The 275021-nt window shown below is 36.2% G+C and overlaps 6 protein-coding genes and 1 long non-coding RNA gene across 13 annotated transcripts in view; 4 read left to right on the forward strand and 3 right to left on the reverse strand.

Annotated features, from left to right (window-relative positions):
- The window catches only part of LOC127862929 (uncharacterized), a 2979-nt gene extending 221 nt beyond the window's left edge, over positions 1-2758 (reverse strand). The window contains exons 1-2 of the long non-coding RNA XR_008040860.1: positions 2463-2758; positions 1-814 (exon numbers count right to left, since the gene is read on the reverse strand). The exon at positions 1-814 is cut by the window's left edge and continues 221 nt beyond it. This is a non-coding gene — a long non-coding RNA (uncharacterized LOC127862929). The remainder of the gene's footprint in view (positions 815-2462) is intronic.
- Positions 1-7833, forward strand: part of LOC127862914 (DNA repair and recombination protein RAD54-like) — a 170427-nt gene extending 162594 nt beyond the window's left edge. The window contains exon 22 of the transcript XR_008040851.1: positions 6655-7833. The gene's annotated coding sequence lies outside the window, so the exon portion shown is untranslated. The remainder of the gene's footprint in view (positions 1-6654) is intronic.
- A 15211-nt stretch (positions 7834-23044) lies between these two features.
- LOC127862918 (ceramide kinase-like) lies at positions 23045-32771 on the forward strand. 2 transcript variants are annotated; one of them, XM_052402193.1, is made up of 9 exons: positions 23045-24271; positions 24955-25134; positions 25742-25870; positions 26093-26156; positions 26328-26548; positions 29467-29613; positions 29764-29973; positions 30194-30378; positions 31576-32771. In XM_052402193.1, exons 2-9 carry the CDS (start codon positions 24963-24965, stop codon positions 31783-31785), a joined length of 1338 nt encoding a protein of 445 aa, XP_052258153.1. In that variant the 5' UTR covers positions 23045-24271; positions 24955-24962; the 3' UTR covers positions 31786-32771. The 2 variants fall into 2 exon arrangements, with proteins under 2 accessions (XP_052258153.1, XP_052258152.1); XM_052402192.1 differs by lacking the exon at positions 23045-24271 and adding an exon at positions 24293-24712.
- Positions 32772-47547: 14776 nt separating this feature from the next.
- Positions 47548-123495, forward strand: LOC127862919 (meiotic recombination protein SPO11-like). 3 transcript variants are annotated; one of them, XM_052402194.1, is made up of 14 exons: positions 47548-47733; positions 53519-53641; positions 82264-82352; positions 84026-84092; positions 84337-84445; positions 114688-114774; positions 115381-115425; positions 117388-117424; positions 117567-117676; positions 117799-117898; positions 118085-118122; positions 118323-118399; positions 118527-118638; positions 122041-123495. In XM_052402194.1, exons 1-14 carry the CDS (start codon positions 47669-47671, stop codon positions 122158-122160), a joined length of 1179 nt encoding a protein of 392 aa, XP_052258154.1. In that variant the 5' UTR covers positions 47548-47668; the 3' UTR covers positions 122161-123495. The 3 variants fall into 3 exon arrangements, 2 of the variants coding, with proteins under 2 accessions (XP_052258154.1, XP_052258155.1); XM_052402195.1 differs by lacking the exon at positions 115381-115425 and having other exon boundaries at positions 47552-47733; XR_008040853.1 differs by lacking the exons at positions 47548-47733; positions 53519-53641; positions 82264-82352; ... (7 more) ...; positions 118527-118638; positions 122041-123495 and adding an exon at positions 109665-111931 and having other exon boundaries at positions 117567-117614.
- Positions 123496-129767: 6272 nt separating this feature from the next.
- LOC127862926 (uncharacterized) lies at positions 129768-160451 on the reverse strand. Of its 4 annotated transcripts, none has more exons than XM_052402204.1 (4): positions 160314-160451; positions 133559-133983; positions 132990-133151; positions 129768-132474 (listed from the first exon to the last, which is right to left on the reverse strand). In XM_052402204.1, exons 2-4 carry the CDS (start codon positions 133587-133589, stop codon positions 132338-132340), a joined length of 330 nt encoding a protein of 109 aa, XP_052258164.1. In that variant the 5' UTR covers positions 133590-133983; positions 160314-160451; the 3' UTR covers positions 129768-132337. The 4 variants fall into 4 exon arrangements, 3 of the variants coding, with proteins under 3 accessions (XP_052258164.1, XP_052258166.1, XP_052258165.1); XM_052402206.1 differs by lacking the exon at positions 160314-160451 and adding an exon at positions 154816-155066; XM_052402205.1 differs by lacking the exon at positions 160314-160451 and adding an exon at positions 135919-136017.
- Positions 155274-155702, reverse strand: LOC127861698 (putative deoxyribonuclease TATDN2). Its single transcript, XM_052400383.1, has one exon. It carries the CDS (start codon positions 155700-155702, stop codon positions 155274-155276), a length of 429 nt encoding a protein of 142 aa, XP_052256343.1.
- Positions 160452-174001: 13550 nt separating the features above from the next.
- Positions 174002-264039, forward strand: LOC127861699 (metalloprotease TIKI1-like). Its single transcript, XM_052400384.1, has 12 exons — positions 174002-174084; positions 182752-182793; positions 183600-183698; positions 186217-186391; positions 187298-187373; positions 190104-190248; positions 203994-204554; positions 208234-208567; positions 229031-229121; positions 246370-246462; positions 255243-255336; positions 260103-264039. Exons 1-12 carry the CDS (start codon positions 174082-174084, stop codon positions 260106-260108), a joined length of 1719 nt encoding a protein of 572 aa, XP_052256344.1. The 5' UTR covers positions 174002-174081; the 3' UTR covers positions 260109-264039.
- Positions 264040-275021: the final 10982 nt, after the last annotated feature.

The following is a 275021-nucleotide window of genomic DNA, read 5'->3' on the forward strand; positions in this document are numbered from 1 at the left end:
TATATGAACTGTACCTTCACTAACATTCAAGAATTTTAATATAAATACATGATGAAAGATGAGCTTTTTCTTGTCTTAAAATAACTTGATACTTTGCAATGACCAAACAATACAACTCAACATACAAATTATCCAACAAAATATATTTTAATGACACAATATTTTTATTCAACAATAGGAATAGCTTAAGGTTGTAACATATTACACTAAAGTCACAGTGTCAATCTAAGCAAAGAGTAGAATCATAAAGAGATGTCCACAACGGATGATGTGCAAGCTGGCTCTGACTCAGATTTCCACATCAGTTGATGTGCAAGCTGGTTATTACAAGGATGTGAACAACCGATGACGTGCAAGCTCTAAGACAGATATCCACAACAGAGATTGTCCTTGCTGGCTCTGACTAATGTCCACAAGTATATAACATGCAAGCTATCTCTGACTGATGTCCTAAACATATGACGTGCAAGCTGGCTCTAACACAGATGTCCACAACAGATTACGTGCAAGCTAGCACTTACACGGATGTCCACAACAGAGGATGTGTAAGCTGGCTCTAACACTGATGTCCAAAAGAGATGACGTGCAAGCTGGCTCTTACACGGATGTTCACAACAGATGACATGAAAGCTAGCACTAACACTGATGTCCACAATAGAGGACGTGCAAGCTGGCTCTAACACGGATGTCCACAACAGATGACATGCAAGCTGGCTCTTACTCGGTTGTCCACAACAGAGGTCAGATGGGCAAGCTGGCTCTGCCTCAGATATGTACACAGAAGATGATGTTCAAGTTGGGAACACTGCTACAGCTATAAAATACAAAAACCATGTTTCATACTATCATATTATTTTACTACATGTATTTCTTCCACAATACAGAACATTATACTCATTATTAGCATTCTGCTATTGCTATCTGAAGGTTTACCAGATGCTATGTGTGAAGATAGTTCATACCAGAAATTAGCCGAAAAACACTTTTTAGACATAATGTGCATTCTGCTTTAAGATATATAGCTCAGAATTCACTGGTTAAATCAAATTTTTTGGACTAAATTGGCGTGGCATGCAGACAAAATGTCGAGTTTTGAAACTGTGTCGTATCTGGTGTGAATCTTGAGTTATTTAATTTGGTCAGTATATCAGATGTGTGCACCTGTTATATGTTAACTGTAAGAGTTTAGAATGTCTTGACAGTCATTGTGTTTGTAATACATTGTGTTATCTTTCAGATTTGTGTGACAGTTAAATATAATAATCAATAATCTTGTTCTGCATGCCGGTCAAATTGTTTCGTGGTAAACACCTACCCATTGTGGTCAACTCGTACCTGTTTTTTAGTCAACTTGTACCTACCCAAACAATTTTTATTTTCCTCTTGATGTTTCAACTTAAATTATCTAAGCATTGCTCACGCAAGTTGTCTGCTGCAGATATGTATAAGCAGCGAAAGTGTTGATGAAAATTGACACTTGTGGTTGATGTCTTTCAAGAATTTTACAATTGTGACAAAATAAGACAAATGAAACAAGTTGAATAGTTTGAATGAAGAACGAGTTGACAACAAGAGCACCGCATAACGGATGCCACGCTCTGCTACAGGTGCTTGTCAGATTTATTTTTTTAGAGGTCACAATGACCTTGACCTAGTGACCCCAAAATGGGTGTGGCGTGTAGAACAAATCAACATGCATCTACATATGAAGTTTCAAAGTTGTAGGTGGAAGCACTTTATTTTAGAGCCAATGTTAAAGTTTTATAGTAGAGGTCACAGTGACCTTGACCTTTGACCTAATGACCCAAAAATGGGTGTGGCGTGTAGAACTCATCAAGGTGCATCTACATATGAAGTTTCAAAGTTGTAGGTGGAAGCACTTTGATTTTAGAGCCTATGTTAAAGTTTTATATTAGAGGTCACAGTGACTTTGACCTAGTGATCCAAAAATGGGTGTGGCGTGTAGAACTCATCAAGGTGCATCTACATATGAAATTTCAAAGTTGTAGGTGGAGCACTTTGATTTTAGAGCCAATGCTAAGGTTTTAGCACGACGCCTACGGCGGACGACGAGCTGGCTATGACAATACCTCGGGTTTTCTCCGAAAACGCCGAGCTAAAAATGGGTACGAGTTGACCAAGGTACGAGTTGCCTTTGGGATGAATTGCCTGTAAAGCCTTGTTCTTTTTCTTTTTAATTGAAGATGTATACGGCGCTGGACTAGAGCATACGACTGCCATAACAATAACTTGGCTCTCTACTAACTGAGCTTAAGGGAAGATGTTTCTTACACACAAACACTAGATATATTTCATTATTTGCCGACATATGATTATGACGTGTTTTTGCGGGTGTTTATGTTTAATCAGAGACGTTTGCATATAGACAAACCGTGAAAACAACACTCGATACTCTTGAGCTGTTTTAATTGCATTAAAATTCATGTATGTTAAATACTAACCTCATTGCTAATGTCATCAAAATTGATCACGCTTTCGCCCTTAAAATTTTTTGTGTTAATGTGAAACAGTCATCATGATGACTGCATGAATGCTGGATAAGACGCGAGTTTTGATAGGTTCTTTCTAGGTGTCGGAACCAATCAAATTTTATCGCGTAACCACATAGCAACCCGAATTTCGTGCAGTAATTCAATGCTATTGAAAATCGCGCGGAGTAATGAATCTTCCGCGCGATTTTTCATTAGCAACCCGCAATTTACATAGCAACCCGAGATTTGTACAGTAATTCAATGCTTAATTTTCGCGGAAGATATTTTTGTTCCGCGCTTTGTGGATAAGGTCCGCGCGATTTTATACACTACTTTTTGTACAGAGTAGATAATATTTAGGTTCCGCGCGATTATTTGAGCCCGCATTCTCTCCAGGGTTGAAAGAGAATTGTTCCGACGGAAAATATATGAAAGTTTCGCGCTTTTTAGATTTCGATTTGTATGTAGTATTTTATGGCTATGCTGGCCTTGGTTTTTCGCGGAAAGTGAAAGTTCCGCGAAAAATGAAAATCCCGATATTTACTATATAAGTATATGTATTTTAGCGGGGGTCCCCTTTGGCTTTCCATAGACAACTAATACAAGTTATACACGATTTTACATAAACATGATTTCAGCATTTTACAACTGATACCTGCGTTCACAAATTTAATCCATTGGGCACATAAAATAGCTTGATTTCGTATTCATCGTCTTCAAAGGTAGACAATGGTTTTTTACTACTAGCTTATACAATTTCAATGATTCTATGAACACTATCCATAAAGTCCAATTAACTACGGTCATTTCTAAAACCAAATTGCAATTCAATAAAAATGGATCTATTTTTGCACACATTATTAAGCCGGTTACTGAGTTTTAAAGAAAATAGTTCAGAACGAATATTCACGAGAGTTATCTCTATAATGTGTCCAACTAAATTGATCCTTTATTCCAAGACCCGTGATCATCAAAATAAAATTATTAAAGATTTAAACCAGGTATGGATAAATACTTTCTTTACTAACTATGGAAAAGTTACCGTCCAAATCAGCGCTTTTTCGTTCGGAACACTTAAGATGTCGTTTTGATACTTTTATTAGTCGTATATGGACTATAGAGATAGTCAATATTTATAGCGTCCGCCGAATCTCAATAATTGCAATTTTTAAAACAATTTTCGTAGGACGTTTCATTCTTTGTTTTAAGTGATTTGCAAAAATACGGGCTGAGGATATTGTTATATTTGCAGACTCAAAACTGGATTGGAAATAGGATTAGATCAGTTTTGTGCTAAATCAAAGTTATGCGTTAAAGTTAAACAAGTAATGCTTTTTAAATTCGGTCAAATTTACATAAATATGAAATGTATCTTTTAATGCAATCTCCTGGAAAATTTACATATATCAATACATTTACATAACTCAGTATTGATTTTACAACCGTTGGTTCCTTTTCAGAAACATATGAAGCACAAGCACTCTCCCGTTAAAAAAGTTTATGCTCAACAACGAACATCAGATAATTGTTTTCAAATTTGGTCTACTGCACTAAATATATAAAACAGGCGTAAGAATTATAGTGTTTATGAATATTTTTGAATTCCTAACCTATTTTATGTGCTATAGGTACTTTCATTAAGCATTGCATTCGAGTATGATTAGTATCGGCTCATAGGTTTGAAGTTGATGCACGCAGATGCATAAGCTTGAAACGACTTTTTAACAACATAATAAAACGCTGACAATGTAGCTTTCTTCAGGACGAATTTGATTTCACACTAGAATGTAATCTTTTTCAAACCCTTTTTAAACAACTATTTCTGGAAACTTCCGTATGATACCATATATTTACCTATAACAAACTGGCAATTTAAACACCATAAAAGTCTTCCCATATATGTTTGATTGAGAGCCGACATATATCATCAATAGATTCTCTCCATGTAAATTATAGCTATTGTACTTGTTAGTTGTAACTCTGATCGGATCGTTTCAGTAACACTGTAACAAAATAAAATCTTCGTGATCCAGATTCAAATTCGGCCCAGATATTGTTAATATGTATAAGATAAATTGTCGAATCGTTATAAAACTTGCTCAGAACAAATGCTCTTATGGTATGTCTGCTAAGGTCTAAAATTGACCCCGTACAATGAAAACATGACGCTCGAAGTCACAGTTTTGGTCAAATCATCATGCATCTTGTTAAGAGAATGCATTTTAATGTTAAATAGCCGTTTTCAAAAACGGGTCTGGTCCTATGAAAAGCATTGCCGCCAGAGGGGAGGGTGGGGGGGGGGGGGCGAGGCAGTTTTCCTTTTATGGATGTTGGGAAACCTTGTGAATACATTGAAACATGTTTTCTTGTGAAGAACAATATTTGTTAAATGTATCTGCCGAGTTCTAAAATGGTTTCGCAAACAACGCATAAGCTGCTCAAAACAGTTCAGTCCCTTTACCAGACGCATCCAAACAGGGACTAAGCTGTCTGATATAAGCCACAGAACAGTGTGCAAAAAACGCATATTGATAAGTCTCGCTAAGGATAGAATGTTCATTATTCGCGTGGCGGGATGATTATGAGGCTTCACAAAGCAGCAAACTGTCCAAAATAATCGCAAACAGTTCCGCCCACAAGCAGTTGAACATGCATCACGTGTAACAGCATCCCTCAACGCGGAAGGTGACACGGCGTTATTCCACTGCTTAGTTGCTGAACATGTGTCGCATAAAAACCAAACCACTGTTGTGTTTTATGTTCAGTGTCAAATTGTTTGAGATTTTTTAAATTGTCTTCATCACAAATCACGGGGGGGGGTGCTTGTTCTGCCGGCGGTTGGTATAATGTGGTTTGAGTTGTAAGGTGGTACTGCAGTTCATAGTCTCATGCAGAAATCTTAGACCTTGTTTTAAGAATATTAAGAGTCATGAGCTTAGATGCATGATGAGGAACCGAAGTTTAGCAGCATTTTTAGACATTTGAGGTTTGAGGCTTATTAAGGCACTCGAGTTGAGAGGCATATTGTGATACTTGAGTTGATGATGCATTCTTTGTGTTTGTACATGCTGTTTTGTGTTGGGTATAGACTTCCGTGATATGTACAGGAAAGGTGATCGTTAGGTGACATGCCCCTGGGTGTTAGATATCTGTTCTCATTATGATTCCGGGATGTTGAAACGGGGGTCACTGACATTTTAGTGAGAGGAATTGAATTTAGTTGTGGTGGTCATTTAGAATAATATATTCTTGGTGACCGGACTAAAGCCGGCCGAAGAGCAGACCTGACATCGGGGAGTCAGGTCAATTTCTCAGTATCCGCTAGATCGAAAAGTCTGTCTGTTATGCACCAATTGAAATTCTTAAGAGAAATTGTTTAATAAAGTTATTTAAAAAAGCATCACTTACCGGTTCCCACAAAGGCATGTGATCCTGTACCCTGTATCCTTTCTGCTTAAATGAAAATGCGATCGTGACAGTAAAATGTGAATCCACGAATACTATGATGTGGTTTGATATACGTGCACTATATGCCAAACATTATATGCGGTTCATGATGCAACTTTAAAGTTAAAAACAGAACACAACACAATTTTTACCTTTGATTTGTATTTAATAACTTAGAAAATTAAGGATACATGCCGAATATTTAAAAAAAATATTCCTGTTTTATTGTCCCCTACCGGTTTCACCCGAAGGGACTTATGGTTTGCGCTCTGTGTGTCCGTCAGTCTGTAAGTCTGTCACACTTTTCTGGATCCTGCGATAACTTAAATTTAATTCTTAATATTTGTTCATGACACTTGAAACATGGATAGATGGCAATAAGGACATTATGCACGTCATTTCATTTTGTTCCTACGTCAAAAATTCTGGTTGCTATGGCAACAAAGCAAACAATATTATTTCTGACAATGGTGGAGCCGGTAGGGGACATATATTGCTGGGCAAAAGTTTTGTTTATTTCATATTACGATTGTTAGTGTGTAAATTCTGACGAACATCTTATCAGTTTGTTAGTTGCCTTATATAACATTTTATCGTGTGTTTCTCGGTGTTTGAAAAGGTCGGTGCTTCACAATTTTGGTAATTTACGTGTACTTAGTTAAAACAAATGTAAACAATCACTCACACTATTACAAATACAAACATTTTATTTCAGGAAAAGCGGGGAAATGACAACCGTGACAACAGGGTCATAAACATATGTCATTGGAGAAACTCGACGGTGATTCAAAAATGAATGGCACCAAACCCAATGGTTTTCGTTACTAAAAAGAGGCATATGAAACGATCGAAAAATAAGGAGTAAATAAACACCTGTCACATTTGTAAACAAACTTGTCCTGTCATTGGCGTTTGATGGCCTTACACCACATAAAGGTAGAACAGATGCTGTTATGGTATAAGTTACTCTTCTCTGATCACACAATTATTTGGCAACTCGGGTATTGGAACGCTGGTCGGCATGTGGAGAGAACTCAGTATTTTTAACACTTTTACCATTGGAGTTGTCTTTGGCCATTTCGCCTGGGCGCTGTTTTAGATGGTCGTTCTTCCAGGAAAAGAAGTCCGGGGACCAGTAACTCCAAAGGAAAACGTACCACTGTACAAAGATAACGGCTTCTTGCATTACTGTGTCTCTGTGGATGGGTTCGCAATCATGTTAAAGTTTAACGGTGGTAAAGTTTAATGGGTTGACCCCCAGTTTCCTGTATGACCGTTTTTGGTGAGCTGTTGGCGTTTATGAACGTGTTTGCGCTTTGCTTCGTCTTCTTCTAACCTGCCCGTCCACATCGGACAGTGGGAAGACAGGAGGTGGATTCGTTTTCGACTACTACTGGAGCACGGAATTGTATCCTCGTATCTGTGGAATAGACGTCCAAGTGTTCACGAATTGTTGCTTTGGCATGACCGTCTGGCCTCTGATGTGCTGTACACTAGTATATGCTTTGCAGAGTTACGAACTTCGCTGTTTTGTAGACAGCATGTTCATTACCACATTACTTCAGCTGACCTATATTACCAAGTTTTTCACCTGGGAAGCAGGATACATGCACACAATTGACATAATCCTGGACAGAGCCGGCTTCTATATATGCTGGGGTTAGGGTAGTCCTTAATTTTCAAAGAATGATTTTTGTATGGGGCACCAGTGAATTTTGTTTATATGCATGCATAAAAAATTCACAAAAAAAACTCAGCTAAATCTGAAAACATTTAGAGGTCCCTACCACCTATATTAGTTAAGTATCATGTGGGGTTCCGTGGCTGCACTTCACTTGTTATTATGCTGGTAAACTCTTTCACTGCACACCATACTGCCAGTGCCTGCATAATTTATCAATATGACGTTACTTATTTACATGTATTGTTAAATTATCCAGAATGCATTTCACCAGCTGTCAGCCATTTGTAATCAGACAGACACTGACAGACAATCACTCAATGTAACAATAATATTTGATGAATCTGAATTAGTGACTACTGACTCTCTCAGGGAAACTTCCGTAACAACTGACCTAGTGGATAATGGATCAAAAGTGAGTGTTTTCTTTGTTTATTTTTGCTTAAATATTAATTTGCCGAATTTTATTGATTTAATAATAAATTATTCTCAAACAGACAGATGACAGAATGACAGATCCGTTGTGCGAAATCCATTTTAAATTGTTAATTAATATCAATTGCCTGAGTGCCATAGTATTGAACTTGACTTTTCATTTATGCACATAATTGTGTATTTTATTTATTGGTTTTAGACCTTGTCAGAGTTTTTATATGTCATTGTTGTTTTTCCATCAAACAAATAATTATTTGACTTGAAAAATTGCCAGTTCAGGACGTTAAATTGACTTCACTGGTATATGCCACAAATAATGTGGTGCATATATTGCATAACTTAAACCTTGTCAGTTAGTTTTCCGAGTTCTATAAGTTTTTGTTAGAAATTACAATTAATTTGAATAATTAAATTGGATGGTAACAAATACAATTTATTAGTTTAAGTGAGATGGCCAATGCTTGCTGTAGGACTTCAAAACCAACTACAAGACGAGAAACTGAGTTGTGGCTGATAGGCCAAATGTCTGAAATTCTCAGTTCTACAAAGTTACCGTCAAAGAAGGAAGTCATGGCACTTTTCTTCTATTACAAAAAGGCCACCAAACAGACCGAGAAGCATCACATTCAACAACTAATGACGTTCTTGAAGTGTGGGCTAAAGCCCGCATCCCCAACGGTTGAAGAAACACGTTGTTGAAAAAGTTGAATGTCTGTTCCATGAATATGACAAACGGAAGAAAAATAAAGAAAATAAAGCAAAGCGCTCTCTGAAAGTCTACTGAAGAAGGAAGAAGAATGGAAGGATGGCTTAAAGAGTCTTTTTGACATTGCTCATGCGGACGCCATGAATATGATTAGCATTCAGGAGGACAGGGAGTTCCTGTTAGCTCAGCGTGAGGCGGGACGACGTGGTAAGATGGGAAGTGTTGACAAAGCCATGGCCAAAAGAGAAAGAGATGTTCACAGCAGAGAAGAAAACTTCAAGAGAAGAAAATAGAGAGAAGAACAGGATAGAGTGGCAAGAGAGGAGAAAGTTATTCTTCAGACATCCGAAAGCGAACAGGAGTCTGGTAATGATAATGAAGCATTTGGTGAGCCATCATCAAACACAACTTCAAAGAGAACTAAACGTAAACGTGGCACACACAAAATACTGAATGACAAGTTAGCAGTATGTCTGGATGTGGCAAAGGTCAGTGATAGAAATGCTGCACTAGTCCTGACTCCAGCACTGCAGCACCTTGGTCATGACCCAGCAGAGTTTAATATCAATCGATCGTCCATTCGAAGAGAAAGGATGAAATGTAGGCAGAGAATTGCAGAGAACTTGAAAACAGAATTCAAGCCAACAGTTCCACTAACCATACACTGGGATGGGAAATTACCGGAAGATATCAGTAGCAAAAAAATTGTGGACCGGCTCCCAATCCTTGTGTCTGGACTAGAAGTTGACCAACTTCTTTGTGTACCGAAGCTGCCATCTGGAACTGGAGAAGCTGCAGCAGCAGCTGTTTATGATGCAACTGTAGCGTGGGGCATAGCTGATAAAGTCAAGTGCGTGTGCTTCGACACTTCTTCCGTCAATAGTGGTCCAAGAAATGGTGCTTGCATCCTACTGGAGCAGAAGCTTGACAAAGATTTGCTCTGGTTTGCTTGCCGTCATCACATTTTATAAATAGTCTTAGAGGCAACGGTTACTCTTTCTCTTGGCTCTTCAAAGGGTCCAGACATCATGATTTTTAAAAGGTTTCAAAGCAGTTGGGTATTCATTGACCGGTCAAACTTTCAGGCATCGAGTTCGAATGACATCGTGCACAGTGCCGTTTCCAGTGTTGCAAATGAAATTATTGCATTTGCTGAAAACCAACTGCAACAGTTTTAGCCTCGTGATGATTATCGCGAACTGCTACAGCTGACAATAATGTTTCTGGGAGGCGTTCCATCTCAAGGATGCTCATTCAAAGCTCCGGCAGGACTGCATTGAGCCAGATGGATGGCCAAGGCTATTTATTCATTGAAAATATGGATGCTGAGAAGCCAGTTCAAGATGACAAAGAAAGAAGAGAAGGGAATAGCAGATGTGTGTCTTTTCACAGTGACTCTGTATGTCAAGGCCTGGTTTAGAGCGCCATCAGCGCCATCTTCGCCTCGTGTTGATCTCGAGCTTATCAAGGAGATCGACAAATACAAGGCACAGAATCAAGCAGTCTCTCAGATCGCAATGAAGAAAATTTTTGGACATGTGTGGTACTTGTCAGAAGAACTGATTGCATTAGCTTTCTTTGACGACGAAGTCTAAGATGAAACAAAGCGTCGGATGGTCAGTGCCCTGCAAGCACCGGGTGCAGAACATCCTTTGAAGAGGATAACTGTTGATCCTACGCTGGTGAGCTCCAAGAACTTGGAAGACTTTGTCACCGAGAGCAGTCGTAGATTCTTCACCATCACTGGTCTACCGTCAACTTTCCTCAACAAAGATGTGAAGCTCTGGTCTGCAGATGCTGACTATCAGTTAGCGAAGAACACTGTCAGTAGTATGAGAGTTGTGAATGACGTAGCAGAACGTGGAGTTGCCTTAATGGACGAATACAACAAGCTGCACACAAACGATGAGGAGCAGAAACAGTTCCTTCTCTTAATTGTAAAGAAGTACCGCCAGCGATTTCCTGATCGAGCGAAGAATACCCTAGCAATGGACTAACTAGACAGTTTTTGTCACTTTGACAGTCTCAACACAGAAGGACAATAATAATTACAATATGTAACAGTTGTTTGAATGTGCTTCAATAAAGCAATGTTGTGCTCTGTGATCATATTTGTCCTAATCATTCATATTTTAGAATACTGAGCATATGAGCCTTCGGCGGGCACTTTTATAGATATAAACTCTGCGGTAGCGACCCCTAAAATGTATTTTTTTTCAAATAAAATTGTCAGTACAATTATTTGTTCATAAAAGTCAACCATTCCAGGGGGTGCCCCGTCAGAAAACTGAAGATTTTTTTCTTGTTATTAATAAGGACCACCCTACTGTCTGTGCTGGCTGCCGTCCCTGTATACAATCGCCGTCACACATCCACTCCTCCTCTGCACTCCACTGGCCACTAGTATATTGGTCGTGGTGTTGTTTTCTGTACTTACCAATTACCTTGCCGATCAGCAACGCAAAGATGTACGCAATGGTAACGGCGATTGCTTAGTCTGGGTCGGAAACTGGACCTCAAACGCGCCAAATACTGACTCGAAGGTGGCGAGGAGACGGAGAGTATCCTGCTGGCCTCCGGTTGGTGGGGACTTTTCCGACACGTCCACTACATACCGGAAAGCCTTCTCTCGTTTGTTTGGACGGCCAAGAATTGAGAATGTTCATTCCTACACAAACGTCAGTGTTCTCATTATTCTGCTCACATACCGCAGTTCCAGGGATGAACAGATGTGTAGCATGAAGTACGGATTTTACTGAAAAGAATATTGCGCCAAAGTTAAGCACATACCGGTATTTATGCCATTTCTGTGTTAACGGCTCCGATATCCTTAATTGATTTCATTTATTTTCTTGTGCATATATGCAATTTAACGTTAACAGCAGTTTAAACAGTAAACGATCTTATGTCGTGTTTTTTATATTAAAAAAACGCTAAATACAATATTAATGTCCACGGTCATTAAAAATTTGGAGTGGGAAAAACGGTAGTAGTAGACAAAGGTAGTAAGATTATTATGAATGATTGAAATTGTACATGAAGTTCATGCAATACGCATGAGCAGTTTTAAATACTCATAGAAGCGCGTGTTTTTTAGGATAAAGTTTAAATAACATTAACTGTGCATCGAACATTATTTTTGTGACTTGGTTGATATGTTTTCTTATTAATAAAACCAATATAGTTGTTTTACGGTACATTTCTGTTTGAGAAAATATTATGAGTTTGTTTTTATTACGTGTCTATATTAATGGTAATGCCGTCGAGATGCCTTGTAAAAAGCTAAGGGATAAATAAATAAAAAATGGCCCATTAGCTTTAAGCGTATGAGTTATAGCGTTTTGCTATAAGGTTAGATTATACTTAATAATATTACAATTTTCAATCGTGTACAATTATATAACGGCTAATGTTCAACGCATGTTCTTGCCTTTCCTATACATTAGATTTTGCAAGCCTGGTATTATTTGAAGATGAATCTGTCATCTTCAATGATTGCGGTCAAAATACATTCCCTCAACTTCTAAGAAAGCAAATCTCCGCTAAATGTGGACGACGTACAAAAGAAGTGTTTCGGAAGCCTTATTTTGACAAAATGGCTGTTATTCAAGAAGAGAAAATGAACTCGTTAGAAATTGATACTACATTCGACCACGGAGGGATACAAATTCCTCACAGCAGTTACTTCCTTTGGGCATGCGCCCGGTCATTAACCGCTGCCACCACAAAAATGATTCGTGTTTGATAATTATATATTTGATGTATGTAGCTATATTGTCTTTTTTTTCATTTTTAACATATTCTTTATTCTCTTCGTGAGATTTTACTCGATGTTTGAAAATATATTTTCTTAGATAAAGCTGTACGATATGTTGTAAACACTTCAGAAAGTATAAATATCATTAATACATTTTCGGAAAAGATCACGGTTAATCGTTTACTGAACTTATTTTGCGATAAATGTATGTATCAATTGATATAATAAGCTGTTAGTTTTGTTAATGCATTTACATGTATTTACAATTTGGTGAAACTAAATATCGAAATCTGTTTGAAAAATAGTCTACTCTCTATCGATTTATTCTGATGACAAATTATGAGGCAAAGAATAGCGAACCTTAGATAGAAGAAGGGCATATTATTTTAGAGTAAGTGTAGTGAGTATACTTGTACCAAATGATGTCCAACGCAAAATAAGTAAGTATATTCAGCACGGTGCTTGGCTGCTGTTGGTGTTTCCGAAAAGAAAACCAGGATTTTCTGTTCATTTTCTCAGATTGATTCTGATATTGTACATAAGAGTGAGAACACATATTTCGTTTTCGACTTATTGATATAAAATGTATGTTCTATCCGCCGTTAGGTATATTGACTTGTATGTTCATATTGAACGTATGTTCTAGTCATTACATGTAGGTACGGGATAACTGAGCACATGGGGCTTTGATGTTCGCTCGTATAACTGAATCCATGTTTAAATGCTGTTTAGCCAACTCATAGTTATGTTGCTTAGTGTTTAAGGACATACATCGCTAACCATGCGCATGTGTTCAACTTTAATTTGACAAGTAAGGGATGATGTAGGATCAAGTCAAGAAACGTATAGAGGGTGCTACTTAAAATTGATGCAGTGTACATTGAATATTTACAAAACGTGTTGTACTACAGAGCTTGGTCAGTGTGAATGTGTTTACCGCCCTCCGCCCCCCCCCCCCCAAAAAAAAAAGAACCCCTCCGAAACCGGATAGGCCTAGATATTAGACCTGTGAATGGTGGACCCATGGTGCACACTCTTCTACCAGCTCCGCGTTTGTCGCCTCGGTGCTGGTTTTGGGAACTTCAATATCAGCTGAAACATCGCCGGACAAAACGCTATTAATATTTATTGACATAACTAATAAACTGAATAACTGTATCTGGTGAGTGAACGTTGAACAGGTTTTTATTGACATTTCGTTAATTTCATTCATACAGTGAGGACTTCATTATTCGCCAGGGATGTTTTGTGAATATACGTATATTGGATATCTGTGTGGGATTGATCTAAGGAGATTTGGTTGTAAATCCAGTAGCGGCAAATTGATTTATCATAGTTTTCTTAGCCTGATTGCCTGTTTAATATTTTAACGTTAGAAATGCTGCTGTATTAAGGGTTATGAGTAGCAACAGTTCATGTTTAGTTTTTAATGTTTTTCGGCGTAGCTGTATAAGCCAGCTTTTCACCATGATGAGTTTTACACTCAATTGTCGTAAGTGTCCAATAAAATTCAAATAAAATTTCCCGCGGCTAGATACGAATGAATACACTTCATTTATTCAATTGGCTGATTTGAACATACCACCAGAACATTGGAAACATGACCGCGTCTTTGTAACATTGTTTTACTGCGTGTTCAGCTTGAAACAATTTTATCTCTAATGAAAAGGCTTGATAGATAGAACAGTTTTACACTCAATTGTCGACATCAATACAGTTTGTGCGTGCACCTTTTATTTTCAGAGGATTGCCAGCGCCAGAGCGTTTGTACTTAAAGGCTATGTTCTCATATTTAGTAATTACTTCCATATTCCTGTCTGTTTACTAGTATATTTAAGTTCATAAAAGTATCGTTTTTCCCTATCCTGATATTCGTTTTGGCCAAACCATTTTACATTGTTTTCAAAATTGAACCTTTAACATGTAAAAGTATAAAGGTTTAAACAAGCTGTCGTTCCAGCAGTGGAAGTGTGGCCTCCCTTTACTGCATTGCATTCCAACCCGCAAGGTATCAGGGTCAGTTCGCGGCCAGTACAACAATCGTTAAATAATATAGACGCTGTCGCGTAATCTATGTGAACTGGAATTTTCTTTATACCAGAAATGTTTTAAATGAAGATATTCAGCGATATAATTATGGTATGTCAATAATAGATTCTTAATGTGTTTTCAACAATACCATGATCAATATTATTTTTGATTAATTTAACAAGAATTATTCCACCATATTGACTAATGTATAAAGCATGAGCGCGATGATTCTCGATACTGTAAATAATCGAATCAAATAGTAATGCCCGACAAACCACTGAAACAGGTTTGTTCGAAGAACGCGCGCATAAATATTTAAAATATGTACGGATACTTTGCGTGTGGCCGGTTGACTCATATGTTTTAATTTCTCTTCCATTCTTCTTTTGGTTTTCTGTTTTGGATCTATAGATTTATGACCAGCAATATGTAATAATGTAAAATAAGCCACGAAAACTCCGCGTAACTACCCGTACTGCGTGTGATGCAGCTAAGAACTGCACAGAAAAAGACATTCGCTATCTTTGATCTCATTCATTGAACTCTTTACCTTTCACCAACTCCTACCTCAATCAACGTCGTATATCTTTTTTAAAGCTATTCCTTGATATCAATAATATGTTTAATAAGACGTAACTTTTTAAATGTATAGTGTCTACAATTGTTAAAGGATTAAAGCGTGAGCACATATGGGTCTTCAAGCTATAAATATCACAATATCAGATCCCAGGAGAGCCGGGCGCTGAGCAGGGGAGAACACTGCAACACTCTCAATGTGTGTCGTCTCAAGACGATCTCCCCGTATATGCTTTTATAAAATGGTATACACTGTACTCGCCCGCATACGTGCAACATTATTAAAGGAGTAGGTAAATACTGTAATGACCCAGTCCGGTAATTATATGCCTTATTGTTTACTGTATATACTTATGTGGAAAGCAGTTTCCAGAGTTATAATACTAATACTTATACTACTTATACTAGTACTAATGATGATGATGATGATGATGATGATGATGATGATGATGATGATAATAATAATTGCACTTTCTCGTTTTTCACGTAAGGTTGGCTATGTCCATTGTTTACATCACTTAAACACTATAAATTAAAAATCCATTTCTTTTCCATTACTTTTCCGTTATAACACGAATTATAAAGTGCACGAATAGAACACCAAGTATGGCATAACTGTTTCCATTCGATCCTGGTGTTTATAGACAGGTCATATGTATAAAATAGTATGTAAATGTTATGCATAAATCTGACCTGTCGTGGACGCTATGATGCCGAATTTGCAAGCATCATGGTGGATTCTGACAGCTCAGGCTGACAGATTCTGATTGGGTGATTTAAGAGCTGTCAGAATCCTATTGGCCGATTGTAATAATGCTGGCAGGCTGTCATGTGGCCATTGGTCATTTAAGGTCACGTGGGCACTTTCGAGAAAGTATATAAAGGCGGTAGAATTAAAAATTGACAGCACAACTTCCATCTCGGTTGCTCGACGTGACAGAGAGAGAAAGTGAGTAAAACCATATTGGGTTAATAGCATTACACAGTAAAATATTGACTCTACGAAAGTGTCCACTAAATCTCTCTTCATTTAAATATGCGTACTGTACTTTCTAATAACATACGGATTTTATCTATTTAACAAATATATCATATGAACTGTCGCACGTGTTGTTCTACATAAATAATAAACGGACGACAATCCCAACACAGTCCGAGTTCCCCCATCCTGACGAACGCCACAATACAGAATACAAAACAGACTGATTATTCGCCATGTATGATTAACCAATCAAATATTCCTGTATTTTACCAAATTAATGGTGACTAGGCAAATCTGAACAAGGAGCAAGTCAGAATAACGGCCATTACTTTAAAACACCAATATATTTCACAATACTTGATGCATATCAAAGGCATCTCTAGTATCGACACATTTACAAAAGTTGTATGGGGGAGTGATGCAGACGTTGGCAACAGAAATTGACATTTCATTCACGTGTTGCCGGGTTCTATCGTGGAAGAAAAACTCGTTTTGGCTTAAATATATATATATTAATGATAAAATATATCATTAATTATCGAAGATGTAAACTCTTTGAAAATAAAGCATCGAAGGACTATAGCAATAATTCGATGCACGAGATCGACATTGAACCTATTAGTGCACGGGAAAAGGGCGGAATGCACTGAGTAGTAGTCAAAGCATAAACGTACAACTGCATGGATTAGATGAACTGATTTTATTAATCCTAGAGAAAAACAACCTTAACGACTAAATTTAATAAACTACTAACTAGAGTTATAACCCCATAGAAAAATCGTGATTTACATTTTAAATTATCTCAATATAACGAGAAAGGTTTAACAATAAAGCAACACAACACCGTATAGTTTAATATTTATTTAATAAACTTCATAAATAACTTAAAATCAAATATAACACACGTAGGGAAAATGTCTGATTTTGTACATTTTAATTCTTAGCTTTATTTATATGATACATGGATGTACACATTACGAAGACATTTAAGATGACTTGAGAACGAATATTCAAAGTACTTTTGCTACTCCCTACCGACTAGACCACAATTACCAACAGCAACACTTCACGTTAGATTGTTTGATTTGTTAAAATGAAATTATTATCTCTTGACATTTTCCTTTAAGATACCCACTGACCGGGATATTGCTCTGATCCATGACTCACCCCTTCATCAACCAGCATGGTGCATCATTAAACCAAACGTTTAACGGATTTTAACCTGTTTATGCTTTATTAGCTGTGCATGACTGACGTTTATTATATCCGCGATTTACATCCGCCTGTGTCGAGATGAGCAAAGGACAGTTGTAGAGCTTTGAGTGATCACGGGCTTAGAATGATAACTGGCGAGGCCGATGCATCATGTGTTTTGATTAGTACGTAGCGAGGTACGAGGCATCATGGATCTTGATTGGTACGTAGGGAGGTACGAGGCATCATGGATCTTGATAAGTACATAGCGAGGTACGAATCATCATGGATCTAGATGCAGAGGCCCGAGACATAATGGAGTAGAGGCCTCATTAAACTGCTACTTAGCGAGGTCATCTGTACTGGTCAGCGATGTTTGGATAGCCCCGCCTGTTGCCTCGTCCAGCGAATAGAAGCAAGCGGTATGCGGTATACGTGTGTCGAAAATCAGTCACTGTTGGTCCTGTAAATGATCCATACGTCAAGAGTCTTAGCAAATAATAATAAAGCGATATAACAACATCATGGATCGATATTTACGCGTATGGAGGTCCGGTCTTGTTTCCTTCGTTCGAGAAACGATCAGTCGTGGACATAAGTTTGGTACACATCCTGATCCTATCTATCATGCACAAACAGATTAAATAACACACTTTTTAACAAACCGAGGTAAAGACATACCGTGCAAAGGTATCCATATATAAACACGATGAAACACATTATTATTAATGACAAGCGCTGTATTAACTTGGTGTAAATGGTTTTGTCGTAATTATTTACATATAAATTCATTGTTAACAAGTCTCGCGCATTCAATAGTATACAATTACGAATCGCGTATTAAAATTACCTCTCTTTGGCATACAATACTTTGTTTAAATAATTTATAACGATAGAATAGAGCGAGGGTGTGCAACTAATGCCAAGCCTGGCTAAAAAGCTCAAGTTACATGTTATAATGTAAATTTGTTTAAAAGGCTTATAAAATTACGTTGATATGTGAAAGTTTCAAAAAGGGTATTCCCCCCAAAAAATAACTTTAAAAAAGTTTGTTTTTATATCAGTTTCTTCATAATGATGTGTATTTCAAAAAGCGTCTTATTTGAGCATACTATATATATAACAACTCGTTGGCCGTTTATTATCGGGGCATAAAGTAAAAGTATCTTTTAGCAGAAACTCCACACTTAAATTTAAACATGATGCAGATGGGGACACTGATGAATTTTCCCATTCAACACGTGACTGAAAGCTGTGAAGGTGTGGATAACAGCAGTGATGTCAAGTAACATCGATTACCCGTGTCCATCAAATTCTTCGTTAGCCACTTCTCATCAAAACCACATATTGAAAGTAATACTTTCACATCCAATTCAAGTCCACCAAACTCACATTGGAATGTTGCATGTTTAGGATTCCGATCAATATCTTTATTGGAATGTGACTCACCGTCAAGTCTACCTGCTTCGTTCCGTTCCACTGTATCACGTGTAACTATTGGTGGATATGAGGCTTTAACCAATGACTTCCCGATTCCTTATTGACCTATTGAGTAATACCTTACAAAAAATAAAGCAAATCTTAAAATTGCTCGCAACAGGATCTTTGTTTGTCACATACGAGATAATTGATTCATTATTATTTTACAGGAATAACATTCCAACTGATTTTTTTTTAATGAAAACAAAGCCTTTTGTAACACCACACATTATTCTTATGTACTGAAACATAGTATAATTTCTTGGGTTTATGTATGTGTGAAGATTTTAAATTCATTATCGATGTGTTTTTGACTCATTAATCTAATGCAAACTTAGGATGCACCGACTGGAAATAACAGGGTCAGTGGCAATATGTGTGTGTTTGTTTATTAAAACCTGCTTGTGGGTGCGTGGTTGCGGGGGGGGGGGGGGGTGGGTGCGTGGTGCGGGGGGGGGGGGGGCGATCGTGTGTGTGTGTGTAGTTGTGTGATATCTTTTATATTTTGTTGATTATACTATTGACATAACTCTGTTGTTTGTTGAATAATTTACAGAAATATGTTGTTGGTTAAACTATTGTCAGATATATAGTGGTAAGCCCGAATATGCTGCCGAAATTTGACAGTTTGTTATAAATAACACAGTTTGATTTAAATGTGCAATTTACAAGAAGCAATTAGATGTGTAAAGACTCGCGTCATGCAAAAATGGGTCTTAAACATATGCGGCCATCGTAGCTATAGAGACGCCTGCACATCTCACATTATGGTCAAGAAATACTTAATGAGACCACGATACTTTGCGTGATTCTATAGCGGACAGCGCAGCTCCTGACCACGTGATTCTATAGCGGACAGCGCAGCTCCTGACCAGGTGATTCTATAGTGGACAGCGCAGCCCCTGAACACGTGATTCTATAGCGGACAGCGCAGCTCCTGACCACGTGATTCTATAGCGGACAGCGCAGCTCCTGACCACGTGATTCTATAGCGGACAGCGCAGCTCCTGACCACGTGATTCTATAGCGGACAGCGCAGCTCCTGACCACGTGATTCTAAAGCGGACAGCGCAGCTCCTGACCACGTGATTCTATAGCGGACAGCGCAGCCACTGACCACGATACCTTGCGTGATTCTATAGCGGACAGCGCAGCTCCTGACCTCGTGATTCTATAGCGGACAGCGCAGCTCATGACCACGTGATTCTATAGCGGACAGCGCAGCTCCTGACCACGTGATTCTATAGCGGACAGCGCAGCTCCTGACCACGTGTTTCTATAGCGGACAGCGCAGCTCCTGACCACGTGATTCTATAGCGGACAGCGCAGCTCCTGACCACATGATTCTATAGCGGACAGTGCAGCTCCTGACCACGTGTTTCTATAGCGGACAGCACAGCTCCTGACCACGATACCTTGCATGAGTCTATAGCGGACAGCGAAGCTCCTGACCAAGTGATTCTATAGCGGACAGCGCAGCTCCTGATCACGATACCTTGCGTGATTCTATAGCGGACAGCAGCTCCTGACCACGATGCCTTGCGTGATTCTATAACGGACAGCGAAGCTCCTGGCCATGATTCTATAGCGGAAATTTTAACATACCATGCATTACGATGGTGAAGAAATAAACTCATAATAAGCCATGTGAGGACTCATATTAAGATGTGATCTATCGTAATATATTTTTTATCTACGAGCACTAGTGTGTGGTTTGAATATACGTGCACTCATTAACACACGTTTCATGCGGTGGATATGCGACTAACCAATGAAGAAAAAAGCAACAACAATTACACCTTTGTTTTTCGTGTAATTATTTAAAAACTTTTTTTTCTAACTTGTTTTTCAGAGTCAGGATATACGCCGAACATCTGAAAAGATATTTCTTGTAACAGATATATGTTGTTGGTTACCGACAGACCACAAACAGATGTGTGATCTTTGTTTACGGAATACTATTATGTCAAGCAGAACATTTGAAATAAAACAGTTTGGATAGATTCTACTTATCGTGTTTTAAAATTCCATAAAATATTAAGCCCACTATACATCAGTCCCTAAACCCAAAATGTGTCACACATCAAATGAAAAATTGCATATAGTTTCCGTATTTGTGTCTATTCAGCATTTGTAACTCATAGTTGCGTTATAATTGACACGAAGTATTACATAATTTATACTTAATTGTGCACTACCAAGTTTTGAACAAAATGTGTTAAGCATAGTTTGAATAGAGAGATTTGGTAACAGAGTTTACTATTAACATTAAAAATATCCAAGATAATTAAAACTACTACATTAATATTTATTAACATTCTTTCTAAATCACATTGGGACCGTATTTTATTGTGTGTGAGGAACACACACATGCAACTGATTTTAACCGCGATCAAGTTGTGACATTAATTTGAATATGCTTGGGCTATATTTGCAGAAATGTAGGCCAGTTCTTTTTATTAGTAGCAAGCGATTAACGCTTTGTTATTATGCATAAGTCTAAGCAGCCTGTAGTTGTTGATCGCAGCTACCTGCGGTCAGGGGTTTTGGATAGCAGGTCGGACAAAGGATAATCGACAGGTTTTATTTAAACTGTGCACAACTGGCTGGTCCAGTTTATATGTGTCAAATCTGAATGTGAACAATCGTTCACAGACATGATCGTACATAATGCAAAATGATGCAACATTGTGTCGGGAGTTCGTAGTATGGCCAGGAGGTTCTTAGTTAAATCCCTATGAGGCGCTTGTTCAAAACAAATCCAAAGTACTATAAATTATGTTTCCCTAACATTGCAGTCAAGTGTTTCTTAACGCTAAAGGCTTTCAACGTGTTTGAGCTTAACATGTATTGGTAATAGCAAACACAAACCCTTCTAAATGAAACATGAAAACTCTGGTTTCAGTAATTTAAAAGAAAACAAAATCATACAGTATGCGTCCAGGACTTAAAGACGCTCTAATACCTTGGTACCAGTGAATATAAACATGATTTTTCCACGTTCATATAAATTTATGGAGCACACTGAAAACGAACAGGGACGTATTCAGTCCTTATACATAGAGCGCAGTGAAAACGACCAAACACGTCACAACTCTTCATAGAGCGCAGTAAATAAGATTAGGGACATTTACAGTCATAATTCATAGAGCGAAGTGAATACAATCAGGAGAGTCTACAATCCTTATACATAAAGCGCAGTTAATACGACCAGGAACGTCGCAACTGTTCATACATAGGACGCAATGAATACGGCCAGGGACGTAACAACTCCTTAAACATAGAGCGCAGTGCATGCGACTAGGTACGTATACAGTCATAATACATAGAGCGAAGTGTTTACGTTCCGGGACGTAAATAGTCCTAATAAATAGAGCGCAGTGAATACGACCAGGGATGTCTAATGTCCTAATACATAGAGCGCAGTGCAAGCGACTAGGTACGTATACGGTCATAATACACAGAGCGCAGTGTACACGTTCAGGGACGTAAATAGTCCTCATAAATAGAGTGCAGTGAATACGACCAGGGATGTCTAAGGTCCTTATACATAGAGCGCAGTGAATATGACCAGGGGCGTCACAAGTCCTCATACAAAGAAAGCAGTGAATGCAACCAGGGACGTCACATCTTCTAATTCAAAGAGCGGAGTGAATATGACCAGGGGCATCACAACTCCTCATACATAGAACGCAGTGAATGCAACCAGGGACGTCACATCTTCTAATTCATAGAGCGGAATGAATATGACCAGGGGCGTTACATCTCCTCAAACATATAACGAAGTGAATACATGTACGATCAGGCAAGTCTACAGTTCTAATACACAGAGCGCAATAAATACGACTTTATCCTGCTTCTGTTGCAAAAATTGACCTAATAAAGCAGGGTCGAATAAACTAGTTGATCTGCGGGAGTACCTAGCTTGACCACGATCCAAACGAAAGCGCGTATTCCTACGCGCCGATTAACATGTTCTTATATTTTACCTTTTACAAAATGTGCTGATGTGCAAAAAGAGCTGATGGAATACGCCGTTTATTGTCCAAATATTTGTAACAGCAGATACAATAACGAATGGTCCACAATTCGTAATACGCAGAACTCAGTGAAAAACATTTTGATATTAGTGATCTACGTAAAATGCGTCGAGCACAGTTAACTATCGACAGTCATTAAATGCTCTATAGAGCACAGATAATACGACCTTTATATTAATGACCCACACCTTTTTAAATAAAGCTCATACAATACTGTCATAATTGACTTTTAATCGTAAAACAAAGGACCATGTATATATGGCCATAAATGAACAACTCTCCTTTTAAATAGAGTACAGTTAGTACTGGCATAAATGACTTAAACATTTTTACATAAAGCGCTCTCAAAATGTCCATAGTGACACACGTTATTTTTACACAGCAGTCAATACCGGCATACAATATCAAAACGCTAAATGCATCCAGTGCAGTCAATATGACATAAGTGGCCTTTAATATTTATACATAGAGCTTTGTCAATATGGCCATAAATGATACAAACACTCTTTAAACACGGAGTGCGGTCGCTGCAGCCATAACTTACACACACTGTATATACATAGAGCGCAATCAAACGACCATACATGACCCACACTATTTCTAAATAGAGCGCAGTAATCACGGTAATAAATAAGATAACTCTTTCCATATAGAGCGCAGTCAAAACGTCCGAAACTGACATACAATCTTTATAGATATATCTTTATCGCAGTTGATAGAGAAATGAATGACCAATACTTTGTATACATATATCGCAGTCAATACGACATTAATGACCAACACTATTTATACAAAGAGCGCAGTAAATACGATCATTAATGACCCTCACTATTTATACATAGAGCGCAGTAAATACGACCATTAATGACCAACACTATTTATACATAGAGCGCAGTAAATACGATCATTAATGACCCTCACTATTAATACATAGAGCGCAGTAAATACGACCATTAATGACAAACACTATTTATACATAGAGCGCAGTTGAAACGACCATAAATGACCAACATGCTTCACACAAAGAGCGCAGTTAATACGACCATAAATGACCAACATTCTTTGTACATAATAAAGCGCAGTAAATACGACCATAAATGACCCACACTATTTATACATAGAGCGCAGTAAATACGACCATTAATGTTCAACACTATACATAGAGCGCAGCGTATACGGCGATTAATGACCCACACTCTTTTTACATAGAGCACAATTTATACAGTCACAAAGGTCCTAAAGCTTTTTGTATACAAAGAGTCACAATAATACCTGTGCAGTGCAGTGGTGTCAGCCAACAACACGTTCAAGGGAGCCAACAACACGTTCAAGGGGGATTTCACATATGGAAACAGAATTTAAACATTGGGACGGTCGAGTGATAAACCTAACGAATCACATTGGTGCGCTTTAAAGAGCAGCTTTTCAAGGATAGGCAGACCTTGGGAGAGGTAAAAGCTTTAAATACATTTTCATTCAATTTAACCTACTTTTAAACTATCCCATTCATGGGAAAGATAATACTCTGAACACAAAACGTAAACTACTATTTAAAGAAACAGTAGGAGGAGTCTGAAGCGATTGGGGCATTTTAATTGGTAGTCGAAACACAGCGTGCGAGCGTAGTGAGGTATTTAAGTTTACAATAGTATGAATGAATTTTGGAGTTCGCTATATAGTAACATGTTTTAGACCAAATTGGATATTGATAATATTTGTATTATTGGACAAATTTTGATTTAAGTTGTAAACCATACATTGGAGAAATAGTCATATTGAAATGTCTGAAGCAAACATAAACAGCAAAAAGTATGTTGTGCGAATGTTGAGTGAAAAAATGGTTTTGGAACCATTTACAAAAATCAACTTCAGCGAACAGAAATTCTATAAAAGTACGCATTTGTATATTGTATTTTGTAACGTGTATTTATCGGTGTTTGAAACTTTTCAAATGTTTATATTATGTTTTAATGATTCAAATCACCCATGTTTCCTTGTTGTAAGTGATGAGGTAATAATTATTAAAGATATTTTAGGAGCAAACTACAACACATGTAACACTAAAACAGATACTTGCTCAATCTGTCTCGCGTTTACAGAAATGAAGTTTTATTCCATTTTCATTTCATTTCAGGGGAAATTATGTATAAGAATGTTGTGTCTGTGAAAATCTCTTGCGAATCTTGCCAGTGTGTGCGCGTGAGTCACGTGGTATCACGCACGAACAAGCGTCTGCGGACGGAGCACTGTGACATCCGGGCCGCGGAGAGCACGTGCAGGGACATTGAAGAACGGATATCCAGCTTCATTGCCAGTGAGTAGCCAGCATACGATACGACCGCAATGCTGCATGAACTGGTGTAGGGGTCACTTAAAATGAGTGCTCTCTTCGAACTACGTATTAGTAAGGTTTTACTATGATCAATATTGTACCAAATGTTTGCGGCATAACTGCATTCATGTTTATTTATGCATAGTAAAAGTTTTATTCATAACCCTCGTTATCAAACATTATTTAGAACATTGCCACAATGAGACAAAAGCGTATTCGCAAATAAGTAATCTTATTTTTTAACATGGTTTAGACTAAAGGATATGTCAAAGTGGCTTTTTTATAAAAGCATAACTTGATCAGTTTAAGTCCAGTTCTTATAATTGTATGACTTGTTTTCAAAATAAATATTTAAATTTGTCGTTTTTAGATAATCTTAAATTCAAATAAAAACCATTTTGACCCGTTTTATACAATGTTGACAATTCTGTGCAGTAAAAAGACAACAGCAATAAGCCGCTATATATTATATATATGTGTATTATATATGTTATAAATGCAATAGTCATTTGTATTAAAGTGTTACTTGTAAGCTCGTCTGGTTCACATACGAGGTCTCAGGTGAGAATGGGAATATGCTTACTTACAGACTTGACTAGACCGAAGCGTTTACTGGTGTTTGTGAATCCTCTGTCAGGGCACAAGAAGAGCGTGAAGATCTACCGGGCTAAGGTGCTTCCGCTCTTCAACCTCGCGGGCATACACACCCAAACAATAGGTATAGACAGTCTCAGTGCTAGATCAATATAGAGATCTTGAAATGTTTTACACACGCCATTTGACACGAATGATTTCTTTTTAAACGGATGTATAATTTAGCAACAATCCATCGTTGTACATACATATATAAGTGCATATAATATGGGTGTTCAAAAAGTCTGGTTGCAGACGCTTAAATACACACGCGACTTTGCTCGCTATTATATGATTTCCCTTTCAGAGACATCTCGATGTGGTGAGCCCATCGACCTCCTCTCCACGTTTGATCTACGATTAATTCACGGGTAAGTAAATCAATCGATGCATAATCTTGTTGTATTTCGTGAGGTTGTATATCAAACATCATTATCCTATATAAGTAAAAAAAGTTAATGATTGAATCAGCGTATGTATTCTTAAGTCTTGAATACATCGCGCTTGACTCAACGATGTTAACGTTTCTTTTTTCCCTCCAGGATCGTCTCTATCGGCGGCGACGGCATGTTCTCTGACTGCGTGAACGGCCTGCTCTCTCGCCTACAGACAGACTCAGGCGTCGACAAGAACGACCCTGACGCCGATATCACGACGTCCAACATCCCTGTCGGCATCATCCCAACCGGCTCTGGCAACTACTTGGTAAACTACATCCACGGAACAAAGGACGTGGAGACGGCTACCTTAAAGATAATTCTCGGTTAGTTGCTTTAGTTTTTGTGTGGAAAACAGTAATGCTGTAATAAGGCCACAGTGGAAAATCATAAATACAGCGTGAACATTAAATCAATGTTCAGTCAGATGCTCTTTTCGCGTATGATGCAATTCTGCTGAAAAGCAAATAATCCCCGACAGGACTTCAGTTATCTCCATATAGACTGGCTATAATTGGACATGACGAATGCGACACGTGGTAGGTAGATAATGTATTTATAACACTGCTCACATAGTGTGTCGTAATGTGCTAGTTGGGCCGATCACAATCTCGAATTTGTGAATATTAAAATAACGCTGCAATCTTGCTTGTCACATATAAAGAGATATTCATAGCTGTCGACGAAACTTTTCAATCTTCTATATTCGTGTTATCTTTTACTGTCAACACGAACAAATATAAGTACCTGTTTTAAGGACATACCACTTTCTGAAACAGTCAGAAGTGGATGGGGTTGTGTAAAAAAGTATTCCTTATATTAACATTCTATATTAGGTTTGGAACAATATGCACAATTAAAATATCATATCCTTCGGTGATACATGAACAAGTTCTAATGAAATCTTTCAAAAAGAGTAAATATTCACTTTTTTCATCTTATAAACCACTTTCTTCTTGGGCGTCCAAAGTCCTTATTTTCTTCATAAATCCACTGATACCAGCTAGAACATACACCACTGTAGAACATAGTGTTAGAGTATTATTAAATATAACACACTAGAAACTCTGAAAAAAGCATCCTTTTTTGTAAGAAAAAAAATGTAAACAACTTGAGTCTAATAGTAGGAAAAAGTATGGTTGACCAGAAAAGACAAAATTAAAATAAATTAGATTGAGACTTTTTTAATGTGTAAAACATCACTTTAACAAACACATTTATGATTTATATATCAGTATGCATATATAATTAATATATGCTATAAAATTAAAGGGATTTTATTAAAATGTTTTCAATATTTCAGTATCTTTCATATTTTTTATTGTAAATTATAATTTTTGGCCCACCATACCTGTTCAAGTGTACTATTTTTTGACACCCGTTGTTTACATTTTTTCTTACAAAAAAGGATGCTTTTTTCAGTGCTTCTAGTGTGTTATATTTAATAATACTCTAACACTATGTTCTACAGTGGTGTATGTTCCAGCTGGTATCAGCGAATTTATGAAGAATATGAGAAAATAAGGACTTTGAACGCTCAAGAAAAAATTGGTTTATAAGGTAAAAAAATGTGATAATTTACTCTTTTTGAAAGTTTTCATAAGAACTGGTTCATGTATCACTGAATTATGTTATTTTAGTTGTGCATATTGTTCCAAACTATATATAGAATGCTTAAATAAGGAATTATTATTTTACATTACCCCACCCACTTCTGACCATTTCAGAAAGTGATATGTCCTTAAAACTCAAAGTAAATTTCGAGCGCATACAATTACTGATCAATTGAAGGGTCTAAGTACTTGCTGGCTCATCGAAAGTAGCACACACTGAAAACCAAGGACTCGTGCAGTTTAACCGAGTTCATGACATCTCAGACTGCAGGCTTAGTCATATTTTATCAGTCAATTAAAAAGGAAGCTTGTGAAATGTTTATGGCCACAATAATGTATTTTCCGCCGTTAATTGCGGCCTGGTACATTCCTCGTGGCTCACGTTTAAATCGTTTTAATTCCTGAGGCTTCACGCATAGCCGGTAGCTCAGTAAACCACCGAGGCAGCGCTGCACTTCCATGGTTAAACATTTAAATTGCATTTCATTTGAATATGACTAATACACGAATCATCAAATATCTTCAGTGAAACTATACTTATGCCAAAATAGTTTTTCGAAAATCTCTGTTGAAATGACTGCAAAACCACCATTGATAGCTAAAGATATAATGAAACGATATAAACTGAGATGAGATGCACATGCTTAAAGCTGATGTATATATCTTTAAGGAATTTGTAAAAAAAATAATTAATACTCTGACGTAATATAGACTTCATTTGTCTGGTTTTTGACACGGTAATGAATTATAAATGTCTTCATAGCGTTATTTTGGGACGCCGTCTAACCACAATGAGGTGATTGGTCACAGGTATGGTTATAGACGAGCCAGTCAAACAAGCTTCTGAGAACTGTTTAAAGGGGCCTTTTCACGATTGGGTAAATTGACAAAATTGAAAAAAGTTGTTTCAGTTTCGCAAATTTTCGTTTTAGTTATGATATTTAAGAGGAAACAGTAATACTGAACATTTACCATGCTCTAAAATAGCCAATATATGCATCTTTTGACGATTTAAACCCCGAAAATTATAAAGCGTTGCAACGCGAAACGAATTGATAATTTGGAGAGTTCTGTTGTTGTCGTTATATTTTGTGAAACTACGAGGATTGTTTAAATGAAGTATAAAATACACTTGGCATTGTATCTGGAAGGATGGCCTAAGTGGTAGACTTTTTACTCCAAGGACTCCAGGGGTCAGTGGATCGAGCCCTGCTGAGGGTTATCTTTTTTTCTTTAAAAAAAATTGTATTCTTGATTTTTTACTGGAACTTTTTATATCCAATGTTAACATTTATCAATATAGAGCATTTAATGACAAACTTCAAAACATGCCAAAATCTGTGAAAATTCCCCTTTAATGGTTCTGCGAACACACGTGCTTTGATACACGTCTGCTTATCCGTATCTCGTGGCATGGTATTCAATATACGTGGATTGTACTTGTACGCGTTTTTCGTAATCGTTTAAACATGTGTGTGTTGTTTATGATACATGCTGTCTATCTTTTCACAGTGAATGTTACGCATCAACCGGACTGAACTTGTTCTTTTTAGATCTTATCAGTTTAAAGATAAAATTAACATTGAAATTAAAATGAGCATTACAATATAGCATTCGATGACTACTTTAAGGTGACCATCATATGTCCAACGTGGTGAGTTTGCATCAAGAGCAGAAGTTGAGCCGGTACGCGAGCCTGCTGATGGGATTCGGTCTGGTGGGCCGCATGATGCACGACTGTGAGAAGTTCCGTTGGCTGGGACCGTCACGATATAATGGTGGGTGACTAACACTTGAACTCTAAGTTGTCCAAACATGCACCGGTATTGTCTTGTACAGTTCTTCTATACAGAGTCAATATTTGACGAACAGTTAACTTTACCCTAACAAAAACTGACTTGTTCAACAATTGTATGTGTACTTAATAGTCGTTCCGGTAGCTACCCTGACGCAACGGAAGTTGGTGGATGTCCATGTAGAATATGTGCCAGCAGAAGAAAAAAAGAGCAACCACTCGTTGATACCTTTGAAGTATTCCCGGCAGGTGTCTCTGCCCGCGAGTCATCCGACCAAAAACAGGAAGTTGCTTCCGAGACTAAATTCAGTGCCCGTAGAACCGCCAGCATTCAACAAAGCAGGTAGGCGTATGCATGTTTTATTTATTCACTTTGAAAACAAAACAACACTGCGACAATAGCTTCATAAATCAAGAATTGTTTAAGCTATATTAATGTAGACACCTTCGGATGCTTTACGGACAATAGTATGCTATGTTTTCTCTTCTTTTTTTTGGGGGGGGGGGGGGGGGAATTATGCAAGACGTGCAAATTATGCATAACCACTTGGTTTGTGTTTCAGATTGGCGAAAACTTGATTGCTCTGTGTACGGTGTGGATACATACGTGGTGACGCAGAGAGAAAAAGGCGGCTCTCTCGTGCCCAGGTTCGCTGACGGTGCGCTGACGCTGTGGTTGACAGAGCGCTGCAGCCTCCCGGAGCACGTGGAGCAGCTCTCCCGCCTCCAACACGCCAAGGCTGGATATGTAAGTACAGGCACACTGTAACCAACTCATGCGCAGCGAACAGTTTTGTGCTACATGTGTATGTGCAATTTCGTTCTGTCAGTACGGTTGCCGTATGTTTACTCGAAACGAGCGAAAATAACCACTGGCAATATAGAATACAATATAATTTCTTTAACTCGAACATTGATAAATTGAAAACCTATGTTTACAGCAACAAATCTAAATTCCCCGTTGAAATGGTTCACTTGAGCCATTGTTTTGGTCCTGAATCCTGCGTAAGATTGCAATATGCCCTTCATTAGTCGAGATTTTAACACATCTAATAGGAAATCATCTTATCCTTAGGTATACACAATTTGTTGTTGTTTGCAGTGGTAGAACACGAATATTCGCATCTTGACAGAAAAGATGTAGGTCAATTTGAATTGAATGACAATACATAAACCAATGATTTGGGTATTTTTTCTCTGTACCTCGTCATTTAGCGGAAAAAAGATACGTTCACTGAGTTCCAAAAAACTTTCAGGGACTGCATCCGCCAGGACAAACCATCGTAGCATATATCGAATAGAATTTTATTAGCGTAAATAGCATATTTATCGTTTCATATTTATATAAATATTTTATCATATCAGTTAAGTCTGCAAATCATAGAATATTGCTGACAAATTAGAAAGTGTATAAAATTTCATGTTAATTTGTTTATATTTAAACTTGGTCCATATAATCAACATTTATATTTTTCAAATTAGTATCAGTTTAATTGTTCAACTTCTAATACATATTGCTCACTTTGATAACTAGAGACAGTCGATAAATGGAGGCTTCATTTTTGCAGCCCTCCAGGCGCGACTTCGAGTTCAATAAGTTTTACTGTAATAGGTGTATTTAATCTCTCAACACTATATTATGAAAATCTTTGTTAAATATACAAATCCTCTTTTTAAAAGTTAATTTTGTTATTTTAGGGATTAGCATTTATTTCAACTTTCAGATTTAATCGAGATGTTTTGATACCGCTTATTAACGAAGATTATCTAGTATAAGGCAAATCCGTACTAGCCTTTGTTTTTTCCTTTAGGTTAATAAAGATACCCTATATACTGAATTCTGTGGGCTAGTTTAAGTGCCTAGTTTTACAGTTTTTAGCACTTTATAATTCAGTCGTAAAGTGCTTGACTGTTGTTTGTAACAAGTAGGTCTTTTCTTCTACAGCTGGACTTTGACTTCATTCGGCAAGTTCGCACGACCAGGTATCGAGTTAAATTGAAAGATGCGTCCTCTAAAAACTCAGAAGGCGGGCGCCACCAAAAAAAGAAATATTACATCAACGTGGATGGCGAGGCAATAGAACTTCTAACGCACGAATTCGAAGTGAAGCTCCATCATTGTGCCATGCCAATATATGGCAAAATAGATAGTTGAATTTCTTGCTATAACGTGTGTCAAAAACATTAATTTTCTTGGGCTAGCTGTTAGATCGGTTAGTCGCACAGAACGTTTTTACGCAACTCGGATAAGCATACGCATCAATTTGCCAACGGCGCCTGCGTACGTGCCAGAAGGAAGCGACCCCAGCCTGTGCATGCTGGCAGATAGGAGGAGGGAAAAGCACACAATCACGTATGATAGCACGTGATAGTGTAGCTCATGGAATTGAGTTCCAGACACATTCACAGAGTACACTTCATACCATATATGTCTAGTGTCAACGGCAATGGGACAATTCCTCGGGCGGTGTTTTGACAGTTACAACCTGCACAACTAATCTTGGTGAACAAGTGGTCGTAGTACCAAGCCAAGAGGTTGTACATAGAACGTGGCAATCTCTGATTTCTGAAAACAAGATAACACATCTGTACAAATTAAGTATACATGTAGGTTAACCTGTAAATGGTTTAAGCTTTGTTATATTTCCGTTATGTTACGATATATATTTCATCGATGTTTACATTGGTGTATATGTTAATTTCAGTTTATACACTAACTGTCAAAATAAAACGCTTTACATATGTATTACTCACATTTATTGACAAGTACACACTTTGTACTGTGTTCAGTTAACTGCGACGAGTCATTAATGTTTAATGATGGAACAATTTTAACTTGCAGTTCGGTTACGAAGACAGATGGTCTCTGTGATATTTATTTACGTTGTTATTTATGCGTTCGTTCATTCATATATACTTAAAAGTTGCTTATGTAGATGGTATTTGCACAATGTGTTCTAAGAACAAAATTTGTTAACAACGTATTGTAAATATACATATATGTGTATAAAAACATGTATGTAAATTGTTTACAACGTTAAGTGAAATCGTTTTCATATAAAAAGTATCATATTGTACACATATTTGTTTACCAATGTTGTTATTTATTTGATTAATTTGAGAAATAAAACATAAGAAATCGATTTGTCATAAACCTTCTAATAAATACAGCAATGTTCTTTCAATATCACATAAATATCTGCCACACTCAAATAAACAGGCAAGCTTTACTCATTGTAACACTAGGACAACGGTCACTGTCAAGCAAGGAAAAATCAGTTACTGTCACACAAAGACGCATCTCTCACCGTCACACTTTTAAGCCTCAATCACCGTCAAACTAGTATGCCTCACTAACTGTCACACAAAGACGCATCACTCACCGTAACACGTGAAAGCCTCAATCACCGTCAAACTAGTATGCCTCACTAACTGTCACACACAGACGCATCACTCACCGTAACACTTGTAAGCCTCAATCACCGTCACACTAGTAAGCCTCGCTCACTAACACACAAAGACGCATCACTCACCGTCACACTTGTGAGGCTAACTCACCGTCACACTAGTAAGCCTCGCTCACTAACACACAAAGACGCATCACTCACCGTCACACTTGTGAGGCTCACTCACCGTCACACTAGTAAGCCCCACTCACTGCCTTACTTGTAAGCCTCACACACCGTCACCCTAGTAAGCCTCACTCACCATCACACGTGTAAGCCTCACTCACCGTCACACTAGTAAGCTTCAATCAATGTCACACTAGTAAGCTTCAATCAATGTCACACAAAGACGCACCACTCACCGTCACAATAGTTAACCTCGCTCAACGTTACACTAGTAAGCCTCACTCACTGTCACAATAGAAATCCTCACGCACCGTCACACTAGTAAGCCTCACTCACCGTCACACTTGTAAGCCTCACTCACCGTCACACTAGTAAGCCCCACTCAATGCCACACTAGTAAGCCTCACTCACCGTCACACTAGTAAGCCTCACTATTTGTCACACAAATACGCCTCACTCACTGTCACACTAGTAAGCCTCGCTCACCGTCACACTGGTAAGCCTCACTCACTGTCACACAAAGACGCATAACTCACCGTCACACTTGTTAGCCTCACTCAACGTCACACTAGTAAGTCCCACTCACTGTCACACTTGTATCCTCACTCATCGTCACACTAGTAAGCCTCACATATTGTCACAATAGTAAGCCTCACTCATCGTCACACAAGTAAGCCTCACTCATCGTCACACTAGTGAGCCTCACACATTGTCACACTTGTAAGCCTCACTCATCGTCACACTAGTAAGCCTAACTTACTGTCACACTAATAAGCCTCACTCATCGTCACACAAGTAAGCCTCACACATTGTCACACTAGTAAGCCTCACTCACTTTCACACAAGTAAGACTCACTCATTGTCACAATATTAAGACACTTCACTGTCACACTAGTAAGCCTCACTCACTTTCACACTAGTAAGCCTCACTCACCGTCACAATAGTAAGCCGCTTTCATTGTCATACTAGTAACCCTTACTTACTGTCACACCATCACATTAGTAAGCCGCACTTACTGTCACACGGGTAAGCCTCGCTCTTTGTCACACTAGTAAGCCTTACCCATTGTCACACTAGTAAACCTCACTCATTGTCACATTAAGGAGCCTCCCTCATTTTCACACAAGTAAGCCTCACTATTTGTCAAACTAGTGAGCCTCACTCACTGTCACACTAGTCAGCCTCACTCACTGTCACACTAGAAAGCCTAACTCACTGTCACACAAGTAAGCCTCACTATTTGTCACACTAGTGAGCCTCACTCACTGTCACACTAGTCAGCCTCACTCACTGTCACACTAGTCAGCCTCACTCACTGTCACACTAGAAAGCCTAACTCACTGTCACACTACTCAGCCTCACTCACTGTCACACTAGTCAGCCTAACTCACTGTCACACTAGAAAGCCTAACTCACCGTCACACTAGTCAGCCTCACTCACTGTCACACTCGTAAGCATCACTCACTGTCACACTAGTAAGCCTCACTCATTTTCATTATATTAAGCCTCACTCACTGTCAGACTAGTTAGTCCCACTCACCGTCAAAATAATAAGCCTCACTCATTGTTACACTAGTGAGCCTCACTCACGGTCACACTAGTAAGCCTCATTCACCATCACACTAGTAAGCCTCACACACTATCACACTAGTATGTCTCACTCACCATCACACTAATAAGCCTTACTCACTGTCACACGAATACGCCCCACTTACTGTTACACTAGCAAGCCTCACTCACTGTCGCACTAGTAAGCCTCACTCACTGTCACACAAGTAAGCCTCACTAATCGTCACACTAGTAATCCTTACTCACCGTACACTAGTAAGCCTCACTCACCGTCACACACGTAAGCCTTACTCACTGTTGCACAGTAAGCCTCACTCACTGTCGCACTAGTAAGCCTTACTCACTGTCGCACTATGAAGCCTAACTCACTGTCACACAAGTCAGCCTCACTCACTGTTGCACTAGTAAGCCTTACTCACTGTCTCTCTAGTAAGCCTCACTCACTGTCGCACTATGAAGCCTAACTCACTGTCACACAAGTCAGCCTCACTCACCTTCACACTAGTAAGGCCCACTCACCGGCACACTAGAAAGCCTCACTCACTGTCACACTAGAAAGCCTCACTCACTGTCACACTAGAAAGCCTCGCTCACTGACCTTTACACAAGGAAGCCTCACTCACAGCAGATAAGGACACCTCTTTCACTGTCTCACTAGCTGTCCTCACTAACTTCATATTATAACACTCTGTTAAATGTCAAACAAGGCCACCTCACTGAGTATCATTCTTTAAGCCTCACTGACTGTAAAACAAGGAAGCCTAGCTCATTTACAAACTCAATTGTCTCACTTTATGAAAAACTGAGTCGTATCATTCACTGTCAAACTAGATCGCATCAATCACTGATATACTAGATCGTCTCACTCACTGTCAAACAAGATAGTCTCACTCACTTTTAAACTAGATGTTCTCACTAACTGTCAAACTAGATCGCCTCAGTCATCGTCAAACTATATCGTCCCACTCATTGTCAAAATAGATTGTCTCACTCATTGTCAAACCAGATCGTCTCACTCACTGTCAAACTGGACTTTCCCACACACTGTCAAACTAGCTCGTCCCACTCACTGTCAAAATAGATTGTCTCACTCATTGTCAAACTAGATCGTCTCACTAACTGTCAAATTAAATCGTCTCACTCACTGTCAAACTAGATCGTGTTACTCACTATCAAACAAGATCGCCTCAATCATTGTATAAATAGATCGTCTCACTTTCTGATAAACTTTATCGTCTCACTAACTGTCAAAGTAGTCATCTCGCTCACACTCAAACTAGATCGTCGCACTTATTGTCAAACTGGATCGTCCCAATCACTGTCAAATTAGATCGATCGCCTCACTCATTGTCAAACTAGATCGTCTTACTCATTGTCATAACTAAATCGTATCACTCACCATCAAACTACATCGACTCAATCGCTGACAATCTAGATCTTCTCACTCACTGTCTAACTAAATCGTCACACTCACTGTCAAAATAGATCGTCTCACTCACTGTCAAACTAGATATTCTCACTCACTGTCTAACTAAATCGGCTCCCTCATTGTCAAACTAGATCGTCCCCGTCATTGTCAAACTAGATCGTCTCTCTCATTGTAAAACAAGATCGTCTCTCTCATTGTCAAACTAGATCGTCTCAATCACTGACAAACTGGGTCGTCTGATTCACTGTCAAAATAGATCGTCTCACTCACTGTCAAACTAAATAGTCTCACTAACTGTCAAAGTAGATCGTCTCGCTCAGTCTCAAACTCGATCGTCTCACTTATTGTCAAACTGGTTCGCCCCAATCACTGTCAAATTAGATCGATCGCCTCACTCATTGTCAAACTAGATCGTCTTACTCATTGTCATAACTAAATCGTATCACTCACCGTCAAACTACATCGACTCAATCGTTGTCAATCTAGATCTTCTCACTCACTGTCTAACTAAATCGTCACACTCACTGTCAAAATAGATCGTCTCACTCACTGTCAAACTAGATATTCTCACTCACTGTCTAACTAAATCGGCTCCCTCATTGTCAAACTAGATCGTCCCCGTCATTGTCAAACTAGATCGCCTCTCTGATTGTAAAACAAGATCGCCTCTCTCATTGTCAAACTAGATCGTCTCAATCACTGACAAACTGGGTCGTCTGATTCACTGTCAAAATAGATGGTCTCTCTCACTGTCAAACTAAATCGTCTCACTAACTGTCAAAGTAGATCATCTCGCTCACTCTCAAACTAGATCGTCTCACTTATTGTCAAACTGGATCGTCCCAATCACTGTCAAATTAGATCAATCGCCTCACTCATTGTCAAACTAGATCGTCTTACTCATAGTCATAACTAGGTCGTCTCACTCACTGTCAAACAACATCGACTCGCTGTCAATCTAGATCTTCTCACTCACTGTCTAACTAAATCGTCACACTCACTGTCAAAATAGATCGTCTCACTCACTGTCAAACTAGATCTTCTCACTCACTGTCTAACTAATCGGCTCCCTCATTGTCAAACTAGATCGTCTTACTCATAGTCATAACTAGGTCGTATCACTCACTGTCAAACTACATTGTACATCGACTCAATCGCTGTCAATCTAGATCTCTCACTCACTGTCTAACTAAATCGTCACACTCACTGTCAAAATAGATCGTCTCACTCACTGTCAAACTAGATCTTCTCACTCACTGTCTAACTAAATCGGCTCCCTCATTGTCAAACTAGATCGTCCCCGTCATTGTCAAACTAGATTGTCTCCCTCATTGTAAAACAAGATCGTCTCTCTCATTGTCAAACTAGATCGCTCAATCACTGAAAAACTGGGTCGTCTGATTCACTGTCAAAATAGATTGTCTCACTCACTGTCAAACTAAATCCTCTCACTCACTTGCAAACTAAATCCTCTCACTCACTGTCAAACTTAATCGTTTCACTCACTGTCAAACTAGATCGTCTCCCTCATTGCCAAACTAGATCGTCTCCCTCATTGTCAAACTAGATCGTCCCAGTCACTGACAAACTGGGGCGTCTCATTCACTGTCAAAATAGATCGTCTCCCTCACTGTCAAACTAGATCGTCTTATTCACTGTCAAACTAAATAGTCGCACTCAATTTCAAAATAGATCGTCTCACTCACTGTCAAACTAGATCGTCTCAATCACTGTCAAACTAAATCGCCACACTGACGTTCAAACTCTCACGCACTGTCAAATTTGATCGTCTCACTCACTGTCAAACTGGATCGTTCCATTCGCTGTCAATTAGATCGTCTCACTCCCTGTCTTACTAGATCGTGACACTCACTGTTAAAACTTGATTGTCTCACTCACTGTCAAACTTGATCGTCTCACTCTTAGTCTAACTAAACCATCTCACTCATTATCAAAATAGATCGTCTCACTCACTTTCAAACTAGATCGTCTAACTCACTTTCAAACTGGATCGTATCATTCACTGTCAAAGTAGATCAATCATTTCAATCAATAGTCTCAATCATTGTCATACAAGATCGTGTCACTCACTGTCCAACTTGATCGTCTCACTCACTGTCTCAGTGGATCGTGTCACTCACTGTCCAACTAGTTCGTCTCACTTAAAGTAAAACTAAGACGTCTCACTCTTTGTCACAATAGGTCTTCGCACACTCAACTTGACTCCTCAACCCCCGTCAGATTAGGACCCCTTACTTACTGTCACTTTGACTCAAATTCTGCAGCACGTCAATTACTATTATACTTTCACACTTAAATGACCCACACTCTGTCACACAAGAATAGCTCACACTATGTAACACAAGAATAGCTCACACGATATTACACAAGAATGGCTACCACTCTTTCACACTAGAAGGTCTCCAACTCTGTCACATTAAATGGCTTACACTTTGAACGCCTCATAATTTGGCAGAGAAGATTTTCTCACACCCTGTCAGAATTAGCTAGTTTTTGAATATGAAATGTTAAAGGACGCCAAATTTTAACTGAATTTTACCAATGGGGCACCTCCGGAAAATGTTAAAAATGAGGAAACAAAATCCCTCATTCTGATGATTTTCCAGGCTACGTTAGTCATTCTAATCAGTATTTTTTCGGCGTAAGCTGCATAAGCCAGCTTTTCACCTTAGCCTGACCTTTGTAAGTGTCCAATAAAATTCCAATAAAATTTCCCGCGGCTAGGTACGAATGAATACACTTCATTTATTCCATTGGCTGATTTGAGTATACCACCAGAACATTGGAAACATATCCGCGTCTTTGTAACACTGTTTTACTGTATGAAACAATTTATCTCGAATGAAAAGGCTTAATAGATAGAACAGTTTTACACTCAATTCTCGACATCAATACAGTTTGTGCGTACACCTTTTATTTTCAGAGTATTACCAGCGCAAGAGCGTTTATACTTAAAAGGCTATGTTCTCATATTTAGTACTTACTTCCTTATTCCTGTCAACATGTAAAAGTATAAAGAGCAATGGAAGCGAGGCCTCACTTTAAAGCATTGCATTTCAACCCGCGAGGTATATCGGGTCAATTCGCGGACATTCAGAGTTTATATTCAGGTCATCACCGGAGTTGGCGGCCAGTAAAATAATTGTTATATAATAAAGACGCTATCCGTGAACTAGGTGACCTGGAATTTTCTTTAGACCAGAAATATGTTAAATGAAGATATTCAGCAATATAATTATGGTATGTAAATAATAGATTCTTAATGTGTTTTCAACAATACAATGATAAATATTATTGTTGATAAATTTAACAATAATTATTCGTCCATATTGCCTAATGTACTAAAGTGATATTATGAGCATGTAACAGTTTATAGGTGTCTATCGCAACCGTTGATTATTTTTGATGTTTCTACTTCATATACACTTATATTAATTAATGCAGCATCATCATACTAAAACAATATACCAGAAAGAGAAAAATAATGCATTTGAATATCAACCGTACTTTCGTTTGACAACTGATCATGCGTTTACGAGTTGAACCTAAATTTAGTTTTAGTGCAGATTTGTTCATACGACACAAAGACACGAAATTGTTTTACGGATCATTTCAGCTTACAGGACTGGGTGGGTCACGTAAGAATATCGAATATAAAATATATTTTTATAAACAACTGGTAGCAAGGTGAGTTGCAGATAATTAATCAGTAACCACATTTTAACTAACTATTTTGACCTGTTAATTCTTTTCAGCTCAATTCAACAGTGCAAAATGCCCATAATATCACTTTAAGCATTAGCACGATGATAATTTATACTGTTAATAATCGAATCAAATAGCAATGCCCGACAAACCACTAAAACAGGTTTGTTCGAAGAACGCGCCTATAAATACGGATACTTCTCGTGTGGCCGGTTGACTCATATGTTTAAATTTCACTTCCATTCTTCTTTTGGTTTTCTGTTTTGTATCTATAGGTTTATGACCAGCAATATGTTATAATGTAAAATAAGCCGCGAAAACTCCCCGTAACATCCCGTACTGCGTGTGATGCAGCTAAGAACTGCACAGAATAAGACATTCGCTATACTTGATCTCATTCATTAAACTATTTACGCCGTATATCTTTTTTAAAGATATTTCTTGTTAAATATAAAATCCAATTGAAAATATTAAAAATACAAATAACAAGATAGTAGTAAACATCATGGTAAATGAAACTAATTTCACATGTGTTGACTAATATTTGACTGTGTACACATTGTTACCTCTTCGTTTCAAGTTGTATACCTTTCCCACACAAGTAGAAGCATATTTCTTTGCAACACGGAAGGTAAAACATATGAAGATTTGGCCATTTAAGCATTACCAATCATATTGTACGGTTAAGAAATTATTTTCATGAAAATGGTACGGTTTGTAATGTGTGTATTTAATAATTTAATTTTCTTTAATTAAGCAAAGCGCTGAAGGCACGGAAGTTGTTCGCCATAGCATAATCTTAGACACAACTCATCTTCCAAAATTAATCGCAAGTTTTAACGAACACAAGCCATTTAAATTTATAAAGAGTGCACTGTTTATTACCCTAGTCGTATTATAGCGATAACTTAGACAAAATAACAACAATATTTCCGCAACAGTTCAAGTCCAGCATCAACAAGGCGAAAATAAGAACGTTTAATGACGTAAACAGTTACCATGATTTAGTTATCAACACCATCAAATTATAGATAAAAACAATCGCATCGCCAAAACCATCGCATTTGATAAGAGAAAGTGAAAAATCCAGAGCAAGAAGATGCATTTCAAGCACGTTTAGGTGGCAAGTTTGCAGCCTTGAACATCCTAGACAATTATATTAACCAACAACATCAATCAAAGTCCTGCTGTCATCTGCCGGAGAATTTTGAGTAAAGAGAAAATTAAGGACGGCCATGGGTCACGACCGAGATGATGGTCCTCTGAGAAAACAGAAGAGAGCTGATGCATGAGTAGTTCAACATCCAGGAGTTTAGGACAGAATTCCAAAAAGCCAACAAGGAGGTGAGGAAGAAGACAAAAAAGGCCAATGAGGAGCAATATATCAAAGTTGACAAAGAGATGATCAAAATAAACAATAAGAGGGCTTCTGGCACTCTCAAGACCCTAACGAAGACCAGTCACAACAAGGCCAGTGTTGTAGCAGTCGCTTAAGGGAACCTCCTGAATGAGAGTACCGCAGTCCTGAACAGATGGACCGAATACTTCATTGACCTTCATAACAATCCCCTTCAACAGACCCCCAGTCTCCTTCAGATCGATATCGATCCAAATGCGAACAACAAAAGCTCGTCCATACTTAAGGCAGAGGTGGAGGAGGCAGTACGCAGTACACAGTTGACAGGCAGGAAAATCTTCAGAAATTGATAACGTCCCTTCCAAGCTGATTTAAAACGGACGAGAGACAATAAAAGCAGCAATGACGGCAATATGTCAAATCTGGGAGCAGAAAAGTGGCCGAAGAAGTGGACCCAGTCTCTGGTCTAACCCCTACCAAAAAGAGCAACTTCTGCTGTGCGAGAATTCCCGAATCATAAGCCTCATCAGCAATCAAAATGTCATGCTAAGCATCATCCTCAACCAACTAAAAAGTAAGGTCTAGTAACTACTGGCGGAAGAGCAGGCTGGATTTAGAACAGGATGTAGTTTTTTTTCGACTGAACAGTAATAATTGGGAAAAAACTGCAACACTATCGGATCTCTTCCACAAATTTATTGCCTTTAAGAAAGAGTTCAAGCGCGTTACATGATGGAATATGACAGGGTCTGAGAGGATTCAACATTTACGAAGGGCGTGTGCAGCTCATCCAAGAACTCTACGGAACCGCCAGCAGCGCAGTACTTTTAACTGGACAGAAATGTGACTTCACCAGGATATCAGTGGGAGTCCGTAAGGAATGTTTGCTTCCACCCGTTCTGTTTAACCTTTTCATTGAGAAGATAATGTTTGAGACCCCACACCTCAATCTCCAACTTGAGATTCGCTGATGACGTTGACCTCATGGGTGGCACCAGTAGTGAATTCCAAGAACTTACCAACGAACTCCTTGACAGAGCCGGAGCATACAGGGTGGGGGTCATGGTGTCGATGATCATGGTGAATAGCAGGAACAACACCAGTACAGTACCATGAACGAAAAGAAGAAGGGAGAAAATGCTTGCTTCAAGTACTTAAAGTATAAATGGAGGAGTAAATGTGAACATGTCTTTCTAGATCGCTTAAAAAATTTGCTTGATAAAAACGGCCAAGCATTAATGAACACCATAGATAAAAACATTAATGTAGCTCTTCATAAAATTACCTCATTCTATGATGAAGCTAGTGAAGTTATGTCACAGTCTCCGAGGATGAGAGACGAGGAACCAAAATGGTGGGACGAACAATGAAACTTTTTTAAAAATACAAAACTATTAGTATTTATGGAAATTTCGGCTTTCCAATTCATCATATGACATTAGGGAATATAAAAATCAAAGAAACACATTTAAAAATTACTGCAATAACAAATAACTGGAATATCAATCAGCAAACAGAATGGAACTTATAAATAATCGCAATTATCAAAATTGTATGATGACAAAAATTAAACAAGCTAAACAAAAAATATGCACTGACAAAAGTATTAGTCCAAATGATTGGCGAGATTATTTCTCTAATTTACTGTATGATAACGCACCACACATTTTATTGGACGATGAAGCTGCAGATCATGCTCCTTATACAATTTCTCATAATACACCAATTGTTTCATCAGAAGTCGAAGGTGCCACATTAGAAAATAAACGAATGGTAAAAATTGCGGTTTAAACGCCATTTCCTCAGAATATTATAAATACACTAGTGACATTTAGCACCAGATCTTGTTAAGATTTTTAACAACATTTTTGAAACCAAAGAATTCCTGAATTTATGCGGGAAAAGTATTTTCTGTCCTATTCATAAATCAGTACCAACATATATTCCAGAAAACTATCGTGGAATATCAGTTCCAAATACAATGTATAAACTTTTCACGGGTGTCATTAAACGATTGTACGAATGAGCAGAAACCAATAATAAAATTGATGAATCACAGTCAGGTTTTTGTACTGGTTAATCAGCAATCGATACTATATTCTGTCTAAAAGCTATATAGTTAAAATATATCTATAAAAAATGAGGTAAATTTTTGTAGTTTATACATTGACTGCCGTAAAGCCTTCGACAAAATCAATCACCATGTACTATTCCGATACCTAGCATATTATGTATATCCGTTGTATCTGCCCTTTTAATGAAAACATACGAATTTTGGACGTAATTTTAATTTTAAACAGTGTTCGACACTAACTAATCTGAGTAAGGAGCCCTTTGGACTCCCTACTTTAAAAATTAAGGAGTCCGAACAGACTTCAGGGAGTCCAACAATCAGATACTTTGTATATACATTATTGTTCGGGTTATCACACATGTTAATCCATGAAATGTTGAATTCTCTTTCATGTTTGGTTTCAGATCGAAGTTCAAAGCAACTGCTGTTCAATAATTGTTATCATATGTAATCTCTCATGGCAACATTATTTAACCCATTCCTATATAATTTAAGTTAATGACTGTAAAGTCTAAACAATATACATTTGTTAATTATGCATTTATTTGACTGTATGCTTGATTGTAAACATTGGGATTCGGGTTAAACATCATAATCGGAGAATTATGTTTTGTTAGTGTCATAGTTAATGATTCACATCTTACGGGTGTAACGGTCCTATATATTTTATTGCTTTATATATATATATTTTGCTCCATAATATTTCTAAGAAATTATTAATTTAAACAATAATGCGATTCAGAACAAAGTATTACCGGTCATTACTGACCACATCAACAAAGAGTTGCATTCCCACATTTTAATCACTTTTGTCAAAACATCAAGGTCTACAGGCAGTCTAAGCGTGTTTTCAAAACGCCTTACACTAATTCCAGTTTTGTCCGGATTGTCTGTTTAATATGTATAAAGTACAATAACTGTTTCAATAACTACTTATCTTAAAGAACGTTATGATAAAGATACAGCGTGTTTGATTTGAAATTAATTTAGATGAAATGTCAATTAAAAAATATTCGCCATATAATTTTATTAAAATTAACTACGAAACTGTCAATCAAAATTGAAAGATCGTAATGTTCTCTGCGCTTCAAGGTGTGTATACAAAAATCAATACACCCTCGCTTTCCATGCGGCTGACGTGACGTTGTACATGCAGCATAATTTTCGCGCGCTTTTTATCGGAACAAAGGATTACATACATGAGCACTGTTGATTTGTTCAAAGATAGTATTTGTTAACGTCGCGTTAACATTAAAATTCGGAAGTGTGTTTCGGAATAAAGTTTGTATTATGCTCATTGAATAATTCAACAAAACATTCATAGTTGTGTAATGATTTCAATGATAATTTGTTAAAACGCTTTATCAAGGTCAACGAACTGCAATAAACCTCTGAAATAATCGATTGATAGCGACACGTGGTTATTCACGCATTTTCTATCTCCAGTCGCTTGGATCCATGGAACGTGCATAATTTCGGGTATCATGATGATTTTTTATAGTGATATAGAGAGACTGTTTGGCGAAAGATAGTTTAATTTAGCAAAATTGGCAGAGGAAAAAACGGCCACGATCGATTAGATTCGGAGTTCTAGAGTTCCCTTTTTACTACACGCAAGGACTGCGACAGGGGAAAAAATTAAATAATTCGGAATGTTTTTTTTTGTCGATGTGTTCAAGCAAAATGATGAGTGACATTTGTTTTCGGATGTGCAAAAGTTCGGACATTCCGATCTTGAGAAACGAAAAAGTAAATCAATGGATATTTTTATAACTGAAAGATGATTTTCAAGAAGTCCGACGGACTGCCTTTACACAAAAACAAGGAGTCCGAGTCTTATTTCCAGGAGTCTCGGACTCCCGGACTCCCGTTAGTGTCGAACACAAACCGGGACACAAACACGTATCATGAACAATCGTTCTCATAATATCTGCCCTTCTGATTGGCTGCTCAGGTTTATTACTTTTCGCATATGCTTATTCTAAAAACAGTATATAAGTGGAAAAACGAAACTCTTGCTGATGTTGTTCCTAAAATATGTTTACATTTTTTTTAAATAAGCGACATATAAAACATTTGATAGAGCTACCATACTTGGAGAATTTTCAAACGCAACACGCACTTGGGGATTTTTCTTACGAAACCCTTTTCAATCTGGAAGATCTCAATTATGAGATAAGTTTCAAATTTAGCATTGTACACGTGGTCATTATTTCGATATGTGCAAGCTCACGACAAAATCATTCATCAATGTGGGGTAGTCCAAATTTTTGACGCTCTTAAATATTAAGCTACTTTTTATATGGGTAATATTTGGAGCGTACAAAGGGTGAAAGACCAATTATGTGGTGGGAATTTTTTGTTCTTTGTCTATATTGTTGCGCAAGGATTTTGTGCGCAACATTCAAGCCCCGATATAAGACACTTAATAACAACGGATTGCAATAATATTTACATACCTGTGTAGATAATTCATTTCTCGATAATGTTCCGTAAAAATTATGTAATGACACTTTGAATTTTGCACGCCTGAGCAATTTAAATCCAACCACTATTCAATTTTTCAATATCTCTCGATTCGCTCGCTGTGTAGATATAAATCGATAACACGACCTCGATGTAAAGCATCTGGTTTAAAGTGGAAGAATAAACAGCGTAAAATACAGTTTGCGTTCGTCTGTTGTGGTGCAGCGCGTTACATAGTAAACCGATGTTATACTTTTCTGGATTAATTTAGCATTGTTTTTTTTTCTAAATTGACAATTAAAAAGTTCTGAAATAAAGTACATCTTTAATTTTTATACTGTACATAAATAATATTGATACAGATCGTACAGTATACCGTCCTTTGTAACGTAGAATGTAAGTACATAAAACAACACAGACAGAGGTGCGAAAAAGACATGCATAAACACTTCCTGAAACTTAGAACAGTGAATAGAAACTGCACCATATCTGTTTTGAACATATGCTTATTAAATCGACAAAGATTAGCATACAAGATCTAGTTAGGTAAAAGTCGGTGTTAAAAGCGCATGGTAAATAAAATTACGCGTACACGTTACACCGTAATGCCTTCTTCTGATTGGTTCATATTTAAATCAGTTTCATGACATGGCTACAGGTCAGTGATTGTTTTGCGATTTAAGCAGAAGTTTAACTGAAGAATTTATGCCTTTCTAACTTCGAATCGACGATATTTGATGTAAAAATGAACTTCTGAATTAAAACTGAATGAGTTGGTAATGTTATTTTGCAATTTTACGCAAATTGATGAAAATTTAAACTTTCTGGTTTCCACCACAAAAAGGTCCTTCAACGGTGAGACGTTCCAAAGAATTTAGCCCATATAAAAAGTATCTCTAAATTCTTTGCGCGTCTTATAAATGAGACTACAATGTGGGGTAGGTAGCTTGCAACATGCCGATTGCGCGTTTGCGCTCCATAATATTCATACGATCCATATTGTTTTTAAATATGTTGTAAATGTTTTCTTGGTTTATGAACCTACATAGAATAATGCAATTTATATAAAATTATAATTGTATCGCGTTTCAACATTTCCACGTGCACAAATATGAAACCATACCTACCCTCCGTGCTAAAGCAGGGTCAAGCATCCGATCATCAAGAATAGATGATTTTATCGTGCTCTTGCACAGCAAGTACTCAAATCATCACATGTACAGTTTTAAATCAAAATCTTTAGTCGTAACAGAGATATTCAAGCTTGAAAAGTGTTGCGTTAGAAAAGTCTCGAAGTGAATTAATTCATAAACAAACTAACATAATTGTGTGTTACGTAATTAAAAAAGCATAGCATCACCCTGGAATAAACATAACCTACTTTCCAATGAACACAGAAAAGTGTGAGAATAATCATCAAATGAAGTCATAGATAACCATCAAATAAATTAAAACTTTCAAAAATTGAATTTTTTTTTTTAACATTCCAGCACTTTTTGAGGTGTTTTCCTTAAAGTCAAAATAAGTACTATGAGGAGGGCCGATATTATGAGAATAATGGATACTGGTTAAAACATCATTAACTCGCAACATAATACAATAACTCGCTGTTTGCAAATCGCATTTTATATATTACTCGCCTTTATCACAGCAGGTCCACTATTTAATTATTTTGTTTCAGATCTATTCAACATCAGGATCTTTACTGTATCATGAATATATTTAACACGTAGCCGGTTGAACATCAACGAACCACTAAAAAGGGAGACAACTAACAAATAGCAGCCGACTTTTTTCTTTACAAAGGTTTGCATGCTTGGAACACAAATTAAATACAGATTTGATGCATAAATGTGATGGAATGCTTATGGAAACGCCCGATGAAAGAAGCAAACCCAAACGAATGAGGTAATTAATAGTTTATAATATTTCCGATTAAAAAACTTTACAAACTTGCTGTTAAAATTCAAAGGGGTATACATATTTCTGATTATTCTTCAGACTGTGTAAAAACCGGATCCACTTATATTTTCACAATAAACGGACCCATTCCCTGAACAAAATGCTAAAAAATCCCATTTAGTCCCTGCACAAAATGCTAAAAAATCCCATTTAGAACCCCCCCCCCCCCCCACACACACACACATATTAAAAAAAATAAATAAAAACAAGCAGAAAGAAGATTCCTATTATTATTATTTATTATCTCAATTTTTAGCTTGGCTGTTTTCAGAGAAAACCCAAGGTATTGAAATAGCAAGCTCGTCGTCCAGCGTCTGCCGTCCGCTATGTCGTGCTAAAACATTAAATTGGCTCTAAAATCAAAGTGCTTCCACCTACAACTTTGAAACTTCATATGTAGATGCACCTTGATGAGTTCTACACGTCACACCCATTTTTGGGTCTCTAGGTCAAGGCCACTGGGACCTCTAATATAAAATTATAACATAGGCTCTACATTAAAGTGCTTCCACCTTCAACTTTGAAACTTCATATGTAGATGCACCTTGATGAGTTCTACACGCCACACCTATTTTTGGGTCACTAGGTCAAAGGTCAAGGTCACTGTGACCTCTAATATAAAACTTAAACATTTTCTTCTAACAAGCTTTAATTTATAAAAAAAGTGCACCCACTGCCAAGCGATGGCAACCCCTATGCGGTTATCTTGTTATTTAATTACATCTTATACAATATAATATGATTGTAGGTGCTACCTCATTTACCGGCAAACGCTTATAAGATGTCTTTTTAGATTACTTTTTGTCTTGAATGTCTGCACATTTAAATGCTTGGCAAACACATTATATAAATTTAATTATTTAAATTAATTATATATATAAATATGTACAGTGAGTGAACAAACCAATACAATGTAAATTGTTTAAAGACAAAATAACCCAAAAGAATTTTAAAGAGTTAGGTTTTAGATCGAGCAATCACTTGTTTAAATGACTGCGTTAACATCATACTAGAATATTTTATTTATCTTTTAACGTTTTGGTTATTTTCTGAGGTGAGATATCAATTCCATGCTTTCATCTAGCCCTGGGAGAATCCACTAACTGATATTTATGCCCCCCTTCGAAGAAGAGGGGGTATATTGCTTTGCTCATGTCGGTCGGTCGGTCTGTCGGTCCGTCCACCAGGTGGTTTCCGGATGATAACTCAAGAACGCTTGGGCCTAGGATCATGAAACTTCATAGGTACATTGATCATGACTCGCAGAGGACCCCTATTGATTTTGAGGTCACTAGGTCCAAGGTCAAGGTCACGTTGACCCGAAAAATTAAAATGGTTTCCGGATGATAACTCGAGAAAGCTTAGGCCTAGGATCATGAAACTTGATAGGTAGACTGATCATGACTCGCAGATGACCCATATTGATTTTCAGGTCACTAGGTCAAAGGTCAAGGTCACAGTGACCCAAAATAGTAAAATGGTTTCCGGATGATAACTCAAGAACGCTTATGCCTAGGATCATGAAACTTCGTAGGTAGATTGATAATGGCTGGCAGATGACCCCTATTGATTTTCAGGTCACTAGGTCAAAGGTCAAGGTCACGGTGACCCGAAATAGTAAAATGGTTTCCGGATGATAACTCAAGAACGCTTAGGCCTAGGATCATGAAACTTCATAGGTACATTGATCATGACTCGCAGATGACCCCTATAGATTTTCAGGTCACAAGGTCAAAGGTCAAGGCCACGGTGACCCAAAATAGTAAAATGGTTTCTGGATGATAACTCAAGAACGCTTATGCCTAACTTCATGAAACTTGATAGGTAGATTGATCATGACTCGCAGTTGACCCCTATTGATTTTCAGGTCACTATATCAAAGGTCAAGGTTACGGTGACCTGAAATAGTAAAATGGTTTCCGGATGATAACTCAAGAACGCTAATGGCTACAATCATAAAACTTCATAGGTACATTGATCATGACTCACAGATGACCCCTATTGATTTTGAGGTCACTAGATCAAAGGTCAAGGTCATGGTGACCCGAAATAGTAAAATGTTTTCCAGATGATAACTCAAGAACGCTTATGCCTAGGATCATGAAACTTCATAGATACATTGAACATGACTCGCAGATGACCCCTATCCATTTTGAGGTCACTAGGTCAAAGGTCAAGTTCACTGTGACCCGAAATAGTAAAATGGTTTCCGGATGATAACTGAAGAACGCTTATTCCTAGGATCATGAAACTTGATAGGTAGATTGATCATGACTCGCAGATGACCCCTATTGATTTTCAGGTCACTAGGTCAAAGGTCAAGGTCACGGTGACCCAAAATAGTAAAATGGTTTCTGGATGATAACTCAAGAACGCTTATGGCTAGGATCATGAAACTTCATAGGTACATTGATAATGACTGGCAGATGACCCCTATAGATTTTCAGGTCACTAGGTCAAAGGTCAAGGTCACAGTGACAAAAACATATTCACACAATGGCTGTCACTACAACGGACAGCCCATATGGGGGGCATGCATGTTTTACAAACAGCCCTTGTTTTGACAAACATGCTCATGCTAATTTGCGGTCCACATAAAAGGAATAATTTCCAAAATAGCCATAATAAAAAAATGTATTTTAATATTACAAATATGTTTTACTCTTTTCAAACATATGCAGGGATGTCAGTAAGTTTATAAGATGAAAGATTGAAAAGAAGGGAGACATACAGGTTTTATTTTTACTTAAAGCAAGTTTATACAATTTCAATGTCAACATTGTATTCATTCATTCTTTACCCAACACATGAATATGACCATGGCCTGTTAAACAAAATTTATTAACAATTTTAATGTGGTACCATAAATTAAATATTGTTTACTTCAGTGAAATTTATAACGAACAGGATAATCCCCTAACGACAACTGAACTAAGTATTGGTTCGCGAATTCAGCAGATAATTTACGTTCTACACATCCCTATATTGCTAATATAGTCGAAGTATCACAATAGAGCATGCCTGTTTTTATGTCATCCTCCATGATGGCGGCAAGCAGAAGAGAAATTACGATAAACGTCAAAATTTTTCCCAATCCAAATGACAAAAGGCAGTAACAAAAAAAAGCAAAAATAATCACTTGCACAGTGTCTAATGGCAATGTGCATTTTCCTTTGAATTAATGTATACATGTGTTATAATTCTATTGCAAATTGGTTTATTGCATAACGGGTTGTAAGAAAAATGTCAAATTGCAATAATATACACAAACCTGTTTTGCAATAAAATGATTGCATTTCTAGGTTTTCTACACTTCAGTATGAACTTGGTTGAAATCACTTTCCTGAGTTTCCAATCACATTTTGTAATGGTTTATTATGTTTTATCATGAAATCGATCACGGTTGATGTTTTTTTTTGTCTACTCTTATATCTTATTTTGAAAAAGAAAAGCCTTTAATATTTCATTTAAAAAAAAATTCACAGTTATCAATCAATGTGATTCAATTATTTCATGTGTGGTTCGTTTATTCAAAGCGGGTTTATTCCATAATGCTTGGTTATAAAAATTACAAATTTCAATAAGACATGCAAACAAGTTTTGTTGTAAAATTATTGACGTTATCTTTTTACATAAGGATATAGTTTATGCCCTGTCATCATCATGTTTTTCATATTTGTTTTTAGTAAACTGGGTACACTTTCCTGTTAATTTGATCCCTCTTATTTTCTCTACATTCTAATTCTTTGGGAAAGTCAAGTCGGAAATTATTACAAATATTTCACCTTTAGGGGCCTTAAGTACTCTCTTTTTATCCCCCGCCACAGGCAGAGGGATATTGTTTTGGCGTTGTCAGTCCTTCCGTCTTTCCGTCTGTCCGTCCGGCACTTTTGTGTCCGGAGCCATATCTTGGAAGTGCTTTCGTGGATTTCATTGAAACTTGGTGTGAGTATATATATGGATAAGAGGATGGTGTATGGCAAGCGGTTCGACGCATTATCCCAAGAAACTAGGTTTCTCATGAGAACCTAGGTTCTCAGAATGAGAACCTAGGTTTTCAAATGAGAACCTAGGTTCTCATGAAAACCTAGGTTTTCAAATGAGAACCTAGGTTCTTGTGAAAACCTAGGATACCAAACGAGAACTTAAGTTCTCTGAATGAGAACCTAAGTTCTATGTGTCTATGAGAACCTAGGTTCTCATGAAAAACCTAGTTTCTCATGAGAACCTAGGTTCTCAAGCGTAAACTAAGGTTTTCAAATGAGAACCTAGGTTCTCATGAGAAACCTGGTTTCTTGGGATTTCATAAACCTAGTTTCTCATGAGAACCTAGGTTCTCATGAAACCTAGGTTCTTGGGATTATGCGTCGAATCGCTTGCCATAATTAACCTCCAGTTGTCTCCCATTGCTTTGTACACGCTGGCAGCATATGTGTAAAATGATAAGAAATAGGCGTGAAACCGTGCATGATACATCCCAAGAACATTTTTTAACAATGTTCAGACAATGCTCAGTAATATTCTACGAATCTTGTAGGAAACTTCTTGAGGAATGAAATAAGAAATCGGTCGACATTGGTCCGAACACGTTAATAAAAAATTAAACTGTTTATAAAATACATCTTTAATTGTAAATATTATTTTGACACTAAAATTTGAAACAAATTAAGATCAATTGTTACATAATACATTGTTACAGCATTAAATGAGTTTCAGATATTCACTTCCCTTGTTCGGGCCTCAAACGACTGTATGGTACAGTTTTCTATTTTAAGTATGTCTGTGATATTGTAAGCAATCATTATGGTATAAATAAAAGTTTTATCTCTATTGATAATGTGTAATAATATATTATTCAATCGTAAGATATCAGCAACACTGCAAGAAAAACTTATGCAATAAAGACTTTGCAAACATATTTCAATAACTTCAGATATCTGCAAAAATAAAGTTCTTAACGGCGTGTTTTCATTCTGTCCAGCCCGTGTGTAATCATATGTGAACCCCATTGATCCTGCGCCCTGAATAATATATGTCCTGTATTCCAAACGAGCAAGTTTACCCGTAATTCTGAACCTAGGTTCTCAGAAGAACCTAGGTTCTCAGAGAACCTAGGTTTTCAGAGAACCTAGGTTCTCATGAGAACCTTGGTTCTCTGAAAACCTAGGTTCTCAGAGAACCTATGGTTCCCAAATGAAAACCACGGATATGGCAAGCAGTTCGACGCATAATCCCAAGAAGCTAGGTTTTTCATGAGAACCTAGGTTCTCATTCTGAGAACCTAGGTTCTCATTCTGAGAACCTAGGTTCTCATTCTGAGAACCTAAGTTTTCAAATGAGATCCTAGGTTCTCATGAAAAACCTAGGTTCTCATTTGAAAACTTGGGTTCTTGATGCCATGTGCAATCTTCAAGCGAGAACCTAGGTTCTCATTCTGAGAACCTAGGTTCTCATTTTGAGAACCTAGGTTCTCATGAGAAACCTAGTTTCTTGGGATTATGCGTCGAACCGCTTGCCATAGATGGTGCATGCCAAATGGCATTGTACACCATCTGTTAATAACAGAGTTATGGCCCTTTGTATCTTAAAAAAAAGATTTTTTAGCTGAGTGTCAAATATAACACTTTTGTGTCCAGAAGCATATTGGTGGGGGATATTAATTCAACGAATTTGCTTGTTATTCATACTTATCCAGTTGGCTACCATTTCCCTATGTTTTATTTGTTGCAAGGTTTGCCAGAGAGGATGTGCTAGTAAAGATAGAGGAAGCAATCAGCAACATAGTTCATCAGCTGTCCAAAGGCATACCCCCCACTCTCACTTACCCAAGCACAACAGCCTGGGGAGATGTGTGGTGAGATTTTCCATCAAGCTTTAAATATATTTTCTCATTTAGTTTGTTTTAAAAAAAAGTTCAATCACAACTCTTCATACGAATGTTACTTACAATATATGTTAATGTCAAACATGAGACCGGGATATACATCCTGGCTCTATAATGAAGTCAATTATCTACAATATTTAATCAAAGCGCTGAAGTTCTGAAGATGTTCGCTATTGCATAATTTAACACGCAATTCATTTTTGAAAATCAATCGCAAGTTTGAAATGAACACACGCCATTCAACTTTATATAGTGTGTGTCATAGCGCACGGGTCGAGTTTTGTGTGCACTTTTTATCATCCTTATTATTTCATAGAAATAACTAAGACAAAATAAAAACAACATGCTTTTTGGAAGTTCTGAAAGCATAGAAAGTATGATGAAAATGGTAATGATAACTTAATATAAAGAAAATTTGCAGTCACCATCATATTAAAGGAATATTTTTTTCTAATATCAAATGACTATCTCACCAAGAATATAAATTCATAATGAAAGTTCCGTGTACAAAACTTTTTATTTTTGACACCATATACAAATTCAAAATATACAATAATCTTCGTATCTTGTATATGGAGGAATAAAAGTATATAAACATTGCTGTTTATGCTTTACTTGTTACCCGAGCAGTTCACACGGTGTCAACAACGCTAACATAAACATAGGTATAGAGCACTAATGCGCTTTTAGGCGTAGCTGTTTCAGTTTTCATCTTAGTGACTTTTACATAACGCCAACAGACACGCATGAAAATTTTCGAATATTTAATAAGCTGATTCGAGATACAACCTCTGAATTTTTGCTACATCACTGCGTATGTGCTCAATTCAAAGGATGTAGCACTGTTCAGTGTAAGGAATTCCGGACTACTCTCTGTAATTCCGGACAACTCTCTGTATGCTCAAACGACACAAATTGTGGCCCTGTTACAATTACGCGTTACAATCCATCTCGCAGAATTTCACTTTCGCCTCCAAGATGAGAAAACAATCATTAGCGAAATAGTATAGTGTCACGATAAGAGAAAATCGTTTAATTATCATACCACAATGTTTGCCGTACTTGGTCAGCACGTCTGGAAATCATTCCTTAATGTGTGGATAGGCTGCCATTATTAACAAGTTTGCTATTTTCAATTCAATTTTGTATCAAAAAGCATTGTTCTTAAATGTGGCATTTTCAATTCGCAATGAGATTTGTTATGACCCTCGTCATGCGAAAATGGGTCTTATTCCATATGCGCCCATCATATAAATAGCCCACTCAGCTATCCCTCCTTCTGGTAAGGAGAAACATAACATATTGAGTGATTTTAAAGCGAACAGCATCGCCTATGGCCTGACTGCGCAAAAGCACATGTTGGGTTTAACAAACGCTTGCCGAAACGCATAAGACCCATTTTCGCATGACGGCGCTATTGACGTGTGATTTAAATGTGTCGAAAGAAAACTGCGTTTAAATCAAATATAAACATACGATATATTTCGATAGTGAAGAAAAAAAACTCATTACAAGGCATATGAGGGCACATATGAAGTGCTCTCCCGTAGTATATTTTTTATTTACTCCCACTAATGTGTGGTTTGACAATGCTAACACACAATTCATGCGGTGAATATGCAGCTCACAAGTGAAAAACACAACACAATAGTTTAACTTTTGTTTAATTGTATTTAATTATTTAGAAAAGTAAATTGCTAACTTTATTTCAAAGTCAGCGTATACGCCGACTAAATTTTTAAAAGACATTTATTGTTATAAATATATTTAATATAATATATTAAGTTGTTTTCGGTTTTAGCGATTAAAAAGCATTTTCGAGGTTGCCTATAGTATGCTTGTAGTAATTGATGAACTCATATCCAACTGGCTATGTATTGAGAACTGTGAATATAAACAAGCTTAACCTTCTACTAACCTTCTACTATTGCATTCGTATTATTATTATTATAAATTGTTTGTTATATTCGGGTTTAGCAATTATGAAACTTTTTTTTGTCTATCGTATCGCTGAAGTTATTGTTGAACTTATGTTCAACGTTTTATAAATTGAGAATATAAATAAGCGTCAACTTTTTCCCGAATCTCTCAATTTACAACCTGTACTACGTCATTGAGTTGTATGCGAGAGCGTAACCTATTGCGTTGTTATAACCCGTAAACTTTCCTTTGTTTATCGACAGGCGCATCTATTAATAGCCTCATATCATGAATGCCAAAACACCCGCGAAAAAGAACCACGTGACCAAATAGGACGCAAAACGCAAATACCATGCGACTACGACTTTTATTATGTAAGAACGCGCCGCAATTCCTTTGAAGCCGGAGCCTAGTGATTGCTATTACGTAAATAATTGACCTCTAACTGAAGTAAGCAAAGGAAACGCAGCACCTAATTGACCCATTCCTTCTATGTGCGAAGGCAGATTGAATTTCACTAATGTATGGTTTGCCTATTATAACACACATTATAATGCGGTAAATATGCGACTAACAAGTAAAAAACACTATAATTAAACTTTTGTTTTGAATTAAGTTATTTAGAAAACAAAATTCCAAACCTTATTTCAAAACAGCAAGACTACATTTTTTAGAGAATATTATTGTTATATTTAAATGTTTTTAACCAGTAGTGCGTTCAGTTACAGCGAACGTTCGCCAATGATGGTTCGTTTGCGATTCGGTCTTATTGAACGATAAGTTCGGCGCGAACGTTTCAAGATGGCGGCTCCCAGAAAATTGATTGCGATGTTGATGGCGGAAATCGCTAATAACACAGAAAGTACTTATCTAACAGATATTTCAAAAATAAAAAACCTATAATAATTTGATTATAATTATAAGTGGTGTGGATGCGATAGTGTTATTTTTCATTAGCGATCGAAATTTAGTGTAAGAGGTGCATTGAATCAGTTATAAAACAAAGCCCTAAAATAGCGCAATACATTACAATCTTCAAATGTAGTTGTAATTTTCTTTTACATTGAATGAATTTTCGTTTCGTTTACATTTAATGAAAATATTAATAAATTTTAGCATTCAAATGGAAAAAAACACCTTCATATTTTGCGAATTGAACTGTCTTTGAATGCACATCTATATTGAAAACTCTTTTGTAGTGATAATGAGGGATACAAATCTGGCATTTTATTATACCTTAATCTATACATTTATTTTACCCAAGTATTTTATATCCGTATTATGATCAAACGCGATTGCTTGTTTTCACGATGATGTTTCGAACACTGCAAAAACGCACGATCTTTACACGTTATTACATCGGAGTTTACATTTGCAGGTACCCGTTAAATACGATAATTGTGTAGCAGTAAATTTCTACAATATTTTAAATGTATTTCATTATAAAACACTTAAGTGTTATGTTTAAACTGGTTAATATACATACTTAATAGTTCCTGTTAATCCATTTCGGACAAATGTACGCCTATTTTTTAAATATGTTCAAATGTTTTATTAAAGCAACTGTTAAGTGTTTGGCTTAATATGCCAAGAGATGACACAGAGGTATCATCAATTGTGTTTAATGACCAGACACATGTGGTTAATGACCCCATACTGAGTCATACAAATATAGGTCCCTGGGTTTATGACACCCTGTTTTCTTAGTAATTGTCTGGACAGTATCCGATCATATCGAGATAATCGGTTTGTGATGAAGGGGCAATTAAACAATGGGTGGTTAAACATGCTGAAATAAGGAGTGTCAAAATTGGTGTGAACAATTAAATAAAAACATTTACATGTATCAAGAGGATTTAGTTAATCTGCAACAAGGTAAGTTTTTACGGACATATAGGTTCAAATAGTTTCTTTATGTTGATTACATAAAATCAATCAATTTGTTGTTTGTTTTCGTCCTTATTTGTGTTCATTCATTGGATTCTATTTAATCTGAAAGAATTTCAATTTCTGAGTGTTTTGTTGTTCTTAAAAAGGGTCGCGAATATGATTGAAATCTTATCACGATGCGGATCATCAAACGCAAACAAAAGCAGAATGGCCGCAGTGTTGACGGCCAAAATTTGAGGATGCGCAAACGTGGCGTCATTATCGGAATCCCCAAAACCTCATATACACTTTGTTTATTGTTCAATTCATTTTTGTACTACAAAAAAAAGGAAACAATATCGAAGTTACACTGAACAAATACAACATATTTATTTGTCCGCCATCTTGGTTTCGCTAGCGAACTATAGCGAACTACCTCCCAAGAGGGTTCGCTTCGGTTCGCGAACGTTCGCGGCGAACCGAGCGTTCAGTAGCGAACGTTCGCGACCGTTCGCGAACTATAGCGAACGTTCGCTGTAACTGAACGCACTACAGGTTTTCCGAAGGATATTGGGTATTGGGTTAATCATACCTAGGCCGTATCGACCTGAATTTCACATTAAGCACTTTAGACGGTCGCTAAAGCGACCATCTAAAAATTGCACATTTATAAAAATGTTTATCAATTAAAAATACAAAAAAAAAGTCTTATCAGTAAATAGACAATCTATAGACAACATTTTATATAAACATTAATAATAAATATTCACAAAATCAAATCAATATACTGACAAATAACCTTAATCCACCCATTTTTTTCCAATCTCTAAAAATAATTGCATCAAACAAAACACAAAATAAAAAATGTTACAAATACAATACTTAAGAAGTTGGGTTTATTTCAAAGTATTTGTAAAAATATTATTGAAAAATGATACCTATCTGAAACTTTTGATGGCCTTTACTGGTAACATGGCTTATTACAAGTTCTGTGTTACAACAATAGCGTACATAAATCCTGATACTTTATATAATATACATTATTACCCCCCCCCCCCCCCGCCCACCGAAACAATTTTATTTATTTTATAATAAATAAATAATACCAATAAACAGTAAATTACACATTGTTTGTAAAGTTATTAATAAAAATAAATACAATACACATAATTATTATTTATGTTTATACTGTATATCAAGGGATTTGCAACCATCCTTAAATAAATTTATTTTGCTGGTATAAAAATTAAAAGAAATAGCTTGTTGACATCAGAATAAGAATGATCAGGTGCAAAGCTGTTAAAAATACATTTGCAGACTAAATGATCGTCATTAAAGTTTGTTGATTGTTCGCTGTTTTGCTGTGAAACATTTAAGCTCACCTGAGTACATAGTGCTGATGGGGATCTATGTGGATACTTTGTTTTCAGTTGACTATCAGTGCATGCATGCGTCCCAATTTTAAAAAAATCTTTTCTCCTGAGCAAGGGTCATCTGCAGTCGCCATTGGCACAGCCCTGGGGTTACTTGTTTTCTTTATATGTATCAAGTAATTTAAAAAAAAACACACTCTGAAACCGTAGGGCCAAGAGCTTAAGGAGTGTCTGGTGTGCAGTGAGTTTCTTCAACTTTTGCACTCTTTAGAGTCCACATGCTTCATCTTATCTTGGTGAGACTTTGACAGAATGATTATCTGGACAGAAGCTGAGCCGAGTTCAAACATGGGTCACATGCGTATGATCAAAGCTTAGAAAAAAGTATTTAACCACTTTTAAGGCCACATTCAATCCCCACTCTTTAATCATGAAACTTGATCAAAATGTAAATTGTGACAATATCTAGGTAAATGTCCAAGCTGGCTTACAAGGGTCCTAAGCTAGGTCACCAAGTCAAATCTTAAAAACAATTTGTTGCCACTGTAGAAGCAACAGTTATGAACCAATCTTAATTAAACTTGGTTAGAGTAATTGTCTTAGGTAAATCTAGGCTGAGATTAAATCTGGGTCACCTGAGTCTGAAAATAAGGTTACCAGATTCAATATAGAAACAATGTTGTTTCCACTCTAGAGGCAACATTTATTACTCAATCCTGATGAAACTAATCGTTTTTCTTGACAATATCTCGTCTCGCTTCCGCATCACATGCGTCTATATATTAGGTAAAATAAAAAATAAAAAATTGTTATCATTCTAGAACCACATTTATTACTCAATCTATACAATAAATTAGCCAAGTTGGAATCTGGGTCAGATGCGTCTGAAAACTAGGTCAAGTCTTTGGCAAAAAACTTGTTACAAGTCTAGAGGCCATATTTATTATGCAATAGTGATGGTTGGAATGTTTATTTTGCCAATGCCTAAGCTGTTATTAAATGTGGGTCACCTGCAATAAAACCTAGCTCACCTAGTCAATAAAACATTACTATCACTTCAGAGGCCACATGTATGACTCAGTCTTTATTAAACTTGGTTAGAATTTTCATCTGGACAATACTTAGACGTTCAATCTGGGCCATTTGCCTCTTCTAACTAGGTCACCAGATAAAAGTATAAAAAAACCTTAACTTTCCAGGGGCAACATCTATGACTCAATCGTGATGAAACTTGATGAGAATGTTTATCTTGTCAATATCAAGAGCAAGTTAGAATCTGGGTGGGATGTGTGTAAACACTTGTCCTCTGCGTAGTTTTTTCAAATCATGTCAAAACTTTTCAAGCTTTGGTGATCAAATTATTTACAAATCACAAATCTTTGAAATTGCACAGGTCAGGAATTGTTTATTTGATATTTACATTTTGATGTTTTTCCTTTTCTTAGTTTATTCAGATCCTGTGCCTTGGGTCAAAAGTAACCATGCCCAGTTTTCAAATAGTTTGTATAGACTTGTATTATAAACAAAGTTTAAAATCTTATTCTTTGAAATAGGTCCAAGTGTTAAATATTTGGTGTGCTTTATCGTATGGTGGACCTGTAATAAGTTTATTTTAAAAGATTGCCCCCTCTTGTGGTTAATATAAGAAAAGTATGTTGGCCATAACTTTCAAACTGTTCCTGCTAACAGTGCCCATGCCTCTAAGGCGTATGTTCCTTTTCTTTGTAGCGCATTAGGGCTGCTGGTCAACTTGCTTGAATACCTCACTGCTGTGGTGTATTCCAAAGTTGGACTAATGTGGGATGTTGTATGTGTATTTATGTATTTCTTTTGACCTTGCAGTCAAGGATAACCCATGAAAGTGCAAGCACTTACAGGTTTTTTGGGGGGGTTGGTGGGGATGGGGCCTTTAGCCCTTACATGGGGGAAATTTCATGCGCGATTTTCCACTTTGGGGAAAAAATTGTGCGTGTTTTTTCCTTAATGGGTAAAATGTTAAGAGTCTTACTTTTACTGTTAAATGGGTTAAAAAAGACTGTTATTTTTTTGATAGATCAATGTTTCTGGTTAATTAACTTTTCATTAGACAATTTTACAGTGGCATTTCCCTGTTTTTCTTCCCCTTAACATTTCCACTAATGCTTCCATGTCCTCTTCTGTCAATAACTTGTCTGGCCCTGACAATTAAACATTAAATAAAGTGAACTTTGAATATTTAAAATGTTTACTTATCAATCACAGGATGTTAACAGCAATTGATGGGATGGGCTAAATAAAAGACCTGACGAGTATATAATATTGCAATCAAGCTGTATCTCAATCAGTGATATTTTTTCATTTTTTACCAATGAGTTTTTAAAGTGCACATGTGCTGAAACAATGATTTTTTTCCAAAAACAATGAGATTTTGGTTTTTAAATTAGTAATAAAAAACTTTGAAACATCAACAAATTTTTAATGATTTATAAACATTTTGAAAGAAACTGTTATAACTAAAAACTAGGATGATGCTACATGTTTATGACTTTCGGCAATTCCAAATGCAGCTTTCAAAGTTAATTAATCTTGACAGGGTTTTATTTTTTTTTGGGGTGACATTTTGACAGTTCAGAAAGCGAAAGCGGATGCGAACGTTTGGATGGTTCTACGTCGTCTTATTCAACCTTATATTCACGCACAAAGCAGAGAACCAGTATGAAACGCAGATACGAATGACGTAGTATGACGTAGTACACATATAGCCGGTGTTACAGTAAAAATTATTTTTTGCGTTCTGATAATGCGGAAAAATTTGGGCCGTGTTAAGAATTGACAAGTATCTTCTTACGGCATGTACGGGATGGAAACCATAATTGGATTGGTACCAAACAGTGTTTTGTACGATTTCGAGCGAATCTGTTGTTAAATTCAATTGTTTGCAACTGTTTTATGGAGGGGAAAAAGCTTCTGCTAGGGGAATTTTTTGGTCCGGAAAGGGAAAAAACACAGCCTAGATTGCTATGGGAAAACGCCGATATTCGGGGTCTGTTATATAAGGTAAAAAAACTGACATTTCTAATGGGGTCCTTTGGTTTAGCTGAAGAGACAGCAAGCAGAAGAGACAGTATTGGGATACAAGGAATCCAGGTGCGATACCCTAACTCTTTGCGAATAGATCCATTGGTTCTTTTACGTGCTCAGTGTATAGCACTGATAGCACTGATACACGCGATAATTACCTGGGTTTCATATCAGTATTTCTCTAGTTGGGTGGGAAACACTTGAAGCATTTCTGAAATTTCCAGTGCCCCGGCCATTGAACCGGGGACCTCTGGAATGGTATACCAGAGTGTTACCACTCGACCACCGCACCACCCTGTGTACTAACAAAAGACTATAACTTTTTACTTTTAGTACTTCCTGTTATGGAATAATACGCATTTCATGACATTAACAAGATAAGTATTGATGCAAAGCATCAAAGGGCTTCGGAAATTTCAGTGTAAAAGGCACTCAATGAAGTTACATGGAACGATTTTTTTCTACTGTAAATATTAATATATTGGCCGATTATTTTAAACAAAATAGAAAAAGATACTGGTATAACCATTATATATGATTTTGTGTTATAACCCCCAAATAACCATTATTTATGATGTTGTGTTATAACCCCCAAATAACCATTATCTATGATTTTGTGTTGTAACACCCAAATATTTCATAGTTCATTTTATTTACATTGGTTTCCTTTTTTACCGGTATCCGTGTGCAGTTTTCATAAATGGAACAGAACTGTGTAGGTTTTTAAAAATCTGCTTCATCTTGTAAGCGTTATTTCATATTTTTCTCAACTTCAAGGGGAGATGATTCTGAACTTATTCTTACGTTGCTCATTTACGATAGGGGTTGAGTACTCATTGATATGAAAACACTGTAAAAGTTTGAAAAAAAATTGAATGAAAACTGTAAATTGTATAAAGAAGCTGCATTTCACAATACTTTGAAATTCAGTAAAAGATCATAATAGATTTATTGCTCCGATATTCATCATTTTCAATAGGGTTCGAATAATACTGATATAAAAACACTGAACAAGTTTGGAAAGATTCAGACGAAAGTTGTGAAATCTTTTAAACAAGTGGAAATTGTTTATTTTGTCAAATTTAATAGAAAAAAATTCTGGACTTATTGTTCCGATGTTTCTCATTTTAAATGAGGTAAAAATGCTCATGATATGAAGACACTGTAAGTTTGGAAAGAATCTGATGAAACATGTTGACATAATCACCTAATCAAGCAGTTTTTCACTTTTATTTTTAAATTCAAAGAGACATAATTCTGGACTTATGGTCCGATATTGCTCATATAGAGTTTGAGTTGGGTCCTCATTGATAAAAAAACCTGTGAAAGTTTGGGAACAATCGGATGAAAATTTTGGACTTCGAACAAGGATTTCAAAATTTCTCAACTTCTAAGGAAGATAACTATGGACGTGATGGTCGGATAATGCTAAAGGGCCCATACCACCTGGATAGGAATAAGTGTCGCGCTTCGCGCTCTATATGTGGTTCTTAAAAAAAACTCCGAGGAATGCTTGACTCTAGGGAAACGGGTTGCTGGGACACAGCTCCTCCTTGATAAGCGGCTGCTTCCTTAATCGCAACTCATTGTTACAATCAATAAAACGTGTTGCGCTTCGCGCTCTATATGTGGTAGGGATAGGCCTATGATAGACAACCATAAAAATACATGGATAATAGATGTGTTGTTTGCATGTATTTGTTAATATAAAAACACGTGTATTTTTTATAAGATATTTAAGTGATGTAAGAAATTGTAGTTAAATGGATTTTAAAATGTCTACATAAAATAAAGCTTTTTTATATTTATTAACCTGACTGAAAAAATTGTCAGCCGCCGAACTGTTCCGTTCGTGCCGGAACCCGGGATTGAACAGGGGGGCCTTTAGATGACTGTTGCGTAAAGAACTTCAGTCTAAAGCTCTCCCAAACTGCTATTTGGTGAAGTTGTGTATAGCGATCGTTATTATATGTCTATTAATAAACGAATACATGGTACGTTTTCGTACCACTACGCCTTCCAATAAACTTGCTTGCGCGATAGGTCGTCAAATATCGTACTACATTGATTCTCCACTAAATAAGAAAATTAGAAAAACCACAAAATAAATATATATTGATTATGTTTTGTTTTTATACAAAACATCATTTGTTTTTATACAAAACCAGAAAGTTTCGCGTATTTGCCCAGTCCCTGTGATCTTTCTCCCGTGATCAGTTGTGGATCAGTTATTAATTAAAACAATTAGCTTTGCATTATTGGCAATAAATGTTGTAATAAATGTAATAGGCACAAATGCAGTACCTATTTACAATAATTTACACAAAAAATCACCACTATGCAAGATATTCTTAAAACAAAAATATATACATTGATCCGTAAAATAACTTCTCCTCCCATAAGCGAAAAAAATGCATTACATACTAGTCGCCGCCTTCCAGGGCGACGCCAATGAATAACTTTATATTTACACTGACACTATAGTGAACGCGTATTGCATTGTAAAAAAACAACTTCACGTCTCTGTGCAAATATACAACATTGGTACTATGCCAACAACAATTTATCACATGCTAAACCTTGTTTTAGATGTAATATAAATGTCACGAATATTTTTATCTATAATGTGTGATATTGCTTTTTGAACTTTTGGCTTCTTTTTGTTTGACTGACCATGAGTGTTTAGTTATTTTGCTGAAATGTTACATTAGTGTTTTTGCAACAAAATACTATAATAAAGGAATATAAATCGATGATTCGTAAATTAAGAATTGAATGATTGTATTTGTTAGTATAAACTGTTAATATATATGTTTGCTTCCAGCAAAGAGAATCTGAAATGTACCTACCTAGCACTTTTTGGGTGCTTCTAACAGGGCCATGTACTACTCGCATTGCATATGGCTGTTTTCTGTTACTGACAAGAAAATCTAGAGGTATACAACTTTGAACCATATTAGCAACGTGACATCATCAGCAGCAGCTTGCGGATTGTCTTAATCTTTTTGATATGAAATGTCTTTGACTTCAGATCTAATTGTTATATGGCAACTCGTATTATGGAGTCATTCTTGACTAACTATACATTGTCGAGGGCAACCTTTTCTTTTGGGTTAATTGCATGCATCTGCAGATCCACTTCCTCTCCATGTGTCAACTCCAATGTGCTTGCTGTTTTCGTGGTAAACTTAACAAGTCATGTTGTGACATGTTAATGAGACAGTCATCACATAGGTACTTGTATGGAGTACATCGCGCAGGTGTTCCAGTTCTCTACAATAACCACCTCCAGAATGATGCCTAGACAGTGCTTAACAAAGTAACTCTTCTTAGCAGAACACATAACTGAAGTATCTATAGGCCTGAGGTCAACCTTATTTGAAATCCTTCTATGCAAGAACATGTGATGTTTGTATTTAGGTACTGTACATGTTTCTTTCTTGCACTCATTATATAGACGTTTGTCTTTCAAGCAACTAAAGCACACCTCATGTAATGCTTTTCTGTGGTTTACAGGAAAAATTGGTTTAAAGTTGTTATTTTACCTTTGTCTATGTATATTTGTTAGAAAACCATGTGCGTATTTGTATGATTCGGGAAGGTCAGTTTCTATGCTTATTTGGACAAACTGTAACTGATGACTATATCCTCATAATGTTTACTAGATGCTCTTTGTACGATTCAGCAATCAAGTGACGTATACAGCAGTGTCTATGAATCTAGCACGCCTAAGCATTCACATGAATATTATAAACGCATTCTTTAACTCATGACTCATTCATGGCTCACCTGCATGTTCATCGACCCCACCACTACAACACAATGCTCAGTCACAAATCAGTCACAAATATTTTTGTTTTCTAATATATTTGAAATGATAGGAATGTCTATGTCGATAAAATATATACTCTATTATCTTTAAATGTTTATTTTATATCCGTCTGAATATCTATATTCCCCCTACACAATGCCCTCAGTGATATGTACACCGTATGCATTTTCAAATGTCAAATTTCACACATTTTGACTGGACCCACTGTCTGCTCACTGTCTCGCTCTGTCAACGTATTTAATATTACTTACAGACACAGGACATGAAGTTCGACTTTTCAATGTAGGTTAATCGAACGGCCACGAAAAATGCAGACACCAAATATATTTATTTTTAAGTGTCTGCAGTGTTGAGATTTTGAAAAAACATCAAGGAGGAAAAATGACATTAATTTACAATCTCTCATAATTTTTATACAGGATTCACACAAACGCAACGTATGATTACTCAGATGAAAAAAGAAATTCAACTTATATCTAAGTTAGCGCTAAGGAAAAGTATGTGAGTCTAACAAAGAATAAACCACAACATAATTTTAATAATAAATGTATTCGTATAAAGGCGAATTGTATAAAATTCTCAATCAAAACAATTTTTTTTTTCAAATATTTTTCGCCTGAAATTAAATGCTTCATTTAATGTATCTCAATTTCTTTTTTGTTCATTTTTATGTGCTGACTCTTCTACTCTCCCACCCGTCACCAATATTTGTATGAACATGCCATCTTCTACAATGTTTAAGTCGTAAATTAACGTATTTTTATGCTCCCCCGTAAAAATATTTGGGGGGAGCATATAGTCGCCGCTTCGTCTGTCCTTGCGTGTGTCCGTCCGTCCGTGCACAATTTTTGTCCGGGCTATTTCTCAGCAATTTATGACCGAAATTCAATGAAACTTTATGGGAAGCTTCACTACCAAGAGGAGATGTGCATATTATCAGCCGGTTCTGGTCGGATGATTTTTCACAGAGTTATGGCCCTTTGAAATTTTCCATTAACTGTACATATAGTGCAATTCTTGTCCGGGCTATTTCTCAGCAACTAATGACCGGAATTCAATGAAACTTTATGGGAAGCTTTACTACCAAAAGGAGATGTGCATATTATCAGCCAGTTCTTGTCGGATGATTTTTCACAGAGTTATGGCCCTTTGAAATTTTCCATTAACTGTACATATAGTGCAATTCTTGTCCGGGCTATTTCTCAGCAACTAATGACTGGAATTCAATGAAACTTTATGGGAAGCTTCACTACCAAGAGGAGATGTGCATATTATGAGCCGGTTCTCGTCGGATGATTTTTCATAGAGTTATGGCCCGTTGAAATTTTCCATTGTACATATAGTGCAATTCTTGTCCGAGCTATTTCTCAGCAACTTATTATGGGAATTCAATGAAACTTTGTTGGTAGTGAAGTTATGGAATTTTCTAAAAACTGTACATGTAGTGCAATTCTTGTCCGGGCTATTTCCCCCCAACTACTGACTGGAATACAATGAAGCTTTATGGGAAGCAGAGCTCCAGATAAGGTTTTGTGAAATTCTTAAATTACTACCAGTTTTTCAAAAAGAATTCTTAACTCTGAAATTTTATTCTTAACGTTACTACTAAGTTTTGGAAAATAATTCTTATTTTTTCTAAATGACCTAAAATAAATAATAATGGTTATTTTCATGCAAAAAAATCAAAATAAACATACTAGCAACTTTACTAATACGAGTTCAACAGTGTCTTTTCAGTATTATACAATTTTATTTTTCAAATACCTTCATATGCCCATACTGTGCTTAGATGGCATGCCTTAGATGAATTTTTACATATTTCACAATTAAAACGGGTCTCCCCTTCAATCTTTTCAACGATTAGCCACGGGACTTGTCCCTTCCACTCGTTCAATGTTTTTTTTTGTGTTTAAGTTTGGACCCGTCGTGTCTCGCTTTTTTGTTTAGCTTTTCCGACTGTGTCAGCAACTGAACATACAACATCGTATAAGATCTTTTCTATAACGTCTTTCTAAACATTTAACTTCGGCTCACTTTGCGTACAATATGTTAAAAGCGTGTTTTTGCACGCTTTGCAGTTTTTTAAGACGCTCTGGGCGCCGCCATTGTTTTTTGACAGATAGTCTGTATACGCCGCTTTTGTTGGAAAATATGCGCTTTGTTAAACAACCCCGATAACCATTCTATATAAGCACCGCAAAGATCTTTAATACACGAAAAGAACTCAATAAAAATTGATACGAACCGATGTAAAAATAATATTCGTAACTTGATTTTGTAATTCTTAATGGTACGACAAGATTTTAAAATAAATGCGTAACGGACTTGAAAATAATTCGTAATTACGAAAATACGACCCTTATCTGGAGCTCTGGCCGGAAGCTTAACTACCTTGAGGAGATGCGCATGTTATTTGTGGTTTCTGGTTAGATGATTTATTCAGAGAGTTATGGCCCTTTGAAATTTTTAAGTTGCTAAACCATTCATCGTATTATTTTATCCAAAGTTATGCCCCTCAAGACGTTTCCTTTTATCTGAATATATAGTGCAATATTGTGACAAAAAACCTTTGGGGAGCATCACCTGTCTCCGACGGTTTCTTGTTTCTATAGTTTCAATGGGTCTTCGTGTGCATTTATTCCAATTTAAATTTTTCATCAAAAATACTGCATAGACTGAATTGCATGTTTATATTTAGTTACAGCACATAAGTCTGTTGCAACAAGCACGCTTTTCATGCGTGGAACTTGAAAGACGACAGCAACAATTTCGCACACTTATAAAACACGTTGGTTTTTAGATGTGCAAGAAGGGACTTTTATCAGCAAATATTAACACATGGCTATACAAAAAAGTGAAATATACATGTGCTGAAATTAAATTGCTACCGCGTAGATTTTTTAAAGGTTGTTGTTTTCACATCTCACTCGCCAGAAGAATTCAATTGCTCACTTTAAACTTTTCATAAGTAACTTGTTTACAGTTAAACGGTGTGAGAATGATGCCTGACATTGTCTGTATTCATTACTGTTTTATTAGCTCACCTGAGCACAACGTGCTCATGGTGAGCTTTTGTGATCGCCTTTTGTCCGTCGTGTGTCGTCCGTCGTGCGTCGTCCGTCGTCAACATTTTGCCTTGTGAACACTCTAGAGGCCACATTTATTGTCTAATCTTCATGAAATTTGGTCAGAAGATTTGTCCCATTGATAACTCGACTGAGTTCGAAATTGGGTCATGCTGGGTCAAAAACTAGGTCACTAGGTCAAAAAAAAGAAAAACCTTGTGAACACTGTAGAAGTCACATTTGATGCCCAATCTTCATGTAAATTTGTCAAAATGTTTGTCTTAATAATATGTTGGTTGAGTTCAAAAATAGTTTCCGTCCGTTGAAAAACATGGCCGCCAGGGGGCGGGGCAGTATTCCTTATATGGCTATAGAGAAACCTTGTGCCTTTTTGCCTAATCATCATATTTTTTTTTTAAACATCGATTTTTTAGATATCTCGGATGAGTTCGAAAATGGTTATGATGGGTGGAAATCCCAATCTTCATGAAATTTGGTCAGAAGATTTGTTACCTGGATACACCAGTTGAGTTTAATAATGGTTTAGATCGGTAAAAAACATGGCCGAGGGGGGGGGGGGGTCTTTTTCCTTATATTTATATAGTAAAAAAGCTTGTGAACACTCTATTTTCCTGATTTTCTGGCAGTTTTGTCTGAGCTTTCCTTTGTGACAAAGTCATCGACACGTCTTATCAATCTGGCTATTTGATATTTTAAGGACTTAACTTTCGCATTCCTGTTGAATGAACAATGTACATAATAGTACTAGTGATGGCTAGGTCGAACTGAAAGTCTAATGTTGATATTGTTTTGATACTGAGTATTGTACATATAATTATCACTAAAATGCAGAGACGGAGATTTCTGTTTAGTAAACATAATACATACTTTACAGCACTTGATGGCTAGGTAGAGCTGAAATTCTTATGTGGTTTTATGTTTGAATACTTTATCCTGCATATTTCTGTTTAAAAAGCAATGTACATAAAACACTTGATGGCATCTTATGCATCAATTACAATGTACTAATTGCTGAACATAGATTTTTTGTGATATTTGAAAATTTGAAATTGAGAATATTTGAAAATTTGAAATTGAGAATAATAACTGTACATGAAAACTCACTAAGATATACTAACTGGACATATACGTCTCTTCATTATTAATTCATAATGGTTTGGATCGGTAAAAAAAATAATGCGGAGAAATACGCTTATTTGTGTATATTACAATATTGTTAAAAGAGCAAATGTACATTTTTCCAATGTACTCCCTTGCAGATTCATTTTTATGTTTAATGTGCATATATTATGTTTAATGTGCATTAATTTAAGCATTTATAGTGTTTTAAGGTACATTCATTTTCATAATATTTGTAACCTTTTGTATGCTTATTTAGATTACAATATTTTGCAAACAATGATTTTTGACTTTCAAAGAAAAACCTCTGTTGTTCAGGTATTAACAGTGCTTTTCTATATAAATTATATTAATGATAACTAATGATTTCCATACGCTTTTTCATCTAAATGAAAGAACATCTTTTTTCATTATAATGTTTTCATCAGCAAGTGTAAATAGGGCATTGAACAAATGAATAAAACCGTTCATATTATGCTGACTTTTAATATTGATATTAAATTGCATTTTTACATGAACACATCTATAAATAGTATGTGTTACATGAAATTTAATGATAACTCAAAACAGTAGTATCATACTCAATAATTTGGATCTGCATATTCTGATTGTTTAATAACAGTTAGTCTGTGTTTAAAATACACTGTGTTATGTGTTTTTTTCTCCACCATATTACCTTCAAGGCATCAGTATGGCCACCTTTTATAATATTGTGTAACAATTTGTATCAGTGTGGCAGAGCTTCTGTAATTAATGGTGCCATTTCATGCTGTGAATCTAGCAGTACTTGGGAGATCAAAGGTGGTCAACAATAATCGGATATCCAGTAAAACTCCTCTGACCGTCTGGTATGTGATAGTTATGTAACTGCCCCAGCTGGTAACTTTACAAAGACCTTTGATGTCTGGAAAGCCTCAGCTGGAAATTACATTAAAGACTTTTGATTTCTGAGTCACTTATGAGGTGTGGTGTTTTAAACAGGATTTGTTGATTTTTTGACTTTATTGATTGATGAACTGTGTATTTCGTGTGTGAATATCATAGATTTGTGTATTGAATAGGATTTTTGTTTATTTTTAGCTCACCTGAGCACAACGTGCTCATGGTGAGCTTTTGTGATCGCCTTTTGTCCGTCGTGCGTTGTCCGTCGTGCGTTGTCCGTTGTGCGACGTCAACATTTGCCTTGTTCACTCTCTAGAGGCCACATTTATTGTCCAATCTTCATGAAATTTGGTTAGAAGATTGGTTTTAATGATATCTTGGATGAGTTCGAAATTGGTTACGTTTGCTTGAAAAACATGGCTGCCAAGGGGCGAGATATTTTTCCTTATATGGCTATATAAGGCTATAGTAAAATCTTGTTAACACTCTAGAGGCCACATTTATTGTCTGATCTTCATGAAACTTGGTCAGAAGATTCATCCCAATAATATCTTGGACGAGTTCGAAAATGATGCCGGTTGGATGAAAAACATGGCCACCAGGGGGCGGGGCATTTTCCTTATATGGCTATAGTAAAACCTTGTTAACACTCTAGAGGCCACATTTATTTTCCGATCTTCATGAAACTTGCTCAGAAGATTTGTCCCACTGATATCTTTGATGATTTCAAAAATGGTAACCTCTGCTTGAAAAACATGGCTCCTATGGCACGTTTGCTAGCGTAGCTTTAGCCCTGTCTGCGCATTTGCGCAGTCTGGTAAGGAGTTGCACTGTCCGCTATAAATCATGCAAGGTTTTGTGGTCTCATTAGATACCTCCTGACCTACTGCGAGATGCGCAGGCTGGACCATAGCTACGCAAGTCGCATATGGCATAAGACCCATTTTTTTGCATGACGCGGGTCTATAACTTCTACAAAAATATCTTTGTTTCTTATAAATAGAACATCTAAGCACAATACCTTTTGTCAAATTTCGATAGCCTATTCAGTCTTTCGAGAAAGATTTCCATACCTATTGAATGAGTACAACAAACATTTGTGGTAAGATAACGATTTCCGTCTTATCATGACACTATTTAATTTCCAAAGTTTTTCTTTCCTCATCTTGACAGCATTACTGTTTTATCAACATTTATCGATAGTCTATTTTGCCTTCCCCGGACGATTTAGTTATCGAATCAAAATGTGACGTATTATTTAAACATATATCACACACATTAATATTGAAAATGATCAAAACAAATAGTTGTGTTGTTTTCTTTTTTAGCGAATATGGATAAATTATTTCCGATTGTCACTAAATTTGCCAATTAACTGCGTTTCACTTATCATTATGAAACAATAATGAAATGGAATCTGTATGCATATTAAATTAAAACATTTTTTTTGCTTTAACTGTGAAATAATGGTTTTATTGATCACTTAGTAAAATAGCATTGGGTTTTTCCGCTTTTCTCCCATTGAACAGATAAAGAATCGGCTGTTATTCAGGTTGGTAACTAATAGTCTCATCTGCGCACATGTATGTGCGTATTTCAGAGTTTATTTAGAAGTCCTGGGCCTGCTGCATCTTAGCTTATGCATCTGTTGGCTGACCTGACCCTGTGACCTTTAAGGAGAGCTGTGTTACGCGATTATAACGTAACACCCAGTGAACTATTTTCATTAGGCAAAAATGATGTATAAGGTATACTCTTCCGTGAAGCGAATAATTTCTCCAAGTGACCAGCATAACGCATTACTTTTAGTTACGTAAAGTATACCTCTGCGCACTATTTCTCGGCGCGTATCGATTTTCAAAACATCGCCATTAACCTAAGTTGTTCTTGCGAACAACTTAAAACCAAGTTCATGAGCAAGATAGAAAATGTTTAATTGCCTGAGCAAGGGTTAAATTAACTTGAACAAACCAATTACCCAGTATACTATTTTTGTTGTTACAAGCCCTGTTTGAGCACACCCAATTTACTGATCCTTTCTACCTCAAACCTTCTAAACTCCTTCAAATAGTTTATAATAGTTGTGCGCAAAGTTCATTAGACCAGAATAGACTATATAATATAGATAACTCAGGTATACTCTTTAAAAAAATCATCTTGATTTACTGGAAGACATCTTTTCAGTTAGTGACACTCTTTTTGTCATGCTTTTTTTCAACCTATTTCCAGGGAAAACATACATTGTCACCAAGAAATTATTATTACATTACATTTCAAGATTGGAGACATCCGTGGTAAATATGCGCCAATAAGAGACTCAAAAGTGATTGCAAGGCGTTAGTACAACGCGGCTTCTGGTAAGCGCAGCGGTTGGTGCACGCGCTTCTCACCTAGGTGACCCGCATTCAATCACTGATTCCGGAAAGATGCGAGTTTGGTTTGTTCTAGCACTCATAAGTGTCAGCCTCTTGTTATATCATGTGTGCAAGGAAAAGTCACCTGCATTGTATGCTCTCGTGCACCCCAAAGTGTAACGTGATTGGTATCTTCCCGTGCTACCCGGGTGTGTCACTGGCCTGTTCTTGAAGGATGTCATCATTTCTCGAGCATGTACATCTACTCTGTCTTGCTTATTGGCTGTGGTTCCAGTCTGATCGTATACAACTTGTTTTCGCGCGTATCCTGGAGGGCTGTTTTCTTAAGCGCACTCTGTTAAAGCGTTTGTTGCGGCCTTGTGCGGAAGATCCATTGCAAGCATATCAGTCATATTCTTGAAGCTGCGTTCGAAAATTAAAGTACATTCCCTTTTCGCAACATTGATGAAGTTGATTCAAACGATGCAGAACTCATTCTGCTTTTTAACAGTATGAAAAGTATTCATCATTATTAATGGGCACTTAAAATGTATTTATAAGATTATTAAGCATTTTGTACAGTGTTTGCACATTATTGTTTGACAATTGTTTTTCAAGTTCTTGATTCAACTTGGTCACAGGGGTGTTGAACTTACTCGTTTAGCATTTCAAAACTCTTAACAAAAAGCACAGTCAAAAACGAGAATAAGGTTTTACGTAAAGAAATATTTGCAAGCGTTATGTCTCGTGAAACAATAATATTCATTAGGCATTATTACAATGGGGCAAGCGTAAACGGGGGCTTATCGGCTTGAAGTGAAGTTAGCTGGAACTTACTTCCAAGATGTCGTCTTTTTTGTGTTTTTTTCGCGAAGGAGTAGCGTATATTTTCACCCGGTAATCAACTTTATTTTTCTGTAAAATGAATACGCCCTTTCGGCTCTACGGTGTTTGTGCTCCCCTCGTTTTTTTTTTGTTTCAATACCGTTGACGTCGGAATAAAAAGTTATTGAAGCAAAACCGTCACCTAATTTGTCGTTTTATTTCTTGACCTTCGATATTTTGGATGTTCGAATATCAGTTTCTCTCAAAATAAACAGTATTTTTGCATGTTTACAGTAAAATATAACATAAATAAAGAGTATGTTACTATCTCGACGCATTTTATGTCTTTTAATTCATTTAATGCCGAATTATAACGGTTTAATCCCCCTTTTTGGAACTGACTTCCTTTTAAGCATATTTTGGGACTTGACTTTCAAATGACAAACAGTTCTTTTCTATGTTAGAAGGTTTTAAACGAAATAACTGTCGTGAATGATTTGGTGCGAATGTTTTGGAGGACATTTTCTCTTCAGAGATAAAGAGTTATCAATATTTTAATATTTGTATTAATTGTTTTATTATTATTTATTATTATTATTTGTTTTCTCACATACTAAACGCTAACATTTGGTGTGCGTAATATAAGGCATTTGACGGTATTGTAATTTTTACCTGTTTATTTAAACACATATGAACATACTGCATGGGTGTTTTTATTTGTTATTTTTTTTATTATTAACTGTTTGTTTAATACAATGATATTTGACGGGTTTTCCAAATGATAACGTTACTGATACATGTATGTGACTTTGATGTGACACATTTTGGACGACCTTCTTTTAAACAAGTTCTGAGTTGGTGAATATATTATAATCGCAAAAAGTGAACTTGTAGTGGATAAAAAGATTTGTGCACATGAACTACACGATATGATTTCAGTAGAAGTGATCAATATATACATGTATATTTTTTCTATTTTATACTTATGTGAATACATATTATTTGAGACTCTTGTATTGAGGAAATAAAGTATTGGTTCACTTAGATACGTTATTTCGTTTGTTCCATTGCCTTAATTCTAATCTTAAGTCCTGTTAATATGTCAAATGCATAACGAATTCATTCCGACCCAAATGTTTTTTTATCAAGTATGTAAGTGCTGAATAAACTTTAAAAGGTATGCAGAGACATCGTGGGAAGAAATGAAGTAACACAGGTAATGGTTTACCATTATTTTAATTAAAAAAAGCTACTTGAGAAGCTAGCATCATTACTTATACGGAACAACGTGTAATTAAGGTAGCGCACCCCTAATGATTTCCCGCGATTTCTTCGAAGGTTGAAGAGCCTAATATTAGGTGCCGTAGCCTAGTGGTTAAGGCGATGGACCAGAAATCTTTTGGGATATTCCCGCGCTGGTTCGAATCCTGCCGACGACGTATACTTTTTTGCGACGCTTTGTATGTCTTTTTTAACGTAAGCTATGTGTATTGTCTCCTACCGGTTTCACCGGAGGGGACTTATGGTTTGCACTCCGTCTGTCTGTCAGTCAGTCTGTCTGTCCGTCACACTTTTCTGGATCCTGCGATAACTTTAAAAGTTCTTAATATTTTTTCATGAAACTTGCAACATGGATGGATGGCAATATGGACATTATGCACGTCATTTCATTTTGTTCCTACGTCAAAAATTGTGGTTGCTATGGCAACCAAAAAAATAATCTGAAAATGGTGGAATTTCTGACAATGGTGGAGCCGGTAGGGGACCATATTGCTTGGCAATAGCCTTGTTGTTAAATATGCTGCAGTTTGTATGTACATTCTTCAATTTTTAAAATTGAAACAACGTTTTGGCTAAATTGGGTGATTTACTGCTGAAAATACGAACCATGCATGCTGCATTTTATTTTTATTTCAAAAAGTAAACGGTAAATCTGTCTATTTCTTGGTATTTTGCTGTATATAGTGTATCTATAAAAACTAAGTTCAAAATATTACTAAAATGATACTATTTTGAATTTTATGACACTTTGTTTTTAACCAACCCAATTTCTACTTGCCTGAAACCGCTTACATTTTGATGGCGCTCCTCCATAGATAACAAGTTATAAAAAATAAATGTCTGTAAAAGAAAACTTTTTTCATCTTGTTTAAACTTTTAACACCTTTACTGCATCTGTACACACCAACATGCCTATATTTGGAAATCTGGATGAATTATGGAACTTTCATATACCCCAGGGGTGCACCTAAACTGGACAGCAGCCGAGTGTGGGGGTGGTTTTGAAAACAATCAGTATATTTTTTTTTAAAGCATGGAAAGACTACCTAAAAATTTGCATGTAGTTCAGTGAAATGATGCTGATTAAGAAAATAATAGATTATATTATTTTTTGATAGGTGCCCATTACGGGTGCGCTACCTTAAGTTGCACTCATAGCAATTACACTTGGGGACTTTTCTAACGCATCACTTTTCAAACTTGAATATCTCAGTTATGAGTGAAGATTTTGTTTTAAAATTTTACATACTCATTTGACTACATTCTATGCAAGCCAACGATGAAATCATTCATTCGTGACGATTAGACGCTGTAGCCCGTGGGGTAGGTGTGGTTCCATATTTGTGCACGTGGAAATGTTGAAACGCGATTTAATTCTAGTTCTATTTAAATTTAATTATTTTAGGTGGGTTCTTACACAAGGGAAACATAAAATCAATTAACAAAACAATATAGCTCGTATGAATATTCATGAGCGCAATCGCGCACTTAGCATTTTACAGGCTACCTTTTCAACTTGCTAAAGCGTCCGATCGTCACGGATGAATGATTTTATCGTTAACTTGCACATATTGTAATGATCACATGAGCAATTTTAAATAAAAAATATTTACTCATTACTGAGATATGTAAGTTTTAAAAGTGTTGCGTTAGAAAAATCAAATCACCAAGTGTAGTAAACGACGATATACATGTTATCCTTATTTAATTTCAATTTCATAATTCTAGGTATGTTTTTACACAAGAAAAACATAACATTAATTAAAGAAAAACAATATGGCTCGAATGAATATTCAGGGACGAAACGGCTCAATCGGCATGTTGCAAGCCGGTGAGTTATTAAGACGTGTAAGTGCATTTTACTTTTCACATTGTTATTATTTAACGTTGTACGAGTTTGCGAATTTGGCTTTTGAAGTGACTTTTTTAATTTGTTAAGTTTTATATTTTGTTGTTTTTCAATTTCAACTAAAATTTCAGGAATTATCAGATATGTGTTGAATTACTATTGGTCCACATTTCAACACAAGCCGTTCAAAAATAAAGGAGCTATATTGATATGATTAAGTGATGCGTTAGAAAAGTCTCCAAGTGTATATGTCAGACGTGTCTATTTAGACTTTATATAAAAAACACTACACAATCAACTGTACATTTTTCGGTTGGTTCGTGTTTTTTATTTGCTGTTTTAGTTCGGCTCTGTTGAAGGATTCTTTCTTGCATATTCTACATTTAAACTCATGTGGTCCATGAATGGACATGGTATCTCAATCCTCCCCTAATGTCAAATTCCTCATTACATATACTGCAACAAAAGATGCACTTATTTTCGCCCTTTAAAGTGGGTATGCACGATTTTTATATGTGTTAAATTCTAATATATTGATAAAAATATGTTACAATAACACAAAATAGGCTAGACAAATTATACATTGAAGACGATTTTCATAAACTGCAGCAAATACAAATTAGCGCGACGAGCCGATTGTGGCGAAGATATTTCGTACATATCATACAACAATAACCGAAGCATTCGTCTTTTTATTAGGTTCGGAGTTAGTGTTCGTGTGTCGTATGAATAGATATCGTTGCAGGAAATTATCAAAGCGCTGAAGGCACTGAAGTTGTTCGCTATTGCATAATCTTAGACGCAACTCAGTTTTCAAAATTATGTTATAGCTTTTTATATCGCAAGTTTGAAATGAACACAACCCATTCAAATGTATAAAGAGTGTGTCTTAAAGGGGCCTTTTTACAGATTTTGGCATGTTTTGAAGTTTGTCATAAAATGCTTTATATTGATAAATGTAAACATTAGATATAAAAAGCTTCATTAAAATTCAAGAATAAAATTTAAAAAGGTAACCCTCAGCACGGCTCGAACCACTGACCCCTGGAGTCCTGGAGTAAAAGTAGCACCCACTCAGACCACTCGGCCATCCTTCCGGATACAATGCCATGTGTATTTTATACTTGAAATAACCAATCCTTGTAGTTTCACAAAATATAGCGACAACAACAGAACTTTCCAAATTATTAATTCGTTTCGCGTTGCAACGCTTTATTATGTTCGGGTTTTTAAATCGTCCCAAGATGCATATAATGGTTATTTTAGAGCATGTTAAATGTTCAGTATTACTGTTTCCACACAAGTATCATAACTAAAACGAAAATTTGCGAATCTAAAGCAACTTTTTTTCAATTTTGTCAATTTACCCAAACGTGAAAAGGCCCCATTAAAGCACAGGGCGAGATGTGTGTGCACTGTTTATCCTCATATTTATGTTATAGAGATAACTTAGACAAATTAACAACAATATGTCTCTTTTTTTCACAATTGCTTGATGCACTGGCAGCCAATTTCGGTTGCCTTGCTAAAGAATAACAAGCCTATAATCAAGTTGTGTTAAGTGTATCTAATACTTTATCTATTTTCTTCAAAGTATTGAGCAGCAATTTTGCCTACATGACACACTTTAAATGCAGCATTAAGCCCCGTTTTCCATGAAAGCAGCCAATGTATACAGATTTCAATGATAAACTGGCCAATGTCGTCGAACAAGCTGTTAAAAACACTAGACTGGCCAATATCGTTAAACACGCTCTTAAACACTATTGATTACATACAGGCTGTCTGCAGTGTACCAGTGGTGAAGTATAAATAGGCAGTGGTTATCGTTCCCAGCGAAGCTCACAGCAGACTGACTTGCAGTTATCGTTCCTAGCGTAGCTAACAGCAGACTGACTTGCAAAACTACCTCTACTTAAGTTGCTCGCTAGCGCTCACAACTAAAAATGATCCGTAAAACTAAATTTAGATTCACATCGTACATGCATGATATACATGCTGGCGAATTCGACTGTACAGCTATTTTCGATTTCAGAATAAAATATCTGGCTTATTTCGCATTTTCCGACAACTGTTCTTAACTTTTATTGTTATTTATGTTGAAATATATGTATAATAAGTGTTTTTTTTACACATTTTACTGTATAAATTCATAAATATTTGACAAAATCGTGCATACACACAATTTAACCTGCATTATCTGAAAAGACAGTAAAACAATGGTGAAACAAAAGTTCATATCAGAATAAGGTCGACACGTCATAAAATACATTAAATTAATTATAATATGACCTAAATGGCTGATATACATTCTGTTATCTCGTACATCAGCCACCCCACAACCCATCTTCTTGAAAATAGGTGAATTGATACAATTGGTCGGCAGGTTTTGCGTACAGCATTATTATAATTCTACAGTTAGTAACGTGATTAAGAAAACACTTATATTGCACCACAAAGCATGCTATGAAACTATAATATTGAAGTACAGATATAAACATAATTAAAGATGGGTAGGTATTTCGTGTCAAGGTCTTTAGCATATGAAAGAGCTGTTTGTCATTAGGAAGTCAGGTCCCAAAATGTGCTTAAAAGGAAGTCAGTTCCAAAAAGGGGGGTTAAACAAATTTTTTTTTGCCAATAAATTAATTATCAGAGATAAAACGGCGTCGGGAGAATGAAATAATCATGATTTTAGATAAATTTAATGTTCACGTGTGTCAATACTGTGTATTAAAAGAGAAAATGTTATTTGTACATCCATTTTCTCGAAAGGTCCGTACATGCCGTAAGTAGACAACAGATTTGTGGACGGTTTTCCTTCAATAACGTTTTATCCCGACGTCTACGATCTTGAAACAAATCAAAGCGCTGTAGGCGCTGAAGGCCTGGAGCTGGATTTAGTGTCCTTTGTTAGAATTAATACGGATTGACCCTAGAGGTTTAGCGCAGAAGGTCACATAACCCCAAACTGGAATTCCTGTTTGCAGGGTTACATGCAGTCAGCATACTCAGCACACAGTGTTCAGTGCATGCTGCATAGGATTTGTAAAATACATTAAAAATGGAATGTTTTTGTATCAATTTGAAGGTATATTTGTAAGCAATAAGAAAAAAAGCCATTTTTGTGCTCTACTTTTTTTGTTGATGGTTCCCGGCTATGAAAGTAGGTCATACTATTTGAGCCCAAAATGGTCGCCTGCACAGCTGTCAAAACCGGTGTGCCTATTCTAAGGTGAATATTTTAAGTTACAACGTATAGAATTTTATGACATCCATTTGTTAAAAAGATTATGCATTTATCTTTCCAATTATGTATGATGATATAGTGGGTCATTGCTTGATCATGGTAAAAATTGATATTGAACTTGAACTATTTTATATGTAATATAGAAGGAAATTAATTGCGCATGCGTAACCAGAAGCTCTAATACTGAAAGAAAAAAAATAATTTGTGTACATACTACAGTGTACATAGGCGGCGGAGGACTACACGATACTGGTGGTGGGAACGATAATCTTTTGTTCAATTCTACAGATCTGGTAGAGGTTCGTCTACATAGGCGGTGAAGATATACAACAACAAGATGGCCGCAAAAACTGTTATTGTTGGCGTCAAATAAATCACTTTCAATAGCCTAAAATAGCTTTTTATTACATAATTAACATATCAGGAAAACACTCATACTTCCTTTGTAATGTGTATACAAAAGAAAATCCACTTTCCCTGATAAAGAACGATGTACAGATTGTGTACTTTGTCTCACGTAGAACTTTTCGCGCTCGATTTGCGCGCTCGATCTGCGTAGTGAAATACCATATCCGGTTCCTTAGTCTATTTCCGAGAATGCTCGTGAATATTTTTTTTCTTTTTTCTGGAATGTCTTGTTTGCGCAAAATAGAATAACAATATTTTAAAATATGTTTATAAATACCAAATATAAGTTCTTCAAAAAATGTATCAGAAAAAAATTCTTCTCACTGTCTCCGTACACACTCGTATCTTTCCGGCCTAGACCGTCAAGTGAGGAACTTATTCTCGCATGAATATGTAAACAATAAAAACTGTTGTAGCCAATGCTTAGCGATTTTGCTTCAATTATATTTCTTTTTTACACTTTTTATGAAACTGTCATGTTATTTATTGATGTTCTGTATTTATAAGGCGGGTTATTGAGATCTGCGAAGAACTACTTTTATTTCGCATGAATGAATTGGGATTCGGATAGACTCAGAAATATGTATCATTACTATGGCCTTTGGGCTACGCCCCAGGCCAATAACCGAGAGAAGCACAAACACTGTAGAGCCGAAAGGGAGTATTCATATAAAATAAATATAAACACAAAGTGGCTTACCGGGTGAAAATATCCGCGAAAAAACGTGGAAGTAAGTTCCAACTAATCTCACTTTAAGCCGGTACGCTCCCGTATACGCATGCCCCCCCCCCCCCCTGTATATATGTTAACATATTCTGAAAATAATAATTCAGTATTCGCATGAAACAATCATGTTTATGGTCGTTATAATATATTATTATGTTTTTTTTATGTATTTTAATGCAAAAGGGAAAGGCACATTTTATATTATCTTGCTATAAAAATATTATATAATGTTTCATCACATGTGATTTTTTTCTACGTTGCATGACAAAACAAAATTTTACATTACAATCACATGCTAATAATACATACACACCTTTAGTTTACATAGATTGGTGGCAGTTTGGCTGAGGAGGTTATGTAGTCAGGTAGAGAGGAAGAGATCAAAATTAAGTAATAAAATGAAAAATCAACTCAAATACGCCTTAACAATACCCCCTCCCCTTCCCCTCCACAGGGGTGGGGGGCTTTTCCATCTGTCTGTGTTTCCACGGTCACATCTTGAGAAATATTTATAGTAGTACATACATCTTTTTAATTGTGATAGGCCATTTCGACTACAAAACCCATATTTAAGACCCGAGACACTATTGACTTAAGCTTCAGTTTGTCAAAGTGAAGATCAAAGGGGACACCTGCTGTTTCTTATTGACTTCAAGTTTTAAAGTTGATTGGGAGATAAACTGCTTGTGTTTTGGAAGCAAAGACTAGTTGAAGTCTAATGAGCTTATTATTTCGATCATTTGACTAATTTATACAGTTTCAATGAGGACCTCGGCTTGCAGATGAGGCCAAATCAGAGACAGACTACCATTCGCTTCGAGTCCCTGCAGTCACTAAAGAAATTTGGTATGTCAGCATGTCATGATCAGTCATTTAAATGAACATATTTTCCATTTAGAGGACACTGAAAATGTTTTGTTATTTAGTTATAAATAGGCATTAAACTCAAACCATGAAAGGTACAAAGTCGTAAAGGAGGGCTGAGGCATACATCTTTATTGTGTTGAAATTAAAATGATGCATGGCGTGTATCCAATGACTTGCACCGGAAATGTATGTTTACCATAAGTGCATGTGTCATGTGTAACAGCTGTCAACCTACCTCAAAGGTCATTGTTACATTAAGAGGTAAGAAGAAATGTCTTTTAAACATAGATATACTGCAAATGTTATTACTAATGTCCGTATAAAGTTATTACTTTTGTCCGGATGAATTTATAAACAGTTCTTAGCTGCTATTTAAATGAGTATGATTGTAGGTAATACTATTATCGGAGACCCAAGTACAATAATGTAATCGCCACACGAAGACTATTATTTTTGAAAACGAGCTCGGATATATTAAATGTGTGTCACAGGGTTGATCACTCCAGATTAAAAATTGGTTAAGCTACTCGACAAGTACTCCTGTATGACATTGTTGTCTGATCAACATTATACTTTGGTATTTTGTCTTTATGTCACATTGCCTTGTGCCAGATCTTGATTTTAGTTTGTAAATACATACTTCACATTTAAGACGTTTCTTTGAAGACCTGAACTTGTATTTTATGCAAACTGGCAGTTAAATAAGGTTTAACGTAAGTTATTAGAAGCACAAAGTGGTTATAAACTCGTTAACTCGCATGAGATGCATAACCAAAAATGTGTATATGTGTCGTGTGAACAAATCTACAGAAATAGTGGGAATTTCCATATTGCCATTAAAAAAAATTATAATTCAACATTTATTGAAGACAAACAGAACGTTTGCTATTTTGCTTTTTTGTGGTATTGTGAGCAAAGGCGAAAAGTCCAGTTATTCATTAGGGAAATTTCTCCAACAATTTATTGGGTCATGGTAAATGTCAATTAAGGTGGAAACCTGGGTGAAAGAGGTACCCGATAAATTTATATCTAAGGCGGGACTGAAACTGTCATTTATAATGTAATTTAAAAATAACAAATGACCGCAGTGAGAAGACAACTGCCTGCAAACCTGTCTCTCTACCTCAAAGGTCAAGATCATGTTTGGAGGTCAAAGGTCATATTTTTCCATATAACAGCATCTCATGGTGGTAACATTGTCATTCATTATATAATTTAAAAATAACTGACAAAAATTTTCACCATGTAGAGATGACTGATGGTATATAACAACTGTCTTTATAGCTCATATGTCAAAGTCACAATTAGAGATCAAAGGTCAGGCTTATATTGTAACTTGCAGGTTATATTTGAAATTTCAGAAAAAAATGTTTGATTCTTACTTCATCATTCATCATTCAATATTAAGAATAATTTACCAAAATGTTCACCATGCAGAGAAGTCGTGTCACTTTTTGTGGAGAGTTCAAGTCAAACTAAAGGTCAAAAGTCAAGGTAGTACATGTTGCAACTTGTTAAAGTATCACAAGTGTTTTTAAAAATGAGCTCGACATGAATAAATAAATAATATAAATGGTTATAGAAGCATTTTATATAATAAAAAAATACTTTATCATTCCGTTATTACTGAATTGATGCTGTTGGTTTTCCAGGTATGATGCTGAAGGTGCTAGCAGTTATGTACAGACTCGTAAAAACCAATCATTATTGCACGAAAAGGTACGTGATCATATTGCTCAATTTAAATGTTCTGGAATTGTACTATACATACGGATGAATGTTCACGTGAAGCAACACACATATTGTGTATTCTTTCTTTTGGCAATTAATAGATAAAATTATGGAGTCCCACACAAGACCTGAACGTGTCACAAATTGAGGATGTTAAAGTTGCATACTTTTATCATTCCAACAGCTCATTTTTACATGTTTATACAAGAGTGTGTGCTGGTTTCGATTGCAGGGACCTGTACTACCAAGACCCTACAGTGTTTGGGAACCAGCACACGCTGGACAGTCTAGTGAACAACATCGCCTGCATGCTGGGCGTTCCGCGCTGGCACTTGCATGTGGTAGGCAGTCAATGGGGTTCTTCTGCCTGTAGGCCAGGGCTCAGGCACCTTGAGACATGATCAAGTACTGGTATAGCCACTTTTCCTGTTGGTTCGGCCACCTACGCATTCAAACTCGCGCTTGCGTACAATGAACGTCTGCATTATTAAGAAAAATGTGAGATTTAAAAAGGAAAATATCCATGTTTCATAAAACAATGAAAAAAATCGTCAACAAACATGCGTAACATCAAAAAACTTACATGTTGAAGTTGACAGCTGGAAGTAAATATCTGCTAGACGTTTTCCTATAGGTTCGTGAATTCGATTGGTCGAACGCACGCGCTCTACTGTGAGGCTCTGTGTGGGGAAATTGCTGAGACAAACGCAGAGTCTTTCATTTCTCTATCTTGCAATTACTTTATCCTGTATACATAATGAACTTATTTAACAAATAACGTATTATTAAGTATGAACATTGAACGCATTCTAATGATACATTCAAGCGAATGTAATGAATCATTAATGGTCAGCATTGAACGATTTAACAATTATTAACGAATGCATAACATAAACGGTGCAAAACAAATTTTAATTTTAGCAACAGTGTGGGCAAAGGAAACTGTCTCCTCTTCGCAGCACCGATTTTGTATGGCAGAAGGAAAGGGGGACCCAATGCCCACACTCGTCGCACTGCCCCCAATTAACGATTTTTATGTGCGGCCTCGTGTCCAGATTTGTTGGACTAAATTGTCCACATACGCAACAGTTTTCGGAATCGTCCGTGTCCGTGTCCGATTCGGTATCAGAGTCTTCTCTAACAATGTTTGCGTGCAACTTTTGTATGCCACTTGTTGACGGCATCGGGCTTTTACACATCATCTGGCTTTGAGATGTGACGGCATTGGCATTTTTCTTGGCGTCGTACATCTCCACCTCTTCAATGTATGCATCACTTGTAATCAATATCCCGCCAGGTTTTGGTTTCGCCGACATCTTCTTTTGGCATCTGCACGTGGTAGGGGTTGGTGACTCTGTTTTTGCCCGGAGATACTCTTCAACTGCCTGCTTGCCAGCCCGTACTGCTTGTAACTTCTGAAGAGGTGTCGAGTCTCGGAATGACTCGCATGGCACGAGCTTTTCTGAAGGCACCGCATTCTTGTTTTGTGGGTACACACCGGTCTTCCTGAAGGCTGACACGATGTTCCAAGGGCTAAGTGCCTTCAGGTAAGCGCTGCAAGCCATTCCAGTAACTTCATACTTCGTTACCACTTTCCCGGGTTTGGCCTTTATGTAGGAAGCACATTCGCTGTAGTAGAATCGCCTGAATGGACCAAACACACCTACGTCAAGCGGGAGAAGTATGCGCTGGCAAGCAGAACAGATGAATGTTTCTCTCGCGGGCCCATTTCATCATCTCCGTTGACGTGTGCGTTGTGTGTCCGTCGAGTAATAAGATCACGGGTTGACTGCCATCACCCTTATTGATATTTGTCAAGAAATGATTTTCAAGGTAGTCCTTGAATGTCGAGGTCGTTGACCACCCTGTTTCAGACATTGTGACTTTCGCACCTGGCGTCAGGTCTTTCGCCAGATTTTCATTGGTTCTCTTCCCTGCAGTTATGAAACTTAAGACATCAACATTTGAAGATATTTATCATAGTTTATGTTTTTATTGAATTGATTAAATCTGATCATATTTACTGCTTGTAACACTTAATTAATGAAAGCATATTCTCATGTATTAAATGTCTTTACTAATTTACTAATTGGGCCAACTGAATGTATACTGTTATATAAAGTATTTAAGAAGTTTTATGAAGTAAGAATTGGAACTAATGTTGGTGATATTGTAAGCTCCACTGGCCAAAGGCCAGCGGGCTTATGTCATGGTCCTGTGTCCGTCGTGTGTGCGTGCGTGCGTGCGTGCGTTAACTTTTTCTTAAAACATCTTCTTCTCCTAAACTACTGGTCCAATTCTGATGAAATTTCTCAGGAATGTTCCTGTGGTGAACCTCTTTCAAATTTGTTCAAATGATGCCCCTGGGGTCAAATTTGACTTTGCCCCTGGGGGTCAAAAAATTGAAAATTTGCTTATATAAGGACTATTTTGTGCAAACTTTATAAATCTTCTTGTCAAGAACCATTGGGCCTAGGGCTACCAAACTTGGTATGTAGTGACATTTTATAGTCCTCTACCAAGTTTGTTCAAATTATGCCCCTGGGGTCAAATTTGACCCTGCCCCGGGGTGTCAAAAAATTGAAAATTTGCTTATATAAGGCCTATTTTGTGCAAACTTTATAAATCTTCTTGTCCATAACCGTATGGCGTAGGGCTACCAAATTTGGTATGTAGTGACATCTTATAGTCCTCTACCAAGTTTGTTCAAATTATGCCCCTGTGGTCAAATTTGACCCTTCCCCGGGGGGTTAAAAAATTGAAAATTTGCTATATAAGGCCTATTTTGTGCAAACTTTAAAAATCTTCTTGTCCATAACCATTGGGCCTAGGGCTATCAAATTTGCTATGTAGTGACATCTTATAGTTTTCTACCAAGTTTGTTCAAACTATGCCCCTGGGGTCAAATTTGAACCTGCCCCGGGGGGTTAAAAAATTGAAAATTTGCTTTTATAAGGCCTATTTTGTGCAAACTTTAAAAATCTTCTTGTCCATAACCATTGGGCCTAGGGCTACCAAATTTTCTATGTAGTGACATCTTATAGTCCTCTACCAAGTTTGTTCAAATTATGCCTCTGGGGTCAAATTTGACCCTGCCCCGGGGGGGTTAAAAAATAGAAAATTTGCTTATATAGGGCCTACTTTGTGCAAACTTCAAAAATCTTTTTAACCATAACCATTGGGCCTAGGGCTACCAAATTTGCTATGTAGTGACATCTTATAGTCTTCTACCAAGTTTGTTCAAATTATGCCCCTGGGGTCACATTTAACCCTGCCCCGGGGGTCAAAAAATTGAACATTTGCTTATATAAGGCCTATTTTGTGAAAACTTTAAAAATCTTCTTGTCCATAACCATTGGGCCAAGGGCTACCAAATTTGGTATGTAGTGACATCTTATTGTCCTCTACCAAGTTTGTTCAAATTAAGCCCCTGGGATCAAATTTGACCCTACCCCGGGGGGGGGGGTCAAAAAATTGAACATTTGCTTATATAAGGCCTATTTTGTGAAAACTTTAAAAATCTTCTTGTCCATAACCATTGGGCCTAGGGCTACCAAATTTGGTATGTAGTGACATCTAATAGTCCTCTACCAAGTTTGTTCAAATTATGCCCCTGGGGTCAAATTTGACCCCGCCCTGGGGGGTCAAAAAATCGAAAATTATGGCATGTATGCCATAACCGTATGGCATAGGGCTACCAAATTTGGTATGTAATGACATCTTATAGTCCTCACCAAGTTTGTTCAAATTAAGCCCCTGGGATCAAATTTGACCGTTCCCCAGGGGTCACAAAATTGAACATATGCTTATATTGGGCTTATTTTGTGCAAACTATAAAAAATCTTTTTGTCCATAACCATTGGGCCTATTTCTATCAAATTTGGTAGGTAGTGACATCTAATAGTTCTCTACTTAGTTTTTTCAAATTATGCCCCTGGGAACAAATTTGACCTTGCCCCAGGGTCACAAAAATGAACATATGCTTAAATAAGGCCTATTTTGTGTAAACTTCAAACATCTTCTTGTTCTTAATTATAGAGCCTAGGGTTACTAAATTTGGTATGTTGTGATATCTAATAGTTCTCTACCAAATTTGTTCAAATTATTCCCCAGGGCTCAAATTTGACCCTGTCAGTGAGGTCACAAAACTGAACATATGACGTTTACCAGGGGAGATTACTGCGGCCGTGTGGCTGTGACCAACAACAACAACAACATCTTGTAAACATGAGATAAAACCCTGTCATTTAGTGCCATTTTAGATCAGATGGTGACTGCTTACAAAGGAATTGAAGTAAGAACATGTGTTCTGAATGTTTTTCTTATAAACTGAAAAAAGTCGGGATTTAGTTAAATATGTCGAAAGTGAACATATATCCGGATAAAAAATTTCGGATGACATGTTTATTTAATGTCTTTTTTGTAGTGTTTAAACCAGTTTATTAATATCTAATTGATTTTAAAACACAACTTCCATGAACATGATCATTTCCATAAAAGTCAATATATGATGCTGCATTGTAAACTCAAACTTTGTATCCAAGAGAAGGTGTTGGAATTAATGAAGTGCAATGTTCTTAACTGTCTATATGCTGCTTTTTAATAACTAATGATTCATTGCTCCATTTGTGAATTGTGACTCATGAATTGTGGAGATATGATTGTCAATTGCTCAACGATCTATATAAATTTCTGTTCATTTTATAATTTTCTTAATATAAGTTATGAATTGATCTTAGAAGTCATATGTATTACTTAATTAAATACATTTATAAATATAAGAAATAATCTTTAGATTATCATAATATTCTCAGGGCTGTTGGTCTAAGGGATGTGTGGGTTGTTAATTATATGTATGCCCCTCTTCGAAGAAGAGGGTGTTTATTGTTTTGCACATGTCGGTCCGTCCGTCATCCGTATGTCCGTCCACCAGATGGTTTCTGGATGATAACTCAAGAACGCTTAGGCCTAGGATCATGACACTTCAAAGGTACATTGATCATGACTCGCAGATGACCCCTGCTGATTTTGAAGTCACTAGGTCAAAGTTCAAGGTCACGGTGACCCGAAATAGTAAAATGTTTTCCGGATGATAACTCAAGAACGCTTATGCCTATGATCATGAAACTTGATAGGTAAATTGATCATGACTCGCAGATGAACCCTATTGATTTTCAGGTCACTAGGTCAAAGGTCAAGGTCATGGTGACCGGAAATAGTAAAATGGTTTCCGGATGATAACTCAAGAACGTTTTATGCCTAGGATCATGAAACTTCATAGTTGCATTGATCATGATTCGCAGATGACCCCTATTGATTCTCAGGTGAAAGGTCAAGGTCACTGTGACCCGAAATAGTAAAATGTTTTCTGGATGATAACTCAAGAACGCTTATTCCTAGGATCATGAAACTTCGTAAATTACCCCTATTGATTTTCAGGTCACTAGGTCAAAGGTCACGGTGACTCAACTTAGAAAATGGTTTCCGGATTATACATCAAGAACACTTACGCCTAGGATCATGAAACTTCATAGGTACATTTATCATGACTCGCAGATGACCCCTATTGACTTTCAGGTCACTAGGTCAAAGGTCAAGGTCACGGTGACTTCACACACAAAAATGGTTTCCGGATGATAACTAAAGAAAGCTTACGCCTAGGATCATGAAACTTCATAGCTACATTAATCATGACTCACAGATGGACCCCTATTGATTTTCAGGTCACTAGGTCAAAGGTCAAGGTCACAGTGCCAAAATATGTATTCACTCAATGGCTGCCACTACAACTGACAGCCCATATGGGGGGCATGCATGTTTTACAAACAGCCCTGGTTTGAGATGATTCTTTACAAAGAAAGATGCTTCTATTGTATTTGTTATAAATGTGTGAAAGGCTCTAAGAAGGAACCAGAGATTATTAACCCTTTACCAAACACCAACAGGATTTTACGGGTTTATAGCTGACGACTTTATAAAAAATTATGATAAAATGAGAAATTGCTCAAGATGAGCAATTTCTCTTTTTATCACAATTATTTCTACCCTACCTGATTATTTCCTTAATATTCCATTACAATTTAATTGTCGTCTGCAACCTTTTTCAAATTGGGAAAGTCCAAAATGTGTCGTTTGGTAAAGGGTTAAGGCATTTTGATTCCTACGGGTCTTGTGAATCTGTTTCAAATCAAATGCGTATATTTGATCTTCAGCATCTAAAAATATGTGAAATAGAAAGAACGACAATATCTTTTGGAGAGATAAATGTACTTACGTTAATAAGCAATGGGACTGTGCTTCAAAGGAACAATTCCCGGGCTTTTTAGTCTGTTTAGTTAACACGGTAGTAACTTTTTCCATATATAAAAATGCTCACCCTTCCAACTTTAAGTGCCCAATGGGACGAGGGATAGACAGAGAAAGTCACATGCTTGAGTACATTTCAACCCATGCGCATTGCGCGTTTTTTCGCATAAAAAACAGTGGAGCGATACAGGGCCATCATGGCCCTCTTGTTCGTAAAATATTTTCATATTCGTTTGTTAATCGTATTATTATCAACCTTTAAATATTAAATATGGCGGAAGGTGATTTCCAGACGCACTGGCGCATGCGATCAGCGTTGTTGTCGCTGAGCGTGGTGATGTTTCTGCCTGTGCCTTTTCATGCACAGGAGCGATTATATTAGGGGGACGGTGCTCTGGGGAGATTCCGGTTTCATCGAGATTAAAAATGCAGTCCGGCCTCTCTTGTAACCCGTTTCCGCCACAGCCGCCTCTAGATTGTTGAAGAACTGCTCAACAACCTTTGGGGTTGAGTATTTTGCCCTGTTTGACTCCAGAGCTGATGGTTTGAGGGTAGAGATCCTTGATTCCCACCGTTTAAGGAACCCATACAGCCAGCAGTTGCTTAGTGTTTTTTTCCGAATCACGCTTCCCTAGGTGGTGCGCCAATTCACCACACAACTTCTGCATGGCTGTATTGCTTAACCCATAGCCAAGCCTTGCGTAATTTTCAGCATGCTCAACAAGGCCTAACTCTTCGTCATGTGTAAAATTGTCTCCTTCAGAAACTTGTTTCGATCTACACGTCCGCTAATCCTATCTCTTAATGTTTGATATGGGATGGAATATTGAAGTGCCACTCGACGAACAGATAGTTTTTAGCTCCACTGGCCAAAGGCCAGCGGGGCTTATGTCATGGTCCTTTGTCCGTCGTGTGTGCGTGCGTGCGTCCGTGCGTGCGTGCGTTAACTTTTTCTTTAAACATCTTCTTCTCCTAAACTTCTGGTCCAATACTGATGAAATTTCTCAGGAATGTTCCTGTGGTGAACCTCTTTCAAATTTGTTCAAATTATGCCCCTGGGGTCAAATTTGACTTTGACCCTGGGGGTAAAAAAATTGAAAATTTGCTTATATAAGGCCTATTTTGTGCAAACTTTATAAATCTTCTTGTCAAGAACCATTGGGGCTAGGGCTACCAAACTTGGTATGTAGTGACATCTTATAGTCCTCTACCAAGTTTTTTCAAATTATGCCCCTGGGGTCAAATTTGACCCTGCCCCGGGGTGTCAAAAAATTGAAAATTTGCATATATAAGGCCTATTTTGTGCAAACTTTAAAAATCTTCTTGTCCATAACCGTATGGCGTAGGGCTACCAAATTTGGTATGTAGTGACATCTTATAGTTCTCTACCAAGTTTGTTCAAACTATGCCCCTGGGGTCAAATTTGAACCTGCCCCGGGGGGTTAAAAATTGAAAATTTGCTTACATAAGGCCTATTTTGTGCAAACTTTAAAAATCTTCTTGTCCATAACCATTGGGCCTAGGGCTACCAAATTTGGTATGTAGTGGCATCTAATAGTCCTCTACCAAGTTTGTTCAAATTATGCGCCTGGGGTCAAATTTGACCCCTCCCTGGGGGGTCAAAAAATCGAAAATTTGCTTATATAAGTTCTATTTTGTGCAAACTTTAACAATCTTCTAGTCCATAACCGTATGGCATAGGGCTATCAAATTTGGTATGTAATGACATCTTATAGTCCTCTACCAAGTTTGTTCAAATTAAGCCCCTGGGATCAAATTTGACCGTTCCCCAGGTGTCACAAAATTGAACATATGCTTATATTGGGCCCATTTTGTGCAAACTATAAAAATCTTCTTGTCCATAACCATTGGGCATATTTCTATCAAATTTGGTAGGTAGTGACATCTAATAGTTCTCTATTTAGTTTTTTCAAATTATGCCCCTGGGAACAAATTTGACCTTGCCCCAGGGGTCACAAAAATGAACATATGCTTAAATAAGGCCTATTTTGTGCAAACTTCAAAAATCTTCTTGTTCTTAATTATAGAGCCTAGGGCTACTAAATTTGGTATGTAGTGATATCTAATAGTCCTCTACCAAATGTGTTCAAATTATTCCCCTGGGCTCAAATTTGACCCGGCCCTGGGGGTCACAAAACTGAACATATGATGTTTACTAGTGGAGATTACTGCGGCCGCTTGGCTGTGACCAACAACAACATCAGCATCTTGCAAACATGAGATTAAACCCTGTCATTTAGTGCCATTTTAGGTCAGATGGTGACTGCTTACAAAGGCGTTGAAGTATGAACATGTGTTATGAATGTTTTTCTTATAAACTGAAAAAAGTCTGGTTTTATTTAAATATGTCGAAAGTGACCATATATCCGGATGAAAATATTTTGGATGACATGTTAATTTCATGTCTTTTTTAGCTCCACTGGCCAAAGGCCAGAGGGGCTTATGTCATGGTCCTGTGTCCGTCGTGTGTGCGTCCGTGCGTTAACTTTTCCTTCAAACATCTTCTTTTCCTAAACTACTGGTCTAATTCTGCTGAAATTTCCTATGAAAGTTCTTGTGGTGAACTTCTTCCAAATTTTTTCAGATTATGCCCCTGGGGTAAAATACGACCCTGCCCTGGGGGTCACAAAATTACAATGTCCTTATATAAGGCCTATTTTGTGAAAACTTTCAAAATCCTCTGGTCTATAACCATTGAGCTTAGGGCTATCAAATTTGGTATGTAGAGACATCTTATAGTTCCCTACCAAATTTGTTCAAATTATGCCCCTGGAGTCAAATTTGACCCTGCCCCGGGGATCACAAAAATGAACATATGCTTATATAGGGTCTACTTTGTGCAAACTTTAAAAATCTTCTTGTCCATAACCGTAGGGCCTACGGCTACCAAATTTGGTATGTAGTGACATCTAATAGTTTTCTACTTAGTTTGTTCAAATTATGCCCCTGGGGTTAAATTTGACCCTGTTCCGGGGGTCACAAAAATGAACATACTCTTTATATAACCGTGGCCCGCGAAATCTTTCCGCATTTTACACTGGTAGATTCTGCCTAAGCATTTTTAAAACGAGCGATATAATTGGCTGTAGTTTCTTCCAATCTTCCAATTAAAATCGATTTCTTAAAATGTGTTTGGTATTTCTGAGCTGATTCGTTTGCACGTTGCGAAACGAAAATTAAGATTACTGAATGACAAATAGCAATGGAATTAACGCCTGACATCATATGATAGGAATAATGAAATGTGTTTTTTGTCAACGAAAAAGATTACGTTTTAGGTACAAGATACACATATTGTGTTTAGAAATGTGCAAAGTGAATTTGCGTCACGGAAGTCGGTGTTTGCAAATTGGAGTTCACTCTACTCGCGAAGATAAATAATTTAGAAGAGTATCTTTCGAACTTGGAAATAGACAAACATGATTTGATTTATATGTTAGTGGATCTGTGTTTAATCAGATTCATGTGCATATTCTGCTTTATTATGTTTGTCACGCTGTTCAGTTAACTGAAATAGCATTAAACTGAAGATGTGAAATGCAAGATATTGAAAGGTAAATATATTGTGCCTCGTTCTCATACTTTTGTGTCTCCTGATTGGATTCGTGCTCAATTAAATATGTCATTTTCGCTCTCGCCAAATATTTCACGTGATTCTATTCAAGTAGATCGAGCGTTTACAATTGCTGACTATTTTGTCGAGAAAATGCGATTTAAACAAGAAATGTCCCACTGAGATGTAGATATTGCTTAAATTGTGGCAAAAATATCAATTCACCGAGTATTATTGCATTATAGATCGCCAGCACTTAAAACAAAAAAGTTTGGAAACTGTTTGCAAGTGGCAAAAGTATTTCTTTGGAAGGCCACGCTCTATTTAATTCAGAGCACTGAGAGGTACCCGGCAGGGTATTGTAACTCAATATGCAGGACGCGCGAGACAATTCTGTATCTGTTCAAGTACGTAGACTCGTAGAAGGACCACTTTTGGTATGTGTCTACGGGTAATTATATTTCAATTGACACGTTTGCATGGTTTCGTTGAAAGTAACCATGGTTAAAAATTATTTACAGCCCTGCTCTTATTTGGAAATAAATCGTTACCATCATTAAATACACACTCAATGGTGTCTCAGAGGATATTGCAATCTGTTCTTAAAAAATAACTTCCCCACTTGGAGCCCCATTTAGAACGCGGTCAAGCGAGGAGCAATAATCTAATGAGAATAATCTCGGGATGATGCAGACCGTTGGCCTTCACCTTCACGAGTTGAAAAAAATAGTAAATATGTAAACAAAGGCGATTTTCAGGTGGTTAAATACTGAAATAGTATTTTATTGTGGATATAAAAGTTATACAATGCTAAAAATACTTGTCATTGTATGCGCATGCGCCGTTTGAAAAGAATACGCACGTACCTACTTGAAGCGGTTGCATTTTTCCCGCAATTACTGAAAATATTGTCTCAACCCTTATCCCCTCACGTTGTAAGTAATTTAACATTTGTCTTGTTAAAATATGATCTCGTTATTACCTTGTTCGTATAGAAATTTTTAAGTAACCCGTATAAGTAAACGTTTTAGCCAAGAATGTTTCGTACCCTGATTTCGTACTCATCGTTTTCGCTATTTTATTATCATGATAATTAAATAGTCGGCACTACGGGAATTTTCGCTCGGTACCGATTTTCCCCGGTATTTCATCTGTTTATTTCCGATTTGTTTGCAGATGGCACGGACATGAACTGCAACTGACGAAATATCTTCGCTAGTATTAGTAGTAAAGATAAACAAAAAAGGAATTCCATCTGCTAATCCTTTGTGTGTATCTTTGAACATCAAATCACTCATATATGCCTAGACACAAGATACAAGATACAAGAATCTTTATTTAACGTCGGATGTGAATAACAATAAACATTAGCTCAAGAGCTATTTCCCGACAAAACAATTGTATAAATATAACAAGTGTATATTGAGCTGAAAGAAAGAAAGATTAAGCATAGTATATAAGCATTTATACTACAAGGACATATTTAGTGCATATAAAACACAAAATTAAGTAAAAATGTTCATTAAAAGCATAATATTTTGCAAGTTACACACAGATACAAAAAGGGAAATATACCTAAAAACTATATTGGAGCTGTTTTTACATAGTTCATAATTATAACATATGTTATACACTTATAAGTTGTACAAACAAAGCATTGCAGACCTATATTAAAATTTAAGATTAACACAAGTATAGCACACAATTCATGTTTAAAAGCATATACAAGCAGATGCACAATAATTACATAGTACAACAAATAAATAGCACATATATACACATATATACATGTTTATAACATTTTAAAAACACACAAGAAGGGAGTATAAGAAAGCATATTAAATCACATGAAAAACATCTACATAGCACATATATACACATATATACATCTAAATAAACATTAAACAACCAACCATCGAAAGATTTTTCAATTCATTGTCGTAAATATTCAACCGGTGCCCACCATTATTGTTGATAATCTCACTGTGTAACTTAGTGGGTGTGGTAAACATGATGAATTACACCGGAATAAGGAGAAGAACATTTAAATAAAAAAATTCATTGTATGAACCTTCATTTGTAAGTTAAGTTAAGATGGTTAAACTTTCAAACTCAAGACCATGTTGTTTGTATTCGCCAAATATTCAATTGCAGAGGTGGCGAATTATGAATATGATTCATCCACAGCCGTATTCGATTTTTTCGAATATTCAAATGTGTCGTTACAGCCCTAATATTGAGTGCATAGTTTGTGTGCACTAGATCTCCAATACTATACAATTGTTTTACGCTCACCTGGCTGAAAGCCAGCGGGGCTTATGTCATGGCCCTGTGTCCTGCATCCGTGCGTTAACTTTTCCTAAAAAAAATCTCATAATCTACTGTTTCAATTTGGATGCAACTTCACATGAATGTTTCTGGAGTCAACCTGTTTTAAATTTGTTCAGATAATGCATCTGGAGTCAAAATTGACCCTGCCCCAAAATAGGGCCTGTTTTGTGAAAACTTAAAAAAAAACTAGTCTATAAAACTTGAATTTAGGTCTGTTCCTTGAGGTGAAAAGAAAAAAGAAGGAAATCTGATTCCTCTAAAGACTTGGTTGCAGAACATCGTTGAACTTGCATGTTTACGTTTTTGTGCTACATATGCACTCATAGGAAAATCTTCACAAATTTTCTCCGAAACCACCGGACAAATTTCAGCAACATTTGGCAGGAAGAGTCCTTAGGTGACCATAAATCAAGTTTGTTAAATTGTGTTGGTATCTCAAATAAAATGGTGGCCAGGGGTGGGGCTTATTTTCCTTTTATGTCAATAATATTATAGAAAACTTAGAAAATCTTTTTATGCCCCCGGTAGGGTAGCATATAGCAGTTGAACTGTCCATCAGTGTGTCCGTCCGTCCGAAAAAAAACTTGAGCATTGGCCATAACTTTTTAAATATTGAAGATAGCAACTTGGTATTTGGCATGCATTTGTATCTCATGGAGCTGCACATTTGAATGTATTTGTATATATTTTTGTTAAATAAATCGAAGCGGCGCAGTAGGCGGCATTTTGTTTCTGACAAACATATCGTGGAAAATGGTCAAGGTCAAGGTCATCCTTCAAGGTCTACTGTAAAAATACAAATCCAAGGAAAGTCATAAGCTTTAAAGGGAGATATTTATTCAATATTGAACATAGCAACTTAATACATTTGGCATGCATGTGTATCTCATGGAGCTGCACATTTTGTGTGGCGAATCTACAGTCACAGTTGTGGCTTTTAGTTATTTGCTACTAAAAATAGAGATTTGTTAGACACAACTATTTTCAAGGGAAGTAATTTATAAATTATAAATGTGATATTATATATTTCCTTACAAAGAATTGAAGTTCTTTTCACAGTAACTGTACACATTTATTATTTTGATTATTTATAACTCAAACAATTGATTTGTCAAAGTTTTTTTTAATGATATAAGTACCATTTCTTTCATGTACAAATTTGTTAATAGTTGTGTTCATTACATACCTGTGAACTTATGTCCATAGATACACTGGCTATGATCTCTTTGTTAAACCACAGGCCTTTGTTGTCAGTGATGTCTGACTTGGTCATATTTGACTGTGAGACCCCCCCCCCCCCAGGTTGGATTGGACAAAAATCAAGGGAAGTAATAAGCTTTAAAGATATTTCTATACCTGCCAAATGATAAATAGCAATTTTATTTCAAAGCAGCGCAATAGGGGGCATTGTGTTTCTGACGAACAGGTCTCTTGTTCTTTAAAACAAATGGTCACATTGCATCAATATTTGGCAAGAATAGTCCTTAGGTGATTTTCTATCAAGTTTGTTCACTGCTTGCCCAATTTCATTGATACTAATTCTTAGCTCACCTTTAGACATTATTTTTTTTTAAATCAGTGTTTTCCAGGTGGGTTATTCAGGGCTTCTTGTGTTCATTAAAACACTAAAACTTAACAGCTGCTTATGATAAATAGCACATGTACATAAAAGTGCTAAGAAATGGGGTTTGCATGCGTCAACTCAACCCTGTACCAGGTAGATACTGTTAAAGTGCCATTGGTAATTCACAAATTTGTTAATGTTTAACTATTATTCTGCATTAAAAAAAAATAATAGCCTTGGAAGACAATAGAAAGGCTGTGGAAAAAGAATGTTTTCTAGTTAACATTTATTTCATGAAATTGTAAATTCCTTTATTTTGTTATACAAACTTGTGATATATGTTTTTTCCCTCTTTTTCGTCTGATAAAAATTGCTGAGTTTTGTGCTTTTTTAAAATGAATTTGATGGTGCGGATTCTGTCATTGTTTGCATTAACTCATTTGTACCTGCAAGAATTCTGTAGCAGAAGACATTGAAACAATAATATCAAACTGCAGTTGTTGTTTTTTATTTTACCTGGAAAACATTGTGACAATGGGGGAAATTATACATAAGCAATTTCTCATATTGTCACAAGGTTTTCAGACATTTTCTGCAGCAAGACAACGTATAAATGCGACTACAGGTATCAAAGAGTTAAGTTTGGCATTTTGCATTCATATATGTTTTCTTTTCTATTATAGGTGAGAAACATAAGGAAGATTTATTAACCCTTAATGACGTTTGAAAAGTTATATTTGTGTTTTGTGTGTTGATTGGATTGTGACTATTTTGTATGATTTGTGACAACTAATTTAACCAGCTCCATTGGAAGAGATTTTGAACTCTTTAAAGAGACATAGTGACTCTGTGCTGGGTATATTTTTTAACCCATTCTTGTGGAGTGGTCTTGGTGGCGAATATGAGTCTAGTTTGAGGGTGTCAACACTATTCCTGTGAATACAAGTAACAAAGGTAAGTTCATGTTAACCACTTTATCAAACAACATATTTTAGGCTTCATGTATTGAAATCGTAAATGCATACTGATTCTAATGACTCGCAGTTCTTTAATAGATAAGAAAACATGATGTGGAAAGGGGAATGGATTATTCTGATTTTTTTTCCTTTTCCCACACAATGTTTTCAAATCCATGTTCTTGAGAAATATAAAAGCATGGTTTCATTTTGTAGTGGGTTAACCATTTTTATGCCCCCTTTGAAGAAGAGGGGGTATATTGTTTTGCTCATGTCTGTCCGTATGCCCGTACGCCCGTCCACCAGATGGTTTCCAGATGATAACTCAAGAATGCTACGATCATGAAACTTCATTGGTACATTGATCATGACTCGAAGATGACCCCTATTGATTTTCAGGTCACTAGGTCAAGGTTACGGTGACCCGAAATAGTTAAATGGTTTGCAGATGATCACTCAAGAACACTTATGCCCGAGGATCATGAAACTTCACAGGTACATTGATCATGACTCTCAGATGACCCCTATTGATTTGTAGGTCACTAGGTCAAAGGTCACAATGACCCGAAATAGTAAAATGGTTTCCCGATGATAACTCAAGAACGCTTATGCCTAGGATCATGAAACTTCATAAGTACTTTGATCATGACTCGCAGATGACCCCTATTGATTTTCAGGTCACTAGGTCAAAGGTCAAGGTCACAGTGACCCGAAATAGTAAAATGGTTTATGGATGATAACTCAATAACGCTTATGCCTAGGATCTAAAACTATAAAGGTACATTTATCATGATTCACAGATGACCCCTATTTATTTTTAAGTCACTAGGTCAAAGGTCAAGGTCACGGTGACCCAAAATACTAAAATAGTTTCTAAATGATGACTCAAGAACACTTATGCCTAGGATCATGAAACTATATAGGTACATTGAGCATGATTTGCAGATGACCCCTATTGATTTTCAGGTCACTAGGTCGAAGGTCAAGATCACACTGACCCGAAATAGTAAAATAGTTTATGGATGATAACTCAAGAACGCTTATGCCTAGTCTTACGAAACTTCATAGGTACATTGATTATGACTCGTAAATGACCCCTATTGATTTTCAGGTCATTAGGTCAAAAGTCAAGGTCGCGGTCTCAATGATATCTAGGTCAAGTTCAAATATGGGTCATGCTGGGTCAAAAACTAGGTTACAGGGTCACTTAGTGCATTTCAACGATTTAGCATGGTTTCTGCTCTCTCATTCAAATAGTTCTCATCAGATCTTTACCAAACTTGGTAAGAAGTTGCATCTAGAGAATATCTAGGTCAGTTTTGAATATGGGTCATGCCTGGTCAAAAACTAGGTCACAGGGTAACTTAGTTCATTTTAAACATTCAGCATGGTGTCTGCTCTCTATTTCAAGTAGTTTTTATCTGATCTTCACCAAACTTGGTTATATGTTTTATCTAGATGATCTCTAGGCCAAGTTTGAACATGGGCCATGACGGGCCAAAAACTAGGTCACAAAAACATTTACACAGTTATACTTTTATGTAGTGACAAAGTAACAGTTGGAGGCATCCGAGTTACTTTTTAATATTTATTTCATGTTTTCAATATGATGATGACCAACAATTTAATGCCATATCCTTCAATTTTGAATAAATAAAGTATATGTTCAGTCTACACTGGACACTTTGCCATTTATTATTTAACAACTGTTGAAGCTAGGTAGTTTCAATGAATTTTTCACCAGGCTTCATAAAAGCATTTGTGGAAACTTTTACCTTAAAGGGACCTTTTCACGGTTTGGTAAATTGACAAAATTGAAAAAAGTTGTTACAGATTTGCAAGTTTTCGTTTTACTTATCATATTTGTGAGGAAACAGTATTACGGAACATTTATCATGATCTAATATTGCCATTATATTCATCTTTTGACGATTTAAAAATCTAAAAATTATAAAACGTTGCAACACGAGACAAATGAATAATTTGGAGAGTTCTGTTGTTATCGTTTAAATTTGTGAAACTACAAAGATTGCTTATATAAGGCATAAAATACGCTTCTCATGTATGCTTTGGCAGAATGGCTCAGTAGGCTAATGAGCTTTTACTCCAGTATTCCGGGGTTCACTGGTTTGAGCCCTGCTGCGGGCTACTTTTTATGTCCCCGACTATAGTAGTGGGGGACATTTTTGGTTGGTTGGTTGGTTTGCGCCAACTTTAACATTTGCAATAACTTTTGCAATATTGAAGATAGCAACTTGATATTTGGCATACATATGTATCTCATGGAGCTGCACATTTTGAGTGGTGAAAGATCAAGGTCATCCTATAAGGTCAAAGGTCAAATATATGGGTCAAAATTGCTCTTTTTATGTACACTTTTGCAGTATTTCAATATTCAAGATAGCAACTTGATATTTGACATGCATGTGTATCTCATGGAGCTACACATTTTGAGTGGTGAAAGGTTAAGGTCAAGGTCATCCTTCAAGGTCAGATGTCAAATATATGTGGCCAAAATCGCTCATTTTATGAGTACTTTTGCAATATTGAAGATAGCAACTTGATATTTGGCATGCATGTGTATCTCATGGCGCTGCACATTTTGAGTGGTGAAAGGTCAAGGTCATCCTTCAAGGTCAGAGGTCAAATATATATGGCCCAAATCGCTTATTTTATGAATACTTTTGCAATATTGAAGATAGAAACATGATATTTGGCATGCATGTGTATCTCATGGAGCTGCACATTTTGAGTGGTGAAAGGTCAAGGTCATCCTTCAAGGTCAAATATATGGGTCAAAATTGCTCATGTAATGTTACTTCAAATATATGGGTCAAAATTGCTCATGTAATGTTACTTCTGCAATATTGATGCCAGCAATTTTATATTTGAAATGCATGTGTATCTCATGGAGCTGCACATTTTGAGTGGTAAAGGGTCAAGGTCAAGGTCATCCTTCAAGTTCAAAGGTCATATAGGGGGACATTGTGTTTCACAAACACATCTTGTTTTTCCTTTTTTAAATTTAATTTTTGATTTTTTACTGGATCTTTTAAAATCCGATGTTTACATTTATCAATATAAAGCATTTAATGACAAACTTCAAAACATTTCAAAAGCTGTGAAGAGGCCCCTTTAATACTGGTACTGTATTAATAGTACAGTTTGAGTTCGTTCTTTGGCAGTCTTTACAAAAATCAATGGCAAATTTACTGACAGTTTGGCACCTGACTTCGGTGCATTTCTCATTTTGGGATTTTAATAACGTTTTACTTCAGTCTAACAATAATTTGTAAGACTTTTCCAAATTGAATCTTTTTTACAAAAAAAAAATTGTGTAAAGCTGCTTGCAATAAATCACTAATGCTCCCTTGTCTAGCAATGGTTTGCAACCCAGAATTCATGGATATATGTGAATTGACACCATGATATAACTAATAGATAGTTGAAAACAATGTGAAACATTAACAAACCAAAGCCATATATTGCAGTTTTCTGGAAGAAAGGAAGCATTTTTGAAAAAGGAGGAATTACTCTTTCTTATTTTCATCCTTTTCAAATATGTTTGCTAAATTGCTGAAGGAAAAATAAATTTTAATTACTTCCAAATTATTTATGAAATGTGCTTTTTTTGCAGTTTCCTTGATATGCCTCGGAAGAAGACCTGGAAAGTTTCACAAGCAAGGCAGGATGTTCTCCGGAGGCAGGCTCAAGTGGGCCATTCAGACTCTCAGTTGATAGCCGCTGATTCAGAGGGCGTATCTAATATATCAGATGGCGGGCTTGCCCACCCACACAAACCATCTGATGCTCAGGGCGTATCTTTGAAATTAGACGGCGGGCTTGCCCGGCCCCAGAAGCCGTCTGATGCTTTTGATGATTTGAGCATTTCTGAGATGTGTCTGAACTCTTTAATTGATTTGAAAATGAATTTGTCTGACCAATGCAACAAAGAAACCAAAGCAGATTTCATTACAGAAGAGGAAAATGAGAATTTTATCCCAGAGGTATCACATCCATCTATCAATACAGTCAAGCAAACAGGTGTTGAGTTTTTAACTGAATTAGATTTTTCTGAAAGTTATTTAACTAATGGAGAAACGGAATCATATGGAGCAAAAAAAACAGAACTACATGCACAATAGAAATGTTTTAGAAACATTTAAGAAACATACAGTCATCTTTGGATCATTTCATCAGGCCGATCACAATTTTAGTATTGAGTCTCGAGGAAATCAGTGTACTGCCAACGCCCTTTGTTCTTTGATTTATGCAAATATTGCACAACTCTCTTCAAAACAAAATTTGGATGACGTTCTTATAGATGGTGATTGTTTATATAAGACAATTGTAACAAGACTGAAAGAGAAGGGAGAGTTCAAAAGTGCCCTCTTGAATTTTGATGAGATACCAACTGTTGTGAAAATTTTAAACAGAAATGTTCATATTGAAAAATGTGAAGTATTGTCTGGAGTTTGTATTCAACAAGCTACTGCAGAATTGCCATCATTGCATCAGTCTCTTCAATCAGGATTTCAGAAATCACCATACTTACTTGTAATGATTGGTTCAGTTTGTTCTGCTGTATTTAAAAGTGGAAATCTATATTACTTATTTGACTCACATTCACATAGTCCATCTGGATTGTCAGATATTGATGGAAAGTCAGTGTTAATTTCTTTTAGTTCCTTTACTGATCTGATAACATTCATGTATGCCTTATACAAAAGTATGCTTATTGACTTAAATGGACAATTTGATTTATTAGAACGCTTACGCCTAGGATCATGAAACTTCATAGGTACATTGATCATGACTCGCAGATGACCCCTATTGATTTTGAGGTCACTAGGTCAAAGGTCAAGGTCACGGTGGTCACGGTGACCCGAAATAGTAAAATGGGTCCGTATGATAACTCAAGAACGCATACGCTTAGGATCATGAAACTTCATGGTAGATTGAAAAATGACTCCTCTGACCCCTATTGATTTTTGAGGTGCACTAGGTCAAACAAGGTCACAACCCGTGATAGTAAATATGGTTATCCGGATGATAACGAACGCGCCTAGGATCATGAAACTTTATGGGTAGATTGATCATGACTCGCAGATGACCCCTATAAATTTTGAGGTCACTCAAAAAAGGTCAATTTGGATGATTAAAGAGTGAAGAATGAGATTATGACTCAAGATGAAGTATTGTCTGAGTTTGTATTCAACAAAGAATCTGGTTGCTGCTGGGATTACTTATTTGACTCACATTCACATTGCCTGTTACATTTTTATGCCCCCCTTCGAAGAAGAGGGGGTATATTGCTTTGCTCATGTCGGTCGGTCGGTCGGTCGGTCGGTCGGTAGGTCGGTCGGTCGGTCGGTCGGTAGGTCGGTCGGTCCGTCCACCAGGTGGTTGTCGTATGATAACTCAAGAACGCTTGGGGCTAGGATCATGAAACTTCATAGGTACATTGATCATGACTCGCAGATGACCCCTATTGATTTTGAGGTCACTAGGTCAAAGGTCAAGGTCACGGTGACCCGAAATAGTAAAATGGTTTCCGTATGATAACTCAAGAACGCATACGCTTAGGATCATGAAACTTCATGGGTAGATTGATCATGACTCGCAGATGACCCCTATTGATTTTGAGGTCACTAGGTCAAAGGTCAAGGTCACGGTGACCCGAAATAGTAAAATGGTTTCCGGATGATAACTCAAGAACGCATACGCCTAGGATCATGAAACTTTATGGGTAGATTGATCATGACTCGCAGATGACCCCTATAAATTTTGAGGTCACTAGGTCAAAGGTCAAGGTCACGGTGACCCGAAATAGTAAAATGGTTTCCGGATGATAACTCAAGAACGCATACGCCTAGGATCATGAAACTTCATGGGTAGATTGATCATGACTCGCAGATGACCCCTATCAATTTTTAGGTCACTAGGTCAAAGGTCAAGGTCACGGTGACCCGAAATAGTAAAATGGTTTCCGGATGATAACTCAAGAACGCATACGCCTAGGATCATGAAACTTCATAGGTAGATTGATCATGACTTGCAGATGACCCCTATTGATTTTGAGGTCACAAGGTCAAAGGTCAAGGTCACAGTGACCCGAAATAGTAAAATGATTTTCGGATGATAACTCAAGAACGCTTTTGCCTAGGATCATGACACTTCATAGGTACATTGATCGTGACTCGCAGATGACCCCTATTGATTTTCAGGTCACTAGGTCAAAGGTCAAGGTCACAGTGACAAAAATCGTGCTCACACAATGGCTGCCACTACAATGGACAGCCCATATGGGGGGCATGCATGTTTTAAAAACAGCCCTTGTCTTGTAAACAAATGAATCAATGTACTAGTCATTCATTTCCTGATGCTGCCGACACATCAACATGTCAAGATTATTCATCTATACGATTACAAAGTTATTTCCATGATCAGTTTTCAAAACAGAGAAGGAAACGGGACTTCTGCCAACAACAAGAGATGGAACCTATAGAAACAGTTGCATGCAAAATACGAAAAAGAAATGATTATATGAAAACCTATATTCAGTCACGACGATTAAGTCATCAACAGCAGTTGACAGATAGATTGTTGACAAAAAAGTGTATGACAAAATTAAGGCAGGAGCCTGTAAGACAAGAGAAAGAGCGGCTTATGACCAAAAAATCGATGAGAAAAGCAAGGCAGGTGCCTGAAAGACCAAAGAAAGAGCGCTCTATGACCAAAGAATCAATGAGAAAAGCAAGGCAGAAGCCTGAAAGACCAGAGAAAGAGCGGCTTATGACTAAAGAATCAAAGAGAAAAGCAAGGCAGGTGACTTAAAGACCAGAGAAAGAGCGCTCTATGACCAAAGAATCAATGAGAAAAGCAAGGCAGAAGCCTGAAAGACCAGAGAAAGAGCGGCTTATGACTAAAGAATCAATGAGAAAAGCAAGGCAGGTGCCTGAAAGACCAGAGAAAGAGCGCTCTATGACCAAAGAATCAATGAGAAAAGCAAGGCAGAAGCCTGAAAGACCAGAGAAAGAGCGGCTTATGACTAAAGAATCAATGAGAAAAGCAAGGCGGGTGCCCGGAAGACCAGAGAAAGAGCGATATATGACCAAAAACTCAATGAGGAAAGCAAGGCAGAATCCTGAAAGACTTGAGAAAGAGCGGCTTATGACTAAAGAATCAATGTCAAAAGCAAGGCAGGTGCCTGGAAGACCAGAGAAAGAGCGCTCTATGACCAAAGAATCAATGAGGAAATGTAGGCTTATTCCCAAATATAGAGATAAAGATAAACAAACAAACCTGTTATCAATGAAGAATTGTCGAAAAAATGAATTGTATCGTGTTGGAGAAAGACTGAAAAAACAGTCCAGACGTGTAGATTTAGCTTATAAATCTCGAGAAAAGCTTCATAATAAAAATTCTCGGAGAAGCAAAAGAGCGTCGTTAAATGTTCACTTGAAAGAGAAATATAACAGAAAAGCTGGATCACTTGGGAATAACATAAGCAGTTGTATAAACAAATTTAAAAGCATTATTGCTGAAGGTCCTGTTTTTGTGTGCACATGCTGTCATCAAACTTGGTTTAAGCATTCTGTAATAAAAACAAACACACTCAATGGGAAAATATCTGCATCGGTAATGAAGGAATTCTTTACAGGTCATTTATCATTTGACAATTGTAAATGGGTCTGCAATACTTGTATTAAATATGTAAAAAAGAACAAAGTTCCATGTATGTCTGTCAAGAATAAGAATGCATTTCCGTTAAAACCAAAGGAACTTGAACTGCATCAGCTTGAAGAAAGATTAGTTTCTTTAAGGATTCCATTCATGCAGATCAGAGAGTTGCCAAGAGGAGGCCAATTGTCTATTAAAGGAAATGTTGTAAATGTACCAGTGGATATCCAACCTGTGATACAAAGCTTACCAAGAACTTTTGACTCTGATTTAACAATTCCTGTGAAACTGAAGAAAAAATTATGTTACAAAAAATGTGATTTCACTGAAAACGTAAGACCCTTACATGTTATCACAGCACTGCATTGGTTGATTAGACATAGTGATATGTATAAAAATTCTGGTGTTTCAATTGATGACGGTTGGGCAAACACCATAACATCAGATTGCAGTGAGACTGTCAGGGAGTTCCTTGGAACAGAGTTCAGTGAAGAAATGGCATCAGGAACTAAAGAAAATGAAGGCTTGAATTATGATTCCGATCATTTTAGTGAAATTGATGAAACTGAAAATATTGTTGGTAATAGTGATACATTGCTTGATTCTGCAGATCCCTCAAATGATCATGTGTATACATTTGCACCTGGAGAAGGTCAGACACCTTTGAGCTTGTATCAAGATAAGGATGCCGAGTATATGTCATTTCCTACAATATTTTGTGGAAAGTCAAGAGCAGCAAATGAAGAAAGAGACGTTCCTATACATTACAGTGACATTTGCAAACTTGAACTAAGGCATATGGACCGAAGAGTATCATCGAATGTTCCCAATATATTTTTCAAGTTGAAAAAGGTTCAGTTAAAACAGGTTTCTGATAAGGTTCACCTTGCTCTGAGGAGATGTAAAACAAAGGGAAAGCAATTAACAGCTTCAGAAATGCTTGATAATTATTGTACTAACAAAATGGTAAGACTGGATGAGGGTTACTACATTTTCCGAAGCTTAAGGAACTCCCAACCATATTTTGATGCTAAAAAAAGAGAAGTTTTTGCAATGATAAGGCAACTGGGACTACCAACATGGTTTATGTCTCTTTCTTCAGCAGATACCCGGTGGCATGATTTACTGAATATACTGTCAAAACTTAACAACGGAAAAACATTATCTCATGATGATATTGAGGCTATGTCTTGGACTGACAAAACTAAACTTGTACAAAAAGACCCAGTTACTTGTGTAGGATATTTTGATAAAAGAGCTCAACAATTTATCAATAGAGTTCTAAAAAGCCATCATGAGCCTCTTGGAAAAATTGCTGACTTCTTTTATCGGGTTGAATTCCAACAGAGAGGATCACCTCATATACATATGCTGGTATGGATTGAGCATGCTCCTCAATACAAGACAAATTCAGCCGAAGAAGTGACAACATTTATTGATACATATGTATCTTGTCAAAAAGATGACAATGAAGAACTTGTGAACTTACAGATCCACAAATATTCTTAATCATGTAGGAAACAACAAAAAGCTATTTGCAGATTTGGTTTCCCTATTCCACCCATGAAACAAACTACTATTCTCGAGCCTTTGGATGAGTCATCTGACATGAAACAGCTGAATGACATATTTGGTAAAATTCAGAAACAATTAGATGAAGTGAAAGACAATCTTACCTATGAAGAGTTCTTATCTCTTGTTGGAGTGGATGAACAGAAATACCTTGAAGCAGTACGAAGTTCTTTGAAATCTCCCAAGGTTTTCCTCAAGAGGAGTGTACAAGAAGCCAGAGTAAATGCATACATGAAACCTATTTTAAATGCATGGGGAGCAAATCATGACTTGCAATTTGTCTTGGATCCTTATGCATGTGCAGTTTACATTGTTTCTTACATAAGCAAAGCTCAAAGAGGTGTGAGCATACTGATGGATGAAGCATGTAAAGAAGCCAGGCAGGGAAATATGGAACTCAGACAGCAAGTAAGACACATTGGAAACAAATTCCTTAACAGTGTTGAAGTCAGTGCACAGGAAGCTTGTTATTTGCTTTTACAATTGCCTCTTGCAAAAGCAACAAGTTAAGTTGCATTTATAAATACATCACCACCTACAGATAGAACATTTTTGTTGAAATCAAAGGAAGCTTTAGAAAACCTACCTGGCAGTTCTACAGACATTGAGGCAGACAATATCATTAAAAGGTATTCCAAAAGACCAAAGTCTCTTGAAAATTGGTGTCTAGCAGATTATGTTTCCCAACTTGAAATTAAACATACAGATATTAAAAGTACTTGTACTGAATGTGAATCTGAAAACTATAATGAGACAGGGGTTGATCAAAATGAACATGATGATACACATTTGCAAGACGTAAATGAAGTCAGTGGAGATACTAATGGCCAGAATTTTCTTAGTAACTCACTTCCAGGAGGTAGAATTGAACTTAAAGGTGGTTTTACCATAGTTCAAAGGAAACGAAAGAAGGTCATTAGGTATGTGCGCTTTTCACAAAAAGTTGACAGTGAACATTTCTACAGGGAAAGGCTTATGTTGTTTACACCATGGAGAAAAGAAGAATCAGATTTGATATGTGGATTTGGCTCATTTCAAGCAAAATATATGTCTCTTAAACATTTCATAGAGATGAAGGCGAGAGAATATGAAAAAAATGCTGAAGCACTAGATGAAGCCTTTGAAATGGCCCAAAATGATGAAAATAATTTTGATAACTTAGCACCTGGAACAGAGCAGATTAATCAAGATGATGTAGAAGCTGGTAATAGAGACAGTGAATGCTTCATATATTTTAACCCAGATAGGCCAGAAGCTCAAAGGCAATCTGATATTGCGCAAGATCTTGGGCTTTCAGTTGCCTCTGTAGACATTAGTACTCGCAAAAAAACTTTGCCTGATTTAAAATACAGAGAACTTATAAAATCCTTAAATGTCAAACAATGAGAGTTCTTTACACATGTTCTTCAGACTGTTAAAATCAATAAGGACAAGTTGCAAGTGTTTTTGTCAGGTGGTGCAGGTGTGGGGAAATCTGTGCTAGTAACTGCATTGTTTGAAGCATTACAGCGCTGTTTGACTTCAGACCCAGGCGATGATCCAGAAAACTGTAAAAGCTGCTTTTCACATAAGTGGAGTAACTCTTCATTCTGCATTCAGAATTCCAGCAAGTCAAGGATATAGTTGTACCCCATTGAGTAGTGACATCTTAAACACTCTGAGAACTAAATACAGGCATCTTGCAGTTGTCATGATAGATGAGGTTTCCATGGTAGGAAACAATATGCTCAAACTGGTTAATGAAAGACTGAAGCAAATTAAAGGTAGTGTTTTACCATTTGGTGGAGTACACATGATTTACATTGGTGACCTTTTCCAGTTGAAACCTGTCATGGATGGTTGGATTTTTGAGAATTTGAAAGCAAACTTTGGGCCATTAGCAACAAATCTATGGAAGGATGCAGTTGACATGCATGAACTTGAAGAAATTATGCGACAGAAAAATGATAAACAATTTGCAGAACTACTTAATAGACTTCGAGAAGGAAAACATGCACAATGTGACACTAATGTACTAAAAAGCAGACTGAAAAATACCTCAAATTCTGAATATCCAGAGAAAGCTGTGCATTTGTTTAACACAAATGAACGTGTAAATGCTTTTAATGCAAACCTTTACCAGGGTACAAACAGTTCAAAAGTTTCTATCTCTGCCTTTGATCAAGTCATCAGTGATGATTCTCCAGCAGTTAAAGAGCAACTTGTTTCCAGAATACCTAATGATTCAACACACACTGCTGGGTTGTGCAAAACAGTAGGGATAGCTGAAGGCATAACTTATGACCTGTGTATTAATCTAGATGTAGACGATGGTTTAGTCAATGGATCGTCATGTACAGTAAAAAAGATTGATTACAGACAACAAAATACTACAAGACCAAGTATAATATGGGTTGTGTTCAACAGTTATGAGATTGGTTCAATGTGGCGTGCCAAGTTTCATCATTTATATGATAGATCTGTTGATCCATCTTGGACTCCCATATTTGACTGCAAAAGAAGCTTTCTGTACCTTAGAAAGATATTTATGAGGGTACAAATTCCATTAAGACAGTCAACAGCGAAGACTGTTCACAAGTCGCAAGGAGACACACTAAGTGAAGTTGTCATTGACATGAGTGGGAATCGAGTGTTCCCTCATGCACATTATGTTGCTATAAGTAGAGCAAAAACTCTAAAAGGGCTGCATATTTTAGAACTTAATGAAAGTAAAATTTCAGTTTCAGAAAAAGTTATAAAAGAAATGACTCGTTTGCGCGAAAAACAAAAAAAATGCAGCTGTGCTACACACCTGTTTACTGCTTGAATCAAACACATTTAACGTGTTTGTTCCAAAACATCCGGTCTCTTAGAAGTCATAAAGATGAGTTCTTCGCTGATCCAAATGTTCAAGCATCATCTATACTATGCTTAGTAGAAACATGGCTTACACATACTGATTCAGAAGACAATTATCAGCAAACAGGCTATCAAATGTTCAGAGCAGATGGTGTACAAGTTGGTAATACTCGACCTCACAGAGGTGTTCTTGTGTATGTGAAAGATGACATTTTAGTCACAAACTCTTATTCTGTTACCACAGAAGACATAGAAATGGTCATCACAACTGTTTAACAAACAAAGTACCAATATTGTTGCTCTATATAACTCACCAACTTCTTCAGTAGAACACCTCAAAACATTTCTATATACGAATCTTGCACTTAAGCAACAAGAATGTCTCATAATACAAGGTGATCTGAATATAAACTTGTACACAAATGAAGATATGTCAAACTATATGCTCAACACGTTTGGCTGCACGCAACTTGTGCAAAAACCTACACATTCGTCTGGATCATTGATAGATCACGTGTATACAAACATGAAACTTGGTTGTTCTGATGTTATAGATAGTGTTTGGTCAGACCATTGTATGGTATATGCTGCATTTCCTTATACAGAATAAAACAGCAACTATTGTCTTAAAAAAATAAATTGTATATGTTAAACTAGCCAAACTGAAACTGCAATATTAAAATTAAAGATAGAATTTAGGACTTGCTGTGCGCATAACTGTTTGCTTTTTTTAATCTATAGTACAATTTGTTATCTCCCTTTTCATATGATACACATTTACTATTCGTGGGAATTATGTCCTCTGTCCAATGTGTATTCACCCATGCAATCTGATGCAATAGTTGTCCAATCAGTATCATAAATCTCTAAAATGCAAGATTCTCATTGGTCATTCAATGAAACTGTTTGATTTCAATATGAATTAATTGACCTAGCTTGCATTTGCCAAGAATGTCTAGTGGACGTAACTCCATTAATTGTGGTCGACTTTTATTCCAACCTGGTGAGTTAAGATATGTTCATATTGATAGAATGTTTTATTGCATTGTGTTATGAAATGTGTGTTAATTACTTTGATATTAAATTCTTCTGTATTTTATAATATTACATGTTTTGCTCAGTTTGTAAACTTGTTGTTCTTGTCTTTGTACAGGTCCTCGTGTCATTAGACTATATTGGTCTACGTCGTGAATAAATGGATTAAATTCATCAATGTGTGCCATGTGTCCCCACCCAACACCCACTATATATCTCAACAGGGGTTATTAAATTTGAAAAGATAAAATGGTTGAAAATTCAAACAATATGTTTTTGTTTTTTGTTTTTTTTAGTGTCATTATTTTATGATTTATAAACAGATTGCAAACAAAATTTGTTCAAGATCAACTTAACAACATTGAAATAAGTGATTTTAATATTCAGTAGCAAAAAAGTAAAAAAATCCAACTTAAAAACGATTTATCTAATTAAAGTATATTCTTCCTATGTCGTAAACAATCCCCTTGAATTGACTGCCGCAGAGTCTTTTACTAGCATCCTATCAGAGAATAGATCAGATACCTTATTTCAATATATGACAATCCTAGTATTTTTCAAAAACAAACATGACAAGAAACCAACATCAGATGGAAAAAATAAAGTAAAGTTAGGTCAAGCTAATTGTTTGTCATGCCATCTCTTTAAACCTCACGCCATATGCAAGTAGTGTTGCCATGATCACAACATCTTGATGAATTATAATTCAATTTTTTGTCTCATAAACATTTACTTTTTAACAAACAACATCTACAAAGTTATCATTCCTACTGCCTTTCGGCACCTCATGAACCTGAAAAACTCGTTACTTTATTTTTCCTCAGGCAAATATCTTCTTTGCATAATAAACAATTTCTTATCCACGTTAACAATCCTGCTACACTCACTTATGCCTAAAGAATGAAGTAAAGTTCAGGTGATCTACGTCCTTAGGTATTTTGCATAATTATGTCATCAACTATATAAATAACAGAAACCTTGAAACCTACAAACACTTTTTGTAATTTTGGAAAAAGATTCATGATTGAATGAAGGAACTTTTATTTAATCTTGTAGAACATGCGTAGATTTGATCTGCAGCATCTAATTATGTATGAAATAGAACGGCAATATCTTTTGGAGAGATAAATGTTCCTACGTTATAAGCAAATGACCTGTGCAACAAATCTCGGGCTTTTTAGTCTGTTTAGTTAACACCGTAGTAACGTTTTCCATGTATAAAAATGCTCGCCCTTCCAACTTTAAGCGCCCAGTGGGACGAGGGATAAAAAGAGAAAGTCACTTGCTTGGGTACATTTCAACCCATGCGCATTGCACGCTTTTTTCGCACAAAAAAACAGTGGAGCGATACAGGGCCATCATGGCCCTCTTGTTTCATCTTAACATCATCTACTGCTTTAAGCAGAATATCGGGGTCGTATGCTCTATACCCGCCATGGTATCTCTGAGGTTTGGCCTACAACGTTAAAAAATCCGCGTGGCGTTAATAAGATTTTAATTGATTTTCGTGTGGATACCATAAACCCCTTTATAGGCCTCAATAATATGACAACGCCGATCTGAGTCGATAATGTACAGTAAAATGACCTTGACAAATGCGAGCACAGGAACCCGGATTATTCGAAAACGTACATATTGGAAATATTTTACTTAAAAGGTGATTGTTTTTCATTTATTTGGTGTTTGTGTACATTGTGTGTTTAATTATTATGTTGAAAACACAACTACTTACCTTCTTTGTCCTCATTTTTTGGATTTTGTTGACAGTGAAAAATATTCGGGTTGTAATTGTATCGAATTTGGACGCGTGCAGTGCACGGACGGCTTAAAAATTACGTCATAAAAAAATTCACGAATTAATACACATTCACGAACCTATAGGAATGACGCATACATAGAGGGTGTTTGAACAAATGTGATGTAACAGTTGCAAAATATACCAAATGTTATCTCAGGTAATTCATCATCTTTCTAAACCTGTCCTATTGTCTGAGCTGAGTCACCAAGAGCCTTTTTACAGCTTAAGTTCACAGTAATGATGTTAAGCATCTTTAGGTCGATAATTGGTAGAGAAAACACTCAAGCAGTCTGAACAAGGCTTTGGTTCAGCAATCTGAATTTGTGGAGACCAACATGTAGATGATACAAACAGGACTTGCGTTTACTTAGGCATGGTTGTTTGTTTATGGAGCAGCTAAATAATTTATAATATTAACTACTATATTTAAGAAGTTTATTTTAAAAAATAAACGCTTTTGATTACTTTAAATTTTCACTTGACGACCATTAGTGATCTCTTAAAGACAAAGCCCAATACCGTTAAATCTGTTGGCCCATTCTGGCCAATAAACAAGGGCGTTACTCTTAGAATTTTCATTTAAATGTTTGGTAAATAATTATGTAGTGACATTTTAACAAGCGTCTTTTAAATATGAAAATGCTAAAAGACTGTTCCTTAAAGACATTTTATAATATTTTATGTGGTTGTATATATTCTTAATTTAATGTCCAAGTTAGGAATTTAACATATCGTTTTTGAAGATAATACCGGTCTTAGATTGTTGTATGTTGGTTATATGGGGTGTGCTATCACATATGGGTTCCGCGCAAGTACTATACTCGGTATTCTTCAAAATGTCTCATGAGAACTCTTCATAATCATTTAATTGTTAAATCGCAAGTTAAATCTGAGAATGCACACACAATTGAAGAAACATGTTTCAGTTAGCCTCATCGAAGGGCTGCATTGCTGGTGACCTAATGTTTGAAGATGCGGACAACAACTACATAGATTGCAGGAACTCTCAAATGGTTTGTTGATTGCAATTGCTCAGTCTGTCCAGTCACGTTTTCAACTAACTTCTTAAATAACCACAAACTTTATTTCACCGGAACGGATAATATATTCGTCTTCTTTCTGTTCATTTATCTCCTTCGTTTTGTCCTCTCTTAACAATATATCTTGTGACATCTTTATAACTTCTGCAGATACATGTAGTTTGATTATGCACGACATTGTATTTTCACCAGAGGTTAACAGTCAAAACCATATTGCTATCCAAAGAACTAAAAATTGTTGTAATCGACAATTACATAAGATATTATCCTGAAACTTGGTATATTATTAGTCAATATGGTTGTCTGCCTTTTTGTATACCTGTCTGCCTGACTGCAAAACTGAAATAATAATACATATGATTAAATAATTAAAGTATTATTTGTTATACACCTTAAGAGTGATGACATGAGTATACATTACTTTTAGTTTTCCAAATACTGTCATTAAAAAGGAATAGCACATATATTTTGATAAAATTATGATTATACAACCGGTATACACATTAAACATTGAGTTCATGTGCATTATTTTTTAACAGAGGTAAATCCTGTGATTATTTAAAATGTTAATTGTTATAGAAAACAATCCACATGTACAGACAAGAGAAATACGAATGTATAAAGGTAAAATGTACAATTGATGTATGTTTTTGACAATAAAGTGCTCATATTATTACAGTGTCTATCCAAAAAGAAAAATACGAGTTCAAGAAAGGCTAATGTGATAGTATTGAAATTAAATTATACTATACCATGAGTGTTCATGCTGAGAAACAAACTAAAGCGTTTACACGCACGATACTAAATATTATTAACATGTGTTTTTATCAATTGCCAGTGTCTTTTTTTCAAGGTTTATCCTGTCCCACATTTTGAAGGTTTTAACTGATATCAGGTGTTTGCGAAATTATTGTTACCTTTTTAACGAAAGTATGCATGTATCCGCAGTTTCCAGACGAGTTTATCCACAAGTATTAATGTTTGTTTTTCATCCACTTGAAGTAGTTATTGTATATTCGTTTCTTATCTCCATTTAGAAGGTTTATGTTTTCTTAACATTTCATGGCTATAAGATGGGTGTCATTTATTTCTTTTCTTCATTGAAAAAAAGCCACTTTCTATTGAAAGTGTATGCTCTCCCCCCTCCCTTTCAGATTAGGTAGGAAATTGCAACCGCACTTTCCGTCTCTGCACCCAGATGCCCTTCAAAACATTATTGTCTCCGCCAAAACTTGGCAAATATTAATAGATTTTAAATAAGTTTCCACAAATGTCAACCATAATAAGACGTCGTTTGGCATGTTTCCCTACCTCAAAGGTCAAGATCATAAAACACTTATTATTATTATAATTATTTTTTCGTCCATAACTTTGTCATACATGGATGGATTTTAGAATAACTTTCTTACAATACATGTCGAGAATAACACCTATCCCGTGCCAAACGTCCTATTGGGCCAGAAAATGGCCTTTGTAGAATATAATTTTATCGTTCATTGTGCAATTTTAAATTTCATCAATGAAATATATTACATGCAATTCCATAAATTACAGCACTGTCATAAAGTTGCATCCTTCCTATGGAGCTTTGCAAAATTTCAGCTTCATATATCTAGAGACTATGCAAATGAAAACAGAAATAATAATGCAGTCAACGAATAATTGAACCCACAGTAAATTTCCATTTATGTTAACCATGTAAAGTGCTTGCGTAGAAAAAAATGGTTTATTGTGTTATCGCAATGTTTTGACGTAGTGGCAGGAATGAAGACAGACATGGTACATTAGAACAGTCCCTTCTTGTTGTCATTATATTGTAATTAGTTTATTGATACTGTAAGTGGAAATTACCACAAATTACCACCTTGAGAAGACGGCGTGTCGCCCTTACTCAAACTTCAATGTTGAGGTCAAAGATCCGATTTGGAAATACAGCAGCTTTTCCGGAACTGTAACTTTGCAATTCATCATGTAATTTAAAAATACGTTTCAAAAAATTACTTCACGAGGCTACATCGAGCCGCGTGTTACATCTGACTTCCTACCTCAAGGGTCAAGGTAACACATAGGATTCAAACCATAAGTTTGGACATATAATAGCTTGTTCGGACAGTAACTTTGTCATCGTGCACTATTAAAATATTAAAATATATGAGGACAGAATTTGCCGCACTTGTCATCAGTCTCCAAACCAATAAGGTCAAAGGCACACTTTTAACGATTTTCTTTTTCTACTGCACATCATTATTAATAAACTTAGTGACCCCAACCCGCTCTGAGAAGCATATACTTGTGGAGCATATGTCACATCTTGTAATACACATTGTTTCACATTGAATTACAAATATGATCATTGCGCAACAGCATTTTGTATACTTCTTGGAATTCTAAGATCTGTTAATTTTGTTCGTTGTTTTTATTAAAAAATATCCGTTGTTTCTTTGGAATATCATATAATAGATTGTATTGAACATATAGGACATACCCTTCGATAATGCTTGCAATACTTACGATTATGATACTTGTGATCCGCTGTTTGTAATAAACAACAAACTAGCCTATTAAAATTATGTTCTTTTCTTTCAGGGTATTCAGGTTCCAAACCATGTAACTGGCATTCATATTATCCTTTAGGTGTGGTTATATAGGAATTTACTGCAATTAAGTAGATTACGATCATAAGTTCCGAAATGTATAAAAACCTAAGTTTCTACTTTTTCAACAATGAAATAATGTATTTTTGAACAATCTTTAACTTATCACAGACATCGTAACGTGTGCCAGGTTCATTTTGGTCGTAGAGAAGGACGCCACATTCCAGAAGTTGTTGGAAGATAAAGTCTGCAATACACTGGGACCCTGCATTCTAATCACGGTGCGTCCAGTTGCTGATATGTTCAGACTCAATAAGTGTTTTAATGAAATAATACTATTAGCTAATGTATAATTTATGTCGTAGTTACTGTATATACAGCATGTTCGATATCTTGTTTGAAGGGTAAAGGCTTTCCAGATGTGAATACGCGGATGTTGCTGCGGCGCCTCTGGGACATGTTTTCAATCCCCATGATGGCTCTGGTAGATGCCGACCCGCACGGTGAGCCGTATGTTCTGGACTTGAAAATGTGTTGCCTTGAAAAAAAAACAGTGATGCTCTCAACTTGAAATAAATAATAATTAATAGTTTTTTAGCATTGAAAGTGCGACATGAGAAGAACGCATGCATGCTAAAAGGGTTACTTGTAACAAATAACATGCAATTACTAAACAAATATTGTTTCAGGTGTGGAGATCATGACTGTTTACAAATTCGGATCACGGGTAAGGTAGCATTTGTGAAACCAATATAAGTTTTCAATTAGGATCAAACGTTTTGTATATTTATACATTAACATGAAACCATTGAGATCTCATGAGTCTCGGGTATATTGACGATCATAATCACTTGTATATGTAATATATACATCTTTAATATGTAGACCTAAGTCTGTATCTTATTTCTGTTCACGAACTTGTTTCAGGCTCTGGCTTTTGAAACGTGCTATATGGCTGTTCCGAGCTTGAAGTGGTTGGGTTTACTGCCCTCCGATATTGAAAGGTTTGAGTCCGCATTTAATATCGTACTGATGAACGTATTTGGAATTGCGGTTGTGTTACAGTTTTGCTATGTTCTAACTTCCTAGCTATTAACTTGTGCCGTCTAACGTGGTTGTGTTGTTCTGTAGTATTGGCATACCCAAGAAGGCACTGATACCTTTGACGAAGGCTGATCAAGATAAAGGGGCAGAACTACTCTACAGACCGTATATGCAGCACTATCCTGCATGGAAGCTACAGGTTGTTTACAACTCAATAAGCGTTATATTTAGGCCCGCAGAAAACACTTTGTATGTCCAATATTTCTTGTTTTAGTGTTAACGCTATTAACTAGCATTTCCATGTACGAAAATATATCATAAAGGAGAATTGTTGTGCAAAATAAAGTGTTAAGCTCTATATAATCCTGGAGATATTCGCCCGTTGTATGTGCTCCATTCTCCGTATTTTTGTGTTTTTCTTTCATAGATTTTATTTTTAATTTTGGTTGTTTTTAACATTAAGTTTTCATATAAGAACTTTACAATATGTTGAAATATTTAAACATGAAAGAAACTATACCTATAACAGCTTAGATACATGTATATCGTAGGGATCAATATGGGGCAATCGTTATATAAAACAGTTTCTGATCAATTTTATTTTTAGCTATTTTAAAGAAATGTAATGCGCAGCTAGCTTTAAACCCATTCACATTGGGGTGGCGTTTGCGTGGAACCCTTCGCGGTGTCAATGTATTAGCTGTGCCGTTAACTTTAGTGAAAAGTTTTAACATTTGCTATCGTGCTATCATTGGCGGCATGTGGCAACACTCAGTTATGAAATTGCATGTGTTGTAGAAATAATATGATCTTTTTTGTAATTTGCAGATAACGTGTTTTTTACTTTTGTCTATTGATCTCAATACAATCTCATACTAGTGATAATTTCTTATTTAAATGAAGGTTCCGTCGATGTATATCACGTTTGCTATTACTCTTGCCCGATGTGTAGCATCAGATATGCGCATAACAGTAACAACAAGATAAGTATTGATGCAAAGCATCAAAGGGCGTCGGGAATTTCAGTGTAAAAGGCACTCAATGAAGTTACATGGAAGGATTTTTTTCTACTGTAAATATTAATATATTCTACTGTAAATATTAATATATTGGCCGATTAGTTTAAACAAAATAGAAGAAGATACTGGTATAACCATTATCTATGATTTTGTGTTATAACCCCCAAATAACCATTATCTATGATGTTGTGTTATAACCCCCAAATAACCATTATCTATGATTTTGTGTTGTAACCCCCAAATATTTCATAGTTCATTTTATTTACATTGGTTTCCTTTTTGTACTGGCATCCGTGTGCAGTTTTCATTTATGGAACAGAACTGTGTAGGTTTTAAAAAATCTGCTTCATCTTGTAAGCGTAATTTCATATTTTTCTCAACTTCAAGAGATGATTCTGAACTTATTCTTACGTTGCTCATTTACGATAGGGGTTGAGTACTCATTGATGTGAAAACACTGTAAAAGTTTTAATGTGTTTACGAACCCCCACCCCCCCACCCCCACCCTCTCACACAGATATTTCATGGGCATAATAAAAACAAAAAATGGTTACAATAAAACAGCATATTTATTTAAACTAAAATGTCTACATCAAAACAGAAAGTTAACATAGAACACAAATAAAATAATTTGATTCTACTGGCGCTTGAACCTTGGGCCTCTCACATGTGAAGCGAGCGTGTAACCACTACACTACGGAACCGCTTGAAAAATCACCTTCTAACTAAGATATTAATAAGTGACTGTAGTGTAACGGTTATCAATAAAGCAATAAACCGTGTAATCGCTGTCGTCTTGTAAAATTGAAGAAAATACGCGTTAACCAAAACTCGAACAGCAAAAGTCTGCGCTATTGTTAGAAAAAAACACAAAATAAATATATTTTGATTATGTTTTGTTTTTATACAAAACCAGAAAGTTTCACCGGTTCGCGTATTTGCCCAGTCCCTGTGATCTTTTATTATTGCCCAGTCCCTGTGATCAGTTATTAATTTAAAGAATTAGCTTTGCATTATTGGCAATAAATGTTGTAGTAAATGTTATAGGCACAAATGCAGTACTTATTTACACTAATTTACACAAAAAATCACCACTATGCAAGATATTCTGACAACAAAAATATATACATTGATCCGTAAAATATCTTATCCCATAAGCGAAAAAAAACCTATTACATACTAGTCGCCGCACTTCAGTGCGACGTCAATAAGCTGCACTATTCTTCCCTTGATTATTTTTTTCACAAACGCGGTCTACGTGACAAAAAAAAAACGTGTTCCGTTTTTCAGGTGTAAATTTAAGAAAGTTTCGTAGTATGTGTACTGTTTGTATTGAATATATGATAAGTGGTTACTGGCAAGATAGCACGTCTTATAAGAGCTTTTAAATCCACGTTAGTATGGGTCCGATATTGAAATAACAGTTTCTCAGAAGATTGATATTAACTTTTAAAAAGGGCATGAAAAAAGCTTCACTCTCTTAATTTTGTCGCATAGTCGTTCAATTACAACGTCATGCGCAATGTGCCGTAATAACGGCAATCGTATTAACTGCAGATTATTACGTGGCGAAAATGGCAGGTCGGTCCCATTCTCCTATTGTCAATTAATCCATATAATAACGTGCAATGAAATATACAACAGCAAAGTCATAGAAGAATTCGAGTCCAATTTTATATCCATTTCAATATCTTTGTATATAGTTCATTTCTCCAAATATACACTTCTACATTCACAAATTCATCCGTGATTAAGTAAGATAAAAACAGTCACATGATTGGAACTCTCTCTGTCCGTTCACATCTAAATCTATGCGAAGAGTGTCTATATTCCGACAAAACATGCACATTTAAATTGACAGGATAATTTGCGTAAAACAAAAATAGCTTTTATTCAATTCGTGCTAATTGTTGATTTGCTGGATCGCTATTTTACCGATTTAATCACGTGGTTGGAAATAGCCTCAATTACTTTATCTGTTTGACCCTTGCTGACAGGCTGTTTTGACATTTAATTTTGAGTAATATACATTTGGCAAGGCAGACGGTAGTTTCATAACTAATCATGTTGACATATGTTATGTATATGCCTTTAGGTAAGTCGACTTTCTTGATTTGAAATGCGATAACCTAGGTACATTTTAATGTAAACATATTTGCTTTTCTTTCTTATCTTTAAGGAAATATTTTAATCAAAATTTTATCATTTTATTTATACTAGAGCTATTACATAATAAAACACTTAATAATAATTTTAAAACTCCCTGTATTCCATTTCTATAATTATGACTTATGATAAAATATTTATTCATAATTTCTCAAATGCGGTTATTTTATTGATACAAAAAGATGTATTAATAATTTCCAAAATTTATACGAAAGATGTATCAATAATATCCATTATTCAATTATTATTTAAACATTATAACGACCAATAAATTTATTAATAATGTGTGAACTAAAATTATTATTTATACATAATAGTGTAATAAATCTATTTAGAATTTTAACATCCGATAATATTCATTACGTTTCAATTTGTTGGCGTATTCTAAACAATAACAACATATGTACATGTTTCAGGTTGAATACCTGCTTCGCACCGACAAGAAGGCGGAAATCCAATCCCTGGATAGCATAGGCCCCAGTTTCCTCTCTGAAGTTTATCTGCCAAGTAAAATGCGATGCTGCGGCTGGATCTAAGTGGTCATTGTACAAAATGTTATGTCTAATAATTGCTTTTGAGCTCACGTGCCGGCTTACTCGCAAAGTAGGGCGGCGTTCGAATACATATGAAAGAAATTCGGGTTTGATCCACTGCCCGGCTACATGTGTTTGGATTGGTCATACAAATCTAGGGCCATTCTCCCCTTATTCTGATTTAAGTAGGACAGCTGTCAGTTCACATACATAAATATGTGCCAACCAGCTATCCAATGAAAAATGTGAATTGGTAACCAGACCTCCGTTACATAAAGTACTGCTGAAAACGGCGACGAATCCAACTTAACAAAGCTTTTTACATCTCCGTCGTCGTATAACTTGTCACTCCATATACAGCACTTAAACCGCTGGCCAGATTTTAAAGAATCGTCACATTAATTATCCTCGGGTGACCGTCCTTCAAAGTGATGCAAGTATTTTCGTCCGTTTTATAGTAAGGTCAGCAGAGCTTAAACGAAGCTCTTAGGATACCGTGATGTCCGTTGTCCGTCAGTCCATGCTGTCGCTCGTAACCCTTTTCTTTTAACGACTTCTCCCCATGAACGCTGTGCAGATTTTAATGAAACGTTAACGTTTGGTTCAGTAGTTATGAAAACTGTTTTTGAGTGTATTTCGTCTACACTTAGTGATACTCTCCTTCTTTTTATTTATCTGTCCGGATGTCTCTGCTTTTTCTTTGATGATTAGTGTCCTATATATGAGGCCAAACAGTTTTGTTGTTGTTATTGTTGTTGCACATCTATTCTAGACAAGAATATTCAATGCTGATATGCTGAAACCATTTGCTTCCATTCAATCAGAAAGCTGTTTATAAAGGTTTTTTTTATTTTTGGATAAAGTTTTTGCTTATATCATACGGATACACGATTTCTGTAAAAGTATACAACTGTTTGGTTCTGAAATATTGAACATCGTTTTCAAACCATGGTTTCATAATGAACTTTTTGCGTCTATGTTTGAAAAATGTGTTGTTTCAAATGCGTTGCTATGATATTCGGTCATTTTTTAATGAGGCACAAAGCCACCCAAAAATATCTTCAGAAACATACATTTTAAGTTCATGGTTATAAGGCCATCGTTTTTTTTTAAATAATTTATCTAAAAATTAAAGCGCCACCGAATTTATCTAGCATTTTGTTTTAAATTTTTATTTATGTTGACGTTGTTTGCAAAATAAAGCGTTTCACCCAAACTGTCTTTGAGTGAATCAATACACACTTCAATATCAATCATTTTGAGCCAACCTTATGCGTTATCTTTAAAGTTAATTGCAATCTTATCTGGTTCTTCATCTGAAATAAATGTATAACTCAAGTAATGTAATATACCAGTCGTGATATTTTCATCAATATAAAGTAATAATTGTAAAAAAAATACGGTATGTTAGAACTTTCCTTTTTTCGTCATTCGTGGTTGACGGTCCCTTTAAAATAAATCATATGTGAACATGTACCTTTTATAAAAGTAATATCAAACGTTTGTCACAAAGCTGCAAGTGCTAAGTTTCTGTAAAAAATGACTGAATATTATATATTTTGCTTGGAATATTTTTTGAAACTTCGATAAATGTGTGGTTATGCACTAAAAAACCCTGCATACGTTTGTACATAGTATTTGTATTGAATTTGGTAGATCTTAACAAGACATTTACTTCAATGGTTAGCAATCTCATTACATCGACAAATACATGAACGTATATTACAAAAATGAGAAAAAAATATTTCTTAAATCAGAAATAAATAAAGATTTAGTTTATTACGTCATCTAACAGTGGTTAGTGAACCCGGTGACGTCATAAAATTGTTCAAGCCACAATGAAAACTACATGTACAAACGAGCAAATTAAAATTATATAAGAAACAGAAAAACAAAGAAGTTGCATATTTGGTTATTAACAATGAAAGTATTTTAATTTGCGTGGTAAGGGATAAATTATAATAACCGGCTCATGTTCCGCTTGTATTGGTAATTTTTGACAATACGCATACTAGGCTCATGGACGATTAATATATCTAATATTAACACGTCCGGTTAACCAACTTAATTATGAATCCCCAATAGATGTACGCTTTAAATCATAAGCTGCACTTCCGGTGATACATAAATTAACAAGAAAACTGTCAAAATGGAGCCTTAAGAGGTGAGTCGTTTTGATTGTTCATATATATGCTCTAGTTGGAGACTTTTTCTCCCAATCTCCAAAAACGCCCAATGCTATTCGACCGCATGTACATTATATGTGGTATAAATCGCTTTCCTTTTGCTGACCTAGATAGACAATGTGGTAAGCATTTCGCATTTTCATAGAAATTCTTACTCGTAACGTTCGGATATTGTATCCATTTTGTCATGTTTCAATATTTTTAATTTTTAGCGACACCACAATCGTTTTGTAGTCTACATATCTCTCGTTCGTGTGAAGTACTTTGGGGGTCGATTAATATTGCTGTGCAGCAAGAAATGAAGTCAAATTTCAGAACGAGGCTGTACGTGTAAATTTCTTGAGCGGAGAATATCACGGACTCTAGATGAGACGGATATGAAACGGGACCTTATCGGCAAATATCTTGTCGAAACTGAGTCACGTGACCGTAACTATCGATCTTTTATAATGAGTGTACATCGAAGCGCCGAGGTTATACATTTTGATGTACCAACTCACGTCATGGTGAGCTTTTGTGATCGCCTTTTGTCCGTCGTGCGTCGTGCGGCGTCAACATTTTGACTTGTGAACACTCTAGAGGCCATATTTATTGTCCGATCTTCATGAAACTTGGTCAGAACATTTGTCTATCAATACCTCGACTGAGTTCGAAACTGGGTCATGCTGGGTCAAAAACAATGTCACTAGGTCAAAAAAAAAGAAAAACCTTGTGAACACTGTAGAAGTCACATTTGATGCCCAATCTTCATGTAACTTTGTCAAAAATTTTGTGTCACATTTTTGGTCCAATCTTCATGAAATTTGATCAGAACATGTGTTTTCTGGATATGACGGTTGAGTTCGAAAATGGTTCGGATCGGTAAACAAAACATGGCCGCCAGGGGAGGTCATTTTCCTTATATTTGTATAGTAAAAAAGCTTGTGAACACTCTAGAAGTCACATTTTTTGCCTAATCATCATACATTTTTTTTCTAAGCATCGATTTTATAGATATCTCGGACGAGTTAAAAAATGGTCATGATGGGTGGAAAAACATGGCCGCCAGGGGTGGGGCAGTTTTCTCTCTATATATATAGTGAAAACATGTGAATAGTCTAGAAGACACATTTTTTGCCAAATTTTCATGAAATTTGGTCAGAACATTTGTTTCCTGGATACGACAATTGAGTTTGAAAATGGTTTGGATCGGTAAAAAAAAAACATGGCCGCCAGGGGGGGGGGGTCTTTTTCCTTATATTTATATAGTAAAAAAGCTTGTGAACACTCTAGTTTCCTGATTTTCTGGCAGTTGTGTCTGAGCTTTCCTCTTCCTTCCTGCTGGTTTACCTCTTCATATAACTAAGAAATATCTCTTCAGATTAATGAAGATTTTTTAATTTCCATTTTTTCTGTAGGTTTAATCCGTGGAATCCAATGCCAGAAAGGAATTGATCTCAGAACTTTCTATTTATATAATGGGCAGTAACTCTTACTCAGGAATTTGAGAGAAGTCTTTATTCATCAACATACTAGTATGCTTAAGATACTCTCCCTTGAAGGGTCCACATTTTTGCTAAATTAAGCAGGGTTTTATTGTTTAATACAATAACCCACATTATCAAAGATTTGTGTTTTAAAACGGATTTATTGATTTTTTTTATTGGAAATATAATTGCATGGTGAGTCTGAAAATAGTTCATTATTGTTTATAAACAAGGCTCTCAGAGGGGTGGTAGTTTTTGTGTATGTCTACAGTTGTTTATAGTGAAACATTGTGAATACCTTTAGTCACATTTTTAGTTCAATCTGAATGACACTTGCTGAGTGCAAATGTTGTTATCATATCTTGATTTAGTTTACTCAATTAGTTTAAATAAAAAATTATCATCTTCAAACATGGTGACAAACTTTATGAGCATAATATTTTTTGCTCATGGTGAACTTTTGTGATCACCTTTTGTCAATTGTCTGTCTTCCGTTGTGCGTCATGAATATTTGCCTTGTTAACACTGTAGCGGCCACAATTATTGTCGGATCTTCATGAAACTTTGTCAGAAGATTTGTCCCAATGATATCTTGGACGAGTTTAAAAATGGTTAAGGTCTGTTGAAAAACATGGCCGCAAGGCTATTTGTTGTTGTTTCTTCATGAAACTTGGGTAGAACATTTGTTCCATTGGTTTCTTCATGAAACTTGGGTAGAACATTTGTTCCATTGATATCTTGGGCTGCAAATAACAAGTCATTTCTTTTTATCTCATAACGTTTATTTATAGATGTTTGTGTTGTGACGTATATGGTTAATGATTACCATATAAGGCAAAGACGGCCAGGGACCAGAGTCGCTCTGGGTGAGCGACTTTGGGCCTTTCAGGCCCTCTTGTTTTAAATTATACTTTCATTTCTCGGCCGATTTTGACAAATTATATATCATTAGAAAGCCTACGTTACGTAGTTTTTAGATATATAAGTATATATTATGTTTTTTTCTGATTTGGGCAGCGCGGCGAGTTATAACTTTAACTTTTGCAAATATCACACCGTTTTAGAATCTAGATTTACGGTTGACATGTTCGTACTTAATGCCGATTTGTAGCGTCGATATTTTGAGTTCAGTTTTAAAAATTACATCTTGCTTAGGAGAATAGAATTCTGTATACGATAGAAAAAAATGAAATGTAAGTAAGGAATGAAGGTGTACGAAAGTATCGCGCGGTCCTAACGCAGAGAATTGATGCTACGGTCTTGGCGATTATGCTTTTGTTTAGGTACCGGCCATTTAATTTACGTTGTCATGATTATTATATTTTTATGGAATATATTGAAATATTTTGTTCACAAAACAAATCAATAAAGCTATTATTAATGAAGCTTAATAAATTAACGATTTCGGATCTTGTTTATAACACAGAAAGGGTATTAATTTTATGACGAGACAGCGTATATAGCGTACCCTCTTGATATATTTCGGCCGGGATTTTCAAGAATCTTTAAATAATGTTAATTAATTGATAATTTAAGGTAAGTAACATTTCATATAATTATACATAATAAACGTCTTTGAAAATAAACAACAAACGATGAATGTTTTGACACCCATTTTATTTGAAGTATGCAAAGCCGAAAAATATCAAGAGGGTCCGCTATATACGCTGCCTCAGTCATAAAATGAACTGTGTTATAAACAAGAGCTGTACTCGTTAGTTTATTAAGCTTCAATTATAATTAGCTTAATTGATAGGTTTCTAGAACAAAATATTTCAATTTATTTCTTAAAAGATATAATAATCATGTCAAAGGAAATTAAATGGCCGGTATCTTAACAAGAGCATAAGCGCCAAGACAGTGGCATCAGTTCGGTGCGTTAAGACCGCGCACTACTTTCTTCCGTCTTCATTCCTTACTTACTTTCATTGTTAAACCATTTTTTTCTATCGTATACAGAATTATATTATCCTTAGCATAATGTATTTTTGTTAAACTGAACTCCAAATATAAACGCTACAAATAGGTATAAAGTACGAACATGTCAACCTAGATTCTAAAACTCCATACGTTCGGAGCGTTAGGATCGCGCGCTACTTTCGTACGCCTTCATTCCTTATTTACTTTTATTTTTAAACCCTTTTTTTCTATCGTATACAGAATTCTATTCTCCTAAGCAAGATGTAGTTTTAAAAACCGAACTCAAAATATAAACGCTACAAATCGGTATAAAGTACGAACGATTTCGGGACGGATTCTAAAGAATAATCTATATTATGTTCAAATTAACCACAAATAATGTATGTGCGGTCGAATAGCATTGAGCTTTTTGAGAGAAAATGTATCTAAGTAGAGTTTATGTGAACAATCAAAACGACTCACGTCTTTAGGCTCCATTTTGACAGTTTCCCTGTCAATTAAAGTTACTCCGGAAGTACAACTCATTATTTTATGCGTATCCCTATTGTGGATTCATAAGTTGGTTTATTGGGCATGATTAATAACTAATGAATTATGACATAATGTAGAACAGTATCGAACCCAGACGTTCCAGTTCTTGTGATGGTGAGAGCATGAGTCTGTCTGTGGATGTGGAGTACGTTACAGTATAGTGACATAAGAGCATCGACAGGACTGTCATTCATTTTCAAACACTATTAAGACAGACAGTAAAATTCTAAGGCTCGATTGGTCATTGTCGGCTCGGGTACTACTTATATGTACCCCGGGTACATGTAAGTATATCCGGGTACGCAAAATATACTAAAACGTACCCGGTCGATATTAGACTCCACCCGAGTTTTATTCCCGCCCAAAATCCGATGTCGTTAAACGCCCTACCGATTATCGTAATTACGTTTGTTGTCTATCTAAAAAAACACTGCATCAACCATGCTTTTTTAGTATGAGTTTCGATAATATAGAGGCCATTTAACAGAAAGTTGACATAAATATGAACATAATTATTTTTTTAAGCAGACAACGACCGATTTAGAAGATTACGCAATTGTGTTATTATATATGGGAAAAAATCGAAAATGTTTGTGGTTTGTTCCCAAACATGGGATGGCTGCCATGTATTGGACAAGTTGCCTGTTTAAGTATTTTGTGAAATCTAGTGACCTCTTGCTACTCACAACTCTTTCTTGGGACCACAGGTAAGCGCATTATAGTATTTGGTCCTCTTGCTTCGACATAAGTGTTGTGACAAATGTGAAGTTTGGATGTGGGCGGGGTGCGTGTCCTGTATTCACATGTCTCTCTGCCTTAAAGGGGCCTTTTCACAGATTTTGGCATGCTTTAAAGTTTGTCATTAAATGCTTTTTATTGATAAATATAAACATTTGATCTAAAAAGCTCCAGTAAAAAACATGAATAAAATTAAAGAAAAAAAAGCAACCCTCAACTGGGCTCGAACCACTGACCCATGGAGTAAAAGTCTATCGCTTAGACCACTTGGCCATCCGTCCTCACACATTGGTTGATGTATTTTTTCACTTTATATAAGCAATCCTCGTACTGGCAACAAATATAACGACAACAACAAAATTCTCCATATTATTCAATCGTTTCGCGTCGCAACGCTTTATACTTTTCAAGTTTTTAAATCGTCAAAAGATGCATATAATGGATATTTTAGAGCATGGTAAATGTTCAGTATTACTCTTTCCTCATAAATATCATAACTACAACCAAAATTTGCCAATCTGAAACATTTTTTCTAATTTTGTCAATTTAATAAAACGTGAAAAGGCCCCTTCATAAAATACACGGATGCTTCGCATGTTGTTTTTTTGGACAAAAGAAGTGTTATTGACATGTTTAAATATGCATTCAATACAAGTTATATGCTAAGTGACTGTGGTTATTGATATATAAAGCAAAAGTAACAGCATTGCTTTAAATTAACAAACCCGATTTATTGAACTAAAATAACTAACAACATGCGTATGACATACTACTTATCGAATATCTTTATTGCTCTCCAAAAAGTACTAAAAACTTGCACAATATTTGACAAAAAATATAACTATTACAAACTGACATATACATATGTGATCTGTATCTAACTATATCATAAGCTAAAGCAAACTTATAAACAAAATTACTTATTTAAAAGTTATCATTACTCAAGTTTCATAAGAATGTATGTTTTCCACACACGCACTGATTTATCTAAACCTAGCCATGACCTTTCCATAATTTTCACCAAGCCATTGGAAAAACTTTTTTGTTCAGAAAAAGTAAATAGCGTGAAACTAAATTCAACTTAAACCTTCAAGCAGTGACCATGTAGTGGTGCATTGCCTGGTTTAGGGCAATACTCATCGGAAGTCGTGTAAAGGCCTTCTTAGTATAATACACTTCAATTGTGACCTCTAATAAGCAAGTATAAAACACACAATACACATCAGCAAGTCATGTCAGATGATAATCTAAGGAATTTATTAACATTATTCCAGGAATTAGTTATGTTTTGGATAAATAATTTTTGACATTTGACCATGAAGTATAACATTTACTTTTGATGGAAAATTGCAAGTCGTACACGCGACCATTTTATGTCGTTGTAAATGATAATTAAGGCGAGGTGACATTTAACTTCGTTCATTCAGAAAACATGATGCGGCAACAAAATACTACACTTACGTAGGGACGCATGAACGCGATCCGCATGTTGCTTCAATTTGAGGACATGATTGTTTGCAACGTTTATGTACGGCTATCAAAGGATAAAACAAAAGCTATCATTATTAATATTTCTTAACGCATTGGTTTAGACAGATGATAAAGTGCTTAAATATGACCTTTTACCTCAACTCATTACTTAGAACCTGTAAGGTAGCATATATATACCAACTTGAAACACGTGAAGACATGTACGTTCACACAATAAAGTACTGTAGTTTGACCTCGAGGTGAGACTTTGACCTTAACGTTACTTTTGGTGCTCTTATGCTCAGTACACATGCAAGGTGACCTCGTTCCATATTTTCGTAATGAAGTACCTCAGCATGCACATGGCCTTGACGGTTGCAATGTTACATTTGCTCAAAGTTATTTTTGATGAACGAGGAAGTCATGAAGCGGGCAAGCACAATTTCGACAAAAGTGATGTAGTTTGAATTTTGAATTAAGTATAAACTTGACCTGTTCGTTACACAGTATATCACGTGCGTAAACTGGTTATATAGTACCAACCTATCTTTAAATGCAAGAGATTGCACAAGCCATTCATTCACATCAAGTTTTGTATTTGACCTTTGATCTTCATGGTTAAAATGTGATTATTGTGCATAACATTAATTATCTTTATGTATATGGTAGGTATCGAGTGGACAAGATTATGGACATAACGACGAGCAAAGTAATTCCTATATACTAGTAGCAAACATTCTTGTTATGGATGTAGAATAAACTACGCACTAAACAGATAAATACAATAAATAGTTTTCTATTGATTTCTAAACGTATTTAATGTAATTCAAACGTAAATCGAACATCTCGGTATTCACAAATTTCAATAAAGCAATGCTTCATTAATTGATTTCATAAATATGCCTTTGCCCAAAGACTTATTTATAGAGGATATTAATTGGATTCGATGGAATATCGATTTTATTTCACGAGTGATCATACAAAATAATAGTTTCACGAGTGGCGCAGCAATGAGTGAAAATATGTATTTTTTATGATCACGAGTGAATTAAAATCGATATTCCATCGAATCCAACAAATTTTCTCATGCTTTTTTCATCGTTTATTTACATTGTAAAAGAGACGTCATTTCGTCTAAAAAAAATGACGTCATTTCATAGTTAAACAGTGAAAAATATCGATATTTTCACTGTTTAAAACAGTGAAATATCAGTTTAATTTCACTGATATTTATCTATAAACCATCGGAAAGCATTGAATAAAACCAATAACTCATAATAACTGATCTTTTACTTATGCTCAATTGATCGTTGTCGGCTCAGTTACTACATTTAAGTACAGCGGGTACTCTTAAGTATACAACAATGAACCCCGGGTACGGAAAATACGCTAAATGGCACTCGGCAATACTCCGGCCGGAGAACCGTTTAGAATATATTCCGTACCTCGGGTAATTTTAAGTATGTCTAAGAGTACTCGGGTTACTTTCAACTAGTACCTGGGCCGACTATGACCAATCGTGGTTGTCTCAATTGGTTGTTGTCGGCTCAGGTACTACTTAAGAATACTACAATGTGTCCCGGGCTCAAAAATACGCGTAAAGGCGTCCGGTAATACTTCGATGAAACGTTCAGCATTTTTTTCTTATCTAGGTTACTTTGTAATACGCGGGGTACCGTAAGACGTTCCTGAGCCGAAAATGATCAATCGAGCTTCAAAAATATCAATATAAATACTTTTACCCATCAATAAAAAATTCAAATTCGCAATGAGATTCGTAAATACCGAATGATGCCGACAGTGCGCATTCGCCGCCGTCTAAGGGTGCGGCCTCTTCCACGTGTAACACGAGGCGGGCCTGACATTGGTCTAATCCTTCCGCCACGTGTAGGGGTCCCGGCCCCACGTGGTTGACTTCCTCTTTTCACACCTGTAGTCCTCTCTCTGCCAAACGTAGGGGTTAGACCTCCAGTGAAAGGGGTCAAACTGAATGCCGCGGGCACGCGCTGAAATTTGCGACAGTTCTACATGTGTTAGCGTTTTAATACATGTGCTAACATTTACCATGTTATATACCTCTAATACACATCATTCATCTTTTGCAAGCATATTGTATTTTTACAGACGATTTTACAGACACTTTGCTTGAATTAAAATATTGAACTCGTTTAATTGTATGTAATGATTATAACGCATAAACAAGAAAATAAAGTACACGTATAACATAGTACAAAATAATTATCTAACTCAGAAAAAAATAATGAATTCAAAACATTTTTTTATAAAAGAAAAGCTTTTTTACAACAAGTGGACTTAATGCAAAACAAAAAAAATGTTCTTGATTTTATGTTACAGAATAATTGTACATAAAAAGTGACGTCATTATCCGTTACATGGTAATGGTAACGTTTCAAGCAAATTCACGGTCTGTAATCTCTTGCAACACCTCAAAAGGTGGAGCCAGAGATGACCTGTCGTGATACATAATTTAGTCCAAGCCTTATGTATGGAAGATTCCCACCTGAAACTCGTGGACACTCCTGGAGGCGGGTCCGCTTGGCAGGAGGTTCGTCTGCGGTGTTGACTACTACTTCCGGTGCTCCGTCGTCAGAGAGGACGCTGCTGCGGCGCTTCACCCAAATCCTAGTGGGAGCGGGAGCAGGTTCCTCAATCGACGCGTCTTCTGTTAGGTGAACATTAAACAATGTTAGAAATCGTGAAAATCAATCCGGGAGATTTTGTACATTTAGAGACATTGGCATATAATTTCAGCAAAATAATCTAACGCGACCTAGTCATTCAAACAAATAGAATTAGTTGAAAGCTATATTACAAATGTTTTTAAGATACAAATATTCGTAATGGTAAAATGACGTGAAAACGACGTATAGTGTGTGATAAAAGTATTTATAAAATATCTTTATCTAGAACAAGAAATATAAAAAGAAAAGAAAAATAGGTATGATTTATTATAAATTGCTTAAATATCACAAAAAATAATTATGTTGAATGCACACATAAACAGTATAGAAGGGTTTAAGCAAGATGAAAAGTAACATGATGTGAAAGTTTAAGCAGAGAGGGAAGCACCTGAGAAACGCGTGGATGCAGCTGGTGCCATGACATCACGTGACAGAGCGGAAGCAGGCACGAGAGAGGGCAGAGAGGACAGAATTGAGGAGCCATTTCCTAACCCCACACCGTCCAGCTGCAGTCTCGGATGATAGTATGAGGCAAGTTGCAAAAATCGGATGTTGGTTGACTGATACTTTGACTGCGCGCGAATCGCGTTTAGACTCTGGCGCAGATCCCCAGTCTTTCCAACGCAACATCCAGTCGTGGATCGAAGAGTGGTTTCTGCCAGGGAGCTTCCGGTCCACGCGAGCCTTTAATTGAGGACGTCACGGAGGTCTCCGCTGGATTTTGTGCGGACCACCCTGGTGTCGCAACCTGTCAGTGACGTCTGAACCACTCGCCGACTACAGTCGTTAGAGACTGAGATCTGGAGAGTCAGACTGCAGTGAAAAAAGGATACAGCAGATAGAAGATATAGAAATATATTTATATAGGTATACATAAGTAATGAGGTATGAGAGTCAGTGTTGATTGAAGAAAAACGATTAAGACAAGAGATGTGTTTGTCAGAAACACAATGCCCCCTACTGCGCCGCTTTGATACATGTTGTTTTGACATTTGACCTTGAAGGATGATCTTGACCTTTTACCACTCGAAATGTGCAGCTTCATGAGATTCACATGCATGCCAAATATCAAGTTGCTGTGTGAAGGGACATCGAAGTTATGAGCATTTTTTTGAAACCTAAACGCAAAGTGTGACGGAAAGACAGACAGGCGGACGGACGGACGGTCCAATCACTATATGCCCTCCTTCGGGGGCATACAAATAGAAGATATATAACTATATACTTTATCATATATGTGAGAGTGAGATAAGTATGCAGGGAAGTTAGGAACATGACACAGCATTTTCTTTAAAAATAAACAATGGTTTATATCTATATAAAAAACTATGCGTTTCATAATAAAGGTAAGTATATAGTTGACGATTGGTAATGTCACAAATTGGAAATGCATACGCATATTAAAATGGTTATACAACATAATTGGACAGACAGGTAAAATACAGACAGGAGAGACTCGCACACGGCCAGAAGGCTTGACGGACGGCTATACAGGAATACATACGTAAACGTGTCTAAGAGGATAAGACTTCTTCTAGAAATAACAAGATATTTGGCACTGTTGTGTATTTGTTAACATTATTTTGTTGTTATGTTTATTACTGTTGTTATTGTTATTTGATTTTGTTTCCGATTAGGCTTAGTTCAAATAATTGTCGGTAAGTTTGATAAATAATGCCACTCGCATACAAACAATATTCGAACATCTAGGCAAGTCACCAGCTTGTAGAAATATAATGCGGATTATGTCGTTATTTAGTAACACGTATTGCAGTTTAATTAGATATTGGAATTTTCATTAGTTGAACGTCGGATATTATATCTAAATGTATTTGCAAAACATGCGGGTTTTATCTAATAATTGTTGTTTTACATTAATTTATTGTGCGTTTGTTGTTTGTTTCTTTGCGTCTTTGTGTTTTATTTTTATTTTCTGTCTGCCGTGTCTGGTTTATGTAATGTCTGTCTCTCTTTCCGTAAAACCGCCCGCCCGTCCGTAAGTTCTTCAGTTAGTCCGTCTGACTGTCGGGATTATTGTTTTCAACAATATTTTAGTAAATTCAAGGCTGGCAGTTTTCTGCACAAACTTCTCTTGGGGAAAACGAAGTTCACTACCGAAGGTACGCTTCTTTAACATTTTACTTTTTTTTAAATGTTGTCATTTATAACTAAAATAAAAAAGGCATTTAAAGCAAAGTGCCACGAAAAATAAAAACATGTACATGCGATTCAGGGACGATTGAACTTTACTGGTACGCAACACTTAACATCAAACAGCGTACCCTAACCCTAACCCTTAACACCTAACACATAACAATCTTACGCAACACCTTATAATCCTTTTTATCCTATATATTTCCTTAGTATCGGGGGCTACCGCCCCCAAGCCCCCGCTTTGTCGATAGTGGTAAACAACTGCGTACCGGTAAAGTTCAATCTAGCCGCGATTCACACTTATTTCATATTTTCAGCATATTGTAGTTCATTGTTTTACTAGCTTTATCAAGTATTTTGTACGGTAAAAAAAATAACGAAACAATGCCGTTCAAGATGTTGTATGATTTTAGAAGTTTTGGGGACCGCTTTATCGGAAACTTCTCAAAATAACGACAAAAATGAACAATCACATCCCGTCGTCAAGGAAAACATCACCCCACCCACAAATGAAAATAGCTAAGATTTAAATAAAGACATCAAAAACGCATTTTCCTGCAATGTTTTGCGCTAAATGTTAAGTAAAATATGTACCGTTCGATTTTATATCTTTCTTGAGCCACAATGGATACAATTCGCTTCATTTTCTGTATTTGTTCACGGAGCTCGAACTGTGCGGTCGTGTGTTAGCTTAGCAATAAACATATGACGTTACAGACTTCATAAGTTCATGACATCCGATGGAGAGTAAGTTGGTTCCTTTTTCCTAGTTCCTTATTCCTTATTCGAATAAGGAATAAGGAACAGTTCCTTATTCCTTATTCACGATTTCTTAATCGAATAAGGAATAAGTAACAGTTCCTTATTCCTTATTCACGCTTAACATATTTGACTAAGCTTTTTAAGAAAAATAATGCAATCAATTCTTAATTAAATCAAAACTAAATAACAAGAATACATTTAATTTGTGTATAACGATACATATTCATGTTTCTTCTTAGCGTTTTAATAGGATTTCTTGTATAACCCGAGCCGGCATTATCTACTTCGAATTCTAGCTTCAAATCAACCAAACCTTAAGCCTGTATACTTATTTAACGTTTATGTGATATAAAAATGCAATCTAGTACATTTCCTAATATTTGTTTTCATTTAAACTCCATTTCCTTTTTCGCGGCCGAATACGGAAAAGGGAACCAGTTCCTTATTCCTTATTCATTCCTTATAAGGAGCCTGCATTTTCTTACTTAAACATCAATGACATTGATTAAAATTGTTCAACATATACATGCACATCATTATATACATGTATATACATAGGTTGGATATTTAAAATACATATATCAATACATTCCTGCTAACTTTTAAGTAATGATAAACCAGTTCCTTTTTCAGTTTGAATAAGGAATAAGGAACTGCTTCCCTATTCCTTATTGAAATCGAATAAGGAACTGGAATGTTCTTACTATAAATGATAAATCAAAATCGAATAAGGAACGGCATTTTCTTACTAAACAAGAACATAAATAGGAATCAAAGAGATCAATAAATCAATGAAAATCACTGTAAATATAGGTTGGGTATAACACATATTTATTGAGGTACATTTCTACTTATTTTAGTTTACTTATAACCCAGTTCCTTATTCGATTTCAATGAGGAATAAGGAACTGAGTCCTTATTCCTTATTCAAATCGAATAAGGAACTGCCATTTTCTTGCCAAAAAAGATAAATTAAAGTGAACCAAAGAGCTCAATACATCAATGAAAATCATTATTAATGTAGATTGGGCATCAAAAATATGTATTATAGTACATGTCTTCTTTTTTTTATTTAATTTTAGCCTAGTACCGTACATGTCTACTTTTTTTTATTTAATTATAGCCTAGTTCCTTATTCGGTTTGAATAAGGAATAAGAAACTGATTCCTTATTCCTTATTCAAATCGAATAAGGAACTGGCGATTTCTTAATTAATTATTAGTGAAAATGAATCACTGAGATCAATAAATCATGAAAACCACTGTTAATGTAGGTTGGGTATAACAAAATAGCTATTGAAGTACATTTCTACTTAGTTTCATTTAATTATAACCCAGTTCCTTATTCGATACTCAGCTATCGGATAGTCTTGGCAAAAGGTAAGGTCCAGATAAAACGTCAAAAAATGTATCAGAGATATAAATTAAAAAAAAACTCACATTTAACATAGCCAATAATTACGAATATAAAGCTGCGCTATTATAGAATGATCCGAATTAAAGTATCCGAAATTATGGCCTCTGAATAAGGAATTAGTAATAAGTTAGTTCCTTATTCGGAAGCCCGTATTTCGGACAATCACTTTCAGATATTTTATTTTTTAGATGTGTGTGTGTGTGTTATTTAAGCTTGATTATGTTATATGGATGTATTCTGTCACATTTCTATTGTATATTCTATTTGACGAAATACGCTGAAAACAAATATTATTAAGACGATATTAAGGAAATGGCATTGTTCTACTCAAACATAAATTAAAATTAACCAAAGAATACTAAATGTCAATGAAATGATGGTACATGTAAAAAAATATTTATTGAAATACATTGCTGCTTAGTTTTATTTAATGAGAATCCAGTTCCTTATTCGCTTTGAAATAGGAATAAGGAACTGGCTCCTTATTCCTTATTCAAATCAAATAAGGAACTGGCGATTTCTTAATAAAAAAAATTAAATGAAAATGAACCAAAGAGACCAATAAATCAATGGCAATCATTGTTTTTTACGTTGTGTATCCAAAACATTAACTGCAGTACATTTCTACTTTTTATTTATTTAATTATAACCCAGTTCCTTATTCGATTTCAATAAGGAATAAGGAACTGGTTCCTTATTCCTAATTCAAATCGAATAAGGAACTGCCATTTTCTTACAAAAAACAACAACAATAAATCAATAAAAATCATTGTAAATGTAGGTTGGGTATCGCACATATGTATTCTTGTACATTTCTACCTAGTTTTTATGTGTAATGATGACCAGTTTCTTTTTCGCGGGTGAAAAATGACAAAGTAACCAGCTGCACTAACTCGGAAAAATAGGACTGGTAACCACCGATACCAGCGCCATTTTGTCGCGTCCCACGATCTTTTATTGTGTGCCATTATTGAAGGTCGCATGATGTACGGATGCATCCAAGATCGGGAAGACGCGTTTTCGGAGATATAAAATGCATTTTAATATATAAACACTCAATAAAAGCTTGTATACGCATTTGTTTTTTTTATGGAAAAACAAAATACGTAGGCATCTCGATGAAACTTTCCATACTACTAGAGGCACCTGGCCGCTGCTTCCGGTGCATTATCGCCTGTATGTTGACGTCAGAGACGTCGAAAAGACGACAACGATGTACGAAATATTGGCATTCGGTACGAATACAGAGCGCAACTGTGACGCTAAGATTTGCGAGGGACTGTTTACCATCGAGGCCATCGCCGTTTTGTAGATCCCACGGCCGTTTTGCAGATCCCACGGCCATTAATCGTGTGACGAGGTTGAAAGTCGCCGGATGTATCGTTGGTCTGCATGAGCGAGAAAACGCGTATTCGCACTAAAACAAATCTACGAAGAAAACACTAGTACAGCTAGTATTCGCGCAGGTGTTTGAATATTAAATAAAATAACATATTCAGGCCTCTCAATTAAACTTTACAGTCGACTAGTGCTTCCGGTGCAGTCTTGCTTTAATGGTGACGTGTTGAAATCTCTTTAAATCCTTAATCATATCCCTTCGTAACCGTTAACGTATGAGAACGGAATGAGCTATCTAAAACATGCATAGTAATGAGATATCGTATAGTCTTGGCCCAAGGAAAGGGTCAGATAGAACTTAAAGAACTGTTTCAGAGATATAAATAAAAATCTTACATTAAACATAGACAATAATAACGAATATAAAGGATGCGGTATGCGAGAATGATCCGAATGTAAGTATCCGAAAGTATAGCCTCCGAATAAGGAATTGAGTAATAAGTTAGTTCCTTATTCGGAAGCCTGTATTTCAGACGATCACTTTCGGATTTTTTATTTTTTAGATGTTGTGTGTGTTATTTAAGCTTGATTATGTTATATGGATGGATTCTGTCACATTTCTATTGTATATTATATTTGACGATACACGCTGAAAACAATTATTATGAAGACTGTAATAAAGAAATGGATTGTCTTACTCAAACATAAATTGAAATTAACCAAAGAATACTAAATGTGATAAAAAAACATGGTATATGTAGGTTCGAAAATAAAAATATTTATTGCAATATATTGCCACTGAGTTTTATTTAATAAAAACCCAGTTCCTTATTCGGTTTGAATAAGGAATAAGGAACTGGTTCCTTGTTCCTTATTCAAATCGAATAAGGAACTGGCATTTTCTTATTAAACAACTTAATTCAAATGACCCAAAGAAACTAATATATCAATGAAAAGTATTTAAATGTAGGTTGGGTATCAAAAACTGTAATTGCAGTACATCTGTTCTTCGTTTTTTTATAATGATATCCCAGTTCCTTATTCGGTTTGAATAGGGAATAAGGAACTGGTCCCTTATTCCTTATTCAAATCGAATAAGGAACTAGCATTTCCTTGCTTATTGAATCAATTAAAACGAACCAAAGAGACCAATTTATCAATGAAAATCATTGTTTATATAGGTTGGGTATCAAAATATGTAAGGCATTACATTTCTTCTTCGGTTTTTGTTAAATGATAACCCAGATCATTTTTTGCTACCGAATAAGGAAAAAGTAACCAGTTGGACTTACATCGCAAAAATAGGACTGGTTATCAAAAAGACCAGCGCCATTCTTTTGGTTCTCGCGACCTTTAATCGTGCGCTAATGTTTAAGGTCACCGGATATACCGCTGGCATCCAAGATTGAGATAACGCGTTTTCAGTGATAGTTAGTCTATTTAAAAAGAAACACTCAATAACAGCTTGAGTACGCTTTTTTTTTAATTGAAAAACAAAATACAGAGGCATCTCGACGAAACTAAACAGACATCTAAAGTCACCTGGGCCGCTGCTTCCGGTGCAGTCCCGCTTTTATGGTGACGTCAGTGACGTCGCACTGACGACAACGCTGTACAACATATTGGCATTCGGTTCAAATACAGAGCGCAATTATGACGCTTAAAACGGCGAAGGACTATTAACCATCGAGACCATCGCCGTTTTTTTAGGAACCCTGGTCATTAATCGTGTGCCGAGTTTGAAGGTCCTCGTATGTACCGTTGGTCTGCATGAGCGAGAAAACGTGTATTCGCACTCAAACAAATCTCTGAAGAAAAAACACTTGTACCGCTAGTTTGCGCGCAGGTTATTGAATAATAAATAAAATGTTGAGGCATCTCGATGTAACTTTCCAGTCTACAAGAGACCGATGCTTCTGGTGCAGTCTTGCTTTTATGGTGACGTGTTGAAATCTCTTAACATCCTTAATCATATCCCTTCGTAACCGTTAACGTATGAGAACGGAATGAGATATCTAAAACATGCTTAGAAAAGAGATTTCGTGTAGTCTTGGCCAAAGGTAAGGGTCAGACAAAACTTAAAGAACTGTATCAGAGATATAAATAAAAAATCATACATTTAACATAGCCAATAATAACGAAAATAAAGCTGCGCTATGCGAGAATGATCCGAATGTAACTATCCGAAAGTATAGCGTCTGAATAAGGAATTGAGTAATAAGTTAGTTCCTTATTCGGAAGAGCGATTTCGGATAATCACTTTCGGGTATTTTATTTTATAGATGCTGTGTGTTTTATTTAAACTTGATTATGTTATATGGATGTAATCTGTCACATTTCTATTGTTTATTCTTTTTGACGATACACGCTGAAAACATGTATTATGAACACGATAATTAGGAAATAGAATTGTCTTACTCAAAGATAAATTAAAATTAACCAAAGAATACTAAATGTCAATGAAAATCATGGTATATGTAGGTTCGAAATTAAACATATTTATTGCAATACATCGTTACTGAGTTTTATTTAATGAAAACCCAGTTCCTTATTCGGTTTGAATAAGGAATAAGGAACTGGTTCCTTGTTTCTTTTTCAAATCGAATAAGGAACTGGCATTTTCTTATTAAACAACTTAATTTAAATGAACCAAAGAAACCAATAAATCAATGAAAAGCATTTTACATTTAGGTTGGGTATCAAAAACTTGAATTGCAGAACATCTGTACTTAGTTTTATATAATGATATCCCAGTTCCTTATTCGGTTTGAATAGGGAATAAGGAACTGGTTCCTTATTCCTTATTCAAATCGAATAAGGAACTGGCATTTCCTTGCTAAACAAACCAATTAAAATGAACCAAAGAGACCAATTAATCAATGAAAATCATTGTAAATATAGGTCGCGTATCAAAATGTGTATTGCAGAACATTTCTTCTTCGGTTTTTGTTAAATGATAAGCCAGTTCCTTTTTTTGCTTCCGAGTAAGGAAAAGTAACCAGTTGGACTAACATCGGAAAAATAGGACTGGTTATCAAATAGACGAGCGCCATTTTTTTTGGTTCTCGCAACCTTTATTTTCCGCGCCAATGTTTAAGGTCACCGGATATACCGTTGGCTTCAAGATCGAGATAACGCGTTTTCAGTGATAGAAAATCTATTGAATTAGAAAAACACTCAATAAGAGCTTGAGAACGCATTTGTCTTTAAATTTAATAAAAAAACGGAGGCATTCCTACGAAACTTTCCAGACTACAAGAGGAATCTGGGCCGCTCCTTCCGGTGCAGACATTTTTTATGGTGACGTCTGTGATGTCGCACTGACGACAACGCTGTTCGCAATTTTCGCATTCTGTTCGAATACAGAGCGCAACTGTTAAGCTAAAAACGGCGAAGGACTCTCAACCATTGAGACTATCGCCGTTCTTTAGATACCACGGTCAATAATCGTGTGCCGAGGTTGAAGGTCGCCGTATTTACCGTTGGTTTGCACGAGCGAGAAAACGCGTATTCGCATTTAAACAAATCTATGAAGAAAAAACACTATAACAGCAAGTTTGCGCGCAGGTGTTTGAATGTTAAATAAAATAAAATGTTGAGGCATCTCGATTGAACTTTCCAGTCTACTAGAGACACCTGGACCGCTGCTTCCGGTGCAGTCTTGCTTGTATGGTGACGTGTTGAAATCTCTTTGCATCCTTAATAATATCCCTTCGTATTCGTTTACGTATGAGAACGGAATGGGATGTCTAAAACATGCTTTGTAATGAGATACCGTATAGTCTTGGCAAAAGGAAGGGGTCACATAAAACTTCAAGAACTGTATCAGAGATAGAATAAAAAATCTTACAATAAACATAGCCAATAATAACGAACATAAAGCTGCGCTCTGCAAGAATGATCCGAATGTAATTATCCGAAGTTAAAGCATCTGAATAAGGAATTGAGTAATAAGTTAGTTCCTTATTCGGAAGCCTATATTCCGAACGGTCACTTTCGGATATTTATTTTTTTAGATGCTGTGTGTGTAATTTAAGCTTGCTTATGTAATATGGATTAATTCTGTAACATTTCTATTTTATATTCTATTTGACGATACTGAAAACAAGTATTATGAAGACGATAATAAGGAAATGGCATCGTCTTTCTCAAACATAAATTAAAATAAACCAAAGAATACTAAATGTCAAAGAAAATCAAGGTATAAAGATGAAGGTTGGAAATAAAAAAATATATATTTATTGCAATTCATTGCTACTGAGTTTTATTTAATGATAGCCTAGTTCATTATTCAGTTTGAATAATGAATAAGGAAATGGCTCCTTTTTCCTTATTCAAATCGAATAATAAAGGAAGTGGCATTTTTTAAATAAAAAATACAAATAAAATGAACCAAAGAAGCCAATAAATCAATGAAAAGCATTTAAAATGTAGGTTAGGTATCAAAATCATTAATTGCAGTACATTTCTACTAAGTTTAATTTAATGATAACCCATTTGCTTACTCGGTTCGAATACAGAGTGCAACTGTTACGCTATTGTTTGGTTAATTTTAATTTATGTTTGAGTAAGACAATGCCATTTCCTTATTATCGTCTTAATAATATTTGTTGTCAACGTATTTCGTTAAATAAAATAAACAAAGAAATGTGACAGAATATATCTATATAACATAATCAAGCTTAAATAACACACACATCTAAAAAATAAAATATCCGAAAGTGATTGTCCGAAATACAGGCTCCGGAATAAGGAACTAACTTATTTCTAATTCCTTATTCAGAGGCCATAATTTCGGATACTTTAATCGCATCATTCTAGCATCTGGACCTTACCTTTGGCCAAGACTATCCGATAGATGAGTATCAGACATGTTTTCATCATGTTGAAATCGAATAAGGAACTGGGTAATAATTAAATAAAACTTAGTAGAAATGTACTTCAATAACTATTTTGTTATACCCAACCTACATTAACAGTGGTTTTCATGATTTATTGATCTCAGTGGTTCATTTTCACTTATTTTTTATTAAGAAATCGCCAGTTCCTTATTCGATTTGAATACGGAATAAGGAATCAGTTCCTTATTCCTTATTCAAACCGAATAAGGAACAAGGATAAAATTAAATAAAAATAGTAGACATGTACTACAATACATATTTTTGATGCCCAATCTACATTTATAATGATTTTCATTGATGTACTGGTCTCTTTGGTTCTCTTTAATTTATCTTTTTGGCAAGAAAATGGCAGTTCCTTATTCGATTTGAATAAGGAATAAGGAACCAGTTCCTTTTTCCTTATTGAAATCGAATAAGGAACTGGGTTATAATTATAAAAAAATAAATAGAAATGTACCTCAATAAATATTTGTTTTACCCAACCTATATTTACAGTGATTTTCGTTGACTTATTGATCTCTTTAATTCCTATTTATGTTTTTGTTAGTAAGAAAATGCCGTTCCTTATTCGATTTTGATTTGTTATTTATAGTAAGTACATTCCAGTTCCTTATTCGATTTCAATAAGGAATAAGGAACCAGTTCCTTATTCCTTATTCAAACTGAATAAGGAACTGGTTTATCATTACTTAAAACTTAGTAGAAATGTATTGCAATGTGTATTTTAAATATCCAACCTATGTATACACATGTATATAATGATATTCGTTTTTATGTTGAACAATTTTGATCATTTTCATAGATGTTTAAGTAAGAAAATGCCGTTCCTTATTCGATTTTGATTTATTATTTATAGTAAGTACATTCCAGTTCCTTATTCGATTTCAATAAGGAATAAGGAACCAGTTCCTTATTCCTTATTCAAACTGAATAAGGAACTGGTTTATCATTACTTAAAACTTAGTAGAAATGTATTGCAATGCGTATTTTAAATATCCAACCTATGTATACACATGTATATAATGATATTCATTTTTATGTTGAACAATTTTGATCATTTTCATTGATGTTTAAGTAAGAAAATGCCGTTCCTTATTCGATTTTGATTTATTATTTATAGTAAGTACATTCCAGTTCCTTATTCGATTTCAATAAGGAATAAGGAACCAGTTCCTTATTCCTTATTCAAACTGAATAAGGAACTGGTTTATCATTACTTAAAACTTAGTAGAAATGTATTGCAATGTGTATTTTAAATATCCAACCTATGTATACACATGTATATAATGATATTCGTTTTTATGTTGAACAATTTTGATCATTTTCATAGATGTTTAAGTAAGAAAATGCCGTTCCTTATTCGATTTTGATTTATTATTTATAGTAAGTACATTCCAGTTCCTTATTCGATTTCAATAAGGAATAAGGAACCAGTTCCTTATTCCTTATTCAAACTGAATAAGGAACTGGTTTATCATTACTTAAAACTTAGTAGAAATGTATTGCAATGCGTATTTTAAATATCCAACCTATGTATACACATGTATATAATGATATTCATTTATATGTTGAACAATTTTGATCATTTTCATTGATGTTTAAGTAAGAAAATGCCGTTCCTTATTCGATTTTGATTTATTATTTATAGTAAGTACATTCCAGTTCCTTATTCGATTTCAATAAGGAATAAGAAACCAGTTCCTTATTCCTTATTCAAACTGAAGAAGGAACTGGTTTATCATTACTTAAAACTTAGTAGAAATGTATTGCAATGCGTATTTTAAATATCCAACCTATGTATACACATGTATATAATGATATTCATTTATATGTTGAACAATTTTGATCATTTCCATTGATGTTTAAGTAAGAAAATGCCGTTCCTTATTCGATTTTGATTTATTATTTATAGTAAGTACATTCCAGTTCCTTATGCGATTTCAATAAGGAATAAGGAACCAGTTCCTTATTCCTTATTCAAACTGAATAAGGAACTGGTTTATCATTACTTAAAACTTAGTAGAAATGTATTGCAATGCGTATTTTAAATATCCAACCTATGTATACACATGTATATAATGATATTCATTTATATGTTGAACAATTTTGATCATTTTCATTGATGTTTAAGTAAGAAAATGCCGTTCCTTATTCGATTTTGATTTATTATTTATAGTAAGTACATTCCAGTTCCTTATTCGATTTCAATAAGGAATAAGGAACCAGTTCCTTATTCCTTATTCAAACTGAATAAGGAACTGGTTTATCATTACTTAAAACTTAGTAGAAATGTATTGCAATGTGTATTTTAAATATCCAACCTATGTATACACATGTATATAATGATATTCATTTTTATCTTGAACAATTTTGATCATTTTCATTGATGTTTAAGTAAGAAAATGCCGTTCCTTATTCGATTTTGATTTATTATTTATAGTAAGTACATTCCAGTTCCTTATTCGATTTCAATAAGGAATAAGGAACCAGTTCCTTATTCCTTATTCAAACTGAATAAGGAACTGGTTTATCATTACTTAAAACTTAGTAGAAATGTATTGCAATGCGTATTTTAAATATCCAACCTATGTATACACATGTATATAATGATATTCATTTATATGTTGAACAATTTTGATCATTTTCATTGATGTTTAAGTAAGAAAATGCCGTTCCTTATTCGATTTTAATTTATTATTTATAGTAAGTACATTCCAGTTCCTTATTCGATTTCAATAAGGAATAAGGAACCAGTTCCTTATTTCTTATTCAAACTGAATAAGGAACTGGTTTATCATTACTTAAAACTTAGTAGAAATGTATTGCAATGCGTATTTTAAATATCCAACCTATGTATACACATGAATATAATGATATTCATTTATATGTTGAACAATTTTGATCATTTTCATTGATGTTTAAGTAAGAAAATGCCGTTCCTTATTCGATTTTGATTTATTATTTATAGTAAGTACATTCCAGTTCCTTATTCGATTTCAATAAGGAATAAGGAACCAGTTCCTTATTTCTTATTCAAACTGAATAAGGAACTGGTTTATCATTACTTAAAACTTAGTAGAAATGTATTGCAATGCGTATTTTAAATATCCAACCTATGTATACACATGTATATAATGATGTTCATTTATATGTTGAACAATGTTGATCATTTTCATTGATGTTTAAGTAAAAAAATGCAGGTTCCTTAATCGGCTTGAATACGGAATAAGGAACTGGTTCCCGTTTCCTTATTCGGCCGCGAAAAAGGAAATTGAGTTTAAATGACAACAAAAATTAGGAAATGTACTAGATTGCATTTTTATATCACATAAATGTTAAATAAGTATACAGGCTTAAGGTTTGGTTGATTTGAAGTTAGAATTCGAAGTAGATAATGCCGGCTCGGGTTATTCAAAAAATCCTATTAAAACGCTGAGAAGAAACATGAATATGTATCGTTATACACAAATTAAATGTATTCTTGTTATTTAGCTTTGATTTAATTGAGAATTGTTTGCATTATTTTTCTTATAAAGCTTTGTCAAATATGTTAAGCGTGAATAAGGAATAAGGAACCGTTATTTATTCCTTATTCGAATAAGGAATCGTGAATAAGGAATAAGGAACTGTTCCTTATTCCTTATTCGAATAAGGAATAAGGAACTAGGAAAAAGGAACCAACTTACTCTCCATTGACATACGGGTGCGTTTTGGCGCGTAAAGAACGTCATATGATCTTACCCAATAGTACTTAACAGCGAAATATTGGATTTTAGTATGTTTCGCACACTGCTTTTTGGTATGTGTCACGTAAGGGTCTCATGCGCTTATCAAATGGGCTTATGCGGGACTTTAAAGTGCCGTGTTCACGGCGTTCCAAATGAAGAACTGTCCCGCTTTAATAGACTTTGGTGGAACTATACATACTGGAACAAACCGCCACTACAACCGTTTGCTTAAAATGTAAATGCATTTTTTTTCCAGAAGTTAAAGATTAAAACACGTATCCTCAATTGTATAGTATTTCCCAATGTAGCCAAATGGATTTGATTTTCCCAATCGGGACGGCCCCATTCACAAAATGATAATGATAATTTTAGTTCTTCATTTCCTCGACACGAAACCATTAACCATTCACCAAGACTAATGTTTTCTAAGCCTTGCTTACCCAATTTATCTGTATTAAAAAGATAAAAGAATAAACAACAGAAACACGTTATTGAGGAGAGTAGGTTAGTGTTTATCTAATTTTTATTTCCTATAGGGGGATGTGGTGGCTGGTCGACACCCATAACCACATTCGTATTCATTTTCACTTGCTCTGTCTTCCGCTGGTGCTGCTCATTATCTGTAGAATAGTGAGCCCATCATCCGCAGTGATTACCATCCGAATATACCGACATTCTTAGATATCATGATCCGTAGATACCGTAAACCGACGATATCATCATAAGTACATACAATGATTCATAAATACTACCATATGTAGATAAGATTATCCGTAGATACCAGCACCCATAGATAACATCTTCCGTAGATATAATCATCCGCATGTGCCATCATCTGTAAATAACAACATCCGTAGATACACGCATCAGTAGATAACATCTTCGGTAGATATCATCATTCGTAGACAACATCATCCGCAGATAACATCATCCGTAGATCATATCTACCAAAGACAAAATCATCCGTATATACTATCTTCCGTTGCTAACATCTTCCGTCCATATCATCATCGGTAGATACTATTATCCGTAGATACCATCATCCGAAAATATCATCATCCGTAGATACCTTCATCCGTAGATGCCATCAACCTTAGATGCCGTGATGCGTTGATACCATCATCCGTAGATCCATCATTCGTTGATGCCATCATCCGTATATACCATCATCCGTAGATATCATGATACGTAGATTCCATGATCAGTAGATATCATTGCGCGTAAACACCATCATCCGTAGGTGAAATGGTCCGTAGATACCATAATCCGTACGCAATATCATCCTTACAAACCATCATCAGTAGATATAATAACCCGAAGATGACATCGTCCTTAGATACCATGGTCTGAACTTACCTTCATTCTACCATGATCAATGGATACCGAATTCCATATACAATGTGATTCGCACATACTATCATCCGTATAAACCATCATCCATACATGCAAGTCATCCTTACATACCATCATCCGTAGATACCGTCATCCGTAGATGCTATCATCCGTAGATACCATCATCCGTAGATACCATGATCCGTCGATACTATCATCCGTAAATACCATGATCCGTAGATACCATGATCCGTAAATGCTATGATTCCGTACATACCATCATTCGTTTATACCGTAATTAGTAGATTCCATCATCCTCGAGATACCATCAACATTATATACCAAGACAGGTAGATACCATGAACCGTAGATACCATAATCAATATATATCATTATTCGTAGATAACATCATCTGTAGATATCATCAACCGTATAAACCATAATCCATAGATACCATTATCCGTTAAAATCATTAATCGTAGAAACCATCTTCCGTAGATAACATCCTCTGTCAATGTCATCCTCCGTGCATACCATCATCCGTCGATACCATCATCCGTAGAAACCATGCTCCGTAGATTCCACCATCGGTATTTACCACAATCCGTACATACCATCATCCTCAGATACCATTATAAATAGATGCCATTATCCGTGGATACCATGACCCGTAGATACCATGATCCATAGATACTATGATCCGTAGATGCCATCATGCATTGATGCCATTAAACCATGATCCGCGAATATCAAGATCCATAGATGCCATCATCCATAGATACCATAATCCGTAGATACCATAATCTATAGATACTATGATTGATAGCTACCGTGATCCGAATATACCATGATCCGTGGATACCATCATCCATAGATACAATCATCCGCAGACACAATCATCCGTATTTATCATCCTCCATAGATAACATAATCCTTACATACCATCATCCGTAGATACCATCAACCGTAGATACCATGATCTGTAGATACCATGATCTGTAGATATCATCGTCCGCACATACCATCATCTGTATATACAATAATCCGTAGATAGCATCGTTTTTAGATACCATCATCCGTTGATATCATCATCGGTAGATACCCTCATCAGTTGATAACATCCTTCGCATAAATCTTTATCTGGAAAACCATCATTGGAAGATACTATGATCTATAAATACAATCATCCGAAGATACCATGATCCGGAGATACCACGACCCATATAAACCATAATCGGTAGAAAACATCATCTGAGATACCTTCACACGTAGGAACCATGATCCGTAGATGCCATCATGTGTCGACATTGTAATTAGTAGATACCTTCATCCTCTTGATACTATCAACAATACAAACCATGATCAGTAGATACCATAATCCATAGATATAATTATTCGTAGAACAATTCATATGCAGATACCATCAATCGTAGAAAGCATGATCCATAGATACCATGATCCGTAGATACCATGATCCGTAGATACCATGATCCATAGAAACCTTCACCCGTTTAAACCATTATTCGTGAAACCAGTATCCGCAAACAACATATTCCGTAGATACCATCATCCGTAAATGTCATCCTCCGTACAGACCACTATCCGTACATACCATCATCCACAGATACCGTGATCCGTAGATACCATCATCCGTAGACGCGATCATCCGTATATGCCACCATCCGTAGATACCATGATCCGTAGAGTCCATGATCAGTAGACATCATCCGTAGATAACATAATCCGTACATACCAAAATCCGTACGTACCATCATCCTTACAAACCATCATAAGTAGATATAATAACCCGTAGAGGACATGTTCCTTAGATACCATGGTCAGTACAAACCTTCATTCTACCACGATCCATGGATATCATATTCCGAATACCCTATGATTTGCAATATACCATTATCCGTATAAACCATCATCCATACATGCCATCATCCTTACATACATGATCCGTAGATACCGTCATCCGTAGATACTATCATCCGTAAATACCATGATCCGTAGATACCGTAGTTAGTAGATACCATCATCCTCAAGATACCATCAACATTAGATACCATAATCCATAGATATCATTATTCGTTGATAACATCATTTGCAGTTATCATCAACCGTAGAAACCATGATTCATAGATACCATGATCCGTAGAAACCATCATCCGTTAAAACCATTATTCGTAAAAACTATCTTCCGAAGATAACATCGTACATACCACCATCCGTACATACCACCATCCGTACATACCGCCATCCGCACATACAATCATCCGTACATACCACCATCCGTACATACCGCCATCCGCACATAAGATCATCCGTAGATACCACCATCCGTACATACCGCCATCCGCACAAACCATCATCCGTAGATACCACCATCCGTATATACTACCATCCGTACATACCGCCATCCGCACAAACCATCATCCGTATATACCATGATCCGCAGAAGCTATGCTCCGTAGATTCTACCATCCGTATATACCACCATCCATACATACCAGCATCCGTAGATACCATCATCTATAGATGCCACCATCCGTGGATACAATGACCCGTAGATACCATGATTTGTAGATACCATGAACCGTAGATACTATGATCCGTTGGTGTCCATCATGCATTGATGCCATCATATCATGATCCGTAAATATCAAGATCCGTAGATGCCATCATCAATAGATACCATGATCCGCAGATATCAAGATGTACAGATAATATGATTGATAGATACTATGATCCGCAGATACCATGAACCATAGATACAATCATCCGTAGACATCATGATCCGTAGGATCCGTAGTTATCATCCGTCATAGAAAACATAATCCTAACACACCATGATCCGTAGATACCATGATCCGTAGATACCATGATCTGTAGTTACCATCATCCGTAGATAACATCATCTGAGATACCGTCATCCGTAAAAATCATCTTCCGTAGATAACATCCTCTGTAGATGTCATCCTCAGTACATACCATCATCCGTACATACCACCATAAGTAGATACCGCAATCCGTGCATACCACCATCCGTAGAAAACATGATCCATAGATACCGCCATCCGTACATACCGCAATCCGTAGATACCATCATCCCTAGAAAACATGATCCGTAAATTTTTACTTCCGTATATATACCACCATCCGTACATACCATCATCCGTACATACCATCATTTATAGATACCATCATCCGTGGAAACAATGACCCGTAGATACCCATGATCCGTAGATACTGTGATCTGAAGAAACAATGATCCATTGATGCCATCATACCATGATCCGTGAATATCAAGATCTGTAGAAGCCGTCATCCATAGATACCATGATCCGTTGATACCATGATCTATAGATACTATCATCCGTTGATACCATGATTGATAGATACCATGATCCGCAAATACCAAGATCCGTAGATACCATCATCCATAGATCCAATCATCCGTAGACAATATCATCCGTAGTTATCATCATCCGTAGATAACATAATCCTAACATACCATCCTCTGTAGATATCATAATTCGTAAATGTCATACCATCATCCATGGATACCATAATTCGTAGATACCCTCATCTGTGGATACCATGATCCGCAGAAACCATGATCCGTACATACCATAATCCGTTGATACAATCATCCGTAGATACAATCAGTAGATAACATAACCCGTAGATGACATCGTAATGAGAAACCATGGTCAGTACATATCAGCATTCTACCACGAACAATGGATACCATAGTCCGTATACCCTATCATTCGCATTTACCGTCATCCGTATACACCATCCATACATACCATCATCCTTACATAACCTCATCCGAAGATACCATCATTCGAAGATACCATCATCCGTAGATACCGTCATCCAAAGATACCATCATCCGTAGATACCATCATCCGTAGATACCATCATCCGTAAAAGCCATGATCGGTAAATACCGTGATCCGATGGTACAGTAATTAGTAGATACCATCATCATCGAGATACCATCAACATTAGATACCATGATCCGTAGATACCATAATCCATATGTATCATTTTTCGTTTATAATATCATTTGTAGCTACCATTAACCGTAGAAACCATGATCCATAGACACCATGATCCGTAGATACCATCATCCGTTAAAACCATTTTCCGTACATAACATCCTCTGTAGAGGTTTTCCTTGGTGCAGACCAATATCCTTACATACCGCCATCCGTACATACCATCTTCCGTAGATTTCATCATCCGTAGAAACCATGCTCCGTAGATTCCACCATCCGTATATACCACCATCCAAACATACCATCATCCGTAGATTCCATCATCTATAGATGCCATCATCCGTGGATACCACAACCCGTATATACCATGATCTGTAGATACCATGATCCATAGATACTATAATCCGTTGGTGTCCATCATGCTTTGATACCACGATCCGTGAATATCAAGATCCGTAGATGCCATCATCAAAATATACCATCATCTGTAGATACCATGATCTATAAATACCATGATCTATAGATACCATGATCCGCAGATACCATGATCCATAGATACAATCATCCGTAGACAACATCATCTGTAGTTATTATCCTCCATAGATAACATAATAATAACACACCATGATCCGGAGATACCATGATCAATTTATACCATTATCTTCAGATACCATCATCCGTCAAAACGATTATTCTTAGAAACCATATTCCGCAGAAAACAACCTCTGAAGATATCATCCTCAGTACATAACACCATCCGTACATGCCGCCATCCGTACATACCATCATCCGTAGATACCATCATCCGTAGAAACCATGATCCATAGATACCATCATCCGTAGATACAATCACCCGTAGAAACCATGATCTTTAGATTCTTACATCCGTATATATACCACAATCCGTACATACCATCATCCGTACATAACATCATCTGTAGATACCATCATCTATAGATACCATCATCCGTGGATACAATGACCCGTAGATACCATGATCGTTGGATACTATGATCCGTTGATGCCATTATGTATTGATGCTTTCATACCATGATCCGTAGATACCATGCTCTTTTGATACTATGATCCGTAGATATCATGATTGATAGATACCATGATTCGCAGATACCATGATCCGTAGATACCATCATCCATAGATACAATCATCCGTAGACAACAGCATCCGTAGTTATCATCCTCCATAGATAACATATTCTTACATACCATCTCCCGTAGATACCGTCATCCGTAGATACCGTGATCCATAGATACCATCATCCGTACATAACATAATCTGAGAAAGATTCTTTATTTCCTCCATCCCGCACTTTTCATGTTTCCCCTTGAGCAGAATAAAGTTATGCCATTTGACCACATGTCAGTTTATGTCAGTTTAACTATTTATGCAGTGAGCATGATATAACGCCCACATGATGCCACATATCTTGAACTCGCAAATCTAAAGTATTATCAAAACAAGGACATCTTGCTATCAAACGATCGCTTTTAAAGCTATCACATAGAGCATGGCAAAATGACTGTACATTATACTTCAGAAAACAATACTCAGGCGCGATGTTTCCGTATTTTTACAAATACTTTTCGTTTGAGCCCAACAAAAACAGGTTTTGCAATGTTTTAAGATGGCACAGAGCAAATGCCATTCATAAGGCTTTTTGGAGAACTCGATTACTTTTTAATTTGCAGGCTAGAAAGCAATAACTTAACAACTGAATACATTTAAATGTCGGCTATTACCGACTGTTCGGGATTACCGGTATTTAACAATTTGACTGCCATGGCTATTGTTGCTTTTCTATTTAAAAGCGGCGAAACCTGTAAACGCATCTACCAAAAATTTATGCTGTCCGCCTTCAATCCCATAGTCAGATTTGGGCTAGATTGCACTTTACCGGTACGCAGTTGTTTACCACTATCGACAAAGCGGAGGTTTGGGGGCGGTAGCCCCCGATATTAAGGAAATATATATATTATTGTACTCACCTAGGTACAAGAGTAGTCCCGCAAACAATCCTCCACAGCTGGACAGAGTGATGCCGAGAATAATCAGGAATACTGGGTGTTTAGTTGTCTTTACGACTTCAGCTTGTAGCTTCTAATATGGCGCACAGGAAGAGACATCTAACGGGGTTTTCACTTCCGTTATCAGGGAGTTGTGTTCGTCCCAAAACCGCATCGTACCACACTCCCCCCTGTTCTATCAAAATGGAGCTGGTAACACCTTCATCATATTGATTTCACTGTTGAATCTTGACTCATCAGAATACAGTGTCCATGTGGTATTGGTGTAAAGATATCAGTCTGGCCATGCCGACCAAGAAATGATATTTATTAGTACAAAAGTTCCACCAAAGCCTAATTAAAGCGAATAACATTAACAAAATAAATGCGTTTGCGAGCTTAGGATCCTAACTCCCATGTCTGGCTTCGCCGACCTAGGATTACATCTGGTACAAGGTGCGGGTGTTGGCTGATGTGAAATCCAGGACTTCTTCCACCGTCTCCCCCCTTATTCGGCTGACTTCCAGTGCCACCTCTCCGATGAATGCTGGGGCGCTCGCACTTGCCTGCCTGGCTCTAAAATAGGGAGCATCGGTTTCAAGGAGCAGATGGCCCTTCGGAATTCTCCTAAGTGCCGCTTTCTGGAAGTTATCAAACTCCTTCACCATACCCGTTACTCCGAAGTAGCACTTCGGAAAGGTCTCCAGCCAGCTCACCACTTGCTCCACAGTTCCGGTGAAACAGTGGAGATGGATACGTTGAGTTGGGGCGACATTAGCTCTCATGATTTGCAGATATCTAGCCCCAACTTCTCCGCAGTGCTGATCCGCAGCATCTCGCATGTGTAGAATCACTAGACGGATAGGCATACTGAGTTGTAAGACCTTGATTAAGATCTCCTCTTGTAGTTTCCAAGTGGATTCGGGTGCACATCAGTCTAAACCGATCTCACCCAGGGCAACGACTGTTTTTAACCCAGGAGGTTCCTGAGCTCCTCGAATTTGGACTGCGGGAAAAACTGCACCTTTTTGGGGTGTATACCCACTGCAGCTCCAAACCATTTCTTCCCAGGATCCCAGGTCTTATATCCTGACCTGAGGTGTGCAACTTGGGGAACGCTATTCTCAACAGGTTCTACAGTCATATTCATAACACATACTTTGGGTTTATTTTCATGACTGTACAATGTCGGAGGAATAGCTACATTCCCACCGCCACATTGTTCTACCACAAATGCCGTTAAGTCTTTGTTAAGTTCACATTCCACATTCTTGAAGGTACTGGGTGGAATCACAGTAGTCCGGCACACAGTGACACTAGCGATTTCTTCATGCATAGGTTGTTTCAGCATTGGAATGCTCAATGTGCCCATGCGCACATGCTCCTCGGGGATGTTTACCAACATCTTGTATTTACGCATGGAGTCAAGTCCGAGAAGCATATCATTCTGAATTGTTGCCACATACACGTTTTCCTCGAAATCAGACTGCCTGCCTGCAGTGTTAAGCCTCAGCTTCTTGATAACTCTTGGCGGTTCCGGTAGTCTATGACACATCCTGTCTGAGATAATAATCACCTCAGCTGCAGTATCAATCACTGCGTTTGTCTCAACACTTTGCAACTTAAGCGGAATCCTAAACATGGAATTTAGTGACAATTGAAGAACCACAACTTGATCATTGTCTTCTTCTGGTCTTACTTCTGACCTATCAGATTCAGTTGGGTTGTCATCTGTTACCATGGTTTGCTTAGGTTTTTCCCTCTCCTCCGTAGATGAGTTTTGCTGTGCGTATTCCTTAGGGCTCGGGCATTCCCGAGACAGCTGAACCTCGTTTTCATTCTCTGTGTTATCAGTTGTATACTGATCTCCTATTGCTGTTTCTTGGAAGAGACGTTTCAAATAAGCCTCGTCTATACATGTCTCTTTTGCAGGCGCGTTCAGAGTGCAGTCGGGTTTATCCCGACCGATACGCTTCTCATTGAACAAACGTCGAAGACTAAGACCATGTGTTACATGGTTGTACTTCTTGACCTTTTGCGTAGAAGTCTTCCTGTCTTTAATTAAATCCCTATCTTCATCATGGACTGGGCTATTTAGCACTGGGGTCGGGCTTCGCCCTCTTTGTCCGACCCAGAAGAGTTTAAATGTTCCTTGTTCTCTTCCTTTTCCCCAGTAAATTGGACATGTTTACTGCTGTCACTTTTGCGGCGTGGACAATCTGTAATGTAATGATTTTCTTTGCAGTTGAAACACTGAAGTGTCGGAGGAAGTCTGTTCGGGGACGGCGATGCAGAGCGAGGTTGTCTATACGGAAGGCGCTTGATGATGGTATCAACAGAGGTCTTATTCTGGCTGATCTGTTGTTCAATTGTGTCTAGACGTTTCTCACAGCCTCCCAATCGAGTCAGTGTACTCTGACCAGTTGGGCTTTGTGACTCCTCTTTCACTGCATATACGGAACAGCCTTGGCTAATATCTTGGACAGATGTCTGTCTAACATCTCGTTTGGAACGGCCATGGACAGCGGTGTGAGTGTGGACCGCCCACTTCACGTTGTCCACTGCTGCCTCCATGGTAGATAGGCGAGCATTCGCTGCCATCTCACCGGCTTCCTTGTTGAAGCAACCGTGACAGAAGCGTAGGACTGCCTGGCGATACATATAGTCTTCGGTTAGATCCCGAAAAGCTTTAGTGGCTAATGTCATGATTCAGTCTGCCCAATCATCAAGGTCCTCCTCCCCTCCTGTCGAGCAGTGTTGACGGCAATTGTAGCCGTTTCAGGTAAATCTTGATATCCAAATCGTTTCTCAAAACGCTTGATAATGTCGAAGTACTCCATGTCATCGTACTTCTCCACCAGATTTGCAAAGAAATCACCGACTTTGTCGGTAAGGCACCAACACAGGTTGTCTTTGCAATCTTGTGCTGTCCAACGCTGAGCTTCTGCGTATTTCGAAAATTTCACATAGAAAGCCCTCCAGTTGGATTTTCCATCATAAGTTAACGTCTTAGGTAAGTTGCCAATTCTTTTTATTTGTTGGTTCCTGTGACATTGACCTTGATCGGAGTAGGTCGGATGATTTGCAGGTGTTCGGTTAGCATATCCGTACCTACTCGCAGGACGCTGGTTTGAAAGCCTATGCGAGTATCCCGCAAAAGGATGCTTGCTTTCAGGTTGGTACATCGATCGCAAGTCAGTGGCAGGATAATCCACATCAGCGCTTGCTGATGTGTAATCGTGGTTAAAGTATGACTTGTCGCGGCCTAGGAACCGACTGTTGGAGTTTACATCAGAGTCCGCATATGGCATTTGAGCACCATGGTAGTAAGAGTCATGTAAGCTTGATCTATGGAACGTGTCGGAAAATTTGTCCATTTCGTCATGATGTGTAGTCGGGTATTGCCGACCATACGGACTGAAATCTATAAGATCCAGCAAATCCTTTGAATTTCTAATGTATGGGATCACCGACAGTTTTTCTTCATCAATAGGTCACACCCTCTCCCGGTAATGAATAATTGCATTGGCCGTACGGACCCCAATACCAGGCATAGACCGTAGTTGTGTTTCAGATGCTGTATTTATGGGGACACGTGCCGATATTCGATGTAACATGATTGTAAATGCTGTACTGGGGCAGGCAAAGACAAAATTGTATATAAAAAAGTATTAAAATGTAATGGTCCTTTAAGAAAATAATATCTAAAAATGTAGTGCCCCTTTTAAATAGTTTGTAATGCCAAGCAAACTTAAATGAATTATTAAATTAATTTCCAAAAATGTAATGTCCCTTTAAAAAATTAATTTAAAAATAAATGTAGTGTCCCTTTAAGCAATTGATTAGAAAAAAAGGAAGTGTCCCTTTAAGCAATTATATTCTAAAAATGTAACGTCCCTTTAATAAACACAGTTTTCAGGCCAGCTTATAATTTGTATTGCTATTAAATAAATGTGTAACAACAGAAAATAGAAAAATAGAATCTAGTTGTTAACGTTGAAAGCAAGTTGGAGCTCCAAGCAAGATGCTGAAGCAGCCAAACACTGTAGCTGGCAACTGGATCTTCAAGCGAGGCGCTGAAGTGTCCAAAAAGGTCCGGCACGTGGAGCTTCAAGCCAGACGCTGAAGCAACGGACACGCACTGGTACTAACTGGCTTCAAGCGATGGGCTGAAGCAACAGCAAACTAGCCGATCAGATGTATTATTCTGTTAATTATCTGGAACAGTTATTTGATAATAAATTATTATTCAAATACCATGTGTGTTTGTTTAGTTTATTACTGTCTCAGTAAAAAGGTTTCTATTACACTAGCAGTATGCTAATGCTGTGGCTATTTATTTAGTTATTGTTTACCATGATTTGCTCTGTTACAAAATCAATCTTGCTGATATTTCTTATAAATTAATTTGCTGATCTCCAACCACGTGACCAAATTTCACACTAATTTGGAAAGTGTGAAAAAGTGATGTATGAAAAATGTAAAGAAAGAATAATACTATCCTATTAACTGTGTTGTTAAAACAAAACAAAACAAAAACTTGCTTCTATTTAACAAACGAAATTGTTGTTAGACGACCACGTGACCAAAAATTCACACCAATTTTGAAAGTGTGAAAAGTTGTTTGAGGAAAATAAAGGAAGAAAATTTGATCCTATTTGTTTTATATGTTAAAATAACTGTGCTAGTATGATGAAGACTCCAAATTGTTGCACTACGACTACCTAACCAATTATTCACACCAATCGAAAGTGCGAGAAAAATGTGTAAGGTAAGATGAAGTAGGAGAAAATAGAAAAATATTGAGAGGTTCTTACCTTTAATCCTCGCGTAATAAAAAAGGAGAAAAAAGGATAGTGGGAATTTTTCACGACCTGTAATTCCCAAGAAAGAAGAAAGAAAAGAGATGAACAAAATTTCGAGAATTTTTCACAACCTGTAATTCTCAGAAAATATGTCCGAAATGTGCTCGCAGCGCCAATATTGTACTTACCTAGGTACAAGAGTAGTCCCGCAAACAATCCTCCACAGCTGGACAGAGTGATGCCGAGAATAATGAGGAATACTGGGTGATTTAGTTGTCTTAACGACTTCAGCTTGTAGCTTCTAATATGGCGCACAGGAAGAGACATCTTACGGGGTTTTCACTTCCGTTATCAGGGAGTTGTGTTCGTCCCAAAACCGCTTCGTACCACAATATGTATAGGATACAAAGGATTATTTTGTGTTGCGTTAGGTGTTAGGTGTTGCGGGTTAGGGTGAGGGTACGTTTTTCCGTTCTTTTGTACTACCGGTAAAGTGGAATTGTCCCCAGATTTGCGTTAACAGTTGAAAACAGACGGACTTGTGCAAATTCCCACATTGAAACCAAGCAAAAGATATATCCCGCCCACCAATGCAAATTTAGAAAATAAGACACAGATGAATTTATGCAATTTTGTTAAATGATTTAAAAATAATTTGGTAAATGAAATAATTACCTGCTATTTTTGTAGCAATCCGACGCTATGTTCGTTAATAGACTCATCATTTCCGTTGATTTTAACAGAGCTTGTAACGGATGCTATTATCGCTAAAAATGGCGCTTTTGTTTGTGACGTCACGTACGTAACCACGACGTCACGTCATAATTTATTTATTTCCGGTTGTGTTATGATGCGCACGAATATTTTGCGTACTGTATGCTTTAGTCAGAGCGATAAAGAAGTTATAGAGGATTTGTGTTGGAGTCTGTGGATTATCGATTTTAATTCACGAGTGATATTAGAAAAAAAAAATTTTTTACTTGTGGCGCGAAAAAATATTTATTCTATGTCACGAGTGAATTAAAATCGATAATCCACCGAATCCAACAAATTCTCTTTTTATTTTATGATTTTTTTCACCGTTTATATACATTGTCAAAGAGTAGAATTTCGCTGGGGTAATGACGTCATTTCGTAAAAAAATGACGTAATTTCACAGTAAACAGTGAAAATTATCGATAATTTTCACTGTTATTATTCACTGTTTGCAACAGTGAAATTATCAGTTTTAATTCACTGATATTTCTCTATAAACCACCGGAAAGCATAAAATAAATAGTTATAAAGAACATATTTATTAACTGAGTGTCTAAAGGTTATTCGAGTCTTAGAAATGAGTGTAGGCCCTGTGTTAACGCTTACGTATTTTGCCTTTACACGTTACTAGTATTCAAGAATGTATCCGTTGGGCCTTATGGCACAATATCACATGCTTTAAGCGAGATTATTATCTATCTTCGGAAAAATACAATACATGCAAATAAGAATGTGTACAATTATAAAACACGCAAAACAAAATGTTCGAACTCAATACTAGTGCACAAGTCTATTCGTACTAGTAAACACTAATCGTTGCTGGTACCAGACATATGCCAGACCCCTTTTGACAGACATGATGATTTCCGACAGATGATTATTGTACTCATTTACAAGGGTGCGTCTGACCATTCAAAATCCTGAAAATACACATTTAGACAGTAGCAGTATACAATTTTGTGTGTGAATGGTGAACAATTCCGGTCTTTTACTTATCGATTCTGACATGTTCGGTACTTTTTAAAATGTTGAGAATAAAAACAATTATGCCTGATGATCGGCAACAAATAATGCTGTTCAGTTATTGCCCGTTAACCGAAGTGGAGGCTGTTATTAAGCCACATTGTTTACAACAGGGACTGACGATTCTGGTCGACATCCTTGTCTGTGAGCGGCTCTGCTTCCCGCGGGTGGATAACCTTTGCTTTGAGTACAGAACGTTCAGTGAGCAAATTGTCAAAGTCAAGGTGTGTATAATGTCAAAAAAAATATGCTCAAGTAATTAAATCCAGAAATTTTACTGACATATTCATTTGCTTAAACTCATTGACATACCACTATTTCGTTTGTCCAGGAACGCCTTAAGGATTATAATTCTCAACTGTTGCTTGGTTATGCGTTATGCTAAAGCATTAACAAGAAATATCTTTAAAAAAGATATACGGCGTTGATGTAGAAATGTTTGCGACCAGTGAAAGGAGACGGAATGAAGCGACCATGTATTTTAATGAAGGTAGTGAGTGATAATAAGATATTATATTTTACTGTATTGAGAAGTAAGAAATGAAGAACGAAAAGAGGTGAAATTGTATGTTTTATTGTCAATAAGTATTGCAGTGAATAGGTTTTCGTATATTGCAAGTAATCAAACAAAAGTTTTTACTTTACTTTATGGTAATGAATATGGCAACAAATTGTTCATGTCCTACAGACATTTAACAAGAGATGTGTTGGTCAAAAACACAATGCCCCTAATTGCGCCGCTTTGATGACATATATTTGACCTTTTACCTTGAAGGATGACCTTGACCTTTAACCACTCGAAATGTGCAGCTCCATGAGATACACATGCATGCCAAATATCAAGTTGCTATCTTCAATAATGCAAAAGTTATTGCAAAACTTTAACCAAGGTTTAAGTTTTGGGACACACACAATAAATGAATGAATGACAGACGGACAGGCGAAAAACAATATGCCCCCGATCTTTCGATCCGGGGGCATAAAAAAGCATATTTAACATTACATGACAAGAGTGACATACATGCACATGTTAAGAGTTGGTCACAACGGCTGCAATGAAGAAAAACAAAACAACAAATAATGTAAAAACTAACTAATATAAACAATATTTACAAAACAAAATCAGGAAATTATCAAGCAATACCACGGAATTGTAATTTTAAGGCTGTTTTTATATTAAACAAAAAGTGTTGAAATTAACATATTTTGTGAAAATTACTTCAGCAAACATCCCACTAAAGAAATTAATAATCTAAAAAGAACGGTTAAGTAGAAAGTGAAATTTTGAGAAGTGGAAAAGTTTAAAAATGAAATTAAAGTACAAGGCAAGGAAGTTGATGTAAAATACTATAAAATGACTATTTGAAGGCTAGTTCATGACAGGGTAGAATGAACGTTAACATGTCAACAGTGGTTACATTTTTTATTAATACTGCCAGGGTGTTGGAGTCCTAACGCGATCTCCTTGTGAACCCTACAGCAATTGGCAGTGCTTCCAGCAGTTTTTCCTGGATGCTGCTGTTGTTGTTCAGGTCAATGTGCAGGTCATCTTGGAGTAGCGGGCGGATTTGAGGCGTAAACAATGTCACAGTTGTAATATTGTCACCCTGTAATATGCCTACTGCGCATGACATGGACATGGTTGCATGAGAGACATCATTATATTCTGTTTGGTATTTCGGGCACTTCTTGTTTAGAAGTTTCTTCTCATGGCATGGCCGCTGACTACAGGCCGTGTAGGTGTGAATATCACTTACACCTACAATTTCCCCTGTTTCTTCATGTGCAGCACTGCCCTTTGTGATTGAGATGGCATCCGGTGCAAGGAACTGTTAACAGAAACATCGTGTAAGCTGTTGAAAATAAGGCATAGATGGGTACATATTTCCATAAAAAATGGGACATATGTTATGGGCAGTCATGGTAGCTATTTAAAAAGAGACCGTTTATGACATCATTCAGTTGCATTGAACATGTAGGAAATAAACAAATAATACATTACTCATATAGAGAACATATGCAAAAGATTACTGCTGTCAATATTGCAATGTATGCAGTAGGCAGAAAATTAGATATTGTATGTAAAAATAATGTTTGAATGCAAATAAAAGTCTTGTTGAAGGATGTTTTTTAAGATTATAACAGTCCTTAAAATGACTTGCACTTAATTAAGGTAAGTAATTAATGCTACACTGCAGTGCTGGCGAGATAGAATATGATAAAGCAAGAAATTAAATACTTTGTTTACACGATGAATGTGGCACAGGTGTATTAGAAATAATATCATATTAACACATGTATTTACATGTACTTACTTCAAGTGTTGTTCTTTGATTACCTGATATTTTTGGCTCATCATTGCTTGTCTTGGACACCACTGCATTACATATCTTGACACAGTCGTCAACAGACTGAGGTGTCGAAGCAAGTTGCCGCCATAAGGCAAAAGGAATGGAAGCTGTGTCATCGCTAACAACACCATTGCGAACCTCATTTTCCGCACCGTATGATGTCACAACTGTTTGAACTTCATCCAGTTGAATCAAATAAGAATGCATGATATTAACAAGATGTAAACATTGAGAAACATGAATTACATAAACATTATTAAGTTTGTATGTAAACGTTTGCTGCAACAAAGTTGTGAGTAGAATGAATATCCTTAAATGTAAAGAACACTTTTTGTAGCAAATTGATTTTTTGTTTGGAATGAGAGCAAGTAATTATTTGTGTTTTTTTTAAGAGAAATAAATACAATGGACTAAACAGTATGATAAAAATTGATATATATGTATATTTGTAACACAAATATTTGAAAACGAGTGATAGTAAAAAGTTGTATGTATACAAGACAGTATACTACAGGAATAAACAAAGTGCCATACACATGTAATAATGAATCTACTCATAAGCATGTAATTGTACATCAATTCCCCTTTGCATATCTGGACAATTTTTGCCCTAACATCAACCAAGGTTCCTGGAGGAAGAGCAAGTATGTCTACAATTTGTCGCAGGTGGGCAACAGGTGGGTTCATCAGTTGCTTTGCCGCATCTTGAGCCGCCTGCATGATGTCTGCGCCAACCTCAACTTTTGAATGAGCAACACTTTGCTGCCACTGGTTACAACAATTTCTCTCATTTTGGTGATCACATTGAGGAGCATGAGTGATTGCCCTACTTTAATGAGTGGAAACGCACTCTAGCTGTACACCAGTAGTTTCCGGTGTGCACTATTGTCTGCAACGACAGCCTCTACAACAGCCATTTTTTTAGCCATTTCGTAAGTCTTTACTTCAGATGCATGAATCACCTGCACCCTTAGAGGACTTGTGGATGTACACTCCACATTCGGCAAGTCCCTTATCAACTGGTATGGAAAAAAACAAAGAAACACGTGAAAATAATAGGGGCAAATTGAAATTAACAAAACAAAAATCACAAGAACCGCTACCAATGACCTGAGGTTGCCAGTGTTATATGGAACAATAAGTCTGTAACCAGTGGACAAACATCATAGTCATACATTCACCACTACAAATTTACAGAAAAGATGTGATACCAGCATTTTTCAACATATTGCAATACTATAAGATGTGGCGACGAATGTATTGTATATTTGCAGTTTGCAGGGTTTTTTACAGTATTGTTCCCTGCACATAAAGTGCAACAGAGAAAAACTAAATCTGAAATAAGGAAACATTACACTATCATTCAAAGTACTTATATTATTATTTCTAAAGAAAAGTCTTCATAGGAAGAAGGTGGTGTTATAATGATAGTCGTTATGTAAAGGAATTATTTGTACATAACAAATACACAAACTAGTTTCAGAATTGTAAATGTAGGAAGAAGTAATTGCTATCAACATACCTGCCTTTGTTGAATGCTTCAGTGGTTGTAATTATATAATACTGTTTAATACCACAATATGCATTTTAATATATGTTGATAGGTTTGAAGTTGTTGTTTATAAAGACAATTACAAATGTATGAAAATCATAGCAAAAGTATAAATAGTGCAGGTAAAAAATGTTGACATAAATGTAAAATGTGCATTTTTTAATTATGTAAATAATACAAGTTTGTAAGTGTTTGGAAATTGTGAAAGGCAGATGTTAAAATTGTCATATTTGCTTTCTCTGAAATAGTGGTTACTAAAAATAAATCCCATAAACTCTAAACTGACAATTTGGTTGTAAACTGTTATAAATTATGATTATTGGTACAATAATAGTAGTAACATATTTGTAGTTGTAATGAAGCAATAATCACTTTACAAACTTTAAGAATTAGTGTAGTTATAATGTAAATGAGAATGCTGCTGTGTGCATGGGAACTCGGTAGATTTAATTTTTTTTTTACAGTACTGTCAGGAAAAGAGGTTTACTTGAAGTAAGCTTATTTTGTTTAAGAGAGTTGAAAGACACAAAATGAAACTCCACTGACACTGTCTGACACAAAATCAAGATGCCCTACGACTGTCAGACACAAAATGAAAATGCACTAAAACTGTCCGGCACAAAATGAAAATGCTCTATGACCAACTGAAACAAAAATAAAAATGCACTTAAACTGTCTGACAAAAATTGAAATTGCACTAAGACTGTCTGACAAGAAATCAAACTTCACTAAGACAGTCTGATACAAAATGAAAATACACTAACATTGTGTGACACAAAATGAAAATGAACTAAGACTGTCTGACAAAAAATGAAAATCCACTAAGACCGTCTCACACGAAATGAAAATCCAATAAGACTGTCTGACACGAAATGAAAATCCACTAAGACTCTTTGACACAAAATGAAAATGCACTAAGACTGTCTGACACAAAATGAAAATGCACTTAGACTGCCTGAAACTCTACTATGAATGTCTGACATAAAATGGAAAAGGTGTCTGAAGAAACATGGAATTCTACATAGACTGTCTGAAACCAAATGGAAATCCACTGGACTGTCTTAAACAAAAGTATTTAACATAAGATTTCCCCATTGGCATATTATATGTAGCTCTGTGAATTTTCAATGGTAGTAAATTTAGGAGACTGTTAATATGGCTGTATAAGACATACAAAATGAATATTGAAGCAGTCATAAAATGACATGTTATTTATGAAGCAGGACTGCAGTTCTATTATGTATGTACATAAAAGCAGTGATGAAATGTATTTGACATTGCATGTTTTCAAGTTTAGTAAATAGTTAAAATCTAAATTGGACTCCTTTACTTTTAACCTTAAAACCAATAATTTGAAAAAAACTTTGTTCAAAATCACTATACAATGTTTAGTATATACACCATATAATGGAATGATTATGGTGAAAGAGAAGTTTATAACTTTAGATTTGTGTTATGTCAACCATACGGCCATGGGAGTAAGTTGTTTCGAAGCAAGAGCCGCATGAAATTGTCATTTTATGTTACCGGTAATGTACATGGAACTCCATATTATTGAAATTGACATTAAAAAAACTGTACAAGCATAATGCATATAATTATGATCTGAAAATTAATGTATTGTATTAATTGTGTTCATGTTTGCAGACTAAACGTAATTGCTTGTAGAATGAAACAACATCTTTGTTTGCTTTAATTCTAGTGACATCTAAAGCTAATATACCCAAGCCTTTCAATATCCGTACTCTAGAAAGAGCAACGTAAAATCGGCCCTCAGCGAAAACACTTTTACCCAGGGACACAACAATTTTGTCTGCTTAAATGCCTTGTACTTTGTGTATTGTGCATGCCCATGCGGGAAGAAGTGGAAATTGTGTCCTGTAAACAGATCTGCCATGGTAATGAAATTCTTGCGTAATTGGTTCAACATAAATGGCATCATGATCATTGTCATAAAATATTCGTCCAATATCCTCATCATCGAATTGAACAAATACTCTTATGAGATGATTATCTTCAAATGTAAATGCTTTCACAAAGCCAAGTGCACCGTTAACCAAGCCATTTTCAGTTGCTATATTTCTTGTTAACATCACTCTTGTTCCAACTAACAATAACAACCTACGAAGTAAACCACCAGCATCTCTATCATCAGATGGAATGAATTCATCCGTAACATTATCATTGCCACTGTCTGAAGACTGCAACTGATGCCGAGCTGTATGCTCAATGCAGTGTTGATTTAACTGAAGTTGCATTTGTTCATTATATTCCAAGCCTTCTCGTACAGTTGGAAACACTCGTAAAGCATCTACAGCTACAAAGTCCTTATGGTCATCTGGTATTATTCGTGTCATGAGCAGTTCAATGTCACTTCTCGTTATTTCCCCATTTCTGACTCTGCTTAAAAGAGTACTATATGCAATGTCAGATGACTGTCTCATGTTCATAGTAAGAATATAAGTATCAAATAAATCCCACAACAATATATTGGTAAAGGTAAACTGACCACGTATCGGTTTCAATTGGAAGAAATCACCAATAACAATAATATTCATTCCACCAAAATAGTGAGTGTCCTCTTTAATTGCACAAAGTCGTCTCTGAATAAAGTTCAACATTGCATTGGAAACAATAGAAATTTCATCAATCACAAGGGTATGAACATTACGAAACATATTTCTAACAACTTTTAACACTCTGCTGGATAAATCTGTGTATTCTGGTTCTCTTCCATGCTGAACAGGCAATTTTAACACTGAATGTAATGTTCTTCCATTTATGTTTTTGGCACTCATTCCTGTTGGTCCACAAACAATTACTGGGTTCATACCAGAAAAGCAAGCTGTAAAACATCGCATCCATTCAACAAGAGTTTTAATGAGGAATGTTTTTCCAGTGCCACCTTCACCACTCACAAATAAGTGTAAGGGGTTATTGCAATTGGAACTGAAATGTCTTTGAATTACATGGAAAACTTTTTGCTGATCATTATTTAAACGTTGAATATGCTGGTCAATTTCCTCTTCAGAAAGAAGATTTACATGTAAACTGTGATTAGGATCTGTTCTCTGAATTTGTAATAGTAAATGCTGATGCATTTTCACTGTCCTGTGTAATATTTAAGTGAGTATGCAGTGCAAATTCCGGCGATACGTTTTCTTCGTGCAGGTCTGGCCCTTCATCAGTGTTTGGAGCAACTATACAGCCCAAGTCTTCGTTTGTAGCTCTAATTAATCGGACAGTTCTTTCAATATCATGTAAATATGAAATGAACTGCATGTCTGCAACATTCAAATTGGAATACTTTACAAGAAATGCATCTTTAGCCGTTGGAAAACCATGTAATATTGTGTTTTTATCCCTGTAAGGTAAATGAAGAAGAAGTATTGAATAAAAGTATTCTTCACTGCTGGGACGGAAGGAAGGGGTTCTAATGATTGCTGGTCGCCTTCGATGCTGCATAATTTTTCCCAAGGTGCGCAACCTAAAACGTGGCAAGCATCGTCCAGTAACATTCGCACTGTCAGCATTTGACAATCGATATTTAGAAGCAAAGTTGAACAAAGAAGTATTTTCCATATTTTAAGCATAGTAGTTAAGAATGTTTGTTCTGAAAATGTCTGTACTGTTTGCAGGTAAAGTTTCTCTATCCTTTTTCGCCTTTAAAATTCTGTAACGCTGTTCTGGCGGTCGTGTATTTAAGTAAACAATTTCTCTTGATTTCCATACTAGTTGAAGATGTCCCAATCTGGCTGCGGCTTCTTGTGCGGATAAACGACGTGACTTTAAAACACATTTTCCAATCAAGTACAACTGTTTTTTCAAAGACCAACCTTGCGGGTGTAATGCAATATTTTGAATAACTTTTCCAAGTGCATCTTTTAAATCATGTGGCTCTGCTTTTGTTATGTAACTGCAGACATAATATGCCAATCCATGACTTCCACTTACCAGCTGAATGTCCATATTTGCACGCCATCTTCGAAGAATAACATAATTGTATGCATTTACATATTGGTCATATGCTGTTCTAACAGTTTCATAAAACCTACCTCTACAGCTTGGATTTGTGAAATTTACATTTTGCAAAAGATGTGTTTGACTAGTGACTGGTCTTGGAAAACCAAAACGACATGATGAACGTTTTTTGTTACAAGTGTATGTGTGGTGATGAATTTGCAACCGGGAAACTAAGGTGTGAAGCTGAAGATCTCTGTCTTTAGAAGGAATAGTAGTTGAAATACAAGAATCTATAAACTGTGTAATCTCAGCTGAACTGGAAGACTGCAAATTTGGACCATCAGCTATCCACAAGAAGATGTGTAAGTGAGGGCTTCCACGATTCTGGTACTCAACTCTAGAAAAATGGTCAATCACATTGCCAAATGGAGATTCTGAACCCTTAATAACATTTTTGAGTAAACTTTTCCACCTCCTTTCGAAATGAATGGAAGTTAACAATGGGTCTTTTATCATACTTGCACTACCTGAAGGGAGGTCAACACATTGCTGGTATGTCCGACTAGTAAGCAACATGTCTAACTCAGGCCAATGACAATCATCTGCTGAAAGAGTAATAAATAATGTTGGTGGACCAATGCATTTTACAATTGCGAGCAAGTCGTGTAATACATCCGTCCAATAAGCAACAGTTCCCTTATATTTTTCATAAACATGTAAGAATTTGCATTAATGTCTGATGTGAAATGAGAACTTGATAAATTACCCACTGTAAGTGATAATCCTTTCTTCAATCTCATTTGTATTTCAATATCATTAGCCAATGTTGTCTGTTCGAAATGGTTTACTGCATACATAAGATATGGTATATCTTTGCGCCATCTGTCACACCTGTTATATAGTCTCAATTGAAAGTATTGCAAGACAGTAAGCGACAAAGTCCGTTGCTCAGTCAATCCACCTTTGCCTAAAGGAAACAATGCTGGATACGCCAATTCCTCACCATGTGGAACATCGGAAATCCAAACAGGCTGATTGAACTGAGTGGGCAAGCAGAACAATTTCCTATCTTGAATAAGACCTTGAATGTCAACACCAGGCAATACATAGTCAGTAGGCACAACAGAACACTGTGCAACATTGGTGAAAGTTTCTTATAATTGTAAATCAATATCACCTAGGTCAGATTCCACAGTTGCTGTTGCAGATGTTGAATCAGTAGAGCACACTGGAATGTTAGGAAAATTTAAATACAATACATTGTTCTTCCTAAGCCATTGCAATGCCATCAATACCAGTTGTACGTCAGCAATTTTTCTGTAAGGTACAACCTGCAATTGACATTCTTGTCCATAAGACAATGTTAGAAATTTTGCATCTATTACAGTAAAAAGTTGATCACAATATTTATTAACATCTAAAGGGAAGTGAGTGGTCAAGCCTTTTTCTGCAAACTGACCTCCAGGTAGTACTAAAATAGTCATAAAACTTTGAATTTGAGCAATCATTCTCTTTTCTGCAACATCTAAAACTTTTAAACAACTAGGTACCTCACCAGCTAGCATATTGTTGTACTTGCATGTAGCTGGTACCTTGTTTTTCAATAATGCTGCTGAACACCCTGAACAAAAAGGACTATCAACTTCAAATTGTAGATATATACAGATCTAAAGACGTTTGACCCAAATATGGTTTAATCTTAAATTCAAATCACATTTGCGAGGTTCAGAACAATCATATTACAGTTGTGTGTTTTCTAAAACAGTACTTGTGAAAAAACCTTTGTGTTGCTTTAATTAATTACAAAAACTATACATGGGCTTTTGTATTACCTGATTTATGAACAGTGATTATCAGTTTCTTGAAACTTTCATATTTTTTTAATTGGAGGTTTCAAGCATTTGTGGAAACTTTTCGTGATGCCGACGTGTTGATGTGCAGGCAGCGATGACGCCTAAAGTACCTATCTAGGCTGGAAACTGTTCGTCAGGCCGACATGTTGTAGTGCGGGCAGCGATGACGCCGAAAGAATTTTATCAAAGCTTCCAATTATGCACGACAAATGCACAATCCGAAATACGTGTCCTCGGGCCGTTATGCTCCCTGCGGGCCGATTATCACTGCCCCGCCCGGTTCAGCCGTGTATTATCCTCTAAATATAGACGGTTCTCTTCAGACATATCGAATTAGTTTCGCATTTATCTTTCATATTTATAAAAAAAATCATAAGCATATTCCAAAGGGATATTCCTCATGTCAATAAAATTAGTAGTAAAGCAAGCCAGAGCTTAGGATTCTTAAAACGAAACATTCAATCATTCTTCTAAAATGGAAACTAAGGCAGCGGCATATAACAGCATTGTTAGACCATCCTTGGAATATTGCGCTAGTGTGTGGGACCCTTACCATCAGAAGGATATTGATAAAATTGAAAATGTTCAGCGCCAAGCCGCCAGATTTGTAACGAATAATTACAGCAAGACCCCGGGCACGGTCACACATATAATTAGGGATTTGAATTGGAATACCTTGCAATCAAGAAGACAACAAGCTAGACTCATTTTGTTCTATAAAATAGTATATAATCATGTAGACGTCAATCCCCTACACTATCTCACTCCATACATTAGACACACACGCCATCACCATCACATGGCATACAAAATACCACCAAGTACAGCTGATTACCACAAATTTTCTTTCTTTCCAAGAACAGTTGTACAATGGAACACACTTCCATCTTATGTAGTCAGCGCTGATACGATCCGGATTTAAATCTGCGCTGCCTACATCAGTGTTCCATTCTTAGTTCACATGTTTCTGATTTTATCCTGTTTTTAACTCTAATAATATTCTCACCACATGCACAGTAGTATATGTATATATTTAAGTCATAAGAGCTTAAGGTGTTAGGTTTTGCACCTTTTTTATCACTGTTGATAGGATTTTTCTGAGTGGATTGAGTAACTCGGGTAACCTATCAATCTATTTCTTTTTTAACCTCCCACGCATGGCCATAATGTATCAGTATTGAACATAATCATTATTATAAAAGAAAGAAGAAGAAAGAAAAAGATAAGAAAATGTTTCGGTAATTCGTTTTTAATTTACTTCAGTACATACATTTGTATGCATTGCCTGCTTACTATAACAGTATTCCACAACGATTTCTGCATTTCTGATTCACTAAAAAGAGTGTGTTATATCTGGTAAAAGGTGTCGACTAATCGGGAATAGAAGTGCCATTGTCATTGAGATGATCGGTTAAAGAAGTGTCCATGAAAATTTGGCATCCGACTCTTTAAACATTTGAATTTTCTCAAATGCGTTCGTAAACTAAAATGTAACATGTTGTCACATTAATGGATATATTGAACTTTTATTTCGTAAAGTAAGCACGTTCATGGTTTATTTCTAAGTATTTTTATTTTGTTCAAATATGTACTGATCATCCAATTCATGCTGATTATCGATGGAATTTTATCGTTTTTTATATTCATTCATCGTTTCTTTCTTCGCAATACGAAGTGCTATGCCATTAATCGGTCAAACAATGGCCCGTGTCTAAAACCCGAATGAACAGAACATAAATGTAAAAATGCTGAAGAACTCTCGATCTCGCGCGTGGCTTTTGTTATTCTCTGTTATCGAAGTGTCATCTGTTATCAAAGTATCCGCATATACGGCGTGATACTGTTCACTACCCACGATAAAACTGGGTCTCACTCATGGGCGTAAGAATGAAATCATGACTCAATACGGAATAGTTAACAGAATCTCACGAGCATAGTGGCAAGAAAATATAAACCACACCGGGTAAAGATAAACATAAACGAGGACTAAGATGGCCTTTAGTCGCTCATGTGAGTTTTGTTGTTCGATGTATGTAACATTTATTTTGCTTAATAAATCTGATAACTATTTGATCCAATTTATCGTGTGGTGACGGTGTGGTGCGGTCTCGAACCTGCTTCCCAAGTTGTGGTGATGCCAGTGCGCTAGATAACGAAATTATTGAATTACAAAAGGACATATTCAAGTATATTTAACTTTAACGCGACCAGGGAATTTCACACATTATCATGCCTTACATAAAGTATTTTTTGTACGTAAATCTTAAGGGTAAGTGATCATTATTTATAGTTATTTATAACAACCCACTTCTACTTTTATAATTGCTGAGACCAAATACAAACTTAACTTAACATGAAACACAAATAAGCTACCGATGTTTATGTCAGAGTCTGGTTAACACCATGTGAACTGCTGGGAAACAAGTAATGCATTAATACCAGAGTACGGGTCGAAAGCGCTGTCTCTAATTTGTGAGCAAAAAGTCTTGCTCGCATATTTTTAATTTGTAGATATTCCGAAGACATATTCATTAAATAGTGATTGAAATAATTTTATGTTATATTTACTGGTTCTCCTAGTACAATTGCCATCATACGTTCTATACTTTCATACAGTTTAAAAGGGGGAATATGTTGCTGTTATTTTGTCAAAGTTGTCTCTATATAACAAAGTACAAGCATGCTAAACTGTACATACACGTCCCGATATTTGCTATTAGACACGCTCTCAATAAATTTAAATGGTATGTGTTTATTTTAAACTTGCGATGTCAAAAACGATTACATAATTTTGAAAAATAAGTTGTTTCGAAGGTTATGCAATGGCGAACAACTGCAGTGCTGTCATCACTTTGATTATGTTTTAGTTGAAAATAACCTGCTCACAAGGGAAAGAACTTCTGTAATGCGATGCACGTGAAGTTTTTATTTGAACATATTTAACAATGGTAAGAGAGAATCGTGAATCAACAACTTGACATACTAATTATCGTCATGCTGATCGTTTTATCTTGATTTTGCATGAAAAATGTAATCAAGTCATCTTTGCAGTCTTTTTTTATATTGGATATGTATGTCGGATAGACATTTCGGATACAGTCAAGTTACCATTACCGGATAACAGGGTTTTTTCTGCCTATTTTGGGAAAAGGAGTCTGACCAAATTGGGAATTTTTTATCCACAAAATTGTCCATTTGGGGAATTTTTGCTTCGATGAAACGGCTCATTTTGGGAAAACATTGTGAATAATCATGCTTAAATAAGTCAGTGGTTTAACAAATAAATCTGTAACTGCAATTTTGTTTTTCAGTTACAGTTACACTCTGAGATAAGAACTGAACAGTCAAAAACTTCTAGCAGATATAGCTGTTAGCCGGGTTGAACATATCTCCCCATAAGCATACCTGATCTGTTTTTTAACCTGTTTTTAAATAATAACACACTTTTTCTCTTTTTATATCTTTTTATTTCAGTCTTACTAACATTCTTGTTGGTTGACGCGCGACATGTCTATGTCCCCAGAAGGGGTTTGACCTTACTGGAAGATAGATAGATATTTTTTACCAAAACAAACACTGGTTAGTCACACAAGTTACAGCATAATTTTTCTCTGCTTTTTGTTTTTGAAAGCATCACAAAGCACCTCCAATGTTTGTCATTCAGGTCTAGACCTTCAATGCAGGTAATCATGAGTAAGTTTGGTTTGTGTAAATGTGCTGCGTAATGGGGAGCACAGCAGGTTCATGGTGCTGAATCCTTGGTCAACCACAGCAGTGCTTTTTGGTATGATACACATAAGCTGGACGAGTTGGAACATTAATAATCTAATAATCATAAGTCATAAGACACTTCTTTCTAATTTTTTTGTCCCCTACCGGAGGGGACTTATGGTTTGTGCTTTGTGAGTCTGTCTGTCTGTCACACTTTTCTGGATCCTGCGATAACTTAATAAGTTCTTCATATTTTTTCATGAAACTTGAAACATGGATAGAAGGCAATATGGACATTATGCACGTCATTTCATTTTGTTTGTACGTCAAAAATTCTGGTTGCTATGGCAACAAATAGACTAGAAATACTGCTGAAAAAGGTGGTTTTCTGGATCCTGCGATAACTTTAAAAGTTCTTCATATTTTTTCATGAAACTTAAAACATGGATAGATAGTAATATGGACATTATGCACATCATTTCATTTTGTTCCTACGTAAAAAATTCTGGTTGCTATGGCAACAAATATATAAAAAATTCTGACAATGGTGAAATTTCTGACAATGGTGGAGCCGGTAGGGGACATATATTGCCTGGCAATAGTCTTGTTTTTTTTTGTTATGCTCCCCCAAAATTTATTTTGGGGGGAGCATATAGTCGCCGCTTCATCTGTGTGTCCGTCTGTGCACAATTTTTGTCCGGGCTATTTTTCGGCAACTAAAGACCGGAATTCAATGAAACTTTATGGGAAGCTTCAATATCAAGAGGAGATGTGCATATTATCAGCGGGTTCTGGTCGGATGATTTTTTCACAGAGTTATGGCCCTTTGAAATTTTCTTAAAAAAAATTATTGTCCCCCCAACTTCTGTGCCATCAAGACGTTTCCTTTTATCTGAATATATAGTGCAATATTGTGACAAAAAAAACCTTTGGGGAGCATCACCCGTCTCCAACGATTTCTTGTTGTTTTTTTTGTCCCCTACCGGTTTCACCCGAGGGGACTTATGGTTTGTGCTCTGTGTGTCTGTCTGTCTGTCTGTGAGTCTGTCTGTCTGTCACACTTTTCTGGATCCTGCGATAACTTTAAAAGTTCTTCATATTTTTTCATGAAACTTGAAACATGGATAGATGGCAATATGGACATTATGCGCGTCATTTCATTTTGTTCCTACGTCAAAAATTCTGGTTGCTATGGCAACAAATAGACTAGAAATACTGCTGAAAATGGTGTTTTTCTGGATCCTGCGATAACTTTAAAAGTTCTTCATATTTTTTCATGATACTTGAAACATGGATAGATGGCAATATGGACATTATGCACGTCATTTCATTTTGTTCCTACGTCAAAAATTCTGGTTGCTATGGCAACAAATAAAAAGATAATCCGACAATGGTGGAATTTCTGACAATGGTGGAGCAGGTAAGGGACATATATTGCTTGGCAATAGTCTTGTTTAAATTGGGATTTTTTTTTATAATTTCGGTTTGGGATCAGGTCCGTTTGCTTTGGGAATGCCTCCGTTTTCCGGAGGCGCAGACAGTGCTGAAAACCCCCTGGATCAGTAGCGTAATTAAGTTGATCTGGTGAAAAGCAATACATGTTTTGAGACTTCTTTTACACTAGTTTGATTTAATATTACCTTTGCTTACTGATTCAGCACATAGTCTTATTTTTAAAAGATGCAAAATGTATTTGTGATACCTTTTTTTCGCCGCAGAATTCATGCATTAACAGATCAGTTGTAGCCATAACGGATCACATGACTGAAACAACTCAGTGGGGCATCTAACACGCTATTTGAACTGTCGAAACATTAAATGTTTTGTTTACAATGACAAAGTTACATCGCCAGTTATAAATTATGTTCATTTTTATGCCCCCTTTCGAAGAAAAGGGGGTATATAGTTTTCGCACCGTCAGTCTGTCTGTCTGTCAGTCTGTCACACTTCGTGTCCGCTCTCTAATTCAAATAGTTTTCATCCGATCTTTACCAAACTTGGTCAGAAGTTGTATCTAGACAATATCTAGGTCAAGTTCGAATATGGGTCATGCCGGGTCAAAAACTAGGTCACGGGGTCACTTAGTGCATTTCAAGGATTTAGCATGGTGTCCGCACTCTAATTGAAGTAGTTTTCATGTGATCTTTACCAAACTTGGTCAGAAGTTGTATCAAGACAATATCTAGGTCAGGTTCGAATATGGGTCATGCCAGGTCAAAAACTAGGTCGAGGGGTCACTTAGTGCATTTCAAGGATTAAGCATGGTGTCCGCTCTCTAATTAAAGTACATGTAGTTTTCATCTGATCTTTACCAAACTTGGTCAGAAGTTGTATCAAGACAATATCTAGGTCAAGTTCGAATATGGGTCATGCCAGGTCAAAAACTAGGTCACGGGGTCACTTAGTGCATTTCAAGGATTTAGCATGGTGTCCGCTCTCTAATTGAAGTAGTTTTCATCTGATCTTTACCAAACTTGGTCAGAAGTTGTATCAAGACAATATCTAGGTCAAGTTCGAATATGGGTCATGCCAGGTCAAAAACTAGGTCACGGGGTCACTTAGTGCATTTCAAGGATTTAGCATGGTGTCTGCTCTCTAATTGAAGTACATGTAGTTTTCATCTGATCTTTACCAAACTTGGTCAGAAGTTGTATCAAGATATCAATATCTAGGTCAAGTTCGAATATGGGTCATGCCGGGTCAAAAACTAGGCCACGGGGTCACTAAGTGCATTTCAAGGATTTAGCATGGTGTCCGCTCTCTTGTTTATGTGGCTTTCCCATTTATTTTGATATTCTAAGACATTTTTATGCCCCCGAAGGAGGGCATATAGTGATCGGACTGTCCGTCCGTCTGTCTGCGCACTTTGCGTTTAGATTTCGAAAAATGCTCATAACTTCTATGTCGCTTCAGATTGCAATTTCATATTTGGCATGCATGTGTATATGGACAAGGCCTTTCCATAGGCACAAAAATTTTGACCCCTGTGACCTTGACCTTGAACTTAGGGTCCGCGTTTAGGTTTCAAAATCTGCGTTTAGGTTTCGAAAAAAGCTCATAACTTCTACCAAGTGTTTATAGGGGGCATAAGTCATCCTATGGTGACAGCACTTGTTTTGTTATTAATTGTTTTATATATGTGATCTTGTATCCGCATGGTGTTCTTGTGTGAATTATCTGTTGAAAATCCTAAAAAGATCGAAAAGAAATGGGCATTTTATAAACCATGTAAATTGTTTGAATCATATCTAATCATCGATATTGAACATGGAACATAAATAAAACATTAAGATTGAGATCACTTATTGAAAGAATCAACAAGATTTGCATATATTTTGATATAATATATTATCAATACGCATATTATCACGCTTGATCCGTTATTGCCCTAATTCTTCATTTCATTTAAGGTGTTGAAAAATCTTAAACACAACTCAAAACTGGAATTGACTTTTGCAGGCAGAAAGACTACTAAATGGCCTTTAAATTAATGCGTAAAATTCTTACTTTGCAACAGAGTTATAGCATGTGTCCGCGAAAAATGTTCAACCTCCCTCGAATTGGAAACAGTAAGGAAATCAACAAAGCCGTATATACATGTCAGCAAACCATACTGAAATGTTTGACAAAGAGTAGCTCCGATTACCACTCAATTGATGCGTTTTAAAGAACAAGCCTTGAAGATGCTGTGTGAAAATATCATCTAAAAATGTCAACTATTTATCGCGATACGCAGTCTTGAACATCAAAGTGATCTGCTATGGGTAATGATACGGTAATGGTAACTTGACTGTACTTTATTATGATTGTTTAGTCGTGGGTAATTTTCATAAAGTTGTGACATCACACATATTTTATATGATAATAGGTGGTACCTAATACATTTGTATACGGGCAAAAGCTTAGATATTTGATTACCGTAAAAATGCAGTCATAAGTCGAGATTTCTTTGCTCCAAAAACTGATTAAAATGATAGAGTCGACTTATGAGATAGTTAATGAAAAAAAATCTAGGTAGATCGATCCCCGCGTCGTCGCGGTTATGGTTGTTTAAGTTGTTGTTGTCATGAAAACTAGTTGATTTACAACGCAAAACGTCTAATTTGAACTGACGCGAACTAATTTAATCATATTTTTCAACTTCGCTTTTGCTTTATTTTGATAATTTAATCCAAAGGTGAATGTTAGCAAGTTGTTTTTATGCGAAGAGGGGGTATATTGTTTTGCACATGTCGGTCTGTCTGTCTGTATGTCTGTATGTCCGTCCACCAGATGGTTTTCGGATAATAACTCAAGAACGCTAAGTCCTAGGATCATGAAACTTTACAGGTAGATTGATCATGACTTGCAGATGACCCCTATTGTTTTTGAGGTCACTAGGTCAAAGCTCAAGGTCATGGTGACTCGAAATGGTAAAATGGTTTTTGGATGATAACTCAAGAACGCATACGGGGCCAACAGGGCGAACTCTGAACAATATAACTGAAGCAACTGGTCTGTAATCCTAAATCTATAATTATCAGTCCAATGAAACATCATCATTTGAGTAAAATAAAGTGGATCAGTAAAAATATTATTAGAATATGAGATTTTTTGTATATTTTGTATATTAAATATTGTGTTCATGTTTAATTTTGTTGATTAATATAAATATAAGCAGGACAGGGGAGGTAATACACTATTATATCTTTCTTATATACAGAGGAAACAAATGCAATAAGTTTAAAATCATGTTTAATAAATAGAGGATATTTGTTCATGTCAGTGTGAGATCATTTGTTATTTTTTTCATTGTCCCTTGACATATTGCTTTTATATTTTGCATACTTGTTTACCAACATCAACTCAACCTATAAACAAGAGCAGACAACTCTATCAAGCAATGTGTCATAATTATTGCCCCTTTTATACTTAGAATATGCATATTATTGATAAATCTATGTTAAAGTTTGCGTACTATCCCAAATATTTCCTATATCCTTTGACATATTGCTTTTATATGTTGCATACTTGTTTACCAACATGACCCCAACCTATTAACAAGAGCAGACCACTGTATCAAGCATTTTGACATAATTATGGCCCCTTTTACACTTAGATAATTGAACATTTTGCTTAAATTGCCATAACTTCTTTATTTATGATCACATTGTATTATTACTTTGACAAAACAACACTTACCTGAATACCACAATGGATTCCACCCAAACAATACCCCACGCCCCTACCAGAATCCCTCCCCCCCCCCCCCCCAACCTCACCCCCCCCCCCATTTTTTTTTTTTTTTAAACATCATCTAATAAATTACCAAACCCCACATTATACCCCCCTCTCACTCCCCCCATCCCCCTTACCCCCCCCCCAACCCCCCCCCAATTTTTTTTTATGTCCCCCACTATAGTAGTGGGGGACATATTGTTTTTGCCCTGTCTGTTGGTTGGTCTGTCTGTCTGTCTGTCTGTCTGTCTGTTTGCGCCAACTTTAACATTTTGCAATAACTTTTGCTATATTGAAGATAGCAACTTCATATTTGGCATGCATGTGTATCTCATGAAGCTGCACATTTTGAGTGGTGAAAGGTCAAGGTCATCCTTCAAGGTCAGAGGTCAAATATATGTGGCCAAAATCGCTCATTTTATGAATACTTTTGCAATATTGAAGATAGCAACTTGATATTTGGCATGCATGTGTATCTCATGAAGCTGCACATTTTGAGTGATGAATGGTCAAGGTCATCCTTCAAGGTCAGAGGTAAAATATATGTGGCCCAAATCGCTTATTTAATGAATACTTTTGCGATATTGAAGATAGCAACTTGATATTTGACATGCATGTGTATCTCATGGAGCTGCACATTTTGAGTGGTGAAAGGTCAAGGTCAAGGTCATTCTTCAAGGTCAGAGGTCAAATATATGTGGCCCAAATCGCTTATTTTATGAATACTTTTGCGATATTGAAGATAGCAACTTGATATTTGGCATGCATGTGTATCTCATGGAGCTGCACATTTTGAGTGGTGAAAGGTCAAGGTCATCCTTCAAGGTCAAATATATGGGTCAAAATTGCGCATGTAATGTCACTTCTGCAATATTGAAGCTAGCAATTTTATATTTGAAATGCGTGTGTATCTCAAGGAGCTGCACATTTCGAGTGGTGAAGGGTCAAGGTCATCCTACAAGGTCAAACATCATATAGGGGGACATTGTGTTTCACAAACACATCTAGTTTTTTTTTAAACATCTAATAAATTACCACACCCCACATTATACCCCCCCCTCTTACCCCCCCCTACCCCCCCCCGCCCCCCAAATTATTTATTTTTTTTCCTTTTTTTATTTTTGAAAGATAGTCTAATAAATAATTTAATATGAACAATTTCCGAATGATGGCTTACGTTATACAAGCACTCGAATAGTCGAGCGCGTTGTCCTCTGACAGCTCTTGTTAGGTCACTAGGTCAAAGGTCAAGGTCACAGTGACTCGAAATAGTAAAATGGTTTCCGGATGATAACTCAAGAATGCTTACGCCTAGGATCATGAAACTTCATAGGTACATTGATCATGACTGGCAGATGACCCCTATTGATTTTCAGGTCACTCGGTCAAAGGTCAAGGTCACAGTGACTCGAAATGGTACAATGGTTTCCGGTTGATAACTTACATTAGGTCAAAGGTCAAGGTCACAGTGACAAAAAACGTATTCACACAATGGCTGCCACTACAACTGACAGCCCATATGGGGGGCATGCATGTTTTACAAACAGCCCTCGTTTTTTACTTGAATTGTAAACAAAGAGTCAGTTGAAGTCTTCCGAAAATTTGCACTCTGTGTGAAATGACAGTTTGATGTCATCAAAGGAAAGCCGCTTCCTGTCTGAAGCCATAAACAAATTTCTCGCCAACAAAATTGGCTTCCTTTGTCTAGCAATCAACATGCCGAACCAATTGAGTGTTTGTTACTCAATGGCAATCATCCAATTAAATAATAGCATGTGCATAGCTCCGCCTTCAAATCTTTTGCAGAGAACGGAGGTGGAGTTTAACGGTTAATTGAGCAAGTGTTTTACACAAGTTGAGTTCCGATTTGCCGAAATTACTCAGCCTAAACATTCCAACGACGAACACATTTATCAATCATTTTCCGAGAAATTCTGATAAGTTCCGATTTACAAACTTTCTGTACAGTTCATAACTATGGCGGACGCTTGTGTTTACAAAATTCCTAAACACTTATATCGTAAATAATTGCACAGTGTTTTGTTGGATTAATGAAACTAATTATAAAATTGCAAGGTAATTCTATTTTTATCTACTATAATATCGGGTTTGTATAATATAATTAACATCTTTAACAATATAGTTGCGTCACAGACTCTGAAATAAATTTTATGGTGTCGCAATTTTACTGACGATGATTTTCCTATTGTCTGTAATTTTATCCCGACTTATAAAGTGCACATACACAAATTGTCACATTTTCTAACCATTTTTATACCCCCGACGTATGAGCGGGTAGACCTGTGACTGAGTTTTTACGGTACCATGTATTGTTATAAATATATGAAAATTATTTTTTACTAAACATTACAAGACTTTTAATAAAAACGTAATGCATAAAAAAATTTTTTTATATTTTTTTGCTTGATGAAAAAAAGTGTTTTATATCAGCCAAGCTTTAAAATCTTTTATCTTATAAGTGTGTGCTTTTTTAGCCTCTGTAATGCAAAGCTGGTTCAGTCGTATACATATTGCTATTCAATAGCATATTACAAAATTGGAATTTGAAAGTTTGTAACCCCTCTGATTAGATAAAAGACTAGTTTGCTACTCATAAATGACTGTAAGTTAAATTGTGTTAAACAATTCTGTAGTAAAATGCAGTAAATATGAGTTTGTTGTTTCAGTTGCCATTGTCACTCCTGCGCACTGCTGTCAACCACCCAATGGTAAAACATGAATATGTGTTTTGGAGCCTTTCATTTTGAGCATTTCATTTATGCAGACTGGAGTTATGTGGGCTTTCTTTGTTTTAAACTGCTTAGCCCTTCCTATTCAACCTGCGCATGTTTCATTGATACGATTTCCCATAATAGTAAAATCTGGACCAGTGGTTTTTTTTTACAATTTTGGGAATGAGGCCCGGTCCCTTTGGATTGGAAAAATGGTGGCGTTTTGATAAAAATTGGGAAATTATCGGTGTTTTTGGTGCTAACAAATGCTTCAAAAATTTGAATAAGAGTGTTTTAAATACTATATTTAACAAGGTGTTAGTAACTTGTAGAGCTTGATAGGGGATAAACTAAAATTAATGTTGACATCTTAAAAAGAAACTTTTTTTTCTCTGAAACTTTTAATTGGGAAATTTTAGGTCCCATTCGGGAAAAATATTTTATTTTTTCAATCGGAAATGAAGCCGGATACTGGCCCTGATTTTAATCAGAAAAAAACACTGTGAACCATTCAAACAAAAATGCCATACATCCCAAAATCAGTGGGACAGTCCTGCTTTTGGGATGGATGTTCAGTTGTTCCAAGTAATATTTTCAAAAAGGAATTCTCACGTCCGGATTGGACTTTAATTCCAGCAAATCTCAAAGTAGTAAATAATATCATATCCTTATTTAATTTTGGGGCTTCCATATTGTTTCAAATTGCAATGTTTTGCTTCAGAATAATGTTATAAAAGTCAGGTGTACATTTGGCATCATATATTGTATCCAGCTACTTTCAGGGCTATATATTTTATTTACAGTTGGTAGAGTTAAAAAATGGAGAAACTTACAATGGACATCTAGTGAGCTGCGATAACTGGATGAACATCAATCTGAGAGAGGTGATCTGCACGTCCAGAGTAAGTGAGGAGTTAACCTCACCCCAACACCCCCCCCCCCCCCCCAATATGTACAGCCATGTTGAAAATTACAAAGCCTGAATTGATGAACTTAAGTCACGTTTTCATTACTCAATCCTGATGAAAATTGATCAGAATGTTCATCTTGCCATTGTCTAGGCTGTGTTCGTATCTTGGTAACATGCTTCCATAAACAAGGTCACCAGGTCAAAGTTTAAACTCTGTAACAATCTTAGAGGCCACATGAATGACTCACTCTTAATGAAACTTGGTCACGCTGTTTATCTTTGCATTTTCTTGCCTTAGTTTGAATTTGGGTAGTGTGTGTCCAAAAACAAGGTCAACAGCTCAGATATATCATTTATATAGACAATCCCAGAAATCGATAACTCCCGGATTACCACCCCTTAATATTCTCATGCGCCACCATGACCGTACTGAAGAATAATGCAGGGACCTATATGCTTGTATAGGTCCATGAACAATAAAACGGTATGACGCGATTTTATAAAATATATTTGAAGATTTTTATGGATTCTGTTATTGATAGGATAATCTAGTCATATCACAGTTCGTATTATTTAAATAAATATTTTATCAGGTTCATCTGCATGGTTTTAGAGTCATTAAACCAGATCTACATCTCTCATAAAACTCAGCATGAACAGGAACAGGAATATGTTTGTATAGGTCCCTGGCATGAATTAGGCCTTGATTGTCATTTGACATGTTATTAGAAGGTGATGCATGGTATCTTATCTTATTAACAGCATCAACACGTGTGGAGATATATGGTGTCACAGATATGCCAATTAACACTTTTAATCCTTCATTTGGACATTGTCTCCCACTGACGGAATGCTTTCATTCCTCGAGGTGTTTTTTATGCCCCCGGATCGAATGATCGGGGGTATATTGTTTTTGGCCTGTCTGTCATTCTGTCACTCTGTCATTCTGTCCCAAAACTTTAACCTTGGTCATAATTTTTGCAATATTGAAGATATATTAACTTGATATTTGGCATGCATGTGTATCTCAAGGAGCGGCACATTTTGAGTGGTGAAAGGTCAAGGTCATCCTTCAAGGTCAAATATATGGCTTCAAAGCAGTGCAGTAGGGGGCATTGTGTTTCTGACAAACACATCTCTTGTTTTACCATTATCTTGCTTAAATTGACAATCTGTAATAAACAAAGAAAACCATCACGTTCATGTTTAAATAGTTAATTTTAAATCTAAATTTTATAGTGAAAATTTAAGAAAGAAATTAATACGTTTACGGAATATAGCGAACATAATTGGGGCTATTTAAGTTTACATATGTGTCATTTTAAGCATTTTTATCGAAATTTTAGATTTTATTAAGAAAGTAAAGCAAGCAATCAGTTAAGTAAATATTGAGAACAAGGCCAACACAGCTTGTTCAGGCTACAGACTTTGATTCTAACATTACAATGGTATTGAAATAAAAAAATAAAAATAAAGCTATAAGCAATAGCAGATATTCACTTTTCAAAAAAAAAAACTGCCATGAATATCCACTGGACTAGTTCATTTAAAATCCCAAAATTTATTTCCAGCTAGAGCTTTTTGTTTAAGCTTGGAAGCGATTTTTAAATAAAAGATATTAATACATTACAAAAACACTTAAGTTTTAGACTAAACCATATACTTGATAATAAAAAGTTTGCCTCCATGAAATCGTACAGAGTTTCGCGTATAAATATTTCCGGACCCATTTTAGTTTAAATTAATCACAAACTTTTTTCAGCTATAGATTTTACATTACCTTAAAAATGACACTTAAATAAGAAATATTAATAACAAAAAAATAAATCTTTAGAAAAACAAAGATATGTACTATAACCTTTATAATTATCTTCGCATAATAAAATTCAATAAAGAAATAATTGTGTTTTAAGCAAAGGCATAGCTGAAAGGAGTACTTAAAAAAATACAGCAATTTCAGCCTTATTTACTCTAAGTTTTCTGACACTTAAAAATAATAGGCTGGCTATTGTTTTAAAAGTGAACTTACGGTGAAATAACTTGGACTTATGGTGAAGTAGATCAGAGTTTATATTGAACATTTACGAAGATTGAAGAATGCCAGAGTGTGCGTTGATTCAAATTCTGAAATTGAATAAAATTAAATAACAAAAAATATGTGCAGAATTTTATAGGCAAAAATTTGTTAAAATTTGAAAATAACTGCCAGAAATCTAGATCAAAAATGACCTTATTCTGCTACTCTGAAAACTAGTCTTTCAAAATCAAAATGTTTGTGTCAGTGCATATTGCTAATTGTCTTTGAATAATGTGAGTGAAAAATACAAAAATGCCATTGAAAAACAAATGAAAGATGATGAAGATCTGTTTGCTTGGGTCTATTGATCTTAAAAATCTTATTTTAAAAAAAGGAACAATATCTTCCAAGAACAGCAGCATCCCATGTTATTTATGATATACATACTTTTGAGTGTTTGTTAAATGAGTGATTTATTGTGTCCTGCCTACAGGATGGAGACAGATTTTGGAGAATGCCTGAGTGTTACATCCGTGGCAGCACAATTAAGTACCTGCGTATTCCAGACGAAGTGATAGATATGGTGAAGGAGGAGGTTATACAGAAATCCAAGGGTCGCGGGGAGATGAAGGGCCGAGGTGGGGGCCAGAGGGGGCGGGGAGCCAGAGGTAACACACACATTTCTATTGCAGTCCACTTCAAAAACACTCTGCATTCTTTCATTCAAATATCTCCTAAACCTATGGGCAGATTTAAGGAAACTTAACTGAAATGATTCTTGGTTTTAAAGTTCTTCAAAATAGTTTTGGTCAACTGCACATGCAAGCTAAACGTAGATTTTAAAAATGACACTTAATAATTGTTCTTTGGAAACCACAAATGTCATATTTTTAGAGGTGGTCCTCTATTATTTTTGTTTTAATCAATTCCTTCTGGTAAACAGATCACACCCAAGGGGTCACTGGATTTATAAGACTAATGTAGTAAATAAATAGTAATAACTTCAATAAATCTTAAAATTGTCCCTGATCTTTAATATTTGGTATAAAACCTCAGATAGATGTTCTCTATAAAGATAGTTCTTTCATGCCATGGCACCAATCAATGCCATGCCCCATGGGCACATGATTTATTTTGTCTTATAATGTAACTTTTAGAATCTTTTCTTAAACTACAAGGGTCTGTTATTTGGTGTGTACGCTTGTCTTCTGGTCCTTTTCAGAATTTGTTAATAAGATGCCCATGGGGTTAAAATAGCAACGCCACTTGTGGCTTACATAGTGAATAAGATAAGAAAATATCTCTGTTGTCTGTTGGTCAAATCATGCTTAGATAAAAAAAAAGCCACGCCTCACTGGTTCTTCAGACTCCAGAACCACATTGCTGTCAAAATGCTGTATCCATTGTCAAGGCTCTATGTCTGTGTAAAAGCGGGGTATTAATGACTGTCAAATATAGCTCCAGTCTGTTCCAGAAAGAAACACACAAATTGTGCTGTTAGTACAAATTGAATTACTTTGTGTCTGGTATGGAAATATACATAGTTTATTGTAATGCTTCTGTTTTGCTTGCAGGTGCGTTTGGTCGTGGCGGTGGGCGAGGAGGAGGCGGGCGTGGTGGTGGGAGCAGGCCAGGAAAGGGGCGGGGCGAGTAGAATCATACAGAGACCTGAAGGGGGAAGTCAGCATTAACCCAGTTGACATTGAACAGCAAACAATAACATGGTGTCTTGTGTATGAAATCTTATGTGCAGATAAAATGTCAAGTTTTGCACTCAATTGACTGATTTCAAACAATATGTGAGTTTTTTCAAGCAAAATCTAAAACAAATGCACAGTCATCAATGTATACTGATACTAATGCTATTGATTTCATTCAAGTACCCATGATGCCCAAATGATGCTATGTCTGTGGAAACTGTAGATCATGTTCACATTACTGTGAATACATTCTGATATCATGATGTTCTGCTTAAAATGATGAATTTCATTTTGTCTGGATATATGAAAGGTTATTAACTTGTATGTTTAAAAAGTTATATTGTTCATCTTTGATGTGCATATCACTAACTTAAGTCTGATCTATGAGTTTAATTCTATATTGTCTTCTGTTTTTGATAAATATTCTTAGATTAAAATAAAACATTAAAATTATTTAGCTTTCTTATTGTTCACACATTTATGGCTCTGTTCTAAAAAAATTGTCATTTATGACAAGATTAATTTTCATATTCTTATAGAAAATGTTTTTGAATTATATTGGAGACTGCAACTTGTCTTGCTATACTGGTCCTAAAGTGTTAGTGAATTCTAGCAGTTTCTCCTAAAGTATGATAAAGGTTATTTTACCTAAAGACATAGCTTTTGACCCCAAGTGACCCTGCTCCAAACTGGATCTTCATATTTATCAAACAAATGAAATTTCTGAACATCTTCATGAAACTTGGTAAACATAATACTTCCAATGATCTCACAGATGAGGTAGAAAAATGGGTTTCTAACGCTCTTTTCAATTGCAAAACATGGCTGAAATGAGGCTTGGTAGTTTTTATGCCCCCAGTAGGGTGGCATATAGCAGTTGAACTGTCTGTCTGTATGTCAGTCTGTGTGTCTGTCCGAAAACTTTAACATTGGCCATAACTTTTGCAATATTGAAGATAGCAACTTGATATTTGGCATGCATGTGTAGCTCATGAAGCTGCACATTTTGAGTGGTGAAAGGTGAAGGTCATCCTTCAAGTTCAAAGGTCAAAAAACAAAATCAGGGAAGTAACAAGCTTTAAAGGGAGATAATTATACCCCCACAAACGAAGTGTTTTAAACCTCACCATGTTGTCCGCTCTTTAATTCAAGTATTTTTCATCCGATCTTCACCAAACTTGGTCAGAAGTTGTATCGAGATGATGTCTAGGTCAAGTTCGAATATGGGTCATGCCGGGTCAAAAACTAGGTCACGGGGTCACTTAGTGCATTTTAAACATTAAGCATGTTGTCCGCTCTCTAATTCAAGTAGTTTTCATCCAATCTTCACCAAACTTGGTCAGAAGTTGTAAATAGATGATGTCTAGGTCAAGTTTGAATATGGGTCATGCTGGGTCAAAGACTAGGTCACGGGGGTCATTTAGTGTGTTTTAAACCTCACCATGTTGTCCGCTCTCTAATTCAAGTAGTTTTTATCCAATCTTCACCAAAATTGGTCAGAAGTTGTATCTTGATAATGTCTAGGGCAAGTTTGAATATGGGTCATGCCGGGTCAAAAACAAGGTCACGGGGTCACTTAGTGCGTTTTAAACATCACAATGTTGTCCGCTCTCTAATTCAAGTAGTTTTCATCCAATCTTCACCAAACTTGGTCAGAAGTTGTATCTAGATGATGTCTAGGTCAAGTTTGAATATGGGTCATGCCGGGTCAAAAACTAGGTCACGGGGTATCTTAGTGCGTTTTAAACCACACCATGTTGTCCGCTCTCTAATTTAAGTAGTTTTCATCCAGTCCTCACCAAAGTTGGTCACAAGTTTTATCTAAATGATCTCTAGGACAGGTTTGAACATGGGCCATTCCGGGCCTAAAACTAGGTCGCGGGGTCACTTAGTGCGTTTTTTAACATTCAGCTTGGTGTCTGCTCTCTAATTCAAGTTGTTTACATCCGATCTTCACTAAACTTGGTCAGAAGTTTTATGGAGATGATCTTCAGGCCAAGTTACAACATGGGCCTTTCTGGGTCAAAAACTAGGTCAAGGGGTCACTTAGTGCGTTTTAAAAATTGAGCATGGTGTCCGCTGTTTTTTGTAAAGAAGACATGCAAAATATTATGTGTCAATTCGGCATGTGGGGGTATTCATCACGTCTGTGACAAAGCTCTAGTTTATATTTTACATGTATATCATGTGGCAGGTACAGATCACAAGTGAAGTAATATTTTGTAAAGGGATATAATACAAAAATTTTAATTCAAAGCCGCGCAGTAGGGTGCATTGTGTTTCTGACTAACACATGTCTTATTCTTTTGTGGCTTAACCCCTGAATGTCAAGTTCATAGACTATGAGAAGACGTTCAACAGCGTTGACCGGGGGTCCCTCTGGAGACTTCTAACACACTATGAAGTGCCAGATGACCAATATAATCAGGACGTCTTGTGAAGTGATAATCTGCAAAATCGTTCGTGACAGACAGCTCACTGACACTTTTGAAGTGAGAAACGGAGTGAGGCAAGGCTGCTTACTCTCAACTTTCTGTTACTTGCTTGTCATAGACTAGGTGATGAAGACCTCAATGGACAATAAGCGAAATTGAATCCAGTGGACGATCTGCCTCTTTTATTCCGCACCCATCGTCAGATACAGAAAAATACCAACATGGTAGCATCTTACCATCAATAGAGGGAAGCACAAGGTTTTCAAGACCAACGCACCCAACAACTCACACATCACAGTCCAATGCGATGCACTGGAGGAGGTGGACAACTTCTCAGAAGCATCCTGGACAACCATGGAGGAACAGATGCAGACGTCAGAACCCGCATTGGTAAAGCACGAGCAGCCTTCCATCAGCTGAAGAACATCTGGGGATCAAGCGCAATGGGCATCACCACCAAGACGAGGTTATTCCATACGATTGTGAAGCCAATACTCCTCTATGGAGCTGAGACCTGGAAAGCAAATGCCACCAACATAAAGAAAATCCAGGTCTTCATCAGCACATGGCTTAGGAAAATTCTCAAGATCTGCTTGCTAGAAAAGATCATCATCGAGGAGTTATGAAGAAAGAAGAAAGCAGCAGCCCGTTGAGGAAGAAATCCTTCAGAAACGTTGGCGATGGATAGGCCACATCATTCGCAAGCTTGCAAGACGAGCTGGCTTACTAGTATTTGATGCATGATTTTTTTGCCAAATACATTCAACTTTCATGCCCTCGTGGAATTTGTTCATATATTTCTTTAAAATTAGCTGTTGTTCATTTTCCGTCTTAGTGATTTACTTTGCGCTTTTTGCCTGTCTGTCTATGATTCCGTAAACGCAGGTATCATCACAATCTAACGTCAGCAGCAATTTGTTTATGAATAAGACCTTGACCGTGTTATAATCAAAGAAAATGTGTCTTCAAAATCTAGAAACATGTTATACCTCAGTCACAAATAGAGACCTATCAGCGGACGACGTATTTTTCCTCCCATCGGGCTGGCGCCCGGCCGATGATCGCACGGACACAGTACTCTTTGTAGCACTGGGCGGCGTCCGGATTAATTCTAAGTCTCACTTAAAATTTTGCCTGACGTCGGGCCCGGGAAGAAATCGAGTTCAGATAAAAAAAAAGATCGGACGATCAACGCATTTTTTTTCGCCCGACATCGGATTCATTGTACGTGTATCGACAAAAATCAAGGTATTTCCCAAGGACATATACATTGGCCGGCGACCGTCTGATTGCCGGAGGACCTCCGCACGATGACTGACGGACGCCGGACGGAGTTCGTCATGATACACGTACAATGATTCCGATGTCGGGCGATAACCGTGCGTTGATCGTCCGATATTTTTTTGAACTCAACTCGATTCCTTCCCGGGCCAGAATTAATAAAATGTGATGCGTTTTACCATTACGATACTGATACATGTATTTAACTTTCATGTGACATATTTTAGATGACCTTATTTTAAAGTTCTGAGATGGTGAATATATTATAATCGCAAGAAATAGACTTGTGGTGTATAGAAAGGATTGTGCAAATGCAATACACGAAATTATTTCAGTAGAAGTGGTCAATATATATATTTTTTTCTTTTATACGTATGTGGATACATATTATTTATGACTGTTGTATTGGGGAAAGAAATCATTGGTTCACTTAGATAGGTTATTTCCTTTGTTCCTAACTTTGCCTTCTGATCTCGAGTAATGTGATCGTGAATATGTAAAATGCATTACAAATTCATAACGACCCAAATGACTTGTATCATGTTTGTAAGTGCATAACACACTTGAAAATTATTGCAGAGACATCGTGGTAAGAAATTACGTAACACAGATAATGGTTTATTTTAATAAAAACAACGTGAAAAACTAGCAGAATGGCATAAACGGAACGAAACGTGTTATCTTCAGTCATGTTAATATGTCAAACGGAACAAAACGTGTAAATAAGTAGCACTCATAGCAAGCACTAGTATATGTCAGACTTGCCTATGTAGACTTTACAAAAACAAATACAAGCATCAGCTCTACATGTTTTTGTTTGGTTGGTTGTTTTTATTTGCTGTTTGTGTCCGGTTCTGTTGAAGGATTGTTTCTGGCAAAGTCTGCATTTTAACTCATGTGGTCCATGAATGGGGCATGGAATCGCAGTCCTTCTCTAATTTTAAATTCCTAATTACATATACTGCAACGAAAGATGCGCTTATTATCGCCCGGCAAAAACAGTGAATGAATGGTTAAAAGTGCATATCAGAATAAGGTCGACACGACTTAACATACATTAAATTAATTTAAGTATTACTGAAAAGGGCTGATAAACATTCTACTATCTTGTACATCAGCCACACCACAACACTTCTTTTGAAAATATGTGAATTGATTCAGGCAGCAGGTTTTTGTTACAGCATTAGTATACTTCTACATTAAGTAACGTAATTAAGGAAACTCTAATATTGCACCAAATCGCGTGCTATAAAACTATAATATTGAAGTATAAACTTAATAAAAGATGGGTAAATATTTCATGCCATGCTCTTTGACATAGAAAAGAGCAGATTGTCATTTGGAAATCAGTTCCAAAGGGGGAGTGGGCAGGTACATCATTTTTGGGGGCTAATACATCAGTTATCACAGATAAAACGGCATCTGGAAAATTAAATGATCATAATTTTAGTTATAGTTAACTGGACACGTGCGTCAATACTGTGTATTATAAGAGAACATGATACATGTATTTATACATCCAATTGCTCGATCGCCACGTAATTAGACAAAAGATTTGTGGACTGACATCTTTCAATAACTTTTTTATCCCGACGTCAGCGATCTTTTAACACAAACCGATGAAAGCATAAACACAGTAGAACCGAAAGGGCGTATTCATTTAAAAGAAATATAAAGTGGTTGACCGGGTGAAAATATCCGTTACTCCTTCACGAAAAACACGAAAATGACGCCATCTTTGAATTAAGTTCCAACTAACCAAACTTAAACGCAGGAAGCTCCAGTTTACGCACCCCCCCCCCTCCCTTGTATTGGTAGTATACGATGTACTAAACAGGGTGTAAGCAATTGCGTACTAAAATGTGTGTATATGTTTCATATGGATATGCTGAGAGTAGTTACTACTCTCTGCCTATTTATATGAAACATAAACACACATGTTGGTATGGAACGCCATAACTACCTTTAAATGACATCTTATATTGTATGACTATATTTATCATCATATGATATTGATTTTACATTATATGATGTAACTTCGGCATTATACGTTGTTAATTTATGTTAGTTTGATGATAATTTATCATTATAAGATGCTCACGGTCCATTATATGATGATCCTTGTCAATTATATGATGCTCACGGTCCATAATATGATACACATTGTTCATTATATGATGCTCATTGTTCATGATATGATGCTCACGGTCCATTATATGATGATCCTTGTCCATGATATGATGCTCACGGTCCATTATATGATGCTCACGGTCCATTATATGATGCTCACGGTCCATTTCATGATGCTCATTGTTCATTATATGATGCTCACGGTCCATTATATGATGCACATTGTTCATTATATGATGCTCATTGTTCATTATATGATGCTCGAGGTCCATTATATGATGATCCTTGTCCATTATATGATGCTCACGGTCCATTATATGATGCTTACTGTCCATTATATGATGCTCACGGTCCATTATATGATGATCCTTGTCCATTATATGATGCTCACGGTCCATTATATGATGCTTACTGTCCATTTATGATGCTCACTGTCTATTATATGATGCTCACGGTCCATTTCATGATGCTCATTGTTCATGATATGATGCTCACGGTCCATTATATGATGATCCTCGTCCATTATATGATGCTCACGGTCCATTATATGATGCTTACTGTCCATTATATGATGCTCACGGTCCATTATATAATGCTCACGGTCCATTATATGATGCTCACGGTCCAGTTCATGATGCTCATTGTTCATTATTTGATTCTCACTGTCCATTATATGATGCTCATTGTATATGATACGATGCTCAATGTCCCTTATATTAAATGCACATCGGGTGTTGGGTCTATATAATTATGCTCTTCGAGAACTAGTATTTTAACGCTTGATAGAAACTATACATATCTACTTCCGTTTCTTTAGACCTTTCCATGAATTGAACACACAACCTTGCTTTTGAAAAGACCCGGGGACCATTTTAATAAACATCGTAGTACACTTATACGATACGATACAGTTTTTGAAGATGCATAATTGTTAAATTCCATATCATAAGATTATAAATGATTAGTACTTAATTAATTTCAGTGGCATCTCTTACGATGTCTATATTTGAGGAGAATGGCGATCAAATACGTCTACATGTTGAGATTACATACTTCTCTCGTAAGTTAAAATTGTTGTTCGCTTGCGAACAACGAAGGTTAGTACTACGCGTTGCAAGTCGGACTGCTTTTAAGTACGCTAAGAACGATAACCACCGCATCTAAGGCTATTAATAGATTTTGATAAACAAGTGGGATGTTGTGTAACCTTGTTCATAGTGCATGCTACTATTGCTGTTTCTGGGAAACATTATTTTGTTCTCAACAGATAGCGGCGATCTTTTGTATTCACGGGTGCTAACAACACAATAGCAGAAGATAACTTTTGTTTACATTCGAAGTTCTCAATAGTTGTTATTCGGAACTCTCCAGTCTGGGTTTTTCCGATATTTGAGCACGCGCAGTAGGTACAAACAAAAGCTGACTAGCATATTTTAAAAGAGAGTGAATCAATAATTTCTCTTATCGCTGAAAAGTAAACACCACTTTTTCTGCTCAAACATTCTTTATAGTTGATAAAAATACCACGATTTAATCATTTTTCTTTAGATGAACTACCGGTAATCTCGAAAATGTTTACTTTGTAAGAATACTATGAAACACAATATAATGCTGCATGTACATGTATACAGCTTCGGTCACGTAACTATGTCCTTGCATATACTGTGCGTAGGCCTGGGCATACAGTTTGAATGGAAGTTTGTCATCGAAACTACCAAGACATTGACTCCATTGTATAATATATTATACTATTCGTTTATATTTTATATCATACAGGCAAGTACCAAACAATAAAAACCTTACTATCCTTAGACCATTCGGAGTACTATAACTAATATATCGTTCCATATCAGTTGGATATGTATATGTCTATTGATTTAGCCCTATTGTGATGCTTTTCTTTAATCTAATCTGAAAAGTAAAGAAAATTATTCGCTAAAGACTTAGACCTTAAGATTAGAAGACACATCACTATGGAGCTTTACCATACATTACTTTTATTTGAAATATCTATAAAGCATGCCGAAAAAAATAAGAACATCAATAAAGTTTTTCAGAAGAAATATTATATAATTATGTCAAGCCGTTTGTATAGGTTCCTTCATTACCATACAGCTGACAAAGTAAGTTTTTCATGTCTTTTAAGGATGATAGCAACTGGACCCATTCTTATAGGCGGCTGTACATGTGAACGGTGTATTAAGACTTTAATCCTGTATTAAACGTCTGGCATAGATGTATATCAGTGTTAAATTTGTTATGTGTAATTATTATTAATAATAGTAATAGTAATAACAAAAAGACTTGAATTTTGACATTTCCTAGAAGAAACACTACTGTCGTTAAAATACTTATTATCGACTACTGAATGGGAAGCAAATCGGATATCGACGTTACTGGTTCATTAGGTAATTACTGTACTAATGAAAATGTTTGTACCTCCCTCGCGCGCTCAGAAATCGGAAAAACCCACAGCGCGCAAGTTCCGAATTAAATCTATTAATAAAACGTTGAACATAAGTTGACCAATTACTACAGGTATATTATAGACAACAACAAAAATGCATTATAATCACTAAAACCGAATATTAAAAAACAACTTAGCACAACAAGAAATATCTTTTTAAAAGGTAGTCGGCGTAAATGCTGACTTTGATGTAAAGTTTGCAATTTACGTTCCTAAATAATTAAATTGAAAACAAAAGTTTAACTATTGTGTTTGTTAACTTGTTAGTCACATATTCACCGCATAAAATGTGTGTTATCAACTTATCATTGTCAAACCACACATTAGTGTAAGTAAATAAAAATTATACTACGAGAGTACCACGTATTAGTGTAAGTATATAACAAATATACAACGGTTTGTTTTCTCATCTTGAAAGCAAAAATGTGTGTATCGATAGTTAATTATATATTCCCCGGACGATTTAGTGAACGAGAACTGACCCTGAAATTCTGCGAGATGGATTTTAACGCGTAATTGTAACTGGGCCACAATTTGTGTCATTTGAACATACAGAAAGTAGTCCGGAATTCCTTACACTGAATAGTGATACATCCTTTGCGCTGAGCACAGACTCAGTGATGTATTCAGAGGTTTTATCTCGAATCAGCATATGAAATATTCGAATATATTCAAGCGTGTCTGCTGGCGTTATGTTAAAGTCATTTAATGTGAAACGCTGGGTAAAACAGCTGTGCCGAAAACCCATGTTTAGGTCAGAGTTGTTGACACAGTGTGAACTGCTAGGGTAACAAGTAATGCATACACAACAAAGTACGTGTCGATAGGGCTTTCATTATGACTACCTAATTCGTGAGTAAAAAGTATTGCTCGCAGATTTATTTTTTATTTATTTTCATCAATTATGTTATTGTATATTTTGAATTTGTATATGTTGTCAAAAATCAAAAGTTTTGTACCGGAAATTTCCATAATGAAATTATATTCTTAGTAAGATAGATATTCGATATTCAAACAACATTCATTTAATATGATGGTGATTGTAAATTGTCTTTATATTCAGTTCTAATTACCATTTTCATCGGACGGCAAATATGACATGTTTAAAGAGTTGCCTACTTAGCAGACAACCCTCTTTTAATGATAACTATCCAATGAAAAATCGTTTTACAAATGACAAGCACCTGTTGTTTTGGAGCATCTCTTACATCTTCCCTGTAAGATAGATACACAGTGAATGGGATTTTGCAGACGAACACTTTGATCTTTTCTTTGATGTTGGATTTGTAATCATACATAGGAAAAACAACAGTTGCGGAACGTTGACATATTTTCATCAAATAGCCATGAATGCGAAGGGAATACATAAAGGCGGGACAGAGAGATATACAAGTCAGATTTATGAGTGTTATTAATTTGCATTTTTTTTATATTACTTATCCGCGATGCATCAAATTCATGAGAATTTAATTACGGGCGATTTACAGAGAGTGAATTATAATGGTAGAAAATGAAGACTTTGGTTACTGTTCGATCCATAATTTGGATGTATGCTATCCACTTGAGACTAAAATATTGCGCCGTTATAAGAGGAAGAAACAACAACGGTAACTGTGATACTGAAGTAAGTTGTTGCGTCTATTCGACGAGTAAATTTTTGTTTTGTTTTTTGTAAAAATAAGTTATTTTTCGAAAGTTTTGCCAAACATTGAATTCAATTGTCAATTTAAGTTGAACACAGTCACAGGTAGCTAGCTTGTATTAACAGGTGAATTATATTTTTGCTAATACAATCAACAGTTTGCGTATAATTGATGGTAATTGTTAATCAAATATGATTATGAATCAGCATGTTAAACAATAGAAGTCCAGTTGTTACATAATAATAATAATTGTAAAATGTTGACATGTTAACTGTTGTTTAAAATTATTGTTAAACTGTTTTTTATGTTCAAGGGTTAAATCTAGCTCTTTTCAGCACAACATGCTCATCATGAGCTTTTGTGATCAACTATCTCCAGTCGTGGCACATTTATGGCCAAATTTTTATTGAAACTTCGTAAAAATATTTGTCCCAATTATCTCAGCTGAGTTCGAAACTGGGTCATGAGGGGTCAAAAACTAGGTCATTTGTAAAAATTTAAGAAAGTGCTTGCAAACCTGCTACAAATCATATTTGTGTCAAATGTTTGTAAAACTTGCTCATAACTTTTGTTGTAATTACATCTCGGCTGCGTTTCAATTAGTGAAACCTTGTTAACACTTTAGAAATTACTTGTTTTTAATTTTTATGTATAAAACTTTATGAAACTTGCTTAGAATCTTTGTTCTTCTCTGTCAAGTTCAAAAATGTGTTTGGTCTGATGAAAAAAATGGGAGGGAATGATTTTTCAAATGAGTCGACTGTTTATTCAAAGTTGTGTCCAATCTTCATGAAACTTTCCTCGACCCTTTGTTCCTGTCCAGAACCTGTCATCTCTTAGTAGTCCAAGTTAAAAAAATTGGTTCAGTTCCATTGAAAAACCTCTGCCAGTTGACATGCATGTAGTTTTATTTGTGCAGGACAGAGGATTGACTAAAAACATTATCATTGTTTAATTGTGGCTTGAATCTGTTAACTGAACTTGAAATTTGGGAAAATCTTTGTTCTCCTCGATAACAACAACTCATTTCCGTTTGTTGTGCAAAAATGAAATATAATGATGAAGCACTTCAAAAAAAAATTGGATCGCGTTCTTTACTTAAAAACTTTCTAGCCAGTAGTTCAAATGGAAACAAATAAGATATTTTCTGTTGATGCCATTGATACTCAATTTTATAGTTTATTTTAAGTTTTAAAAATAAATGTGTGGTTTGATTTTGATGCACTGGTCCATGTAAATATCTGCACTGCTAGTTTTTATAAAGAAGTAATGTTTATAATTATGTAAAAACAACAATAATTGTAAATCAAGGTTGATATCTCTGATAAAGTAGGATTTATTTATTTTATTTTTATTTTTGATAATATTGAAATATAGTTTCATTGAAGTGATGTACTCTATAATTAAAACTGTTATATCATGATTATGTGTGTGGTAATGACCAGCTAGAGAGAAGCCTTATCTCAATTTCCATCATAACAGCTTCAGGCCAGAACAACAAAGGAGGTATAAGATTATGTTGTCATACTTAATTGTCATATTACAGATTTATAACGAATTCTGAAGGCACTTTAGTTGTATGCTATTGCATAATTTAAGACGCAACTCATTTTTCAAAATAAATCGCAAGTTTGAAATGAACACATGCCATTCAAATTTATAAAGAGTGTGTCATAACGCATAGGTCGAGTTTTGTGTGCACTTTTTATCATCCTATTTATTTTATAGAGATAACTTAGACAAAATAACAACAACATGGCCCTTTTTGGACGTTCTGAAAGCAAAGAAAGCATGATGAAAATGATAATGAGAACTGAATGTAAAGACAATTTGCAATCACCATCATATTAAATGAATATTGTTGCAATATCGAATACCTATCTCACTAAGAATTTAATTTTATGATGTACAAAACTTTTGATTTTTGACACCATATACAAATTTAAAATATACAATAAGATAATTGAATAAAATAAATACAAATTAAATCTGCCAGCAATACTTTTTACTCACGAATTAGGTAGTCATAAAGACATCCCTGTTTGACCCGTACTTTGTTGTTTATGCATTACTTGTTACCCTAGCAGTTCACACTGTGTCAACAACTCTGACATAAACTAATGCGCTTTTTCGGCGTAGCTGTTTTACCCAGCTTTTCACCTTAAATTACTTTTACATAACGCCAGCAGACACGCATGAATATTTTCGAATATTTCATAGGCTGATTCGAGATAAAACCTCTGAACTTTGGCTACATCCCTGTGTCTGTGCTCATGCAGCGCAAAGGATGTATCACTGTTCAGTGTAAAGAATTCCGGACTACTCTCTGTATGTTCAAACGACACAAATTGTGGCCCAGTTACAATTAGGCGTTAAAATCCATCTCGCAGAATTTCAGGGTCAGTACCCGTTTACTAAATCACCCAGGGAATATATAAATTATAATTGACTATCGATAAACACAGTTTTAATTTAAATTGCTTTCAAGATGAGAAAACAAACATTACCGAAATAGTATAGTGTCACGATAAGAGAAAAATCTTTTAAATATTTAACCACAAATGTTTGCTGTACTCGGTCAGCACGTCTGGAAATCGTTCCTGAATGCCTGGATAGGCTGCCCTTATTTACAAGTTTGCTTTTTTGAATTTAATTTTGTGTCAAAAAGCATTGTGCTTAATTAAATGTGCCATTTACAATTCGCAATGAGATTTTGAATGACCCTTGTAATGGGAAAATGGGTCACTAAAAATAATGCTATCAATAATCAAAAACCCATACTTAAACTGCATATAACACAAAACAAGAACAAGTTTTCTGGAAAGTTGTTCACATAAAATATATAGAATTATAACATTTTCTCACGCATTTTGAGTCTACCTGTCGTTACCTTCATGACTTACCAAACAAGTAACAATTTTGGTCCATTCCATTGATTTTTGGTTCAGTTACAAGCTTTGGATTTAAAAAATTGCCCAAGAGTAACAGTTTACGGACATTTTTCCTTAATTGCAGATATTGACATGACTATTGGTGTTTGAGTCTACATGTACCTTCATTTCATATAGATCAAAGTCAAGTTTTGTTCCAGTCTATTGATTTTTTACGAAGTTATGGGACTTTGACTTAACAATATCTGCTGTGCAGCTTCAAATGCCATAAGGGTAATTTGGTTACACAAACACAGCTCTTGTTTTCAAGTTATTAAAACACACATAAAAATTTAACACTCAACTTTCTGGGAAGGGTATAGAAATTAGATACTTAACTTTCTGTCCAGAATTTATTTAACAAATGGCTTTTCAATTAATTAATTTTCTCATTTTCATAGTTTTCTTTCTTTTATCTCATTGCTTAAAGTGGACAGTGTATACATGCTTTTATTAACTCATTTGTAATATTGAAACACAAACAAAAAACTTAACTTTTTAGTTTTTAATATGTATTATAGTATAGAACTACGAAGTGGCATGAAAACTAGTTGTTGTATTGTACTGAAACAAATAAGGATAAAAACAAACAATAAATAGATCAATTCCATGCACACAACATATAATAATTAACCATAATTGTTTATGTCTGGGAAAACTAAAATTTTGACACAATAAAATAAACATGTAATTTAATTAAATTGTTTCGATTTGATTGTTTGCATTATTAAATCTTAAAACCATTTAATCCTATGTATTCTGTTGTTTTATTGCCCCTTTGTTCAGCACAAACCCTTTATCTCTGTTTGATCAGACTTAACTAACAAAACAGTGTCATAAATTTTTGGGTTATTACAGTTGTTCATGAGTGAGCATCTATACATCATTACTGTCCCCATTATGAGGTTTTCATGATAAAACTTCACATTGAAAGGCGAAGATGTTGCCGAGTGTTAAGACAAAAATAGCTTCATATTAATTATTATGGCCTTATATAAATTTTAAAAATTATAGACTGATTGAACAGTAAGTATTTAAATATGATGTAGTATTTTTCATTTTTCTGAAACTTTGTATAAAGCATAAACGTGTCAGGTAACAGTTTTTGTAATTTGGTAAGAAAAAGAGAAGTAGAATGACGAGATTATGACTGTATTGTTACGAAAATATTTTATTATGAAATATTTTTTCAAAAATGATATATCCATGATTATCTCCCTGAATTTAGCAATTCCAAGAATTTTGCTACTAAAATTGCAATGTTACTCCTTCACAATAAATTACATGTGTATTTAGGTTTTGGTTTGCTGAAAAAACACAAAATATTGGTCAGTACCTTTCCCAATTACCTGATTTATTTTGAAATATTCTAAATTGGCAATTGACTCAAAAACTCAAGCAATTAGCTTTGACTGAACTTTGTACAGGTGGTTTGGCTTGCACTTAAACATCTACACACAAGTAATATTAAGTTACCAGTTTTGAATAAGCCATTTGCATTTAAACAAGATTTCCATTTAGTGTAAGCAGGTGTATGGGATGAAGTTGTTTGAGTGGCTTAAAGGGATCTTTTCACGCTTTGGTAAATTGACAAAATTGAAAAAAGTTGTTTCAGATTCGCAAATTTTGACGATTTTAAAACCTAAAAATTATAAAGCGTTGCAACGCGAAACGATTGAATAATTTGGAGAGTTCTGTTTTTGTCGTTAAATTTTGTGAAACTACGAAGATTGCTTATATAAGGTATAAAATACGTTCAGCATGTGTACTCGGCGGAATAGCTCAGTAGGATAAAGCGTTTTTACTTCAGGACTCTGGCAGGACTCCAAGGGTCACTGGTTCGAAATCTGGTCCAGGCAATGTTCTTTTCCTTTTTTAATTTTATTCTTGATTTTTTTACTGGAGCTTTTAAGATCCAATGTTTACATTTATCGATATAAAGCATTTAATGAATAAGTTAAAAAATGCCAAAATCTGTGAAAAGGCCCCTTTAACACAGAATGTTTATCATGGGGCACCTTTACAAGCTCATTATGGTTGTGCATTCTAGTGGTTGACCTACCATAGGCAAACAATGACCTTTCAAGCAGGTATTTATAGTGAAAACTGTGTAAGTGTAACAGCAACATGTTATTCATTATTTGTCTGTATACTTATCAATTGAGCTCTTTCAATCTGATAGTAATTAAATAGGAAAGGCTTCTGCTATTGTAATATCTGTTGTAAAATAGACTTGCTAATTGACTTGCCATGCTGGAAATATGGCTACACTGCTTGTCAAACACCTGGTTATTGGAGACACCATAAATATGACATGCTCTTGCACATTTTTTTTTCACAAATATTTTATTCTTTTTAATATAGGCCGAAGAGGATGAATAGCTTTATTGGTAATACACACAATTGTGTTAAAAGATGCCTCATACATGTCAGCAGTGCTCCGACTAGGCCTAAATGTATACAAGGAATAAATTAATTACAATGTAATAAGAGATTTATAAATTATATTATGTCTTAAAAAAACAAAAATAATAAAAAAACAAATGGTTTTACAAGAAATCTCCATCAAATAATCATATCCATGCTTTCTGAGTAGCTTTACACAATGTCCATTAACGGCTTTTGATCAGTTAATCATGAGGTCAGGAGAACATTACATATATTTAAAAGTATTTTTGTTTATAACCCATAGTATCCAACATTTTTTACCAGTAAAGGACTTTTTATAATTTAATTTACGTGTGTTGACCAACACAAGTTTAGCCACCACCAGGCGTTGGTGGTTGAACACAGTCACTCGTTTTGCTTAAAGCTTACCGAAGCGCAACATGCTAATGGTTAGCTTTTGTTATCGCCTTGTGCTCATAATCTGTCTGTCACATGCCATAAACATTAACCTTGTTATATTTATGGAGGCCAAATTTATTGCTTTTTATTTATTAAATTTTGTCAAAATATTAGTCTAAAGTGATATTATGGCCATGCATGCATCTTGGTTAAATTTGGTCAGAATGTTTTTTTATTGAAAATATCTAGGCCAAGTTCAATTTTGAGTAAAGTGCGGTAGAAAAACTAGATCACCAGATAAAACCTTTAAAGAAGCTTGTTTCCACTTGAGAAGCCAATTTTATATTAAATCCTAATTAATCTATGTCAGATTGTTTATCTTGACAAACAAAAAGGCCAAATTAGAAATTGGGTCAAGAGTGATAAAAAACTAGGTCAACAGTTCAAATCTTAGAAAAACATTTTTAGCCACTGTAGAAGCCACATTTAAGATTTATTGTTGATGAAATTTTGTCAGAAAGTTTATCATGGCAATGTCTATTCTAGCTTTGACTTTGGGTAAGTAGGGTCAAAAACTAGGTCTAATCTGATAATTATTTGAATCGTAACCACTATAAAAACCTTGACACTTTCTAACTATGGTGAGCGCTTATGTGCTGTCATGGCCCACTTGATTGATGGCAAATTATGTTTCTGATTACTCTTTATCTACCAGATAATCAAGTTCTGATCAGACCTAAGGCATACATGTATATTAGCACCCTGATACATGTAATAAATATCAAACAAAACCTTTTCCATTTATTGCACAGACTTGCTTACACTTAATATGCATTGAATTTAAATGTCTGTTTTCTTCTGCTATAAATGAATGCTGTAATTGTTTTATTTTTTCAGGAGGGGCAACTACGGTCCTTTTTGTGGACTATCAAAAGGGAGCCACCATCATACTTGTTTGGAACCATCCATGTTCCATATACACGGGTGTGGGATCACATTCCAGAAAACGTGAAAACAGCTTTCTACCAATCAGAAAATGTTTTTTTTGAACTTGATCTAACAAATCCCACAACAGTGACTCAGCTTGCAAATTGTCAGCTCTTACCTCATGGAGAAATCCTCTCAGACATCTTACCGAAGGCGTTATATGCTCGACTTAAAGATCATTTAGAATATGTCAGAGCAAGAATGTCCAAGTGGATAACAGAGGATCAGAAAGGGAAAGGGTTGTATGCTGACTATTTGTTTGACATCATTGCTGGAAACTGGGAAAGAAAACGACCAATTTGGGTGATGTTACTTGTAAATTCATTAACAGAAAGTGATATAAAATCTCGAGAAATTCCTGTGCTAGATTTATATTTAGCACAAGAAGCAGAACGACTTGACAAATCAACAGGTGCTGTGGAACAAGTGCAAGAGCAATGTATTCCCTTGAATGAGTTAAATTATTCTCAGGTACCCCGATTTATTCAAGTAATGTTCTGTCTGCTAACTCTTTTTGGAGAAGTAACATTGAAAATAATTTACATAAACTTTAATATATTATGCTTATGTAGCTAAAATGTGGCTTAAATAATAATAATTATGGTGATTTGAGATTTAGCTTTCAAAGCACTTACCAAACATCGACTGACAACCCCTAAATATTAGTAGGCAGATATTGACGTGTAGATAATTCAATAAAGTGTAAGTGGTTTTATAGTTATGAAGTAGAGATAGAGAATATGTAGAAAGTTTTTTTTATGGACATGTTTTACAGGCCTCAACCCCTCTTCTGAACCAAGCCCCTTCAGTGCTGCCTTGGACAAATTTCCTTGGGAAAGACCTGATTGTAAATATTGTATTTATGAAACTCAGGTTAACATTTGTGTGAAATGCAGCTTGGGATTGCATTAGGGACAAGGTCCAGATCATGTTTGCTAAGAATAGATTAATACATGTAGTCAGGAAAGTAATTAACACTGTGAACAATTCCTGCTGGCTTGGAACTACATCAAAACATTAATCTTGCAGGAGGCAGTTTTCTTTACATGGCTATAGTAAAAACTGGTTGACGGTCTATGAGCCTCATGTATTGTCCAATCTTCATAAAATTATGTAAGAACATTTGTCTCAATGCAATTTTGGCTGAGATTGAAACTGGGTTGTGAAAGCTAAAAAAGTAGGTCAGTCACGTAGTCAAATAAAAAACATTCTTTCAGAATATTCTTGTTTCTTTGGGTCTCAGATGAACGCCTTAGAGCACATGGCCCTCTTGTTTAATTTCTCCATGTGTCTTGAGAACAAAGGGTTTGTGATATGTCAGTGGGCATGTTTTTCATTTCTAAAGGGCTTTATCTTTCTCTCTGCTGGAGGTTGGAGAATTGAGTTGCTGATAATAACTTTCCATCTAATCTGACTTCCTTAGTTGACATTTTAAATTTATGATCTCGGTAGGAATGTATTGATTCTCACAAAACATTTTGCGGGGACAGGATAATTCTCTGGATTAAGTGATTTTATTGCAATTTTAGATGTGGAGTAATAACCATGACACAGCAAAATCATAAAGCTTGCAATCTCTTCAGAAGTTTAACCCTGACATGTGATACAACAATTGTTTGCAATGGCCCCCACTAGCGGAAATCCATCTTAATGAAAAGAACGCTCAATAATAGTGATGTATAATTTTACGTATAATTAAAAAAAATATTATTTTATTGATCTCTGTCTTAAGTTTCTATGCTTGTTCACATGCCATGTACAGTTATGAAATGTGATCATCCCAAAGTTCATGACTTCATTTCTTCTTAAATGTTCGGCTTGTTCTTCTTTTTGTAGTGACTGACTATTGAATGGGTCTCTAACATGCAATAATCTTTAACAAAGATCTTTTTTTATTATTATGAAATTCTGTTAACTTAACTAATCATCACAGAGTTTGAGCTATGCTTTGTATTTATTGGCGTAGGCATAATGCTGTGATTAAAGGTTGCGATGCCGCGAACAACTCCATATCATTGTTTGTAGGCAGAGTGATATTGTTTCGGTTTTGTTCATTCATCTGTCTTTCCTTCCCTCTGTCCTTCATTCCATACGTCCATTACACTTTTGGGTCTGGAGCCATATCTTGAAACTGCTTGGGCCAATTTCACTGAAACTTTGTCTGAGTGTATGGAATGATAGAAATGAGGATGATGCCCATCAAATGCCGTAGCAATAAATTGCAAAGAAGGTAGTTATGACCCTTTTTGATCTCGGAACTGCTTGGGCTTATTTCATTTAGAACTTTGAATGAGTTTATATGTGGATAAAAGGATGATGCTCATCAAATATCATTGCAAACCATTTGCAAACAACAGATTTATGGTCCTTTTTTACTTTAAAATAAAAACACTTCTGTGTCTGGAGCCACATCTTGGAACTGCTTGTATATATGGATAAGAGGATAATGCATGCCAAATTTTATTTGTCAATAACAAAGTTATGGCCCTTTTGTACTTGAAAATCCCCTTTAATGTAGGATTTTTGTTATGTCTTTAGCTGTATCTCCAATTACTCTCCACTGTGGATCATAGGACAATATTTGCAACATGTACATGAATTTAATTTTTTTGTCAGACAAATTCTGGTTTCTATGGTTACAGGAAACTAAAGTGTGGATCCTGAACTACCTCAAAAAGTATTGATTTAAAGTTAATTAAAATCAGTGTGTGCATATAGGGCCATATGGGGAATATTCATGTTAATTCTGGTATTTTGTCAGACCAAAATTATGGTTTCCATGCTTGTTTGTTATGAATGCAGCCGATAATTGTTTCTTACTTTCTGCGACTCGAAACGACCGACACTTGACCTTGGGAAGATTTGTCCCAAAGATATCTTGGAAGAGTTTGAAAATGGTTTTGGCTGGTTGAAAAATCATGGCTGCCAGGGGGCAGAGTATTTTTCCTTATATGGCTATAATAAAAACTTGTTAACACTCTTAATGTCACATTTATTGTCCAATCTTCATGAAACTTGGTCACAACATTTGTCCCAATGGTATCTTGGATAAGTTCCAAAATTGTTGTGATTGGTTTAAAAAAAAATGGCTGCCAGGGGGCCTTTTTCCTTATATGGCTATAGTGAAAACTTGTTAATGCTATAAAAGTCACATTATTGTCTTGTTAATACTTGGTCAGAACATTTGTTTTAATGATATATTGGATCAGTTTGAAAATAGTTCCGGTCTGTTGAAAAATATGGCCACCAGGGGTCGGGGACTTTATCCTAATATGGCTATAGTAAAACCTTGTTAGCACTATAAAATTTACATTTATAGTTCACTTTTCATGAAACTTGGTCAGAACATTTGTTCTAATGATATCTTGGAGCGGCACTGAGCAGGTCAGTCCCTTTCTTCTCGGGTGATGCTTTATATATGGTCAATAATGGGGTCCATGAAGGCATGTTAATGTCAGCTTGTCTGCAAGGTGCAGGGAATGCATGTTTTACAAATATCTGTTGTTTAGTTGATAATTTCACTCATATTTTAATATGTTGAAATTATGAATTACAGTGCCTGTTTACTGATTTAAGAGAAAAGTTTCTGGAGAATGTTTCCATTTTCTGTTGAACAGTGAGTGCTCTGTATCTTCTCATTAGCTTGCCAACTTTGATATGACTTTCTTTATGTCTCTGCCAAAGGTTTTGTTTTGAAGTATTATCATGTTGTAGCTTGCCCCTGCATTGTCTAATTAGTGTATTTGTGTCCCTTAGTCTAAACATCACCCTCCCATTGATGTAATGCATACCTGTTACATGCAACCTTTAGATGTGGTCTCTGGTATCCTGTGGTAATCTGTGTCTTTTGTTTAACAAACTGGCACCTCTGCTGTCTGATAGCTGCAAGTGGCAGCAGGTTGGGGGGTCTTGGGTGATAACATATTGTCTGTTTCTAAATGAAGGAACTGAAAGTCCTTTGTTGTAATACACTCACTGCTCCCTCACCCAAATGAACTTGCTTGCACATTTGTACCGACTTTGAAAGAAAACCAAAAAATATTAAGTGAACACATCTTTTTGCTATCCACCAGTAAATGGAAGTCACATTCTGTTTCTGAATTATTATTTTTTTTGACACATCTTATTTGTCAGTTTTGTCACTTTTTAGGTGCTGTTTGCATTAAACAGGACATTACGTCAACACGAGTGGTATCGAGTACAGAACAGTGCTCACAACAGTGCAATACCATTCTCCACGGATGATCTGATTCATCACTACAACTGTGGAGATCTGGATGGGATCATATTTAGCAAAGACTCCTCACAAGTTTCAAACCTTGTGAATGCTTCTCTACCTCCTAATGACATAAAAACTGCAAAAATAATTGATCAATATTTCCGGACAGAGCTTATTAATAAGCGAAATGGACGAATGGCAGAAAGAGTTGCCAATTTACTTCAAGATAACCCAGATCAGAGTTTTTTCTTTGCCTTTGGTGCTGGTAAGTGACTTAGCTTTTGTATGGCATCATAATATGCATCATCATGTTAAGTTTTCACATGTATCATTAAGTATTTAGCTTATATTCATAGATATCTTATTAGCTAACCTGAGCAGCAAATGCTCAAGATGAGCTTTTGTGATCACATTATGTCTGCCATATGTCCTCGTGTGCTGTGTGTTGTCAACTTTTAGCTGATTACCACTCTAGAGGGCATGTTAATTGTCCAAACTTCATGAAGCTTGGTCAGAACATTTTTCTGAATTACATGTTCATCTTGGCCAATATCAAAACTCCAGTCACACGAGGTCAAAAACTAGGTCACTAGGTCAAAATGGAGACAAAGCTAGATAATGTTCTAGAAGTCACATTTATAGTCCAATCTTCATATCTGGGTCAGAATATTTGTTCTTATGATATCTGGGTCCAGTTTGAAAATGGTCATCAGTCTATTGAAAAATGAGGGTACCAGTTGGCTGGGAAAATTTCCTTATATGGGTATAGTAAAACTTTGTGAAAACTCTAGAGGTGACATTTATTGCCCAATCTTCATGACAATTGATTTGAATATTTGTCTTAATTAACTCTTAGCTGAGTTTGAAACTGGGTAACATAGGGACAAAATCTAGGTCACCTGGTCTAATAAAAAACAACATCAGAACTCTTAAAGGGCCACCTTCATTTTCCAATCTTTGTCAGACAGCCCAAATGTTATCTCAGCCAGGCTCTTAACTGGATAACTGGGGTTAAAATCTAGGTCGCATGGTCAAATTTAAGAAAAAGCTTGTGAACACTGTGCAGGTCATATTATTGCATACGGTTGTCCAATGCTTACCAGTGTGTGGTGTGTTTGTGCACTGCCCTGTCATGCGCTCAAGCTTTTGTGTTATGACTGCAGCTGATAATTGCTACTAATACACGTTGTTATTGTTACTTGCACCTGTTTCATGCAATCAGAATTTAAATTCTCTTGCCAACTGCTGGTTAAAATTTATTAGACAATTGCCCTATAAAGTATCGTATCGTCAAACTAATAATGGTGAGAAAATTTTATCTACCAGTCATTGATGCATATACGGTGATCGTGATCCCTTACTTTAACGTGTTAATACTCACTAACTTAGACATAATTTATTTTGAAGATATCCCTGATAATTATCCCCGGAAAACAAACCTCAACACCCTATTATTAGTTTTCTCGCATCAGGCAGCTTTTATCATATCAAAGACAGTTATGGCATTCTAATTCTTTACTTGCAAAATACATGTAGACACACTATACAGGGCTCGGCACTTATAATACAGGGCTCATGAAGGAGAAGTAGACTTCGCCTTTTTTTTACAACATCAAGTTTTTTTTCTTCAACTTTTCCATCTCAAAATTCTCTATTTACAAGTGTCATAAAGTCACCAATGACGCTCCTTATGATATCAGTCATCAAAGCAACAGATCGACTGCTGTAAAAGCTTCTCTTAGGTCAACTAGCATACATGGCCATTCACTCCAAACAATAAAGGCTTAGATCCAGGGATTGAGCAACGGGGCGAAGTGGCCTATTAGATCGCCGCGGCTTCCCTTTAATCGCCCGGATCAAAAGCATTGGCAATATTCACTACGCCCGAAAATCTGGCAATTATCATATACGAATTGCGATTAAAGTGGCTTCTGTTTATTAGAATACAGAATACACGTCGATGTCAATCAACTGACGGAATCGATAAAACTCCGCCCCTGGCGTAGTAAATTACCTTGAAAATTGATAAGCATCCATTCACAGCACTCGTTATACGGGTATTTGGCAGGAATTTCTCTTGACCAATCAGAGCGTGGGTTACAAACTCCATTTCGTCTTATAGAAAACATGACAACACCAGGCGAGACAATTTGTTAATTGATGTCAATTATCGCATTCAGTGTCCCAAAAACAATGTCGATTAAAAGAATGTGGGTCTCTATGTATTAATTGGTATCTGTTCTTGGTAGACAGGTATATATATTTTATGAACCACGCCTGTATTGTCCGTTTTTCAACCCGTGAAAACTTGCTTTTCGCGTGTAGTAGATGCCTTAAAATGGTCCCGGAGGGGAAAAGATGAGTTGATGCCGATGAAAAGTGCGAACAATTAATGTATGTCACCAATTAGGATGATTCTTAATACTCATTATCTTGGTCATGATCATTCTGTATTGAGAAAACACAAAACACAAAATTGCATCTGCTTAATCTAAAATGTCTCTAACGAGTTGGTTACAGGGCGCTTTGCCCAAACCAAGTTCTATGAAACGTAAATTGTCTGGGATTGACTCTGAATCTAATTTGTCTCACACAAAAAGGAGGTTTTCTAAATCACTGTAACCCTATGCAAGATTTTTATGCCCCCCTTCGAAGAAGAGGGGGTATATTGTTTTGCTCATGTCGGTCCGTCCGTATGTATGTCCGTATGTCCGTCCACCAGATGGTTTCCGGATGATAACTCAAGAACGCTTAGGCCTAGGATCATGAAACTTCATAGGTACATTGATCATGACTCGCAGATGACCCCTATTGATTTTCAGGTCACTAGGTCAAAGGTCAAGGTCACGGTGACCTGAAATAGTAAAATGGTTTCTGGATGATAACTCAAGAACCGATTTAGTCCATAATTACTGGTAAACATTGTTTTGAATGTCGACGCAATTAGAATACAACTGTGAATATTTAATGCAACTATCAACTCAATAGTTACCACCTTCTTTTAGCAATCATTGGAATAACCTACCTACAAAGAGAAAATAAATGCATTAGTGGGCAGAGAATCGACTTTGTTCCGACAATTAAAACCATTCCTTATGCATTCGTTGAGCGTGTTTACTTGAGTAAGTTATGCCTTCAGACAGGAAGCAGCTTTCCTTTGATAACGTTAAACTGTCAATTCACACAGATTTGCGAGACTTTTAGGGTCCTTGGTCATTTGTATACATGTTCAGTATAGAAAAAACACCTGCTTACATGAAAACTTTGGATTAAATTATCAAAATTAAAATAATGTTGCAAACTGTGATTATATTAATTGGTAAGTATCAGTTTAAAGACGACGTTTTGTTTGTCGTAAATCAACGAGTTTTCTGTACAACTACTTCTACAACCACGTGGGGATCAATCTATCTTGGTTGTTTTGGTTGTTGTTTTTTTAATGGTATATTATATATAAATAAATATATATATTTACTTGTAATAAATGTAATTTTATTTGAAAATCAGGAAGTCAAACAAAGTTAAATTGATTGTTATCTTGTAAAACACTGAGTTTCCCCGCATTGCCAACGCCGAGGGCCGCCGCGTCGGCTTATCAATTTTCAACGCGGCGTCCAAAATCATGCAAACGCTGCGTATCGCGAAATTTTCTTCATCACCCTGGGCGTTACTGCACGCAGCGTATGGAGGGAAATTGGGGAAAACGCGTGGAGTGTACTGTAGGTCAAAAAAAAGAAAAACCTTGTGAACACTGTAGAAGTCGCATTTGATGCCCAATCTTCATGTAACTTTGTCAAAATGTTTGTCTAAACGTTGGTTGAGTTCAAAAATGGTTCCGGTCCGTTGAAAAACATAGCCTCCAGGGGGCGGGGCAGTATTCCTTATATGGCTATCGAGAAACCTTGTGAACACTCTAGAAGTCACAATTTTTGCCCAATCATCATGAAATTTGGTCAAAACATTGGTTTCATTGATATCTCGGAAGAGTTCGAAAATGGTCCAGATCGGTGAAAAAACATGGCCGCCAGGGGGCGGGGCAGTTTTCCTAATATGGCTATAGTAAAACCTTGTTAACACTCTAGAGGCCACATTTATTGTCCAATCTTCATGAAATTTGGTCAGCAGATTGGTCTCAATGATATCTTGGATGAGTTCGAAAATGGTTACGTTTGCTTGAAAAACGTGGCTGCCAAGGGGCGGGGCATTTTTCCTTATATGGCTATATATGGCTATAGTAAAACCTTGTGAACACTCTAGAGGCCACATTTATTGTCCAATCTTCATGAAATTTGGTCAGCAGATTGGTCTCAATGATATCTTGGATGAGTTCGAAAATGGTTACGTTTGCTTGAAAAACATGGCTGCCAAGGGGCGGGGCATTTTTCCTTATATGGCTATAGTAAAATCTTGTTAACACTCTAGAGGCCACATTTATTGTCCAATCTTCATGAAACTTGGTCAGAAGATTCATCCCAATAATATTGTGGACGAGTTAAAAAATGATGCTGGTTGGTTGAAAAACATGGCCGCCAGGGGGCGGAGCATTTTTTCTTATATGGCTATAGTAAAACCTTGTTAACACTCTAGAGGTCACATTTATTTTCCGATCATCATGAAACTTGCTCAGAAGATTTGTCCCAATGATATCTTGGATGAGTTCAAAAATGGTAACCTTTGCTTGAAAAACATGGCTGCCAAGGGGCGGGGCATTTTTCCTTATATGGCTATATATGGCTATAGTAAAATCTTGTTAACACTCTAGAGGCCACATTAATTGTCCGATCTTTATAAATTTTGGTCAGAAGATTCAACCTATTAATATCTTGGACGACATTGAAAATGATGCCGGTTGGCTGAAAAACATGGCCGCCAGGGGGCGGGGCATTTTTTTCTTATATGACTATAGTAAAACCTTGTCAACACTCTAGTTATGTTATAAAGTGCTGCTTTAATGTATTCTTACAATGAAGACAATGTTAAGTTAATATCCTTCCTATTTTGCATATTAAACTTGCAAAAATGTATAGATTCTTAAAATTAAATATCAACATTTATTCATAACGTCTTTATTTTTTAGCTTAGAACATTTGTTTCATTGATATCTTGGGCTGCAAAGAACAGGTCATTTCTTTTATCTCAGGTGAGCGACTTTGGGCCTTTCAGGCCCTCTTGTTCCTTATATGGCTATATATGGCTATAGTAAAATCTTGTTAACACTCTAGAGGCCACATTTATAGTCCGATCTTCATGAAACTCGGTCAGAAGATTCATCCCAATAATATCTTTAACGAGTTCAAAAAATGATGCCAAAATGATGTTGGTTGAAAAACATGGCCACCACGGGGGCTTCATTAAACTTCATAGGTACATTGATCATGACTCGCAGATGACCCCTATTGATTTTGAGGTCACTAGGTCAAAGGTCAAGGTCACGGTGACCCGAAATAGTAAAATGGTTTTTGGATGATAACTTAAGAACGCATACACCGCCAACAGGGCGAACTCTGAACAATATAACTGAAGCAACTGGTCTGTAATCCTAAATCTATAATTATCAGTCCAATGAAACATCATCATTTGATTAAAATAAAGTGGATCAGTAAAAGTATTATCAGAATATGAGATTTTTTGTATATTTTGTATATTAAATATTGTGTTAATGTTTAATTTTGTTGATTAATATAAATATAAGCAGGACAGGGGAGGTAATACACTATTATATCTTTCTTATATACAGGGGAAACAAATGCAATAAGTTTAAATGTCATGTTTAATAAATAGAGGATATTTGTTCATGCCAGTGTAAGATCATTTGTTATTTTTTTCATTGTCCCTTGACATATTGCTTTTATATTTTGCATACTTGTTTACCAACATCACCCAACCTATATTTCCCCCCCCCCCAACCTCACCCCCCCCCCAATTTTTTTTTTAAACATCATCTAATAAATTACCACACCCCACATTATACTCCCCTCTCACCCCCCACCCCCCCTACCCCCCACCCACCCAATTTTTTTTTGTTTTTAAACATCTAATAAATTACCACACCCCACATTATACCCCCCTCTCACTCCCCCCTACCCCCCCTACCCCCCACCCCCCCCCCCCAATTTTTTTTTTAAACATCTAATAAATTACCACACCCCACATTATACCCCCCTCTCACTCCCCCTATCCCCCCCCCCAACCCCCCTCAATTTTTTTTTTTTTTTTTTTAAACATCTAATAAATGACCACACCCCACATTATACCCCCCTCTCACTCCCCCCTACCCCCCACCCCCCCCCCATTTTTTTTGTTTTTTAAACATTAATAAATTACCACACCCCACATTATTCCCCCCTTTCACCCCCCCTACCCCCCCCCCAAATTTTTTTATATTTTTTTTTCCTTTTTTTATTTTCGAAAGATCGTCTAATAAATTATTTAATATGAACAATTTCCCCATGATGGCTTACGTTATACTGTCAAGCACTCGAATAGTCTAGCGCGCTGTCCTCTGACAGCTCTTGTTAGGTCACAAGGTCAAAGGTCAAGGTCACAGTGACTCGAAATAGTAAAATGGTTTCGGGATGATAACTCAAGAATGCTTACGCCTAGGATCATGAAACTTCATAGGTACATTGATTATGACTGGCAGATGACCCCTATTGATTTTCGGGTCACTAGGTCAAAGGTCAAGGTCACAGTGACTCGAAAGAGTACAATGGTTTCCGGATGATATCTTACATTAGGTCAAAGGTCAAGGTCACAGTAAAACCTATGGCTATAGTAAAACCTTGTTAACTCTCTAGGGGTCACATTTATTTTCCAATCATCATGAAACTTGGTCAGAAGATTTGTCCCAATGATATCTTGGATGAGTTCGAAAATGGTTTTGGTTGCTTTAAAAACATGGCCACCAGGGGGCGGGGCATTTTTCCTTATATGGCTATATATGGCTTGAGTAAAACCTTGTGAACACTTTAGAGGCCACATTCATTGTCCAATCTTCATGAAATTTGGTCAGAAGATTGGTCTCAATGATATCTTGGATGAGTTCGAAAATAATTGTTTGCTTAAAAAACATGGCTTCCTAGGGGCGGGGCATTTTTCCTTTTATGGATATAGTAAAATCTTGTTAACACTCTAGAGGCCACATTTACTTTCCGATCTTCATGAAACTTGGTCAGAAGATTCATCCCGATAATATCTTGGAAGAGTTAAAAAATGATGCCGGTCGGTTGAAAAACATGGCTGCCAAGGGGCGGGGCATTTTTCCTTATACGGCTATAGTAAAACCTTGTTAACACTGTAGAGGCCACATTTATTTTCCGATCTTCATGAAACTTGGTCAGAAGATTTGTCCCAATAATATCTTGTTATCTCAGGTGAGCGACTTTGGGCCTTTCAGGTCCTTTTGTTTTAACATTCATTTTAAGTTAATAGAACAGCAAACAAAGCTTCAACATTGTTCTGTGAGATTAAGTGGAGGACTGTACATTCTTCTGATTGGCTGGATGTAAACAAATACAGTTTATTTCATGTTTTATTGTTTTAAAATGTGTTTATTTTGAAGACTGCACATATAATTAGAGCACTTTCATGTAATTGATGAGATACACAGAACTGTTACTGACTGTTACAGAGAAAGAAATATATATCCCAGTGTTTTGTTGTACAGGTGTTAAAATGATATATTTTCTCTCTCCTCATATGAAGCCTGCCACTATGGCTGTCTAAGCACAGGATGGATCCATTCATCACTGTCCTTTGCTAGGTCTCCATTGAATTCACTGTCATCTATCTTGTGCACAACACTTCACTTACACATTTGACATACATGAAACTAGATGGTGGCTTTTTTTGGTTTGGTAATTTATATATTTTATGTTGATGATTACATGTGTTGTATTAAATGTGGTTGTTATTGTAAGGGGGTCGCTATTCAAATGTGGTCGATGAGGCAGGTTTGACTGAATTATTACATTTCAAATTATTATCTGATAACATTCATTTTCATTGCTGATTATCACAATAATTATAGATGTGCTTCATAATATTACTTTTATCAGCAGCAACGTTTGTGACGTGCTCTGTCAAACCGTGAAATCATCCTTTGACACCATTCTCATTAATTGTGAATAATTATAAAGTATGCCATAGTGTTGATACGGAAACATATATCAGGCTTTTTCCGCTCCATTTTGGGAATACGCCACACTGGAATTTTGGGAATTTTGTGTCGTGAAAACTCCCATTTTGGGAAAAAAATTATTCGCAAAATTGGCTCAATTGGGAAAAATTATCGCATGTCAAAAGTGTTTCTTATATTTCAAAGAAGCCGTTAACTGGTAAATAACGACTATTTTGATAACTTATTATTAAAATTTTACAAAGTATTATGAACATGTGAGATAAGTGCAGGTTTTTTAATCTGAATTTGGGGAAAAGACCTGGCCTTTTTTGAGGTGAAAAAAATCGTGCGAAGCGCCGGATTTTGAGGAAAATAAGGAAAGTCTTAAATATTCATTAACATAATTTACAGTTTTTAAAACAAATTCAAGGCAACAGAGCATTTAATTATGCAACACTTTCTTTTTCTACACCGGATCAGGTTAACTTATATATTTTAAGGTAAAAAAAAAAAAAAACACAATTTTTTTTGTTTTTGTTTTTTGGAATTGGGAATTTTTTTTTTCAATTGGGAAAAAAACAACCAGATTTGCATTGGGAATTGGGCCGAATTTCGGACCCGTGGCATAGGGCGGAAAAAGCCTGTATATACATGTAGGTAACATCAGACCAAATAGATCTTTTAGCCTTATAAAATGTTTCCATTATGGGGACAGTTCTCATTGTTTCACCAGGGTAATACAAACATGCTTTTCATGTGTGGCAAATATTGCCTTCTGATTGGATTATAGGTTCATGTCTGCTTGATAGACTCAACCTCAACCTAGAGTAGGAGCTATGCTGGGGTTTCACTGCCAATCGCCATTGTCACAACTTGTTTGGATATGGTGAATATTACTAGCACTCTTGAAGTCAATTTTTTAGGTGACCATTCAAGTATGTTCAAGATCCTCTTGTTATATGATGAACATGATTGCCATGACTTACTATCGGAATGGATTTCATGATGGACATGATTGCCAGGAGTAACGGTTGGAATGGATTTCATTATCAACATGATTGCCATGACTTACTGTCGGAATGGATTTCATGATGAACATGATTGCCATGACTTTACCATGATCGGAATGGATTTCATGATGAACATGATTGCAATGACTTACCGTCAGAATGGATTTCATGATCAACATGATTGCCATGACTTACCATCGGAATGGATTTCTTGATGAACATGATTGCCATGAGTTACTGTCAGAATGGATTTCATGATGAACATGATTGCCATGAGATACGGTCGGAATGGTTTTCATGATGAACATGATTGCCATGACTTACCATCGGAATGGATTTCAATTATGAACATGATTGCCATGTGTTACTGTCAGAATGGATTTCATGATGAACATGATTGCCATGAGTTACGGTCGGAATGGATTTCATGATGAACATGATTGCCTTGAGTTACGGTCGGAATGGATTTCATGATGATTAGGATTGCCATTACTTACCATCGGAATGGATTTCAATTATGCCATGTGTAATGATGTGATCTTAGCAACAGAGAATTATCTTTGACCAGGGCCTTCTAAATAATTTATCAGTTAAGTGTATTGTATGCTGTCTGTCTTTTCAAAATGCTAAAATCTTCCTCATTTTTGGAAAAAAAAGCTGTATTTATTAGCTAAATTTTGAGCAAAGCTTCTTATTTTGTGAACTGTGGAACTCTTTAATAATTAGTTTACTGTAATAACTATATGGGAATTCAAATGAAATTATGAATGATAAGCTAAGTATGGGAAAAACATCAATTCTTATCATTCAGTCTGAGAAACAAGCCTGAATTATGTATCTTTCTTTTTATCTCTGTTTTTTTTTCATGTCATTAAATTGCATCAGGAAATGAGTTTTTTAAGATCAGATTAAGTTTAATAACTTAGTTTGAAAGCAATGTTGTAACGACAATTTTTTCTGTTAAAAGATCTGTTAGATTTTTATTTCTTAGATTATGCATACACATGGCTTTTTTATGAGAGAATTTATATTACAATCATTAAAAATTGCAAAGGAACTTTAAGGATGAACATGGCAGTTTTAATAATATTTTTATTAGATATAGAATTTGATATTATTGGTTATTTTGCTAGAGCCATCTTTTTCTGATAAAAATTGGGGATGGGTCTACTGTGTTGTTTATTTTTCATCGGACAAAATAAAGCGAAAAAGTGATGAAATTGTGAAACATAATTAATATCTTTTTAAACAGTATAGTAGGATAAACATTTTATTTCATATAATTAAACACCAAATGGATATCAAATACTGATGAGTTTTGGGGTAAATAATTTTTTTAATAATTTCTGAATTTCATAAAGTCCTAAATTTCATACAAAACTTTATTTTATTATGTGTTGCCTTTTGGCACATAGATTTTCTCAAAACTTACCTTAATGGTCTATGGGTTATAAAATAATATTATGTTCAGTTACATGGTATTTCAGTAAACTTAACCTGATAATGACAAACATAATAAAGCTGAATATGCATATGAAACAGACCAATGAATCATGTTTATCTTTTTCCATTTACTAACTATAATCTTGAAAAATGTTTTTACTTTGGGAGTAGACTGACCTCTGATTTGAAAACATTTGTTTCCGTGACATAAGTTTAATACATAACCCATAAGCGAACAATTTAGATTTCAGAAACAATACATTCTTACTAAAAATTTCAGTTTGAGATCAGCCAAGGGCCAATACTGTGAATGTATATCAGCAAAGGTTACAGTTTATGTGAACTACTAAGTCCAAATTTTTCTGATAATAGCAATCTCAAAGAGCTTTTAACCTAAGAAGTTTCATGTTGATAACTCTTATATTTTGAAGATATAACCCTGGTTAGACTTCTTTCATGAAATTCAAAAAAGTTCAATAATGGTGCAATTATGAAGGCAGGAGTTGTCATTCCTGTGAACTGCACTTCCCTGTAAGTAGATCTATTTCCCCTCTGACTCTTATTCAAGTAGAGCAGTAGTCACTTACTCACACAAGTAGATATATTTCCTCTCTACCTCTTATTAAAGTACAGCAGTTGTCAGTTACTCACAAAAGTAGATATATTTCCCCTCTACCTCTTATTCAATACAGTAGTTGTCAGTTTCTCAAACAAGTAGATCTATTTCCCTTCTACCTCTTATTCAAGTACAGCAGGTGTCAGTTACTCACACAAGTAGATCTATTTCCCTTCTACTTCTTATTCAAGTACAGCAGTTGTCAGTTACTCACACAAGTAGATATATTTCCTCTCTACCTCTTATTAAAGTACAGCAGTTGTCAGTTACTCACAAAAGTAGATATATTTCTCTTCTACATCTTATTCAAGTACAGCAGGTGTCAGTTACTCACACAAGTAGATCTAGTTCCTTTCTACCTCTTATTCAAGTACAGCAGTTGTCAGTTACTCACACAAGTAGATCTATTTCCCTTCTACCTCTTATTCAAGAACAGCAGTTGTCAGTTACTCACACATGAAGATCTATTTCCCTTCTACCTCTTATTCAAGTACAGTAGTTGTCAGATGCTCACACAAGTAGATCTATTTCCCTTCTAACTCTTATTCAAGTACAGCAGTTGTCAGTTACTCACAAAAATATATCTTTTTCCCTTCTACCACTTAGATCTATTTCCCTCTACCTCTTATTCAAGTACAGCAGTTGTCAGTTAATCACACAAGTAGATATATTTCCCTTCTTACCCTTATTCAAGTACAGTAGTTGTCAGTTACTCAAGCAAGTAGATTTATTTCCTTTCTACCTCTTATTCAAGTACAGCAGTTGTCAGCTACTCACACAAGTAGATCTATTTCCCTTCTAACTCTTATTCAAGTACAGCAGTTGTCAGTTACTCACAAAAATATATCTTTTTCCCTTCTACCACTTATTCATGTTCAGCAGTTGTCAGTTACTCACACAGGTAGATCTATTAACCCTCTACCTCTTATTCAAGTACGGCAGTTGTCAGTTACTCACAGAAGTATATCTATTTCCCCTTTACCTCTTATTCAAGTACAGTAGTTGTCAGTTACTCACACAAGTAGATCTTTTTCCCTTCTACCTCTTATTCAAGTACAGCAGTTGTCAGTTACTCACACAAGTAGATCTATTTCCTCTCTACCTCTTATTCAAGTACAGCAGTTGTCAGTTACTCACACAAGTAGATCTATTTCCCCTATACCTCTTATTCAAGTACAGCAGGTGTCAGTTACTCACACAAGTAGTTAATTTCCCTTCTACCTCTTATTCATTTACAGCAGATGTCAGTTACTCACACAAGTTGATCTATTTCCCCTATACCTCTTATTCAAGTACAGCAGTTGTCAGTTAATCACACAAGTAGATATATTTCCCTTCTTACCCTTATTCAAGTACAGTAGTTGTCAGTTACTCAAGCAAGTAGATTTATTTCCTTTCTACCTCTTATTCAAGTACAGCAGTTGTCAGCTACTCACACAAGTAGATCTATTTCCCTTCTACTTCTTATTCAAGTACAGCAGGTGTCAGTTACTCAAACAAGTAGATCTATTTCCCTTCTACCTCTTATTCAAGTTCAGCAAGTGTCAGTTACTCACACAAGTAGATCTATTTCCCGTCTATTTCTTATTCAAGTACAACAGTTGTCAGTTACTCACACAAGTAGATCTATTTCCCTTCTTCTTCTTATTCAAGTACAGCAGGTGTCAGTTACTCAAACAAGTAGATTATTTCCCTTCTACTTCTTATTCAAGTACAGCAGGTGTCAGTTACTCAAACAAGTAGATCTAGTTCCCCTATACCTCTTATTCAAGTACAACAGTTGTCAGTTACACAAGTAGATCTATTTCCCTTCTACTTCTTATTCAAGTACAGCAGGTGTCAGTTACTCAAAGAAGTAGATCTAGTTCCCTTCTACCTCTTATTCAAGTACAACAGTTGTCAGTTACTCACACAAGTAGATCTATTTCCCTTTTACTTCTTATTCAAGTACAACAGGTGTCAGTTACTCACTCAAGTAGATCTATTTTCCTTCTACATCTTATTCAAGTACAACAGGTGTCAGTTACTCACACAAGTAGATCTCTTTCCTTTCTACCTCTTATTCAAGTACAATAGTTGTCAGTTACTCACACAAGTAGATCTATTTCCCTCTACTTCTTATTCAAGTACAGCAGGTGTCAGTTACTCACACAAGTAGATCTATTTCCCTTCTACTTCTTATTCAAGTACAGCAGGTATCAGTTACTCAAACAAGTAGATCTATTTCCCTTCTACCTCTTATTCAAGTTCAGAAGTTGTCAGTTACTCAAACAAGTAGATCTATTTCCCATATACCTCTTATTCAAGTACAGCAGTTGTCAGTTACTCACACAAGTAGATCTATTTCCCTTCTACCTCTTATTCAAGTACAACAGTTGTCAGTTACTCACACAAGTATATCTATTTCCCCTCTACCTCTTATTCAATACAGTAGTTGTCAGTTTCTCAAACAAGTAGATCTATTTCCCTTCTACCTCTTATTCAAGTACAGCAGGTGTCAGTTACTCACACAAGTAGATCTATTTCCCTTCTACTTCTTATTCAAGTACAGCAGGTGTCAGTTACTCACACAAGTACATCTATTTCCCTTCTACCTCTTATTCAATTACAACAGTTGTCAGCTACTCACACAAGTAGATCTATTTCCCCTCTACTTCTTATTCAAGTACAGCAGGTGTCAGTTACTCAAACAAGTAGATCTATTTCCCTTCTAACTCTTATTCAAGTACAGCAGGTGTCAGTTACTCAAACAAGTATATCTATTTCCCTTCTACGTATTATAAAGTACAAAAGTTGTCAGTTACTTACACAAGTAGATTAGATTTGTACATTTCCCTCTTTTTAGCTCACCTGATTGCTCAGGTGAGCTTTTGTGACCTGTCTTTGTCCGTCGTTCGTCCGTCCGTCCGTTAACATTTGTTCGTAAACACTCTAGAGGCCACATTTATTGTCCGATCTTCATGAAACTTGGTCAGAAGCTTCGTCCCAATGAAATCTCGGTGGAGTTTGAAACTAAGTCGTGCTGGGTCAAAAACAAGGTCACTAGGTCAAAAAAAAGAAAAAACTTGTAAACACTGTAGAAGTCACATTTCATGCCCAATCTTCATGTAATTTTGTCAAAATGTTTGTCTGAATGATATGTTGGTTGAGTTCAAAAGTGGTTCTGGTCTGTTGAAAAACATGGCCGCCAGTGGGCAGAGCAGTTTTCCTTATTTGGCTATAGAGAAACCTTGTAAACACTCTGGCAGTCACAATTTTTGCCCAATCATCATGAAAGTTGGTCAAAACATTGGTTTTATTGATTTCTCGGATGAGTTTGAAAATGGTCCAGATCGGTGAAAAAACATGGCCGCCAGTGGGCAGGGCATTTTTCTCTATATGTTTATAGTGAAAACATGTCAACACTCTAAAAGTCACATTTTTGGCTCAATTTTCATGAAATTTTGTCAGAACTTTTGTTTCCTAGATACGTGAGTTAAGTTTGAAAATGGTTCCGGTCTGTTGAAAAAACATGGTTGCCAGGGGGACGTGGCAGTTTTCCTTATATTTATATAGTAAAAATGCTTGCAAACAATCATGAATGAAGGTCATGTAACATGTGAGACAACTCTTCTAAATATTGCATTTAAGAATACAGTAGTTACTCCCCTTTGATTATTAATGTTTTCATAATAATACAGTGTAGCTGTGTTTCATTTATGTGTTAATTGTTATTCGAGGTTGGATGTTTTTATGCCCCCTTTTCGTCCATCCGTCCCTCTGTCTGTCTGTCCGTCTTTCCTTCACACTTTGCATTTAGGTTTCCAAAAATGCTCATAACTTCGTCCCTTGAGATATAACCTTCATATTTGGTATGCATGTGTATATGGACAAGGCCTTTCCTTACGCACACATTTTTTTAGCCCTGTGACCTTGACCTTGAACTCAGGGTCCACGTTTAGGTTTAGAAATCTGCGTTTAGGTTTCGAAAAATGCTCATAACTTCTATGTCCCTTGAGATATAACCTTCATATTTGGTATGCATGTGTATATGGACAAGGCCTTTCCATACGCACACAATTTTTAACCCCTGTGACCTTGACCTTGAACTTAGGGTCCGCGTTTAGGTTTCGAAATCTGCGTTTAGGTTTCAAAAAATGCTCATAACTTCTATGTCCCTTGAGATATAACCTTCATATTTGGTATGCATGTTAATATGGACAAGGCCTTTCCTTACGCACACAGGTTTTTTTACCCCTGTGACCTTGACCTTGAACTTAGGGTCCGCGTTTAGGTTTCGAAATCTGCATTTAGGTTTCGAAAAATGCCCATTACTTCTATGTCCCTTGAGATATAACCTTCATATTTGGTATGCATGTGTATATGGACAAGGCCTTTCCATCTAAATCTGCGTTTAGGTTTCGAAAAATGCTCATAGCTTCTATGTCCCTTGAGATATAACCTTCATATTTGGTATGCATGTGTATATGGACAAGGCCTTTAAACACACACACAAATTTTTACCCCTGTGACCTTGACCTTGAAATAGGGTCCGCGTTTAGGTTTCAAAATCTGTGTTTAGGTTTCGAAAAATGGCTCATAACTTCTATGTCCCTTGAGATATAACCTTCATATTTGGTATGCATGTGTATATGGACAAGGCCTTTCAATACGCACACAATTTTTAACCCCTGTGACCTTGACCTTGAACTTAGGGTCCGCGTTTTGGTTTAGAAATCTGCGTTTAGGTTTCGAAAAATGCTCATAACTTCTATGTCCCTTGAGATATAACCTTCATATTTGGTATGCATGTGTATATGGACAAGGCCTTTTCATCTAAATCTGCGTTTAGGTTTCGAAAAATTCTCATAACTTCTATGTCCCTTGAGATATAACCTTCATATGTGGTATGCATGTGTATATGGACAAGGCCTTTTTATACGCATACAAATTTTTACCCCTGTGACCTTGACCTTGAAATAGGGTCCGCGTTTAGGTTTCAAAATCTGCGTTTAGGTTTCGAAAAATGCTCATAACTTCTATGTCCCTTAAGATATAACCTTCATATTTGGTATGTATGTGTATATGGACAAGGCCTTTCCATACGCACAATTGTTTTTTCCCCTGTGAAATTGACCTTGAACTTAGGGTCCGCGTTTAGGTTTCGAAATCTGCGTTTAGGTTTTGAAAAATGCTCATAACTTCTATGTCCCTTGAGATATAACCTTCATATTTGGTATGCAAGTGTATATGGACAAGGCCTTTTCTATACGCGCAAAAATTTTAACCCCTGTGACCTTGATGTTGAACTACAGGTCCGCGTTTAGGTTTCGAAATCTGTGTTTAGGTTTCGAAAAATGCTCATAACTTCTATGTCCCTTGAGATATAACCTTCATATTTAATATGCATGTGTATATAGGACAAGGCCTTTCCTTACGCACACAATTTTTTACCCCTGTGACCTTGACCTTGAACTTAGGGTCCGCGTTTAGGTTTCGAAATCTGCGTTTAGGTTTCAAAAAATGCTCATAACTTCTATGTCCCTTGAGATATAACCTTCATATTTGGTATGCATGTGTTTATGGACAAGGCCTTTCCATACGCACACAATTTTTTACCCCTGTGACCTTTACCTTGAAGTTAGGGTCCGTGTTTAGGTTTAGAAATCTGCGTTTAGGTTTAGAAAAATGCTCATAACTTCTATGTCCCTTGAGATATAACCTTCATATTTGGTATGCATGTTTATATGGACAAGGCCTTTCCTTACGCACACAGGTTTTTTACCCCTGTGACCTTGACATTGAACTTAGGGTCCGCGTTTAGGTTTCGAAATCTGCATTTAGGTTTCGAAAAATGCCCATTACTTCTATTTCCCTTGAGATATAACCTTCATATTTGGTATGCATGTTATTATGGACAAGGCCTTTCCATACGCACACAAATTTTGACCCCTGTGACCTTGACCTTGAACTTAGGGTCCGCGTTTAGGTTTCAAAATCTGCGTTTAGGTTTCGAAAAATGCTATAACTTCTATCAAAGCGTTTATAGGGGGCATATGTCATCCTATGGTGACAGCTCTTGTTTTTAGCTCACCTGATTGCTCAGGTGAGCTTTTGTGACTGGTCTTTGTCCGTCGTCCGTCCGTCCACATTTGTTTGTAAACACTCTAGAGGCCACATTTATTGTCCGATCTTCATGAAACTTGGTCAGAAGATTTGTCCTAATGAAATCTCGATCGAGTTTGAAACTGGGTCATGTTGCGTCAAAAACTAGGTCACTAGGTCAAAAAAAAAGAAAAAGCTTGTAAACACTGTAGAAGTCACATTTAATGCCCAATCTTCATGTAACTTTGTCTATATGTCTGTGTTAATGATATGTTGGTTGAGTTCAAAAGTGGTTCCGGTCCATTGAAAAACATGGCCGCCAGTGGGTGGGGCAGTTTTCCTTATATGGCTATAGAGACACCTTGTAAACACTCTAGAAGTCACAATTTTTGCCCAATCATCATGAAAGTTAATCAAAACATTGGTTTTATTGATATGTCGGACGAGTTCGAAAATAGTCCAGATCGGTGAAAAAACATGGCCGCCAATGGGCGGGGAATTTTTCTCTATATGTATACAGTGAAAACATGTGAACACTCTAGAAGTCACATTTTTTGCCCAATTTTCATGAAATTTGGTCAGAACATTTGTTTCCTTGATACGAGAGTTGAGTTGGAAAATGGCTCCGGTCAGTTGAATAACATGGCTGCCGGGGGGGGGGGGGGGCAGTTTTCTTATATTTTTATAGTAAAAAAAGCTTGTGAACACTCTAGAAGTCACATTTTTTGCCCAATCATCATGAAACTTAGAGAATATATTTGTTTTATATATATCTCAGATGAGTTTGCAAATGGTCCCGATGGGTCAATAAACATGGCTGCCAGGGGGATGGGGCAGTTTTCCTTATGTGACTATATAGAGAGAAACCTTGTGATCGAACACTATAGAAGTCTAATTTTTTGCCTAATCATCGTGAAACTTAGTCAATACATTGGTTTTATTGATTTCTTGGACAAGTTGGAAAATGGCTCAGATCGGTGAAACACACTTTTTAGCTCACCTGATTGCTCAGGTGAGGTTTTAGGATTGGTCTTTGTCCGCTATCAGTCCGTCCACATTTGGTTTGTAAACACTCTAGCATTCACATTTCTCAAGCATTCTTTATCAAAGTTGCTGAAAGATCTCAGTCAAGTTTGATGATGAGCAAAATCACATAATTAATGCCATAATTATTGCCCTTAGATTGTCCAAATTTTCATTATATTATACAAAATCCTTGTAAGCAAAGTTTGATGTTTGGGGGGTCAACTCAAAATATAGGTCATCATTTCAAATCTTACAAAAACAAAAACACTCCCTACGCTTGAGTTTTGGTTCAATAATGATGAAACTTGACCAGGATGTTTGTCTGGTCAATATCTAGGTCATGTTTGACATTAGGTAAAGATTAAATGAACCGACTCCTCTCAGGTGAGCGAACTAGGGCCATCTTGGCCCTCTTGTTAAGTATTTGTCTATAAAGTAAAATGAGTTATTGATGACATCATAAAGAAACTAAACAAACAATGTAAACAATATTTTTTAATACACACCTCCAGTGAAATTTGAACCAAATGCATACAAGAATTCCACACTTGAACCATTAAATTTTTAAATAAGTACTACAGATTTGTTATCAATACTGTGCTACTTCCCACACATTTCATGGATAATGATTTTCTGACTTTTTTTTCAGACCCTACAACTGTTTCTACCTTTTTAATTTTCTTTAATTAAGACTTTTACCAAGTATTTTAGGTATGAAAAAGACGTATTGTGTTGAGAAACCATTTAATAAAAACTTTGATATGCCCCTTTAATATCAAGGGAGGCAAACTCACCCAATAATTGGCTGTACACTGTATATTGGCTGTACACTGTATATTGGCTGTACACTGTATATTGGCTGTACACTGTATATTGGCTGTACACTGTATATTGGCTGTACACTGTATATTGGCTGTACACTGTATATTGGCTGTACATGGTATATTGGCTGTACACTGTATATTGGCTGTACACTGTATATTGGCTGTACACTGTATATTGGATGTACACTGTATATTGGCTGTACACTGTGTATTGGCTGTACACTGTATATTGGCTGTACACTGTGTATTGGCTGTACACTGTATATTGGCTGTACACTGTATATTGACTGTACACTATATTGGCTGTACACTGTATATTGGCTGTACACTGTATATTGTCTGTACACTGTATATTGGCTGTACATTGTATATTGGCTGTACACTGTATATTGGCTGTACACTGTATATTGGCTGTACACTGTATATTGCCTGTACACTGTATATTGGCTGTACACTGTATATTGGCTGTACACTGTATATTGGCTGTACACTGTATATTGGCTGTACACTGTATATTGGCTGTACACTGTATATTGCCTGTACACTGTATATTGCCTGTACACTGTATATTGCCTGTACACTGTATATTGGCTGTACACTGTATATTGGCTGTACATGGTATATTGGCTGTACACTGTATATTGGCTGTACACTGTATATTGGCTGTACACTGTATATTGGCTGTACACTGTGTATTGGCTGTACACTGTATATTGGCTGTACACTGTATATTGACTGTACACTATATTGGCTGTACACTGTATATTGGCTGTACACTGTATTGGCTTACCTGTATATGGCTGTACACTGTATATTGGCTGTACACTGTATATTGGCTGTACACTGTATATTGGCTGTACACTGTATATTGGCTGTACACTGTATATTGGCTGTACACTGTATATTGGTACCTGTATTGGCTGTACACTGTATATTGGCTGTACACTGTATATTGGCTGTACACTGTATATTGGCTGTACACTGTATATTGGCCTGTTACACGGTATATTGCCTGTTCACGGTATATTGGCTGTACACTGTATATTGGCTGTACACTGTATATTGGCTGTACACTGTATATTGGCTGTACACTGTATATTGGCTGTACACTGTATATTGGCTGTACACTGTATATTGGCTGTACACTGTATATTGCGTGTACATGGTATATTGGCTGTACACTGTATATTGGCTGTACACTGTATATTGGCTGTACACTGTATATTGGCTGTACACTGTATATTGGCTGTACACTGTGTATTGGCTGTACACTGTATATTGGCTGTACACTTTTTATGTATATTTAATACATTTAAGACTTGTTAAAGACAATAATGTTTTTGAGATTGTTATTACCATAAACATTTTGTGTAAAAATATCTACTTTTGTTTGCAGAAAGCAAGTCAGTATTAAAAACTAAAAAAGGTCGGTCAAAGTGTGTACAGGATTTCAAGCAAAAACTGTCAATATGCGCTTTTTTAAACCAGTTAAACAAAAAATATGTTAATTTCTCACATTTTGCAAAACATACCATAATTTTGTAAGTTTATGATATAATTTGAGTTCAATTAAGTATACAATGGGCATTCAATTGTATGTTTGCAGGTCACTTTTTGGGCAACCACACTGTTATAGAGAGGTTGAGACAGAAAGGTTTGGAAATTGAACATACACACCAGGAATTTGAAGTTCCTAAGTAAGTAAAATTCTTCTTACTAATCCTAACAATGAAATAAATTTTAGCTCTATGTTCAATTTTATTCAGTTTTTGTCCCCTACTGGTTTCACCAGAGGGGACTTATGGTTTTCGCTCTGTGCGTCTGTGAGTCTGTCTGTCACACTTTTCTGGATCCTGCGATAACTTTAAAAGTTCTTCATATTTTTTCATGAAACTTGAAACATGGATACATGGCAATATGGACATTATGCACGCCATTTCATTTTGTTCCTACGTCAAAAATTTTGGTTTCTATGGCAACAAATAGACTAGAAATACTGCTGAAAATGGTAGTTTTCTGGATCCTGCGATAACTTTAAAAGTTCTTCATATTTTTTCATGAAACTTGAAACATGGATAGATGGCAATATGGACATTATGCATGTCATTTCATTTTGTTCCTACGTCAAAAATTCTAGTTGCTATGGAAAGAAATATATAAAAAAATTAAAAAAATTCTGACAATGGTGGAATTTCTGACAATGGTGGAGCCGGTAGGGGAGATACATTGCTTGGCAATAGTCTTGTTAGTCCCCTACCAGTTTCACCGGAGGGGACTTATGGTTTGCACTCCGTCTGTCAGTCTGTCTGTCACACTTTTCTGGATCCTGCGATAACTTTAAAAGTTCTTAATATTTTTTCATGAACATGGATAGATGGCAATATGGACATTATGCACGGCATTTCATTTTGTTCATACGTCAAAAATTCTGGTTGCTATGGCAACAAATAAAAAAAATATTCTGACAATGGTGGAATTTCTGACAATGGTGGAGCTGGTAGGGGACTTTTATTGCTTGGCAATAGTCTTGTTATTTCTATTTTATAAATTTGAATCTATGGTATTATTTGTTAAAAGTGCTCACAAACCTATGTGCTCACTTAGGATTGGTCTCTTTGGTTAGTCACATACGTGGTTAACTTTTTATGCCCCCTTCTTCAAAGAAGAGGGGGTATATTGTTTTTGGCCTGTCTGTCTTTCTGTCCCAAAACTTTAACCTTGGTTAAAGTTTGATTACTTTTGCAATATTGAAGATAGCAACTTCATATTTGGCATGCTTGTGTATCTCATGGAGCTGCACATTTTGAGTGGTGAAAATTCAAGGTCATTCCTCAAGTTCAAAGGTCAAATATCATTGTATTTTCTTTCCTAAAACTTTACCCTTTGTTATGCTCCCCCAAAATTTATTTTGGGGGGAGCATATAGTCGCCGCTTCGTCTGTATGTGTCCGTCCGTGCACTTTTTGTCCGGGCTATTTCTCAGCAACTAATGACTGGAATTCAATGAAACTTTATGGGAAGCTTCACTACCAAGAGGAGATGTGCATATTATCAGCAGGTTCTGGTCGGATGATTTTTCACAGAGTTAAGGCCCTTTGAAATCAATTTTCTATAAAAAAATTCTTGTCCCCCCCAACTACTGTGCCCTCAAGACTTTTCCTTTTATCTGAATATATAGTGCAATATTGTGACAAAAAAACCTTTGGGGAGCATCACCCGTCTCCAACGGTTTCTTGTTTAAGTTTGGTCATAACTTTTTGAATATTGAATATTGAAGATAGCAACTTGATATTTGGCATGCATGTGTATCTCATGAAGCTGCACATTTTGAGTAGTGAAAGGTCAAGGCCATCCTTCAAAGTCAAAAGTCAAAAAATACAATCCAAGGGAAGTAATAAGCTTTAAAAGGGAGATAATTTCTAAACCTGCCAAATGATATACAGTCCAACCCCTACTTCCGGTCACCCCTCATCACCGGTCGCCCCGTGTAGGCGGCCGGTCTGTGCCGCGACCATCGATAAACACTATATAATGCACCCCTATTAAGCGGTTACCCCGTTTCTCTGGCCAGTGGCCAGCAATTTTGCATCCCAAATGTTAAATTTCCCCCTTATGAGTGGTCTCCCGCGAGTAAGTCAGTCATGTACATTGCCAAAATTACACCGACGCAACGGCGATACAGTCGATACTTACTTCCAGTCTGCGGTTTAGGCACTGTAGTACTGAAGCGTGATGTGTGATAAACATTTTGACAGCCAGTTTGCAAATTGCAATTAATTAGTGGCGGATTATCGGGTTATCGGGTTAAAAGCAATATGCGACCGTTTGATCTTTTTGTTTCCAGCATGTGCGAATATCACCTATTATTACTGGAAAAGAGATTCTTAATTTATAATTTATTATTAGTAGTTGTTGAATCATACTATTTCAAGCACACATTATGACAATTATCGGCCAATTAAAAGTTAAAAAGAACAACGAAACATTTAGCCGAAATCAACTGATCTACATGTTCTCTGTGCTACAAAGTTTTTATCCAAAAATCAATACACGCACGCTTATCACGTGACATTGTACAATGGTGCATAATTTTCGCGCGCTTTTGTTGGGACAAAGGAAATACATGAGGACTTTTTTGATGCTAGAATTTGTAAACGTCTCGTTAACATAAAACAATCGGGAGTGTGTTTCGGATTACAAATTATTACGGTATTCTCATTTAGGAATTAAACAAAGCATTTATATTTGTTTTATATTTACAATGATTTCAATCTATTAATTTTGATAAAACCCTTTACGCGGCGAAAAAATGTTTTTATAATTTATGCATGAAAAGCAGGATTGCCAGGAGGATTACACCCGGTTGCTATTATCAGTCTCTTAAGTAACTGGCCACGATTTTATCGTGGAGGAGATCACTGTCGGGACCAATTCGTGCGGTAGGTATAACAAAGCCATAACACTGCAATAAACCAATTAAATTATCGATTGATAGTGACACGGGAGTTATTCACGCATAACTGATTCACAACTGTTCCCATCTTAAGTGCATTGGGGCCATACAACGCGCATTGTGTAAACAATGAATCATGAGAATGATTCTTTTTCATTGCCTGATTCTGATGATGATGATGATGATATTGATGATAATTAGAAAGATGAATATTATTTTTTTGAATGAAAATTTTATTTTATAGCTGATTTTAGAAAGGAAGAAATAACATTATTTTAAGTCTATACATTGTTCGGCATATGTACACATATTTACCATTTTGTTTATACAAAAATTGAACAGTTGGCCATGCACTCATCAACTCCAGACACCCTATGACCCAACCCCCTCTTAAGAGGCCATCCCGCTTAAGCAGCCAATTTGGCCATTTCCCTTGACTGGCTGCTTAAGAGGGGTTGGACTGTATTCAAATTTTATTTCAAAGCGGCGCAATAGGGGTCATTGTGTTTCTGACAAACACATCTCTTGTTGTTTGAAGCTTTTCCTTTTGCTGTTTAATGGGATGATCATACTACGATAATTTTACATTTAACAGGTAATTTATGTTCCCGACTATCACAGAAATGTGAAAAAAAGTGAAAAGGGTTTTACAATTACAATGTTTTGCCTAAAAACTGAATAACAAATATTTGGATTTAAGGTAAGGGTTAATCTCTGATCAATGCCATAAATAATATTTTGTTGAACCCATTTTCTTCTGGAATCTTTTTTTAGTTCACCTCAGCACAACACGCTCTTTGTGAGCTTTTGTGGTTGCCTTTTGTTCATGGTTCATATTGTGCCGTCAACATTTACTTTGTTTCTGGTTCAGGTCCATTGATAAAACATGGCCGCCAGGGGGCTGGGCAGTTGTCTTTATATGGCTATAGTTAAACCTTGTTAATATGTCTCTAGAATGCACATGTATGATCCGATCTTCATTGAACTTGGTAAGAAAATCTGTTCTAAGTGATAGTTCAGCCAACTTCAAAAATGTTTATGGTTTGTTGAAAAACATTATCACCAGGGGGTAGGGCAGTTATCATCATATGGATTTAGTGAAACCTCATTAACACTCTAGAAGTCACAGATTAAGTCCAATCTCAATGAAACTTGTTCAGTACAAGAATCTTATGATATCATTGTCTAGTTTGAAATTTGTTCTGGTCTGTTGGAAAACATTGTCGCCAGGGGGCAGGGCAGTTTTCTTTATATTGCAATAGTGAATTAACTAGATAAATGTATATATTAGTCACATTTATTGGCCAATCTTCATGAAACTTGATTAGAACATTTGTCCCAATAAAATATTGTCTGAGATTGAAACTGGGTCCTGTGAGCTCAAAAACTAGGTAATTAGGTCAAACTAATAAACCTGTTAATACTCTATAAGTCACTTTTTTGTCCAATCTTGATGAACTTCTTTCAGAATATTTGTTTCAAATTTATCTAAGTTCAAATGTTATTTTTTTTCTAGATATTTAATATCTATGTTTCAGATATCACTTTTATTATTTGAACTCTTTTCAGAAAATTCTAGCTCCTTCTGTTGACAGGTAAGCGCAAATGGCCCTCTTGTTTAAACAGGGGTGTGATTTTTCCGCGGATCAGGTTGTCCGGGGGTTGATTCCGCGATTTGGGTAAATTCATAAAAAAAATTGGGGAAAGGGGGTACGACCGATTCGGCAGTCATATTTCATTAGCGCCCCGAAAAATCTACGTTCTGCGAAACCTCTCCGCAAATGACACTGGTAGATTCTGCCTAAGTATTTATATGCTTCCCCAAAATTTATTTTGGGGGGAGCATATAGTCGCCGCTTCGTCTGTCCGTCCGTCCTTCCGTCCGTGTGTCCGTCCGTGCACAATTTTTGTCCGGGCTATTTCTCAGCAACTAATGACCAGAATTCAATGAAACTTTATGGGAAGCTTCACTACCAAGAGGAGATGTGCATATTATCAGCGGGTTCTGGTCGGATGATTTTTCACAGAGTTATGGCCCTTTGAAATTTTCCATTAACTGTACATATAGTGCAATTCTTGTCCGGGCTATTTCTCAGCAACTAATGACCGGAATTCAATGAAACTTTATGGGAAGCTTCACTACCAAGAGGAGATGTGCATATTATCAGCGGGTTCTGGTCGGATGATTTTTCACAGAGTTATGGCCCTTTGAAATTTTCCATTAACTGTACATAAAGTGCAATTCTTGTCCGGGCTATTTCTCAGCAACTTAAGACCGGAATTCAATGAAACTTTATGGGAAGCTTCACTACCAAGAGGAGATGTGCATATTATCAGCGGGTTCTGGTCGGATGATTTTTCACAGAGTTATGGCCCTTTGAAATTTTCCATTAACTGTACATATAGTGCTGTTTTTGTCCGGGCTATTTCTCAGCAACTAATGATCGGAATTCTATGAAACTTTATGGGAAGCTTCACTACCAAGAGGAGATGTGCATATTATCAGCGGGTTCTGGTTGGATGATTTTTCACAGAGTTATGGACCTTTTAAATTTTTGAAATTTTCCATTAACTGTACATATAGGGCAATTCTTGTCCGCGCTATTTCTCAGCAACTAATTACCGGAATTCAATGAAACTTTATGGGAAGCTTCACTACCAAGAGGAGATGTGCATATTATCAGCGGGTTCTGGTCGGATGATTTTTCACAGAGTTATGGCCCTTTGAAATTTTCTATAAAAAAATTCTTGTCCCCCCCAACTACTGTGCCCTCAAGACGTTTCCTTTTATCTGAATATATAGTGCAATATTGTGACAAAAAAAAACTTTGGGGAGCATCACCCGTCTCCGACGGTTTCTTGTTTAAACAAGCAATGTCATTGGCTGTCGTTACCCAATCTTCCAACTAAAATCGGTCTTTTAAAATGTGTTTCATATTTCTTTGCTGATTTGTTTGTAAATGGCGCCTTTTTGAAGCGAATATAAAGATTATTGAACGAACAAACGAATCTCACAAAATCTTGGAGATTGAAAAATTGTTGAAAAACAAATTTAAATGGGAAAGGGAAATAACAACAGTGGATATAAATCAGAAAGCGATAGCATTTTCTGAATGGGTACAGAAGATCGACTGTCTTGGGAAGGCTAAAGTCATATTCCATGTGAACAAATCTTGGAACAACAGGATCCAGTGGTAAATTGTCGTTAGTTCAACACTGTAACATTGTTGACCTTATTTCGAATTTAAAGACATTGAGCTGAAACGAAAGATTGCCATGATCGTTCACAGGGATCAGAACACACATGGATTTTGATCACAATTAGTACTGGTGACTTTGCATAATATGTTAAATGTGAATTTAAAAAGGTTTTCATAAATAAATCTTGTTAATAAGTTTAAGATGGTGTTTATTTAAATGTCTTTTTAGCTCAGAGAAAACCCGAGGTATTGTCATTGCCAGCTCGTCATCCGCCGCCTAGAGCTGCAACGATTCGATCCAATGCATCGAAAATCGGTTTGAAATGCGTAGATTCGATTACGATACCAACCCTACCATATTCGATTCGATTCTTCAACATATAGACATAGATACGTAAAGCGCGCTGTGACTATTTGATACGGGAAGGTATAGCCTGTAATTATGACGCGCACGATTGGTTACTTATTACTTTAGTCATCCAATCAATAAGAGCGTTACGGTGTACTTTCGGAAAAAGCGTCAAAATGGCTGAAAAAGTTGTGGCCGACATATTGAAAGAAATTATCAGATGCGCCTACGAAGCTAAAATCAAAAGTGTGGTAGTATAGCTGGAGGTAGCACCAGTGCATCTACTCATGTCGCCAGCCTTATTATTATTTATTTATTTTTATGCCCCCCTTCGAAGAAGAGGGGGTATATTGCTTTGCTCATGTCGGTCTGTCGGTCGGTCTGTCTGTCGGTCGGTCCGTCCACCAGGTGGTTGTCAGACGATAACTCAAGAATGCTTGGGCCTAGGATCATGAAACTTCATAGGTTCATTGACCATGACTCGCAGATGACCCCTATTGATTTTGAGGTCACTAGGTCAAAGGTCAAGGTCACGGTGACCCGAAATAGTAAAATGGTTTTTGAATGATAACTCAAGAATGCATACGCCTAGGATCATGAAACTTCATGGGTAGATTGATCATGACTCGCAGATGACCCCTATTGATTTTGAGGTCACTAGGTCAAAGGTCAAGGTCACAGTGACAAAAAACGTATTCACACAATGGCTGCCACTACAACGGACAGCCCATATGGGGGGCATGCATGTTTTACAAACAGCCCTTGTTTATATTATTGTGTAGTCAACACAATCTTCTAGTCAGAAGTTATTTGATATTATACTCAAACCCGGTTAACTTGCGGGTCGGGTTGAGTCGCGGTATTTCATTAGCGCCCTCTGGATTTTGTTTATAAATAAACCTGTGTGAAATCTGACAGAAAAAATCTCCCGCTACAGATTGGAATCAATTTTTATGTAATTAAATGTCGTAAAACTCAGACTTTAACAATATTTGAATTTTTGTATAGGTCAGTTAATTGTCGTAACGAAAAAATACGACATTGCCTGAAAATAACTGTGCTATTTATTTTATTTGATTCTTAAATTGCATATATTTAAATTGTTATATATTTTATTGATTGTTACTTTGAAGGGTATGTCAGAGCTTTGATAATTCATGTTTAATTTAAAATTGGTGCTGTTTAACCTATTTACCGCGAATCTTCCGGGAGAAAAAATAAACAACAATGGCAAACAGTGGTGTTGGATTTGTTTCTACGGCAGTTAATATTGAAGGATTTCACCATAAAAAGGCAGTTGTCCAATAAAGTTAAGTTAAATATGATTGTCCTTAAAATCATTTATCTGATATATGAAGATCGTTTGGAGACGCAAGTGAATATTCATAAAGTACCACGAGTCGACCGTGTTGCAGTATAATATTGAGTTCATAATTTTCCTTTTTTTTATGTGTTTTATTGAAATATTGACATAGTTTGTCAGAAAATTAGCAGTTTCTTGCTAAATATTTCTTACAAATGTTAATTTAACCCACTCTCAACAGTTTTTAAAACACTGTTGAACCAACCAAACTATATCTTACAAACACACACATGCCCAAGATATCTAGGTATGCAACACATTTGAACAGAAATGTTTATTTGTGGCAGAAGAGTGAATATATGATAAAACTAGGTTGAAAGATGAATCGAATCGAAACAATCGGTATCGGACTGTCTGAAATCAAAATCGAATCAAATCGAGCTGTTGGTGAATCGTTGCAGCTCTACTGCCGTCTGCTGACTGCCGTCCGCGTAGTGCTAAAACCTTGACATTTGTCTCTAAAATCAAAGTTCTTCCACATACAACTTTGAAACTTCATATGTAGATGCACCTTGATGAGTTCTACACACCACACCCATTTTTGGGTCACTAGGTCAAAGGTCAAGGTCACTGTGACCTCAAATTATTATTTTTTAAATCTGACAATCTTTCAATTATTCAAAACTGCACCCGCAGCCGAGCATTGGCACCCATTATGTGGTGCTCTTGTTATCCCCATGCTTTTGAAAAAACACTATCTCCTCCTACACTATAAGCACTAGAACCTTGAAACTTACACACATGGTAGCTATGAGCATATGTGCGACCTTGCACAATATGGAATTTTGATCTGACCCCTAGGTCAAAAGTTATGGGGTTTGGGTGGGGCCAAGTCAGAGATTTTCACTTGTTTTTTTCCGCCGGTATGGTGCATTGGCCATAACTTTTTCAATATTGAAGATAGCAACTTGATATTTGGCATGCATGTGTATCTCATGGAGCTGCACATTTTGAGTGGCTAAAGGTTAAGGTCAAGGTCATCCTTCAAGGTCAAAGGTCAAAAAACAAATCCAAGGGAAGTAATAAGCTTTAAAGGGAGGTAAGTAAATAACCTGCCAAATGATAATTTTTTTTTTAATAAATCAAAGCGGTACTTAGAGTTACACAGTAGTGGCGCAGAGATGCATTTAGTATTCAATTGTTTGTGTTAACTCATTTGTGAAATGGTTTAGCTCATCCATCTAATGTTTTTACAAGGGATTATAAAATATTGGCGCAAAGGAACACCTGTATATGACAGAAGAGATAGGATGCAGTCAAGCATAAAAAGCATGAGAAACTCATGGAATAGAGCCTCAAGAATCTATAACAGGGCTGAAACTTTCACTTTGTGCAATTAAAATTTTAGACTCATTACTGAAAATCTGTCAAAATGTTCAAGTGGGAAAAATGTGAGAAACAATTTAAAGCAAGATGGACTTTGAACAGGCACATCAAAGAGAAAAATGAAATTCAACATATTCATTGTTGTGTACAAGATTGCGATAGAAAATTTCTGAGACGCTACTATTTAGTCAACCATTTAACCTCAAAACATAACTTTTCCAAAACAGAAGCAAGAAGATTGGCTATAAGAGAGCATGTTCAGCCATCTCATAAGTCATTCCAATTAGGATGACATGTACATAATTGACTACAGTGAAGTTATTTCATTATTAGATTTGTTAGGAGAGCAGGATGAGGAGGAGAAATTAGATTGCGATAGAAAATTTCTGAGACGCTACTATTTAGTCAACCATTTAACCTCAAAACATAACTTTTCCAAAACAGAAGCAAGAAGATTGGCTATAAGAGAGCATGTTCAGCCATCTCATAAGTCATTCCAATTAGGATGACATGTACATAATTGACTACAGTGAAGTTTTTTCATTATTAGATTTGTTAGGAGAGCAGGATGAGGAGGAGAAATTAGGACATAGATTTTCACTCATTTTTTAGGTTATTTTACATTAACTTCTTCATTTCTACACCGAATTACTTCAAATTTATACTGAACATCTCTTATGACAATACGGTCAATCTCAACTATGCATGGCCCCATTACCAACCCTGGGGCGCCCCTGAGTCAAACATGCGGCATGGGGATACGCGTCGGCCTCTGCCGCGCCATTTCTAGTTTAAGGTTTGTCATTGTGTTATGCATGTGATTGGCATAGTCAAAATCAGTCTAAAGAATTTTCATCCCCTCAAACTTCACCTCAATCAAACCCCTGTCAATAATTTGCGTGAATTTACCTATGTAATTTGGTCACCTGAGAATTCAGGGGCAATACAGGTGTGTAAGTCGGCAGCTGCAGTGGTTGCAGTGTGTTTCGTTTGATTTGAGCAAAACTATAAAAACTAAAAACGTTTAATGGTGGTACTTGTAATAAGTAACACTTCCACAATGTTATTCACAAATGTTATTAACGAAAATATTAGCAAAACATTTTTCCCCATATGTATTTGACATGAAATAGGGTTTGATAACTAGGATTTCAGTAAGTTATACACACTTTCTGAAGCCAAGCGTGTATCGAAATCTTTGATGCTGAGGGTTCATAGGAAATAAATTGATAAATATTCCCAAACCACCAGGAAGCATTCTGCAAAGTTTTGTGATAAGTTGATGATAACTGTTCATTGATTAGCTGTCCTATCAAATGTAGCAGTATCAGCTATCTCATCTGTAAAACTATACAGGCCTCACATTCCTTGCATGAATGCTGATCTGTGACTAAGACCTAACAAACCAGTGATTAAAAACTGCAGATGGCTATTCCAATCAAAATGTTGACTGCAATAACATTTATGTTTAAATTAATGTAATGCCTGCTGTTCTTGAATGGTTTCTTAAAGATAGGCTTTGAGTTTATCAGCAAAGCTGTCAGAGTTGGGCAGTAAAGTAGCCAATAATTATCCGAAGTTAAAATGAATTATATTTCTGCTGTGATCATAACACTGATATGTAAATAATATAAAAAAAAAGTTGTTTAACTTGAATAAAATAGAAAAATAGTTTGTATGTATAAAAACCCATATTATTTTTTACAAGTGATTTTGTTTTAATTAACTTAAATCTGGTGGGCTTTTTAATCAAGTTAAAATTGGTGGGCTTTATTATCAAGTTTGAAATGATGGGCTTTTTAAAGGGGCCTTTTCACGTTTTGGCAAATTGACAAAATTAAAAAAACTTGTTTCAGATTCACAAATTTTCGTTTTAGTTATGATATTTGTGAGGAAACAGTAATACTGAAAATTTACCATGCTCTAAAATAGCCATTATATGCATCTTATTTATGATTTAAAAACCTGAAAATTATAAATCGTTGCAACGGGAAACAATTGAATAATTTGGAGAGTTCTGCTGTTGTCGTTATATTTAGTGAAACTACAAGGATTGCTTATATAATGTATAAAATACAACCTTCATTGTATGAGCATGGATGGCCGAGTGGTCTAAGCGGTAGACAGGACTCCAGGGGCCAGTGGTTTGAGCCCTGTTGGGGTTACTTTTTTTTTTTTTTTATGTTATTCTTGATTTTTTACTGGAGCTTTTAAGATCCAATATTTACATCTATCAATATAAAGCATTTAATGACAATCTTCAATACATGCCAAAATCTGTGAAAAGGCCCCTTTAATCATGTTAAAGACAGGAGCTTTCTAATCAACTTCAAGATTGTGGGCTTTTAATCAACTTAAAGATGTGGGCTTTTTAATCAAGTTAAAATTGGTGGGCTTTTAATCAAGTTAGAAGATGGTGGGCTTTTTAATCAACTTAAATATATTGGGCTATTTAATCAAGTTAAAGATGGTGGCCTTTTAATCAAGTTTAAATTGGTGGGCTTTCAATCAACTTCAAGATGTGGGCTTTTTAATCAACTTAAGATGGTGGCTTTTTAATCAAGATAAAATTTGTCAGCAATGTGTTTTTGCTTTAATACTAGTAGTTCATATACAGATTATGGTATTAAGAAATCAAAACATGTTGATTTATCAATGTGTCTTTTGGGCAAGATTTAAAATGTGAACACATTGTTCATCTGCACATTCCAATACACCCAATTATGGTAACTTGTTTAGTATTTACATGCATCTGTAATGTGGATCCATATGCCTCAACCCATACTTAAACTGAAGATGCCCTTTACCACTTAGATACGTATTTTGACGCATTTGCAGTCCCTTAGAAAGTTAAATTTAATTGAAGACCATTCTTACTGGATTCAAGTTTTAAATGCTCCATTTCCAAGCCTTAGATACTGGTGAGCAGCAAACAGCATAAAACCTGAACAGACTGCGAGTTACTTGCAGGCTGTTCTGGTTTTATGCTGTTTGCACATAGCCATTTTTACTTTGCTTCTGAGAGGGAAAGGGTTTAGACTAAAGAAGGGACTTCATTAACACATTTAAAATTAAGTTTGCATGCACACATACTACTAGTCTTGATTATCCCAGCAACAAAATGTTTTAAATATTAATGTATCCCTTTTCAAATAGGTTCATTCATTCTTAAAGATTCAGCAACCCCCATATTTCAGATAAAACTTGAGTTTATGATCTTTATTTGTATTTAGAAAATTATAGCATGTAGATGATATTTGACATGTGAAATTTAGATTTCTTTTAATGGATAAAAAACTTGCAAAAATTAAGGAAACATTTCCAACTATTCTGTATAAATGTCAATAATTTTGATGATATTACATTTTAAACAGTATGTAGATGTGTTTAGTTCACTTGAGAACAAAGTGCTCAAGGTGAGCTATTGGGTACACTTAGAATTTGCCTGTTACTTAGAAAATGTGTGATATGCAAACTATTCCGCATCCATTTTGTTGTAAAGAAGTAACAATGTAAAGTTAAATTTGAAATAGAACTTGTGTGTTTACTCAGGATAAAAAGTCAATCCTTAATGCACAGGAAAAGAGGCTAATTACAGGCAATCCTAGTTTCTTGGGACAAGTTCCTGGGAAGATTTCCTAATATAAAGGAGATATTGAACCTTATAAACACTCTGGAAGTGAACATTTCTAAAAAATATTTGTATTGATTACATCACAACTCAGTTTGGATATTTTTTTGGTCTGTTGAAAAATATAGCTGCCATGGGATGTGTTAGTTTTGCTTGTTATTTTCACTAAAGTGCAGCCTTTTAATTCTCTTACCTCTGTTGGTAAATTGGGTCAAAAACTTTGTCAGTATGTCAACTTGAAACACTTTGGGAATCCGATTTTTAGCTCCACTGGCCAGAGGCCAGCGGGGCTTATGTCATGATCTTGTGTCTGTCGTGCGTGGGTGTGTGTGTCCATGCGTTGAATTTTTTCTTTAAACATCTTCTTCTCCTAAACTACAAGTCCAATTCTAATAAAACTTCTCACAAATGTCCCTGGGTGAACCTGTTTCAAATTTGTTCAAATTATGCCCATTGGGTCAAATTTGACCTCACCCCGGGGGTCAATAAATTGAACATATGCTTATATAAAGCCTATTTTGTGCAAACTTTAAAAATCTTTTGTCCATAACCATTTGGCCTAGTGCTACCACATTTGGTATGTAGTGACATTTAAAAGTTCTCTACTTCGTTTGTTCAAATTATGCCCCTGGGGTCAAATTTGACCCTGCATCGGGGGTCACAAAAATGAACATATGCTTACATAAAGCCTATTTTGTGCAAACTTTAAAAATCTTATTGTCCATAACCATAGGGCCTAGGGCTACCAAATTCGGTATGTAGTGACATCTAATAGTTCTCTACTTAGTTTGTTTAAATTATGCCCCTTGGGTCAAATTTGACCCTGCCCCGGGGGTCACAAAAATGAACATACGCTTAAATAAGGCCTATTTTGTGCAAACTTTAACAATATTTCTGTCCATAACCGTATGGCATAGGGCTACAAAATTTGGTATGTAGTGACATCTAATAGTCCTCTACCAAGTTTGTTCAAATTATGCCTCTGGGATCAAATTAGACCGTTCCCCAGGGGTCACAAAATTGAACGTATGCTTATATTGGGCCTATTTTGTGCAAACTTTAAAAATCTACTTGTCCATAACCATTGGGCCTATTTCTACCAAATTTGGTATGTATTAAAATCTTAAAGTTCTCTACCAAGTTTTTTCAAATTATGCCCCTGGGGTCAACGACCCTGCCCCGGGGGTCACAAAAATGAACATATGCTTAAATAAGGCCTATTTTGTGCAAACTTTAAAAATCGTCTTGTTCATAATTATAAAGCCTAGGGTTACTAAATTTGGTATATTGTGACATCTAATAGTCCTCTACCAAATTTGTTCAAATATTCCCCTGGGCTCAAATTTGACCCTGCCCCGGGGGTCACAAAACTGAACATATGCTTATATAAAGCCTCTTTTGTGCAAACTTTAAAAATCTTCCTGTCCATGACCATTGGGCCTAGGGCTACCAAATTTGGTATGTAGTGACATCTTATAGTTCTCTACCAAGTTTATTCAAATTATGCCCCTGGAGCCAAATTTATCCCTTGAAGGCTCCCATTAAAAAGTTGTTCAAGAAAATTTGATTCGTCAAAAAACCTGACCACAGGAAGTTGTTGAACTTTGCATGTTTATGCGTTTTTGCTATTTATTCATTATGGGATGAATAAACTATTTTCTTCTCAAACTAAAAGTTTATCAAAATACACTTGGAATAACTTTTTAATTATAAGAGATAAATGCATACATGTCGAGCGTGAAAGGTAGACCAACATGTTAACTATCCATAAATGTTAACCCTTTACCAAACGACACATTTTGGACTGCCCCAAATTGAAAGAGATTGCAGATGAGAAGTAATATTGTAAAGGACTATTCATAAATTGGCTGGGTGGGTTAGAATTTATTGTGATAAAAGGAGAAATTGCTCATCATGAGCAATTTCTCCTTTTTGTAACCGGAAGTCCTGTTTTCAAAACAAAAACAAACTCATCAGAAAGAGTTATGGTCTATTGGAAGGTCGAGAATGGCATTTGGTACGTAATCATCCCATATCTACAAAGAAATTAAAGCTTTTTTTGCCGTTAATATGATAACCCATCAGTTCAAAAGCATGATCGAAAACATTTCTGCATATGCGTGGACCAGTCTAAGACGTTGTTTACATAATGAACTTTCATTAATCTTGTAGAACATGCGTAGATTTGATCTTCAGCATCTAAAAATATGTGAAATAGAAAGAACGACAATATCTTTTGGAGAGATAAATGTACTTACGTTATAAGCAAAGGACCTGTGCGACAATTCCCGGGCTTTTTAGTCTGTTTAGTTAACACGGTAGTAATGTTTTCCATATATAAAAATGCTCACCCTTCCAACTTTAAGCGCCCAGTGGGACGAGGGATAGAAAGAGAAAGTCACATGCTTGAGTACATTTCAACCCATGCGCATTGCACACTTTTTTCGCATAAAAAAACAGTGGAGCGATACAGGGCCATTATGGCCCCAGGGGGCGGGGCAGTATTCCTTATATGGCTATAGAGAAACCTTGTGAACACTCTAGAAGTCAAAAGTTTTGTCCAATCATCATGAAACTTGGTGGAAACATTGGTTTCATTGATATCTCGGACGAGTTCTAAAATGGTCCAGATCGGTGAAAAAACATGGCCGCCAGGGGGCGGGGCAGTTTTCTCTATATGTATATTGTGAAAACATGTGAACACTCTAGAAGTCGCATTTTTGGTCCAATCTTCATGAAATTTGGTCAGAACATGTGTTTTATGGATATGACGGTTGAGTTCAAAAATGGTTATGTTTGCTTGAAAAACATGGCTGCCAAGGGGCGGGCATTTTTCCTTATATGGCTATATTTGGCTATAGTAAAATCTTGTTAACACTCTATAGAGGCCACATTTATTGTCTGATCTTCATGAAAGTTGGTCAGAAGATTCATACCAATAATATCTTGGACGAGTTAGAAAATGATGCCGGTTGGTTGAAAAACATGGCTGCCAGGGGGCGGGGCATTTTTCCTTATATGGCTATAGTAAAACCTTGTTAATACTCTTAGAGTCCACATTTATTTTCCGATCTTCATGAAACTTGCTCAGAAGATTTTTTGCAATTATATCTTGGATGAGTTCAAAAATGGTAACCTTTGCTTGAAAAACATGGCTGCCAAGGGGCGGGGCATTTTTCCTTATATGGTTAAATATGGCTATAGTAAAATCTTGTTTACACTCTAGAGGCCACATTTATTATCCAATCTTCATGACACTTGGTCAGAAGATTATTCCCAATAATATATTGGAAGAGTTCGAAAATGATGCCGGTTGGTTGAAAAACATGACCGCCAGGGGTCGGGCATTTTTCCTTATATGGCTATAGTAAAACCTTGTTAACACTCTAGAGGCCACATTTATTTTCCGATCTTCATGAAACTTGGTCAGAAGATTTGTCCCAATAATATCTTGTTATCTCAGGTGAGCCACTTTGGGCCTTTCAGGCCCTCTTGTTTTTAATTCCAAAACAGATCATACCAAGTTTTCCTTGGGTCTCAGGTGAGCACATTACGGCCTTTGGTCATTTTGTATTTCATTTTGGTAACGATTGTACATCCTTAACTGTCATGTTTGACCCAATTTTAATTTACTTTAAGAATAATACAGTTGAAATAAAACTCTTAAATTATAGACTTAATGGACTTTAATTTATCGGCAGTCTGTGCATTTCTTGGTTGGCCCTACTTTTGGATGAGATTATGTTCAAACATTGATGGTAATATTATCATACTGGCAAAATACCTTAATCTGGACATGTATGTTTGTATGTTTGTTTTACCAATTTCTCAAAATAACTGCATACAAAATTAAAGTAAAACTCACAAGTTTGGTGCCAGCAAAAAGTAACAAAAAGATTTGTTTAACAAGGGCTATAGTACCTTAATCTAGACACCATTTAATAAATGTTGTAATAAAAGCAGAAATTAGAAGTACAAAGTAAACTATGAAATTACGTCTTAGGCTGGGTTTGGTAGCTCTAATTTGATATTGGTCAAAATTAAGTGAAATATATTTATATACTAAAAAGGCAGTTTAATGTGTTTTTTGGTAAGCAAGTTTCTCAGGAATTGCTTGAGCTATTTAATTTAAACTTACCATGTGTACATGTATAGCCCATATTGAAGTGACCCCGTATGCTTTGATTGGTAAACTCTAGATTGATTTTCATAAAAATAAAGGCGATTTTAAACTCAGAAATGTTCATATACAATATATAGACTGGTAGATGCTTGTCAGTTAGTATGTTTGTATGTTCATGCTCTACGCTGTAGTTTCTCAGGAGTGGCATGAGGAAATTTATTCAAACTTAATAGGTTTATTTCCCATATTAAAATGACCCAATGGACTGTGTTTGTTTACTTGATTACGATATTTGTCAGAATTTGGGGTCATTGTAGTGTTCACTTGAAAAATTGCATAAACACAAAATATGCAGGTAAGATTTGTTCAGTATAAGCTAGTTCCTGAGGAATGCTTTGAGATCTTTAAACTTTACACATATATTCCCTGTATTGAAATGACCCCATAGGCCATAGGCTTCTTGGTAAAAGTAAATGCCAGTTAAGAACTCAATATTTTCAGGATAACAATGCAGAGAAGTTATAAGAGCAAACGTCGTAACAAGCTGCAGGAAGACTTTGGTGACGTGTGGGAGGAGATGGACCCAGAGTCACGGTAGGCTAGCTTTGTGGTATAAATACAGTTACAGTTGCTATGTCATATAAATGCACACAGTCATGGTAGCTTTGTCATATAAATGCACAGAGTCATGGTAGCTATGTCATATAAATGCACAGAGCCATGGTAGCTATGTCATATAAACACACAGAGTCATGGTAGCTATGTCATATAAATACACAGTCATGGTAGCTATGTCATATAAATACACAGTCATGGTAGCTATGTCATATAAATACACAGTGAAGGTAGCTTTGTCATATAAATACACAGAGTCACAGTAGCTTTGTCATATAAACACAAAGATCCACAGTAGCTATGTCATATAAATACAGAGGCAAGGTAGATATGCCATATAAATACAAAGATTGTCAGTAGCTATGTCATATAAATACACACAGTCATAGAAGCTATGACATATTAATACACAGAGTCACAAAAACTATGCCATATTAATACACAGAGTCAGGATGGCTATGTCATATAAATACACACAGTCACAGAAGTTATGACATATTAATACACAGAGTCACAGTAGCTATGCCATATTAAAACACAGATTCAAGGTAGCTATCTCATATAAATACACAGATTCACAGTAGCTATGACATATTAATACACAGTAGCTAACGTTTTTTACCATGTATAACGCGCCCCCATGTATAACACGCATGCGATTTTTAGCTCACCTGAGCACAACGTGCTCATGGTGAGCTTTTGTGATCGCCTTTTGTCCGTCGTCCGTCGTGCGTTGTGAATTGTGCGGCGTCAACATTTGCCTTGTTAACTCTCTAGAGGGCACATCTCTCTAAAGGGCACATTTATTGTCCAATCTTCATGAAATTTTGTCAGAAGATTGGTCTCATTGATATCTTGGATGAGTTTGAAAATGGTTACGTTTGCTTGAAAAACATGGCTGCCAAGGGGCGGGGCATTTTTCCTTATATGGCTATAGTAAAATCTTGTTAACACTCTAGAGGCCACATTTATTTCTGATTTTCATGAAACTTGGTCAGAAGATTCATCCCAATAATATCTTGGATGAGTTCGAAAATGATGCTGGTTGGTTGAAAAACATGGCCGCCAGGGGGCGGGGCATTTTTCCTTATATGGCTAAAGTAAAACCTTGTTAACACTCTAGAGGTCACATTTATTTTCCGATCATCATAAAACTTGGTCAGAAGATTTGTCCCAATGATATCTTGGATGAGTTTGAAAATGGTTTTGGTTGCTTCAAAAACATGGCCACCAGGGGACGGGGCATTTTTCCTTATATGGCTATATTGGCTATAGTAAAACCTTGTTAACACTCTAGAGGCCACATTTATTGTCCAGTCTTCATGAAATTTGGTCAGAAGATTGGTCTCAATGATATCTTGGATTAGTTTGAAAATAATTATGTTTGCTTGAAAAACATGGCTTCCAAGGGGTGGGGCAATTTTCCTTATATGGCTATTGTAAAATCTTGTAAACACTCTAGAGGCCACATTTACTGTCCGATCTTCATGAAACTTGGTCAGAAGATTCATCCCGATAATATCTTAGACGAGTACAAATATGATGCCGGTTGGTTGAAAAACATGGCTGCCAGGGGACGGGGCATTTTTCCTTAGCTATAGTAAAACCTTGTTAATACTCTAGAGGCCACATTTATTTTCAGATCTTCATGAAACTTGGTCAGAAGATTTGTCCCAATAATATCTTGTTATCTCAGGTGAGCGACTTTGGGCCTTTCAGGCCCTCTTGTTTAAAGCCAAAATGGAGAATAAAAAGAATTAAAGACCAATAAACCTGAAAATCTGGCCGAAAATGGCCTACATTTTTTATTGGGCAATCATTTAATTTGAGTTTTTCGAGTGCTTATTTTTATGTCCCCCTCCACTATAGTGGGGAAATTGTTTTTGCCCTGTCTGTTGGTTGGTTGGTTTGTATATTTGTTTGCTCCAACTTTAACATTTGCCATAACTTTTGCAATATTGAAGATAGCAACTTCATATTTGGCATGCATGTGTATCTCATGGAGCTGCACATTTTGAGTGGTGAAAAGTCAAGGTCAAGGTCATCCTCCAAGGTCAAAGGTCAAATATATGGGTCAAAATTGCTCATTTAATGTACACTTTTGCAATATTGAAGATAGCAACTTGATATTTAGCATGCATGTGTATCTCATGGAGCTGCACAATTTGAGTGGTGAAAGGTCAAGGTCATCCTTCAAGGTCAAAGGTCAAATATATGGGGACATATCACAAACACATCGCTTGTATTGTTTTAAAGAAGGGAGCGTTTATACGATCAGGAGCATGGGTTGCATAGCACTATATTTTAGACAATTTTTAAGTTTATTCTCTCGAGAATATGGGGGCCCTTACAAGGGCCATTGTCGTCATCTTGATGGTCTAGGCGTATCTATAGTGGTCTTCCATCGATGTCTGATGCATCGGAACCTTCGAAATCTTCATCATGGGTGTCGTTGTCGCTGTCAAAAAACTTCCTCATCTCCTCGTCGGTCATCCCGGTTGTTGTTTCCTCGTAGTAGCAGTCTTCTGTGGTGTCCTTGTCCTCTTCATCTGTAGGGGTGTCTGAAGTCTTCTTGGCCAGGTCTTCCCAGATAGTGTCATCCTCGGTCCTGTCGAGATTATTGGAAATGCAGCATTTTTTAAATGCCTTGACTATGATATTGGGGTCAAGTTCATTCCAAGCATCAATAATCCATTGGCAAATGTCCTCTAATTCCGGTTTCCTCATCTGCCCCGTTGCAGTAAAGGAGTAGTCACCCTCGCTGTACCACTGGTTCCAGCATCTCTGCAGCAAGACCTTCATCGTTAGTTTATTGACACATCGAGTGGCTACAGGGCGCTGGTCAAGCCACCAGGGATGATGGTCAGGGCAGTCATGTACTCCTCTTTAAGGAGGCGCAGCAAAGCCGGGGAACAATGTGTTCCGAAGGCATCCAGGACGAGAAGGCTGCGTTTTGAAAAAAACACCTGGTCGTCTACCCAGGACCGTCTTCACCCAATCATCGACCAGGTGGTCATCCGTCCATCTCTTCGCCTGTGTCCTTACTATTATCCTGGCTGGCCACTTGATGCCCTTTGGCAGGGTCTTTCTCTTAAACACAACAAAAGGGGGGAGCTTTCCACCATCTGCTGTACATTCCAGCATGACAGTAACCTGTTCTTTTCATTCCCCGTTGTGTTTATCGAGACGGTTTGCCGCCCTTCGTCGCAGTGGTGGTGTTGGCTGGCATGTCAAATGTCAGAGGCGTCTGATCGGCGTTTTCAATCTGTGAGAGGTCAAACTCAAACTTGACTCGCTGCTTGATGACAAACCTCTGGAAATTCAAGCAACTTGTCTTCGTAGTCGCTTGGCTGCTTCTGCGCGATGTAGATCCATCTTCGAATGGACAGGTGATGTCTGTTTCAGAAACCATAAGCCCAACGAGCTGACCCTTTGAAGTCCTTGGTTTCTAGGAGACTGGCCAGTCGTCGACCCTCCATTCTAAGCTCCACAGTTGACATGGCTATTCCCCTGTCACGTCTCTTTTCTTTCCAGGACAGCAGCTGTTCCCTATTTCTGGATTGTGTGCAGCAGACCCCTGCTGCGTCTGCTTTGTTCGTGGCAGTTTCGTCAGGCTGGCCTTGTCCCTACGCCATTCCGGCACAGAGGACTCTGTGAGCTTCGGCGTACTTGATGACAAGATATAGTGGGGCTGACAATTTCAAGATAAAGTCAGGCTGACAATTTCAAGTATTCTTTCTGCGATGTCGTAAAAGCAATAGCAAGTGAAGGTTTAATACTACATTGTTGAATGTTCAATATTTATACACACTGAGGTGCGAATGCATATTTTCACATGCTCAAGTGTCAATTAGGATCTCAAATGCCAATTAGCGTCTCAAATTATTAATCAAGTTAATTCACATATTGTTAGATGAAAGATGTCAATAACGAAGTGCAAAGAAACGAAGTTCACACCTACCTTAACCTACGAAACACAACTCCTTCATACCTACCTTTATGTTCACTCATTTTATGTCGACAACAGCCGCTTAAAATGTGATCAATGAAGAAGTGTGAAAACACCAACAAAGACACTTTTTTCATCTTTTAATTTTTATTTTGAAATTTGGAGGTAAAAAAATGCGCGCTTTACATGGTAAAATAGGGTATGTCATATAAATACACAGAGTCACTGTAGCTATGACATATAAATGCACAGGGTCACAGAAGCTATGACATTATTACACAGAGTCACAGTAGCTATGCCATCTTAATACACAGAGTCACAGTAGCTATGTCATATAAATACACAGAGTCACAGAAGTTATGACATATTAATACACAGTCACAGTAGCTATGTCATATAAATACACAGAGTCAAGGTAGCTATGTCATATTAATACACAGAGTCACAGAAGCTATGACATATTAATACACAGAGTCACAGTGGCTTTGTCATATAAATACACAGAGTCACAGAAGCTATGACATATTAATACTCAGAGTCACAGTAGCTATGTCATATAAATACACAGAGTCAAGGTGGCTATGTCATATTAATACACAGAGTCACAGAAGCTATGACATATTAATACACAGAGTCACAGTGGCTACGTCATATAAATACACAGAGTCACAGTAGCTATGTCATATAAATACACAGAGTCTAGGTAGCTATGTCATATAAATGCACAGGGTCACAGTAGCTATGTCATGTAAATGCACAGAGTCACAGAAGCTATGACATATTAATACACAGAGTCACAGAAGCTATGACATATTAATACACAGAGTCAGGGTAGCTTTTACATATAAATACACAGTGTCAGAGTAGTTATGACATATTAAATACACAGAGTCACAGAAGCTATGTCATATAAATACACAGCGTCACAGAAGCTATGACATATTAATACACAGAGTCAGGGTAGCTATTACATATAAATACACACAGTCAGAGTAGTTATGACATATTAAATACACAGAGTCACAGAAGCTATGTCATATAAATACACAGCGTCACAGAAGCTATGACATATAAATACACAGAGTCAAGGTAGCTTTGTCATATAATTACTTAGTCATTGCAAAAGTTCACATTAACACATTTATAAATTCACATAAATACCCAGAGTCAATAATCTAACGTGAACACATAGTCATTGTAATAATGTGACATTAATACCCAGAGTTTCTGTAGTAATGTCATATAAACACCTAGAGTGGCAGTCATAATGTTGCGTAATACCCAACTAAATGAGATATACAAGCGTGGCTTTTATTTTGCCTCATTTATTCAATCTAAAAAAGATCAAATTAGATTAATCACAATTTGACAGAAAATTCTATTATGCATGCAATAAACACGTTCGCATAACAGTTAAGAACTTGGGAAAAGGACAAAGTCATGCAAGTTGAGATACACAGCAGTACACATTTAACAAGAAGCTGACATGGTTGATCTGCCATTGTGTTATTTAGATATCAAAGCGCTGAAGGCACTGAATTTGTTCGCTGTTGTATAATCTTAGACGCAACTCAGTTTTCAAAATTATGTTATAGCTTTTAATATCGCAAGTTTGAAATGATCACAACCCATTCAAATTTATAAAGAGTGTGTCTTAAAACGCAGGTCGAGATGTGTGTTGTTTTTTTCAAATCATTGATACAGCTAATCAGTGTGCACAGGCTAATCTTATTTGACATGCATTAAACACCAGAGAAGCAGTATAAAAGGGCCACAAACTCACAAAATGTCTACTTTTCAGTTGTACCCCGCAGAAAACAAAAATGATTATTTTCATAATATTTAAGTTTGTGTTCAATATTTTCCAATGAAATTTGGCATACATATACTTTAGTATACAAACAATATGTATGTGTAATTTGGTGGTTGAAAGTTATATACAGGGGTGTCAATTTTCCGGATTATTCCGGAAATCCGGATTTGAGCAGTCCAGGGTTGATTTTGAGGTGAATGTTAATCCGATGAGTTTGTTTAAGGCGGGTGGGGGTAGGGACAAAATTCTTTTAGTGCGGGATCATTTCAGAACGAATATTGTTATAGCATCGTCGGCATTCCGGACATTTGTGCTTGGTACCGATTTTATTTATTGATTTCTGATTGGTAAGCGGCTGGCACAGACATGAGCAGTAACTGGCTAAGTAAAGCACTGCAATATCATATTTTAAAACAATATGTTAATCAAATTATATATTGACTGCGTATTTGCAAGGTTACTGGTTTTCATTTTCTGCAGTCAAATGATATGCATATTTTATTTCATTTGCAAATGATGTATCGCGACATGTTTTCGGACAGTCGTTTTCGGATACGCTGGTTTGTAGATTTTAATTTAATTTCGAAGTTCTTTATATCATTTGTTTAGAATGACAAATACACCTGCGGTGTTACGGATGGTTTGGTTTATAATATTTTGCATTGTACTCACCAGAAATTGCACCTAGAAAGACTATAAAAAAAGAACAATAAGCTAGGGCTCGGGGAGTTGGTCCCTCTCTTCCCTTTATCCTACGGCTTAATTTAATTTTCCGGATTTCAAATTTGGGACAATTGACACCCCTGTATATAGTTATTGACCTTCAGAAAAAGTTTTTTATGCTCCCCGAAAATTTTCGGGGAGCATATAGTTGCCAGTTTGTCCTTCCTTCCTTACTTCCGTCACACTTTTGTTACAGTTTCTCATAGCACCTTCAATACTTTACCGATCTCTTCTTTGATATATGGCAAGTAGGTACCTTGCATGGACCTCTACCTTTTGATGAGGTTTGAGGTCACTGGGGTCAAGGTCAAGGTCACCGAGGCTAATAAATGATTTTTCGTCACACTTTTGTTACAGTTTCTCATACCACCTTCAATACTTTACCGATCTCTTTCATATTTGGCATGTAGGTACTTTGCATGGACCTCTACCTTTTGATGAGGTTTGAGGTCACTGGGGTCAAGGTCATCGAGGCTAATAATAGATTTTTCAGTCACACTTTTGTTACAGTTTCTCATAGCACCTTCAATACTTTACCGATCTCTTTGATATTTGGCATGTAGGTACCTTGCATGGACCTCTACCTTTTGATGAGGTTTGGGGTCACTGGGATCAAGTCAAGGCCACTGAGGCTAATAATAGATTTTTCCGTCATGCTTTTGTTACAGTTTCTCATAGCACCTTCAATACTTTACTGATCTCTTTCATATTTGGCATGTAGGTACCTTGCATGGACCTCTACCTTTTGATGAGGATTGAGGTCACTGGATTCAAGGTAAAGGTCACCGAGGCTAATAATAGATTTTCCGTCATGCTTTTGTTACTTTACCGATCTCTTTCATATTTTGCATGTAGGTACCTTCCATGGACCTCTACCTTTTGATGAGGTTTGAGGTCACTGGGCTCAAGGTCACCAAGGCTAATAATAGATTTTCCGTCACGCTTTTCTTACAGTTTCTCATAGGTCCTTCAATACTTTACCAATCTCTTACATATTTGCCATGTAGGTACCTTGCATGGACCTCTACCTTTTGATGAGGTTTGAGGTCACTGAGCTCAAGGTCACAGAGGCTATTAATATATTTTCCGTCACGCTTTTGTAACAGTTTCTCATAGCACCTTCAATACTTTACTGATCTTTTTCATATTTGGCATGTAGGTACCTTGCATGGGCCTCTACCTTTTGATGAGGTTTGAGGTCAATGGGGTCAAGGTCACCAAGGCTATTAATATATTTTCCATCACGCTTTTGTAACAGTTTCTCATAGCACCTTCAATACTTTACTGATCTCTTTCATATTTGGCATTTAGGTACCTTGCATGGGCCTCTACCTTTTGATGAGGTTTGGGGTCACTGGGGTCAAGGTCACAGAGGCTAATAAAATATTTTTTTAGGTGGTTATTAACACATAGATTGACAAAGCGAATCATAGGGGAGCATCCATCAGTTTCACTGATATTCTTGTTGTTGTCTGCTTGAAATTCAAATTTCTCTGTAAATGCTAAGCACCGCCCACTTGAAAGGTTATGAACTTCTCTCAGCCAGTAGCTAGCTAATGACTCAAATCAAGTTTACATGTAAATACAGATTCAACAGTATACCAAATGCTGTCTGCTCAAATTTATTTTTAAACACTCTAATGTTAGCAGCAAATCACTGGCAGATAAACCCAGCCTACTAGTTAATGTTGGTTAATATTTTACTACCGCAAAATCAAGCAAGTGAGATCCGGCTTTTAAGCCCCGTTTTCCCTGAAAGCAGCCAATATGTACAGATTTCAATGATAAACACTAGACTGGCCAACGTTGTCTTACTACAAGTTGTTAAATACACTCTATGTACTGTATCAGTGAGAACAGGTAGATGCGGTGATTAAATCAGACGCTATCGTCTGCTAAAGTTTACTGGAGTTATCCACACAGGCAGTCACGGGTTACGGTTCCTGCCGTACCTAAGCCCATACTGATCCATACTGATTTGCAAAATTGCGTCTGGATTATTTGTGAGCTTTGCTCACAAATAAAAATCAGGTAGTGTCTCGCATAACCAAATTAAGCATTATATACAGCCTTACAGCATCTGTAAACTATGATCAAAATAGATTTTGTTTATAAAATTAACATAATTGAAAAATATGTCTCAACTGTTTTTTTTTATTTGTTTTTAATTTTGTTTTCCTTTTTAATAATTGAGATCAATGATTAATATACTGGTTCAATAGTTATGCTAATTTGAAGCTTACTGATAATGTGGTCTGGTAATATCTTATTCAGGTCATGGTTGGAGAAGTCACGCTCAGAACGACGTAAAAATTACAACAATAACAAGCCATTCAATGATCCTCTGGATACGCAGAGAGACACCAAGGTTGGAATTTATAGTCTTGTTTTATATTTATGAAATGATATTGTTATTGTATATGCTTTTACATAACTTTTTTACAAGTGTTATATGATCAAGAAATGCATAATGGATAGAAACATTACAGATAATTATGTATATTAGTATATCTTCCCCTGAACTGGGTGGAGACATATTTATCCCCACGCTTTTTGAAAAGCGTGGGGATATTGTGGTTGTCTCCGCCGTCCGTCTGTCTGTCCGTCTGTCTGTCCGTCCTGGCCACTATCTCTTCCTACACTATAAGCACTAGAACCTTGAAACTTTCACACATGGTAGCTATGAGCATATGTGCGACCCTGCACTATTTGGAATTTTGATCTGACGCCTGGGTCAAAAGTTATGGGGGTTGGGGCGGGGCCGGGTCAGAGATTTTCACTCATTTTTTATGTTATTATGCCCCCCTTCGAAGAAGAGGGGGTATATTGCTTTGCTCATGTCGGTCTGTCTGTCGGTCTGTCGGTCCGTCCACCAGGTGGTTTCCGGATGATAACTCAAGAACACTTGGGCCTAGGATCATGAAACTTCATAGGTACAATGATCATGACTCGCAGATGACCCCTATTGATTTTGAGGTCACTAGGTCAAAGGTCAAGGTCACGGTGACCCGAAATAGTAAAATGGTTTTTGGATGATAACTCAAGAACGCATACGCGGCCAACAGGGCGAACTCTGAACAATATAACTGAAGCAACTGGTCTGTAATCCTAAATCTATAATTATCAGTCAAATGAAACATCATCCTTTGAGTAAAATAAAGTGGATCAGTAAAAATGTTATCAGAATATGAGATTTTTTATATATTTTGTATATTAAATATTGTGTTAATGTTTAATTTTGTTGATTAATATAAATATAAGCAGGACAGGGGAGGTAATACACTATTATATCTTTCTTATATACAGGGGAAACAAATGCAATAAGTTTAAATTTCATGTTTAATAAATAGAGGATATTTGTTCATGTCCTTCATTTCTGCACCGATTTACTTCAAATTGATACTGAACCTCTCTTATGACAATACGGTCAATCTCAACTATGCATGGCCCGATTACCAACCCTGGGGCGCCCCACCCACATAGACCACACCCACCCAAAATTGCCTGTTACTATAATTTCTTCATTTCTACACCGATTCACTTCAAATTGATACTGAAATTCTCTTATGACAATACGGTCAATCTCAACTATGCACAACAATATGGTCAATCTCAACTATGCATGGCCCCATTACCAACCCTGAGGCGCCCCACCCACATAGGCCACACCCACCCAAAATTGCCTTTTACTCTAACTTCTTCATTTCTACACCGATTCACTTCTAATTGATACTGAACTTCTCTTATAACAATATGGTCAATCTCAACTATGCATGGCCCAATTACCAACCCTGGGGCAACCCGCCCAAATAGGCCACACCCACACAAAATTGCCTTTTACTATAATTTCTTCATTTCTACACCGATTCACTTCTAATTCATACTGAACTATTCTTATGACAATATGGTCAATCTCAACTATGCATAGCCCCATTACCAACCCTGGGGCGCCCTGCCCACATAGGCCACACCCACCCAAAATTGCCTTTTACTTAACTTTTTCATTTCTACACCGATTTACTTCCAATTGATACTTAACTTCTCTTATGACAATACGGTCAATCTCAACTATGCATGGCCCCATTACCAACCCTGAGGCGCCCCTGGGTCAAACATGCGGCGTCGGGATACTCGTCGGCCTCTGCCGCGCCATTTCTAGTTAATTTTATTTTGGTGAAAATTTCTCATTTTTCGAAAATAGGAATGTTAATACAGTAGACTCTCTGTAAACCGGACGGTCTGGGGACCGGCCTTATCGTCCGGGTTTTTAGAGAGTTCCGGTTTACCAAGAGTAGGTATATTGCCGAAATATATATTGTATGCATTGTGTACAAAATCATATAAGAATACAACAAATCATATACGTGTACATGTACCATGTGATAACTGTACTCATGTAATGTTTATGTTTAAAGAATTCTTTTTTTTTAAATGTGTTTTTATTTGATTAAAAGCAAAAAACATTCCATACTGACATGTTTTTATTAATCCCAAAGTGAGCGTGGTGTTTTATACATGTACGTACATGTACATGCATGACATTTTTCATATAGGCGAGTGAGTCGTGTTCGAGTTTGCTATAAATAGCTCTGAATTAATTAATTTTTATTTGTTACAAATAGGAAGCGCCAAACGTCATAGACAATTTTGACGAATTACGACACAACTACGATTGTTGTGGACATACGATTTATTATTCAAGACATAACACATTTCACAAAACATACACACAAAAAACAGCGTTATATTTTCAAGACATTCATATAAATACTGAAGATGCGTTTGAAATTACGAAAAGGCAATTAATTAATTTGCTGAGAGATGGATGGATATTTTAACTGTCATATTTCTCATGTTTTATCTAAAAAAAAACAACCATTTAAAGCCACACACCTTTAAATGAAGTACATTCTAATCAATACATATAGATGCCATTGTAAAAGTGTGCAAAATTGTCATTAAATCTATTGCCAAGTTAGCAAGTTATTTTATTTTTTTAAGTTTTAAAACCGAAAGTAGGATTTCTATATGTATTCGTACATTTAGACAAACGCGATTATTTTTAAGTTTTAAAGCGCAAAAAAGACGGATTCTTACCTTGTAACCACCAGATATATTCTAATTGAGATAGATAAAATTTAATCTATAGCCTAGTTAGCAATTAATTTATTATTTTTCAAACTGTACCGCTTTTAAAACCGAAAGTAGGATTTGTAGACGTATACGTCCATTTCAACAAACACGATTATTTTTAAGTTTTAAAGCGCAAAAGAGACGGTCTTCTACCTTGTAACCACCAGATATATTCTAATTGGCATAGATAAAATATGTTTCTTATTTATACTTAAATTGACTATGCCTTGTATTTCATTTCAAGGTGTGTGGCTTTAAGCAATTAAAACATGGCTATAAGATTTTTTAAACTACCCGAGAAGATCACAAGAAAGTTATTGTCGCAACGACATGCATTAATTTTGTAATGAAATTGTTTATCATAACCTTAATAAAACGCTCGCGTCAATCACTTTTTATGTGTTACCGCACGTCTATAATAGTCACTCACAGTTTGTCTTACATTATTTAATCGGACTTCAATAGCGCGGTAACGACTTGACACCTTTATGGTATGTTTGATCCGATTATCGATAATTGCGCGAGCGGAATGTGTGACACCGCACGCGCCGTACTGACTAGGTATTGTAATTTACACGCCTTGGGCATCTTGAGAATTTGGACCGTCTGGTGTACTCAATGTATTTTACGTTGAAAATGACAAAATTCAAGGAGATATCCGTTCGGTTTCCGGTTTTGAGAGAGTTCGGTTTATTCAACATTTTTTAACAAAGAAATAGAAGGGGAAAATACGGGACTGACCCGACCGTTCGGAATCGGGAGATTTCCGGTATTCGGAGAGTCCGGTATTGGCAGAGTCTACTGTATACAAACATATGTACAAATGTGAATTAGTGTACAACTATGCTAAATCTGTAATGGTTATCTTTGCAAAGAACCGTAATGTTTGTAGTTCATTACAGCGCCGGACAAAAAGTTCACAGTGGTCACTTAATATATCATTAGTATCCATTTAATATCCGTTCAATATCTTGAGAACAATCCATTGACGAGCTTTCATGTTTATCATTGTGATTGGTTTTAAACACATAAGCCCTATGTTGAATTTGAATGTGAATGTCACAGCAGTCATACGCAAACATTTGTTTTATCTTTGCTGAATACCTCGGTATCCTTCACATTGGTGATGGGTATTTACAAATACCATTTGGGTTTGAAATAAGTTTGTGAAATGTCATATCTTTAAGACCTTTTAGATCTTAATAAGTGATTGGTGAAGCAAATCACATTTTTTCACATCTGATTGGTTGACTTTAATTGTGGTAGATGTATATGAACATTTTTTTTATCAACCAATCACTTCCGTAGTTTATGTAAAGATGGCACTTGGGGATAACTTTGTACAACTCTTTTGTTACGAAAGCAAACTTGTAGTATGTATAAGCACCTATTAGGGTATTTTTACCCAGGATTTGTAAATGAGATTGGGATATGGTTTACCACTGAACGTTGGGGGGGGGGGGGGGAATACAAAACAACAACAAATCATATGACTCATAGATAATGAATCTATTCTTACAACTGCTTGCAGGTGTCTGATTCTACTCCTTTAATTTAACGTTTCGGCATTATGCCTTTATCAAAACAATTGAAATTATCTGTAAACTACATTTTTACGTCTTTTGACAGCACAATTTAAATAACATTGACTGTATCATTTAAATTGTGCTGTCAAAAGACGTATAAATGTAGTTTACACACAATACAGATATTTTCCATTGTTTTGATAAAGGCATTATGCTGAAACGTTAAATTAAAGGAGTAGAATCAGAGATTTATTATTATTTAATATCCCTTAGGATAATTCAACTGAGCTTATTGCTTGCAGGTGTGTAGACTTCTTTGTATTCTAAACTTTCATTAATAGAAGGCTGATGTAATGAAGTTATTATTTCCCTTAACCTGCAAATCCCAGTTACTGTGTTAATGCTATGGCATCCTTCCATATTGGCTGCTGTTGTAACTAGTGGTTTCACCAGAACATTACTGTGAACATTTCAGCCCTGAGTTTCTGCAGCTGGCCAGAGATGTGAGTACAGCCGCTATCCAGTCTCCTGACTACCTCTTCAGTACAGCAGTGTCTGTGCAGCCAGCCAGGGATACTGTTATCTTTGTTCAGCTGCTCCTTATGGTCTCCATGGCGACATACTGATTTCCAGCAAGACATTAACACAGCTATTCTACTCCCCCCTTCTGTTGTGTATTGTGTATTGTCTCCATGGTGACATAGTAAAGTCCAGCCATAAAACTTAGTGTCAAATGCTTTGTTCTCAAACTCTACTGAATAAATTAGGTTTTTGACCACTCAACAAGCCACATTTATGATTCAATCTTGATGAAATTTTGTAAATCTTATTGAGATAATATCAAGGCCATATTCAGAACTGGTTCACGTGCATCCAAAATCTACATTACGAGGTCAAATCTTAGAAAAATCTTGTTAGACTTCTTCAGGCCACATTAATGACTCAATCTTATTAAAACTTGGTCAGGATTTTTATCTCAACTAAACCTAGACTGGCTTCAAGTCTGGGTCACGTGCATCCCGAAACAAGGTCACAATATCAAATTTTAGGAAAATGTTGTCACCAATGCCTCATTTATGACACAATCTTGATTTAAACTTGCCAGAATGTTTATCTTGAAGCTTTCTAGCTTGAGTTTGAATCTGGGTAACATGGGTTCAAAAACTGGGTCACCATGTCATATCTTTAAACAAATCTTTCAACAGACGGGGCAACATTTATGACTCAATTTGATGAAACTTGGCCAAAATGTTTATCTTGGCAATATCTAGGCCATGTTTGAATCTGGTGTCATTTGCTTCTAAACACTATGTTACAAGGCCAAATCTGAAAAGCTGACTACTCTAGAGCCACATTTATGACTCAGTCTTGTTGAAGCGTGTTCAGAATGATTAACTTGCCACTATGAAGGCCGTTTTTGAGTCTGAGTCAAATGTGGTTGGTCTTTTTGAACTCAGGGGATTGGTTAAGGGCCATCATGGTCCTTTTGTTTCAATGTGCAATTTCAAAACCTTTTTGCTGGCAATAAAGCTGATGAAACTGTAGAAACTCTGGGAGCATTGAAATGTTCAACATGATTATTATCCCAGTAAATTTTAGTAGTCATCAATGACTTTTATCACATTTTGAATGTTTGCATAGCACTGAAGTTTGAAATTGGCATGCATTAGCACAAGTCATGCAAAACTGCATTATTTACATGATACTCATTAAGGCATTACAAATGTGTTACTCTGAAAAAATGCATAAATTGTTGCACTTTAAATCAGCATTAACAGTTCAATATATACTTTTGAAATTAGTTTGTTTAAACTATTATATTAACACTGTGATATTGCTCATATGCTGGCCAGTATTTTAAATTTTCTTTTGTTCATAAGAATGTGTTCTGAAAATTGTATTATGAATGAAGTGTATGTTTGTATGCTCTGGATGCTCCAGGGGAACAAAAAGTTGCCACTTTGTCCGTTGTTACGTCACACTTGCTTGTCCAGACTATTTCTCAACAATGCTATTCTTAACCATGTATGTACATGCAACCATTTATAACTTGCACTCAATTTTGTGTGTGCCACAATGGAAGGAAAAACGTTTTACTGAAACACTCATTTTTGTACCTGCATCATGCATATCCAAAAAAAGGTTATGCCCCATTTGTTGACATAATTTATATAAAATGCTATGTTTCTCTACAATAGACTTAAATAAACTTTTGATGAGTATGTCTAATGTACATATTTTGCAATTTTTAAGTACCAATACACAATAATAATGATTAACAATATGGTAACTTTTGGTACTGAACAAATTCTCTATATGGGGTCAGTAATGCCAATATGACCATTATACAGTAAATGCATGCTTTTCTGAAGGATTTCTATTGCCTGCACTAAAGAAATTTACCATGATTTTAACACAGGAAAGTACCCTGAATAGATTGATTGGTGTGGGTAGTAGAATATAGCCTGATTGGTGTGGGTAGTAGAACAAAGCCGAAGAACTGCCATAAAAAACATCTTATTATATAGCATAAGTGACACAAATGGGATTATTCAGGCATTACTCATGAATGAGCCCTGACACTGTGATTAAATATTTGTATAGTATTCTGGAAAGACTTTCTTGTTGTCCTTGATAAATATGTAATATTGCAACTTGATTTTGTTCTCAAAATAGCAGCCAGACTAGTGTTGTATAAATGTATTAAGCACACAACGTATTTTAATTTAATTACTTCTTACGAAAATTCAGCGTAATGCATTCAGTATTCTAAAGTATTGTGCTTTTAATGCAATATCTACTAGATGTCAATGAAAGAGAAGATATAATAAACCTTATTTGTTGTTTAATTGTGTGTCTTTTCTGGTGCATGTGTTTTGTGTCTCACTGTTAGGTAATTGGTTCCTCACCATGAATAAAGGACTGCATGGCACAATAAGGTTTCTCTCCTGCTGGTGCAGCTGAAGTTTCACTTAACCCTTTGCATGCTGGGAAATTTGTCGTCTGTTAAAATGTCGTCTGCTGAATTTCTAAAATTAGCATTTTCTTCGATTTTTTTCAAAGAATACTATCAGAATAGCAAACAGTTTGGATCCTGATGAGACGCCACGTTCTGTGGCGTCTCATCTGGATCCAAACTGTTTGCAAAGGCCTTCAAAATTCGGTTCCAGCACTAAAAGAGTTAATGCGTAGTTCATTACCAACTTGAAGATTGCAGTCTGCTTCAATTATGGAAGGCTGCATTTTCTTGAGGCATTCTGTTTCAATTGTTTTTATAAGAGTTATGGAACTTAGGAACAGTTCAATATATTGTAATTCTTGTCCTGCTTCCAGCATGTGCTTATTGGAATTCAAACAACCTTTTTAGAAAGCTTCATTACCAATTGAAGGTAAATTTGCATATTACCTCATTTTCATCTACAAAGCAATAACTGCATAACTAGATATACACAAGACAAAACATTTTCTGGCATTTTTTGTTAATTATTATTGCATAGAATTGCAATTGATTTATTTATATCAAAAGCAAGCATTTTCCAGTACCAGTCCTGTTAATAAAGTTTGATCAGCATTCTACATGTTTTGAGATTGTCAAACCCTAAGCAGAGGTTTTTCTGAACGCTTAACTGTGTTTTAATGGCAGTTTCACATTGTGTTTCTAAGTACCTAGTTTTAGGATGCCAAACTAAAGGATCCAGTACCAATTTAAGCAACAAGTAAACAATTACAATTTTTTTTTTTTTTTATGAAATATAACATAATTTTTGCCTTCATTATACCCCTTACTAGTATTTCACCGTTCTGGATAAGTTGATCTTTTGTAGTGACAGATTTATTAAAGTGATCAATAATGTTGTGTCAAAGACTTTTGTTTGGTGGCAGTCATAAGGGGAGACTGTTTGTTTGATTATTTATAGCTTAAAAGCTTGGATCAATTTGGAGCTGACATGGTTTTAAAAGGGAAGCGGACAACGACAACGAGCGAGGCCTGGTATAGGGGAGATAACCCTTGGTTATGGTTAGGGGTCGGGTTAGGGTTAAGGCTAACCCAACCCCTTACCCTAACCCTCTAACCCCCCCATGTGCATTACAATACCAGGCCTCGCTCGTTGTCGTTGTCCGCTTCCTGTTTTAAAATGCCCATTTTGTGTACATGAAATGTTTATCTACCTCATTGTTGTATGAATTCAGCATTTAGATTGTTTATTTTTATTAGTAGATGGAATTTTCTGTTTTAGTTTAACAATTTTACAAGCTATATACAAAACTTATATCTAATAGTTGATATGAAAATAAGCCGATAAATCAGATATAACTTTCCCATTAGATTGTATTTTGTCTTTACTGATTTAACATGGTGGTCTGTGTACAACAGGCAGGTGATATATGAAAATAAAAATTCCTTCACTTCATATTGTGTTGTTTTGTAGTAACCCTGAAGCAGATATGCTGCTACCTTACCTCTGTAATATTATATAGCAATAAAGTAGATATATGCTTACATATTCCTAATATAGCATTGAAACAGATATGTGCTAGCATAATTCCATAATAAAGCATTGAAGCAGATTATGTGTTTAAATACCTGCTTAAATAGCATTGAAGCAGATATGTGCTTACTTACATCTGTAATATTGCATTGAAGCAGATATGTGCTAGCATACCAATCTTATAAAGCATTGAAGCAGATATGTGCTAGCTGAACTCTATAATAGCACTGAAGCAGGTACATTGTAGCAGATATTTAAATATATTTCAAGCCGATAGTTGCTAGCTTACCACCCTAATATAGCATTGAATCAGATGCTAGCATGCCAGCCCAACTAAAATGACTATGTTTGCTTATTTGTTAGGCAGCCATGCTTTCAAGGGCTCATTACTCAAGGATAAGTGAATTGCTGCACATCATAATGACATAGTGACAACATATTTTAGGCTTCGGGGTGAATCACCTACCAGTTTGCTTCACAAGCTTGAAATATTTTGCAGTTACCTTGAGAAATCAATACATTTGTTTACAAAGGTATGTAATTACACACACATAAAGAATAAATGCAAAAACTACTGACCTATTAATTAATTTGAACAGAATTGTTATCATACTTGCACAAATTTTCATTCTGTGACACAAGTATCTACTTTATAGTTCTATTACATGTTATATTTAATGAAGAATCTGTCAAAAATAAGAAAATAAAAAAATCAATCTGGACAGTGTTTAAACAATATGTGTTTCAATTTAAGTGTACGTAACTATGCATTATCACATGTGTAATGTGATTACTGTAACTGCTCTTACAATGTGCAAGCAATCAAACATCTGTAATGTTCATATTTACATTTAATTTTCTAAATGTAGGTTCAATTTATTTTATTTGGTAAACAGTTATTTTTATACCTGTTGGCATTTAAAACCTTAAACATGTAGCTATTGCTATTAAGTGTAGAAACTTTCATGTAGAAAACAAATAGTCACATTCTTATTGTTAGCTTTTGTGATAACATCTGTGATTAATGTGAACATTTAAGAGGCAACAATTATTTCCCGATCTTCATGAATTTCTCAAAAAATTTATTCAAATGATACTTCAGTCAGGAATTCAAAAATGGGTCTGTCAAAGTCAAAGCCATATTGGTGTATTACATCACATTTGTGTCAAAGCCATGTGGTAGTACTACATCACATTTGTGTCAAAGCCATGTGGGTGTACTACATCACATTTGTGTCAAAGCCATGTGGGTGTTATGTCATGTTTGTGTATAAGCCATATGGGTGTATTACATCACATTGGTTTCAAAGCAATTTGGATGTATTACATCACGTTTGTATCAAAGTAATGTGTGAGTATTACATCACATTTGTGACAAAGCCATGTGGGTGTATTACATCACATTTGTGTCAAAGCCATGTGGAAGTATAACATCACATTTGCATCAAAGCCATGGGACTTTATTGCCTGAACTTTGAATCAAAGCCATGTGGGTTTTCTACATCATATTTGTTACAAGGCCATGTGGGAGTAATATATCACATTTGTGACAAAGTCATGTGTGAGTATTACATCACATTTGTGACAAAGCCATGTGTGTGTATTACATCACATTTGTGTCAAAGCCATGTGGAAGTGTAACATCACATTTTTGTCAAAGCCATGTGGAAGTATTACATCACATTTGTTTCAAAGCCATGTGGATGTACTAATTCACCTGTATCAAAACCATGTGGGTGTACTTCATCACATTTATATCAAAGCCATGTGGGTGTATTACATCACGATTGGGACGAAGCCATGTGGATGTAATTCAACACATTTGTGACAAATCCATATAGGTGTATTACATCACATTTGTGTCAAAGCCATGTGGGAGTATAACATCACATTTGTGACAAAGCCATGTGGGAGAATTACATCACATTTGTGTCAAAGGCATGTGGGAGTATTACATCACATTTGTGACAAAGCCATGTGGGTTTATTACATCACATTTGTGTCAAAGCCATTTGGGAGTATCACATCACATTTGTGACAAAGCCATGTAGATGTTTTACATCACATTTGTGTCAAGGCCATGTGGAAGTATTACAACACATTTGTTACAAAGCCATATGGATGTTCTATATTACATTTTGTATTAAAGCCATGTGAGTGTTCTACATTAGATTTGTATCAAAGTTTTGTGGGTGTACTACATCCCATTTGTGTCTAAGCCATGTGGAAGTATTACATCACATTTGTGACAAAGCCATGTAGATCTAAGTGTATTACATCACATGTGTGCCAAAGCCATGTGGAAGTATTACATCACATTTGTGTCAAGCCATGTAAGTGTATTACATCACATGTGTGTCAAAGCCATGTGGAAGTATTACATCACATTCGTGACGAATCCATGTAAGTGTATTACATCACATGTGTGACAAAGCAATGTGGGAGTATAACATCACATTTGTGACAAAAATCCATGTAAGTGTATTACATCACATGTGTGTCAAAGCCATGAGGAAGTATTACATCACATTTGTGTCAAGCCATTTGGTAGTACAACGTCACATTTGTTACAAAGCCATTTGAGTGTACTACATCACATTTGTATCAAAACCATGTGGGTGTACTACATCACATTGTATCAAAGCCATGCGGGTGAATTACATCACATTAGTTACAAAGCCATGTGGGTGTACTACATCAGATTTGTATCAAAGCCATGTGGGTGTACTACATCACATTTTTAGCTCCACTGGCCAAAGGCCAGCGGGGCTTATGTCATGGTCCTGTGTCCGTCATGTGTGCGTCCGTGCGTGCGTCCGTGCGTTAACTTTTTCTTTAAACATCTTCTCCTAAACTACTGGTCCAAATCTGATGAAATTTCTCAGGAATGTTCCTGTGGTGAACCTCTTTCAAATTTGTTCAAATTATGCCTCTGGGGTCAAATTTGACCCTGCCCCGGGGGGTCAAAAAATTGAAAATTTGCTTATATAAGGCCTATTTTGTGCAAACTTTATAAATCTTCTTGTCCATAACCATTAGGCCTAGGGCTACCAAATTTGGTATGTATTGACATCTTATAGTCCTCTATCAAGTTTGTTCAAATTATGCTCCTGGGGTCAAATTTGACCCTGCCCCGGGGGTCAAAAAATTGAACATTTGCTTATATAAGGCCTATTTTGTGAAAACTTTAAAAATCTTCTTGTCCATAACCATTGGGCCAAGGGCTACCAAATTTGGTATGTAGTGACATCTTATTGTCCTCTACCAAGTTTGTTCAAATTATGCCCCTGGGGTCAAATTTGACCCTGCCCCGGGGGTCAAAAAATTGAAAATTTGCTTATATAAGGCCTATTTTGTGAAAACTTTAAAAATCTTCTCGTCCATAACCATTGGGCCTAGGGCTACCAAATTTGGTATGTAGTGATAGCTAATAGTCCTCTACCAAGTTTGTTCAAATTATGCCCCTGGGGTCAAATTTGACCCTGCCCTGGGGGGTCAAAAAATCGAAAATTTGCTTATATAAGGCCTATTTTGTGCAAACTTAAAAAATCTTCTTGTCCATAACCGTATGGCATAGGGCTACCAAATTTGGTATGTATTGACATCTTACAGTCCTCTACCAAGTTTGTTCAAATTAAGCCCCTGGGATCAAATTTGAACGTTCCCCAGGGGTCACAAAATTGAACCTATGCTTATATAAGGGCCCATTTTGTGCAAACTTTAAAAATCTTCTTGTCCATAACCATTGGGCCTATTTCTACCAAATTCGGTAGGTAGTGACATCTATAATAGTTGTCTACTTAGTTTGTTCAAATTATGCACCTAGGAACAAATTTGACCTTGCCCCAGGGGTCACAAAAATGAACATATGCTTAAATAAGGCCTATTTTGTGCAAACTTTAAAAATCTTCTTGTTCTTAATTATAGAGCCTAGGGCTACTAAATTTGGTATGTAGTGATATCTAATAGTCCTCTACCAAATTTGTTCAAATTATTCCCCTGGGCTCAAATTTGACCCGGCCTGGGGGGTCACAAAACTAAACATATGACGTTTACCAGTGGAGATTACTGCGGCCGTTAAGCTGTGACCAACAACAACATCAACATCTTGTAAACATGAGATAAAACCCTGTCATTTAGTGCCATTTTGGTCAGATGGTGACTGCTTACAAAGGCATTGAAGTAAGAACATGTGTTATGAATGTTTTTCTTATAAACTGAAAAAAGTCGGGTTTTATTTAAATATGTCGAAAGTGACCATATATCCGGATGAAAATAGTTTGGATGACATGTTAATTTCATGTCTTTTTTGTAGTGTTAAAACCAGTTTAATAATATATTATTGATTTTAAAAACACAACTTCCATGAACATAATTATTTCAAGGAAAGTCAATATATGATACTGCACGGTAAACTCAAAATTTGTATCCAAGAGAAGGTGTTGAAATTAATGAAGTGCAATGTTCTTAACTATCGTATATGCTGCTTTTTAATAACTAATGATTCATTGTTCCATTTGTGAATCGTGACTGATCATGAATTGTTGAAATGATTGTCAATTGCTCAACAATCCATATATATTTCTGACCATTTTATAATTTTCTTAATATAAGTTATGAATTGATCTTAAAAGTCAAATGTATTACTTAATTAAATACATTTATAAATATAAAGAAATAATCTTTAGATTATCATAATATTCTCAGGCCTGTTGGTCTTAGGGATGTGTGGGTTGATGAGCAATTTCTCCTTTTATTACAATTATTTCTACCCTACCTGATCATTTCCTTCATATTCCATTTTAATTCAATTGACATCTGCAACCTCTTTCAAATTGGGAAAGTCCAAAATGTGTTGTTTGGTAAAGGGTTAAGGCATTTTGATTCCTATGGGTCTTGTGAATCTGTTTCAAATCAAATGCGTAGATTTGATCTTCAGCATCTAAAAATATGTGAAATAGAAAGAACAACAATATCTTTTGGAGAGATAAATGTACCTACGTTATAAGCAAAGGACCTGTGCAACAATTCCCGGGCTTTTTTGTCTGTTTAGTTAACACGGTAGTAACTTTTTCCATATATAAAAATGCTCACCCTTCCAACTTTAAGCGCCCAGTGGGACGAGGGATAGAAAGAGAAAGTCACATGCTTGAGTACATTTCAACCCATGCGCATTACACGTTTTTTTTCGAAAAGAAAAAACAGTCGAGCGATACAGGGCCATCATGGCCCTCTTGTTATAAAAGACACATACTACATCACATTTGTGTCAAAGCCATGTGGGGTTATTTCATCACATTTGTGTCAAAGCCATGTGTGAGTATTACATCACATTTTTGTCAAAGCCATGCAGGAGTATTACATCACATTTGTTACAAAGCCATGTGGGAGTATTACATCACTTTTGTGTCAAAGCCATGTTGGAGTATTACATCACGTTTGTGACACAGCAATGTGGGTGTATTACATCACATTTGTGTCAAAGCCATGTGGATGTATTGCATCACATTTGTTACAAAGCCAGTTCGGTGTACTACATCAGATTTTTATCAAAGCCAAGTGGGTGTAGTTCATTACATTTGTATCAAAGCCATGTGGGTGTATAACATATCATTTGTATTAAAGCCATCTGGGTGTACTACATCACCTTTGTAACAAAGCCATGTGGGTGTTCTACATCATATTTGTTTCAAATCAATGAGGGTATATAACATTATATTCGTATCAAAGCCACATGGGTGTATTACATCACGTTTGTATCTAAGCCATGTGGGTGTATTATATCACATTTTTTCAAAGCTATGTGTGTGTATTACATCAAATGTTTTTAAAAAGCCATGTGGGAGTATTAAATCACATTTGTGTCAAAACCATGTGGGAGTATTACATCCGGTTTGTGACAAAGCCATGTTGTTGTTTTACATCACATTTGTGTCAAAGCCATGTGGAAGTATTACATCACATTTGTCACAAAGCAATATGGGTGTACTACATCACATTCATATCAAAGCCATGTCGGTTTACTGCATCACATTTGTATCAAAGCCGTGTGGCTGTATTACATCACATTTGTATCAAAGCCATGTGGGTGTACTACATCAGATTTGTATCAAAGCCTTGTGGGTGCACTACATCACATTTGTGTCAAAGCCATGTGGTAGTATTACATCACAATTTTGACAAAGCCATTTAAGATCATAACATCACGTTTGTGACAAATCCATGTAAGTGTATTACATCACATTTGGGTCAAAGCCAGGTGGAAGTATTACATCACATTTGTGTCAAGCCATTTGGAAGTATTACATCACATTGTGCCAAAGCCATTTGAGTGTACTACATCACATTTGTATCAAAGCCATGTTGGTGTAATACATAAGAATTGTATCAAGGCCTACATCAGATTTGTATCAAAGCCTTGTGGGTGTACTTTATTACATTTGTATCAAAGCCATTGTGGTAGTATAACATCACATTTGTGACAAACCCATGTGGGAGTATTACATCACGTTTGTGACAAAGCCATGTAAGTGTATTACATCACATTTGTGTCAAAGCCATGTGGAAGTATTACGTCACATTTGTGTCAAGCCATTTGGATGTACTACATCACATTTGTGTCAAAGCCAATACATGTGGGGTTATTTCATCACATTTGTGTCAAAGCCATGTGGGAGTATTACATCACATTTGTTACAAAGCCATGTAAGTGTATTACATCACATTTGTGTCAAAGCCATGTGGAAGTATTACATCACGTTTGTGTCAAAGCCATGTGGAAGTATTACATCATGTTTGCGACAAAGCTATGTTGGTGTTTTACATCACATTTGTGTCAAAGCTATGTTTACGTACTAACATCACATTTTAATCAAAGCCATTTGGGTGTACTACATCACATTTGTATCAAAGCCATATGGGTGTATAACATCACATTAGTATTTAAGCCATGTGGGTGTACTCAATCACATTAGTAACAAAGCCATGTCGGTGTACTACATCATATTTGTTTCAAATCAATGTGGGTATATAACATCAAACTTGTTTCAAAGCTATGTGGGGTTATTACATCTAGTTTGTGACAAAGCAATGTGGTAGTTTGACATCACATTTGTTGAAAAGCCATGTGGGGGAATTACATCACATTTGTGACAAAGCCATGTGGGTGTTTTACATCACATTTGTGTCAAAGCCATGTGGGAGTTTTACATCATGTTTGTTACAAAACCATGTGGGTGTTTTATGTTCCATAATCTAATGAATAGTTAAAGGGACATCACTGTTTTATACTTAACTATTATTCCGTAAGAGTGATCTTTATATATGAATATGCTATACAGTTTGTTGTACACTTGCAGCTTAGACATTACTGAATGAACATGTAGCCGCATACGCCTTGAGTTGAAATAACTACACCAGCTAGACTACAACATTTTACATCACATTTGTGACAAAGCCATGTGGGTGTTTTACATCACATTTGTGTCAAAGCCATGTGGGAGTTTTACATCATGTTTATTACAAAGCTATGTGGGGGTATTACATCACATTTGTGACAAAGCCATGTGGGTGTTTTACATCACATTTGTGTCAAACCCATGTGGGAGTTTTACATCATGTTTGTTACAAAGCCATGTTGGAGTATTACATCACATTTGTGACAAAGCCATATGTGTGTTTTACGTCACATTTGTAACAAAGCCATTTGGAAGTATTACATCACATTTGTTACAAAGCAATGTGGGTGTACTAAATCACATTTGTATCAAAGCCATGTGGGTGTACTACATCACATTTGTATGAAAGCCATGTGTGTGTATTATATCACATTTGTATCAAAGCCATGTGAGTTTTCTACATCAAATTTGTATCAAAGTCTTGTGAGTGTTCTACATCAAATTTGTGTCAAAGCCATGTGGTAGTATTACATCACATTTGTGATAAAGCCATGTAAGTGTATGACATCCCATTTGTGTCAAAGCCATGTGGAAGTACTACATCACATTTGTGTCAAGCCATTTGAAAATATTACATCACATTTTTTTACTAAGCCATTTGAGTGCGCATTTGTATCAAAACCATGTGGGTGTACTTCATCACATTTGTATCAAAGCTATTTGGGTGTATAACATCACATTTGTTACAAAGCCATGTGGGTGTACTACATCATATTTGTATCAAAGCCATGTTGGTGTTCTACATCAGATTTGTATCAAAGCCATGTGAGTGCACTACATCACATTTGTGTCAAAGCCAAGAGTGGTTATTTCATCACATTTGTGTCAAAGCCATGTTGGAGTATTACATCACATTTTTGGCAAAGACATGTCGGAGTATTACATCACATTTGTTACAAAGACATGTGGGAGTATTACATCACATTTGTGCCAAAGACATGTTCGAGTATTACATCATGTTTGTTACAAAGCAATGTGGGTGTATTACATCACATTTGTGTCAAAGCCCTGTGGAAGTATTGCATCATATTTTTATCAAAGCCATGTGGGTGTATTCCATCACAATTGTATCAAAGCCATGTGGGTGTATAACATCACATTTGTATAACAGCCTTGTGGGTGTTCTTCATCACATTTGTAACAAAGCCATGTGGGTGTACTACATCACATTTGTTTCAATTCAATGTGGGTATATAACATCAAATTTGTTTCAAAGCCATGCGGGTGTATTACATCACATTTGTATCGAAGCCATATGGGTGTATTACATCACATTTATGTCAAAGCCTCGTGGAAGTATTACATCACCTTTATGTCAAGACTTTTGGAAGTATTAAATCACATTTGTTACAAAGCCATTTGAGTGCACAACGTCACATTTGTATCAACACTTTGTGGGTGTACTACATCACATTTGTATCAAATTCATGTGGGTGTATTACTTCACATTTGTTACAAAGCCATGTGGGTATACTACATCACATTTATATCAAAGCCATGTGGATGTACTACATCACATTTGTATCAAAGTCATGTGGGTGTACTACATCACATTTGTGTCAAAGCCATGTGGGGTTATTTCATCACATTTGTGTCAAAACAATGTGGGAGTATTACATCACATTTTTGTTAAAGCCATGTGGGAGTATTACATTATATTTGTTACAAAGCCATGTGGGTGTACTATATCACATTTGTGTCAAAGCCATGTTAGAGTATTACATCACGTTTGAGACAAAGCAATGTGGGTGTATTACATCATATTTGTGTCAAAGCCCTGTCGAGGTATTGCGTCACATTTGTTACAAAGCCATGTGGGTTTACTACATCACATTTTTATCAAAGCCATGTGGGTGTACTACATCACATTTGTATCAAAGCCATGTTGGTGTATAACATCACATTTGCATTAAAGCCATGTGGGTGTACTACATCACTTTTGTAACAAAGCAATGTGGGTGTACTACATCGAATTTGTTTCAAAGCCATGTGGGTGTATTAAGTCAAGTTTGTATCTAAGCCATGTTAGTGTATTACATCACTTGTGCGTCAAAGCCAAGTGGGTGTATTGCATCACATTTGCGTCAAAGCCATGCGGGTGTATTACCTGACATGTGTATCAAAGCCATGTGGGTATATAGTCTGACATTTGTATCAAAGCCATGTGGGTGTACTTCATCACATTTGTGACAATGCCTGGGATATTACATCAAATTAAAGCCATCTGGGTGTTATACATTAAGTTTGTTTCAAAGCCATATGGGTGTATTACATCACATTTGTATCTCAAAGCTATGTGGGAGTGTTACATCACATTTGTTACAGACCTTGTGCGGTTATTTCATCACATTTGTTACAAAGCCATGTGTGTTGGTCATATACACTTTGGGATAAAGCCGTGTGGGTATATTTCATCATGTTTGTGTCAAAGACATGTGGGTTTACTACATCACATTTTTATCAAAGCCATGTGGGTGTCCTGTTTAACATAACATTTGTTTCAAAGCCATATGGCAGGCACACCACATTTGTTACAACGCCATGTGGGTGTATAACATCACGTTTATTACAAAGCCATGTGGGTGTATATCATCACGTTTATTACAAAGCCATGTGGGTGTTACATAACTTTTGAGTCAAAGCCATGTGGAATTATAACATCACATTTGTATCAAATCCATGTGGAAGTTTTACATCACATTTGTTAACAAGAGGGCCAAGATGGCCCTAGTTCGCTCACCTGAGAAGAGTGTGTTCATTGAATTTTTATCAAATGTATTGGGATGTTTGTAAAACATTCATGCCTGAATATGGGCTGTCAGTTGTAATGGCAGCCATTGTGTGAATATGAATATATTAGTACATTATGACTTTGACTTTTGACCTTGGTTTCTTGAGTTGTCATCTGGACACCATTTTACAGTGTTGAGTCATTGTTATTAAGACGTCTGACCTAGTGACTTGAACATTATGTTGGTCATCTGCCAGTCATGATGAATGTAACTATGAAGATCATGAATCTAGGCGTAAGCATTGTCAGTAAATATCAAGAAACAATTTTATTGTTTTGAGTCACTGTGATGTTGATCTTTGATATAGTGATTTGAAATTCAAAAGGGGTATTTTTATAATCATGATCAATGTACCTATGAAGTCTTAATCCTAGGTGAAAGTGGTTTTTTTTGTTGGTTTTTTATTGATTTTCAACAAACAGCTCTATTACAAAATGAATACACATATGAAGCAACAAAACATTTTGGTCTCTTACATATACTAAAGTATCACATGCATTGACTATGTCTGCACATACACGTGTTTTATGTATATACTAAGAGAAAAAACATACACTTTATTTGTTTAGGTATGATCATGATATTGCTTAACATTGTAACCAGAAAAATATAGTTGAGACGATGCTATGATATTTTCTAAAGAGTGAAAAGAAGA

Source organism: Dreissena polymorpha, chromosome 16 (genome assembly GCF_020536995.1).
Source record: "Dreissena polymorpha isolate Duluth1 chromosome 16, UMN_Dpol_1.0, whole genome shotgun sequence".
Classification (NCBI taxonomy): Eukaryota; Metazoa; Mollusca; class Bivalvia; order Myida; family Dreissenidae; genus Dreissena; species Dreissena polymorpha.

Coding starts and splice junctions, on each gene's coding strand:
- LOC127862918 (XM_052402192.1), top strand. CDS start 24,601: ATGTCTGAAGCAAACATAAACAGCAAAAAGTATGTTGTGCGAATGTTG. Junction 25,135..25,741: donor GATATCCAGCTTCATTGCCA/GTGAGTAGCCAG, acceptor GCTTACTTACAG/ACTTGACTAGACCGAAGCGT. Junction 26,549..29,466: donor TACCTTAAAGATAATTCTCG/GTTAGTTGCTTT, acceptor GACTACTTTAAG/GTGACCATCATATGTCCAAC.
- LOC127862919 (XM_052402194.1), top strand. CDS start 47,669: ATGCATAAATGTGATGGAATGCTTATGGAAACGCCCGATGAAAGAAGC. Junction 82,353..84,025: donor GCAGTCACTAAAGAAATTTG/GTATGTCAGCAT, acceptor TTGGTTTTCCAG/GTATGATGCTGAAGGTGCTA. Junction 117,425..117,566: donor CCATGTAACTGGCATTCATA/TTATCCTTTAGG, acceptor AACTTATCACAG/ACATCGTAACGTGTGCCAGG.
- LOC127862926 (XM_052402204.1), bottom strand. CDS start 133,589: ATGGCACCAGCTGCATCCACGCGTTTCTCAG. Junction 133,152..133,558: donor TGCATCCACGCGTTTCTCAG/GTGCTTCCCTCT, acceptor TTCACCTAACAG/AAGACGCGTCGATTGAGGAA. Junction 132,475..132,989: donor GGAGTGTCCACGAGTTTCAG/GTGGGAATCTTC, acceptor CGCAAATTTCAG/CGCGTGCCCGCGGCATTCAG.
- LOC127861698 (XM_052400383.1), bottom strand. CDS start 155,702: ATGCCTATCCGTCTAGTGATTCTACACATGCGAGATGCTGCGGATCAG.
- LOC127861699 (XM_052400384.1), top strand. Junction 187,374..190,103: donor CCAGGAAAGGGGCGGGGCGA/GTAGAATCATAC, acceptor TACCATCAATAG/AGGGAAGCACAAGGTTTTCA. Junction 204,555..208,233: donor ATGAGTTAAATTATTCTCAG/GTACCCCGATTT, acceptor GTCACTTTTTAG/GTGCTGTTTGCATTAAACAG.